The 208,350-nt window shown below is 41.5% G+C and overlaps 1 protein-coding gene across 1 annotated transcript; it reads left to right on the top strand.

Moving 5' to 3' along the window:
- Window positions 1–72,946: 72,946 nt before the first annotated feature.
- Window positions 72,947–175,015, top strand: RBM26 (RNA binding motif protein 26). The gene is made up of 22 exons (XM_077812633.1): window positions 72,947–73,327; window positions 93,180–93,298; window positions 97,969–98,105; window positions 99,065–99,153; window positions 100,063–100,280; window positions 101,574–101,834; window positions 104,126–104,365; window positions 105,605–105,745; window positions 106,168–106,308; window positions 107,363–107,474; window positions 108,129–108,288; window positions 113,877–114,041; window positions 118,091–118,222; window positions 120,892–120,963; window positions 122,383–122,511; window positions 128,759–128,833; window positions 133,819–133,989; window positions 137,954–138,058; window positions 149,248–149,457; window positions 153,658–153,744; window positions 158,158–158,271; window positions 174,093–175,015. The coding sequence occupies exons 1-22, from the start codon at window positions 73,257–73,259 to the stop codon at window positions 174,180–174,182; spliced, it is 3,039 nt and encodes a 1,012-aa protein (XP_077668759.1). The 5' UTR covers window positions 72,947–73,256; the 3' UTR covers window positions 174,183–175,015.
- The last annotated feature ends 33,335 nt before the right edge of the window (window positions 175,016–208,350 follow it).

Genomic DNA, 208,350 nt, shown 5'->3' with positions numbered 1-208,350 from the left:
CAAATCGAATGTGAGGTATTGGGAATGGTTTTCTTAAGTTTCATCAGTACCTGTTCAGACGGAAGTTTACTCTTCTCACAGACCATCGACCGCTGACTTCAATTTTTGGACCCCGCACAGGTATTCTTCCATTAGTGGCTAGTCGTATGCAACATTAGGCATTGTTGCTTTCCATGCACACATATGAAATCAAATATCGGAAATCCACTCTTATGGTAATGCAGATGGTCTCTCAAGGTTGCATTTGCCAGTCAAACATCAAGATATTGCCCAGAAGGATTTTTTTTTTTTAATTTGAACGAGTACTGGAGTAGCAGTGATGGATGTATAAAGAAAGCAACTCTCTTTGACCCAGTGTTGTCCCAAGTTATGGACGTGGTGATGCATGGAAAAAAAAAAAAACGACAAATCTCTCCGGTCTCACCCAACCTTGTTACCTACATGTCCAGGAAGATGGAGTGATCGATCCAATCTGATTGTTGTTGTGGGGGAGATGTGTCATTATCCCACCACCACTGAGATCACAGATGTTAGAACAGCTTCATTCTGGTTACTGTGGAATAGTGCGCATGAAGAAAATTGCACAAAGCTATTTTTGGTGGCCTGGATTGGACAGTGCTATTGAAGAGAGGGCAAGAGCTTGTATGTCATCAGGGTGTGAGGAATGCACCACAGTGGGCACCCCTACACCCATGGAACTGGCCTGAAAACCTGTGGCAACATATTCACGTTGACTTCACTGGCCCACTTGAAGGAAGCATGTTCTTGGTGGTGGTAAATGCCCATTCTAAATCGCCAGAAGTCTCTATAATGCAGTCTACTACTGCAGAGTACTATCCAAAAACTAAGGGAACTTTTTGGTCATTTCGGTCTGCCAGAACAACTTGTGAGTGACAACAGACCAGTTAGTCTCTCAGGAGTTTCAAAATTTTATGAAGGCAACTGGGATACACCACATCACTTCAGCACCATATCATGCATCCACCAATGGATTAGCTGAAAGATTTGTGCAGACAATGAAACAAGCTTTGAAATCAGCAAGGGGACAATTATCCATTCAAAAGCGTCTGGGCACCTTCTTACTATCCTACTGAAACACACCTCATGCTATGACCAAGGCATACCCAGTCTTTCTAATGATGGGACAACAGCTGCACACTTGCTTTGATCTGCTGAAACCTTCTGAACCCCAACAAATTGTGCAACATCAGCAGCAAGATCATGTCATCAGGCGTGCACCCAGAGCAAGAGACCAAACCTTTAGCCCAGGACAGCCAGTTTTGGCTCGGAATTATACTTCTGGAGCTAAATGGGTCCCTGCCACTGTCATCGCTCGAACAGGACCTATTTCCTGCACAGTCCAGACCGCAGAGGATCACAGAAGTGGCCAGCAGCAGGTCTAGCCCCAGGCAGAGGCGCACAAGCAGCTCCATGCAGCTCTCGCCTGCAGGCATTTCCCCCCAGCTCCCGTTGGCTGGGAACTGGCCAACGGGAGTGCGGAGCTGGTGCTTGGGGCGGGGGCAGCACGCGGAGCCCCGTGGGCCCCCTCCTGCCTAGCAGCCGGACCTACTGCTGGCCACTTCTGGGGCACAGCATGGTGTCAAAACCGGTAGGGACTAGCCTGCTTAGCCGGGCAGCACTGCCGATAGGACTTTTAACAGCCTGATCGGCGGTGCTGACCAGAGCTGCTGCGACCCAGTGCCTTACATTCCATGACCCAGTACTAGGTCGCAACCTGCAGTTTGAAAACCACTGCCCTATGATAAAGTAGATAGGGAAAGGATTAATTAGAAACTCATTGCCTATATTTTTGCACCCACTGACTTCAAGGGGCTTTGGATCAAATCCTAATGGCATTACTCTTTTAGCTCTGTGCATTAGTACCAAAGTTCCTGAATTCAAACCTTGCTGCTGACTCATGAGAGGTGGCTGTTACACAACAGAAAGAGCCAAATTAACCTCTGATGTAACTCCACTACATTCAAAATTAATTTAGGATGAAACAGGAGGAAATTATTCTAGAAGGGAACTGACTCAAAGAACACAGGTTTCAGAGTAGCAGCTGTGTTAGTCTGTATTCGCAAAAAGAAAAGGAGTACTTGTGGCACCTATACTAACAAATTTATTTGAGCATAAGCTTTCGTGAGCTACAGCTCACTTCATTGAATGCATGCAGTGGAAAATAACAGTTGTGACTTATGCTGTGGTATACTGAATTTTGGACTATTATTGCATCAGAAAGGGAAGAGACTATAGCCAAAGAGAGGAGAAAGAAGTACATGGCTCACATAGATAGCCTGTATATTGAGTCAGAACCAACCCTTTTCATATATACCATACCAAGTAACTCAACATATAGCTTACCTAGCTAGATGTTTCGTAGTCATTAAATGAGATGGGCTAAGGAGTAACTCCAGAGAAGTATATTGAGTTATAGTAGGGATTATTTGCCCTACTAAGGTTTACACTCTGCTTAATGTTTACTGTGTTGATTTTTCTTTTTTGTTTCTACTGCCTGCCAACCCCCCCACACACTTTGTTTCTCTTAAAGATAACTCTATTTGGATGTGATGACTTGTGACAGAGTTATCCTTTTGGCACCGCAGAGGGAAGAAAATTGTACCTAAATTTCAGAGGATGCCGAGTCAAGAGTATGTACAAGTCATGTAACAACAAGTAATAAAAGGGCAAAAAGAATTCTCTATGATGCTGTGAGGATGTTAGCGAAGGTCACTGAGAAACAAGGAGCAGGGCTGCCAGACTAGGTTACAACATTTGTTTATTTTTATGGAAGCTATGAGGAATGCAGTACAAAAGACATGCCACTTCTCCAGATTGGATCCAAATTGTAGAAGGCACCTGCTGCTCATAGAAACCAAACAGACAACTGAGTATTATTATAAAGGATTTATGTTCTCAAAGTAGTATCTCTTAAAGCTTTTTAATTAAGGCTCCGTCACCATTTGTAGTACAAGCCATGTTTGTTAGGTGACATAGAATTTTTTCAGGCAAGTTATCTATAACATGGAAGGTGTTTTTCCCCCCGAGACTTCTTTTGTTTTGATTATTTAAAAAGTATTATTCAACTTGTTTTTAGTGAAGCTACAAAAGCAAGGAAAATTCAGAGTCAAAGCTTCAACTCCAGGCTGTTTCTTGGTAAATCACTTAACCTTTTGTATCCAACTACTGTAACATACTGTGTGGGTTTTTCCACTGCAAGAAGCAAGTTGCCCGGACATATGTTAAATGGCTTTTCAGTGTTTTAGCAGATCCACAGAGCTATTTCTGCCCCTTCCAGAATGATTTTGTTGCTTCCCTACATAGTACGTCTTACAACCGTGGTTATACTGGCACATTCTGAGACTCCTGACACAGCTATGCCATAGGGTCCGAGTGTTGTTTGGAGCATGGATTTTTCAAAAAATTGCCAGAGGAGAGGGACTGAATTATGGAATGGAACCAGAAGGACCCGTGGAACCAGTGACGCTGTAATGCTGATGTTTCCTAGCACCACTGAGAAGTCATCACATATTGCAATGGTTCAGCCCAACTTGTTTTTAAAAGAACTTCAGCCAGATCCTCACCTAATGTAAACCAGGGTAGCACCACTGAAGTTAACATCACTACAATCATCTATACCATCTGAGGATCTGGTCCATAGGCCCAGGTACTGCTGCCAACCAGCACAATTAACTGTTATCAAAACCTCTCCAGAACTGATGTGGATGGATGCAAAGTGTTGCAAACATCTGTAACGCCTTTGAATAGATAGGGGTTCTGAACCTAATCCTAGTGAAATTAATTGCCACGTCTAAAAACAGCTAATTCATCCTTTTGTCCATTAAGAAGAACAATGTATTTATGTGATTGATCCTTAATCAATGCACTGTGCTTTTAAAGACTTCCAAACTGTTAGGCCTGGTCTACACTAGACAATTATATCTGTTTAAACAACGTGTCAGGGGGTTGAAAAATCCACGGCCCTCAGTGGTACAATTAAGAGGACTACATCCCCATTTAGACAGCACTAAATCAACGGAAGAATTCATCCACTGAGCTAGCCACTACCGCTCAGGAAGGTGGATTACAGGAGAACCCTTCTTGTCAGCATAGGTGAAGCACAGCACAGCTGTGCCACTGCAGCATTTTAATCACAGACAGGTTCTTAAAAAACAAAAAGCAAAACTTCCTTTTCAGCCCTTGGTCCTTCTGACATACTGAGCTCTTCCATTTTAAGGCTGTACAGCTGGCTAGCCCTTTTAGTGCACTGATATCCTAAAGGGTAAAAGGAAGTGTCATGTGATTCTGCCAAGTTAGTTTTTATTTTCAAAATATTTTTGTGTCTATACATATCAGCACCACTGTCTGGTTTATATGTCCCTTTGCTTTTGCTTTTTACCCTTCCATACATTTTTACAGCATGTAATGGGCTAGTCCCTTGCTAAGTCTTGTCACGCCTTAACTGCAGACCACACCACTTCAGGTCTCCTTCACCACCACCATGTTTTATGTTGTTATTGCAGCAGGCCTCCACCTGCAGTGCTATTTACAAGGCCCTACCACATCCTCCAATTATGGCGTGGAGGAGTGAGCCCATCCCCCTAGCCCCTCCATTCTGACTCTTGGCTTCCCCCCAATTAACCCCTCAGTTGTAGCTCCACTTGTGAATAGGTCTTCCAATAGGTCCAAATTAACCTCTATTAGTGAGGATTTGACTGACAGTGTAGAGTTCCACAGTAATGTTAGTGCTAGAGCTGGTTGGAAAGTACTGATCTTAAGCGCATTGGGGGTATGTATAATTGGTAAGCACTGATGATAATATTAATGTATAATTAGTTGAGTAGATGCTGAAGGTGAGAGGACTATCATGCTTCAATTCTTAAACAAATGAAATAATTGTTACTGGTTTGTTTTTGTTTTTCTCTCTCCTAGAATAATTTATCATGTTTGTTCAATTTTTTTAAAGTCACTTTGTTTTCAAGGCTTAACTATTTCTGTGTGACTTAATATGCCAGGTGCCCAGGGCAAAAGAGATTCCTTTTCCCCCCCACCATGTTAATCCACATACCTGTTGCATCTCAGTCAAACAATTGCAGCGGACATCAGAGTAATAGTTACTTGCATTGATTTTCCAATCTTCTGACACAATTTGATGTTGCAATTGGAAATTTTTTACTGTATTAAACAGACAAATCATTGCTAAATGTAGGTGTAGATGAGGTGGCACATTTTGATCGGTTGCTATTATGGTTAGGGACATTGAGAAATTATTGTTTTCTACATGATGATCTCTGTGATTCCACACCAGCTGACAGGTTTCAGAGTAACAGCCGTGTTAGTCTGTATTCGCAAAAAGAAAAGGAGTACTTGTGGCAACTTAGAGACTAACCAATTTATTTGAGCATGAGCTTTCGTGAGCTACAGCTCACTTCATCAGATGCATACCGTGGAAACTGCAGCAGACTTTATATATACACAGAGAATATGAAACAATACCTCCTCCCACCCCACTGTCCTGCTGGTAATAGCTTATCTAAAGTAATCATCAGGTTAGGCCATTTCCAGCACAAATCCAGGTTTTCTCACCCTCCACCCCCCCCACACAAATTCACTCTCCTGCTGGTGATAGCCCATCCAAAGTGACAACTCTTTACACAATGTGCATGATAATCAAGTTAGGCCATTTCCTGCACATTTCCAGCTGATTGTCACAAACTCCTGAATCAGGGGCCTACACTACCAGCATGAGTTACCATTGTCTTTTTGATCATATTAGTGTTTACTTTAAGCAAACATCTGTTTGTGTTCAGCATAAAATTAAAACAAAGTGTCAACAATATATTTTAATGAGAGTCATACTAGTTTTCAAGTACATAAAAGGTTGTTACAAGGAGGGGGGAGAAAAAAAAATGGTCTCCTTAACCTCTTAGGATAGGAGAAGAAGCAATGGACTTAAATTGCAGCAAGGGTAGTTTAGGTTGGACATTAGGAAAAACTTCTTAACTGTCAGGGTAATTAAGCACTGGAATAATTTGTGTAGGGAGGCTGTGGAATCTCCATCACTGGAGATTTTTAAGAGCAGGTTAGACAAACACCCACCAGGGATTGTCTAGCTAATACTTAGTCCTGCCGTAAGTGCAGGGGACTGGACTACATAACCTTTTGAGGTCCCTTCCAGTCCTATGATTGTTTTAGGACAGAATAAGGAGATTTTACTTTGCTTTTTGCTGGCAAGATTATTACTTTTGAACTTAGCTCTTACTCATTGGTTGGCATGTTTTTCTGACTATTGGTAGAAATAGTTATTGCAAATTCAGTATTACTGTTAAGAGGGGTGTGTGTTCTAAATGCAGTTGACTTATGGACATCATTCTGGTGCCTTGCATATTGCTGTAGCAACAGAAATATATAGTGGAAAGTTTTATAAGTGATGTCATTGATTCTGCAGAGAAACTGGATTGTAACAGGAAGTCACCTCTAAGGAGAATTGTTGTTTGCAGATTGGAAGTGCACTGAAACAATCTGGGGCTTTCATTCTATTTCACTATTACTTTAAAAAAAAAAAACACCTCACCTACATTAAAAGAAAGTTATAGTACCCAACTGACTCACTCAAAAGTTAGGAAATTCCAGTATTAAGGTTGCCTGTGCAACCTTAATTCCTCCCCCTTGTGCAAATGCAGTATGATACAGTCTTTAATTCCATTATCCACATACTTTTCTTTCCCAACAGCAAACATGTCTTTGGTCTCTACTGCTATGTCAATGGAGAGTAAAGAAAGACATGCTAACCTTAAAATCATAGAAGATCATGGTTGGAAGAGACTTCAGGAGGTCATCTAGTCCAACCCCCTGCTCAAAGCCTTAGGTCTACATTTCCTTGTCTGTGTAAATTTAATTCAGATCTTTAATGCTGTTTTATCACAGCTCTTCTGAAATGGCTGGAGAGCAGAACTAAATCAGTTCTCTTCCAATAAAGAAAGAATACTATACTTTTTTACCATCTCAATATAAGTACCTAGAGAGAGCAAAAAGCAACACACATTTCTTCTTCCATCCCCAAACACTGAACGATCACAAAAATAAAGGTGAAAAAACATTCCATTCTTCATAGCTTCATTTTGCATCCTAAGTATGTTGCTATTCAGACTTATTATTGAAATATGTAATACAACTGAGAAATAAATAATTTGCTAGATCTATTTAACTAATTTACCCATGGAATGTTTTAAAGCAGGTCATGATTTCTCTGAAAGTACTTATTTGAATGTATTTGTAAAAATATTTTAACTTGAAATTTGAGCTGTGGTAGCTACTTGCCATTGGTTATGTAAGTCTTGTATTGGTTCTGGTATCTGATTTGAACATCAGAACTACTGTTATCAGGAAGGGGACTTGAAGAAGCAACTGCGGCTTTGAATTTCTCAGGAAGAGATTAAACAAATAAAGACTAGACTGTTTTAGAAAGTTTTATATTTATTTCCCCCCTAGGCCATACAGACCTTGCCAGAGCCATCATTGCTAGGAAGCTGGGCTACTGTAAGATTTACTAGCAGGGTTTCAATTTAATTTCTCACCATATTTATGAAAAGAGAAAGAGAGAGACCCTAGCCATATACCATCAGCACACAGTTTAAAGAAATCATCATAGAAGAACAGGAAGGAGAAATGTGTCTGCCAACAGATATGGCTGGGTTTCAGGAAAATGCAAGGAGCCAGTCCTCACATTAGCACCAGTTACATTACAGTCTGGCATTTCTGCAAGAAACAGCACAGCAAGGTCCCATGGGGAATTCAATGTTTTGACAATTTCAGGGAGTAGGCACCATTTTTGAATCCACAGGACATGGTCCAGTTTGTCTAATTAAAGTCTGAGGCAGATAATGTCAGTCTGGAGAAGAGGGTTGATCTGAGGATGGAATATTTCAGGGTTATTATACATGAGAAGGAAGAGCAAGTTGCTGTTGATGCAGAGTATCACAGAACGTTCTAGAAGTGGACAAGAAAAAGGGCTTAACAGTAGTACAGTGCCTAGCATCTTGCTTCGACAGTGCAAAAAAAATGTAGTATGCATTCCATTGTAGAGATGGGAGAAGTTAGTACTGAATTAATTGCTACTGCAGATATGTATAAATACATGGATGGGCAAATTTTAAATTTGCTATCCTTAAGACTAACATCTGGGTTTAAAACTTCTTTCTGCAAGCATTCATGTCAGTAAAACATGATTGCTCAGATGTTTGTGTCAAGCAAATACAAAAGGCACACAAGCATGGACAAAGCAAATGTATTTTTAAATTTGAATAAATACACATGGAATATTTTTGAAGTGTTTTCCCAGATGTAGAATAGGGGGGTGTAGCAGGGCAGTGACTTACCCTGCAGCGCCTCCTGCTGGTCATCCAAGGAATTAGCTTTTCCAGCCTTGGGGCACCCTCTGTAGGTTGGTGTCCGCTCACTGCTGGCCCCCCGTGTCCCTCCCAGACCCCAGTGCCCCTTTACCTAGGGGGCTGCCCCCAGCAATACCCCCACAGTCTCTGGGTCTCCCCTCTGCAGGGAACCCCCACCCACTATCCCTACCTCACCTCAGTCTTTGGCTACTGCCAGTCACCATTGAGCCCTGGCACACTGGGGCAGACTGCAGTATATAAGCCACTCATCACAGACAAGGGGGGCTCTGGACCTGCTGCCTCTGCCTACCTTTGGGCAGCCCCCTGCAACTCCAGTACCTATCCAGCCTTACACTAGGCCTGCAGCCTTGGGGGTTTCCAGGCTGGAGCTTCCCAGCTCCTCTAGCCTTCCCCCAGCCCTACTCCTACTCTGGTACGCTCCCCAGCGGCCAGGCCTGTCTCCCTCCAAAGCTAGAGGAGACTGTCTACCCCTGGCCCACTGCCCTCTTATAAGGGCCAGCTGACCCCTGATTGGGGCATGGCCACAGCTGAGCCTGCTTCCCTCCCAGTCAGCCTGGGAACTGCTTGCTCCCAGCCATAGCCCTCTCCTGGGCTGTTTTAAGCCCTTTAAGGCCCGAGCGGGTGACCACCCCGCTACATGGCAGAAAAACCTCACCTGTATCAAAACGTAACCCGTCCACTTCTCCCGCATGTAGCATCGTAGGAATAACATTAATATTCTCTAGATTACTGTAGATCCCTGCACATGCACTTCAGTTTAGCTGACTACCTTTCTGCAATTAAATGTACAAGTCAGGCAGACAGTCAGATACAAACAAACAACCCCTGTCCCCCAGTGAAAACGGTTACTAACCTGTTCTGTAACTGTTGTTTGAGATTTGTTGCACATGTCCATTTCATTCTTGGTGTTGGTGTGCCCACTGCATGGCCATTGGAAACTTTTCCCCTCAGTGGTACCTGTTGGGCAGCTAGAGTTCCCTCAGCTATTGCTTGCTACTGTGCATGGGTATAAAGGGCAGAGCAGAGCTGCCTCTATCCCCCATTCAGTTCCTTCTTGCTGTAACTCTGATAGAGAGGGGAAGGAGGATGAGTTGTTGAATGGACATGTGCAACACACCTCAAAAAACAACCATTATGGAACAGGCTAGTAACAGTTTTTTTCTTCAAGTGATTGCACATGTGCATTCCACTCTTGGTGATTCACAAGCCACAAGACGGGAGGCAGGATTGGAGTCCATTTCAATAAAGATTGGAAAACAACTCATCCCACTCTGGCATCATCTCTGCAATCTTGAGCCACAACATAATGGGAGGCAAATGTGTGGATAGAGGACCAGGCTGCCACTCAACAAATGTCTGCAGTTGGAACTTGTGCCAGAAAGGCTGGAAGGCTGATTGTGACCTAGTTGAATGAGCTGTGACTCAGCTGGATGGAGTGACATTAACCAAGTCATAGCACATATACGTGCAGGAATGAGATCCAAGAAGACATTCTCTGGGTGGAGACTCATTGACCTCTGTCTATCACTGCTACCAACTGCTGGGAGGACTTACAAAAGTGACTGATTCTGTCCATGTAAAACATGAAGGCTATTCTGGTGTCCAAGGTATGCAAACGTTCTTCCTTCCTGGTTGTATGTGGGTTTGTCTAGAATACAGGAAAATAAGGTGGCTGATTGATGTGGAAAGAGGAAACCATGAGAATGGCCATACTGGGTCAGACCAAAGGTCCATCTAGCCCAGTATCCTGTCTTCTGACAATGGCCAATGCCAGGTACCCCACAGGGAATGAACAGAACAGGTAATCATCAAGTGATCCATTCCCTGTTGCCCATTCCCATCTTCTGGCAAACAGAGGCTAGGGACACCATCCCTGCCCATCCTGGCTCATAGCCATTGATGGATCTATCCTCCATGAACTTATCTAGTTGTTTTTTTGAATCCTGTTATAGTCTTGGCCTTCACAACATCCCCTGGCAAAGAGTTCCACAGGTTGACTGTGCATTGTGTGAAAAAAATACTTCCTTTTGTTTGTTTTAAACCTGCTGCCTATTAATTTCATTTGGTGACCCCTAGTTCTTATGTTATGAGAAGAAGTAAATAACACTTCTTTATTTACTTTCTCCAAAACAGTCATGATTTTATAGACCGCTATCATATCCCCCCTTAGTCGTTTCTTTTCCAAGCTGAGAAGTCCCAGTCTTATTAATCTCTCCCTGTTCGGAAGCCGTCCCACACCCCTAATAATTTTTGTTGCCCTTTTCTGAACCTTTTCCAATTTCAATATATCTTTTTTGAGATGGGGCGACCACATCTGCAGGCAGTATTCAAGATATGGGCATACCATGGATTTATATAGAGGCAATGTGATATTTTCTGTCTTATTATCTATCCCTGTCTTAATGATTCCCAACATTCTGTTCGCTCTTTTGACTGCTGCTGCACACTGAGTGGATGTTTTCAGAGAACTATCCACAATGACTCCTAAGATGTCTTTTTTGAGTGGTAACAGCTAATTTAGACCCCATCATTTTATATGTATAGTTGGGATTGTGTTTTCCAAAGTGCATTACCTTTCATTTATCAACATTGAATTTCATCTGCCATTTTGTTCCCCAGTCACCCAGTTTTGTGAGAAACTTTGGGATGAACTACAGATGGGGACACAGGTAAACCTTGTCCTTAAAGAAGATTGCACATGGAGGTCCCAACATTAATGCCCACATTAATGCTCCGTGACTTTTTTGGCTGAGGTAATGGATGCTGAAAATGTCACTTTCACTGATAGATGCACAAGCAGGTAGCCAACGGTTCAAATAGGGGACCCATAAGTCTTGGCAATACTAAGTTTAGATCCATGGGGGTCTTGCACTTGAAGGTATAATTTGACTGAGCCCTTTAAAAACCTTGTGGACATGTCACTGGAGAAAACAGTGATTGTCCAATTTAGGATGGAACACTGAAATAGTAGCCAGATGTACTTTGATGGAACTAACTGTAAAGTGTTTCAGGTTTAATAAGTTGTGCAAAATATGAAGAACTGGTTGGTGATACTCCATATTGGCAAGATGACCATATGAAGAAACACCTCCATTTAGTAATGTAAGTAGCTTTCATAGAAGGCTTTCTACAGTTTAGCTGGACTTCTTGAATGTCTTTCAAGCAAAGCTGCTCTCTAGTTTCTAGCCATGGAATATCCATGTAGTTAAGTGAAGGGTAGAATAGGTGACTATGATTGTAGGAGATTAGGGCTAAATCCAGTGAAAGTTAAATTGGAGGTTTCAACATCATTGATAGGAGAGTGGAGATCCAGTGCTGATGGGCCCTTGCTTGGGCTGTAAGTATGACTCTGGCTTGGTCCTGTCTCATCTTTTGCAATACCTTGTAAATAAATGGGATTGGTGAAAAAGCAGAGGAGCCTGCCTGATCACATCAGTAAAAATGTATGTTATGGAATCTGGGCTGTCACCCTGTAGGGAGCAGAACTGCTGATACTTTATTGGACTTTATTGCAAGTGGGTCCACTTGAGAAACACCACCACCACCTTGGAAGACCCCATACATGGTGATTTGGAAATTATCTGCTCACGTGGTCTACTGGTCATTCCATACACCTGGCAGCTAAGATACTTCTAGATCTATTGAGTTAGCAATACAGAGTTTCCAGAACAGAGTCGCTTCTTGAAAAAGTGAAGAAAGAGCAGGCTTCCCCCTGCTTGGTGAGGTAAAACACTGCCATCATGTTGTCTGTGAGGACTAGCTGGCTGTTTCTTCTCATTGCAGTAGAAATACTTGGCACACCAGTCTAACTGCTTTCAGTTCTCTGACATTGATATGAAAGACCTCTGAGGACCACAGACCTGCATTTGTAGTGAACCCAGGTGGGCTCCCCATCCCAGAGCTGAAGCATCTGTCACTAGCATGAGAGTCAGTGGTGGGTGGGCAAACAAGAATGCTTACACATACCTGGCTGGAGCTGTCCACCATTTAGGGAGGTGAAGACATGGGAGGGCACTCTTACTACTGGGAGTAACTGATGCCAGTCAGCCCTGCAGAGTTCTGAGGTGCAGTCTGGGGTTTTTAATCACATAGGTGCAAGAGGCCATGTGACCCATAAACCTCAAACTGTTGTGTTCCGTTGTGATTGGGTGAGCCTTCCAATCTATAATAATTAATTGAATTGCCCACGTCAAGCTGTCCTACAGTAGCTCAAAAGCATGAGTACCAACCTCAGGGCAGACTTAATAAGCAAGGCACAGACCCTGAATTGGCTGAGAGTTCTATAGTTAGATTTCACCAACCAAGTATCAACTGTAAATTCCTCAAGCACTGAAACAACCTATACATGGAGTCACAGCCACTCTCCTTGGATACTCTGATCTATCTTGCCACCTAGGCAAACTTGCCTTTATGATACATGGCCCCTTACACCAAAAATCACAACTATATTCAGGTTACTCCCAGTCCCAAAGAACCAGTCACTTACTCCAGGTCAGTTGCTCCATAGATCTCACACCAAAGACAATGCTTGAAGCCAATCCTATAATAATAAATCTTTAGATAGTTTAACTAGGAAAAGGAAATGAGAGTTATTATTTACAAGGTTAAAGCAAGTAAGCGTATGTACACACATAACTCAGTTCCAGTCTTAAGTCTGAAAAGGTAATCCAAGCTTCTATAAACAAACTCTATATATCCTTTAGGGCTAACCCAGGCCAAACCCTTGCAATCTTTTCCTTATGCTTAGTAATCCTTGCCCCTCAGAGTCCATGCAGCATAAAAGATTGTTTCTCCTTGTTAAGGCCTTTTATTTCTTCCCCTCTTCTGCTTCATGTTGCAAGTTCAGCTGTTGAGATGTCCAACTGAATTCCTCCCCTCTTCATGGGGGAGTGGAAGGGGAAAACAAAGTCTCTTGTCCTCTGATGGCTTGTCTGGTGTTGATGGGCCTTCTTTTGTTGGGCAGGAGATAACACTATCTGTGTCAAACCATATTTCACACTTGGTAATTCTTCTCTCCTGACTGATGATTTACAGTTACAGAGCAAACAATGAACTATTACCTTATAACATGGAATACAGATATTATAAATCTTCTTCTTTCTTATGTCTTGGGTAGGAAGCAACGACGGCACATTTATATCTAGATTTGATAGCCAGTACATTGCTACAGCAGTGAGCTGGTGAATGTCCTTCAGACCCCCGGTTAAAGAATGAAGGAGACAATCAGATAGCTGATGAATCAGATGATCCATTGTTTGTGCCTGGTGACTACAGTTGCATACAGGTGTTTGCCTCATTTTCCATTTAAAGAGGGTTTGTCCACATCTCCCATGAGATGTCCGAATGTGATTCAATCTGCACCAGTCTTTCTGATGTGAATCAAAATGCAGTGGTTCCTTGATAGGGTCAATGAAGGGCTGTTTGTTTCGAGTGGTCAAAACACTCCATCTGATTCTCCATTGAGCCTTTGTCATAAACATACTGCTAAGGGTAGCATAAAATCCCTCCTTTACTAGTAAAGGGTTAAGAAGCTCAGATAACCTGGTTGACACCTGAGCAAAAGGACCAGTAAGGGGAGAAGATACTTTCAAATCTGTGGGGAAGGGTTTTTGTTTTGTGCTTTTGTTGTTCTTTCCAGAGACAAAGACAGAGACCGAGCAAGTAATCCAGCTCCTACTGAATGATACATCTACAATTACAGAAAAATAGTAAGTAATAGCAAGGAAATGTTAGAGTATCTTTTGTTTTAGCTTGTGAATTTTCCCTATGCTAAGAGGAAGGTTTATTCCTGTTTTTTTGTAACTTTAAAGTTTTGTCCAGAGGGTAATCCTCTGTATTTTAAATCTTATTACCCTGTAAAATTATCTTCCATCCTGATTTTACAGAGGTGTTTCTTTTACTTTTTTTTCTTTATAATAAAAGTTCTGTTTTTAAAAATCTGATTGGGGTTTTTAGTGTCCTAAAAACCCAAGGGTCTGGTCTGTGCTCACCTTGTTTACTCTCAAGCCTCCCCAGGAAAGGGGGTGAAGAGGTTTGGGGGGATATTTGGGGGAAACAGGAACTCCAAGTGGTCATTTTCCTAAATATTGGTCTAACTCACTTGGTGGTGGCAGCGACACCGTTCCAAGGACAAGGAAGAATTTGCTCCTTGGGGAAGCTTTTAACCTAAGCTGGTAGAAATAGGCTTACAGGGTCTTTCATGCGGGTCCCCACATCTGTACCCTAGAGTTCAGAGTGGGGAGGGAACCCTGACAGCCTCAATGTCAAAGTTGGGTGTAAGGGTCTTCATACGGTTCCATAGAGGGTTGCGAGATTTTAATCTTGTGTTTGGTGGGTTCTGCAGGTCATCATGCACTCGAATCCTTGCATTTGCATTGACATGGTTAAGAAAGCGAGATATCTGAGTTGCTCTTCTAATTGTGAAGGCTGGATGTGCGATAGGACCAGGAGCCAGTTGACTGGAGTCGGTTTAAGCATTCCTGACAATATGCGCATAACGTTACTGAGTTGAATGTCAAGGAATTTAGTGTGACTGCTGTGAGACCACACTGGCGCACAATATTCAGCTGCAGAATATACCAAGCCAATTGTTGCAGTTTGTAAGGTCTGTGGACTGGAGCCCCATGATGTTGCAGCCTGTTTTCCAATAAGCGGGACAGGAGACCTGACCTTATCATGGGTGTTCTCAAGGTATTGTCGAAAAGTCAAACTCCAGTTCAGTGTGATGAAGATACTTTGGGTTAGCCTTGTGGCTGACGCTCTCGCCACAGAACTGCACATCAAGTATGGTATTAGCTATTTTATGGTTACCATGGTTTTTTTCCCGGTTAGGCTTAAGTTTCCAGCTTTGGAACTAATCAGCCATTGTGCTAAGATCTCGGGTTAGGATGCAGCTGATGGTATGAAGGCTTGTATGCTGAACAGCTAAGGCAATATCATCTGCATACATGAATTTCCTTGACTCCGTCGCTGGTATAATCGTGGTATATAGATTAAAAAGTATCAGGGCCAGGACAGGAGGTCTGTGGGATGCCTGAATTAAGAGATCTTGTTGACTGATTTGGCTGTTAAGGTGTACCTTAAAGCAGCAGTCCCCGGTAATTGCTGCCAAGAGGCGGATTGTTCACTGGCAGTGAATGACACGGGAGACCTTGAGGAGGAGGCCCTGTCTCCAGACAGTTTCGTATGCTGAGGACAGGTAAACAAAGGCAATCGTTGTCTTTCACTTACGTTGGAATCCTGCCTCAGTGTGGCTAGAAAGTGAAGCTACGTGGTCACAGCATGAAATCCTGTCTGTTCTGCTGTGAGAATGTCTTTGATAATATCAGACAGATGATGGAGCAGCATCCATTCCATGACCTTGCTGGTGGTTGAGAGGAGAGAGATGGGGCAGTAGCTGGCTGCATCCTCTGGGGATTCCCCAGGCTTCAGTAGCACATCCACTGTTGCCTGTTGCCAGCTTGTTGGCACTTCTCCATTTAAAAAAATATTATACGTGAGATTAATGCATGCAGCAAATTTACAAGCAATCCATTAAGTCAAGACACTAAACACATTTTAACAGTATTAACGCACATAAGAGCCAGACTGGCTCCAGCTGTGCATTTGTGTTAAGCTGAGGTCTATGGACCTTGGCATGAGCCTGGTATGTCAGCATCACAATGTGGAACCTGGAGTGTGGAAGAAGGGCCCTGTCTTGAGATGAATCCAGTACAGCCCCTATAAACTCTAGCCTCTTGATTGGGGAGAGGAGAGATTTTTCTGTATTGATTAACAGTCCCAGAGCATTGAAGGTTGACTGGATCAGGGCAGCATTGCTCTACACTAGCCATTTGGCCGGGCCTTTGAGAAGTCAGTTGTCTAGGTAGGGGTAAACGTGCACTTCTCATCTTCAGACTAATGCAGCTACTACTGCCATGACCTTTGTAAAGACCATGGGAGCTGATGACAGCCTGAAAAATAGTACCATGAACTAGTGATGATTTTGATGTACCAGAAATTGAAGATATTTCACGTGAGCTTGATTGCCATATCAAAGTAGGCCTTTTTAAAGTCAAGGGCAGCATATCAGTCACCAGGATACAGGGAAGGGATAATAAAAGGTAGGGTGATCATGCAAAACTTTATCCTTTTTAAGAATTTTGTTGAAATGGCACAGGTCTAAAATTGAACTGAGGTCTCCCTTTGCTTTTGGAATTAGGAAGTATCACGGATAAAACACTTTCCTTCTGAGTCTACATGGAACCTCCTCTATGGCTCCTGAGTGAAGGAGCAATTGAGCTTCCTGGATAAGGAATTTCTCATGAGAATGGTCTCTGGAGAGGCTGGGGATGGAGGAGTAGAAGCAAACAGGATACTATCCGATTTCCACAGTGCTCAAGACCCACTGGTCCAAAGCAATCCCAAACGAAGCACTGCAAAAGTGGAACAGATGACTTGTGAGGGTGAAGGGGTTCGAGTCTGGACACTGGTATGTCGACCCTCAGTTGGCCCGTCAAAATCCCTATTTTGTGGTTCCTTGGTGTCTTGAAGGGCCCAGACCCAGAGACAAAGCAACAGGAGGACTATGCCTATAATCCTTGGAACCTCTTTTTTTGCTAGGTCCTTCTGAGGAGAAGAGGGATATCTGCATGTCTGCTGTGGCCAATAGTGCTTCCAGACTGGAGCAGGTGTGTGCAGAAATTCAATGTTGATAAATACAAAGTAATGCACATTAGAAAACAGTCCCAACTATACATACAAAATGATGGGGTCTAATGTAGGATTCATACAGGGTTCATGCGCTTGGCAACATTCAGGGCACACCCGGAGTGTTGTGCAGGAGCTGTGCACAGACAGCTCTTCTCAAGGGCATGAACCTTGGAATCTCGCCCAGATGACATGAACCGTGGGAAGCCTCCCAGGACTGGGCTCAAGGCCTGAGAGCAAGGAATGCGGTAGATAGAAATTGGTAAATAAGAATGCTAAACAAAGCCAGTGTATTCCTTTTATCTGTTGGAGAATGTAATGTGCGGGGGGAGAGAAAAGAATAAAGGAGAGGGTGGAAAGCTGACAGGCAGAAGCCTGTTAGCAGACCAGCTTGCTTGCTTGCTTAAAGCTCTGTGCTGTCTTGTCATTGAACCGCAACAGTCTAAGTTAACTGTTATCAAGAAAGATATCCGAGTTAGTATGGATAGTTCTCTGAAACAACTGCTCAATGTGAAGCAGCAGTCAAAAAAAGCTAACAGAATGGTAGAAATCATTGGGAAAGAGATAGATAATAAAACAGAAAATATCATAATGCCACTACATAAATCCAAGGTACCCCCATCCATTGCAGACCTTATGGAATACTGTGTATGGAAAGCCTGCCATGAGTTTTTGTAATTTAATGGATAAGTAATGAGCAGTCTGCTATTGGGCTCAAATGGGGGTCCCATTAAACCTAGTAGGACCACATTAGGTCCCAAGAAGGAGGTGGGCTCCCTGACTGGGGGCAAAAAAAGTGTAAGACACTTTAGAAACCTAGCCACAGTCAGGTGGTGGTTGAGGAACTGTAGCCTCAGATGGGGCGAGGGGGGAGGGCGATGTTCTGAGTTGGCTGACAAGTGAACTTGAACTGAGCTAATGGACAGTCCTGAGCATTTTCACGTCAGCAGATAAACAGAATAGGTGGAATTTGGGAGTCAGTGTTGCTCAGCCCAACTAAGAAATCTCTTACACTTGGCAGCATGTGCTAGTCTGATGGAATCCTTTCTGTTTTGTTCTGGATGTGCAGAGAGCAGGATCTTTCTATGTCTGTCATCCAGCCAGTGCCCATGCTGTCAGATGTAAGGAAACTGGATCTGGATATTTTCATTGTCCTGAGATATTAAGAGGTAAGGGTTCTAGAGTGCAACCTGACAAGACCATCAAATCTGGATACCAAGCTGTCTTGGCCACGCGGGTGTTATCATGATGATAGTCACCAAATCCTGTCTTATGTCTCTTAAGACAGATGAGAGTGATGGGAGAGTAAACGTACATCATTCCTGGAGACTGTGGAGTGAGGAATGCATCTGACAGGAATCCTGGGCTTAACCTCCCCTCAGGCAGAACTGGAGGTATTTCTTGTTAGTGTCTCTTGCAAACAGGCCTATTGATGGTTGATTTCACTCCTGAAAGATGTTTTGGATAACGGAATCTTTGATTGCCCACCTGTAGTCCATAGAGAATTGCCTGCCTAAATCAGGGGTTCTCAAACTGGGGGTCAGGACCCCTCGGGGGTCACAAGGTTATTATATGGGGGGTCGCGAGCTGTCAACCTCCACCCCAAATCCCACTTTGCCTCCAGCATTTATAATGGTGTTAAATATATAAAAAAGTGTTTTTAATTTATAAGGGGGGTCGCACTCAGAGGCTTGCTATGTGAAAGGGGTCACCAGTACAAAAGTTTGAGAGCCACTGGCCTAAATGATCTGCTAGGACATTTTGCAGCCCTGAGAGTATAGTACTATGGGGGAGACTCACTGGCTGATGCACCAATTCCAGAATCGAACTGCCTCCTGGCATGGGAGGTGGGGGAGGGAGGAGACTGGACTCCTCCCTGTCTGTTTATATAAAACATGGTCATTATGTTGTCAGTCATGATTTGTCTGGCAGAAATGCAATGTAGGCTCAGTGTATTGCTGTGAGATTTAATACACTTATGTGCTGTCAATTCTCGATGCAGATCCATAGACCTTGCACCTGGGGGCATCATAAGCATGTGCCCCCCATCATAAGAAGGGTGCATCCGTCACTAACATCTTGATGGGAAAAGGTTAGGAGAATGATACACCCCTGCACTCTTGATTGGGATCCTTCCACCATTTCAATGACAAGAGAACCTCAGAGGGAACTTGCACTGACATGCCGACATGGTATTTGTTTAGCAGGTACACAGACTTCAGCTAGCTCTGCATATAGTGATGGTGACATCTGGCTTTTTATGTGACACATATGCTGCAGCAGACTCAGGCATGTTCTTATCATGGTGCATGGTTGTTTCTGTAAGGGTCTGTCTTGGGGCAGGTAGGTCCTGGCTGTGGTGGAGTCCAAAATGGCTCCCATGAATTCTGTTCTCTGTGTGAGTGTTAAGGAGGATTTCTTTCTGAGTTTTAGGCTGAAGTCAAAGAGTTGGAGAAATCAATGGATGGTATCCTGAACCTGATCTGATGACTTCCCTCAAACCAACCAGTGCATGGAAAAATTATTCTTTGTTTTCAAGGGTAAGCTGTTACTATGCCACATTAATAGAAGGTACAAAATAAAAAAAAAAAACAACCAAGGAGATGAATGAACTTTTCCTAACGCCCCATTTCCTTCCTGTGAATTTCTGCAGAACATAAGCAGATTTCCTGCAAAGCCCCCATCAACTTCAGTGGGAATAAAAAGAGTGTCCTTAATTACAGAGAAAAATGATAAAAAACAATAATAGTACTTTACAGCTCCCTTAAGGGGTGGCCTATTTTCCCTGGCTCCTGCACCACAGCTGCCACACTGTGTAGCGGTTTCCTGATCAGTGTCCTTGTCTACCTAGAGACCGGACTAGACAGATTCCATTTAATCAAAAAGAGGCACAATTTCTAAGGACATAGTAGTATTTGATTTTTCTTTTTTAAAAAATACCCTTCTGTCTGAAGTTTGGAAACGAACAGAAATGTACATTTTCCTGTTTCCTGGTACAAAAACACATAGACTTTCACTCTTAATTCATTCCCCAAGTCATGCTATTACTTCTATCTGTTTCAGAAAGGTGTTTGATGTACAGTAGAATAATAGCATCATTTGTAGAGATAGTTACTTTCACAACAGCTGGATTTCCTACAGTTAATATATGTATTTGATCTTCAAGGATCAGATCATCAAACCTGCTCCAATTGCTTTGAGATGCATTAGTGGCACAAAATCGTAAAGCCAGTGGCCACGGTCCCATGAGGATTTCCCCTATTTAGGGAAGTCCTTGAGTGGCATAGAGTTACCATAGCACCAAATCCTCTCCCAGGACACAGGGCATTTCCAGGATAAAGTGGGCATGGCTATCCGTATGTCCTGGCTGCCTGAATGGCCCCTCTGCATCATTGGCATCCAGGAGTAAATTAATCAGAAAGCTGTGCTGTTTTATGCTGGGATCCAGCCTTGCCTCGGATTTATGTGAGAGTAAAGACGGCATAATGTGATTCTCCCCTTCTTCTCGCCCCTGTCATCTCAGTAATTGCACTGCACACAGCTCAGCCAAATCACAGGACCAGGGGCCAAGCAAAGTCAGTCATAACAGTTGTTCTCCCCCCAATCTCCATATTCCAGACCATGTGCATTTTCTATTTAACTGTCTGTAATCCATGTAATACCTTTCTGGTGATATAAATGAAAATTTCATATTAGCAACTACCTCATTTGTGTACTGATGAATCTAATGGTTCACAGATCAGTAGACAATTTTAAAAGTACAGATCTCAGAAACTGAAGAGGTTGGTTATAACTGTCACTGAAAACAAGTAAATCAAAGATGAAATGTAGGTACCATGACACCCATCACTCAGGTACCATGAAATGTAGGTACCATGACACCCATAAATAAAGAACTAAATGGTGCCATGATTGCTTCTTGCATTGAATAATCTGCCATTGCAAGAGTGCTTTAGCAAATCAGTTATGTGTATAGCATCTTTTTAAGTAGGTTTCAACCCCACTTTACTAAAGGGTAGGCACAGACCAGATGCAACATAATGACAAGCACAGACACGGCTACTGCTCCAGAATGCTCTCTGCCCCCACCAGTTCTGTCCCCAATACAAAAGCCTCTTGCTCAGACATTGTGGGGGGACCAAGATTTGGGCTTAAGGCCTATGATAGAGTATGATAGAGGACTATAGGGTATGATAGAGGACTATAAAATCATGACTGTTTTGGAGAAAGTAAATAAAGAAAGTGATATTTACTCCTTTTCATAACACAAGAAGTAGGGGTCACCAAATGAAATTAATAGGCAACAGGTTTAAAACGAACAAAAGGAAGTACGCTCACAATGCACAGTCAACCTGTGGAACTCTTTGCCAGGGGATGTTGTGAAGGCCAAGACTATAATAGGGTTAAAAAAGAACTAGATAAATTCATGGAGGATAGGTCCATCAATGGCTATTAGCCAGGATGGGCAGGGATGGTGTTCCTAGCCTGTTTGCCAGAAGCTGGGAATGGATCACTTGATGATTACCCGTTCTGTTCTGTTCTCTCAGGCACCTGACATTGGCCACTGTCAGAAGACAGAATACTGGGCTAGGTGGAATTTTGGACTGACCCAGTATGGCTGTTCTTATGTTCTTATCCAACTGATACAATAAGTGTATGACTTTTTTATATTAAAGTATTCTGGAGATTTAAGACTGCGTCAGATCAGCACGTAGGCCCAAATTCTACCCACAGAAAACCTATTCAAATCAATAGATATTGTATCTAAGTATCAAAAGGCAAAATATGGTCCATGCTGTTTACCAGTTGCAAATATTTAAAATGGAAGAAAGAAAGTAAGCAATTGTAGGCTGAAAGCTGATATTTCATCAAACATAGTTACACATATAAACTCTGAAAAAATACAGTACTGTACACTGGGGCTGACAACCATAAGCAGAATGTTACTGTATTTATCAAAATGCACTAATTATGTAATAATGACCAATAGGAAGAGCATTTCCTGGAATTTAGTGATCAGCTGAAGGCCCAAGGTGATGCCAAGAGCTCTTAACCCCAAAGATCTTAAACTGCCTTTGAAGAGGAGCAGCATACACCATCAGCTAGCATGTGCTACAGTTAGTTACAAGCATATTAACTGGATGAGGACTGGCCACATTCCCTATCTTTCTCAAATGCAGCCACTATAGTTGCATGCGGCCACCAGAGGCCTTTTGTGCGGCCACAGCCTCCTTGGCAGTGACTGGTGGGGGCAAAGCTGCGGCCCCTCCTCTGGAGCCACAAACACCAGAGAAGCAGGCAGCTGGTATAAGTTCCCCACCTTCCTGGGGATAGTGGGGCTCAGGCTTCCAGCTTCACCCCTGGGGTGGTGGGCAGTAGCCTCTGTCCCTTGGCCGTGGAGATTTGGGCTTTGTGAATAATGTAGCTGAAGTCAATGTACTTAGATCTACTTACCGCAGTGTCTTCATTGCAGTGTGTGAACGGGAAATGCTCTCCTGTCGATTCCCAATTGCACTTCTTGTTGAGATGGGGTACCAGAGTTGATGCTAGAGCGATCACGGGTCGATTTATCCTGTCTATACTAGACACGATAAATCGACCCCCGCTAGATTGATCACTGCCCATCGATCTGGCCGGTAGTATTGACAAGCCATAAGTCTGTTGTGAAAAGTGATATTTGTATGTTTGTTAATATCACTTTTCGTTGCCTCCCAGCTAGCTAACAAGTCTGCTGCTATGAAAAGTGATATTAACAAACATACAAATATCACTTTTCAGAGAAGCACACTTACTAGCTAGCAAGTCTGAAAAAAAAAGCAACCAAAAAAGCAAAAGAAACAACAACAACAAAAGACAAGAACATGCAGTGTTGGATCATATTAAAGAAGTTCTGTATGAAAATCACAAATGAGTTTGATTCCCCATAGTTTAAATTCCAGGGTATTACTAGTTAAGAGGTCTCTTGGTTTTTGGTACTGTTTCTCTTCCTCTATGTGTGAAACTTGCAAGCTGCTAACTGTGTTAGTACATTCTAAGACAGTCTGTTCTCAAAGCAATTCTTTGTAACAACAACTACTCACACAGAGAGAGACTCAGAGCAATAGTCTGTAACAATAGAAACAGCACCCAGAGATTCCCCGCCCTTTTGTTGTATTCATCTCGTTTTGTTAACAATTGTGATTAAAACAGAGGATGTATGTGGATGGATGCTTGGTGTGGATAACAACTGAATGATCAGGGAGATGCCAGCCTAAGAATCCAGTGTCCATCGGCTGAAGAAGGCGTCAAGTGGAAATAACCAGAGGACCCCCGGAGGGCAGACTGGAATCCACCCAACAGCCTCAAGAATGGGAGAACCAAAGAACAAGATAACATCTGGCAGCACGGAGCCGTCAGGAATGTGCCATCTGCTGATTGATTCAGCAACAGCATGATGAAGCAATTCCCATAGACTGGCATAGGAAGAAATTCCTATAAAAATGGACTCTAGAAAGTGAGAACTTTGGGGTCTGATTCTGCAAACCAACTTCCAGGAGCATCAGATGTGCATCTGACAAGGCCCTGCTACCTCCTCATGTCCTGGCCACCTGGCCAGTGGCTTGGCATGAGCAACTCTAAGGCTGGTAACTATGATAACAACCTTGCAGAACCTCTGTGTGTGTCTGTGTGTGTATGAATGAATGTGTGATTAAATATGAGATTGAATGGAATGTTATAGCTATAACTAACTGCTTACTATGATTCTTTCTGTATTCACAATAAATGTGGTATTTTGCCTTTTCCCCTTTCATAAGATTCTGCTGGTTTTTATTTTATTGGTATAACAAAAGTACCTTCTTTGTTTCTATTCTATTCAGGTCCAGTAAAGAATAGACAGCCATACATTATTTTTATTATTGAGTCTGCAAAAATAACCCTACATAAATAAATTACAATGATTTGGACATGTATATATGCATATTTATTTGTTTTTTCTAAAGTTAATTATGTATTTTAGGAAAAATTGTCAGAGCAGCCACCGGCAAGAGTTGGTAGCCACACTCTGAGGCCACCAAAAATTTTCTTGTGAGACCCCCAGCGAGCAGATCCCCCTCTGCATCCTAGGGTGGTAATAGATCTCCCTGCCTAGTACTTTCCAAATATTTAGGCCCAGGTTTTCAAAAGTAAGAACCTAAAGTTAGGCACTGAATCTATATTTTGTCTCCTAAGTGGCCAGATTTTTAGAAGAGCTGAACACCCAGAAATTTCCATTTACCTTATCACAGGGCAAGGCTTCTCCCGGGCTTTCAAGCACACACTGTCACACCCACTCTATGTTTACTGTGCAAACATAGGCGAATAAAAACAAACAGAAACAGTCCCTCAGTTCACCCTTTGTCCTTGGGTTTCATGACCTCCCCATCCACGGGCAAGTGATCCTGCTTTTTGCAGTATGTCTACACTACGAAATTAGGTCGAATTTATAGAAGTTGGTTTTGTAGAAAGTGTTTTTATGCAGTTGATTGTGTGTGTCCCCACACAAATGCTCTAAGTGCATGTAGTCGGCGGAGTGTGTCCACAGTACCGAGGCAACCGTCGACTTCCGGAGCATTGCACTGTGGGTGGCTATCTCACAGTTCCCGCAGTCTCCGCCGCGCATTTGCATTTTGGGTAGAAATCCCAGTGCCTGGTGGGGCTAAAACATTGTCGCGGGTGGTTCTGGCTACATATCGTCAGGCTCCCGTTCCCTCCCTCCCTTCTTCCGTGAAAGCAAGGGCAGACAATCGTTTTGCGCCTTTTTTCTTGAGTTACCTGTGCAGATGCCATACCACGGCAAGCATGGAGCCCGCTCAGCTAACCATCACCGTATGTCTCCTGGGTGCTGGCAGACGTGGTACTGCATTGCTACACAGCAGCAGTTTATTGCCTTTTGGCAGCAGACAGTGCAATATGACTGGTAGCCGTCATCGACGTAGTCCTGGGTGCTCTTTTAACCGGGCGCATGGGCAAACATGGGAGTAACTCAGCCAGGTCATTTCCCTTGTTTCGTCTCGTGGCAATTCAGTCCCGCACTGTCTATTAATCTGCAGCTAGCAGAAGATGATGGCCAATAGTCATACTGCACTGTCTTCTGCCGAGCACCCAGGTGTTAACGACGGCTAGCAGTCGTACTGCACAGTCTGCTGCCAGCAAGATGTATAAAGATAGATGAAGTGGCTCAAAACAAGAAATAGAACAGATTTGTTTTGTATTCATTTTCTCCTCCCTCCCTCCCTCTGTGAAATCAGCGGCTTGCTAAACCCAGTTTTGAGCTCTTTCCTTGAGGTTTTGAGTTCTATCCTTGAGGGGGCCATTCAGTTTCTTGCAAAGCCACCCCCTTTGTTGATTTTAATTCCCTGTAAGCCAACCCTGTAAGCCATGTTCGTCAGTCACCCCTCCCTCCATCAGGGCAACGGCAGACAACCGTTCTGCACCTTTTTTCTGTGTAGACGCCATAGCATGGCAAGCGTGGAGCCCGCTCAGATCACTTTGGCAATTAGGAGCACATTAAACACCACACGCATTATCCAGCAGTATATGCAGCACCAGAACCTGGCAAAGCGAAACCAGTCAAGTAGGCGACGTCAGCGCGGTGACGAGAGTGATGAGGACATGGACACAGACTTCTCTCAAAGCACGGGCCCTGGCAATGTGGGCATCACGGTGCTAATGGGGCAGGTTCATGCAGTGGAACGCCGATTATGGGCTCGGGAAACAAGCACAGACTGGTGAGACCCCATAGTGTTGAAGGTCTGGGATGATTCCCAGTGGTTGCGAAACTTTCACATGCGTAAGGGCACTTTCATGGAACTTTGTGACTTGCTTTTCCTTGCCCTGAGGCGCAAGAATACCAAGATGAGAGCAGCCCTCACAGTTCACAAACGAGTGGCAATAGCCCTGTGGAAGCTTGCAAGGCCAGACAACTACCGGTCAGTCGGGAATCAATTTGGAGTGGGCAAATCTACTGTGGGGGCTGCTGTGATGCAAGTAGCCAAAGCAATCAAAGATCTGCTGATATCAAGGGTAGTGACCCTGGGAAATGTGCAGATCATAGTGGATGGCTTTGCTGCAATGGGATTCCCTAACTGTGGTGGGGCCATAGACGGAACCCATATCCCTATCTTGGCACCGGAGCACCAAGCCGGCGAGTCCATAAACCGCAAGGGGTACTTTTCAATAGTGCTGCAAGTACTGGTGGATCACAAGGGATGTTTCACCAACATCAACGTGGGATGGCCGGGAAAGGTACATGACGCTCGCATCTTCAGGAACTCTGGTCTGTTTCAAAAGCTGCAGGAAGGGCCTTTATTCCCAGACCAGAAAATAATCTTTGGGGATGTTGAAATGCCTATAGTTATCCTTGGGTACCCAGCCTACCCCTTAATGCCATGGCCCATGAAGCCATACACAGGCAACCTGGACAGTAGTCAGGAGCTGTTCAACTACAGGCTGAGCAAGTGCAGAATGGTGGTAGAATGTGCATTTGGACATTTAAAAGCGCGCTGGTACAGTTTACTGACTCGGTGAGACCTCAGCAAAACCAATATTCCCACTGTTATTACTGCTTGCTGTGTGCTCCACAATATCTGTGAGAGTAAGGGGGAGACGTTTATGGCGGGGTGGGAGGTTGAGGCAAATTGCCTGGCTGCTGGTTACGCGCAGCCAGACACCAGGGCAGTTAGAAGAGCACAGGAGGGCGCGGTGCGCATCAGAGAAGCTTTGAAAACCAGTTTCATGACTGGCCAGGCTACGGTGTGAAAGTTCTGTTTGTTTCTCCTTGATGAAACCCCCTGCCCCTTGGTTCACTCTACTTCCCTGTAAGATAACCACCCTCCCCACCTCACTTTGATCACCACTTGCAGAGGCAATAAAGTCATTGTTGCTTCACATTCATGCATTCTTTATTCATTCATCACACAAATAGGGGGATAACTACCAAGGTAGCCCCGGAGGGGTGGTGGAGGAGAGAAGCACCGGGACGGGTGGTGGAGGAGGGAAGGACAAGGCCACACAGCACTTGAAAAGTGTAAAACTTTAAAACTTATTGAAGGCCAGCCTTCTGTTGCTTGGGCAATCCTCTGGGGTGGAGTGGCTGGGTGGCCGGAGGCCCCCACACCGCGTTCTTGGGCGTCTGGGTGAGGAGGCTATGGAACTTGGGGAGGAGGGCGGTTGGTTACACAGGGGCTGTAGCGGCGGTCTGTGCTCCTGCTGCCTTTCCTGCAGCTCAACCATACGCTGGAGCATATTGGTTTGATCCTCCAGCAGCCTCAGCATTGAATCCTGCCTCCTCTCATCATGCCGCCGCCACCTTTCAGCTTCAGCCCTCTCTTCAGCCCACCACTTACTCTCTTCAGCCCGCCACCTCTCCTCCCAGTCATTTTGTGCTTTCCTGCACTCTGACATTGTCTGCCTCCACGCATTCGTCTGTGCTCTGTCAGTGTGGGAGGACAGCATGAGCTCAGAGAACATTTCATCACGAGTGCTTTTTTTTCCCACCTTCTAATCCTTGCTAGCCTCTGGGAAGGAGAAGATCCTGTGATCCTTGAAACACGTGCAGCTGGTGGAGAAAAAAAAAGAGACAGTGGTATTTAAAACATTTTATAGAACAATGGGTACACTCTTTCACGGTAAACCTTGCTGTTAACATTACATACATAGCACATGTGCTTTCGTTACAAGGTCGCATTTTGCCTCCCCCCCAGCATGTGGCTAGCCCCTCTCCCCTCCCCATGGCTAACAGCGGGGGACATTTCTGTTCAGCCACAGGCAAACAGCCCATCAGGAACGGGCACCTCTGCGTGTAACCTTAAGAAAAGCACCCTATTTCAACCAGGTGACCACGAATGATATCACTGTCCTGAGGATAACACAGAGAGATAAAGAACAGATGTTGTTTGAACGCCAGCAAACATACACTGCAATGCTTTGTTCTACAATGATTCCCGAGTACGTGCTACTGGCTGGAGTGTCCTACCATGGTGGATGGAATAAGGCTGCCCTCCCCAGAAACTTTTGCAAAGGCTTTTGGAGTATATCCAGAAGAGCCACGAATACCAGGGCAAATCAATCATTAAACATGGTTGCTTTCAAACCGTGTATAGTATTTTAAAAAGGTACACTCACCAGAGGTCCCTTCTCCACCTGGCGGGTCCGGGAGGCAGCCTTGGGTGGGTTCAGGGGGTACTGGCTCCAGGTCTAGGGTGAGAAACAGTTCCTGGCTGCCAGGAAAAATGGTTTCTCCACTTGCTTGCTGCGAGCTATCTACAACCTCATCATCATCATCATCATCATCATCTTCCTCGTCCCCAAAGCCTGCTTTCATGTTGCCTCCATCTCCATTGAAGGAGTCAAACAACACGGCTGAGGTAGTGGTGGCTGAACCCCCTAAAATGGCATGCAGCTCATCATAGAAGCGGCATGTTTGGGGCTCGGACCCGGAGCGGCCGTTCACCTCTCTGGTTTTCTGGTAGGCTTGCCTCAGCTCCTTAAGTTTCAAGCGGCACTGCTTCAGGTCCCTGTTATGGCCTCTGTCCTTCATGCCCTGGGAGATTTTGACAAATGTTTTGGCATTTCGAAAACTGGAATGGAGTTCTGATAGCATGGATTCCTCTCCCCATACAGCAATCAGATCCCGTACCTCCTGATCGGTCCATGCTGGAGTTCTTTTGCCATTCTGGGACTCCATCATGGTCACCTCTGCTGATGAGCTCTCCATGGTCACCTGCAGCTTGCCATGCTGGCCAAACAGGAAATTGAAATTCAAAAGTTCGCAGGCCTTTTCCTGTCTACCTGGCCAGTGCATCTGAGTTGAGAGTCCTGTCCAGAGCGGTCACAGTGGAGCACTCTGGAGTAGCTCCTGGAGGCCAATACCATCTAATTGCGTCCACAGTACCCCAAATTCGACCCAGCAAGGCCGATTTCAGCGCTAATCCCCTTGTCGGGGGTGGAGTAAGGAAATCGATTTTAGGAGCCCTTTAAGTCGAAAAAAAGGGCTTTGTCATGTGGACGGGTGCAGGGTTAAATCGATTTAATGCTGCTAAATTTGACCTCAGCTCCTAGTGTAGACCAGGGCTTAGTCCCATCCAGTTCAACTCCCTTTCTGGAACAACAGCCCCAGGGCTATCTTCCTGGACACCTGGCCCTTTCCTCCAAGGACTTACTCACCACAGGAGTTAGATGAACTCTACTCCTCTGTAGTTCCACTACCCAGGCACAGCCTGTCCCAGTAACTCTTGCCCTCTGACAGGTCTTCACAGCCCCAGGGATAGCCCGGTCCCCTTTAATTAGCTCAGTTGGGCCCACCTTCGTGAGATGTCACCAGCAGAAGGTTGATTTTTTTTTTTTTAGGGGTTCAAGTTCTGTAGTTTCCGCATTGGAGTGTTGCTCTTTTAAGACTTCTGAAAGCATGCTCCACACCTTGTCTCTCTCAGATTTTGGAAGGCACTTCAGATTCTTAAACCTTGGGTCGAGTGCTGTAGCTATCTTTAGAAATCTCACATTGCTGCCTTCTTTGCGTTTTGTCAAATCTGCAGTGAAAGTGAAATGAACAACATGTGCTGGCTCATCATCCAAGATGGCTATAACATGAAATATATGGCAGAATTCAGGTAAAACAGAGCCAGAGACATACAATTCTCCCCCAAGGAGTTCAGTCACAAATTTAATTAACGCATTTTTTTTTAAACGAACATCATCAGCATGGAAACATGTCCTCTGGAATGGTAGCCAAAGCATGAAGGGGCATATGAATGTTTAGCATATCTGGCACATAAATACTTTGCAATGCCAGCTAAAAAAGTGCCATGTGAACGCCTGTTCTCACTTTCAGGTGACATTGTAAATAAGAAGTAGGCAGCAGTATCTCCCGTAAATGTAAACAAACTTGTTTCTCTTAGCGATTGGCTGAACAAGAAGTAGAACTGAGTGGACTGAGGCGCTAAAGTTTTACATTGGTTTGTTTTTGAGTGCAATTATGTAACAAAAAAAATCTACATTTTTAAGTTACACTTTCACGATAGAGATTGCGCTACAGTACTTGTATGAGGTGAATTGAAAAATACTATTTCTTTTGTTTATAATTTTTTCAATGCAAATATTTGTAATAAAAATAATATAAAGTGAGCACTGTATATTTTGTATTCTGTATTGTAATAGAAATCAATATATTTGAAAATGTAGAAAAACATCCAAAATATTTCATAAATTTCAATTGATATTCTATTGTTTAACAGTGCGATTAATTGCGATTAATATTTTTAATCACAGTTAATTTTTTAAAGTTAATCATGTGAGTTAACTGCAATTAATCGACAGCCCTAGTGATACTCATGATGGAAGGTAGTAGTACCTGATCTTTTCCATACTGTGACCCTATGTTTCAACATAAATAATTTTGGGACTGCCCCTCTTCTCTCCCCGTCTAGCTGTAATGAAAGAATGAGTGGCCACAACCTGAGAACTAACCGTGGAAGGTGTTATTCAGTGTGAGTAGGGTATCACCATCTGGCCCAAAGTAGTTAAACACCAATACAACTAATATGGATGTTTGACTATAGTCTCAATGTTCCACTGTGAGTGTATAGACACACACACACACACACAGAGTGCATTATGGGAAAAATTCAACCCTGATGTAAAAAGATGGAATTCCTTTAATTTCAATGGCCTGCTTATGCCAGAGATGAATTTGGTCCTGTGACTTTTTTAATGCTTTGTATTTGCATTGAAAGACTGCAGGAAAGTAGGGGTTGTGCTTTTAAACTCACTTTGCTTTTCTGTGTTTTTTCACTCATGTATGCCAGCCTAGTCACAGGTATGCCACAACATTTTATAACAGCAGGGAGGCAGAGTCTTACAGAAACGTTTTATGATGAGGGACCCTATCCCGAATTCACTGAGTTTTTTGTTTGTTTGTCTATCAGCTGAACATTTGAAGCTTTTCACCACACATGACAACCTAATAAATCAATAAAAAGAGAAAAAAAAAACAGATCAAAAGATTGGCTAGTAGATTAAAAAATAAAGACATTTATGGTAAGATGAGAAGCAGCTCTCAAAAAGGAAAAGTATCAATCAAGTATTGACATCTTGGTCATGAATATTCAGCTATCTGATCAAGAAAAAAGTTTGTGAGTGTGTGCAGGTGTTTGTGTTTTTGAGGACAGAATTTCTGTAGCGCTTCAAAAATAAACACTGTGAGTTGCTTTAATTCACATAAAGATCTGATTTATCAGTAACTCCTCAAATTGCTCACGGCAAGAGAAAATATGCTTGAGAATTTAAAAAATGTTATCTTTATTATATTTATTTTATTTATGTTTTAATTTTCCTTAAAGATTCCAGTTACATAAATGGCCACTTGACAAGGAGAAAGTCGTGTGATATGGAGTCCTTTAAAAACTGTGACACTTATTATTAATGTTTCTAATTCAGATTTGGATTGTTTGACCATTCTATGGTGAAAAATCTTTCATTAAATTATAGAAGGAAAGAGGGCAGGGCAGCCTGGTATAGCGCTGTTAGCTCTGATGTCATTTAAGGGCAGAAGGTCCATTTAGAGGAGCACTCCCAGCAGTAACACCAGGATTATATGAAAGAGCAACTCAGTCAATTGAATGCTCCAAGCTTTATTTACTTTAAATAACAATGGACAGTTGGCTAGGAGTCTGATTACTTATTCAAATGTGTCTTTTAACGATATGTAGTCTGTTTTTAAAATAATAAGAAAAGCAAGTTCATTCAGACTTCAAATTAGATTGTGTCTGTACATAGGAGTAATATTAAGACCATCTGAGAAGAGAGCAGTAATTTATCTGTATCTGAGTCTGCAGTTGTGTAGTCCTCTGAAAAGACTGGAGAAGATCTGGACAAATCTAATTCTTTTAAACCTGAAGATTTAAACCTAAATTATTCTAAACCTGAACCATTTAAATAAAAAACAAGTTTCTGAACTGTCTGTTTGGATGCAGGCCAGAAATATTTATAAAAGGAGATCTCATTCCTTCTGACTCTCAGCAATGAGTATATTTTTTAATTTAGCTTCTCCCTAAGATGATATTGCTTAGAGGCTGGGACTATCCATATAAGATCTTGAACATTGAATGCCCCAGCTTTATAATATTCCAAAAAAGAGAGCACTTAAATGGGCAACAATGTCTAAGGCTTATGCACCAATTTCCTCCATAACTGAGAAGACATGGTTCCCTGTTGAGAGCATAGCACGGGTCAGGAATCCTGCTGACAAAAAAATTGACATAGTTTTAAGGAGAAGCTTTCAAACATCTGGCACAATTATTAGAGTTGTTACCTGTAGTGCTTACATCTCACTAGCCCTAATTGCTTGATTGCATCAACTGTGCAAAATGGCTTAAATAAGAAGTCAGGAAACATTTTATGTATTTTTCATTCTCCACTTCGCAATAGTTAATCTAATGCTTGACACGACACATAGGGCTAAATTCCTCCCATGTATTACTTTGTCAAAATAAATAGAGTTGTACCAGAAATTAAATTTGCCCATGGTATAATAATGTTTATATTGAGGTAGTGCCCAGAGGCCCCATGCAAGTCAATGAGACTGCTCACATGAGTAAGGAGTTCTTATGAGAGTTAGAATTGGTGAAAACTGGCTCCTATTTGCGTACCCCCAAAAAGCACAGAAGGTTTCACTAAATGTAAAATGTTAAACACATTAATTCTGAAATCCTATTTCAAATAAGAATGTCTGAGATCAATAATAATAATAATAATAATACAGTCAACAACACTTGGTGCAAGTGGGAACCATCAAAAATAGATCCACAGAATTATCACTTACATGTATCCATTTGTTCTTTTTATGAGAAATATCCAAGGCTTGTAATTCCAGCATGCATTTTTAATACCAGTTTTTACCATTTGGGTGAGCCATTACTGCAAGTATATCCACAAAAGCAATGATATAATTTAGAGAACAGAGAAGCCACAGAATTCCATATTTAGAGATAATGGGCCAGATTCATCCCTGGAGTAACTCCAATGACTTCCACTCCAGCATTGTGTTGGCAAATTGATCTCTGCGGTCTTGCAGTATGGTGACAATGTTGTTTTTGTCATGCATGATAACAATCACAATTGAAGTGGGATACGCATTACCTAAAACTGGTCAAATAATTCATCATGGTGAAGAATATGTGTTGTAAATTTTGCCAAATTTTCCATTGAACATTTATTTTGAATAAATTCTTCAATTATTTAATAGCTCTAATGGAAAGAACTATTTAAATGGTGAAGTTTGTTCAATCCTACATCTATACTAATAATGCAAGCCTCAAAGGATGGGAGCACACAGGATATTAAGAACCATTCAAGGTCATTGATCACTGACAGAGAGCACTACAGAGTAATATTCTAGACAGAACAGTGCGCCTAACATTAATGCACTTTTGCTGATGGATTAATAAAATTCCTGCAAAGAAAATATGTGGTAGCCAAGTGACTGTCTCCTATAGCAAGCAACAGGCAGATATTTAAAGCATGTCTGTTCAGAATGAGTACTTGTCTGAACAGAAGAAATTACATAAAATCCTGGAGATGCAGAAGGTATAAGAGAAAATGTTATCAGATTATAAAACATTAGTAAAATTCGCAGATAACTTTGAATAACATTTGCTTTGTTAAGCAGGTAAACTGAGTAATACAATATATTTTTGGCATATGATAAAGCCTGTGTACTGATAACAATGTTGCAGGGGGAAAAAATTAATTGTAGAAAAAGGGCTCGTGTTCTTTCAAGAAGTTACTTAACAAGGCCCCAGTCCTGGAAAGACTTATACACATGTTTAACTTTACACACTGTGAGTAATCCTATTGGCGTCAGTGGACTACTCACAGTGAGTAAAATTAAGCACATCCAAAAGTCTTTGCAAGATCAGGGCCCAAAAGTGGGAAGAGACAACTTTTTGAAGAAGGATTTTTTTTAATAGTGAAGAAGAGAACAGATTCTTCAGATGAGGATCTGGACAAATATTCTTCTCCGATCAGTCTTTAAGATTAACTTTCTGATATTTCCTTTTTTTTAAAAAAAACCCTTTTATTTCCTGGCACCCTCTTTCTGCTCTCTCCCTCTCCCATTTATTCAAATAGGAATGGGCCCAAACCAAAAACCCAGATTCAAACACTCTCTAACTTTGGAAATGTACATCTCTAGATCCAAGCAATAATCTTGATTCTTTAAGATGCTGAGCACCTCCAGAAAAGTCCTGAGTGCTCTCAATTCATATTGACTTTAATGGGACTACTTATGTGCTTGAAGTTATGTATATACTTACATACCTTGCTAAATCAGAAGCTTACTTAATGACTCTACTTACATATTCAAAATGAAACAAGTTCTTTAGGGCCTCACTATATGCAAACATATGTTATTTTAGTGGATAATAAGTTGTTCTTCTGGTTTTGTTATTTATGAGGTGGTTTTCATATGACAGACTAGCAAAACTGATGCATAACCCTGACCAGATTGTAAACTAGAGTGGTCAGGCACAGTCTAGAACAGACTTTATCTGTCAACATGTAATGAGTCTATAGTGTACAATAAACATGGAAACAGTTTGTACATGTCTGTGGACTAGATGCAGAAAAATAAATAGTAATCGGTCCTTGTTTCAGTGCTCAGAAATCTTAACTTTGCACCCTGTAGTGAATTAGAAATGCAAACAAACTTCAAAAGAAAATATACATTCCTGGAGCTAAGGCATATGTCTGCCTGGGGGCAATAATGTTTGAAGACAGAATACACCATGTAGTAGCAGAAAGTGTGTGAGAAACATCTACACCTTTGAAGGCAATATCAGATTTCTGCATTTAGTTGTTAATACAAACAGTGTTGTTGCTTGGAATATAAAAGAGAAGGGTAACAACATTTAAAATAATTTAGAGAGAGAGACAATGAGCAACATCAGATAAGGTGACTGCAGTTCCATACAATGGAGGGGTATATACATGAACAAGGAATGTATACTCAGTCATAAATTACAAAATATTGATAAGGAACTGAAGTAGTTGTGGATATAATTAAAGTTTTCTTCATAGTGCATTCATTTATCCTGCTAGCAAAACAGATGCAAAACCTTGCGCAGATTATAAACTAGACTTTTCCAGGCACAATCTAAAATTATTATTCCCTTAAGAAGTACTCAAGAAGAACAAAAAGGTACTGTCCTTAATACCAATCATTGCATTAAATAATGTTATTGTATGTTTCTAACAAACATAAACAAACAATCATGAAGGTATTTCTATAGATATAGAGTAGAAGTAGATGATGATGATATAGATATAAAATGAGAGAGAGGGTGGGTAAGGTAAGACCTGAAGAAGATCTCTGTGTAAGCTTGAAAGGTTGAAGTTGCTCCAATAAAAGATATTATCTCACCTGCCTTGTCTCTCTAATATCCTGGGACCAACATGGCTAAAACAACAACACCATGTACATAGAACGTCAAATAGTTATTGTTACATGAAAGGTATAAGAAACATCATTACTATTTCAATAGAAATAACAAATATAGCCTCATAAATACTTATAAAGGATACAAAGAGCAAATTTAATAATTTAAAACTCAAACCCACCACATTTACTTTGGCTACCAATGGAAAGTGACCTAACAGGAATACCTACATTGAGTTTTTTTTAGTTTTTCTGGTACTCAGGCAAAGCAGTAACAGGCATATAAGTAGATCATTGAAAGAGACAGAATTACATACAGATCTTATTTCAGGAGAATTTTAAAGTGTCTTTGAAGGAGGAAAGTTACATCCTTGAAATTCTGATGTTAGGTCAAAAGCAGAGTCCCCTTGACAGTGCTGGGGTTTAATTTTTATATAAGATTGGGACTATTGTGATGAGTCTTCTTGCAGTGGCAATGTGCTTCTGCCTATCAGAGAAGATCAGTGCTTCTGGGAAGTTTTCGGTGTCACAGCTAGTAGTGGCAAAAGCGGAGTCCATTTTGATACAATTTTTTATGCTGATCTTAACACAAATGGAGTTTAACACAAATATTTGAATTCTATTCAGCACTGGATTGGGGATCCAATAATGTATAAACAATTTCCTGGGTAACATCAGTTATTTTAATTAAGAATCCATTCAAATATGGCATCACTTAGACATTAATATAGGTCATCATTTAGTTTGTACAGCATACTTTTTACAAGAACATTTCTTCAAAGTAAATCACGTTAGAACAAGCTTTTACATGCTTGACTGAACAGTTTTGATTACTCAAAATTGGCAAGACTTGATGTTTAGCTAACAGCATAAGAAAAATAGGATCATATGTACTGCAGTGAACTGTAGGATGGGTGCTACATTCTTAGAGTCTGATTTGTACAAGTGAGTTCTCACTGGCATCAGTGGGAGTGGTGGAAGCTCAGCACCTCTGAAAATCAGGATTTGAGTGTCCATCCACACTAAGAAAATGATCCTCTGCTAACAGTGGTTGCCTGCAATAGGTCCTTCCTGACCCATCTCCCCAAACTGTTGTTGAAAACCAACTGCTACAAAACTATGTTCAGCATCATTATGGAAAGCATGAATGAGACTTAGGCCTCATCTACCTAAAAAGTTATATTGACCCATACCCCTTAGCAATGTTAGTTAAGCCAACCTAACCCTTGGTGTAGACAGGGCTAGATGAACGGAAGAATTCTTCTGTCAACCTAGCTACAACCTCCCAGGCAGATGGATTACCTACAGTGACAGGAGAACCCCTCCTGTCAGTGTAAGTAGTGTCCACACTGTAGCATTTCAAGTGTAGACAAGCCCTTAGGGGTACATTCTGTCAAACACATTTTCTCTAACTGTGCTGAAAATGGTTTGGTTCATTTACACTAGCAGTTAAACAGCTTTCAAGGCCACTTGAGGGGAAGTAGAAGTGGATCCTTTCCTTAGTGTAGATGGGGGCCTACGAGTGCAGTCATTTAGATGAGGGATGTCACTGAAGTTTTCTACTTGAGCTGGTGAAAATTAAAGATCGTATGGGACTTTTCAAAGAGAGTATGGGAAAAACCCCAGTGCCTTGGCCAATGTTCCCTGTCCCAATAAAAAGAGGTCCACATCTAAGGCTCCAATTCAACAAGCATTCCTTTTCAGGATTGCACTTAAGCACGTTCTTTCGTGCTTACCTGAATATAGGCCTAAGGATTTGTTGAATGTATGGGCACTCCATTTGCCCAGTTACTGCACTGAGAGCATGTAATTCATTCAGCATCTTGGGATATTTAGATTCTAGAATATGAGACAATATGTAAAACTATTGTACAAATTTCTCCTGTTAAAATAATATTACTCAGTTTTTTAAAAAAATGTTTCCCCTTTCCGCTCATGTTTCCGAGACATTTAGAGTAGACTTTCACTGTCTCACATGTGTATACAGGCTGTTTAGCTGCATGACAGTTCTGCATTAGCTAAGTATCCATCTGCCGGACTTGCCTTTATTTTAAATCATATTTTTCCAACTCACTTTTCAATGTATCACTTTACCTAGGGTGCTTGGAGATGCTTTCTCAAAAGGATTACATTAGTAATTTTTGCTACAGGCTGTTGACTGGGCAGCAGGTACAGCATATGCATAAGCATGGCAGAATTCAATTTTTTAAAATAATTTTGATGGGTAATAGTCTTAATTTTTAAGCATTTTATCCAAGAACATTTCCAAAGTTGTGCAAAATTATGGGTTTTAAGCATTTTAGATTTTTATCTATTTTAATGTTCAGTCACAGGAATTATGGGGAGGGTCGGACAATTATTTAATGACAATAGACGTTGAGATTCAAAAAGTTAAAGCTTTATAAACCATCAAAACACAAATTATCAGCACCACATGTCAAAATATACAAAGTAAATATCCTTAAATCAACATATCTCTAATGTTTTAATATTCATTCACTAATCCATATGTGTCAAGGTTCCTTCCCCACTCTGAACTCTAGGGTACAGATGTGGGGACCTGCATGAAAAACCCCCTAAGCTTATTTTTACCAGCTTAGGTTAAAACTTCCCCAAGGTACAAACTATTTTACTTTTTGTCCCTGGACTTTATTGCTGCCACCACCAAGCGTCTAACAAATATAACCGGGAAAGAGCCCACTTGGAAACATCTTTCCCCCCAAAATCCCCCCAAGCCCTATACCCCCTTTCCTGGGGAAGGCTTGATAAAAATCCTCACCAATCTGCATAGGTGAACACAGACCCAAACCCTTGGATCTTAAGAACAAGGAAAAAGCAATCAGGTTCTTAAAAGAAGAATTTTAATTAAAGAAAAAGTAAAAGAATCACCTCTGTAAAATCAGGATGGTAAATACCTTACAGGGTAATCAGATTCAAAACATAGAGAATCCCTTGAGGCTAAACCTTAAGTTACAAAAAGACACAAAAACAGGAATATACATTCCATTCAGCACAACTTATTTTATCAGCCATTTAAACAAAACAGAATCTAACACATATCTAACTAGATTGCTTATTAACCCTTTCCAGGAGTTCTGACCTGCACTCCTGCTCTGGTCCCAGCAACAGCAACAGCAACAGACAGACAGAGAGAGCCCTTTGTTCCCCCCCTCCCCAGCTTTGAAAGTATCTTGTCTCCTCATTGGTCATTTTGGTCAGGTGCTAGCGAGGTTATCTTTAGCTTCTTAACCCGCTGCAGGTGAAAGGGTTTTTCCTCTGGCCAGGAGGGATTTAAAGGTAGTTAGCCTTCCCTTTATATTTATGACAATATGTAACAAGCCTAGTTCAAAGTTGACTAACTCTAATAAGTTCTCAAGCAGCACTTCTTTCTTTGCCTACCTTTAAATTTTGATTATCAACGGAAATATTGTTTTGCTGGTTTGAGTGTGTCTGGTGAAATTGATATTTACTGATAAAAATCTAATCCTTCCAATCTTATATATACACTGTACACAGAGGAAGTCAGCCTTTCATAGGAATTAATTGCATTACCTCTTTGATTAACTTAGCCTTTTCTGGCAAAACCCTAGTATTTTGAATGTGTTCTAATAATGTGAGGGCTTACATCTATTTTAAGCTAGTATAGGACTGCCAATTTAAGTAATTTACTAATCATTTGTGTCCTACAAACACACAAGTAAAGCTAGGTACATGTTGGAGTTCGGCTTCAGTGGGTCTACTTATGAGGGTTATGTTAAACATGTGCAGAAGTGTTTGCAGAATTAGGGGCCTTGTTTTACATAGAATGCAGATGACTAATGGGGTAGCAATTGTGAGGATGCTCAAAAATGCATCTAGCAACCAAATTTCTTGTAAGCTATTTTTACTTAATCTGTTAATCTTGCACAATCAAAGTTTATATTTTTTAATGACTGGATTTTTTCATGATAATTCAAACAATTGGAGACAACAACCCAAAAGGAGGAAATTCACTAAAAAGATGTAATGAGACTACTGTAAATAGCTGAAATCTCTTATCAATTAGTAAATAAAAAGGAGTGTAACTTTGTGGTCTTAACTGCTGGAGAATTATTTGTTCTGTGAATCTGTGACTTCCAGAGACTTCTGAGACAGTCTCTGCTTCAGCCCCTGGGGCTGTGGTATTTTGGAACTGGCAGCCAGCAGGGCCCTGGCATGCTTCCAGTGACAGGGAGCTCCCTGCAAGATTCCAGAGACAGTTGACAGACTCCGGTTCCAGCGACGGGTGACAGCCTCACATGTGGGGTGGGAGTTGGGACACATGCCTCAGATGAGCAGCAGGGGGTGTCCTGTTTTCTCTTTGGGAAATATGGTCACTCTTCAGCTCCCAGCCGCTGTGGGCAGAGGGGGAACCCCACAGCCTCCGGCCACCATAGTGGCGGGGGAAACCATGGAGCCGCAGGAGCAAAAGTCATAGACTGGTCACGGCTTCCCTGACTTTTTGTTTATTGCCTGTGACCTGTCTGTGACTTTTACTAAAAATAACCATGACAAAATCTTAGTCTTATTTATGATATTCACGAACATTTACAAAATATTAGGTTTACATTTTAGCAAACAGTCTATTTGAAAATCTTATAACTTATAAACCATTACAAATTTATCTTAGTTTTAATTTCCACATTGTAACATTAGAACACAAAACAACCCCCCATAAGATAGGAGATATTTTCTCTCATGCCAGTCAGACTGATAACATGTTAGCATGCATTCTCATTCCTGAGATTTTAGTACATTAAAATAGGATGAAATACAAGTCAGCTATTTACCACTAGGAGAGACTGATTAAACAGACTTAATCAAGAACAAAACTACTTAAGTCAACAGGCTGATTTGCATTTAACTGAGATTCCATCATACATTCTTAAACTACGACCAAACTGCACAGTAATGCTGCCGTTCATCTTTCAAAGCACAGCTGTGAACTCTTCCATTACTAGACTATCCAATATCCATTTCATCCATTTGGATTCACTTGGCAAGCTGCTTTACTCTCAGGATTGCATAATGATGTTTTCAGCCTTCTCCTGGATCAAATGACAACAAAAAGCCTTGTAAAGTTTCAGAGGAATATAAAGAAACAGACCAAGCAGAAATAGTGACCTAAATTCTCTGTATTGCCCTGTTTCCCCTGTGTGCAGAGAGGGTGTGTGCGGGAGGAGGGGAAGTGGTATCTTGTGGAATCACTTGGATTCCCTGGTCGATTCTGTGCTGACCATTGCCATGGCAGAGTTTAGAGCTATCTGGGGCTGCACTCAGCTGTCAGCTGGTAAAGAGCTTGAGATCATAACTGGAGTTCACCATGCACTTTGTCCATTCTCCTTACAATAGGACTGTTGAGGGGGTGGCCCAGAAGCCAGGCTGTCGGGCAGAGTTCCCTATATATGTTTATTCATGCTTACTTATGCTTGTTTCACTGTTCACATTTGAATGTATTGTATTTGTATTAAAATAATTAGTTATAAGGCATTTTGGACAATGGAATCCATCTATTAAAAGGGAGTCCAGTTTTGATGGTTTACAACTCATTTTCGCACCTTTTTGTTTGGCGGGAGACAGGGTTTGCCGCAGAAACTGCCTCTGAGGAGACTGGATCAAACCAGTCTGGACTTGAACTTTTGTGACACAGCAGGCATAAAAGGGCTGCACACCCTGTCAGCGGGGCTGTCCATCTGAGAAGCAGCCAGTGACTGTCATGTTGGTGCAGGCATCGAGGACTTCCTTCACCATCTTACCTGATCTATCGATACCGATCCACGTATCTTCCACCTGAATCCACTTACCTTGTTCCTGGTTCCAGTGATTGCCAACACCAGCGGTCTCCTGGTTCCAATGCAGTGAAGGTCCTTAGCTCCTCCTGTCCCTCGTAACCACTGGGTGCACAGTTGCAGACCCAGGTCCCTATGAACCCAAGTAATGGAGAAACTGTGACTTAACACCCGCAGCTGATCCCACTCGAGATCCATCCTTTGAGATACAGTACAGTTCTAGGGTACCTTGGTTTAGTTAGAAATGTAAATTGCCAAGGGTTTTATTGGGGACCAGGCTTAAGGCCCATCTTTGGGTAACCACATTGCTGTTTTATGGTTTTAATCTGTTTTATTCTCCCCCCCGCCAACTTCTCTCTGACATCGTTAATAACCCTTTTAATAAATGTCCTGTTTGTTTTCAAAGAATTTCCCTCTCTAGTCTTCTGTTACCTACCTGGTGGGCGGTGGGAAGATTTTAGTTAATTTACTCCCCAGGTGATCAGGTACTGGTATTGCTAGTCAAAGAACCTGGCCCTGTTACCTAAGACCATGTAACAAGGCATGACAGCTTTCTATCCACTGAAGATATTTCTACAGCAAGGGAATGCCCAGCTGGGAATATGTGACTAATTTCCACTGCCCAAGTGCTGGCCAGAGAATCTGGCTCAGTATTCAAACCACGTAAGGAAAGAAGGATGGTTTTGTGGGTAAAGCACTAGGCTGGGATTTAGGATTTCAGTTGAATAGCCACTTCTGTCAAAGACTTCCTGTGTGAATTGGATCATATAATTTAATCTCTTAGTTTCTATTAAATCTACGATTAAAATGGGTTTAACAGTACTTCCTTTGCTTAGATTGTGAGGTCTTCAGGGTCAGGATTGTCTCTTACAATGTGTTTGTGCAGTGACTAGGACAATAGCGCCTTGGACACTGTTGGGGTCTCTAAGCACTAATGGAATAGAAACTATTTAAAAAAAGAATGATGGTAATGTATAACAGGTCCAACAACAACACTAATCTAACAGAATATTAGATGAAAATATTATTAGTGACAAATAAGTCTGAATAGGTCAATATTGCCACCATGAAAGACCGGAAGAACTCTTTTTGGCCACATTTTCTCGAACAAGAGAGTGACAGAGAAATGAATATTTGTAAAGCAGGCATCAGGTACAATTGCATTATCAGTTTTATGTATGTTTCCATTACAAATCCTGCTGCCTGTTATTTTGGATCTGCCTCCCACTTGCTACACACCCAATGATCTCCCTCTCTCCATTGAAATTTCCTCTTAAAATACATTTCTTCTCTTAAAACCTTTCAGGGACGACCTCTTTCTTTAACACCTCATGCGCATACTATCACTCAGAGTATCAGCTGTGTCTAAACAGTCTGGTCTGTGCTTAAACTACATTTAAGCACATTCTTTGGGAAAGGGCCACATTTCCTTATATCTGTATAGACCAAGCACAGAGTTAGGGCTCAATAAATAATAATAGTCTGAGCACTGACTTGCATGGAACACCAAATTCACAGTGACAAAGGCCTGGTATTGAGGATAATTTAGAGGATAGATTTGTTTGGCTCAGTGATTTTTTACTGCCCTGCTATTGCTTATTCCTTTTATTTCTTTTTTCAGCTCACTGACTTTTGGTGAAGTATCTCTCTCAAAATAATCTGACATGACTAGGCCATATCTTTGAAAATAGCCGCAAAAGATGCTTGTACATTAGTCTAATGGATGCTATTTCTTTAAGATATTTCTCAAAGTGGTGGATTTGGAAAAAAGAAATAGACACAGTATAATGTTGGTTTATCATAATTTAGTTAGCTGTAACTCCTGATAAAGTCAAGTTAGATTATGTTTCCCAAAGCTGTACCGTACTCTTGGATGAGAATGCCAGCTGGCTCTGAATACTGACTGGCTTTTTAATGGGTCACACTTTAACTAGCACAGCCCATTTGAAGCTGGCCAGGCTTCAAAGCCCCCTGGTGTTCTCACTGCACTCCAAAGTTGAGAACCCTGAGTGCAATCATTTTAGGCCTTCCCACCGGGTCCCTCATCATCTGAAACTTGATTTATCCAAAGGTTTTGGGCATCTACTAAAACTTTTGGGTAAATAAGGCTGTACAGTAGTTCAGATCCAAAGGACATGATGGCAGTTGTGGTAGGAGTCAAATTTTGGTGCTTAAATAGTTGACTGTTTCTTTATACATTTTTTGCTCACCTAAAAAAAAAAGTATCTGATATAATCATAGAATATCCGGGTTGGAAGGGACCTCAGGAGGTCATCTAGTCCAACCCCCTGCTCAAAGCAGGACCAATCCACAACTAAATCATCCCAGCCAGGGCTTTGTCAAGCCTGCCCTTAAAAACCTCTAAGGAAGGAGATTCCACCACCTCCCTAGGTAACCCATTCCAGTGCTTCACCACCCTCCTAGTGAAAAAGTTTTTCCTAATATCCAACCTAAACCTCCCCCACTGCAACTTGAGACCATTACTCCTTGTTCTGTCATCTGGTACCACGGAGAACAGTCTAGATCCATCCTCTTTGGAACCCCCTTTCAGGTAGTTGAAAGCAGCTATCAAATCCCACCTCATTCTTCTCTTCTGCAGACTAAATAATCCCAGTTCCCTCAGCCTCTCCTCATAAATCATGTGCTCCAGCCCCCTAATCATTTTTGTTGCCCTCCGCTGGATGTTTTCCAATTTTTCCACAGTCTTCTTGTAGTGTGAGTCCCAAAACTGGATACAGTACTCCAGATGACGCCTCACCAATGCCAAATAGAGGGGAATGACCACATTTCTCAATCTGCTGGCAATGCTCCTAGTTATACAGCCCAAAATGCCATTAGCTTTCTTGGCAACAAGGGCACACTGTTGACTCATAATGACCCCTCTTGTACATTGGTGCTTCTTAAACAAGTCCCAAGATTTTCTCTCTACATCTGCTTCTCTGTAATGTGTGCTTGCAAATTATAGGTAAATAATTCATTGGCTATATGTTTAAAACTTCTGACATATTCATTTTTCACACGTTAACTTTTCAGATTGTTCAGGTTCAGAAAATGCTTATGTCACGGTGCGAGACTCGCTCCTGTGGCACCTCCTGCTGGTCTCTCAGGGAATTAGCTCTTCCAGCCTCTGGAGCGCCCTCTGCAGGCTGGTGTCCCGCTTGCTGCTCGCCCCCTGTATCTCTCCCGGACTCCAGTGCCCCTTTTACCCAGGGTGCTGCCCCCTGGCAGTAGCCCCACAGTCTCTGGGTCTCCCCTCCCCAGGGAACCCCCAACCCCCACCTCGCTTCAGTCTTTGGCTACTGCAAGTCACCATTGAGCCCCCACACACTGGGGCGGACTGCAGTGTATAAGCCAATCATCACAGGCAAGTGGGGTTTGGACCTCCTGCCTCTGCCTACCTTTGGGCGGTCCCCTGTAACCTCAGTACCTATCTGGCCTTACACTAGGCCTGCAGCCTGGGGGGTTTCCAGGCCAGAGATTCCCAGCTCCCTTGGCCTTCCCCCAGGCCTGCTCCACCTCAGGTACTCTGGTATGCTCCCCAGCAGCCAGACCATCCCCCTCCACAGCTAGAGGAGTCTCTCTGTTCCTGGCCCACTGCCCTCTTATAAGGGCTAACTGAGCCCTGATTGGGGTGTGGCCACAGCTGATCCTGCTTCCCCAACCAGCCTGGGACCTGCTTGCTCCCAGCCACAGCCCTCTCCTGGGCTCTTTTAAGCCCTTTAAGGCCAGAACAGGTGACCACCCTGCTACAGCTTGTTTTCTACATTTTGATTGTTTCACACCTAGCTACTATACCCACATCAAAACATTTCTGTTTACCGTCTCGCCCCCCATATATTTTTCTAGAGTCATGAAGAAAGTTGGACAAATACAACAAAAATTATATATGACTATTCTCTCCCTGTAAAGCTCTTTGTCCTAATAATGATAGTTTTGTTAAATGTTCTGCTCATTGTATTGATTTATCTATTTGTTTGAGGGCTTTTCTGCAAAAATCAATAAAGAATTTAGAAAAAAACAAAAACCAAAAAATATTTGTGATGCCATTTACTCACTTATCATATATATTTTTACAAGCATGTTTTTGTATGCAAGAATGTTTGCAGAAGTGGCAGTGTCATGAGTATGAGTGCAAATATTCATGGGAATGTATATTGGCATGGATATTCACACTGAAAATGTTTGCTTGGCCTTCTTGAAATGTCTTTGTTGGTTTATGTGTTGGAAGGTCGTGCAGTTAGGGAACAGAACAATACAAAGTAACTTAAATGACGAAGTAAGTGACTGGCAAATATTGAATTCTCATGGTGTGTAGACCACGAGCAATCAACAGGCTGAAATTTCTTCACACAGAAGATTTGCCAAAATGTTGCAAATAGCAAACACATTTATAAAAATCATTGTCTGATTGCAGAAACTTTGGAAACCTGAAAAGGGAAAATAATATTCATTGTAAATTGTTCACACAACTCCTAATTACAGCTATTATAGCCTGCATCTTCAAAAGTGAGGCACTAACAGTGAGATCCTGACCTGTTAAGGTCAATGGTAAAACTGCAATTGACTTCAATGGGGCCAGGATTTCACCAACTCTTTAATGAATACATTTTACACAACTGTTATAGGAGACTTACAAAATATATCTCTTTCTCAAATGTAATATCTTAACTGGCACACTAGCTTTCTTGTGACATTTCAACACACTCCATTGCCTCACATTCAGAGCTCTGTTCTTTGGACTGTATATCTTCTTCACAAGATTAAACTAAGCCACATGTATCTTAGTATATTAATAGGAAATATCTTCTCTCATGGAAACCCTTCACTAAGGTAGGTAATTTCTATTTTTAGTTGAACTATCTACTGAGCTCTAGTACAAGTGTTTAGTTTCAGATTTGTAACATAGTAGACCAGTGGTTCTCCAACTTTTGTACTGGTGACCCTTTTCACACAGCAAGTCTCTGAGTGCAACCGTCCTTATAAATTAAAAACACTTTTTTATGTATTTAACACCATTATAAATGCAGGAGGCAAAGCGGGGCTCGGGATGGAGGCTGAGAGCTCATGATCCCCCATGTAACAACCTCGTGACCCCCTGATGGGTCCCGACCCCCAGTTTGAGAACCCCTGTAGTAGACTTTAAACAACCACCAACTTTCTGAGTATGTCACTGAGTGACAACAAAATAGCATTTAGTTCAGCATATATTTGATTCAATTTTAGGTTTCTAAAATGCTGCCAATTTCATATGTTTTTGTTTTATCCTAAACAAACACAACAAAAGAAGAATGCACATTCTGCAGAAAGAAGATAATATCAGTCTAATGATCCCAACCTTCATGCCTCAGGCAAAAGCCTGGGAAAAGAGATTCTGTTCTAGTCTGTTCAGTTTCTTTTACTATTCCCATTACCCTGGTATCTGAGTGCCTTCCAGAAGTGCATTAACTGATGTGACTAGGATCTGTCACATGTTCTTCTTTCTTTTCCCTTCCTCTCCCTACAAGGAAAATTACGAGAGTTTTTAAGTTAATTTTTATTTTATGTCTAATGTGTTACATGTTTTATTGTTGAAGACAAAGTCACGGAAATGCACCTTGCAGTATAAACAGAATGCAACAAGATGTTTGCTGGTTCTTAGTTCCTGTAGGAGCTCCTGTGGGAGTTTACTCTTGGATCAGCACTGACTAAACTCTGTCTCTGGCATACATGATCTTTTCCCTTGAGTAAGCTCCACTGTGCTTGAGAAGTGGAGCTGTTGATCATGGTCATTGTCCTTAATCTTTAGACAATCTTTTAGGTAACCTGGGTTTGGGCCATTGACAGCCTTGAAGATAGAGACTGAGGCCTTAAATTTGACTTGATATTCTCTGGGAAGTGAATGTAGTGAATGGAGGGCAGGTTTGATGTGCTCATGGTAACCCATACTGCATAATTATGTGTTGGTGTTTTCTAAGGGCTGATGGCTTCACTACCAGGTGGTTAGTATTCTTGCAGTCCAGTTGGAAGGTGATGAAAACATGTATAACTTAGGCCAGGTAGAATAGTTACTGTGTGAGAGCTCAGCATCAACAGAGCGTCCAGTAGTACTCCTAAACTACTGACTCAACTGACCAGTTGTGGATGTGTATTCTCAACCAAAAGACACTACACTCTAGCTGCAGACTCCTCAAAATGTCTTCTTTTGTCCACCAACACAAACTACATCATGCTTGGGTTCAGATTTGACCAGTGGTTCTTCAGATTTGACCAGTGGTTCTACATGTTGGTCTTAGCCAAGCACTCGGTGAGCTTGAAGACAGTGGATCTAATCATGACAATAACACTTGATAAGCATGTACTATGTCCCCCTTTTATTGTGTTTTTAATTTTTTTTCATGGGTGCAGAGTGAGACAGGGCCAAGTTCATTCCTGGTGTAATTTCATTGCAGTAGAACTACAGCAGGGATGAATAGACTCAAGAACAAATTCATCCTTGATGTAACTCCACTGACTTTAGTGGAATTGCAGTAGGGATGAATTTGGCCCAGTGAAATTAACAAAGGTAAGAAAACAGTTTGTGAATATGTCTATTCTGCAATCTCACAGGAGTATGACTGTCAACACCATAGTTCATTAAATACTGTACACAGAATACAATAAAAGGAAAAAGTCCTTGAGGAACATCCTTTCTAACACTCCTTGAGATGTCAACCAAAAGTCCTCTTTCAAACTGTTATTATTTATAGAGAGTACCTATGCCATTACCTTGAGGAGCTTACACTCTAGACCAGGGGTTCCCAAACTTGGTTTGCGGCTTGTTCAGGGTAAGCCCCTGTGAAACACTTTGTTTACCTGAGCGTCCGCAGGTACAACCGCTCGCAGCTCCCAGTGGCCGCGGTTCACTATTCCCTGCCAATGGGAGCTCCGGGAAGCGGTGTCCCGCTTCCCTCAGAGGAGCAGCCATTACCCATATTCTGGCTAAAACGTCCATAGGAAGGCTAACCGGGCGTGGACGAGCTTCTTCTATGGCCCACTGTGTTCTTCAATAGGCCATCAGCTTGAATGGTTCATTCACAGTGTGGTGGCTAGACTGAATGTAAACTACCTTGTGGGTGTTACTCCAAGAGGAAACACATTTGAAATACTGGTACATAGTCAATATTCATAACTTTAGATACAAAGAAGATACATGCATACAAACAGGATAATCATATTTGATAGACTGCAACTTTTCCATTGATACCGTATATGACAAACTTTGTACAAGATTTGTTGCAACTGTTTACCAGTGGCAATATTAATGATATAAATGGTCATATTTCAATCAGACAGCATCACAATTGCTGTTTATTGTTCTGTCGTTTTTTTTGTATAATGCACAGAACTGAACCACTGTACAGTTTTGTAGCTTAGGAGAAGATTCTGCCATCTTAATTACATAAAATAGTTTTTTACTCCATGAGTAGTTTCATTAAAGTTGATGGGGCTAGTCACAGAATAAAATATTATTCAGTCAGTGTAAGGTAGGTAGAATCTGGCGATTAGTGAGCAACCTGTCTACTACATAGAATGCACAGAATGGATTACACTTCAGAAGTGCAAGAGCTGATCTGATGGTTCAGCTGTATGATAAATCTTATTAAAGAAAAAACAGGCTTGCCATAATTAAAGGCACACAGTGAATCTCTTTTCAACAGTGCAAAGGAGTCACATAGATTATGTTTTTAATTTTGCTTAGGGAAGTCTTTATAAAGAAGTTTCACAGTTGTTTCACTGTTGTTAAAGTTTATAATCTGTTATATGAAAATAATTGATTGGCAAAGAGTACAGAGAAGATTACTGGCTCTACATGGAGTGTAGAAAAGGATATATGAACATTGTTATAACCCTGATTTCAGGCCCCTAATTTCTGTCCTGGACTCAGTGGATTTAGTAGAGATGGCCAGTCACAGGATTTTAATTGGTCACAAACCCCAGCAGATGACTTTCACTAGAAGCATACCTCTGGCAGTATAAGAAGTTACAAAAACAATCATTCAACAGTTGGAGGATTTTGATATACCGGTATTTTCCTTTATGTATTTAAAACAAAACAAAAATCACAATGGTTGTCAATATGCATATCATGAGTTAATTAAGAATCTGTAGTTTAAATTCAAGGTACAATAGCCCAGAACTGAAAGGGTTAATAACACATAGTAAAAGGCACCTTATTTTAATAGTTTAAGGTCAATAATACACACTTGTAGAGTAGTATTCTCCAGTCCTTACACCATCACCTCCTTATAACAAAACTGCAAGCATTCGAAAATAAAACTATCACATGATAAAAGTGAGAACGCTGTATTTGTACTAATGTCATCATGCTAGCTGTTCATTAAAAACACCATCAGATTTTATACTTTATGAGGATACTTTCAGTTCTGCAATTTTGTCTCATCCAACCACCAGTTTTGCCTAAAATATACTTTGTTATAATATGATGGGGGATGACTTCCAGATTTTTTTGTAATACCTCCTCGCCACCTTGCCTTTGCAGAACAAGTAAATAAACCCAGCAAGCATTACTGCATCACCAACATTAAACAATGTTTGAGCTCCCTCTGCTGGCTTTGGAGCAGAGGTTCACTAAGCAAACACTTCCGAGAGATTTACCGATATTGTGAATGGGGCCTGAGCATAAATCAGAAAAAAAACTTTAAGAGCCATGTTCATTTCAACTCCATTATAAATAAAGGGAAAAAATAAAAGCAATATCAAATGAAAAGTGATAAAAGGGCTTAACAATTACAAACTTTGTTGAAGGTTTTTCCAACACCTGAGAGTAAAAAATATAACAAAGTGGAGGATAAATGACATTTTAAATATTTTTGTATTAAATCCAATGTAACGATTCTCAACAATTTTGAATAAATGAACATAGTTATAAAAATAATGATTTGTGTGGACAATTTGTAAACAAAATAGAGAACTAAAATTGCCAAATTGCTCATGAAGAATATTTTAACCAGAACTATAAAATAATGTCTTCAATTCTCAGTTTGGTTAGTCTACAAACCCAGTAACTCCCACAAAACAAACAGCTAACCTAAATAAAAAATAGCAAGTATCAGCCCACTTCTCAGCAGTAATTTATTCATAAGGTGCCATAGGAAAGTCTCAAAGACTTCACTGATTTATAATTATGTACACTTAATGGATTAGTATGAAATACAATGAAGACTAACCTCTAATAGAGTTCATACTTACCAGGCAACTTGAAAAAGAAAAAAACCCAACCCCTTTCAAAGTATCCCTACATGTATTGAGTATAGTTGTCCTCCATCTATAGTAGAAGGACATCTCTGTTGCATCCGCTAATAAGTGATTTATGTTGCTCTTCTGAGTGGTCACTTAAAGTTGCTGATTTCTCCGTATTACATTTCAACTAAACAATTACTTACAAAATCAATACTTAAAAGTAAAATAGTAGTTTTAAAATAAATGAACAGCGTACAGTTTGTGATAGCTCCTGGTTTGTTTGTTTTTTAATGGGGCTAGATTATGGCTTTATATAGTTGTGATGTCCCAGGAGCAGACCAGGGACCATACTGTGACACGGAGTATCTCTCTTGCTCCAGGGGGGACGTAATCTGCACCAACCATACCTTGTAAAGATTATTTCTCCCTCTGCACCAGCCCAGATAGTCTGACAGCATTTTGGGTAGGAGGGAGGGAAGGCAGAATCCAGGCCTTGCCCACTCCCCAGCCTGGCCCATTCACCTTGGGGTGTAACAGCCTTGTAGAGAGTGCTCTCCTTCAATTGCTGTCACTTGTGTCACAGGTAGACAGCACAGGGGAGTTTGGACAGTGGAGCTGGAACATTTTTAATAGTGGGGGTGCTGGAAGCCAGCCCCCTTATCCCTGTCCACCCCCTCCTCCTGTCCCAGCTGAGGCCGGGAGCAAAGCCCCGGGCGCGGGGTGGCAGCAGACCCCGGGAGCAGGGTGGCAGCTAAGACCCTGGGCACAGGGCGGCAGCCGGGAGCCCGGGGGTGCTGCAGCACCCCCCCCCCATTCCTAGTTCCTGCACCTCTGAGTATGGGAGCACTTTAGGCCTCTGCTCCCAGGCACAAGCATATACCACATGTCACAATCATATCCTATGTTTGTTTGCTTGCCCCGAGGACCAGATTGTGAAATTAAGACATGAGTCCATGCTGAAGGTGGTATAAATGTGCATTGCCCCAGGGAAGTTCTAGAAGGGCGTGTGCTACCTTCAGGAGAGTGGAGCTCTGCTGGTTGGTGTGGGATAGGGGCAGGGTCATGGTTCAGCTCCTTCCCAGCCAACTCTGCCCCATTTGCGGGGGCTAGCTCAGGGAACACATATGTGCTTGGATCCCAGGGAGGGGCAGGAGGAGAAAGCCCCCTTTCAGTACACCTCACAGGAGCTGAAATGCAGCCTAAGATCAGCCTGGCATAAAGAAATTCTGACCACACCCTCATTTCTCCAGCTGTGCCACCTTTCTCCTTTTACTCAAGCAGCAGAGACGGTGAATGGCACAGAATCCCCCGTGTCCATTATACACTACTGGGGAATCGAATCACCCTTACTGGAGTTATCCTCCCTTAACTGCACCACAATTAAAGATTCATAGATTCATAGATTTTAAGATCAGAAGGAAATATTAGGACCAGAAGGGATCACCTAGTCTGACCTCCTGCATAATAGAGACCACAGATTTCACCCAGTGAGTGATAGCTGCATCTAGCCCAACAACTTGAGCTAGGTGGATCTGGCCAAGTGACTTACCACATAGGTGCCAATATGTACAGCCAGAGAAAGAAAAGCAGTGGGGAATGTACATACATGCACAGCTAGATATGACTTTGAGGCAATCAAGTCAGGGGTAATGTGTAGGTGCACTGCATTAGGGTATCACTGGGAGGCATTCAGGTCCTGGGAGTCAGAATGCCTCCTCAAGCTTTAAAACATCCAGGGGTAGTGAGAATTCTGCTACTTATGAGGAGTGCTCCTCTAACTTTGCTCACATTCTGCCCTCAATTTGCTGTGTAAGAAGGGTCAGTGACATGACCCTGCCTCCTCCACAACCTACTTCATACTATATGGGGCACTCTGTGCTTCCAAGGGATCAGGGACAGAGCAGTCCCTGAACTCTCCAGAGTGCAGAGACATAATTCTGCCTATCTTTTACCCTAGGAGGGAGAAGTCTCTTTGTGTTCTCTGCCCTCCCCCCCCCCCCCACACACACACTGTATACCTACAGAAAGACAAAGCAGAATGGGACCCATGGTCAGCATCTTCAGTCCTTGGTTCTGATGTACTCCTACACTTCACCATCAGCCACCAGCCTGGAGTCAAAACCAAAAATCACGCACTTAAAAAAATAAAATCAAAACAAAACTAAATTCTTTCATTCCAAACTACCATCCTTGCCACCAAGTTCCACACACTCTCTAATAACAAGAAGTTGCCACTCTAGCAATGCTCTCTGTTGGTAGCAGCGCTGATACTTTAAAGCAATGGTTCTCAAAGCCAGTCCACCACTTGTTCAGGGAAAGCCCCTGGTGGGCCAGACAGGTTTGTTTACCTGCCGCATCCGCAGGTTCAGCCGATTGTGGCTCCCACGGGCCGTAGTTCACCGCTCCAGGCCCATGGGGGCTGCGGGAAGGGCGGCCAGCATGTCCCTTGGCCCACGCCACTTCCCGCAGCCCCCATTGGCCTGGAGCGGCGAAACGCGGCCAGTGGGAGCCGTGATCGGCTGAACCTGTGGATGCGGAAGATAAACAAACCGGTCCGGCCCGCCAGGGGCTTTCTCTGAAGAAGTGGCGGACCGGCTTTGAGAACCACTGCTTTAAAGGACATGGAGGCTTTGCTCTCTAGATTGTCAGTCCAGATCCATCCCAAGTCTGGAGCATTTAAATATTTTCATTAAGGGTTTATGCAGAATGAGTTAGAGGCCTCAGTCTGTTCCAAGTAGATATATGTCCACATCATAAAACTAACACTACATTTAGCACTAATAGACAACCTTGGCTGTAGTATGAGTAGGATTAAATTAACCTGGAGATTGAAATGCCCTATGCTATTTAACATTTTTATTAATGACCTACAAGAAAACATAAAATCATCCTGAATACAGTTTGCAGATGACACAAAAACCGGGGGAGTGGTAAATAATGAAGGGGACAGGTCACTGATTCAGTGCAATCTGGATCACATCAGCTAAATGTAAATGTATAAATCTAGGAACAAATAATGTAGGCCATAGTTACAAAAAGAGGGACTCTATCCTGGGAAGCAGTGATTCTGAAAAATATTTGGGGTTCTTGGTGGATAATTAGCTGAACATGAGCTCCCAGTGTGATAATGTGCCCAAAAGAGCTACTGCAATCCTTGGATGCTGTGACCAGGGTCCCAGTGGGGGCCTGCTGAGGTCACGCAATTAGGATGAACTGCAAAGAATGTGGCAGATAATCCACCAAAATGGTGGATATTTTCATTACTTAGATTTACCAAGCCAGCACAAAACAGCTTCTTTAAAACCTCACTGGTTGTCCAGAAGCCAACAACACAGTTCCCTTGAAGTAACCCAACCTCAGGCCTCCATCCAGGTACCCAAGTCAAATATGATGAAGAGTTCTGAAAATCTTATTTCATCATATAAAAGAAAAGATTCTACCAATCCCTTCCAGATTAATGAATGTTCCAGATCTTACCCAGATACACACACACAGCCAATTATTATTAACTAAACTAAACTTTATTAAAAAACAAAAGAGAGAGTATGGTTAAAAGATCAATATACATACAGACATGAGTTCAATTCCTGAGGTTCAGATTCATAGCAGAGATGGTGAGCTTTGTAGTTGCAAAGAGTTATTTCAAAAATAGTATGTAGGTTATAGTCCAATGTTTATATTTCAGGGCGGTCCAGTCAGAACTGGGATCTCAGTCCTTGTGGCTTAGGCTTCCCCTGCATGAAACCTCAAGCAGATCTGCTATAAAAAGGATTAGGACCCAAGAATCTTTTGTACAATTTCAGGTCTTCTTTGACAAGTTGGAGCCCCTCGGGGAACAATAGGTAGCTTTAAAGTGTCTTTAAAGTGGGTCCATCACAGGTATTTAGCTATACGAATTAAAATAAGACAATCGCCTGTTCCTCCACGATTCACCGATGATTTATTATACATTTCAAAGAGAGATGAATACAGAGATATCCCATGTTTACACTTCATTTAAATGCTAGGATGTTCTTTTGATCTCTGAATGATCAGCATACAACATAGACAGGGACTGTCGATCACATTGTTGACCACTACCCATACATAAGTAAATACACGAAAACACAAACATTATCTTCCCACATGTCTTTAAGGGTTGAATTTGAGTCATTTATTTTGCAGGATGTTTAACCCTTTCTGGCCATGTGTCACAGATGCATAAACAGGGGAATCTTGAGTCGGAGTAAAGAAGTTATTTTACCTCTATATTAGGCACTAGTGCTACTGCTGCTGGAGTACTCTGTTCCATTCTGGTGCCCAAAAATCAAGAAGGATGTTGATAAATTGGAGAGGGTTCAAAGAAGAGCCACGAGAATGATTAAAGAATTAGAAAACATGCCACACACGGATAGACTCAAAGAGTTCAATCTATTTTGCTGAACAAAGAGAAGGTTATGGGGTGACTTGATTACAGTCTATAAGTATCTACACAGGGAACAAATACTTAATAATGGACTCTTCAGTCTAACAGAGAAAGGAATAAACAAGATCCAGTGGCTGGAAGTTGAAGCTAGACAAATTCAGACTGGAAATAAAGTGTAAATTTTTAATGGTGAGAATAATTAACCATTGGAACAATTTACTAACTCATGATAGATTCTCCATCACTGAAAATTTTTAAATCAAGATTGGATGTTTTTCTAAAAGATATGTTCTATGAATTATTTTGGGGAAGTTCTATGGCTTGTGTTACACAGGAGATCAGACTAGATGATTGTAATGGTTTCCTAACACTGGTCCCTCCAAATCAAGGGTGAGGCATTAGCAGGGCAACATGGGGAATCTTGTACTAACATTGTACTTATAAAAATGTTAAAAATAATCAATGAATATGACATAAACACCCACTGACTTCACTGGGGCCAGGATTTCATTCCTGGATTCCGCAAGGTGGTAGATCTCTGTATTATCCATTGTATGTATTCATTATACAAACGCAAGAAATGAACTCATAGCATAAAGCTAAGCAAGTGCATATGTAATTGCATCTTTTCATGACACAGTGTACTTAACCAAACTGCCTCTCATCCAAGTTATAGAATCCCTCTAAGTGATAGTTACCCTGGCTCAAAAAAGGGGCTAGTGCAGGCGTGGGCAAACTACGGCCTGTGGGCCAGATCCAGCCTATCAGGGCTTTGGATCCGGCCCACGGGATTGCCACCTGCGTAGCGCCACAGGGCTAAGGCAGGCTCCCTGCCTGCCCTGGCCCCATGCCGCTTCCGGAAGCGGTCAGCACCATATCCCTGCGGCCCCTGGGGGAGGGGAGGCAGAGGGCTCCATATGCTGCCCTCACCTGCAGGCACCACCCCCTGCAGCTCCCATTGGCCAGGAACAGGGAACCATAGCCAATGGGAGCTTCGGGGGAGGTACCTGCAGGTGAGGGCAGCACACAGAGCCCTCTGCCTCCCCTCCCCCAGGGGCCGCAGAGACGTGGTGCTGGCAGCTACTGGGAGCAGCATGGGGTCAGGGCAGGCAGGCAGGGAGCCTGCCTTAGCCCCACTGCACGCTGCCACCACCCCAGAGCCACTCAAGGTAAGAGGCACCGGGCCAGAGCCCACTCCCTGAACCTCTCCTGCACCCCAACCCCCTCTTACTCCCCAACCCCCTGCCCTGAACCCGCAACCCTGAGCCCCCTGCCCCACCCCGCACCCTTCCTGCACCCCAACCCCCTCAGCCCCCAACCCCCTGCCCTGAGCCCCCTTATACACTCCGCACCCCTCCTGTACCCCAACCCATTGCCCTGAGCCCCTTCCTGCACATCACACCCCCACCCCACACTCTCTCCCGCACACCAATCTCTTGACCAAGCACTACATTCATGGCCCTGCATGCAATTTCCCCACCCAGATGTGGCCCTCAGGCCAAAAAGTTTGCCCACCCCTGAACTAGTGGTTTACATTTACACAAGTACTTTTTCATCCATGGATCTCAAAGCAGTTTACTAAGATAGGTGAGCATTATTATCCCCATTTTACAGTGGACCTAAGTGCAGATATTTGAAACAATTTGCGTCACTGTAGTGCAGTGGATAAGATAGGGATCTACCACTTCAGAGACCAAATCTTTTCCCCTACTTCTGGCATGCAGATATAACATTGCAACTTTTCGTAAATTGCTTCACTTTCCTGTACAGATTCTCCATTACATTAAGGTCCCTTTTATGATGTTCTATGAAATGAGCTATAACTTTGGGGCTTTTTTTAATCACTAAAATGGTGATTTCCCCCAATTTTTTTCCTATGATAAAACAAGCCTTATTTAGCGTACAGGCATATATAATCTCCTATTTTGTATTTTGGTATATATTTGTTAAATAAGAGTCTGTAAATGGGTGTTTTGTGTCTCAGGGAGGAATCCAGTTTATCTTTCATATGCTGTTTCTTGTCAAGTATCATATTTTTTTTTCAGAGTAGCAGCCGTGTTAGTCTGTATTTGCAAAAAGAAAAGGAGGACTTGTGGCACCTTAGAGACTAACACATTTATTTGAGCATAAGCTTCCGTGAGCTACAGCTCACTCCATCAGATGCATTCAGTGGAAAATACAGTGGGGAGATTTATATACACAGAGAACATGAAACAATGGGTGTTACCATACACACTGTAAGGAGAGTGATCACTTAAGGAGAGATATTACCAGCAGGAGAGTGGGGCGGGTGAGGGGGGCCATTTCCAGCAGTTGACAAGAACATCTGAGGAAGAGCAGGGTGGGGATGTGTGAGGGGGAAAGATGGGGAAATAGTTTTACTTTGTGTAATGACCCATCCACTCCCAGTCTTTATTCAAGCCTAAGTTAATTGTATCCAGTTTGCAAATTAATTCCAATTCAGCAGTCTCTCATTTGAGTCTGTTTTTGAAGTTTTTTTTGTTGAAGAATTGCCACTTTTAGGTCTGTAATCGAGTGACCAGAGAGATTGAAGTATTCTCCAACTGGTTTTTGAATGTTATAATTCTTGACATCTGATTTGTGTCCATTTATTCTTTTACGTAGAGACTGTCCAGTTTGGCCAATGTACATGGCAGAGGGGCATTGCTGGCACATGATGGCATATATCACATTGGTAGATGTGCAGGTGAACGAGCCTCTGATAGTGTGGCTGATGTGATTAGGCCCTATGACGGTGTTCCCTGAATAGATATGTGGACACAGTTGGCAACAGGCTTTGTTGTAAGGATAGGTTCCTGGGTTTGTGGTTCTGTTGTGTGGTGTGTGGTTGCTGGTGAGTATTTGCTTCAGGTTGGGGGGCTATCTGTAAGCAAGGACTGGCCTGTCTCCCAAGATCTGTGAGAGTGATAGGTTAGGTTGTAGATCCTTGATGATGCGTTGGAGAGGTTTTAGTTGGGGGCTGAAGGTGATGGCTAGTGGCGTTCTGTTATTTTCTTTGTTGGGCCTGTCCTGTAGTAGGTAACTTCTGGGTACTCTTCTGGCTCTGTCAATCTGTTTCTTCACTTCAGCAGGTGGGTACTGTAGTTGTAAGAATGCTTGATAGAGATCTTGTAGGTGTTTGTCTCTGTCTGAGCGATTGGAGCAAATGCGGTTGTATCGTAGAGCTTGGCTGTAGACAATGGATCGTGTGGTGTGGTCTGGATGAAAGCTGGAGGCATGTAGGTAGGCATAGCGGTCAGTAGGTTTCCAGTATATGGTGGTGTTTATGTCACTGTCATAAATATAAAGGGAAGGGTAAACCCCTTTAAAATCCCTCCTGGCCAGAGGAAAAATCCTCTCACCTGTAAAGGTTTAAGAAGCTAAAGGTAACCTCGCTGGCACCTGACCAAAATGACCAATGAGGAGACAAGATACTTTCAAAAGCTGGGAGGAGGGAGAGAAACAAAGGGTTTCTGTCTGTCTTGATGCTGCCTTTGCCGGGGATAGACCAGGAATGGAGTCTTAGAACTTTTAGTAAGTAATCTAGCTAGGTACGTGTTAGATTATGATTTCTTTAAATGGCTGAGAAAAGAATTGTGCTGAATAGAATAACTATTTCTGTCTGTGTATCTCTTTTGTAACTTAAGGTTTTGCCTAGAGGGATTCTCTATGTTTTGAATCCAATTACCCTGTAAGGTATCTACTATCCTGATTTTACAGAGGGGATTTCTTTACTTCTATTTACTCCTATTTCTATTAAAAGTCTTCTTGTAAGAAAACTGAATGCTTTTTCATTGTTCTCAGATCCAAGGGTTTGGTCTGTGGTCACCTATGCAAATTGGTGAGGCTTTTTATCCAACATTTCCCAGGAAGGGGGGGGTGCAAGTGTTGGGAGAATTGTTCATTGTTCTTAAGATCCAAGGGTCTGGGTCTGTAGTCACCTAGGCAAATTGGTGAGGCTTTTTATCAAACCTTGTCCAGGAAGTGGGGTGCAAGGTTTTGGGAAGTATTTGGGGGAAAAGACGTTTCCAAACAGCTCTTCCCCAGTAACCAGTATTTGTTTGGTGGTGATAGTGGCCAATCCAAGGACAAAGGGTGGAATACTTTGTACCTTGGGGAACTTTTTGACCTAAGCTGGTAAAGATAAGCTTAGGAGGTTTTCATGCAGGTCCCCACATCTGTACCCTAGCGTTCAGAGTGGGGGAGGAACCTTGACAGTGACCATCGCTTATTAGCACCGTAGTGTCCAGGAAGTGGATCTCTTGTGTGGACTCGTTCAGGCTGAGGTTGATGGTGGGATGGAAATTGTTGAAATCATGGTGGAGTTCCTCAAAGGCTTCTTTTCCATGGGTCCTGTCAAGGTTCCTTCCCCACTCTGAACTCTAGGGTACAGATGTGGTGACCTGCATGAAAACCTCCTAAGCTTACTTTTACCAGCTTAGGTTAAAACTTCCCCAAGGTACAAATTATTTTACCCTTTGCCCTTGGATTTCCACTGCCACCACCAAACTTTATCTGGGTTCCTGAGAAAACATAGTTTGGACACGTCTTTCCCCCCCAAATCCTCCCAACCCTTGCACCCCACTTCCTGGGGAAGGTTTGGTAAAAATCCTCACCAATTTGCATAGGTGACCACAGACCCAAACCTTTGGATCTTAGAACAATGAAAAAGCATTCGGTTTTCTTACAAGAAGACTTTTAATAGAAGTAAAAAGGAATCACCTCTGTAAAATCAGGATAGTAGATACCTTACAGGGTAATTGGATTCAAAACATAGAGAATCCCTCTAGGCAAAACCTTAAGTTACAAAAAAGACACACAGACAGGAATATTCATTCTATTCAGCACAGCTATTTTCTCAGCTATTTAAAGAAATCATAATCTAATACATACCTAGCTAGATTACTTACTAAGTTCTAAGACTCCATTCCTGTTCTGTCTCCAGCAAAAGCATCACACAGACAGACTCAGACCCTTTGTTTTTCTCCCTCCTCCCAGCTTTTGAAAGTATCTTGTCTCCTCATTGGTCATTTTGGTCAGGTGCCAGCGAGGTTACCTTTAGCTTCTTAACCCTTTACAGGTGAGAGGATTTTTCCTCTGGCCAGGAGGGATTTTAAAGGGATTTACCCTTCCCTTTATATTTATGACAGGTCCAGATGATGAAGATGTCATCAATGTAGCGCAAGTAGAGTAGGGGCATTAGGGGATGAGAGCTGAGGAAGCGTTGTTCTAAGTCAGCCATAAAAATGTTGGCATACTGTGGGGCCATGTGGGTACCCATAGCAGTGCCGCTGGTTTGAAGGTATACATTGTCCCCAAATGTGAAATAGTTATGGGTGAGGACAAAGTCACAAAGTTCAGCCACCAGGTTTGCCATGACGTTATCGGGGATACTGTTCCTGACGGCTTGTAGTCCAACTTCTGTGGAATGTTGGTGTAGAGGGCTTCTACATCCATAGTGGCTAGGATGGTGTTTTCAGGAAGATCACGGATGGATTGTAGTTTCCTCAGGAAGTCAGTAGTGTCTCGAAGATAGCTGGGAGTGCTGGTAGCGTAGGGCCTGAGGAGGGAGTCTACATAGCCAGACAATCCTGCTGTCAGGATTGTTTAGTTTAGTAGTTATACTATACTACACAAGCTGAGCTGATAGAATGATAGAAGATAGAATGATAGGTAGATAAAAAGATAGTCTATAGAATATAGGAGAACAAAGAAAAGAAAGAGCTAAAGACTGAAAGAACACTAAAAGAAAGCTAAAAGAGAGCTCCAGACTTCTTCCATACAAGGTATTTTATAGGATCCTGACACTATGTAATTCAGGCCCAACCTACTATACCCAAATCTTATTTCCATACCCTAACAAATGTATGGGTACCCTTATCCTATAGGTTAGTGGATTATGATATAATATATAGTACTTACTCTCTATATATTAATAAGGGTTATCTCATTCCAAAAACTGCCTACCTAGGCTCTCTTGGTGACTTCCAGGTTGTGTTACACCCTGCAGTTACCAGCCGGTTGTAGATGCCTGATAAACATGTTCAGTGTTGTGTATAGTTCCTCTCTTTGTTCTCCAAAGTTCAGGGACCATTCTTCTCTGTGCCAAAGATTACCAGCTTTTATGCTGACTTACTCTTAACTGATTATACTTTTAGCTATAAAGTGGATCTTACTGGATACAGGCCAGTAGGCTTCTTGCATTTCAGTAAAACTTATTTTATGTATATTAGCAAACACATATCATATGCCTCCATACATCCTAAATTCATAGGAATTAATACTGATAAAATATAAGAATAAAATGGATTAATTCAGAAAGAGAAACATATTTGATACGCTGGCTGGATTAGTAGGATATAATAGCTAGCAAAGTAATCCTAGGGGCTACACACTTAAGCTGTTGAGGTTTTGAAGGCTGGGAAAGCATTTCAGAAAAAGAGACAAAAAGTGATTGTAATCATGACCACAATCACAGGTGGGAAATGCTGGGAGGTAGGCGGAGGAGCGGGGATGGGCCGCGCTCAAAGAGGAGGTGGGGGGAGGGGAGCTTGGCTGCCTGTGGGTGCAGAGCACACACTAATTTTTCCCCATGGGTGTTCCAGCCCCGGAACACCCACGCAGTCGGCACCTATGCCAGCTCCAGGTTCTCCAGTTGGTAGAAATTTTGATAATACAATTTCATAAAATGGGTATTTGAACACCAGCATTTGATTAACTAAAGGACTGATTCGGGAGCACATGGTGTTTCACACATAAGTGGTGTGATCAGTCCATCCTCCAAAATCCATCCATGCCTGATAGGGGAGGATAGTTTTGGATGTCCTTGATCATACCAGAGCAGTTTCATTGCTTGATAATTTGCCCTCTGGATAGCAGGCATAAATGCACCCATTGTCAGAGGCAATTTTTCTCCATTTTGTCTGCTTCTTGGAAAACATCCAACAACGTAGCTCTGCAAGTGTCATAATGCTGGTCTTGAAATGGTAAACTCGGCATATGAAAACCTTCCATGCATTTATGACCCCATCAGTGATGGTCTCAGCCATTCTGAGCATTCTCAGAGTGAGGAGAGAGTCTGGAGGCTGAATCATAAGCTTTCCAGTAAGATAATTTGGTCTTTCCAGCCAATCTTCAAGTAGTGTCACATCCTAAAAGGGCATGGAAACTTTAGAGGTGCAGTGACTTTTCATGGTTCAAATGACAGGAACACATCTCTGAGGGATATACAGTGATTCTGTTGCCCAGCAGCAAGCACCAAAATAGAATTTTGTGGAAGTCTTATGCAAGGTCTCCCAGAAAACAATAGAACATCTGTGTCTTGTGCAAAAATTTAGCGTTTATAGAACCTGCCTGTGTGGCATTGATGGCATTCAAAATCATTTTAGTGTCAGCGTCCTCATGGGAACTATGAGGACAGACAATTGAACAGTGCGAGGCAGTAGCTTCATTATACCATGTGATGAAGAAATCCGAGCAATTTTTCACATACTGGAATGTTTTTCCTTCAAGATATGCAGTTAACTTGTCCTTTGTGCAAGTATCAGAGTAGCTTCTTCACTGTGAGACTGGACATGTTCATGGAGTCAAGGATTTGGTACTGAACAGGACAATACCATGGAATCTCTTCTTTCTGGTAGTATTTTTAATTGATTCCTCTGCATACATGTCAAACACTAGGTGGACTTCATCATAAGTCCAGTATTTTCTCTGTAGCCTCATAATGAAGTGTTCAGCCAAATGTTGGCAGGTGTTAAGTTTATAATTTATAGCTTGTACCTCAGCCATGCCATCTATGATTGCTACTTTGGAAGGCTTCTGTTGGCGTAAAGTATTGATCACATTGGCAGTAGGTGCTGGCTTAGGAAGATCATACAAGATGTGCATTTGTTTGCTTTTTGCCTACCACATATGTATTGTTTTGTCACATTCAAACATTGATCATGGTACCATGGATAACTCATACTTTCCCAAAGTATCACATAGATCAACATCACACTGAGATCTGGACATAACCAGGAGAAGAGCAAACAATGACCTGCCTGTGTGGTTAGTTCTGTAATAGTCCCTGCCACCTTCACTCTGACGTTTTTCTTGTCTTTGAGCACAGCTTTAGTCTGTTCTTCTTGATTGGAGCTTGTAGATTGACTGAGCTTTGGATAATTCTTTGGATTTTGAAGACTTCATACAAGTCATGATCCAAAGTATCCATTTGACAGACATCTTTAGCTATCTCATCACTGACAACTGCTTTCATCATATTAATGAGCTCCAGTTAGTCATTCGTGAATGGGTTGAAATTATGAGTAAGCTCATCCTGTATTTTTTAAATTGCCCCTTTTTTTGCATTTAACAACACCGAATGAGTCTTGCTGGTACTTGGTTACTTCTGAAGAAGTCATCCCAGACAAGCTTAATGTTTTGTTTGAAATGTGATGGAGTTCTGGTATTGTCAGGAAAAACTGGGAAAGATCATTTGGAGGCTGTGTTATGCCCACCAAGCCCCCAATGACTTTCATTGTTCTGTATTCATGTTCTAGGTCTTTGTCTGAACCAAGTACAAAGAAGGCAACTTGCAACCTTTTGATAAACGAGTTTCCTTTTTGAAATTCTTCCCATGTCAGGGTCAGACTTTTCTACAACTTTTATTTCAGCAAGGTATCAGGCAATTGTACAGAATAATCTGTTAACTCTAAAGCAAAAAAGATTTCATAAAGTCTTCCAGTGCTATGAGGTGCAAATTCCAATTGACAGACCTGACAGATCGAATAATGGACAGCAAAGACTCAACTATCTTCATGCAACATCACACCACCCTGAAAATTGGCTCTCTCACCAATTCAACCTCCTCAAATTGTTTGATCTGGTCTGTGATATTGCAGCAATCCATCATGCACAGTAGGTCTTTGACAGCACAATGTACACTGGATGTGTGGAACCCGTCTTGCAAGTCCTGTACCCTTTGGGAAATGCAAAGAAGACATCAAAGAAGCATTTTTGAAGGGCAACAAGTATTTGAGTGTGACCGAATGCTGACATCTTAACCAGTGCCTCATTACAACTCACTTGGCATCATAATCAAAGATGATAATCTACCACTGAATATCTTATTTTTTTGCCAATAATGGCCAATCAGCATGTACATTAATCTGTCACATTAAAAAAAATAGGTCTCATCATAGGCGACTAGTGCCTCCTTATACCGGGAGGGCACAATGTAAAGGGGGGAACATGTGATTGGCCCACCTGTTGCCTCTGGGAGGAACTTCCAGCCCCATGTCTCTGGGCCAGGGAAGCCAATCCCGCTGGTTCTTGGGGTGGGGGTGGGGCCCAGGAGCAGGGAGCATGTGCCTCTGGGATCAGCTGGGGCCAGCCAAAGCCCAGGAAGATGCACAGCACCAGTGTCTCCCCGGAGCTCGCGGACACCTCAGCAGGGCAGATGAGGGGCACAGGCAATGCCCCTACCTCCAGCTGAGCAGAGGCCAGGAAAACTGCTCCCAGTGCCTTCCCCAGAGACCCTCTGCCCTGCACGTAGCCCAGGGCCACTGTGCTCTCCTCATCCCCACCAGAGTTACCTGCGGGGTGTAGTTCTGTCCTTCTCTGACTGTGCCTTCCCCCAGCATGTTCGGCTGCTCTTCCTGGCAGCCTGGCCCGGGCGGGGAGTGGGATGGAGTTGCTTCTCATGCTGGCTGAAGCTGGCCGCTCCAGGTCTCTGATCCGCTCTTTCCGCCACCAGCAGGCCGAGCAGAAAGCTGAGGGGGCAGGGCACTTGCTCCTGCATGCTCCCCTACGTGTCGGCTATGGGTCTTATGCTCTGAGCAGTAACTGATAACACAGTACTACTGCCAGCCACAGTTAACCTTAGGGTGAGTTGCTCATTTCACATACCTGTGTCTTCAAGTGTAACTAATAAAAAAGGTGACTGTCACACATTTTCTCCAAAATATAGCTACAGGCATGTTCTAGGTTTGCTGCCATTGGTACCATCATGTTCCCGGGAAAAGGGCTTTCAAGAATTTCCCTACACTCCCAAATTTCCCCATCACCCCCCCAGTGCTCAACTAGTTACATGCAGTGTTGTCAATTTAGTGGTTGGTTGGAAATTTGAATGGAAATAGAAACATTAATACACACTTTAAAAGCATATACACTATATGATAAAATACTTGTATCTGAAAAAGCTAAGTTTGAGAAGTATGAACAAAGACTAGCTTCCTCACACAGCTGTTGGTTTCTATGACAATGTTGGTGCATTCATTTCAGCGATGTTGGTCAACCCAACAATTTCAAATTATGATTTGTAAGCAAGGACTGAATGAACTCTCCCTTGACAGCTAGAGATGAGCCACGGGGAGGGGAGGAAAAGGCTTCAGGACCAGACTGTATTTATATGAACACACCTACCCTGCCTAGGTATCCAACAAACAGAGCTGTGTTGCCCAAGGGATAAATTCTGGCTGGTGTTGGTTTACAAATCACTTTAGATCCATCTATTTAGAACACATCTATTTAGAATAATCTATTTAGAACACATCACTAGACATTGGCAGGAGAGATGAACTGGAGTGCCACTGAGAAGCAAAGTCAGGGAAGTAACTGAAATACTTCTCTGGTGGAGTCTATTTACTGAGGAACAACCTATCCTAAAGTCTCAATTACTGAGGGACAATCTACACTGCTACATTTGCTTTCTACAAGCTACTCTTACTATAAAATTTTATGAGTGATGTACCTGAGTATTTGGATGCTAATATTTTCAATCGTATTGTTAAATTGATTAACCTTAATTTGGGATATTGCTGTTTGTGTACTATATGTATTTTATGACCTTCAAACCAAATTTTGTACTTTTGGATAATTTAAGCATTATACTCAGATGTATAGGCACTCTTTCCTTAAACCTGTGTATTAGATAATTTAAACATTAGCTTTAATAAAAATGTTTAAATTTGAGTGTGGAGGTAATGGAATGTTATCCTTACAATATGAGTAAAGGGCAGCAGAACTGTACTTAGGCTGTCCTGACTGAGGGGGGTCACCCTCAGTGCTTAATTTGTGCCAGCGCTTGCCAGTGCTGAGCCCCGGCACCTCTAGGCTTGGCAGTTCATAGTCCCAGGACCTCTGGGCTTACCATATGAGTTATGAAAGTAAAAAACTTGCTTGAGCCCCAGCACTTAATTGCTTGAGCCCCAGCACCTCTTCTATTACAAATTAAGCACTGGTTACCCTCAACTGAACTGTACTCGCTAAGCAGGGGTGTTGGATGCCTGATCTCAGTGAAGAAAGAGAGAGGGTGGACAACAGGTGTTTTGCTTGTGGTGTGGGCTCTGCCTAAGAGTCACAGGCACTATTTGACCTGCTTCCCTCTCCTGTTAAAAGATAGAGCTGATTAGGCTCCATAGAGAGTCTTTTGTTTTTTTAAATGATCACAGGAGCTGAAATCACTGATAATCAGGTCTAAGTGCTTAGTAGATCTGCTGCGGTGTGATGGGTTCCCCCCTGGGGTACCACCTGGAACTGGGGTGCCATTGAGTCCCCTGACCCACCAGCCTCTGTTTTCACACTGTACTTCTGTGACAAGCTGCAAAGCCCTCCAGCCTACACTTTCACCAGCATTCACATAGGTAGGGACATATCCAGCTGCAGTTACATGCAGGCTCTCTGTCTAGCCCCTGCAATGAATCAACAATGGAAAGGCTACAGCTAAGGCAACTCCCAACTCCCCAAGCACGCACCCCCTCTGGAGTATAAACCCAAAATTATACCATCTTGCACTGCACAGGGAACTGTACAGCATAAGCTCATAAAGTTCACCCCCTCCCTCAACGTGGAGAGGAATATGCAACAGCCTTTACCCCTTAAGCCAAGATTCTCAAACACTTCATTCCAACTCCCTGATTTAGATAAAGCAAAAACAAGTTTATTAACTACAAAAGATAGATTTTAAGTTATTGTAAGGGACAGCAAACAGATCAAAGCAGATTATTTAGCAAATAAACAAAAAACACCAACAGCCTAATATACTTGATACATTGGAAATGAATGAGAAGATTCTTACCCTAACAGATGATACAAGCAGGTTGCAGATTCTTAAGGGGCAAGCTGCACTTGCTTTACAGCTTGGAATCCCCAGGTGTTTCATACAAAGGCTAGAAATCTCTTTAGCCTGGGTCCAGCACTTCCCCCATTTCAGTCTTTGTTCCTCAGGTGTTTCCAGGAGTCTTCTTGTGTGTGGGAGTGAAAAACACCAGCTGATGTCATTCCCTCCCTTATATAACTTTTGCATATGGTGGGAACACTTTGTTCCAAAGCTTGATTCCCAGACCAGTCTGTGGAAAAATACTGACATCCCAAGATGGAGTCCAGAGACATGTGGTCTGGTCACATGTCCTTGTAGAGTCATAGCAGCCATTACTTGGAGGTTGTCTGGAGCGTTCACGGGAAGGCTCCCCAAGTGGGAGATAAGCTTCTTCTAAGGCCTATTGTTTTTTTTCTAATGGCCCATTGCTCTGAATAGGCCCTTCCCCACCCATTACCTAGACTGAAAGCATCTTGTTCAGTGGGCATTACCCAGGTGTAACCACATTTGAAATACAGATACATTGTCGATATTCATAACTTCAGATACAAAAATGATACATGCATACAAATAGGATAATCATATTCAGCAAATCATAACTTTTCCAATGACATCTCTCATGACCTATCTTGCATAAAATACATCATAATCATAATAATATCACTGTGAATAATATGGGGTGCAGTGTCATAGGCAGGACAGTGTTTCTGTGGAAGAGACAGCCCAGCCTTCACTAGCAGTTAGGTTTCCCCACTGAGATCTGAAATCACTGAGAGCTGGATGGAACCTCAAGAGACTGACTTTCAGAGGTCACAGTGGCAGGTGGCTGCAGAAAGTGATGGTGCATGGCCACCGGCAACAGAGCAGTGGAATGAATGGTGGCATGTCAAATAACAGCAGCCAGAGCGAGCGAGCAGTCAGAGCGAGTGGTGAGTGGCTGGAGGAGCAAGCAAGGTGCCTTTTCCCCTCCACTCTCCAGGGTGGGAGGTGAATTCATGTGAAAGCACCTCTGAACTCTGGGTCTCAAGGACAACAACTATGAGTGGAATGTAGTGGAGGGAGAAGAGAGGGGGCATGCTAAAGGGACATTTGCTTCTTGGACTATGTTTTAGTGACTTAGCTCCAGAATGTTAGATTTGTGACTGGGAAACTGATATAAATATACATTTCCTAGGAGGCCAAGGTTTTTAAAATACATTATTTTCAAAGGTCATTATCTCACATTGTTGTTGTCTTGAGAGGTCGTTATCTTGGGGAGTTTCTGTACTAAACATTTTTATTATTATACTGTAATTAATTTTTACATAAGAACATAAGAACGGCCATACTGGGTCAGACCAATGGTCTATCTAGCCCAGTATCCTGTTGTCATAACCATACAGCTAAAGGTAGCCCAGAAGTCCTCCTTACCTGTAAGGGGTTAAGAAGCCTGGTTGGCACCTGACCAAAAGGACCAATGGGGAAAGAAGATACTTTCAAATCTGATGGGTTAAGGCTTTATTTGTGCTCTTTGTCTGTGTGTTCTCTTGGGAAGCAGAGACGCACCAGGTCAGAAACCTCCTTCTCCTATAAACCATCCTAAAGTGAGTTTCAATATTGCAAAAAGAGTAAGTAAATAAGGCAGGGCGTGTTAGATTACCTTTTGTTTTCAACTTGTGAATTTTCCCTGTGCTAAGAGGGAGGTTTATCCCTGGTTTTTGTAACTTTAAAGTTTTGCCTAGAGGGGAATCCTCTGTGTTTTGAATCTGATGACCCTGTAAAGTTACCTTCCATCTTGATTTTACAGAGGTGCTTCTTTTACTTTTTTTTCTTTATAATAAAGTTCTGTTTTTTAAGAATCTGGTTTACCTCTTTGGTTGGTATATTATTCTCAAGCCTTCCCAGAAAGGGGGCGTGAGGCTGTGGGGGATATTTTCGGGGAATAGGAATTCCAAGTAGTCCTTTCCCTGATTCTTTGTCTAAATCACTTGGTGGTAGCAATGTACCATCCAAGGACAAAGGATTTGTGCCTGGGGGAAGTTTTTAACCTAAGCTGGTAAAAATAAGCTTAGGGGGCTTTCATATGGGTCCCGACATCTGTATCCTAGAGTTCAGAGTGGGGAGGGAACCCTGACACCTGTCTTCCAAGAGTGGATAATACCAGATGCTTCAGAGGGAATGAACAGAATAGGGTAATTATCGAGTGTTCCATACCATATCATCCACTCCCAGCTTCTGGCAAACAGAGACTAGGGACACTCAGATCATGGTGTTGTATCCCTGCCCATCCTAGCTAGTAGCCATTGATGGACCTATCCTCCATGAACTTATCTAGTTCTTTTTGAACCCTGTAATAGTTTTAGCCTTCATAACATCCCCTGGCAAAAAATTGCACGGGTTGACTGTGCGTTGTGTGAAGAAGTACTTTCTTTTGTTTGTTTTAAACCTGCTGCCTATTAATTTTATTGGGTAACTCCTAATTCTTGTGTTATGTGAAGGAGTAAATAATATTTTCTTATTTACTTTCTCCACACCAGTCAAGATTTTATAGACCTCAATCATATTCCCTCTAGTCTTCTCGTTTTCAAGCTGAAAAGTCCCAGTCCTTTTAATATCTCCTCTCCTGTTCCACACCCCTAATCATTTTAGATACCCTTCTCTGTACCTTTCCCATTTCCAGTGTATCTCATTTCAGATGGGGTGACCAGAACTGCAGGCAGAAGTCAAGATGTGGCCATATCATAGATTTATATAGTAAAAGTGAAGGAACTTGGTTTGCCAGTGTCATAAATATAAAGGGAAGGGTAACCACTTTTCTGTATACAGAACTATAAAATCCCTCCTGGTCAGAGGCAAAATCCTTTCACCTGTAAAGGGTTAAGAAGCTAAGATAACCTTGCTGGCACCTGACCAAAATGACCAATGAGGAGATAAGATACTTTCAAAGCTGGAGGGGAGGTGAACAAAGGGTCTGTCTGTGTGATGCTTTTGCCGGGAACAGGTCAGGAATGCTCTTCAGAACTTCTGTTAAGTTAATAAGTAATCTAGCTAGAAATGCGTTAGATTTACTTTTGTTAAATGGCTGGTAAAATAGGTTGTGCTAAATGGAATGTATATTCCTGTTTTTGTGTCTTTTTGTAACTTTAGGTTTTGCCTAGAGGGATTCTCTATGTTTTGAATCTGATTACCCTGCAAGGTATTTACCATCCTGATTTTACAGAGGTGATTCTTTTACTTTTTCTTTAATTAAAATTCTTCTGTTAAGATCCTGATTGCTTTTTCATTATTCTTAAGAACCAAGGGTTTGGGTCTGTGTTCACCTATGCAAATTGGTGAGGATTTTTATCAAGCCTTCCCCAGGAAAGGGGGTGTAGGGCTTGGGGCGATATTTTGGGGGGAAGACGTCTCCAAGTGGGCTCTTTCCCTGTTCTTTGTTTAACATGTTTGGTGGTGGCAGCATAGGGTTCAAGGACAAGGCAAAGTTTGTACCTTGAGGAAGTTTTTAACCTAAACTGGTAAGAATAAGCTTAGGTGATCTTTCATGCAGGTCCCCACATCTGTACCCTAGAGTTCAGAGTGGGGAAGGAATCTTGACAGCCAGACTAATCAGCAAAGCCAATGATGAGAGCCTACGTGAAAAGGCTGCAAAACACCAAGCCTCTGAACTGCACTGACATGCAGAAAGCCTTATAAGACAGTCACTGTCAAAGACAATTTTAGAAGTACTTAATAAGGCTATTAAGAATGCTGGAGACAGAACACAGTTTATGCAAACAAATGTCGCTGTTGCATCATACTTTCTATTTAAGCAAGAGATAGCACATGCTACAAGCCAGAGGCCAATGTTAAGTCCATTGTCACTTGTTAATCCTGAAGTTCAATATTGGTTCCTAACAACACCAACAGATGCTCGCTATCTTTCTGCAAGAAACTTAGCTGACTGATTAGAAGCATGCAATACAACAACGAAGGACTCAGCAGCTGAAAAAGTTAAGAACTCTCTCTTCACATTCAAAAAATGTGCCCACGTGGGCTGATGAATGCACCGATAGAAATTGGCATCAAGTATTACGTCATTGCATACATTATCTTGATGTCAGTGGCCGTCCAGAAGACGCATTTGTAGATGTTCAGGTATTAGAAGACATATCGGCTGCACCTGTGACAACTCGCATTATAGAAGAGTTAAATGCTTCTAAACTGGACTCCAAACAGATGGCTGCTTGTGCATTTGATGAAGCTCCAGACTTCTCTGGAAGACATAGTGGAGTACAAGCTTTGCTCAGAGGAAAGTGTAACCCTAATGTCTCCTATATACACTGCAGAAGCCATCTACTCCAACTAGCACTAGCATGAGCTGCAGAATCTCCAAAAGACATTAAAAAAGCCATACATTTAACATCTTCATTATACTCTTTTTTTCAGCAAGAGTTCTGAGGGACTAAACGTCTTGGAAAAAATAGAAGATACACTGGGACTAAAGTACAAATTAGTACAATTTGGCAAAACCTGCTGGCTTTTTCATGAGCAATCCATGACTGTTGTCTTAAAATTACTGCAACCATTACTACTGGCTTTGGAAAGCATCTATCAAGATGGGACGGATCTAAGTAGTGAGGCTAGTGGACTACTTTTGCTACTAAGTTCAGAGAAGACTATCGCCATTCTGTCTCTTGTAACTCTACCGTTGAAACCACTTGGGTCATTAAACAACACATCTGCTACAGCAGTAGTAGATCTTTGTCCAGCAATAGAAACAACACTTGGCTCAATCACAGAGAAATCCATTGAAAACATACTGGAAGAAGCAAAGGCTTGGTTCAGAAGTTGACTAATTAAGGCACTTATATTGACTCTTTAAGGGAAGAGGAAAAGAAGTCTTCGTTAAGCCATCTGAAAAAGCACACATACTTCATTCTTACAAATCGACAACAGCGACTTCTGGATTTTATTCAACCGCTACATAAAGCTTTTACAGATGACTGTCATAAAACATGGCTATCCCTCTGAAACTTATAAAACACTGACAGTTGAGCAGAGTGAAGTGTTGCCAGCGACAGGGCTGCTGTGTGATCAGGACAGAATAGAGAATTTGAACACAGAGTGGAATATCATATGATGAATGAATGAAGATTTGACTTCAACAACTTCTTTATCATCACTAGTGGTTCAACCCATTCTTTGCACTAGGTTTCCTAAAATGAAAGACGTAGGGATTAATCTCTTGCAACTCCCCACCACAAATAGTGTTCTTCATCCTCATTGAATAGAATTCTGTATTCCGAAAAAAGAGAATACATTCTGCCTGATCATGAGCATGTCATGAAGGACTGGAAATCCCGGAGACACGAGAAGCCACCAAAGATGTAGGCACTGCATTTGAGATGTTCATGAACAGAGTTGTGCAAAATTACAAGACACCAAGAAGGATGCAGCTGTAGTACTTCACAACAATAGGCTTGAGTAGCCAATTTTAATCTGTGTGATGATTTTAAAACACGAACTAAATCTAATTAAATGGCCGCAAAACGTACAAGGGAGCCACACAGCTCATCCTCACGGGCTCACCACGCCTTGGCCCTCACCCCTCTGTATATTCAACCCCCCCGCCATTTCAATTCCTGGGGGGAAACACTGGTGGAACGCTACCAACAAAACCCATTCCCCGCCAGAGCCTAAGAGCAACACCTTCCGCAGGGCCTGAGCCTGTGCCTGGGCGGTGAGACCCATGAAACTCCACCGCCCCGCCCGTTCTCTCCCTGAGCGCCCCCGCGAGCGCCACAGGGCGGATCCCCGCTCCCCCGCCCCGGCTTTTCCTCGGCGCCCCGCCCCTCGGGCTCATTCCCAGCGCCCTCTCTTGCCTCGCGAGGCTTTTATATTCTCGCGACATTTCAGGGCCGCCATCTTACCTGTTCGTGTTGCGGCTAAGGGGGAGGGGCGGGGACCGCGCGTTTGGGAGCCACGATCCGGGCTCGGGTCCTTCGTTTGTCCGGGATCTTCCCCGTGCGGTCGGGATCTTCGGGGAGGCTGCGGCGAGAGCGGGGGCCCGCCGGGTTCCGAGCCCTCCGCGGCGTCGGGCCCTTGTCCCGTCTCCGGGCATCTAGACTGAGCTGGGCAGGCAGCTCGGGCGAGGGGCGCGGAGGAGCCGGGACCCGGCCTGCGGCCGGGACGGAACCGCCGCTGCTGCTGCCAGGGAGGCGGGGGGCCCGGGCCGCTCTGGATGGTGGCGAAAATGATCATAGAAAACTTCGAGGCCCTGAAATCCTGGCTCAGCAAAACCTTGGAGCCCATGTGAGTAGCTGGGGTAAACCTCCCCCCACAGAGCCCGTGTGAGTAACCGGGGTTACCCCCCCCCTTCCTCCGGGACACCGCTCCCCTCACAGAGCCCGTATAAGTAACCGGGGTTACCCCTCCCGGGACGCCGTTCCCCCCACAGAGCCCGTGTGAGTAACTGGGGTAACCCCCTGGGATAATTCCCTTCCTTCCTCCTCAGAGCGTATGTGAGTAGCCAGGGTAACATCTCCTCTATAACAGCCCGTGTGAGTAACTGGGTAAACCTTGCAGCATTCTGCACCCCTCCCCTGTAGAGCCTGTGGGAATTACTGGGATAAGTCTCCTAAAACACTGTCTTCTCCCCCGCTGAGCTGGTGCGCTTTTACAAATGGTCAGTGGGTTTTAAAAATTCTAAGTATAAGAGATGTGGGTTGAAAGCTCTTAGATGGAGGGTAGTTCTTAAGCAGAACATGTAGTTGTGTACCACAGGCAGCAACTTAAGTGTAGAAAAGAATTAGAAAAATGTATCACTGGAGTTAAGATTTGTTGTTTTATTTTTGAGTTCTGTTTTTCAAGAAGCTTAATTTTAATTTAGGAATGGTTAAAAGCTAGTTTTGAGTTACTTTGTGCGTGAACATTTCTAAAAAAGGGGCAGAAGTTTTTGCTGGAGAAATGATGCATAATTCTGTTATGAGACACTGTATGCACACAGAGGGAATTGCTGGAAGTCCTGTGAGGACTGGTAGCACTCAAGTGGGGCTATTCTATGTCCACAACGCAAATGTGGTCATGGTAGCAGCTGCTGAACTGTGTTACCTCAAGCTTTAGCCTATACTCCCTGACAAATCATCCAATCCGAACTGAAAATACCATTGCATGGTAATTAAGAGGTTATGGTGTATGGAAAGGACTCAAGTTAGAGGCAATCAAGTTTTAATTCAAGTTAATTTTGCGATGAAGAGACACTCTTAGATAGACTTACAGGACTATCTAGTTATGCCAAAACTGTTGAGCTGCCCAGAATTCAAATGGTGCAAAGGAGTTTGTCATCCTTGCCAAAAAAAAAACCCCATAGCCCGGAGCTGTGTTGTACGCAATATGAAGGTGGAACTCTTAGGACATGTCTACACTACAGACTTATGTCGGTATAATAATGCTGCTCAGGGGTGTGAAAAATCCACACTCACTTCTCCGGTTGACATAGCTACCACTTCTCATGATGGTGGGTCAACTAAGCTTACAGGAGAAGCTCTCAGTCAGCATAGCACATCTTCACTTAAACACTGCAGCTGCGCCGATGCGGCATTTCAAATATAACCCTGCCCATAGGAGTAAATGACCTAATAAAAGAAATAAAAATGTTATTAAAGCTAATGTTAAAATCATATAATACACAGGTTGAGGAATGAGTGTTTGTGCATCTGGATATAGTGCTTGGATTATCCACAAATACAAAGGTCTTCCAGCAATTCCCTCTTTGTGCTCAGGAAAGACGGAAGTTCTCCCACAATTCACTGAGAAAGAGTTCCTAGAGCATCTCAGCTTATTGCAGTGCAAAGAATGTACCATGGAATGTCCTCCTAGAAGTCTTAGTGCCACACATGAATGAGTGCAGTGCCGGTGTGGACACAGCTGCTCCAGTATTTCCGGGTGTGGCTGCTCTCATTCAAACTGGACTAATAAAGGGATTAATTTGGGCATAGATATATTGAGCTAACTGTAGTGCAGACATATGCTGTGACAAATGCAGCTTGTCTCCACCTGCTTATGAAGTACAGCACTGCGTGGTCTCTGTAATGGAAAGACTGAGTCCCTGGCATATCTTCTACACAGGGCTTGCAAAGGGGTCTTCAGAAAACAGCCTTAGGTTGGACATTTGCAGTTCCTGTGCCAGGAGAGTCTCCTCCCCAGGCCATATCTCTGGCTTTTAGAGCCCCTTTATGTCATTCCACCCTATTCATTTTTTGTAAAGGGGCTGAAGTTCAGGTGAGGATCTCATCATTTGTGTTTAACATTCACTAGAACCAAGTTCTGGTTTAGCAAAGGTCTAAGCAGTTTTTTATTTTCATTTTCCTTGAGTTTGAGCCACCAGTCTGTAACAGGAAGTTTCTACAGTCTAGTCTCCTGGTTTTGAAAACACTGCTTTGTGGTAACATCAGTGACAGTGGTAGTACTTAGGTGAAACTGTGGTTCTTTAATTTTCACCTATTTATAGCATAAATGTCTTGTTTTTAATTACCTTCTTGTAAATCAAAATTAGTTAAACATCTTCTGTTGGCACATTGACTTTCCTCCATACATGGTTTAAGACTCCCAGGTACCATATATACTTGATTATAAGCTGATTCGTTTATAAGCCTACTCTCCCCCAGCCCCCCCAAAAGATGGATAAGTAAAAATGGAAAATTTTTATGACCCATTCATAAGTCGACCCTATAATTCAGGGGTTGGCAAACTTTGGCTCCCGGGCCATCAGGATAAGCCGCTGGCAGGCCGAGATGGTTTATTTACCTTGAGCGTCCGCAGGCATAGAGGTAAACCGAAGTAAACAAAGTGTCCCGGCGCGGCAGCTGCTTGCCCTGATGGGCTGGGCAGCAACTGGTGGGGAAATTTTTTGGGGGGAGAAGCTGGGGGTCAGGTGAGTAACCCCTGTGACCATCCCCCACGTGACCCTACCCGTAGCCTGGGACCCCCACACTCTCCCCATCCCATCCCTTCCCACCTTATCTGGCGAGGATGTCTCTGGCCTGGCTGGAGCTGCTCTGGCAGTCTGGGCAGCACAGCCGCAGCCTGCTCCGGCAGGCCAGGCAGCATGGCCACAGCCTGCTTTGGGGGGTGGGGCCGAGCGCACGGCTGCAGCCTGCCAGCCCCTGAGCTGCAGCTGGGGGGAGAGTAGCGTGGCCAGAAGCGAAGAGACTCTGGCTCCACCTCTTCCCCTCTGGCTCTGCTGCCTCTTCTTGCTCCCTCTGTTGGGGGGAGGGGCTGTGTCCCGCCTCTCTGTCTCTATACCTGTTCATAAGCCGACCCCCTTCTCTAATGCTTCCCTTTTTTACTAAAAAAAAAATTAGGCTTATGAACGAGTATATATGGTATTTAGTTTTTTTTTTCTTTTGGTTTGGGATCTTTGTGCAGGCTTACTTGGTTTGCTAATTCAGATATATAGAAAAAGTTTACTGTTTAAAATGTGAATTAAAGTAGAGTTTATATGCCATAAAGGCAAAGCCCTCATTAAAATGGAAAGTGTTCCTTTCACTGTGCTATGGATTTTCATATTGTAACTACTTATTACAAAGAGAATAAAAAACAAATTTTTGAAACACCATTTCTAACTAATATATATAATACTTTCATTTACAATATTACATGGCAAAGAATCTGTCAAAGCACTCCGACCATTATTAGTTTCTAAACAGTCTTTCCTTCTTTCCATCATTTTACTCTTGTCCAATTCTATATTGCTAGCTTTTCTCAATTAACTGTACTCAAATTCTTGCTCAGTCCCAACTCTTTTGTAAATTCGTAAATTAGGTGAGTGGTGTGGTCTGTCCCACTCTGTTGCTTAATAGAATGAGCAAGTCAACTGTTTAGTGACCGTTAAGGTTGTGGCTGGATACCACCCAAAACATTAAAAGATTGGACAGTCTTAAAATGAAAGACTTGTGCATCCTTTCTACCTTAGTGTTAATTAATAGCATAGTAGGTAATACAATCAACTAACTCTAGAATGCCACAAAGCTTTCTTTTCCATCTCTAATAGATAACGAAAAGCGATTATGTATGCCAACTTTGTCAAACTTACATTCTAATGTAAACAGTGCATTTATATCAATACTAGCAACAGATCAGCACATCTGACTGTCTCAAGGCTTGTCTTTACTTGCTTCTGTAGTGCTTCAGTGTAGGTAATCTACCTGCCCAAGAAGTGGTAGCCAGATCAGCAGAGAAATTTGTCTGTTGACCTAATGCTGGCTGTACACGGGGCCTTAGGTTGTCTTAACTACCTTGCTCAGGTGTGTGGATTTTCACACTGCTGAGTGACGTAGCAGGGTTGAGCTAACATTTTAGTGCAGACCAGGGCTCACATCCCGTAAGGTTGGAAAGTTACTCTTCATTAACACTGCTGAGGTAAATGGACTTTAGCACTGGAGTGTGTTGTGCTGCAATCTTAACTGCCATTGAAGATAGTTTTTGTTTGCTGATTTCCTGGTTTTATATACCTCTTTTGTGTACCTCAGTGGACAGCTCTCTAGAATCAGGAAAAAGGGACCTGTACCTACTTGGGAATCAGGGAGAAACTGCTGCTGTTACTGCTAGTTTGCCCTCCTGAAGAGTGAGAGTGGCTGTGAAGTGATTTAGTAATCTGGGTCTATGCTTGGTTATATACTACGTATGTATCCGGTGAACCTTGTAACCGACACTTGTAATCCCTCATAACTCAAGCCTGACCCCAGATGTACAGTACATTCCCTCTCAACTTGTGTAAATTTGATTTTAAATATTAGCGTTAATAAAAGTTTTAATTCTTTGTTTATAACACTTTATCCCCATTTAAAAGTTTACTGAAAGTGAGCACAACAAGAACAGCCCTGCACTTGAGCATTGACAACATGACTTGTCAATTGGAGGGAACCTTTGTGAAGGAATCTGTCATTGCTCTTCTACCAAAACACTCTCATGGAGTCTCATCCTCTGGATTGGGCACAGAGTGATATGCAAGCATACTCTGACAAGTGAGGCACTTTGTAGGCCAGCCACTGTGGGAAGATTGACACACATTCCCAGTGTGTTACACAAATATTTACCAGTTAGCAGTAGAACAGTGGTGATCAAGAACCCCAGATTCTGTCACTGGCTCTGGGAAAGTGTAGGATTTACAGTGGTTAGAGGTAAGTTAACTGACACTGCTTTAGTGACTTTGAAAGAAAATCAGATGCACTGGGATAAGATTGGCTTTTTCAAGTTAGAGACCTGGGTAACCTCTCTGATGGGTACGGATCAGCATTCATGTTGCACTCCCTGTCCGTTCCTGGCCTGAGCCGGGGAAACTAATGATCCATCCAGCGGACCAAATTCAGTGATGAATCCTGATCATGGGCCTCCTTGAGGCACGTTGCGCCTACACTAAGAAAACTAATTTTAAAAATAATGGGGACTGTACAGTACCTATTCCTTTTTTTCTGAGTTGAGGTTCTTGACCTTAGTCAATAATAATGATAGTGAATTGCATTGGAATTTAAAAAGTTAACTCTAGAGTTCAGGGGTATGTGGTGAAGGAATCTGTCTGTCTCTTCTCCTACTTTCCTGAGTGAGTGACGGTGTTCATGGTGTGGCAGAGTTTTTGTCAAATGAAAATTAGATTCAGTTTGGCAGATGTTTTCTGTGATGGCTAAAAAGTTATAAAATATTTTGTAAACAAACATTACTTATGTATAACTTATTCTAGGAATCTAATTAAGAAGGAGCAACACTGTGGCCAGATGGGCCTGTCCCAGAACATTAGGTTTCTTACAGAAGGGTACAAGAAAAGTGAGATAATCCAGTTCAAAACTGCCCCAAGAGGTGGCTTTCATTGTCCTATTATTCTCTCTGTATCACTTTGGACACTGTTTAAATTTTTTAATGGTGTTTTGATAAAAAACAAAGTTTATATTCTGGTTCTAGTTTTTGCCATTTCCATGAGATTTTAGCAAAATAAAGATTGAGAGCTCCTGTTAAAACTTTGTACCAGCTACTGCTGCACTTTAATAGCAGGTTTCCCTAAGTGTTGCAAGAACAAAATCAGGTAGATGAAGTTAAGGGGAAAATGAGGCTGCAGGAATTTTGACCAACAGATGAAAACTATTGATGATCATATTTTCAAATCTTGGGCAAATCTGAGATTACATTAGGTATGAATAATTGAATGAAGTGATGATCTATAGTACTCATAAGCTGTGAAATTCAGAGGTGTTGACAGTTGTGAGGATAAAGGCTGATGATGACCCATTCCCCCTCTCCTTTGCAGGTAGAAGCTGCAGTCTGAGCTGGAAACTGAGAAAACATTCTGTCCATCTAAATGTTTCAGGCCTTTTTTCGTGTAATGACTTAAATAGTAGTTTAAATGTTTCAGCTTGGTATGTACATGGTCAGTTTCTGTGTCCTTGCTTCCCTCCATGCTTTTCCAGGTTAGAAAAAATTTGCTTGAGAAATAGTTACAAAGGAATTAGAACAGTGCATTGTTCATTCAGTGTGTACTCCTGGGGGAATTCTGCACCACTGCGCAAGTACAGAATTAATTTCCCTCACAGATTTTTTTTTATTTTACTTCTGCAGAAAATAGATTCTGCTGGGGAGGTGATGCAATTACACCTTTCACCCAACAGGGCCTTCTGTGGCACCAGAAGAGAGGTAGCATGCTCAAGGTTGTAGCAGGCAGCTATGAAAAGGGAGGGAGCAGATGCTGCTTTCCTCACAGCACCTTGTTCGCAGGGCCAGAGGACACACAGGATATGTGTGTGTGTGTGTGTGTGTGTGTGTGCGTGAATGGACAGAGTGGGACACGTGGGGGTGGGGGGGGGTCACATAGACTGGGGTTCAGAAGGGCTAGTGGGGAGGGGGACAGACGGACAGAGGAGCTAGTGGGGTGACAGCTTTGAGCCAGGGGCTGAATGGGAGTGGGGGGTGCAAAGACAAGTGGGGATGGAGAGAAGGAGGGGTGCAGGAACACAGAGGGATAGGAGCAGATGTGCCTGAGTGAATAGGAGAGGCTAGGGGTCAGCGATGATCTGAATGGGGGAGGCTCCCTAACAGTCCGCTGCTCAAGCTCCCCCCCAATCCCGTCCCCCAGAAAAACCCAATATCCTGTTCTATACTTCTCCCACCCACACCCAACCACCTTCCAGTTTCACTCCCAGGCTTCTTCCAAGCAATTTCTTCGCTCTCCCTCAGCTCCTCCTTTAGCCCTGACTCCACCAAGCCTTTGCGCTGCTTCTGAGTGGTACAGTAAATACTTTTCTGTATTGTAGTTTAAATGAATTATTACTCAGAGTTGTTTATTAATATGCTTAGTAAGGAATCTATTTGTCAAAAATCATTTCCTGAATCTTTTTTGTTGTCTGTATTGTTACAGACATACTTGCTGACAGGTATTTTGAAATAAATTATCAAAATAATTGAAACTGATGTGATTCTATTGTATTATTTTGACAAATAAAATATGCAGAATTTTAAAATATTGTGCACAAAATTTTTAATTTTTTGCCACAAAATTCCCCCAGGAGTAATTACTGTCTGTAACAATTTTAAGCACTTATCAACTGTATCCCCTTTTGTTGTAATGGTATAATGTAGACTTGGCATAACTGTTTTAATGGATGCGTGTTTCATAGCATTATAGAAATGTGGGGCTGGAAGGGACTCAAGAGGTCATTATTCCAGCCTCCTGTATTGAGTCAGGACCAAGTATGCCTAGACCATCCCTGGCAGGTGTCCAACCTGTTCTTAAGACTCCAATGATGGGATTCTACAGCCTCCTTTATAAGCCTATTCCAGTGCTTAACTATCTTTATGGTTAGAAAGTTTTTCCTAATATCTAACCTAAATCTCCCTTGCAGATTCAGGTGATTACTTCTTGTCCTATCATCGGTGGACGTGGAGAGCAATTGATCGCCATCGTCTTTATAACAGTCCTTAGTATATTTGAAGACTGTTATTAGTCTCACCTCAGTTTTCTTTTTTCAAGACTAAATATGCCCATTTTTATTAAATTAATCTCAATAACAGAACCATTCTTGACCTTTCCTGCATCCTGGCCAGTCCCTTCTCAAATTCCCTGAATTGCTTCCCTCACACCTTGCCTTAAGAATGCATCAGAGGGGCTCAACACTCTGGTGGTCTTCCTATTGGGTCTTGGTGCCTACATATTCAAAGTTTGTATGCTGTGGGGCTTAGATTCCTGAAAGTTTGCAGTTTGCTGTATCCAGTCCAACAGAGGCTGCCAGACATGCTGGTCCCTTTCTGATGTATTCATTTTAACATCAAGATTGGGTATCTTGATAAAAGTTATGCTCTAGTTCAAAAAGAAAAGGAGTACTTGTGGCACCTTAGAGACTAACCAATTTATTTTAGCATGAGCTTTCGTGAGCTACAGCTCACTTCATCAGATACATCTATCTATACATGTATCTGATGAAGTGAGCTGTAGCTCACGAAAGCTCATGCTAAAATAAATTGGTTAGTCTCTAAGGTGCCACAAGTACTCCTTTTCTTTTTGCGAATACAGACTAACACGGCTGTTACTCTGAAACATGCTCTAGTTCAGTATTTCTCAACGTTTTTAGGTTTGAGATAGGGATGTAAGAGTTTAACTGGTTAACCAATAAGCTTGAAGCTTTCTGGTAACTGTTAAACTCCGCCCAGGGTCCGAGCTGCCGACCCGTGCCCAAGATCCCAGCTGCCGCCCCGCTTGCTTAGGGTCCCTCCCGGCTGCTGGCCACACGCCTAGGGTCCATCCCAGCAGCCGGGACCCCGGGCACAGGGCTGGCAGCGGAGCCTCACGTAAAACATTGGGGTGCTGCAGGTAAACGTTTAACCATGTAACCGATAGAATTTTAATTGGTTACATGATTGCTGGTTTTGCACGTTATTTATACCCCTAGTTTGAGGCCCTTTATTCAAAGTAAAAATGTTCATTGCTACCTTATGTTTACTATAAAAGTAATATTTAAATATGTATCAATAACAATAAGCCTATATGATTTTGACAGAGAATACTCACCTTAAAGTGGAAGAGTATGCCGGAAGTCAGGACTTGAGATTTTCTTTGCGTTAGCTTGTAATTCATCTTTCGATGTCTTCCACCTCCAGTTGCCAGTTATGACTCACCAATTGAGAAACCATGGTCTAGTTCAACCACAGATTATTGGATTCAGTGCAAGAATAATTGGGAAAATTTTTGCTGACCTGTTATACAAGAGGTCAGACTAGATGATCATAATGCTCCCTTCTGGCCTTGAAATTTTTATATCTGAGAACCTGCATGTGTGTTTTGGTGAACTAAGGTAGGGTCATTTGAATTCTGTGGCATGTTGAGTCCAAATTTTGTGGTAAGGGTCTGGATTCTGTAGCAGTTTGTTAAAAATTGAGTATTAGTGAAAGTACAGTAACTCCCCACTTAACATCCTCTCACTTAACGTTGTTTCGATCGTACGTCCCTGCTCCATTACAGAACATGCTCGTTTAAAGTTGTGCAATGCTCCGCTATAACATCGTTTGGCTGCCTGCTTTGTCCACAGCTGGCAGCCTCCTATCAGCTCCCCCCGCCCCCCAGCGCCTCCCACCCACCGGCGGACCCCACAGATCAGTGCCTTCCCTTGCTCCTCCTGCCTGTGGCAATCAGCTGGTTTGTGGCTTTCAGGGGGCAGGGAAGGGAGGGGGAGCCTGCGTGCCAAGTCCTCGCTTCTGCCTCCGGAAGACTGCAAACCAGCTGATTGCCACAGGCAGGAAGCAGGGGAGGAAGGGGGGAGGAGCAAGAACGCGGCGTGCAGAGTAAAGGGGGAGGAGGTGTGGGGGGAGAAGAGGCGGGTTAAGCGGGGGGCTTGGGGGAAGGGGTGGAGTGGGCGGGCTGAGGGTTGAGCCCCCCTCCCCTGGTGCTTCACAGTAGGGGAAGCAGCCGCTGCTGCGCAACGTGCTTCTCCTAGCCTATGGCACCTTCGGCCTCCTTGCCTGCCTCATTGTCTGCAGTACCAGTGAGCTGTGCCTGTGTGGAGTAAGGCAGGGGCACCTCCCATTGCTTCATAATCAGCAATGATGATCGTAATATTAAATTGTTTCTTTAAAATTGTTTAAAACTTATACCTGTATTAAATTGCTTGTTTAAAATGTATAGGATGCCTTTTGTCTGGCAAAAAAAAAAAATTTCTCTCGAACCGAAACCCCCCTATTTCATTAATTCTTATGGGGAAATTGGATTCACTTAACATTGTTTTGCTTAAAGTTGTATTTTTCAGGAACATAACTACAACATTAAGTGAGGAGTTACTGTAATATGAAAATGAATAATGCAGTCCAGTGTTCTGTATTTTGATAACTGAATTTATTTCACATTTTCCCAAAATTTTTAGTTTTGGTATGCTGCAGCAAGTTCTGTACTAGCAGTGTTTAACTGCAATGTGGGAACAATCAGGGGAAACCTGGAGATTTTGGTAAATGAGTAGGAGACACATGAGGCTTTTGGTACCTGGAAAGGCAGAGGAGGCATTTTGGTATTGTGGTTAAACACATTATTTGGATACTTCTGAAATGATTAGCAGTAAAATAGTTAAGTGCTGACATTAAATTGTCCTTTTTTAGGTATCAGGGTTAACAGTCCAGTTAAACAATGGAACAGTTATATCTTTTAGAGTTATTGCTCCATGCTGTCTGCGACTTGGGGAGAGATTACTGCATGCTTTATGCTTGATTCAAATTTTCAAAGCAACTTAGCTTTGTACACATAAGGGATAGAAATATAATTTTTAAAAAATTAAATTTTAGGCCTGGTCTACACTTGAAATTTTGCCAGTATACCAGTGTTGGTTAGGTGTGGTATTTTGGAGACATTTCTATACAGGTAAAAGCCCTTAGTGTAGATGCAGTAATGCTAACATAAAAGTGCTTTCACTAGTATAGTTTATTTCATTTGCTGAGCTGCTATGTGGTGTTCCGGCAAAAGAACTTTCTTGCTGGAATAAGCTTTCTCTCCACTAGGAAGGATTGCTGGTGGTCTGACAGGGTGGGCTGGCACCAGTAACGGATTACCTGCTGGCTATTTCATGTCTTGAACAGTATTGCCAAAACCAAGTATTCAAAAACAGTGGGGCAGGTCCGCAAAAATTATGACTACATTAAAAATTGAGGTTTTATTATTTTTTTTTGCATTTTTGCTTTTGGTTTTTTTGGTTTTTTTTAAAGTTGGGCTTATTTACCTTTGTTTTCTGAGTCTTTAGGGTACACTTGAGATACATTTTTCAGCTTTTCACTGCCACTGTGAGAGCTAGAAAGTTACTTAAAAAAAAAAAATTGAAGCCAAGATGCTCATATTATGTCTTTGCTCCAGGAGCTGGAGCTTTAAGAAAAAAATATCTCAAAACTTGGAATAAAATTGCAGGAATTGGCAACATGTAGCAAGTCAGAGGCAGCAAAGCTTTTAAGCCTCTTAGACTGAAGCACTGAGTTTCTAGTTTTGATTTCTTCCCTGTTAATCTTCTTCTTTTGGTGCATGTATAGTTTATTTAGTTAAATAAAACCAAGAAAATTTCATACACAAAACTGATAAAAAAAAAAAAAAAAGTTAGTTGTGTAGTGAAACACTTAAGTCAGCAATACAACAGTTAATTGGGCGTGTAGTCGTAACACTCCTCATGTATATACAATTTCTCATAGATTGTTTTGCATCCTAAAACATGTTCTTGTATTTTTAAAAAAAATCTAAGAATTGCCATACTGGGTCAGACCGGTAGCTCAATATCCTGTCTTCTGGCAGTGGCCAGTACCAGATGGTTCAGAGGGAATGAACAGAATGACAATTATTGAGTGAGCCACCCCTTGTCATCCAATCCCAGCTTCTGGCATTCAAGAGGGGACACCCAGACTATGCGGTTGCGTCCCTGACCATCTTGGCTAATAGGCATTGATGGATCCATCTTCAAGGAACTTATCTAACTCTTTTTTGAACCAAGTTATATTTTTGGCCTTCACAACATTCCCTGGCAATTAGTTCCACAGGTTGACTGTGCGTTGTGTGAAGAAGTACTTCCCTATGTTTGTTTTAAACCTGCTGCCTATTAATTTCATTGGGGACCCCTTTTTTGTGTGTTTTGTGAAGAGGTAAATAGCACTTTCCTATTCACTTTCTTCACACCATGATTTTATAGATCTATATCATATCCCCCATTATTTGTCTCTTTGCCAAGCTGAACAGTCTGTCTTTTTAGTCTCTCCTTGTATGGAAGCTGTTCCATACGCCTAATCATTTTTGTTGCTCTTCTCTGTTCTTTTTCCAATTCTAATGTATCTTTTTTGAGATGGGGTGACCACATCTGCATGCAGTATTCAAAATGTACCATGGATTTATACAGAGGCAATGTGATATTTTTTTGTAGTATTAGCTATCCCTTTCTTAATGATTCCCAACGTTCTGTTAGCTTTTTTGACTGCCGCTGCACATCGAGTGGATGTTTTCAGAGAAAACAGTGACTCCAAGATCTTTTTTGAGAGGTAACAGCTAATTTAGACCCCCCCATCATTTTATATGTATAGTTGGGATTATGTTTTTCCAGTGCATTGCTTTGCATTTTGTTACCTACTCATGAGAGGGCCTTCCTTTTTATCCCATGACTGCTTAGTTTGCTTAAGAGCATTTTCTCTGATTCTATATAAAAATGTTGTAATTTTATTAAGACTAGTGAGGATAGGTACTAATAAAGATTAAAAAAAATATTCTGGTGTGTTTCTTATTATCCCCACACAGTTATTTCTCTTAAAAGTAACTGGTATACACCTTTTGAAGAGGGAGGGAAAAGAATCTTGCTTATATGTGAAGTGACATTATAATTAAAATTGCATTAAGGAACGTTAAAATATTAATCTTGCCAAGTCAAGCACTCCAAAGGTAGGAAATACTAGAATTAAGATTGCTCAGGGAAACTGCATCTCCACCACTAGACTCCTCATTTGTGTAGGCCCACAAAGATCAATTCTTCCTTCGGCCCTATTCAACTTCTAGATGCAGCCGCTCGTTGAACTGGTCAGGTGATGTGGACTCACATGCCAGCTACGTGCAGATGAGATACCGCTCTGCTTGTCTCTCACCATTACTCCTGAGGGCATTCTGTGCCAAAAAATTTAAAATTCTGCACACAATAGTTCAAAATTTTGAAAATATTATTTGTCAAATAAATGTGGTAGCTCCAGCATGGCACTGGGGAGAACAGGCTACTGGCTGCACAGAGGTGGGAGACGACTGTGTGGCTGCACCCAACCCTAACACAGCACAAGTACTATGCCTGCCCCAGAAACACACCAGAGCCCTGCCCCTGCATGCCAGGTGTACCAGTTGTAGGCAAGCAGGCTTGGCAAGGCAGGATCCAAGTGTGGGAGGAATCCAGATGTGGGTGGAGAGGGTTCTGTGTGGGCGGCTCAGTGGGGGATCTGGTTACAAGGGGGGTGGGGGTCTGGATGCACAGGGGCTTGTTGGGGATGTTCTGGATACAACAGTAATGGGACTCTGCAGGGGGTCCACGTGAAGGTGGTTGGAGCTCAGCAGGGGGGTCCGAGTGTGGATGGGGATAGAGCTCAGTGCGGGGGTCCAGATGCTGGGGGAGTGGCGCCCAGTAGGGTTGGGATCCAGGTGCAGCTGTTTGGGGCTCGGTAGGGTGGGGATCTGGGTTTGGGTTGCTCATCAGGGTGGTGCAGGGGGAATGGGGCTCGTTGAGGGGGGTTTCTGGGTGCTGGGCAGGGTGAGGCTCAGCGGTGGTATCTGGATGCACTGGGGTTGGACGGATGTGGGAGCAGCTCCCTGTACACGGATCCCTCCTGCTGCAGCTGAGGAGCAATGAGTGCAGGAAGCCTGTGGGGAGGGGAGTTTGCAGAGCTTCCTACAGCTGGGGGAGAAATCTGGAAATGGGTTTGACCCGGCCCTGGATGCCGTGCATGGGAAGACACAAAAAAGAAGCTAACAAGAAATGGAAGATTGAACAAATGACCAGGGAGGAATATAAAAATATTGCTGAGGCATGCAGGAGTGAAATCAGGAAGGCCAAATCATACTTGGAGTTGCAGCTAGCAAGAGATGTCAAGAGTAATGAGAAGGGTTTCTTCAGGTATGTTAGCAACAAGAAGGTAGTCAAGGAAAGTGTGGGCTCCTTACTGAATGAGGGAGGCAACTTAGTGACCGAGGATGTGGAAAAAGCTAATGTACTCAATGCTTTTTTTGCCTCTGTCTTCACGAACAAGGTCAGCTCCCAGACTACTGCACTGGGCAACCCAGCATGGGGAGGAGACGACCAGCCTCGGTGGAGAAAGAAGTGGTTCAGGACTATTTAGAAAAGCTGGACGAGTACAAGGCCATGGGGCCAGATGCGCTGCATCCGAGAGTGCTAAAGGAGTTGGCGGATGTGATTGCAAAGCCATTGGCCATTATCTTTGAAAACTCATGGCGATCAGGGGAGGTCCTGGATCCCATCTTTAAAAAAGGGAAGGAGGAGGATCCTGGGAACTACAGGCCAGTCAGCCTCACCTCAATCCCTGGAAAAATCATGGAGCAGGTCCTCAAGGAATCAATTCTGAAGCACTTAGAGGAGAGGAAAGTGATCAGGAACAGTCAGCATGGATTCACCAAGGGAAAGTCATGCCTGACTAATCTAATTGCCTTCTATGATGAGATAACTGGCTCTGTGGATGACGGGAAAGCAGTGGTCGTGTTATTCCTTGACTTTAGCAAAGCTTTTGATACGGTCTCCCACAGTATTCTTGCCAGCAAGTTAAAGTATGGGTTGGATGAATGGACAATAAGGTGAATAGAAAGCTAGCTAGATCGTCGGGCTCAGCGGGTAGTGATCAATGGCTCCATGTCTAGTTGGCAGCTGGTATCAAGCGGAGTGCCCCAAGGGTTGGTCCTGGGGCCAGTTTTGTTCAATATCTTCATTAATGATCTGGAGGATGGTGTGGACTGCACCCTCAGCAAGTTTCCAGATGACACTAAACTGGGAGGAGAGGTAGATATGCTGGAGGGTAGGGATAGGATACAGAGAGACCTAGACAAATTAGAGGATTGCGCCAAAAGAAATCTGATGAGGGTCAACAAGGACAAATGCAGAGTCCTGCACTTAGGACAGAAGAATCCTATGCACCGCTACAGACTAGAGACTGAATGGCTAGACAGCAGTTCTGCAGAAAAGGACCTAGGGGTTAGAGTGGACGAGAAGCTGGATATGAGTCAGCAGTGTGCCCTTGTTGCCAAGAAGGCTAACGGCATTTTGGGCTGTATAAGTAGGGGCATTGCCAGCAGATCGAGGGACGTGATCGTTCCCCTCTATTCAACATTGGTGAGGCCTCATCTGGAGTAGTGTATCCAGTTTTGGGCCCCATACTACAAGAAGGATGTGGAAAAATTGGAAAGCATTCAGCGGAGGGCAACAAAAATGATTAGGGGGCTGGAGAACATGACTTATGAGGAGAGGCTGAGGGAACTGGGATTGTTTAGTTTGCAGAAGAGAAGAATGAGGGGGGATTTGATAGCTGCTTTGAACTACCTGAAAGGGGATTCCAAAGATGATGGATCTAGACCAGTGGTTGCCACAGTTGTTCTGCCGCTTGTTCAGGGAAAGCCCCTGACGGGCCGGGCCAGTTTGTTTATCTGCTGCGTCCTCAGGGCCCACCCGCCGGGGCTTTCGCCGCACAAGTGGTGGAACAAGTTTGGGAACCGCTGATCTAGACTGTTCTCAGTGGTACCAGATGACAGAACAAGGAGTAATGGTCTCAAGTTGCACTGGGGAGGTTTAGGAAAAACTTTTTCACTAGGAGGGTGGTGAAGCACTGGAATGTGTTACCCAGTGAGGTCGTGGAATCTTCTTCCTTTGAGGTTTTTAAGGTCAGGCTTGACAAAGCTCTGGCTGGGATGATTAAGGTCAGGCTTGACAAAGCTCTGGCTGGGATGATTTAGTTCTTGGTCCTGCTTTGAGCAGGGGGCTGGACTAAGTGACCTCCTGAGGTCCCTTCCAACCCTCATATTCCATGATTCTGTGATAAGAGGAAGTCCCGTCCTCCCCAGTCCAGCCTGGCCTAGCAGCTGCGCCCAGCGCAGCGTAGGCGCCGCGTCTTCTCCAGTCCCGCCCCACAGTGATATACCTCTCTGCTGCTGCCCTGGGCACCCGAAACATACTGTGGGGGGGGTCGCATGACCGCTTTTGTGACTTCCCTTTGCTTCCCTGTCAGAAAGTCATTTTTCTGCGGGGGGACAAAGAAATCTGCTGGGAAATGAATTTCGCGCATGCGCAGTGCCGCAGAATTCCCCCAGTAGTACACCATGCTACTACAACCAAGCTGGCCCAATGTTTGGACCAAATCTGCTTATGAACGAAGAACAGCTAGTTGAAGCTGAATTGAAGCAAGATAGAAGTGATGCTGCTGCACAGAGCTGAAGTTTGCAGCCACTGTGCAGTCTCCTGTGGCTGAAGGTACATAGCCACAATTAGTCAATTCAGTCTGTAGTTTGGGAGTGCTCTGATTTCTCTCTGACATAAGTTCTTAAATATTAATATGCTTCAGTAATACTTTCTACCATCCCTGGCTGGCCAGGAGACTCTTATCCTGGGAGACCATGACCTGGTTTCAGTTGTTCATGCCTTTGTTGTTTGTCGACTGGACTACAGCAATGCAATATACCTGAGCATGAAGCTTTCAGCACTTAGGAAGCTCCAACTCCATAGTACTTTCTGTAGGAAGCTCCATAGTACACTGGAGCATGTCTTCTGAGCAACACAGGTTACAGTGAACACATCAGACCTGGCCTCCACTCCCTGCACTGGCTTGCTATATAATACAGAGTCAGGTTCAAGCAGTTGGTCCTTATTTTGAAGGCACTCAGTGTCCTGGGCACAGCATATCTAAAAGTTTGCCTGATGCCGCATGGTGAAGACTGGAGTTGACACCTTCCTCTTCTGGCACAATGAAACGCTTTATGAGGAGAGTAAGCTCGTTCTGTGTGGGAGACAGAATTTTCTTGTGGGCAAGCCTGAAACTGTGAAACAAACTCCCTCAGTAACTAAGGACCACAACAAATCTCTCGATTGTCCACTCCAAGTGGAAGGCACATTTTTTTGACCTTGCCTTCTCAAATATGAGCAAAGAGAACCTTGTTTATATATTTTAAAAAAACCAAACCCCCAAATCCAGCAGCAACAAAATATAATGCTCTACTGCAGTGGTTTTCAACCTGTGGTCTGTGGACCCTGGGGTGGTCTGCACACTGTGACTAAGGGATCTGTGAAATTTGGTCATTACTGTAGAACAGTGTTTTTCAATCTGTGGTCTGCGGACTCATCAGGGTTCGCAGACTGTCTCTGATTTCCAAAGGGGTCTGCACCTCCGTTTGAAACTTTTTAGGTGTCCTCAAATAAAAAAAGGTTGAAAACCATAGCTGTACAGTATACATGTTTCCCCTTGGTGAGAGGATGAGAGAGAAAACAATAAATCACAGACGTTCGTCACCTCACTTAATAGAATACTGGGCGATGCTCATATCCTACAGTGATGTGTGGTATAAGAACCTACCTATCTTAGAGTCTTAATTCAGCCCCATTGTGTGTATGTATTATGATAGCCTTACCCAACATCATATAGAAAGTGTGTGGTCAAGCCTGGAAAACTATTAAACTCTCCCAAATGCCAAGCCAGATGTTTAAGAGCATCTCTTCTTAATCACAGTCTATCCATTGAATGAAGACGAGTTCTGTAGGACAAGTAGTGTGTGATGATGTAAATAAAGACTGCATCATTATGCATAGTCATTGAGGGTATTGAATTAAGTTTGCAGGAGCACCTTTAATTTTTGCATTTCCCAGTTTTTGAGTGCTTGATCATGCAAACTCTAGCATCATTATTCTAGCTTAAGCTTTATGTATTTCCTTAGTTTTTTAAAAATTAAAAAAAAAACCCAAAGTACGGCTGCTACTCTGAGACCTGTCAAGATTTCATTTTGTGGAACCATACTGACATCCCTTCCTCCAGAGGTCATCCCTCCTGTCAAATTTCAAGTTGCTGCTCTAAAACATGGGGGCACTAGAGCATCTCAGAGAAACAGTTGAAAGAAATGTTTAATACTGACAATTTATTTTTCTCTAATCTCCTTCTTGGAAACAGTTTAGTTGATTTTTTTGCTGAGCCTTTAAAATATGTATGTAAAATCCACCTGATGTAGAGATTTGGCTGGGCTGGACATTGTGTGCAGATATCATAAGCTAGGAGGATCAAGCCACCGACCGACCCCACTGGCACCACATCCTCCCATCAGGCAGTGGACCGCTTTGAGAAGTGTCCTGCCCTCAAAGCTGAAAAAGAGAGAAGGAAGGAAAAAGAACTTTCTCCCAGCAGGCAGCTGGCCCACCAGGAAATGTCTGTACCTACAGTGGGTGGATTTGTATTTTCCAGGATTGGACTCCTGAGTCATCTCAGGACACATATATAAATCTGTGGTAGAGATCATCCTCTAATTGAGGGATCGCTCCTGTGCTGATCTACAGTGGAGGTTAGGTCGGCTTACCAACATTGATCTTTCAACATAGCTGTGTCAATCTAACATATTTAGTATAGACCTGTCCTTCGAGTGCTTTACTTGAAGGCTGAGCTTTCATGCTTTGTAGCCTTTGCATTAATGTTTTTGATTATTTTTGCCTTAGTGCTTCAATGCTCTTCCTTGAAACCTTTTTTTGTTTTCTTTTCCTGCTCTGGCATTTTGAGCTTTCACTAAAACTTGAACACCGCATTTCTCATGTGTTGGTGCACTTGCCTTTATGTAATAATCGTGTATGAACACTGTTTCCAAGGGTTTTGAAAACAGATTTTTAGCCAACTCAATCTGTTACCAAATACATGACAAAATAAGACGAGATAAAGTGCTAGAAAATATAGGGTAGGGGTTCTCAAATGTATTCAAAATGTAAATAATTTTAATACAATATTGTGGTGCCCCATTCTACCCATTTGTGACTATGTAGATCCTCTCTCTTCCCATTCATTACTTGACTTTCCCTGTGGCAACTTCAGCAATTCCTATGTGAAAAAGTAGGGGAGTTTTTATTGTGTTTTTAGTTTCTTTTAAGGCCATTTAGCAGCTGGAAACAAAGATCTGGTACAATGTTGACTGACTAACTCTGCATGTTGCTACCAAGAGCTTTGTGGTCTACAGTTTGAGAACCTCTGCTCTAGGGAACAGTCCTCCTTTGGCAATATGGTGGAACTAAAGGATCTTAGAATACCAAGAATCTCTCCTGCTTTACATTTGCTGCTCAAGACAACATTTCTGTCTCCCTTACATTTGAAGAGGAGTGAATAGAAATTTTTTCACGATGCCACGACTTAACTGACCCAAGGTCTCGGTTGTGTGGGAGGTATTCTCTCTCTAGCATTTTCAGCCCTTTTGGTATAGGGATCAAGAAGAGGAGACTAGGTATTCAAGGGTGAAATCCTGGCACTATTGAAGTCCATGGCAAAATTTCCTTTAACTTCAGTAGTATCCATATTTCAAAATTAACTTTTACTTGTCATTACAATTCATGTTGCCTTCTTAATTATGCACAAATTTTTCACTCTGGTAACACTTCAACACTGATATCTAGATGGCAGAAGGTCCAAAATAATGTTTGTGGTCAGTGCTGATTCAAGTAAGGGGCAGTCCATGTTTTGGAGAGCAGGTAGAAATAGCAGCTATAGTTCATATCAGCATACCTCAGAAAAGTTTATACTAACCAGGTGTAAATTATTATCCCCTGCTGTAATCTTATATTTAGAGATGAACTACAACATGATTATTAATATTTTTTGTCTACTTGCATCAGTAAAAGTGTAATGTAATATACATTCCCTTTATTTTTCTGTGAAGGAGGTTAAATGACATCTTCTTGTGTAATGTAGATAGATGAAGATTAATTGCTAATATCCAAAAGATTCGATATTTTAAGGTAACTTTGGTGGGGTTTTTTGTGGCCCAATCTTATCATTTCCTACTGAAATTGATTGGAAGTTTAATTGACTTTAATAGCAGCAGAATTGAGCCCTAGATGTGTGTATTGTGCCAGGTTCGGGCAGTCTTGTGTTTTTCATTACTGAATTCTATATTTTTATCAATTATTTACAGATGTGATGCAGATCCCTCAGCCCTAGCTAAATATGTTCTTGCCTTGGTAAAGAAGGATAAAAGTGAGAAAGAGCTGAAGGCATTATGTGTTGATCAGCTGGATGTATTTCTTCAAAAGGGTAAGAAGTCTTCACTGTGACTATAAAACTTCAGTGATTTGCTTTGCTTATTAATGTTCGTGTACTCAATTTAGGATTAACTGCTGTTTATCTTTTTTATGAGCCTTCGTTAAGTGCAGTTAATTGAGTTGCGTGAAGAAAATAATTTATAAAATTTAACAAAAAACAGCAGTATTGTATGATATCAGTATTATATATATTATGGGTACAGCTTAAATTTTCCACCAACTATGTAAATTAGGACACTAAAGTTTATCATAATAGATATACTGGAACTGAGTACGTATTTGGGAGTGTGAAATATATGTCCCTTTACTTTCCCCAAAATATTAAACTTGAGATAAGATTGAGAGATACATCACTAATTTTAGGGTAAATTGAGGTAAGATTGTATTAATTAAAATGGTTTGGAAATACAAGAAAGTCATTAAGTTTAAATTTAAAAGAAACACAAAAATTTTTGATTATGGCAGTGCCGTTATAAGACACCTAAATAACCTTAATTCTGTTCTTTCTCAGGATATAACTACAGAGGGCAACTCTCAGACAATCTTATCCACCCATTTCAGTTTTTTTAATTTTTCCAAGTTTTCATCCTTTGTACTGCTCAGGTGCCAAACTTTTAGCCTCTGTTAAAGTCTCTCCTTAAAACAGATTTCTGTTTACCCATTCTTTTGTCAGCATGCTGTATGAGTTATAAGGTAAGATCTTTGGGGCAGGGACTACATCTTCCTCTTCAGTATACAATATGAGGGCATATTGTACTTTATTGTACAGTTAACAATAAGCCTTCTATTATTGCTTCCAAGTAGGCTGGTTGATCACTAAAATTACATCATTTTGGGGATCATATTTCTATTGTGTGTTTGGCAGTGTAAGCACACTGCATATTCCCCCCTTATTACGAAAGAATACTTCAGATTTCGAAAAAAAAATAGCAGAAATAAAAGGCTATTGTACAGTCACAAGGCTAGCTGTGTTAGTTGACAAGTCGTCTTTAAAACTCCATTCCAAAATGTTTGCACCATGGGCCATCTTATATGGAGATGGACTTCAGTGATTGTATACTTGCTAGCATTTGGTAATATTTTCACTATCTTGACTCATAAAGTTCAATGTCATGATCACCTACTCTGACCTCCTTCACGTTGCACGCCACAGAATTTCTCACACTCCTGATATGAACTCCTAACCTCTGGCTGAGTTACGTAAGTCCTCAAATCATGGTTTAAAGACTTCAAGTTACAGAGAATTCATCATTTACACTAGTTTAAACCTGCAAGTTTGACCTGTGCCCCGTGCTGCAGAGGAAAGCAAAAAACCACCAGAGTCTCTGCCAATCTGACCTTGGGGAAAACTCCTTCCTGACCCCAAATACGGCTATCAGTTAGACTCTGAGCATGTGGGCAAGACCCGCCAGACAGATACCTGGGAAAGAATTCTCTGTAGTAACTCAGAGCCCTCCCCATCTAGTGTTCCATTTCCAGCAGTTGCAGACTTTTGTTACTGACAGTTGGCAATGGGCCACATGCCACAGTAGGCAATCTCGTCATACCATCCCCTCCATAAACTTATCAAGCTCAGTCTTGAAGCCAGTTAAGTTTTTTTCCCCCCACTGTTCCCCATGACAAGCTGTTTCAGAATTTCATTCCTCTGATGGCTTGTCTCATTTCAAGCCTAAACTTGTTGATGTCCAGTTTATAGAAGTTAGTTCTTGTATAGTTCTTAGTTCTTGTTCTTTAACTTAAGTAACTCCTCTCCCTCCCTGGTATTTATCTCTTTGATGTATTTATAGAGAGCAGTCATATCTTCCCTCAGCCTTGTTTTGGTCAGGCTAAACAAGCCAAGCTCTTTGAGGCTCCTTTCGTAAGGTAGTTTTTCCATTCCTTGGATTATCTTAGTAGCCCTTCTTTGCACCTGTTCCAGTTTAAATTCATCTTTCTTAAACATGGGAGATCATAGTTGCACACAGTATTCCAGATGAGGTCTCAGCAGTGCCTTGTATAATGGTACTAACACTTCCCTGACTCTACTGGAAATACCTCGCCTGATGCATCGTCGCATTAGCCTTTTTCATAGCCGCATCACTTTGATGGCTTATAGTCCTCCTGTGATTAACTAATACACCTCCTCCTCACTTACTTCCAACTGATAAGTCCCTAGCTTATAACAAAAATTCTTATTAGTCCCTAAATTCATGACCTTGCACTTTGTATTATTAAACTTCGTCCCATTTCTATTACGCCAGTTTACAAGATTATCCAGATCTTCTTGTAAGATATTCCATTCCTCCTCCTTATTGGCTATACCTCCCAATTTTGTGTCCTCCACAAATATTGGCACGCTCACTTTTTGTGCCAAGGTGAATAATAAAAACGTTAAGTAAGATTGATCCCAAGACTGATCCCTGAGAAATGTCACTAGTAACCTCCCTCCAGCCTGAAAGTTCATTTTTTCTGTATGACTTTTTGTAGTTGCCCCTTTAACCATTTCCTTATCCACTTTTCAGTTCTCATAGTTAGGACCCTACCAAATTCACGGTCCATTTTGGTTAATTTCACAGTCACTGGATTTTAAAAATCATAAATTTCATGATTTCAGCTATTTAAATCTGGAATTTCATGGTGGTGTGACTGTAGGGGTCCTGACCCAAAAAGGATTTGGGTGGGGGAGGTTGTGGTACTGCTATCCTTACTTCTGTGCTGTTGTTGCTGGCAGCCCTGTTTTCAGAGCAGGGCAGCTGGAGTGTGGTGGCTGCTGCTATCTGGGAGCAGAATCCCACTGAAGATCATGTGAGCCTCCATTTCCTTAAGTATCTTCCCCATCCTGGCATATTCACAAAAAAGGGTAATCAGTGGATTCTTTCCTGTTCCTGTTAGGATCCTCTTCAGCCTCAGGTCCACATCCCATGTCTTAGCTCCTGGTATACAGCACACCCTTCTGTTCTCTGCATCAGCTCTGGTGACAAGCCTGTCTATTCTTAGCAGGGAGTCCGCAATCACATAGACCTACCTTTTACTAGTGATAGTATGATTTGCTGGCCTTCCTCCTGTTCTTTCTGGCTGCAAGTCCTCTTATCTTTTATTCTCCCTTACAATCTTCTCCAAGTCATCCTGTATCCTCCTGTGGCTCTGAACTCTGGGTATCTCCGTTAGCTCTTCCCCTTTTCTTACAGGACTAGTTGTTCTACTCTTCTTCCTTTCCCTCCCTCCTTCAGTTGCAGCCTGTTGTGCTCCTTCATTATCCTGTTCAGAAAACCTGTTCCTGAGCTCTATTTCTCCTTCACTAACTGATCTTTTCCTCTGCCTGGTTCTTATAGTCACATCCTTCCACTAACCAATTTCCTCACCCAGTAGTCTCCTCTCTGAATTCTTCAGTCCAGTTTGCACGTGCTAGTCTTGACTTTCCCCTTCAGCTTCCTCTTGCCTTTGCTTCATCATTACTCAAAACCCCTTCGAAACTCACCCATACTTTCCACCTGCGTCTCCAAGCCTCGAGTCTTCTCTTCCATGAGCTTTATCAAGTGGCTCTTCATACAAACGAAGCTTTTTTCAGGTACCTGCTCTAGGATCATGTACATCCTGCAGCTTCCACATCCAGTCATATTCATTGTCTCTTCCATGTCTTCAGTCACTACCACTGTTGTCACTGCACCTGTCATAGCCTTCCTTCCTAAACTCCTGCCAAGGGGGAAAAATAAAAACAATCAAAAGCCAAAACAAAACCAGAATGCCACACACCCCCCTTCCAAAACTCCCACTCAGACTCCCCTGTTTACAGATCTGTTCGCTTCTCCTGAGCCACTGGCTGGCTGACTGGTTACCTTTATAAGCCCCCTAATCATGGAAGCCCCATCCCCTAATCAGGGCTCTGCTTTTCTCATAGCACGCTGCCCATTACCAGCCTCTACAAAATGAACAAGGAAGGGGGGGAAAAGGCCACCGGCACAAAGCAGAAAAAGACATACTACAACCACAAAAAACTCACTCACTGCCCTTAAGGACCAGAAGCTTGTTTCCTCCCTTCTCCAACAGAACTACCACTCAAACTCCCCTGTTTACAGCTCTGTTTCCTACACCTGTGCCGCTGCTCTTAAACCAGTTGTATTAAAGATCTACTTTTTAACGTCTTTAATCGGAGTAAGTGCCCTAGTACAAAAATCCATCTCTAAATGTTTTGCAGTGCCTTATTTAAAGTACCATGTGTATATATGGTCCTATTAAAACTATATTTATGATCTTGATTCTATTTTCTTTGTCCCTTGGTTGTCCAGGAATGGAAGATATCCAAAACTGATCTTTAAATACATTTGCACTGCCTAAATTGTTCAGTATTTTAGAGTAGTATGTTCTGTAGCAATTAAAAACAGGGAAAAAAGCAGTCTGCTACATAAACTATCTTCAGTTAAGTTAAATAACTTTCAACAATGCAGTTCCTACTGTTATGAAACAGTTCCTGGTGAGCTATATATTTGGAAGATTAATTGGTATCCATTATTTTCATTGCCAGTAAAAGCATAATATTTCTGACTAGTATTCAGCGGTTTGTAAATGTAAGCAAAGGGAAGAGTTGCATTATATCTAAACAGACTGCAGAGGATTGAAATAGCCAGTTGTTAGAGGAATTCGTTCATGGCTTCTTGGTATCTTTGTTTTTCCCTTAATCTTTAGAGACCCAGATATTTGTTGAAAAACTTTTTGATGCTGTGAATACGAAGAGCTATCTACCGCCGCCAGAGCAGCCCTCATCAGGAAGCCTAAAAGTTGAATTTTTTCAACACCAAGAAAAAGACATAAAAAAGGAAGAGGTAAAAATTTAAATCATACTTTGCAGCGCAGTTTGTATCCCTGAACCTGTAGCAGTTTTACAGGATACTTCCACTAAATCTAAATTTCATTTGGACATCCACGCTGCTTCTCTTTTATCAGTTTCTTATCAACAACTTCCCCATTTCAGTGCCAATTGGTGCTACAGGCACAGGAGCCTGAGCAGTAGCATTGTGACATCAGAGGTAGGTCAGCCAGTCATCACTAGACTTATGCTAATAACTGTTTTTTTGGTTTGCTGTTAATTCCCTAATGAAACCAAAATTCATTTTGGGTTGACCTGAAAATAAATATTTTTAAAACTTGTAGCAAATCAATTTTTTTGTTTTGACCTGGACAAAACCTTAACTTTTAACACTCCTGCCTGCCTTGGTGTCTCTCCCATTGACAGTGCTCATTTTGTAACAGTTTTGACTGGGCAAAGGTAACTGCTACTCCTGAGTCAGACATAGTGTTGACACAAAGGGCAGATCTCCTAAACCTGTTCGATATAAGCATCTGATCTGAAGCAGTTCCTGCTATTCCAGTCCCAAACCCTGTGCCTCCCAACTCTGTCCAATCACCTCAGTCCTGACCTGCAATGTTATTTCCGGATTCATTTCAAGCAATGGGATTGAAGTATGCAGATAAACTGGAGGGAGTGTCACAATGTTCCACTAAATGGGCTTTGTGGGAGTTAGACTATTCTGGTGTTCCAGTTTACAACTGTCATCAAAATAATAGGGTTTTCCAATTGATGCTCAGAACATTTCCTGAAATTTTGGAATAGATCGGGCACAGTCTCAAAAAGCATGTTATAGAGATGCCATCGAGTTGAATGTTAGGCCTCGCTTCACTTAGCTACAACTGAATTTCAGATTTTTATTCTAGTTATGTCTGTTTAAAAAAGCCTTGTGTGTTGTGCTTGTCTTTGATTTCCTGTTTACACTTTAAAATCCAGATAATTAAAGAGGAAGAGCGAGAAAAAAAGTTTTCTAGAAGACTAAATCACAGCCCTCCTCAGTCAAGCTCTCGGTACCGAGAAACTAGGTAATTATAAACTTAGTTTGACTCTTGCATTATATCAAGAACCAATTATATTGGCTTACATTTTGAAATTTTCCTTTTGCGGTGTTGACATGTCCAGTGTTTCATTTTGCTGTAGTGATATGCTTCTAAATGTTAATAGAGTACTTGTGAAGCAAGCTCTTTTGTGGATTGCTTTTTTTATACGCAATCTTGACATAAATACAGTTTACAAGTAAAAATGCAGACTGTGTTCAGATTTTTATTAACTAAAAATCATCAGGACTCAATTTAAGAAATGTTTACAAAACAGATTTGAGTGTTAATGGTTGGTTATATTACAACCTATATCCCATCTAATTTTGAAATTTAAACTGAATACTTTGTTTAATACAGCACTGTCATTCTCTTCGTAACTCTCAGTTGTTATGCTGTTACTTTGGTGAAGATGCTGTACTGGGACAATAAGTCCTGGCACAAAATCAGTATTTTACCTACATTTTTCTGAAATGGTAGTAGGCTTTCATACAACAAAAAAATTACACAATCAGACGATTGAACAAGTCTTTTTGGAAGAAAGGAGGATTAATAGTTAAAGATTTCATACTCTGAGAGGCATGCATTCAAAATCAATCAGAACTGCACAAAAGTCCATAACAAATGTAGCATCAGCTCCAGATGTGTATGTGCTCGTATTCTCTAGGAACTGGGCTTTTTAATACCTGCACTTATTAAAAGTTTTACATTACAGTACAGAAAATTCCAATGTTTCATTTCCTGCTTTAAGCACTTGAGAATTTTTCCAGTGTTTGTTTCTTCGAGTATGATTTTGATGAGATTTTAGTAGCTATTGTAAGGTTTGAGTTTACATTTTAAATTATCTTTTCAAAATGTTCTTATTTTTAAATAACGATTAATTCCCCAAATATTTAGAAGCCGTGAGGAAAGAAAAAAAGATGAACGTTCTCGCAAGAGAGATTATGACCGTAACCCCCCTAGACGGGATTCATATAGAGACAGGTACAACAGAAGAAGAGGGCGGAGTCGGAGCTACAGCAGGAGTCGAAGCAGAAGTTGGAGTAAGGAACGATTGCGGGACCGGGATAGGGACAGGAGCAGGAGCAGAAGTAGAAGCAGAACACGAAGCAGAGGTAGGTGTTTGTTAGTCTTTAAAAATATGGATTGATTAGTATGAAAAACAGTATTTGTCTTGAAGTACAACAGCTCTTTACTTAATACATGTATCTACAAGACTGTTGTTCAAAATGTTAAAACTTGGGTGCCTAAAGATAGGCTTCAGAATCCTTATTTTAGGCACCAAGTATCCTGATTTTTTTTCAGAGTTCTGGTGTGCGTCAACAAATCTAAGTGAATGAGAGCTTGAGGTGCTCAGCACCTTTGAAATTCAAGTTACTTTTATTTATGTGCCTAAATGGATTTAGGAACTTAATTTTTCGGTACTAGGTTTGGAAATTTTGGCCAGAGCACAGGTGCCCATTTTTCTGGGGTCCCCCAAATTGGCTAGGGCCCCTGCATTAATCAGTCAGGGGACTAGCAGCTAGGAGCCTCCAGCTGAGGTGCTGCCAGCAGCTTGGACCCATCTCCATCTCTCGGAACCTCCTCTAGCTTCAGGAAGCTTGGTGGCTGCTGCTTTCAGACCTGGGCTCTGAGGGCAGCACAGAAGTGAGAGTGGCAATCCTGTGTCCTGTTTCCCCCCCACCCCCAACAATTTTCACCCCCGCCCCATCCCGTTTTGGGTTGGGACCCCCACGGTTACAACACCCTGACATTTCAGATGAAATTGTGAAGCTGACGAATATAAAAACCGTGAAATTTACCAAAATGGTCTGTGAATTTGGTAAGGCCCAAATATAGCTCTATGTGAAGTTCTACCTTACAGTATTCACGCACGAAACTCGCACTCCAACTGACAATTAAACTCTCCATTAATGGTGTATATCCACATCACTGTATATAATGATCTTAGATCTAAAACACCCTAGCCAAGATGCTTTGATAACTTCATAATTTTTTCTGATTGATAATTCCTTAAAAGTTTGAAAGTACTATGTATTTACTTTCCATATTTATTTTCTCTAGCATTGTATACAGGTTTGTTTTAGAGTTGCTCATGAGTGCTGGACTGTTGGTGATGCATTTATTCCCTATTTATTAAGGTGCCACCAGACTCCTTGCTGTTTTTTGTGGACTAACACTAACTACCCCAATACATTTATTTCCTGACTACAAACATGCGTTGAAATTGTTCCCTCCCTCTTTCTTCCTCTTCTCCCCATCAACCCAAGGGTGGGGAAGAAAGAAACAGTATATAAAGAATTGTATGTATTTTACAGACACATACAAATCCAACAGTTGGTCTAATTTTGGAGCTTACAATCTTTGACATATTGTTACTTTTAAACAAGTATATTATTTTCTTACAGAAAGAGATTTGGGAAAGCCAAAATATGATTTGGATAGAACAGATCCATTAGAAAACAATTATACTCCACTTCCATCTGTAACAAACATTTCATCTGGCCATTACCCTGTCCCTACGCTGAGTAGCACTATTACAGTTATTGCTCCTACTCATCATGGTAATAACACTACTGAAAGTTGGTCAGAGTTCCACGAAGAACAGTTGGACCACAACTCATATGGAAGACCTCCACTGCCAAAGAAACGCTGCAGAGATTATGATGGTAAGTTCAGATACTTAAACATATGTGCAACAATAATGGCCAGTCACTGATGTAATTTTGCCCTTCACATCTGCACTGCCCCCTTCTTTTAGCACTCCCACCCCAAAAGCAGTCTCCTTCTACATCCCATTTTCAATCTCTTTTTCTAGCAAAATTCTTAAAAGCTAAACTTACCTTTATAATCACTTATCCTTAAACAACCTCATTGGTTGTTTTCAGCATAGTTTCTGTCCCTTCCACATTACTGGCATTGTTCTTTTATTACATGAACTTATTGGTGGTGATCTCTTGTTTTACCTTAGTTCTCTTACTCGGTACCACTCTCAAACCTAGTTCGGTATTTAATAGTTTTGAGCATAATCACCACCTTATGGCATGATCCTGTTCACGGAACTCTTGGACATTTTGTGGTGTTGGTTTTTTTCTTACCTATCTGCTTATTTTTTTCACTGTCAGTGACCACCTTAAACTTCACATTTTAGGCTCTTCTTCTCCGTACACCACTCTTTTTTTTTTCAGCTTAAGTGCTGTATTTATACAGGCAATACCTGAAATCTATATCTTCTACACTATTCAATCATTTTGCACACTTTCTGCCTCTATCAACTCATCTTTCTGGCACAATTGGCATTTGTCTTGGTGAGTCAGATTGATCCAAAGCAGATATCCTCTTAACCAATAAGAATTGCATTTTTAGCCAGAGTTCCACCAATCCCAGCTATTTTCTCATGTCAAATCTCACATTGGCAACAGCTGTTGAGGATGTAGGCCAGGTTTACACTTAAACTTTTGCCAAAGTAGTAACGTCTGTTACAGGTGTGATTCTTTTTTGCAAGATTTTTATATTGGCAAAAGCCCTAGTGTAGATGCAGTTATCCTGGCAAAGAAGTGCTTTTGTAGCTCTAAGCTGCTTCTAAACTAGGAGCATTTGTCAGTGTAGGTATACCTGTATACCTTTCTAGTGTGGACTAGGCCCTAGAAGTTTGATTTGATCCCCTACTCAACTTCCATATTTCTCAAGTGCATGAATTTATGTACTTTCACTTCTGAAGTATCATCTTCATCAGTTGCGATTGCTGAAACCTGATTCTTTCTCTTCTCATTTTCTATAGTCACCTAGATATCACTTTACAAAGTTCAGTCATCTGAAAATATCAAAGATCGCCTAATTGTCTGAAAATTATTATCCTTTAAATCATCCTGTGTTTTGTCCATTTCAAAATCTGATACTAAGCTCTCAGTCTTCAGAATCTTCCTTGGCGTTGTCTCCCTCTCTGTTCTGATGCTTGTTACCTACATTCCTCTCTCTTCCTTCAGTGGTTAGATGGTTATGTTATGCTGCCCTTACCACCTGGAGCAGCTTTTCTGCCTCTTTAAATCTAATCGACACCCTTATTATCTTTACCAGGCACATTTCTTCTCCTTAGTCTAACTACTTTAGTAAAACAGTGAAATCCTACTAACTGAGTTTTCCAGTTTCTGTTCTATCATTCTTCCTGAAACTAGGCCGGGCCACTGGACCCTTTTCTACCCTTATCTGATAATGGTAAATATGGAGAAGAATTAAAGCTTGTATCTCTTATTTTACCTGTGGATATTATCTGTTTTAGCAGGTGTTCCTATAATACTTATGGAGAATATTGCTAGACCCAGTAACATTGTAGCTACCAGTAAAAAGAGAAGAGAATTGCTTTAACTGTCTACTGTACTTATTTAAAAAAAACAAAACCAAAACAAAAAAACTGTTTTTGTTTACAATGTACATGCAAGAGAGTAAAGTGCAACAAAGAATTTTGATGCTTTTGGATAAATATTGCAGGATAGAAATATTTTTATACTTGGACCATTGACTAGTGTTGAATAGTCAATAATTAGATACTAAATATTTTCAAAGGGAGATGTTTTGTCAATCCCAGTTTTTTCTGCACTTCGTTAACACTCCCTCCTACCCCCCAAGTTTGCATTGAACTTACTGATCATGGAAAAATCCATGATTATACTTCAAAAGTCTGGAACTTGCTCTTTCCGGATACTACTTCATAACATCCAAGTTCCCCTCTTTGTTAGAAATTGGCTCTCTCTCTAACATAGCCTGTTTGTAAATTGAGTAGGTAGAAATCATGCTAAATGACCAGATGTTCACTTCCTAATTTTTAAGTAATTTATATTGTTATGCAAAGGTCTTACATTTCTAAGTGCTACGTTATGTGCAGAATATTTAGTATCTGCTTAAAGATCAAACATCACCTGTTAAATGCTTGTTACATTTAATTGTGCTTTTCATTTCTCAGAAAAGGGTTTCTGTATGAGAGGAGACATGTGTCCCTTTGATCATGGAAGTGACCCAGTAGTTGTAGAAGATGTGAATCTTCCTGGCATCCTGCCTTTTCCAGCACAGCCCCCTGTTGTTGAAGGACCACCTCCACCTGGACTTCCTCCCCCGCCACCAATTTTAAGTCCTCCACCTGTTAATCTTAGACCGCCAGTGCCACCTCCAGGCCCTTTACCACCTAGTCTTCCACCTGTTACAGGTAAAAAATAAATAAAATTTCTTAAGATGCAAAATATCTTTGTTTTAATTGTATTTAGTATTGAATAGATTAAAATGGCCTTAAGTAGCTTTTTTTCCTAAAGTGCTTTTAGGACTCTAATTTGCACATCTTAACCTGTGAGTCCTGCAGTATATGTGTGTTAATATTGGTAAAGTGGATTCATTTCATTGGCTCTAATGATACTGTCCCTGAAACATTTGATCTCCAAAGCTCAAGTTGCCAGCTTCTGAGAAAACTTTAGAATCCACAACACATGGAGCACTTCATTTGAACTATCAAAGTTAAAGGAACACAGGCAACTTCAAAAATTAAACTTTTGTCTGAAAAATGTTGAACCTATTTTTACTAGGGATGCCCAACATTATAGAATGGGAAAAGAGGGGGGAAAAAAGTGTGCGTTTGGAAGTGCTTTGGCTGAGATTTTCAAAGCTGTCTAAGATTTAGATGCCTGTTACTCTTTAATTTTAGTGGGAATTGGGTGTCCAAACCTTTTAGGCAACTTTGAAATATTCAGCTTTGGCTTGTTGTTGGTTTTGTGACTTTCCCTCGGTTGATGAGTAAGAGGAAAAACAGAACAAAGTACAAATCGCAATAATTTGGAAGAACTATTCAAGAACAATTAGTACCTGCAATTATTTTAAACTCTTAAAATGTCTCAATTTCAAATTGATGGTGTAATTTTTCATGATAAATCTTACTATTTCACTTTTTTCAAAGATAACTTTTTTGATTGTCTTTTTGCCAGATCCAATTTTAATACTAAAAATGAATTGATGGGCCAATATCCTATTACAACCATCCTCATTAGCACTTGAAATTGTTAGAATCCACCTCGCAGAGAAAAGCATGTGAATAGATTAATAAACTTTCAAATTTTGTCCCTCTGCAAGTGTTCATAAGGCCTGAATCTTCCTAACATTATGTTGCACAAAAGAGAGAAAAGACAAGTTAGATCTTACAAATTCAGTAAAATAAAGCTTCTGTAGTCTGTATGGAACATAACAATTTGACTAGTCAAAAATTTATTTCGACAGATAACGAGGTACTGATTGCAGTTACGGTTACTATGTGCAATTCAATAGAATGTTTGAACTGTTCTTAACCCCTTCTTTCAAACATATTTCTTTGCAGAGGTAGTTGGGGCCTTGGGTAGCTGAGACCATTATCAAGCAAATAAAAATATTAATGTAGTATTTTTCTTTATTTCTGGTTTGACAGGACCACCTCCTCCACTTCCACCTTTACAACCTGCTGGCATGGATGCTCCTCCAAACTCAGCAACCAGTTCTGTTCCTACTGTTGTTACAACTGGTATTCATCACCAGCCACCTCCTGCTCCACCCTCTCTCTTTGCAACAGGTGTAGTACTGACACTTCGCTCTCAGTCAGAAATAACTTTCTAAATTCACTGCATTCTGTGTTTGCAAAATAGAATAACATTCAGTAATAATATAATCGTATGGTGGTACTTGATGTTATACTTCTGTTTGGAAAGATAGGTTCGTACCTCTGAAGGTCACATTGTGTTATCAATTTGAAACCCCCTGCTTTTAGTTAACTCTGTCCTGAAATTTTGCATTCAGGTTGTCAGGGTGGGAAGAATTTTTAAAATCTATTTTAATCTATTTTACAAAATCTTTACTTGGCTATTTGCTAGAGTGCTATAATTATACAATTGACTCTTCAATTTCTCATATTAATCTGAGAAAGCGTTAAGCCATTGAGAACTTGGATTTTTAAATCTGCAGGTAATTTTAACTAAACAATTTCTTTATTACCAGAAACATATGACACAGATGCCTATAATCCTGAAGCTCCAAGTATAACGAACACTTCAAGGCCCATGTACAGGCACAGAGTGCATGCCCAAAGGCCTAATTTGATAGGACTTACATCAGGTGATATGGATCTGCCCCCCAGAGGTACTGCAAAAGATTTTTATACTATTTGTATTCATATTCTTCGTATTCTAGTGCTAATACAAATCGTGGTAACTAAACAGAGTTATAATGTTAGAAATCATAGCAATATTATAAAGCTCTTTCTGTTTTTCTACTAAAACCAGTTTATAAATAGGTAAACTGTGAATAATCTGGACTTCCGTGTTACTGATCCATTATTTTGAAGGTTCAGGAAAGCTAGTACAGTGAAACCTATTGAGATAATGTAGAGGTTTCACATTTTTTAGCTGTTATAAGTGTTCGCTTAATACATCATGAGACAAATTCAGATAATTTTCCTCCATTTTATAGCAAATAAAACAAGTAAACCATTATGTACTTGTCCACACGTAGGAAGGCACAATCCTGGCCCTAAAGATTTTACTGTCCAATAAGACAAGGGAATACAAAGAATGGGAGGTGATGGATACAATCCAAATTTAGATCCGTACATTTTGGTGTGGGGTTGGGGTGGGGCTTCGCAGTTTGGCTTCTCTTTCATAGTCACAAGTTCCACTCCCTTGCTAGTGCCTAGTTTTTTGGTTCTCAGTAGTGCCCCATTTACCATTAGCCCCTTCTCCAATTATCTGCTACCTCATGGTGTAATATAGGCTCCCACAAAAATAGTGGCAGGATCAGAGCAGTGCACAGAATGCTGTGAACAGGATGGGTCCAGTCTGTGGCAGATGCCTTCTGCCTCATTTAGCGTTTGTACAAAAATTTCTCGAATAGAGGCAATGTAGATGAGATTAGGTTCTTTATGATACAGTGATAAACTGAGATTAGGAGGAAACTTCCTGTATGGGCAAGATGAAATCTTTCTTTAATTGTCAATTTGGGAATTAAACAGAATGCTGGATTAGCTGAGATCTCTAGTTTGAGCAAATAAAGGAGTTCTTATGATCTAAAAATCAAAAGGCATCTTGTAATCTCAGGGTGAAGTCAGTTAATAGTTATGAACAATAAAAGTCTTACGACGACAAAATGCACAGAAAATATAAATAAAAAATTTATGCAATCTCCCATTTACATATAGAAAAACCTCAGAATAAAAACAGTATGAGAATTGTGGTGGATTCTGAGTCCAGGAAAAGATCAATTGGTGCAGGAGATGGAGGAATTCCTACAAAGAAGGCTTGGTTTGACAAGTGAGTGCTCATCATTAAAACTATGTTCAGTTTAATAATGCTATTGAACTTTAGGGGAGTTCTTGTTTCCTGCTCTGAAATGAACTGGTTGGAATGTTCTTGGGCCTCTGAGGTAACCGTACATTCTGTAGGCCCTCAAGCTTGTACAGCTGGCATAGAAGATCAAATAGCTTAAAAATGAGGTGATTTAACATGACTCATGTTAGAGGGATGAGACACTAAGTGTGATAGCCCAGCATGAGTTTCCATTTTATTTCCCTTCCTTTTAAAGGTGAGATAAAGTTGAGAGGTCTGAAAAGTTACCTTCCAAGTGGGATGCTCTTATTTACATATGTGATTTACATATCTAAGTGATATTGTTTTGACTTAAATATTGACTTGGGTAGATAAACATTGAAAACTTATCACTCTGCTCTTTTTAGCCAACCTATCACCTTTTCCACACAAAAACTGTTCTTTAATGACAGGAGTGTATTAGTGTCGGATTCTTCATACATCAGTCAGGATTTTGATTTTGCATATTTGGGAGTGAAAAAATTAGATTAGAATATTTTGCATCTGGCCAACGGTTCAAATTTTTTTAAACCACTTGTTGCTTAAAAATCTATAAAATGTCTTGAATTCTTATTGACTTGATTTTCAATTTTATTGCAGGCAAAACTTTAACAGAACAAACAATCCAGGTTTTCAGAAGAAGGTGCAGTTTGGAAATGAGAATACGAAGCTTGAATTGAGGAAAGTTCCTCCAGAACTTAACAATATCAGCAAACTTAATGAGCACTTCAGCAAATTTGGAAACTTAGTCAACTTACAGGTAAAAGCCACAAAATTCAGTGTTCTGTGATAATTTCTTATATTAAAGGGACTCACAAATGGGAAAAAAATAAGCGTGAGCTCTTTTTTTTGCTGCTTTATAATTAATGAAAGCCTGAAAGCTTTTGCATTTTTTCTGCCTTTTTTTTTTTTTTTTTACTTTCAAATTATTATTAATATAAAGTCTTCTCTTTTGTTTTTCATGGAAATCTCCTTGTAAGTTCAAAAACGAGAGCTTCCTCAGTCCTTAAATGAAGGTTCCAGGGGTTTATATTTTAACTAAGATCTTCCCCTCAGCTATTTTGTCTGACACTTAAGATAAATAATTTAAAACTTTTAAAACCAATCTGACCAAACACTCCTTTCCCTCCTCAACTGTAATAATCAAGCTATTTTCCCAGCCTTCCACAGTTTTTCAGGATAATCGGAGTATACAAGACCTGGATTTCTCAACTTCCATAATTAATTTATGTTTTCTTCTTGACATTGGCACGTACACAGAAGACTGGTAGACTTTTTAACCAAGCATATTTAAAAATAGAAAATATGAACAATGGAGTGTAGATATGTGATGAATATTCAAGTACCGTCACATCAATTGCTGCTTAGAAATATACATATGAAATGTCAATCTTAACTTTTTGCTCTTGTACCCGGTCTCTCAGACTAGATCAGAGATGCTCACTGTTGCCCTCCATCATGTTTGACTGCACATTCAATGCATGGTACACAGACCATCCTCTAGTTAACCTGAGGTGCCAGATCTTTATATGTACAGACACTCGCTTGCCCCGACTTCACATTGTGAAGAGACCACAACATACTCTTATCTTTTTATATAGTGGTGCCATTTAAAAAAAATATTCTGCATCCACCTTTCTGCTACGAGGTAGACAGCCTAGTCTACCCTCTCCATTCTCCCTATACATACAGGAAACTCCACTATAACATGCAGCTGCCTTTATCCTAACTCTTTCTTCCTTAAAATCTTATACATCAGAGTACCGTAGTTTAAGCAAGTAGTAGGATTCAGCAAGATGAATAACCCAAGTCTTTCTGGCTGCTCATGTTACTTCTAAAGGTTTTGGCTTTTATTCTTCAAGGTGTGCCAAATATATTAAAAATCGAACTGGTCTTATATAGCCAAACATCAAAACCTGGTAAAGAGATTGAGTTTCCACGTAATTCCTGTAGTGACTATGTATAGAATCTTCCTTACTGTGAGGTAATCTCCCCTCAGCCTTCCCAGTGGCTACATTTGTTTTGTACATTTATTTAAAACTGTGTGAAATATTAGGGTATTTGACCATTTGGCAACCTTCTTTGCTTTGTTCAGTTTTTTTTAAACAATCTTTGGTATGCGTACATTTACTTCAGCTTTCAGGTAAAGTTGCTTCTTGACATTAAGGATGTTTATCTGTTAATTTCCTTGTGGCTTTCAAAACATTGGGCCGGAGTAGAGTTCCGAACTTCTGCAATGTCCCCATCTCTTCGTGGCCTGCAGAATGTAGGAGCTCTGCATCGTTGCTGGGTCCCCACACTTCTCCTTGCCATGTGGCGCTTAGAAACTCTTACGTACATGCTTTGCTGGCTTTGTCTGGTCTCTGGAAGCTTGTACAGCTCTTCAGGTTTTCTCAGGAGCCTGAATTCCTCCATCATTACAAGGATTCCACCTCTCCTTGCCCTGTATAGTATTTATAAAATATACCTAGGCCTAATGCACATTATTACGTTGGACAAGGCAGACTTTAAAACAATTCATTTTGTTAAAATTGGCCTATGCATTGCATTTTACTATGTTTAGTTATATAAAATGTTTCCAGTTAAGCTATTTTTTGCTAGACAGCAAAAACTTCTAAAATTTCAAAATATAACTTTAAACTAACTGTAATATAAATTGTTTGATCTATTAATTGCTTTTTTATTTGAGTGACTTAGACGTAATCTCGTATGCCTAGTGGCACGTAAGGCAACCCAGTATTCCCACCCTTGTCCAGCGCAAGATGTTTGATTCCATCGCAAGTTGTCTCCATAATGGCAGCATTATTTCTGATTGTCCTTTGATTAGTCTGTCTTTTGTCCTGCATGCTCTTTTCCCTCTAGGTGGAATCCAGTGTAAGACTTATGTTGTACTTCTGCCACAGGATAGCCTGATGACATGGCCAAACCACCGTAGCTGTCTAATTATTGAGAAGGCAGTCTACTGACACATGCAGCACAGCACTTCCACTTTGTTTTCAGTGTCTCTCCGATAAATTCCCAAGATTCTTCTTAAATAAAGTTGGTGGAATATATTCAGCTTTCTGTTGTGTACTTTCACCATCTGCCATGTTTTTGAGGCATACTGTACTGTCAAAAGAACAGTAACTTTGTATAATATCATTTTAATGTGTAGCTGTGTCATCTTACTCCCCAGATGTTTGACAGATGAGAAAATGATCCACTACTTTCTCAGTTCTTGCCTTCAGTTTTTTAGTGAGCTGGCCATTAGCAGATATTGTACTTCCAAGATAGACAGAAGTCATCAACTCTTGACAGTGCTCTCTCATCTCCGTGGTTTTGGTCTTCTGCATACTGAATGAATCCCACTTTAGCAGCTTCTGCTTTTATGCTCATTAACAATTCTTTTTATTCCATCCAAGTTTGTATCCAATATGACTACAGTAACTCCTCGCTTAACATTGTAGTTATGTTCTTGAAAAATGCCAGTTTAAGCGAAACTGTGTTAAGCGAACCCAATTCCCCCATAAGAATGGAAATAGGGCAGGGTTAGGTTCCAGGGAAATTATGCCTTACTGCTAAATGATGAACTAGCACTCGGCTGAGCCCTCGAGGATTAACACATTGTTAATGTAGTCTCACACTCTACCAGGCAGCACTAATGGAGGGAGGAGACGCAGCATGGCAGAGAGAGACGTGTGTGTGTGTGTGTGAGAGAGAGACGCGCATTGCCCCTCTGAGTACGCTGACCCCACATTGCCTTTTTAAGTAGATCAGCAAGTTGAGACAGCAGCTGCTGCCAGCAAGCTCCCTCAGTCCTGAGCCCTGTTGTGTGTTCCCCCCTGCTCTGTGGAGATGCGGTACAAGGGGAGGGGGACACCCTGACATTAGCACCCCTATCTCCCTCCCTCCCTCCCTCACTTCCCCACCACAGCAAGCAGGAGGCTCCCGGGAGCAGCTCCAAGGCAGAGGGCAGGAGCAATTGGGGGAGGGACAGCTGAACTGCTCAGCAATTGATAGTCTGCTGGGTGGCTGCCGCACTGGGAACTTACGGGAGCTGGTGCGGGGGCTGCCGGTCCACCCTGATTCCAAGCCCCCGCCAGCTAGCTCCAATGGGCTGCCCTTTCTGCAAGCAGTGGACAAAGCAGGCAGCTGCCAAACGATGTTATAAGGGAGCATTGCCGAACTTTAAACAAGCATGTTCACTAATTGATCAGCGACGTAACGTTAACCAAGATGACATTAAATGAGGAGTTACTGTATATAGTTTGTAAAATCTAAGTCTCGCAGCTTCTCTCACCAAACAATACCTGTGTCTTTGGCAGCAGCAGTTGCTCTTCTCATCACAAAGTCTGTGACAGTGCACGGGAGCAACAGGGATAGTATGCAACCCTGCTGTACATCAGTAACAATTTTAAACTATTCTGTCTCCATTTGTCACACACAGTTTTTACCAAAAAACAATCATTGCTGGAATTTCATAATGTCTGAGTATCCTCTAGAGTGCTTTTCTGTGGACGTTATCAAATGCTCTAGTAAAATCAAAAGTTTAAAATAATCTTCTGGTATTCTAAATCTTTCTCAATAGCTCTTCTCAGTGTAAAAATCTGGTCTGAACACAACCTACCAGATTGAAATCTAGCCTGTCCCAGAGTACTTTTTCAAAAGCAGTTTTCATCCTATTCAAAATGGTAGTGCAAAACAGTTCTTCAGATACCGATAGGAGTGGTACCTCTCTGCAGTTATCACAAATAAGCTAGTCCCCCTTTTTAAGGATTTCATAGATGACATATCTTCTCCAGTCTTCAGGACAGATCTCCTTTCCCCAAGCTATTTTATACAAGCTACCCATGTAATTCACCATAATTTCCTCTCCTGCTTTTAACATCATCTGTCTTATCCATAACCTGATGTTTTACCACTCTTCAGCTGGTTTATGACCTCAGTTATTTCCTCAAAGGCAATTACTTCTAGTGATATAGGTAAGTCTGCTATTTCTTCACTTCTTTGAGTGTGTTAGTGGTTCTAGCTGGGTGAGCACAATCTCAAAATATTCCATTCAATCTGTTCACAAACCTTCCTCTCCAATTAAAATTGTACCATCTCGAGCTTTCATGATGCCACAACAGTTTGAGAATTGTGATGTCTGTTGTTTAGCTCTTTGAAAAAGATTTTTAGAATACCCTGCCTTGTACACCACCTCGGTTTCTTTGCTTCATTTTCCATCCATTTTCTTATCTGTTCTGGCTGATCTTTTAACTTCCTTGTCTTTGTCTGCATGCTCTTATTGCAGGATAGCTCTTTTACTATGGTCTCATGCGTGCTGAATTCTCTTCTTTAGTTCTTTCATCTCTTCAACTAACCTCCATGTGTTTTGGTTGGGGCCATTCTGCTTTCTTATATCTTCTCACCTCCACTGTAGTCGTGGCTCCATCCACACTTAATTCTTCAAAAATTTGCCTGTATAGTTTTCCATACATAGTTTTCTGATTATAACCATCATTATGAAGCTGCTACTGAATAAGTTCTGTTATGCCAGAAGAGGGAATAATTAGTCATTTTTCTCAGCTGTTTGGAAGATACAGAAGATATAGGATTTTTTGCCAAGTGACTACTCACTGGTCTACATGTGTATGTATACTGTGACCAGTATATTGGTTTACTTTTATACTGCGATGTTGTGTATATATCTTGGCATCACTAAGCTATATATACTGTAGAAACTTGGGATATTTCAATTGTGTGCTGGATATTTCAATTTAAAATACAAAAAAGCAATCTTGGAAGGCGTGATGGTGGTGAAGTTTTAATAATACATTGGGAAGATACTAATAAAATTTCTCTTAGGCTTGATTTGTTGCACATAGATTTGTAATTGACTGAAAAGAGAGCAGGCTTGTTATCCTTGGGTGTCCTCGCATACAATTATATATACAGAAACCACGTTAAATCAGAGTTCAGATGTATATGAACCCCATAATATTGTGTCCCATAAGACTAGTTTGTACTTCTTTTTTTAATTGTTCAATAGCAAGAGGCACTAATTTTCAGTAAGGACTATTTGTATATAAAGGTGTCTGGTTTAAAATTGGTGTGTTTTAATTTACAGGTATGTAAGTAACCTCATATCTTTTCTTTGACTCCCTGTCTTTAATAACAGCCAAACTGACTTCTGTAAACTAATACTAACAATAAATCTTTTAAGTTTAAAGTTAAGAACACCAAATACCTAACTGATACTGCATTTAAATTGGAAGCTTTTGAGTTCCTGAAAATAATGGTTTCATGGTAGTATTGACCGACATGTCAGTTTAAGTATGTTTTGTAGGAACTTCTGTGTAAGTTTGACTTTTCAGTATGAAATCTTAGGTTGCCTATCATGGTGATCCAGAAGGTGCCCTTATCCAGTTTGCCACCCATGAAGAAGCAAAGAAAGCTATATCAAGTACAGAAGCAGTATTAAATAATCGCTTTATTAAAGTCTATTGGCATCGAGAAGGCAGTGCTCCACAAATGTCAGCTACCATGCAAAAGGTAAAGGAGTTAAGTCTGTGTACTGGAATTTATCTAAATGTTGTTAAAATTGGTCATTGCAATTAAATTACTGGAATATAGACAAGACAGTTTAATAGTATAAATTTTAAAAGAACAGTAACTACTAACACTAGGAGTAACTGATTTTATTTAGGTTTCAGAGTAACAGCCGTGTTAGTCTGTATTCGCAAAAATAAAAGGAGTACTTGTGGCACCTTAGAGACTAACCAATTTATTTGAGCATGAGCTTTCGTGAGCTACAGCTCACTTCCTCGGATGCATACTGTGGAAACTGCAGAAGACATTATATACACAGAGACCATGAAACAATACCTCCTCCCACCCCACTCTCCTGCTGCTAATAGCTTATCTAAAGTGATCAAGTTGGGCCACACACACACAAAAACTCATTCTCCTGCTGCTCTCCTTATTACCAGCAGGAGAGTGAGTTTTTGTGTGTGTGTGGCCCAACTTGATGATCACTTTAGATAAGGTATTACCAGCAGGAGAGTGGGGTGGGAGGAGATATTGTTTCATTGTCTCTGTGTATATAATGTCTTCTGCAGTTTCAACAGTATGCATCCGAGGAAGTGAGCTGTAGCTCACGAAAGCTCATGCTCAAATAAATTGGTTAGTCTCTAAGGTGCCACAAGTACTCCTTTTGATTTTATTTAGAAGTTTTATAACAGAGCCTTGCTTTTCGGTCTCAGGTATAAGGTTCAAGAGCTGATTAGGAAAATATGAATTAAATCTTACATAAGTCTTTCCTAAGTACTATTATGCGACTTGTGGAATATTTCAATCCATGTAATTTCTGTTCTTCTGAGATAAAGCAAGGATCTAAACTAGTGTCTGCTCTGCTAAATGACATAATTGTTTTTAGGTGACATAGCCTTTTTCTTGTAGCATAAATAGACCGCCTTTCTTGTACTTTGCATCTTGTTTTTATGAGAGAATATCTCTGTTCTGCTAAACACCCCCCAAGACCTTGTTTTCCCTGCCCTCTTTCCTGATGTACATGCTCACTCCTGTAGGAAAGTGTGGTGGAATGTACTTCTGTACAGAGGTGCTCCTGTAGGAATATAGGAGTGTACACTTTCTGTAGGGAGTACATCAGACGTGTGCTTTTAGAGAACATGGGATTTGGAGGGAAGTGATGGGGGGGATACTTCGCTTTTTATGGGCCCCCTGAGTTCCACACATATGGGGAAAAAGAAAAGGAGGACTTGTGGCACCTAAGAGACTAACAAATTTATTTGAGCATAAGCTTTTGTGAGCTATAGCTCAATTCATCGAATGGGGAGAACTCAAAGTGAGATTTAGGGTTCTCCTTAGTGATAACTTACAAGCCTTGTTAGGTTGTTAATCACCAGGTGAGCCAATGTTTGGCTTGATTGGAGGTGTGATCAGCCTAATAAGGATTCTGCTAAGCCTTGCAGATTGGAGATGGAGTGTCTGCCAAGTAGCACCGCTACAGACTAGGGACCGAATGGCTAGGCAGCAGTTCTGTGGAAAAGGACCTAGGGGTGACAGTGGACGAGAAGCTGGATATGAGTCAGCAGTGTGCCCTTGTTGCCAAGAAGGCCAATGGCATTTTGGGTTGTATAAGTAGGGGCATAGCAAGCAGATCGAGGGACGTGATCGTTCCCCTCTATTCGACATTGGTGAGGCCTCATCTGGAGTACTGTGTCCAGTTTTGGGCCCCACACTACAAGAAGGATATGGATAAATTGGAGAGAGTCCAGCGAAGGGCAACAAAAATGATTAGGGGTCTAGAACACATGACTTATGAGGAGAGGCTGAGGGAGCTGGGATTGTTTAGCCTGCAGAAGAGAAGAATGAGGGGGGATTTGATAGCTGCTTTCAACTACCTGAAAGGGGGTTCCAAAGAGGATGGCTCTAGACTGTTCTCAATGGTAGCAGATGACAGAACGAGGAGTAATGGTCTCAAGTTGCAGTGGGGGAGGTTTAGATAGGATATTAGGAAAAACTTTTTCACTAAGAGGGTGGTGAAACACTGGAATGCATTACCTAGGAAGGTGGTAGAATCTCCTTCCTTAGAGGTTTTTAAGGTCAGGCTTGACAAAGCCCTGGCTGGGATGATTTAACTGGGAATTGGTCCTGCTTCGAGCAGGGGGTTGGACTAGATGACCTTCAGGGGTCCCTTCCAACCCTGATATTCTATGATTCTATGATCCTCCCAGTGGTTATGGGGTCTCAGAAGCTCCCCTCCAACCTCAGATTTTTGTACTCTTTAATCTGGACCTCAGGACCATGAATATCTGTGTCTTTTGTTTATTTGAATTAATATCTGGTCTCATATCTGCAATTTATATCCGAACAAATATTCCCTTTTACAAAATGCAGATTTTTATCTAGATTTCTGATGCCTCCAGATTCTGTGGTAATTTTTTCTGTATCTGTAACTGTGTGGTCCACAATTTTTTCCATATATGAAAAAGGCACTTCTGAATTAAAAATAAGTGGTTTGTTTTTCAATGACCTGTTGTCTTGTAAATTGTCCTGGCAGCAGCTCCTGTCCCACTCAGCCTCCTGTGCCCACAGGGAGAAATGCTACTGATGATAAAGATGGTTTTCGTTCGGGCTCTGCTAAATAATTCTTATCAAATGCCTGTGAGCATGCTCAGAAACACTTTTCAGTCTTATACAACTTGAATTTTTTTTTTGGCCATACCAAGCAGAGAGAGTTTGGATAGTGATCATCATGTGTTTCAAAGACCAGTTCGTTGTGCTGCAGTCTAGTTCAAAAAAGTCCTGGTAGACTTGCTCTTGCAGGGGGAAGACTTTTTCCCCACCTTTTATCCTTCTGTAATCTAAACAGCTGAGGGATAAAAATTGGTGTATAAATACCAAGGTCATTATCAAAACTGCAGAGATCTGTCATTGCAGGTGTTTTTTTCCCTGTCTTTTAGCAAATAAACAATGGAAGTAGAAGAGGATAATCTAACTTCATGAGAGGCACAGAAGTATGGCTCTTACTATTTTTTCAATGTCACTTGCCAGTTTTAACAGATCAAAGTTAAGAAAATTGTATCCAAAATGATTAGTGGTGAATAGAAATGCAGCTATTAACAGAGAAATAAACCCTAAAAACAGCAGAAAGGACAGGACTCTATACTTCAGGCAGTGGGCAGGGACATCATCGTTCAGTGTGAATAGCTCTGAGATACATTGAAATAAACTACTCTTAAATATAGAATAAAAGGGCATACATTATCCCAAGCATGTATATTAAAAGAAAAATATCTTTATAAAATCAGCACACTTCATGGAGAACAGTTTGAAAAAAGTGCACAGGGACTCCTTGAAGGAGACACCCTACCCTAGTGACTTCTAGTAACAAATATCCCAAACTGCTGGGGATGAGGCACTGGATGGGGAGGGCTCTGAGTTGCTACACTGAACTCTCTTCCAGGTACGTGTCTGGTGGATCTTGCCCACATGCTCAAGATCTAACAATCTAACTGATTGCTGTATTTGCAGTTTGGAAACCATTTTTCCCCAGGTCAGATTGGCAGAGCCCTGGGGGGTTTTCACCTTCCTTTGCAGCATGGGGCCCCGGTCATTTGCTAGTTCAACCTAAAGTAAATGGTGAATTCTTGGTCTCTAAATCATGATTTGAGGACTTCAGTAGCTCAGCCAGAGGTTATTGATCTATAATAGGAGAGGGTGGGTGAGGTTCTGTGGCCTATGATGGGAAGGTTATACTAGATGATCACGATAGTTCCTTCTGGGCGTTAAAGTCTGAGTCTGAGGTATATAGGTATCCATGAATATGAATTTATGCACAAAAATCCCTTGAGTGATAAGTCCAATTACTGTAAATACTATGCAATTACTCAATGAAGGTGCTTCTTTTGGTAGCAAGGGTAAACTTTTGTAATGGTAGAAAGGAAATACTGTAAATTTAAAAGGCAACAGTAGCAACTTCATTGTACCTTTATTGGTCTACATAGGCAGCAATCCCCTGTTGTTAGTATGTTAGTGTGCTTTGATTTAAAAGATTTTTTTTTTTTCTTCTTTTGAAGGTAATACAGCCTTTAGTTCAGCAGCCCAGTTTACCGGTAGTGAAGCAGTCGGTCAAAGAGCGATTAGGTCCTGTACCTGCAAGTAATATTGAGCCCGCAGAGGCTCAGAGTGCCAGTACAGAAATTGCTCAGGTATGTATAGCTTGCCTAGAGAAATGTCTGTGATAAGTAATTAAAATAATATCTTTCCTCATGATATGTTTGTAATGTTTTCATAACTCAAAAATGTATGCATAGATATAATGTAGTTGTAGAGGACACCATATAAAAATGTGCATTTATCACATGAATGTATCTGTATTTTTGTATGAGTAATATTTCTGGAGAGTCTTTCTAAATCTAATGATATTTGGCTAGTTCTGTTTGGGTTTGCAGCACTGCAGAAGATTATCTCCTAGTTTTTCAATGAAATTTTCTAAAAACTTGAAAACATTTCTGTCCATGTTATATCTTTAATAAAGAAACTACTTTTTTCAGCATTTTGAAATCAGCTTTTATTTTTTGATAAAAACCTAACTATCTCTCTTGCATCACCCTGAGTTGCAACGTAGTGGTTGGTATGGCAGTGCCTCTGAACTCATTTTGAAGACCAATTTTTAGATGCTGAATACCTAATTTTTGTTATATTTTGCTATGTTGGACAGAGTAAATCTTGTCACAGTTCTGGGGAATGGATTAAATTTGTTGAGCTATTTCTACCTTCCCATTGCTAAAGCACTCGGGCACATCATGAAAAATAATCTTTCACAGAATAATAAAACAGTAGTATAAAGATTTCACAACAGAATAATTTGCATATTATCAGGAAAAAAAAAACCCTCTATTAAAATAGGTTAACTAAAAGCTTGACCAAATAAAGCTTTCACCTTTAAATTTCTAATGTATTGGAGCAAACATAGGTCATACAATTGATATCCTTTTATTTTGTTGTATATAATCCTGTTCTGATTGTACAAGTATTTTCTTAATATTTGCATTAAATTGTGAAACAGCTAATACTTGCACAGTGTAGCATTTGTTAAGAATTGTCACTTTAAACGTTTTTTGTTTCAATATTCACTCATTTATTTTAGGTAGCAAAATATGTGGTAGAAATCAAGATAAATAGGAAACCAAATATACTTGTCCAATTCATCTCCTAAATGTCAGTCCACTGTAGTAAAAGCCGTGGAAACTATTGAGTCCACTTTCTTGGAATTCACTGTGCCTTCATAGAGCCCTGTTGACTTGCAGGGCTGGACCCAAACTGTCTGCATGAGCAAAATTTTAAACACATTAGTAAGGCCACGTCTGCACTCCACAAGTTCTGCAGCAATGCCGATATAGTGTAGACACTTCATGCATCGATGGAAGGGGTTTTTCCATCAATGTAGTTAATTCACCTCTCTGAGACGGGGTAGCTTTGTTGACAGAGGAGTTCTTGTCGACCTAGCTGCGTCTAAAGTGTGGGTTAGGTTGACCGTACTGTGTTGCACAGGACATGAAATTTTTCACAGCCCTGAGGGACATAGTTAGCCTGATCTAATTTTCAAGTGTGGAGCAGGTCTAGGACAGCTGCTTTCTCATTAAATAAGAGAACATGTATTTTCTAGCATGTATTTTCATTTTGTACCAAATACATGGGAGAACTCATACCTGTGTAGGTTGGAAAAGGATGTGGCATCTAAATGTAAGATCTTTGTTCCGTAACTTGAGTGCTAATGCAGAATATTCTTAGAGGAGATAGAGCTTTCCGAATGAAGATGGGCTATTAGTGTTGCCAACTTTCTTCTGTAACCATTATCTTTGGGTTTTAACTGTCTCCTCCTTCTGAAGTCACATACTTAGATTCTTGATGATGATGGTTGTCAGTAATTGCTCCTGTTGAACCTGCATTGAAAATGGTATGAGGTGCTATCCTGTGGTGGGTTTTGTCCTGTCTATCTTCACAGTTAGACTGCTTGGAGCACTGTTTTAGGGGACTAGTCATTAACAGGTGGCAGAGATAGGTCAGATTCTAGTTCATATGGTGCTTAACTTGTCTGCAGAAGCAGTTAGAATCTTCACCTGCCAAAAATCAACAGATCTAATCGATGTTTCAGGCTTTTGACAGTCAATATCTTTGCCAGCTCACCAGCAGCATTACGAACAGATGGTCAGCTTGTGGTTTGGAAATCTTTCCAAGAACTTTAAAGGAGGCAAAGCACCATAGTACACACTATGATTCCTGAAAGATTGCAAGATTAATCTCTACCTTTAAATACTCTTCAAGTATTGGATCATGTCTATAAGTAGACATTTTCAGCATCGGACAATTACTTTATCCGAAAACCTTAGTTTAGAATTCAGAAAATGCAGAAGTCCTGAAAGCACCTCTTTGCAATTGATATCTGGAAACTGCAACTTATAATGTTCTAACTTGAGCAGGATTTCCTTTTAAATTGTGATTTATTTGTAAGTGCCTACAGAGATACTCCTTGGTCTGCTAGTGTGAAACATACTTTTTCCAAAATAAGGCCCCCTGATGCTACAGTTGGATGCGTTTGGGCAAATCCTTGTCATGTCAGTTCATTTTGGAATCAGTGCCTATCTTACCAGACAGCTCTTATATTCAAGGAATATATCTTATACCATTTTACCTGGATTGTCACACTTAAAATCTGATAATTTTTAGATCTTAAAAAAAATCCTCCAGACTTCGCAGAACCCTTTTTGTTATAGTCTGCATTCAGCATTGTACAGTTAAAACTTTAGCACTTAGTTATAATCTTATACAATTACACAGGGTTAGAAAAGAACTAATTATTTTTTCTTCTTGTTAGAATGTGACTAAATTATCTGTGAAAGATAGACTGGGTTTTGTGTCAAAACTGCCTGCTCCAGCAACAGAGAAAGTAAGAAAATGCATGTCTGATTATTCCTTCTACTCACATTTGTATATCAGCTGTATCCTTGATACAAAATTAATTTTGTTTGAACTTTGTCCTTATCATAAATACCTAATTGAAACACAATTAACCAGGGCTTTGGAGCTGTGCTCCAGCTCCGCTCCAGCTCCAGGCAAAAACCTGCGGCTCCACTGCTCCGGAGCTGCTCCGCGGGCTCCGCTCCAAAGCCCTGCAATTAACTGCTAAAAGTAGTCTCAGAGAAAGTATACAGCAAGTATACTTTGCTTAATGAATGGTTAAATTGCAATGGGAATAAAATGCAATGGGGCGTGTACTACTATTTCACATTTTGAACTTCAGATATTGGGTTGTATGCTTTCTACTACCAACAATTTGTCTGAACTCCTTCTAGAATATCTATTCTAGAGCCTAAATTGTTAGCACGTTACTTGGTTGAACTTAAATTGCAAATACATTTTTAAGTAATATTTAAGTAGTTTAGCTGGTCTCTCCTTTTTTGTTAAATGGCTTCTGATTAATCTTTGTTTCTGTGTGTCATGGCAGTAGTAGCCAAAACTTCAGGAGATAAGACTGGATTTAAGGCAAATATCAGCATTTTTTTCTTTCATTGGTTTCCTGCTGTTTGTGAAGCAGACTGTCCTGAAGGCATTTGTAGAAGTACAGTTTGGAGGAGTGGAGTTTTTTGTAACTAGTTAAAGCAGCATTTCATCTCATATCTGATTGGCCCACTGAGGCACTTCTTATGGGCTTTCACAATTGACATTGATAATAAAGCTTCAATTTTTTTCTACTCTCAACACATCCACTCTAGAAAATCCTTTTCTAGTGGAAGGAGTAGAGGTAATAGTAGAAAAAAGTTGTAATGCCCTTTTTGTGATACATTTCAGTTGTAAATCCCTCTTTTATTTGTAGTTGACCTTCTAATTCATTTCTTTCTGCTGTTTCCTTCCTGTCACTGTTTTCTCTTGGTATCATTTTTTTTTATGGAGTACATACATGGCTGACCAGTGGACTCACCAGCAATCTGTATGCAGCTTTTAATTTTAACTTTCTCCTAAGTTATATTGAAGCTATTTAAATGCCCTTTATATAGATGCAGTGGCCTCCTAATGAGGCAAGTAAGGTCATACCTGCATTTTTGTGGTATTTATTTAAACATGGGTATGACCATTCCAAAGTAGCCTAACTAGCTAAAGCAGATAGTTGATGTAATGCTGCATTTTTGTTTATCATTTAACTCCAATCTACTCCAAACATGTTTGTTACTTTAATTTTGATATGGTAATGAATTATAATCAAAGGAGGCAAAAGGTGTCTATATTGTGGAAAAGCCAATGCATTTTGAAGCACTCTTGTTTAAAAAAAATCTAAAAATTGACATAATAAAATGATTTCCTCCTATAGGTATTGTCCACGTCTACTGGCTTGACTAAAACTGTATACAATCCTGCTGCTTTGAAGGCAGCACAGAAATCTTTGCCTGTTGTTTCCACTTCCATTCTAGACTCTAATGAAGCACAGAAGAAAAAACAGGTAAAGTAAATATGCTTCTTTATAAAATGGGTACAGTACATTGAGGAGTTCTGTATTTGATAGACAGTTTCAACATGTTTCCTCAGAACAGCATAATGGAACAAGTTAATCAAATTACCTTCACTAATAATAGTGTAGTTGGTGTTGAAAGAACAAAAAAATGCTTTCAGCATTTGTTCCCATTGTTTACTTTTTTCAGTATATTTTCTAGCAGTATAAGTATACGGTAGACTTAAGATCCTATAGGAACTCAAAATCAGAAGCATCTTTCATGGAAATAGAATCTCCAGTTTGAGACATAAACTGGGAGATAAACTGTGAGAAGGAAGTACAGAACAACCCTAACTTTATCTTCCAAACCATTTAGAACTCACCTGCCTTTTTGCAACATTCTGGATTCTTAGTGACCAAGTGTATTCTCAACTGAAAACTGTCCTGCTGTTCATTCTACAGTTTCTTAACTGCACTTCATTCATCCAGAATCTTTTTTATTTTTAAATCAAACTGAATTTTGGAGTCCTTATAATTCTACTTTGAGATTACAGAAAATAAAGCAAAAAAAGCATGCTAATCTCTGAATGGGTCAGACCATCTCAGCTAAAGTTAGGCTTAAAAAAACGCTTTAGGTTCCTGTAGTTAACTTTTCTAATTTATGTCAACTAAATGTAGAATAAATGTTGTTCTTCAAGTGGTTGCTCATGTCCATTCAACTTAGGTGGAGGAGAGCATAACTGCGTCCAGGGCGACACTCCAGGCAGCGTTGGATGCGGCGGACACTGCCGCCTGAACCATGGTTTTGGCCGTTGCTATGCGCCGGACATCCTGGCTGCTCCTCTTCGGCTTATCCACGGAGGCTCAGCAGTCGATGCAAGACCTTCCCTTCGATGGGCAAGCCCTGTTTGCAGAACAGATGGACAATAAGCTCCATGGCCTCAAGGACTCCCACACAACTCTTAAAATGGGCCTGTGTGTTCCTGACCCTGCCTGCATGCCGTTCAAGCCACAGCAGCATCAGGGCCAGGGAAGCCACCCTTGCCAGGAGCCTCCCCAAAAGAAATCCAGAGGCTACAAGCAGCTGCCTAGCCACTAGCCTTTGCAGGCTTCTCAGTCGAGCTCTACTTGCAATAAGCAGGCGGAGAAATGCCCATTTTGAGGGTACGCCCAAGGTGACTTACCGGACTGTTCCAGGATCCGTCCTCCCCTATTTTTGCCAGTTGCCTTTCTCCTTTCCTCCCTGTGTTGGCATCTATAACATCAGACCAATGGGTTCTCAGTATGGTGGTGCGGGGTTGCACCCTTCAGTTGCTTTCTACTCCTCCTTCTCCCCCCCCCCCCGCCCCTCTTTAGGGACCCTTCTCACGAGAGTCTCCTCGTGCAGGAGGTAGAGGGGTTACTGCAGCTAGGTTCGGTGGAGGTCATTCCTCCAGAGTACAGGAACAAGGGGTTCTGTTCTTGCTATTTTTACAACCTGTCCTGGACCTGCAAGACTTGAACCGCTTCCTAGTGAAGCTGAAGTTCAGCATGGTCTCCCTGGCCTCCGTGGATCCGGGAGACTGGTACGCTGAGCTGAATCTGAAAGATGCGTACTCTCGCATTGCCATCTTCAAGGGACACAGATGCTTCCTCCGGTTTGCTGTAGGTCCAAATCACTATCAGTTTGCTGTCCTCCCGTTTGGCCTAGCGACAGCACTGCAGATATTTATTAAGTGCATGTTGGTGGTGGCTGCTTACCTCAGACGTTGTGGTGTCCAGAGCTACCCGAACCTCGACGACTGGCTAGTCATAGGCAGCTCCAGCTCCAAAGAGATGTTGCGATGCTGTTAGCCACTTGCAGTTGCTTCGACCTGTTGGTAAAGAAGAACAAAAATCCACATTAGTTCTGGTACAGAGGATAGAGTTCATCGGAGCGGTGCTTGACTCGACCCGCACGTGCTGCTGGAGAGATTCAGGGCATTGATGGACCTTGTCGCGGAAGTCTCATTGTTTGCCCTGAGCACGTCCGGGGTTTGCCTGCGCCTACTAGGTCACATGGCAGCGTGTACATGGGTGGTGCGCCACGCCAAGCTCCGGATGTTACCATCTCCGCAGCAGTACTTACCTCGTTGTGATGGTGGACCAACCCCAGGAAAGTCCTGGAAGGAGTTCCCTTCGTCAGCACTTCTCACTCAGTTGAGTTGGTTTCGTACGCCTCGGACCTCGACTGGCAGGGGGGCACGTCTCAGCACTCTCCAGACCCAGGGTATGTGGTTCCCAGAGGAAATGACAATACACATAAACATCAAAGAGCTCAGGGCGGTGCACAGTCTTCCTATCTCACCTGTCGGGCAGAGTGGTCAGAGTCTTGACGGACAACAGAGTCTCAATGTTTTTCATCAGTGGTTCCCCAACTTGTTCTGCCGCTTGTGCAGGGAAAGCCCCTGGTGGGCCGGGCCAGTTTGTTTGCCTGCTATGTCCACAGGTTCAGCCGATCGTGGCTCCTAGTGGCCGCGGTTCACTGCTCCAGGCCAGTGGGAGCCGCGATAGGCCAAGCCTGCGGACACGCCGGTAAACAAACCGGCCGTCCCACCAGGGGCTTTCCCTGCACAAGCAGCGGAACAAGTTTTTGGGAACCGCTGTTCTACATCAACAGACAAGGGGGAGCATGATCCACGGCCTTCTGCCAAGAGGCACTCCATCTCTGGGACTTGTGTATCTACCATAGAATCTACCTAGAAATGTGTCACCTTCTGGGTGCCAAGAACACGCTAGCAGATTACCTGAGCAGGGACTTCTCCTCTCACCACGAGTGGGTGCTCCACCCAGAGGTAGCCAGCACGATCTTCCAGAGGTAGGGAACTCCCCAGGTAGATTTGTTTGCCACTAGGCAGAACAGGAGTGCCACAGGTTTTGCTCCAGACGGGGACTGGGCAAAGACTCCCTCTCTGATGCCTTCCTCCTGCCGAGGACAGGAAGCTTGATATATGCGTTCCATCTAATTCCACTCATCAGCAAGGTCCTAGCGAAAATCAAGAGAGACAAGGCTCAGGTTATCATGATCGCCCCTGCATGGCCTTGCCAGCACTGGTTCTGGATGCTGTCGAGCCTGGCAGCGATCCCGCCGTGGCCCCTGCCAAACCGACCGGACCTGCTGTCACAGGATCACGGTAGACTCTTGCACTCCAACCTTGTGTCCCTCCACCTCACGGCGTGAGTGTTGCGTGGCTGAACCCTGAGGAACGGGCCTGTTCAGAAGGCGTCCAGAAGGTCATCCTTGAGAGTAGGAAGCCCTCGATTAAATAGACTTACCTGGCAAAGTGGACGAGGTTCTCCCGCTGGGCAGCCAAACGGGGCATCTCCCCTTTGCATTCTTCGATGCAGTCAATCTTAGACTACCTGCTTCATTTGAGGAACCAGAGCCTGACACACTCCTCTATCAAGGTGCATCTGGCAGCCATTTCTGCCTTTTATCTGCCAATCCAGGGTCAGACAGTGTTCTCCCATGACATGACAGTCCAATTCCTCAGAGGTCTTGAGAGACTTTTTCCACAAGTTTGGTCCCCAGTCCCGCAGTGGGATCTCACTTGGTTTTGTCCAGGCTCACAGGCCTGTCCTTTGAGCCTTTGGCCTCGTGCTCCCTCTCTCACCTATTGGCGAGGCGAGTCTCTGAGCTGCGAGCCTTGACCTTAGAGCTGCTGTACACGGTCTTCTATAAGAACAAGGTTCAGCTCCGGCCCCACGTGGCCTTCCTTCCCAAGGTGGTGTCTACTTTCCATGTGAGTCAGGACATCTTCCTTTTGGTCTTCTGCTCCAAGCCCCATGGGACTAGTGAAGAGAGGCACCTTCATGCTTTGGACGTTAGAAGAGCCCTGGCTTTCTACCTAGGTTAGACAAAGCCTTTCTGTAAGTTGACTCAGCTTTTCATCTCTGCAGCTGATAGGATGAAGGGCCTCCCGGTGTCCACACAGAGGATTTCTAATTGGATCACCTCTTGCATTCGGACTTGTTATGAGTGGGCGGGAGTCCCTGTGCCGCCATTTGTCATAGCCCACTTGACAGAACGCAGGCATCCTCGCCGGCCTTCCTGGCACAGGACATCTGTCACACTGCAACGTGGTCTTTGGTGCACACATTCACAGCCCATTATGCCATCACTCAGCAGGCCAGAGACGACGCTGGGTTCGGCAGAGCTGTGTTACAATCTACACGTCTGTGAACTCCTACCTACCTCCACGGGGTACTGCTTGGGGATCACCTAAACTGAATGGACATGAGCAAGTATTCAAAGAAAAGACATTTACATTTTTCCATAACTGGTGTTCTTCGAGTTTTGTTGCTCATGTCCATTCTACAACCCGCCCTCCTCCCCCACTGTCGGAATTTCCGGCAAGAAGGAACTGAGGGTGGGGGGAGCCGACGGTGCCCTACGTACCACAGCATGTGTGCGCCACTCCAGGGGGTGCCAGAGCTTGTCCCCTACGGTTACTGCTGAGGGAGAAAACTTCCTACACGGGTGCATGTGGTGTGTGCATGTGCGCACGCACACACACCTAAGTTGAATGGACACGAGCAGCACATCTTGAAGAACATCAGTTACAGAAAAAGGTAACTGTCTTTTTTCAATTCATAACAAATGAGCTGAATCCATCCAATTTAGGTTCCTAAAAAAGCATTGAGGATGACATAACTTCTGTATAGAGGGTTTAAGCTAATAGACACTAACTATAGAGATCTTCAGATTTAACACATACGCCTTTGTAACTGCATCTCACCTGTAATATGGGGTCAGATTTTCAAGTTGCTTCTGATATGGGGTCTCGAACATTATACAGCTATAACCTGACTTTTCGGAAGACGTGAGCACCTGTAGCTTCCAGTGACTTCAGACTTATTGAATAAGTCTTAAAGATAAAGAGAAACAACAAATTTTGCCCTCTTGCTGGTTCACTTTTTCTGCTGCCCTTTTGCTGTCTGAAGAGATGGGTATTATTATAATACAATACCTGTGAGAAATTCATGGCTCGTTGGGACGGATGTTTAAGGTAGCTCCCCTTTCCTCCTCCTCCTCCTGTCTTCCTTTGTTTTCCCCATCTCCCTTTCCTTTCCTCATTCCCCTGTGTTTATAATCCCTCTATGGACTGCAGCCACTGGAGAACAGGATCACACACTATAGCAAATAAGACATTCTGAGCAAGCAGAAGTCAGGTTGGTGTTTGGGAGGAGAGAGACACAAACATAGCTTAGTATTAATATTAGTATTTTGTAGCTGTCGACACATTTGCATTCTGTATAAGGTAATTCACCTTGCAGTCTGAGTCCAGCTGTTGGCTGACATGGAAATGCTGACCCAGAAATGCAGGCAGATTCTTATGTTCCTTCTCCCTCATCAACTATGTTTGTATAAAATTCCTTAGCTCTTCTTGAAAATGTGCTGAATCATGAGCTTCTGCTCCCATTCTGTGCCTGAGAGCAGGAAGTGATTGCTTTCTTTACAGCAGCTGCAGCAGAAGCTGAATAGAAGCTCTGGCATCTCTTCTGCTCCCTCCTCCAAGTACAGTATATTAGAAATACAGTAATACAATTCTGAAATGGACAAATTTACATTTCATACTTCTGTATTCATAAATATGTGGCAAGATTCCACTTCAAAAATTGAAAGTTATGTTCCTTACAAGTTACACTAGCCAATCATAATGTTACTTTCTAGGTAGCAAGTTTTTGGTGATGTTATCAAAGTTTTTTAAGAACTTCCTATGAACTTTTGATTTTTGTGGCCTGAGACTGTACTATGAAATATGTCTAATTTATTGTAGGACTCAACCTACGGTTGCTTCTAGGATACTTCCCTTATATGTATGAACTCCTGCAATAAAATCATGGTTGCACTATAAAGAATACCAAAATTCCTCTGGTAATGTGGTGGTAAAATATTCTGCTTTTCACACTGGAATAGTGATCTGTAAAATGGTTACCCTAGTCCTAGATAAGTGATAAAGATTGACGCTTTCCTGGCATCTATTTAACTAAGTCTGGTTTTCAGATTTATCACTAACCCTGATGTTTGATACGCTAAGGATAGCTTTGATAACCCTCTTTTTGTACGTCAGGTGAGCCTATTTCTATTACTAGAATTTATTTTTGTCAGAATTTCTTTTTGTAATCACTTACTACAGTAGGCAAACTAGTTTATTCAGTGACACAATATTCTCTTGATGAATTCTTGATTCCAAAAATCTTAGGAACTTTCTGTAATTTTATTTTATGCCCCTAGGAAGCACTAAGACTTCAACAAGATGTGAGAAAGAAAAAACAGGAGATCTTAGAAAAGCACATTGAAACACAAAAGGTAAAGTATTTAGATGCTCCCTGATTGGAGCTTTCTGCAGAGATAATAAAAGTAACAGTTGACAGCATGAGTTGTAAAATCATTATAATATTTTGTCGTAATCATAAATTGCAATTAATGGTATGTAAATATATAATAATACCTAGCTTTTTGTGCTTTTCATCCATAAATCTCAATACAAAAGAGGTCACTATCACAAAGTGTTCTGACTGTTGGTTCTCATGCTTCCCTCATTAAACAGTGTGGGATTCTTTTATCTCTAAGATTTTTGTTAGTGGGGGCCAGTGTTTGAGCTTCCCATGTTTTCCCTATCATGCACTGCTGATCCCTCAATCCCTAGAACCATCTAACCAGTTCTTTCTTGATTGTGGTCAGCGAAGGAGCCACATGTGGACTTCCACCTGTTGCTGCATCTGACCATCTTGCCAGCCTTGTTCTCTAGGTATCTTTTTCCTGGTGTCCTTCCTTGCAGTCAGCTCTGTAAAGAGAGAGGAAGAAGTGCTGTTGTGCTTTTATTGATGCTCTGGTTTGCTTGTTCTTGAAGTGCCAAGTCTGTCTGCTCTTTTTTTTTTTTTGTCTCCAGAATTGTTTGGGATTTTGTTCCAGTTGCTCAGTATATTGGAGTTCTGTATTCTGTATGCTAAGTTTTTCTTGTTGGCACTTCCATGTTTTAGTGCATTTTTGTGGTGCTGCTTTTTGTCGATACTCAAGTGCTCTGGCACTTCTCCTCAGCACTTTGGCACATCTTTTTCTAATGATGTATTCTTTGTTCAAGAAGGATCATTTCTTCTGCTTCCTTTGTTCATCTTTGGAAATTTTAGGATAGTGGTTCCAAGATATGTGCTTGGGGCAAAAAATTGTAATACAGTTTAACCTGATTGCTACATCTTTTACCTCATAATTGATCATGACATGCGAGGTTGTCAAGTACGCCTGGAAACTTCACCCAGAGCAGTCTACTTTTGTACGGGATCCATCAAATACCCCAAATACTCATGGGAAACATAAATTCAGCCAGCACCTGGCTTGGAATGCTTTAAAATGAAAGCCTGAGTATAGTCATTTTTGCTGAGCCCTGGAACTTGGTGTTGACACCTCCTGCCTCATCACACTTCCCCATGTGGTCGTTTTCCATTGCTGTTGGGAAGGCTGAAAGGGAGTCTATTTGTAAACTGGGGGTATATCTTTAAAAAAAAAAAATCACTATATTTACTCCAGACTAGACACTAGTGATCAAAGTTAGGCTTGTTTTTATCTAAAATAGTATTTTCAAACACACAGAATCAGTAGATACAAACATGAGCTATTGAGGTTAAAATTGAAGGTGGTAGAAACTGGCTTGTTGATTATAGATAGAACCTTGATCTACAGGAATACTGAGGTAATAGGATATAAAATCTAAACCTGACATTCACCAATGATGTGCATGGCACTACATAGAAACAAACTTAACTCGTGTCTTCAGTATGAAAGAAAGGTGTGTTCTTGAGTTAGCTAACTCAAGTTAAAATCCTGGTAAAAATCTAAGCAGTTTGTAATTTTTACATGAGTTAGCAGGTTGAGTTAAATTAGTCTTCCCCAAAGTCTTTAACTGGACCTACTATCTCATTTGCAAACTACAAACTGTCTTGTCTTCACTAGGATTTTAACTTGAGTTTGATAACTCAAGTTAAGAAAACACCTATTTTTGTACTAATGGCATGGCCAAAGACAGTTCCTGCCCCTAAGAGCTGTTGAGATGAGCTGTCAAGGCTGAATTCCCACTCTGTCACTCCGAGTGCAGAAGTGAGGTCCCGCAAGGATTCTAAAAATTAATACTGGCCACTCCAGGCTTGTATTACACTCCCAAGGTTACAGCTTTTCTCTGACCGTAGCGTGGTAAACGCTGCCACCACCCAAATGCAAAAAAAACCCCTTTGAACCCAGGAAGGAGCACTTGGAAATTCCTCCCTGTGAGGTACCCTCAAGCCCTTTCACCACCCCGTCCGGGGAAGAGCTGAGAAAGACACAGTTAATTTCCTTTGTTTTCTACCAGCTAATCAAACAACATGAACAAACCTCTTAGAACACCAAAAATCCAATTCTGTTCTTAAAAAAGGTAATTTTTTATTAAAAACAAAAAGGAAAAGATTACGTCTGGAACTTAGGCTTTTTGCTAGATCTTAAAAGAAACAATTTACACAATTTAAGCACCCAAAACAGCTTTCTTGGGGGTTCAGTTTAAGGGTTACAAGCAAACAAAAGCATCAAGGGTTAGCACAGAAGAGCTCCACAAGCCTTAAAAAATACAGAAATAAACCTGATCGCGTCTAGCTAAACATTATGATCTACTTACACATTTGGAGTTCCGATAAGTAGTTCTAGGTATGATCTGATGATTTATGATCATACCTGGCTTAAAGCTGCTTATAGCATGGCTCCCTCCAGCCCAGAGAGTACAGACAAAGGGAAAGTTTCTTTCCCTATTTTAAAAAGTTCTGGCCTTCCCATTTGCTCTTTTGGTCAGGTGCCCACTTTTCTTTCTCTTTACCTGGGGGACTTTTTAACCCTTTACAGGTAAAGCAAGTAGAGAACAGCTACCAAGAGGGATTTTACAGTTGGCTGGCTGGCTGGGTGCCCATCAAAGGGAGCTATCGCCCCACTTTATTTATCACATGAGCACAACAAAAGATGCATAGAACAGTCAGGGTAGGAGGTGAAAGGCAAAGTCGTAATTTAGGTTGGGTAGAATGCATGAAAAACTTTCTAGTATGTTGAACTATCTATTGCAGAATTTGAATTCTCTCTTAAGAAGATCCTCATTAATCATTACAAAAAGTAATAGTTAAATATACCCATTTACCTGAATATAAACTATATGAACAACCATGTTGATCTTTCAGAGTAACAGCTGCGTTAGTCTGCATTCGCAAAAAGAAAAGGAGTACTTGTGGCACCTTAGAGACTAACCAATTTATTTGAGCATAAGCTTTCGTGAGCTACAGCTCACTTCATCGGATGCATACTGTGGAAAGTGTAGAAGATCTTTTTATACACACAAAGCATGAAAAAATACCTCCCCCCACCCCACTCTCCTGCTGGTAATAGCTTATCTAAAGTGACCACTCTCCTTACAATGTGTATCATAATCAAGGTGGGCCATTTCCAGCACAAATCCAGGGTTTAACAAGAACGTCTGAGGAGGGGGGTGATCTTCCTGATAACACCATCCTGGCCACTATGGATGTAGAAGCCCTCTACACCAACATTCCACACAAAGATGGACTACAAGCCGTCAAGAACACTATCCCCGATAATGTCACGGCTAACCTGGTGGCTGAACTTTGTGACTTTGTCCTTACTCATAACTATTTTACATTTGGGGACAATGTATACCTTCAGATCAGCGGCACTGCTGTGGGTACCCCGCATGGCCCCACAGTATGCCAACATTTTTATGGCTGACTTAGAACAACGCTTCCTCAGCTCTCGTCCCCTAACGCCCCTGCTCTACTTGCGCTATATTGATGACATCTTCATCATCTGGACCCATGGAAAAGAAGCCCTTGAGGAATTCCACCATGATTTCAACAATTTCCATCCCACCATCAACCTCAGCCTGGACCAGTCCACACAAGAGATCCACTTCCTGAACACTACAGTGCTAATAAACGATGGTCACATAAACACCACCCTATACCGGAAACCTACTGACCGCTATTCCTACCTACATGCCTCCAGCCTTCACCCTGACCACACCACACGATCCATCGTCTACAGCCAAGCTCTGCGATACAACCACATTTGCTCCAACCCTTCAGACAGAGACAAACACCTACAAGATCTCTATCAAGCATTCTTACAACTACAATACCCACCTGTGGAAGTGAAGAAACAGATTGATAGAGCCAGAAGAGTTCCCAGAAGTCACCTACTACAGGACAGGCCTAACAAAGAAAATAACAGAACGCCACTATCTGTCAGCTTTAGCCCCCAACTGAAACCCCTCCAACGCATTATTAAGGATCTACAACCTATCCTGAAGGATGACCCAACACACTCACAAATCTTGGGAGACAGGCCAGTCCTTGCCTACAGAGAGCCCCCCAACCTGAAGCAAATACTCACCAGGAACCACTAACCCAGGAACCTATCCTTGCAACAAAGCCCATTGCTAACTGTGCCCACATATCTATTTAGGGGACACCATCACAGGGCCTAATAGCATCAGCCACACTATCAGAGGCTCGTTCACCTGCACATCCACCAATGTGATATATGCCATCATGTGCCAGCAATGCCCCTCTGCCATGTACATTGGTCAAACTGGACAGTCTCTATGTAAAAGAACAAATGGACACAAATCAGATGTCAAGAATTATAACATTCATAAACCAGTCGGAGAACACTTCAATCTCTCTGGTCACGCGATTACAGACATGAAAGTTGCGATATTACAACAAAAAAACTTCAAATCCAGACTCCAGTGAGAAACTGTTGAATTGGAATTCATTTGCAAATTGGATACAATTAACTTAGGCTTGAATAGAGACTGGGAGTGGCTAAGTCATTATGCAAGGTAACCTATTTCCCCTTGTTTTTTCCTCCCTCCCGCCCCCCCCCGATGTTCTTGTTAAACCCTGGATTTGTGCTGGAAATGGCCCACCTTGATCATGATACACATTGTAAGGAGAGTGGTCACTTTAGATAAGCTATTACCAGCAGGAGAGTGGGGTGGGGGGAGGTATTTTTTCATGCTTTGTGTGTATAAAAAGATCTTCTACACTTTCCACAGTATGCATCCGATGAAGTGAGCTGTAGCTCACGAAAGCTTATGCTCAAATAAATTGGTTAGTCTCTAAGGTGCCATGTTGATCTTGAAAGCCAAGTGTGTTTTCTCTGTTCTAACATTTTAATCAACATATCTAGGAAAACCCACAATTACATCTAGAATACTAGATACATTAATCCTCCCAACGATAATAAAAATGTTTTAAATTGGACAGATGCTGATTTCAAAGTTGGAGAAGAATAAACCCATGATGAAGTCAGAAGACAAAGCAGAAATAATGAAAACACTGGAGACTTTGACTAATAGCATTACCAAGTTAAAGGATGAATTAAAAGGTGTCTCATCTGGAGGTGCTCCTCTGAAAAGCTTGAAAACTAAGGCTCAGGTACTCAATTTCTGTTTTTTGTTTGTTTTTTTTTTTTAAATAAGTTATATAATTGCGTCATGTGCTGATGCCACTCAGCTAAAAAAAATCCCACCACTGTGAGTCTTAAGTAAGTAAGATTATTCTATTAGTTTCCCTCACTATAAAGGGACGTTGTCAATTTAAAATACAGGTAGCTGTCTGAAATTGTTTTTTACCTCGTGTTGTTACTTGTATACCTAAATTTAGTACATCATCTGAAATATATCAGAAGAAAAATATTTTTCACTTTTTTTTCTCTTACCTTTGACAGCACTTTATTAGTTTCGCTGCTTCTCCTGAATAGTCAGTCAAGTTCTCCTTTTCATTGTGGGTCTTTCCAGCAGCAATGGGGGAGAGGAATATTTTTTTAAACAAAAGGAAGCTCTCACTGTAAGGGTTAGATTTAGAATAAGAAACAAATAACTACTTAAACTCACTAGAATTAAGTTGCTGTCCCATCATGTTTTGATTGTATTATACAGTGCTATCAACTAAATAGTCATTTGGGTGGGCAATTATAGTACTGCATTAATCTCTCATTGTGAACTTGTCCCATATGCCATACTTTTTAGGTTGGAGACAATGTTAATGTATTTATTGTCAGTCTTTTGAATTCACTGGTCATAATGAGGTTTTAGTTGTGAGAGAAGTTTCTCTTCAGTGGTTTCTCTTTTTGATGCTACAGAAGGCTAATTACTCCCTTCGGTCGTTTCCAGAGTTAGACTTGGTCTGTAAACCTTTGCTTTCTGATCCAATTACATGACCTTTTTATGACCCTGATATTTTGTTATCTCTAGGGTGAGATCTTCAGCCCCAGATTAGAGTGAATGAACAATTTTAAAAGCCCTGGAAAAGTATCAATATTAAGGAATTAAAATGTTCCTCTAAACAAGTCATTCTAAACAAATAAATCACACATTTTCTGTTCTACCCTACTTAGACACAAAAACATATAGGAAAAAAAAACAGGGAAGGGTTTTTAAAAAAAAATAGTGCAGTGTGGAGTGTTTTACCAGATACTTCTTTGGAAGACCACAGCCAGTCTTCATCTGTTCCAGTTTGTTCAGAATGCCAATCCCTTAGTATGTTTATTTCTCCCTTCTAAAGTTTTAGTTTTGGAATGCTACTCCGAAGACTTCATGACTTCACCTTAGACTGGATTCTGGGAAGGATCATCAGCTTTAAAGTTGCAATCATATTTGAGAAAATACAAGGCAGCCTTACTTAATAGGCAGATGATGATGATGAAAAATAGTAACTATAAAATAATAATTGGGACTGGCAGTTGGACTTACGCTTCTGTGTGACTACTTCTGAAACACATCTTAGTTCTCAACCTGAGTTCTTTCTATTAAACTCCTGAGACCGCTATATTAAGAAAAGGATTAATTTGGTGGCGCTAGTTCTTGGATAGAAATTGTAAAACAGGGTTTCCTAATCTTTTAGGAGCTGATAACCCCTTTCAGATCAAGAAATGTTTTATGACCTCTCTTCCCCCAAAACCACCTACCCCAACCATAGGGTGAACTTTTTCATACTAGAAATAACAGGTTTTGGAAAGTGATCTCTGTTATGGAGATAAATTACAAGAATATTTGTCAGATTGAACTGTATTGCTGATAAATGATGTTGAATGAAGTTGAATTGCAGAAATAGTTTTAAATAGTTTTTGTTAGGTGGTTGATACCAGCACTTTTGGGGATTTTTTTGTTACTGCAGCTGAAAAACAATCTGACTAAAACTTAAGAATAAACAGCCAAAATCTGCTCTATTCCCGGCTAGAAACATCCTGTTATAGTATACTACGTTATACTATACTATACTCCTGTAATTCTATTACAGGAGAAATGTCAGTTTGTCTTGCACTGATTCAGTGAGTTCTGCAAGTAGTTAAGAAGCTCGTTCTACAAGTAAGTCTGAAATAAGATTGGATACTGAATGATCAGATTCTGATAGTGCTTGACTGGCTCCTCATTTTCCTTGAAGACTGAAACAAAATGAAGCACCTCAAGAAGACTTATTTCCAAGTTTTTTTGCTGAATGTTTTTACTGTTTTGCATGGACAGAACATTTGTATTCCACACCTGAAGAGAGTAGTTCAGTTTGTTAGGTGTCCAAAGATGTCTGCAAGGTAGGTTAAGCTTTGTCACACAGACAATTATTGAAGACATTAGCATGGAGAGACTTCATCATGAGGGAAAACCTGCACTTCCACTCTTATCTCAAAGAGGAGAGTTAGCAGTCTGCCTTGTAAGAATTCTGTAATGCGAACAAGGTGGTGAAAGAAACCTGTGTCATCTGAGCGATTGGAGAGGAGGCGGAGCGGGGAGCCAGCTTTCTTAGTGTAGCTTTGGTGAAGTTCACTACTTTGACAGCTTCATGAAGGTCTTGGCCACAGGTTTTCAGGCATTTTCTGAACAGTTAAAGATTGGTCATGCATGAAGTCCTGAAAGCATAATGCATTGCATATATGTGACCAGGCCATTAGTTTTACTTGTTCTTGCCTTGGTGCAATCTAAGTAGATTACAATGCACTGCTCCTATTGAATGTGGAAATCTTTGTCTCCTGATATGTCAAGTAATCATTTTCTTCTTGAGGGACATTGCACAACGTTACAAAAGAATCTTCAATGGAAGCATCAGCAATATACCTAACAAACTTAAGAAGTTCTGAAGCACCAGAGTTTCTGACGAAGGAATTTGAATTGCTAAATAATCACTTTTCATGAGTTTTGAAAGCAGTCGTTTTCGGACATCCACAGCCATATCGCTGATACACCTGCAAAACAATATTTATCAAAAGCACTGTTTTTCAATTTGGTAATCACTGCATGAACTGTAACTTCAGAAACTATTTGTTATTTGTGCATTTTATTTTTATTTTGAGGCATGATTTGGAACATCTGGACATGGTCCTCCTCACAAAACCAATCCATGTTTTAAAATCACCCCTTAATTGGAACCAAACTCCAGTGAAGACTGACATATGCAACATGATCATATGAAGCTCATTTGTGCTCTCAGACCTTAGAAGTTGCAGCCAACATGTGTGGATTTCAGTTCAGTGACACGTTTTGTCATGATTTGTGTGCATGGGTACTTGCAATTGGTGTTTGTATATAACAGTTTTATAATGGTTCATATACTGTGTTCCGGAAGGAAAAACAACATACACAAAGAGGCTGACTTTTATTAGCAGAGGTGCTAGTAGTAGTTGCTTATATTTGTGTCCTGCCTTAGTCTGCAGTGAGCTACCATTTGGCTTTCTCACATTATGAAAATATTGTGGTATTAAAAGAACTTGCCATTAGAGTGTGTATTGTGTATTCATTTGTCATTTAAAATGTACTGAATTATGTTTTGCAGAACTTTTTAGATTGTTGGGGATCTTCCCACCACCACACAAGTTGCAACCCATTAGTTGGGGTAACTCCTGGTTTAAAAGAAGAAACACCAAATTCCATCATCATGGTTGGCAGTTAAATCAGTACTGGAGGCAATGACAACATAAAGTTTTCGGAGACTTCCCATTATTAAACACTGAGTTTCACCTTCCAGTCTTAACCTCCTAACCTCATGCAGTGTTCTTTGGATGCTGCTCACAATACCAGTATTAAGTACTACTAAGAAACAACAATAGTATAACTTAAGCCAAAAATGAAAAGCCCATCATCTAGATTCCCAACCATTTTCTTCTGTCTTGGCTCAGGTTTCTGAATTTCTATTTTCCAGGTTCAGAGAGAAAGGGGAAACTTTCTGTTGCCTTAAGAGTAATCTAACTCACTTGGAGGCCCTGCTTATTTTTAAAATAGCCAGTCACGACTGCCCACTATTAGCAGTGTTATTCTGGGCTATCAAAACCTTCGTCATTATCAGTGGAGTATTTTCCCATTCAGGAGTAAGGAATGTATAAACTAATAACTTCACCTTGACAATTTCTTAGATGCAGAAAGAATTACTGGATACTGAGCTTGATTTGTATAAGAAGATGCAGGCTGGGGAAGAAGTGGCTGAACTAAGAAGAAAGTACACAGAACTGCAGCTTGAAGTACGTTGGTTTTTATTTCTTCAGTTAACCATGTATTACAAAAACTTTCCTTTAGTATATTTTGCTTAACTTACATTGTAAAGTAACATGCAATCTGTTGTGCAATTAAAGTAGTTTTTAAAAAAATCTTCTTTTGGTAAGTAGTACACAACCCTTTTCTCTTAGAGTCAAGGTGGGTGAGGTAGTATCTTCCATTGGAATAGCTTCTGTTGTTGGACGAGACAAGCTTTTGAGCTGCACAGGGCTCTTCAAAACTACAAAAAGTAATCAATGTTGCAGATAAATCCAAGACGGGACAGATTGTTAAGCATAAGTCATTAACAAGTTACAGGAGACCAGTTGAAGGACAGTGGGCAATTAACACCTGTGCAGTCCTGGGGCCAGGGAGAATTAGTGGATTACACATTGGTGTAATGAGTCCTAAAACCAGTGTCTCTAAGCCCCTGAATTTTGGTATCTAGCAAAGTTATGAATTTAACTTCCCAGGCTCATCTTTTGATGGTGTTGTGCAGGTTTTGTTTGAGGACGAAGACCGAGAGATCCAATGAAGAGTGATCACTTTGTGAAAAGTGTTTGCCCACAGATGATAGGGTGTTTTTGTCTTTTATAATTTTTCTGTGAAAGTTTAACTATAGACAACTATATCCAAGAAACCCACAGATCCCATGCTTACTTCTCTGGATCCAGGAACCACTCCAGACACCAAAATATCTGTTATCTACAGCCAGACACTCAGTTACCGCAGCCTATGCTCTGAGGAGAAAGTCCAGGATAGACACCTTAAGACACTTAAATCTGCCTTCACCAAACAAGGACACTCCACCAGAGAAGTAGATCATGTCATGGAACTGGCCACACAAATACCTCAATATACCTCAATAGAGCTGGCTTCGGTATGGAAAAAATGCAACCCACCAACCACCCCACAGTGGAACCCACATGGGAGATCATAAAAAATTGTTGATTGTCTGTTTCACTTTAACTGCTCTCCTGCAACATGTTAATGCTTATGTTTAACAATCTGTCCCATCTTGCATTTATCTCTGACACTCTGATTACTTTTTCCAGCCCTGAGGGCAAGCTCTTGGTCTCTTGAAAGCTTGTCTGTTCCACCAACAGAAGTTGGTCCAATAAAACATATTACCTCACCCACCTTGTGTATGTCATATCCTGGGAGCAATGTGGCTACAACACTGCAAATGTTTCCTCTTAGGGCAGTTAGCAGGGATAATTCACATCTTCAGTCTCCGGACAGTACTCAGAAGTATGCCATTCTGGCTGTCTTCCGTTTTGATCATTCATCTGCTGATTCAGTGTAAAGATTTTTAAAGGATATTGTCAACTGATATTTTATAGATTTGCAGGAGGTAACTTTTGTTAGCATGCATTTTTAAAATTGTGTCTGAAGGTGGTGCTGTGGGTGTTTATACAGGCTAAAGCTGTCCTTGCTTACTCTTTTCTTTAAAGGAACATTTCCTTTAAAGGAATGTCAGCATGTTAAAAATAGCCTAATATTAACAAAAGTGTTAAAAGTACTAGAGATAAACAGTGTTCTTCTCTAATAGTTGTTTTAAAAGGTTGTATATTAACTCCTGTCCTAAGATTAAAATTCTGTTACAAATACAATATGTAAATAGAATTGGTTCAAGAAATGTTCCATGTACAAAAATATATGCCTGCATTTCTTTTAGAAAGGCTTGTTTGAAGGATAGTCATACCAGCTTTTAAAAGTCTTTGATTTTCATATTATTTACTTTTAAGCACTTATGTGCCATTCAGGATTACTAATGGATAAATATTAAAATGGTCTGGAATGTGCAATATCTATATATTGAATATATTTATTCTTTTCTTTACCATAAGTTTATGGGGCTTAATTGTCTGCAATTAAAAATTAACTGAAAGTTTTGCTGATAGTGTGTGTATTGAGATAGAATATAGCTTGCTCTTTAACTATAGTTGCTGGGCAATGCTAACCATTGATAACATGTCTTTCTGTAGTTACACTGAGCAGACCACATGGAAATGGCATACATTTTCAAAGAATATATTTTTAAGTGTTAAGGAAAATAAATGTACTTTCATAAATGTACTAGGAGTGTACATTAAAGCTGTGAAAGAAATTTCACATAATTCAACTGCTTACCAATATGCGAAATACTAGATTTTAACAAACTGAAGAAGTTATTGTGCTTTACTTGCATCTTGATTATTACTTTGTTGCTGTCTCTATGCTTTCCTATTGGTGCTCTCATTTGCACTGTGTAAACTATTTCTGACAATTCCCTTTTGTTAAAATAATTTCTATAACCAAAAAGAAAATTCACTTTTGTAAGCCTCTTTCACTTACGCTGAGACAATACTGTTAACTCCTTACAGCATTTTTCGTTTCCAAATGGCCTTGTAATGCCTTGCTGCTAGGTTGTAAAACTTATACTTCTGAAATACTTACTGCAGCAAAAATAGTCACTTTTATTTACATTTCATATGAGAGAGATGTGTGGATCATACACTGCAATATTTTGAGGCTTTTCTTATGAATTTCAACAGGGAGGTAGTTTTAGGGGGAAAAAATATTTGCAATCTATAAAAATAAACTTTTCCAAATAAGTTAGCTTGAGGGCAGACATGTGGCCTGGGAAATATCATCTTGACCATTTAAAAAGTGGGAAAGTTAAGTTACTGTAAACACATTCTTTTATAGGAAGTGTCAAGTCACCTTCACTGTGTGTGGTGCAACCAGCTGCACCTATAATATGCTTCTAAATTGCAGAGACGAATAAGATACACATTATGTCAAATATGTATGCTTAATTACGTGGCCACTTAACTGTTGATCTGCTTCAAATATTTGGATTCACAAGCATGATGATTGGAATTTATGGAAAAGGAAAACATGTTTTGGAATCTCAATCAATATGAGTGGTTCTGAAGTCTTTCCTTCAGGGAAAAGGAGGATTTGTGATGCAGTTGTTAACAATATTCCAATATTACAGGAGGAAACAAGGAATCAAGTTGTCTTTGCTCAGCAGTGATATTTTAGGATTGGTGTATTAGAGTTCAGATTTATCTAATAGTCCTCAAGATGTCAGGGAAAGGCATTCTTATAGGCCGAGTCACAAGCGGCATTGTGGTCCCTAAAAGACTTGGTAGTATAGTCTCTATTCAGAAAGTGGAGTGATTGGTAAATAGACTGATGTTTCAAGGACCACTAAATGTATATACTGTTCATACTGTTCATGACTTAAGTAAAGAGGGATCCAGATTTCCTGAAGGATATCTTCCTGTTTGATTTGGATCAGGACTTTCTATAAAGTTTATCTTCCATTATCCCTATTTCCACAGAGACTTCAAGATGCTTGAAGCAATGGCTGTGTCTATTTCTGCGTTTGTATAGTGCCTAGTAAAATGGGGCTCCAGTGCTGGTAAGGGTCCTCTGGACTCTACTGAAATATGAATATTAACAATGAGAGATACTTTACTGGATTCCCTGGGTGTATCAGTTCTGGATTTTCAGATCTTCCGGGTCTGTCCTCAGTTTCTACTTCTTCCTGTACTTCTGCATTTTCTGTCTAAGAATAAGGACAAGTTCTCTGTCATCATTGGGCTGCTTGAATCATGGTACCTTGTTAGAAATGAAGGTGTTCTGAGGAAGTGCACAACATATTTTTACGCTCTCAAAAGCCATTTACAAGAAAATGTGTTCTAAACTGAATGAGATTTTCGCTATGGATCTTGCCTGTCAAATTGTCACCTTTCTTGGATTGCAAAAAAAAGGTAAGACAGTCTTGCTATTGTTAAGTGCACTTGGCAGCCATTTCTGCTTACCATCCATTAGTACAAAGCTTTTCTGCCTTCAGTCATTGTAGGATTACAAGATAGTTGAAAGCACTGATGTGTATACACCAGCTTCAGAATCTCTTCCATCTTGGGACTTCAGTATGGTGCTTACAAGATTGATCTGTCTAAATTCTTACTCTGGCACCCATCATTGTGCTATGAGTACTTCACAAAATTATAAATTATACACAAATGTATTGTTAAATCTGTCAGTCTCTTCCTTCGTGTCTCCAGAAATTGGACTCTGTTTTGCAGGGTCAAGAGAGGAGATTAGTGTTTAATACAGGAAGGCTAAATCAAAGAGTTGTGTTGCAGCCTAATCTAAAGACAGTGGTGTTCATATGGTCATGACTTCTGGCCCACAGAGTTGTACTTCCCATTTGTAATTTTTTACACACTAGTTTCACCCTTGACATAGATAACTCCGTTGTCTCAGTGGTACACAGCTGTTCTGGGAGGTCATAATCATAGAAGGCCAGAGCGTGGAGAGATTTGAAGATAAGGACTTGAACTTCGAGTTTGACCCTGTTTGAAGCCTCTATGGAGAGTGGAGGACTTTTTTCTAGTGTCCTGTGTTTATCTGTATTTTTTTAGATTCAAGGTTTCATTCTTAGGTACAGGGACTTAGAGTAATCATGCCTAGAGGCCAGGGGTAAATGAATCATTGTGGCTAAATTTAAAATTGACTGGAGCTGGCATTTGTCTTGGTATCCATGAATAGAGTAGGGCATTTTGTATGACTGTGGCTGTTTGGGTGTATGGAAATGAGGAATCGAGGTGAACACCAAAGCAGAAGAGTAGGGTGGAGGGTGATATTATAGCGGAGGCAAGTTTTTTGGAGTGCTTCCTTCATCCCATCATCAAATTGGAGGATTGGGCCAAAAGAAATCTGATGAGGTTCAATAAGGATAAGTGCAGGGTCCTGCACTTAGGATGGAAGAATCCTATGCACCGCTACAGACTAGGGCCTGAATGGCTAGGCAGCAGTTCTGCGGAAAAGGACCTAGGGGTGACAGTGGACGAGAAGCTGGATATGAGTCAGCAGTGTGCCCTTGTTGCCAAGAAGGCCAATGGCATTTTGGGATGTATAAGTAGGGGCATAGCAAGCAGATCGAGGGACGTGATCGTTCCCCTCTATTCGACATTGGTGAGGCCTCATCTGGAGTACTGTGTCCAGTTTTGGGCCCCACACTACAAGAAGGATGTGGATAAATTGGAGAGAGTCCAGCGAAGGGCAACAAAAATGATTAGGGGTCTAGAACACATGACTTATGAGGAGAGGCTGAGGGAGCTGGGATTGTTTAGCCTGCAGAAGAGAAGAATGAGGGGGGATTTGATAGCTGCTTTCAACTACCTGAAAGGGGGCTCCAAAGAGGATGGCTCTAGACTGTTCTCAATGGTAGCAGATGGCAGAACGAGGAGTAATGGTCTCAAGTTGCAGTGGGGGAGGTTTAGATTGGATATTAGGAAAAACTTTTTCACTAAGAGGGTGGTGAAACACTGGAATGCGTTACCTAGGGAGGTGGTAGAATCTCCTTCCTTAGAGGTTTTTAAGGTCAGGCTTGACAAAGCCCTGGCTGGGATGATTTAACTGGGAATTGGTCCTGCTTCGAGCAGGGGGTTGGACTAGATGACCTTCAGGGGTCCCTTCCAACCCTGATATTCTATGATTCTATGATTACCTTAATTTAAGCTCTTCTGGATTCAGTTCTAGGCAGTTAAGTCAGTTGCTGATCGCAGACAGGCCCTTTCCTTGGAAAACTCGTGTGGAGGGATGTTGCTTGCATCTTATGTGCATGTGGAGTAGAACTGGATGTTTTCTGCATATTGCTCACATTTTAGTCCCTGCTATTTCATGATCTCCCTTTGTGACTTTGGGACCCACAGGTGAGGGTTCTGGAGGCTGGGGAGCAGAATCCCCCCTTATTCTCCGGTTGAGTGGCGTAAAAGGAGCACATTGCATAGTCAACTGTATGAAATACTGTAGGTGTCCAGCAAAGAGTAGTCGTCTGACCTATGCCCGTGACCAGGAGATCATTCTGTAGAGTCACCAGTGTGCTCTGTTCCATGTCTTGGCCTGACACATGATTAACAGGGCTGTAGCATGTTGGCAGTATCTAAGACCATGTCTACACTACAAATTGTTTGACACAAGTTTCATCAGCGTACAGCTACCAAAGTTAGTATATCACTTGTGTATGTGCGTATTTAGCTGCTTGCATCAGCCCTGCATGTACAAACTAGGAGTGCTTGTGTCGATGCAAAGAGCGGTGCACCATGGATAGGTAACCCAGTGTGCAACATGCTGTCATCTGGATTCACAGTGTGGAATAGAAATGAGTCATGCAGGCATTCCTGAGAGCTAGTGGTCAAGTTCTCAGCATGCAACTTTCTCCATCCCATAATGTCCTCCATTTACCATAATTTTTGTCTTTTTTTTATATTCCACAAACCTGCATGGCACTTCAGTGTCCAGTATCTTTGACAAAGAGCATGGAACCTGAAGAGGTATAAATTCTCATGAGCGTTGCAAATGCAGGACTCATGCTTCTCTTGTATTTGCAGACCTGCAGAAAGTTCTCCAACAATGAGAGGACATGACAATTACAAATAATTCAAGGTTGTTGTGTTCATGGAGTAGTTGTGGGTGATGGTGTGCCACGTCTGGGCCCAAGAAATGAGCATTGACTAGTGGGCTCACATTGTAATACAAGTTTGACAATGAGCAGTGGCTGCAGAACTTCTGGATGCGAAAGAGATTCATTGACAGGGGAGAAGCAAGTGGCCATCACACTCTGGAACCTTGCAAAGTTGGGTTACTACTAATCAGTGGGAAATCATTTTGGAATTGGAAAATCCACAGTGGTGGTCATTTTCATGCAAGTGTGTAAGGCTATTAATAGTTTCCCTCAGCAATGTGCAGGACATAATTGATGGATTTTCAGCAACAAGGTTCCCAAACTATGGTAGGGTGATAGATGACATGCATCTCCCTACTTTGGCACCAGCCCACCTTGCCACAGAGTACAGCAACAAACTCTTAAATTTCCTTCTTTCTTGCAGTTATCAAAGAATTATGGAGAGCTGTGAGGTTAGTGAAGAAGCAGTAGATGTTTCAGAGCCAGAATCTCTATGGGTTTCCTTGTGTGGTCAGTAACTCACTAGATTGACTTGCCATGGTCTCTTATTGAGGAGGATTCACTAGCATTTACTGGGTATTGAAATGGATTACTGTGTTTATGCTTCTTGTCTGGAGCCAGAGTAGATTCTAATCTTAGTTTCGATATGATAGTAGAAAACCCAAGATAGGGGGAATGCTTCATGTTTCCATTTCCAGCGTGTGATCAGCTGTGTGTGTGTAGTTCCTGAGATTGAGCAACCAAGAGTGCAAAGTGTAAAGCCATGGGTAAAGGCCATTGTACTAAAGATGTTGTCACAATAGTAGCTGAGGTGTCCTAGGACAATAAGTCTTGGAAACTTTGTAACAACTTTGTGGATAAGTTCTTGGAGGATAGGACCATCAGTGGCTATTAGCCAGGGTGGGCAGGGATACAAAACTATGCTATGAAGTGTGTCTAGCCTCTATTTGACAGAAGCTAGGAATGGGCAACATGGGATGGATCACCTGATGATTACCTGTTCTGTTCCTTCCCTCTGAAGCACCTCTCCTTGGCCACTGTCAGAAGACAGGATACTGGGCTAGATGGACCATTGGTCTGACCCAGTATGACCGTTCTTATGTTGTTGTGTTTTTATGTTCAATGACATACTCTCTCAGCTTCTCTGGGAAACTGGATTAAAAGACTGCAAACTACTTGTCTCTGGGTTCATGGAATAAATAGAAAATCTTATAGTTTGCCCCATTCATCAGCCTATACGCCATTGACCTATTTAGAGACAAAGGCCAGGGATGAAAGTCATATTAAACGCTTACCGGTACGGGGGCCCGCGGAAGGAGCGGGGCTTGGGCTCTGGCAGCAATGTAAAAGGACTCAGGGCCCAGGCCCTTTTAAATTGCTGGCCCCGGAGCAGCTGCCCCTCTCCTCCTCCTCCTGTTGGGGGGGGGGGGGTGGGAGGGGGCAAAAGGTGCAACGATGTTAAAGCACTGCCACACTTTTCTATTCCTAACACTGCTATTTGTTGTGGTTGTGTGAAGGTCATATTAGGGAAAGGAGTGACATCTGTCGTTCCTTTAAAAAGAGGACTCAGAAATTGAGGGAGTACATGATTGACTAGTGTCTGACTCTGAATATATCTGGGGCGATCCCCCCCGTACCAGATCCAGAAAATCTTATTGGTCTACTTAATCTTTGGTGAGATGTCAAGATCATGTACCAAGTGGACTTATAGCTGTGTTTACTGCAAGAGTTGTTCTTGGGACTCATTTCACTGGCCACCTATGCTTTGCTTTGTGGCCCTATTGGGCACCCTGAGGAGTCCATCAAAAGTGCGCTACTTATCTCTCTCAGCACAGATCTTCTCCACCCCATCCTGCTCAAGGGGCTTCTATGGTTTCTCAGGCCTCTCAACAGCTAGACCTTCCTGAGTTTGTCCTGGTCCAACCTGCAGACTAAAGTTCACATGGGAATCCATCTCATCAAGTAGAAGAGCTGTCCCCCATTTATATTTTCTCTTCTCCTGATCAGGTCCTTCTTTGAGTCCTTGTCACCAGCACCAGACGACTTTGATTTACCAAGATCTTATGAGAATGGGTGGAAGCAGCTGTAAGAGTGAAAGCCAAGCTTGTGCTGGAGTCTGTCCTCAAACTCTGTGATATTTTGCAGTCCTCAGGTCCAGGCGGAGTAGCCTGCCTATTAATGAGGTCCCCTTGGATGACTGTAAGATTTTGCAGGTCCCTTTGGATGACTCCAGCCACCCTTACCCTGACAACAAACAGATGCTATCAGGTAGCTGTTCAGTGTTATGAGCAATTGTGTTCACATCCAACCTTGGGCTCCCTGGTTCTCAGCTGCAAATGGATGATCGTGCCAAAGTCATTTTCATACTACACCATAAGAAAAAATGCTAATGAAACTAGATTTATTTGGCAGGAAATATAATTCTACTCAAATCTACAGTTGCACATTTCTAACCATGAGGCGCTTCTGTCTAAATATGATATTTATTGTGACTCCATGAGTAAATTCATGGGCAGATTTCTGGATGCTTTTAGGTCTCTGGTTCCTGAAGGCTGTCTCATTGCTAGATCTGCTCTTCAGGCTGCTCTGGACTCTCCAGATTCTGCAGCTGTGGTAATGGCTACCGTGATCACCATAAGAAGATTGTTGTGGCTTCAAAACTTGTGCATACCTGCAGAAGTGGAACAGATCATTGAGGACTTGCCCTTCGAGGGATATGTGGTCGTTTTTGTCAATAAGAAAGGAGATGAGGCCGGACATAGCCTAGAGGACTCACTTGCCACACTGTTCACTAGGGATCTACATGATAGCTCCCTGAAAGAAGCAATACAGACCACAGCAACAACTATGACAACCTTTCTACCAGCCTAGATATTCTTACTCTGTCAAAAAGGGTCTCAAATCACAGTTCAAGTCTATACCCACCCTCGTTCCTCTTTTCTTTTCAAGGACAAGCTTGTACTTTTACAAGAAGTGCAAACTCTTCATTTGGGTGCTGCTCAGGAAGTTCATGCTGGGGAAAGGGCTTTACTGTGCGTTTTCTCATTTCTAAAAGAAGGCAGGGGGGCTGTGGAAGTTAAACAAATTAATCAGAAATATCAGGTTCCACATGTACTCCTAGCAGTCTCTGGCTCTCCAAGATGTTTACTCTGTGTGGCAAACCATCCAGGCCACAGAAAGTACCTGAGACATTTGATTGCGGACCAGCATTCCCCAGTGTACTGTCTTTCCTTCTGCCCCAGGGGTGTTTACCAAATGGATGGTAGCAGCCCACCTCAGGAGGCTGGACATCCAGATATTCACCTATCTGGACAACTGGTCTGCCGCAGTTCCAGGTAGCAAATGGAGATGAGCATCTCGCAGATTCAACCCTTATTTGCTCAGCAGGACCTGTTAATAAACAAAGTCAAGTCAACTTTTACTTCCATTCAGAGAACCTAGTTAATGGTGAGAGGATACAGATTCTATAACAGCAGTGGCATATCTGCCTCAGGACAGATTTCAGGTCATCCTGGACCTGTTCAACAGTCTACAGTCTTACCCCCAACACATCAATGAGATCTTGTTTGAGATTGTTGGAGGACATAACATGCTGCACTTAAGTGACTTGGCATGCTAGACTTTGCCTCAGATGTTTACAGGGATGGATGAAGCCTGTTTACCCCCCAATCAAACATCTTCTGGGCACGACAGTTGGCATAACTGCCAGAGCACTTGCCTCACTGGACAGCTGGAAGAATCCCACTAGTGATTATAGAGTAGTGCTGCCCTACTCAACTCCTCTTCCATCCATGACTTCGGCTACTGATGCATCCTTCCTAGGGTAGGGAGCTAATTTAGAGATGCCTCAAACACAAACTATATGTCAAAGGAAGAATCATCACTCCACATCAGTGTGTTGGAGCTATGAGCCATACACAAAGCCTGTCAAGTCTTTCTACCTTAAATCAAAGACCAAACTATCCAAGTCCTCCAGGACAACATGACGCCCATGTTTTATGTCAACAGGCAAGGAAGTGCGATATACATACTGTTATGTCACAAGACCATCCACCTATATAACTCTTGCATCAAGAATGAAATCACTCTGTCAGCATTTCACCTGGGAGCTCAGAATGTCCTATCAGACCACCTCAGCAGGACTTTTGGGGAGAATCATGACTGGCCATTGAAGGCCAGTATACTCAGATTTATTTTTTTTTGCAAGTGCAGGATTATCGGTATGAACCAGTTTGCAACAAGACAGAACAGAACGTGCCATCAGTTCTGTTCCAGAGCAAGTCTGAGCCCAGGTACTCTTTCAGATGCTTTCCTCCTTCTCTGGAGGTCAACTCTGATGTATGAGTTTCCTCAAGTACCACTCATACACAAAGTCATACTCAATCTGAAACAGGATTGGTTAGAGATTATACTTTCTTGTCTCATATAACAAAGGTAACTGGTTTTTTTTTTTTCAGAATCATAAAGGTATTCACAATGGTTCCTGAGGACAAGTGTGAGAGTTAGTTTACTTGAATTTTGAAGGCGAACATCTTAAAATGCTTAATTTTATTTGAAACAAAACCCACATCTGCTCCTCTTGCTAGGAAGAAGTCTCAAAATTTGACATTAAACAAAGATGGTGATTGGAACATGATTTTATTTTAATTCTGTGAAAATAATGTTTAGATCATATGTGTTGTGGACTGAAGTTATGTTCAAATTTTTTAGGCTGCCAAACGAGGGATTCTTTCTTCAGGTCGTGGTAGAGGAATTAATGCACGAGGTCGGGGTGCATCACGTAGCAGAGGCAGAGGAATACGAGGCCGGGGTCGTGGAAGAGGGGTTCCAGGTCATGCAGTAGTGGATCATCGACCGAGAGCACTGGAGATCTCTGCATTCACAGAAAGTGATAGAGAAGATCTTCTTCCTCATTTTGCGGTATGTAGTAACTTCAACATTTCTTTTCCTTGTATTTAGTAGTTTTGTGGAAGCGCAGGGAAAAACTTCCAAGGGGTGATTCCAATCAACTAGAATCCAGTATTTAATTAACCAAGGAGTCCTAAAGTAGGTTCTCTACCTTTAAAAAGAGCTTTCTGTTTCTAAACTATAGAAGGACTTCATACAAGGTAGGGAAAGGAAAAAAGTGAACTTTTACTTAACTCTAGTGGCATTCTTTAGAAACAGCTGTTTGACGGACAGAAAATGATACAGACCAAGGTACGCCAATGCCCAAGGCCTCTTAAATTGCAGGGAACTGATTAAGTGAGATGTATTAAGATGATCTTGCAAAGTGACTAACACTCCATGCTGTAGAAGGAGAAAAATCATCCAAAGTCATTGCCAAAGAAAAGGAGCATGGCAAAAGGGTGAAAGAACCATAAGTGATGCTAAATTGTTCCCTATGTGTTTATATGGGTGTTGTGTACACCAGGGAGAGAATTTGCAGGTAAAATTTCCTATCGTCAGTTATTCAATATCCTAGCAAGCTACTGTTAAAGTGGTGGTAGTAGAAAGTCCTTGGGTAGAAATCATGTAGAACAACTGGTAATGGGCTTTTGCCAGAACTGGAGGAGTATAAGAACGAAAAGAAATCTTGGACCACTCTTCTAAATCACAGAATACCATATTGTTATCCTGTAACAAAACAGGATAATGTGTGAACAAACTGCTTTTTTGGAGATACGCTTGTTTCAACTTTCTTTATGCCTGACAGTCCTGTCTCAATGAGTTATACCCACTTTTTTGAGTTTGAGAGTAGAGGCCAGAACTGTACAACAACTGCAGGATCTTAGTACCACTCCCAGAAGTCTGTGCATCCCGAAAATGGCGCACATGCAAAGCCAGAATTCCCTTTAAACAGAATTCCCTTTTCCTAACTTCTTAATGTTAGGGCTGCAGTTCAAAATTTGGTACTGGGATTATATTTGTCAGCAGTCCGTAATATCAGCATATAATTTAGTTGGACTGAAAGTCAAACGAGGGGAAAATTGTCTGATCTATGTGTTTTCTCTTGAAGCCTACAATGAAGGAGAAACCTATTGAATTTGTAGCGTGGATACTGGTGATGGTACAGAGCTCTCAAAGATATATTGAGGCAGTGTCACAAGTGAGATTGTGGAGCAGTCAGTCAGGTCTGCCTTCTGTTTGCCTTTGAACATTCACCACAACAGGTACAGCCTGTGTACCAGGAACAGGAGCAAACTGTGGTCCAACAATTCTCAAGATGTGGTTGACTTAGAGGATAAGACATATCGTCTTATCCAGTTTTTATTCTTCTATAGCAGTCACATTTCCAGCAGCAGAATATGGCTATACAAATAGGTGTATTGAAATGACTTTTTATTATTATTGGGAAACTTGTCTAGTTATTATAAGGATATTGGTAAGACTCTTCAGCCAACATTACATTTAGATTTTCAGTTAAAACAATATTTTAAACTCCTCTGCTAGGCATTAAAATAAATGTAAATCAGAATTCATAATAATTATACCACTTTTAGTGTAAAGAGTTAAGTTTCTGGAAAGTTAGACCTCACATTTAATCTGTGCATAGATGTCAAAGCTGAATATTTGCTGATATTACTGAAGTTGTAATTAAAGTGGACCTCTAAAGCTTTTTTGAGTTTACTTTTTCAACTAATTTATGATCCATGAAGAGCTGCTTTTGCTTTTGCTTTTGACAATCTCTGTTTTCATCATATTTAAAAAAACTAAATAGTGGCTCTGCCCCCTTCCTCTGAAGAAACCAGGGTGAGAAGAACTTGAGCTCCAACCTTTCTGATATCAGTGCTATTTGAATGGCAAGTGGATGCAAATAATAATCTCCTTTAATTTATATGATGCTAGATTATATTGTTAATACAGCTAAATAGCTGCCTCTTTGTACAGAGAGACTGAGAGGGGGTGAACTCAGACTGCAGTCAGTAATTAACATGTCTTTAAACCTGGGTTTGGCATGTCACTTTCACAGAAATTAATTACACAAACTGGAGAAGCAAAGGTGTGTGTTCAAAAACACCAACTTTTTTTTTGTAAATATCTTTTAGGATTTAAAAACATAAGCTCACACTAGCACCATTTAAAAAAAATTTCCAAAAAATTTTGCAAGGTCACCTTTAAGATTTTGCATTCTAGTATGAGGGAAGTTAATATATTGTGTTTATTGTCTCTTATCTGGAGACAGAAGGAAGTTCCTTGTGAAGAGGCAGAGTCTCCATCTGTCAGTGGAAACGTGCTGTGTGGGCATTGGTTTATGGTTATGACATCTCCCATAACTTGCCTATTCCCTGTTTCAAAGGGTTTAATTGAGGATAATGTTGCATTTAACTAATTTTATTTTCTTAATAAGTGTGGTTGGGGACTCTGTGGGGTTGGGAAGGAATTTCTCCCCACATCAGACTGTCAGTGACTTTGGATGTTTTTTCTCCTTTCGCGGCATGGGGTGTGAGTAACTTGCCGAGATCGTCTTGATATATCTCACTTATCCAGTTCCCAGCCATTGCAGAGGTCTCTGGTATTGGTGCACCTTGGGCCCTACTATTCTCTGCCTGTCACACATAATAGGTTAGTCTCCTGTGGACTAGAATACTTTGGTCTAATTTTGGTTGCTGAGTTTAATGCGCAGGTGCTGGCTGGTGGGTGCTGGGTTGGCGGCCCATGATGACATGATTGGAAGGATTCGATTATTATCTGTAAATGTTGGTAAATGCTGATTTCATCATATATGCGCAAACCAATGGGGGGGGGGAACTTCCCTCGATAGTAATAAAAATGTACAAATAGGCAAAGTAAGAAAAATGCTGCTTGAGAATTTGTTTGATATAAGGATATTTACTTTGTATATTTTAACAAGCAATGTTGACAGTTTGTATTTTAAGGTTATAACATTTTAATTTTTTGAACCTCAACATCCACTGTCAATAAATAATTTTCTGACAACCTCCCCATCTGTAGTTTCCTGCAACTGTGACAATTCAAATTGATAACAATTTGGGGGAAAAGATTAAAATATATACTTTTGTGCAACTGAATATGGATAAAAATAGAAAAAAAACCCAACCACACCTTGAACATAAACATCAATATTATGACACATCAAAAAATTGGTGCAGAGTCCTCTGGTACTTTGTCAGTAGCCTGTGGAGTTCTACATCAGTGTTTGTTTTTAGTAGCTTTGCTCTTACTGTGTTTGCAACTATATTTCAGACCAAAATACTTCCAGTTGAGGAAAAAAATGGTGAGATCAGATTTCTCTTGCACAGCAATTTGAAAAAAGTTTGTCTTGCAGTTTGTATTAATATGTATATTATCTGCTACAGTTTAAAATATTTTATGGTCCACTTCTGTAAAACCCTGAATTAGCTAGAGCTCATGAGCTCTAGCTAATTATGAGCTCTGAGACCACATCTGTCGGCACTCTAACTACGCAGATGTGATTGTCAGGGATGTTGTAGGTGATGTAGCCCAAGTATGCTCCACAGGGACTAGAGCAGAGCTTTCTTGGTAGAGGACCTTCAGCTCTGGAACTTGCTGTCACTGGAGATAAGACTGAATTTGAGTCTTGGCACATTGTCTTTGATTAGTCTTTGTGCAGACATTTTCCTGACAGACTGATGGAGTCAGTGACTCTGAAGGAGAAGAGGAGAGCCATGATTCATCCTTATAGTATGCACTAGTAAATTTTTATAAGGGGAGTCCAAATACTATAGTGTTCAGTGTTTTAAAGTGCATATAAAAATTCTATAGCATTTCTCACAAAGACAAGTTAACCGTTAAGGTCTCTTTAGCGTGCATCATTTCCAGTTCTATATAATTTTCAAGTCCGTGTGATTCTTTAGGGCTTGTCTACACTGGCAATTTACAGCGCTGCAACTTTCTTGCTCAGGGGTGTGAAAAAACACTCCCCGGAGCGCAGCAAGTTTCAGCGCTGTAAAGCGACAGTGTAGACAGTGCACCAGCACTGGGAGCTACGCCCCTCTTGGAGGTGTTTTTTTTTTCATAGCGCCGCAACCACACAAGCCACATTAAAGCGCTGCTGCGGCAGCGCTTTAGCGTTGCCTGTGTAGACTAGCCCTTAGTACAGCATTTGCATAGAAGAGGAATCTTTCAGTTTAGTTTACATTTTTCTCTTATTGAAAGCAATATGGTGAAATTGAAGATTGCCAGATAGACGACTCTTCTCTCCATGCAGTGATTACTTTTAAGACAAGAGCAGAAGCTGAAGCTGTAAGTATATTCTTCATATTAAAAGTACTTTAAGAGGATATCTCATATTAGTCATATGTAAACTGAACTAAATTTAAATTTAAGAATTAAGTATAATTTCAGAACAGTTAAATCTTATGTTGACTGCTTTTGAGTTGATTATCAAAGAGGAATAGGTTTGATTTTAGATTAAATTAGATTACTGAGTAACCTTTTCTTTTTCCCAAAAAATCTTTCAAACCAGCATATTAACTGAAATCCTTAAAAGGGAGGAAATTCTGAGCTAGTTTAAAGTATATCTTGCATGAGTCAAAACAAGACATTCCCCCCAGTGGTATTTCATGAATGGATGTCTGGCTTTGGCAGCACCCCCCTACCTGTTCATTGTTCCTTATTTTTGCCCATAAGAGTTACCTCAGTACCCCACGGCTTGATTGTTTTCCCTTTCGTTGTAGTTTACATCAGAAATGCAGAATCATGAAACAAGTTATTCAAAGGGTTTTCTTTATGTATTTTTCCATGTCCCTTATTTTTATAGAAATTTGTTTTCTTGGGAATTTGTAGGTTCTAGAAGTTTGTTTTGGCTACGTATCTTTAATTTCTCAATTCACCAACATTTCTAACAGATGATACAGGTTGTGATTACTGAAATTTAATTTGGGAACTAATTCATTCTTTGTGTTTACTAGGCAGTTACATTTAATACATTCAGAGCATCAAGTTCACTTTGAAATGAAATTAGAGTGCTTGCTTAAGGTATAATGTATCAGTATGAAACTTTTCCCTAAATATTACTGCTTTCTAAACATTTAATGAAACTATTAAATGTTAATTTGTTAATTAAATGGGAGGAAGCATGCCAGTGCAGTGCTTTAATAAGTGGGACTCAGGGAAACTTGGGTTCAATTCCCTGCTTTGTCACAAACTTCCAGTTTGCCCTTGAACAAGTGGTCTGTGCCTCAGTTCCCCAATGTAAAATGAGAATGACACTTCCTTACCTAGGTTTCAGAGTAGCAGCCATGTTAGTCTGTATCCACAAAAAGAAAAGGAGGACTTGTGGCCCCTTAGAGACTAACAAATTTATTTGAGCATAAGCTTTTGTGAGCTACAGCTCACTTCATCCTTCCTAGCAAGCTGGCGGGGCCTGGGCTGTGCGAGTGGCACAGCGGGCATAAGGCGTGGGAAGCTGGGTGGGGAAGGCACGGCCATGGCTGGGGACGGGGCGGAGGAGGAAGATGAAAAGGGGGAAATGCCCCGCAGCCCAATGGGCTCCTCTCCTGGCGCAGGCTGCCCGGGCTGGCCATGTTCAGCCTCTACTCGCTGGTGAACGCCTTCCAGTGGATCCAGTACAGCATGCTGAGCAGGATGCTTACCTAACAGGTTTTGAAGATAAATACGTTAAAGATTGTGAGGCATTCAGATGCTATAATGGGGGTCATATAAATACATAGGACAGGTAAGTATGTTAGAATATATAGGAAACTCACACTTACTCAGAGTAATGATCCGTGTAGTGTCAATATGGTTCTATGTGATGGGATTTAACTTTTTTTCAAAAATTTAGGAAATTGCCTACAAAATAACTTTAAGCAAAGTCAGGCACTCAAAAATTGGGAAATGCCAGCATTAAGATTACCCTTGGATTTGGACCCTTTGGTATATGCAATTTGTGATGTTTTGGGGATCGGGGCGCTCTTACCATCTGCCGTATAACTTTGTGTGCCTTAATGTTATGCTCTCAAGACTCAGGACCTTGACACCAGTAGCCAGTTTACAAGCATAAAGGTCTCATCCTGGCTTCCGCCTGCCTAAATACTCATTGCAGGATGATTTCAACAGCCTTTCCAGTCTCAGGTCTCCCCAAATTCATCTACCTTGAGCTCTTAAATACCAGACACTGACTTTTCCCTTTTGGTTTGTCACTCCCAAAGGAATGAAACCTGCACCCCAGTTATTACTTCATTTTGGGGGGGACAACACTACACACCATTTGCACAACAGAGACCTGTTCGGGGTAAAAATAAATAAAAGGTTTGTATGAGGGAAAAATCACAGATTCAAAGACGAATTAATAAGGAAAGCAAACACCATACAAGTTACGGAGAAAATAAACATAGATGCAACGTCAGGTTTTACACTTGCACATTTGAATCCCTTTTAAGACAAGTTACCTATTGCCTTTGCTCAGATTCCCGGTTTATCCCATAGCCCTGAGGAGGGATCTAGAGTTCATAGACAGTCCCCCACCTTTGAGACTGTCCCTCAGTTCTGGATATCTTTCACTTCAAATACCTTTTCTTTTAACAATGTTTGCAGGGGTGGGTGGTTGGTTGTTTGTTAAATTTCTCAGACTATGGTGATTCATAATGGGGGAAATTCCTTCCTTTCTTAGTTTTCAAGACTGGGGTTTTCTTTTCAGTTGCAAGTTGTTTCAGTGTTTTCCCATTAATGTAATGGCCCATCACTTGTTTTTAGCTTAGTTTAAAAGGTACTCTGTGCTTCCCTCCCCGTTGTGAGGTGGAACTGAATGTTGCAGCATAGATTATGAGCACAGCTTTATATATACACAATAAGATAAATTCATACCACAGTCTGTATACATATCTCCTAATGACCACCAAGGTCAGAACATTACAAGCTTTCATAAAGGACCTTGATATATTTTTATGCACAATAACAGTGTGTACAACCACTTGATTCAAATAAAAGTAAATATTGAATGGTTATCCATGTATTGAGTGCCCTCCAAGCTGTCCACTGAACAAGTCATGTGTTCTGTGGGGGGGGGAAACACATCATCTTGTAACTAAAGACTGTATCATAAAGCATACTCACAAGGGAGCCGAATTGTTTGCAGCCTTAATTTTGGCATTTCATAACTTTTGAGTGCTTGACTTTGCAATGTTAATGTTCTTTTAACACAACTTTTACATGTAAGCAATACGAAGTATATATAATGTTAACTGAAGAGAAACTCCACCTATACAGTAAACGTCATGAGGGCGCCTTTTTCACTCCACGCTCATATGGCAATATTTTTTCATAATGATGGAGAGAAGACATTTGGACTTAAGATGAAATAGGAATTTGCTATTACATGGTTTCCCTCACACATTCTAGTATGACTTGTAAAACTAAATGTAGAACTTTCAAAGAAATCAGATTCATTTTATAATTCAAAACATGTTGGATTACAAATTGTTTGGTGCTTGCTAGTAAATCAGATTTTAAGAATAGTAATTGGTAATGAAGATTAGTTTCAGAACTAGTTGAATCATGAAAGCTTTCTTTGGGGCTTATTCAGAAGAAAATGTAATATTTTACCTTTGGCTGAAAAAAGCTTAAGTTTTATGATGGTGGACATTTTAGTCTGGAAGGGAGAGGAGGATTCCCTAGCTATAAAATGTTGCACTTTTATGTAGCAGTAATTTCTTCAAAAGATTACAAGTTGTTTCTGAACCTAAATGTCATGTATAAGTACTTATAAAAATTCTAGTTGTGTGACATTGTGATGAGACCATGAACCAAAAACTCCTGAGCTGCATTTTAATAGGCATGGAATCTTTTAAATTTATCATAAATTTATATGTACAGATTTAAAATTTATACCTGGGGACTTTAATATCACACAATTCATGTTCAGATGTCATTGAACATGTAATTGTTTCTACATTTCACATTATGCTGTACTTTCAGATTGTACTATAAATCTTTTGTGACTGTGACAGTTATTTCGAAATGTTGCTAACGCTGATTTATGCTAGTTCATGTTACTTTAATTTGAACATACTATTTCCAAAGCAGCCACTTAATGCATCTGGTACTTAGAAAGGCATGAATATCCCATAAGTTAAAATTTTTACATTTCAATTACAAAGGGTTTGCAGGAAGTGGAGCATTTTCCAGTAGAATAAGTTTTATAATCACAAAGTTTAATTTTTATTACACTGAATCATTTGTATTTGGGGGATGCTTGGGTTTTTGTAGTAAGTAAATGTATTAAGTGTTGTTTCAATTTGTGTCAATCTTTCAAGGGTGTGAAACACTGATCAAAATTCAATAAGGTGTTCATGACCGTATGTTATCCATGTCATGAATTGATCCATGACTTGCTAAGCTTATTTTCTTTTCTTGCATTTTGATTAATACTGTATCTACTACTTTTTGTAAACTCCTACCTGAATAGCTAGGTAAATACATTTGATTATCAAGTCCTGAACTATTATATGCTGAAATGGTATATTCAGTAAATCTATTTAATTTTAAACTATTCGTAATAACTCATAAATCTGTTTCACAAATGTGTAAAAATCACCTTTTTCCCCCCAGTAAAAGCTTAGTATCGGTTTACTTTTGGTCTCTGATCAACTGTTGATTATTTTATTTCCCTTTCACAAAGAAATGTGAAACTAAGAACTTTCTAACTTGCTTCAGGCTGCTGTTCATGGATCTCGATTCAAAGGACAGGATTTGAAGTTGGCATGGAATAAGCCAGTTATTAATATGTCTGCTGTTGAAACAGAAGAAGCTGAACCAGATGAAGAGGAAGTAAGTTTGTTTCTTTTGATTTTCTGGCGAGATGAAAGAATATAGATTTTTTTTTTTTCTAAAAGTAGGTAACATCTGTTGATTCCCACTTTGTTCCCGTACCATATACTTTCGGTGACTTGACATTGGGGTGTGAATTTGTAGTTTGATTACATAATGTGTACTTTCTTGTCTGTGCTACTACTAAGCTTGCTTTCTCCATTCTGCCACTGTGAACCTATTATTGGTTCAAATCTTCCATCACATCCTATCAGGAGCATTGTACCTCTTTCACAACAAAAAACAAAACTTCGATGGTCCATTTAGTAATTTATCAAAACAGGAGTGTCTCATACTAAGGTGCGGGGGAAACCCAGGGGTCATGCCCAGGACAATCAATGGAGATTATTTTATAATTCAGTGGATTTACAATTAAGTAGTCTCTTGTAAATTCCTTGGCTTTCCAATGTTTTGGGTTTTTTTTTTTAAGCTGCAACAATTTTTTTTCCCTTCAAATTGAATCAGTCTCAACATTTCGACAAACTCAGGTATTTTTGTCTTGGATATTTCCCATTTCTTTTCTTTAGTATTCTGATATTTTATAATTCAGTGGATTTACAATCACAACTAAAAATGACTATTTGAGACTTGACTAATTTCTTTCCTACAGAACTCATTTATTGTGCAGAGCTAGAATTTTACCTACCGTAAAGGTGTACTTTTTTTCCGTAAATGTTTTTTTACCTACATCGTGACCAATAGCTAGCTCATTCGTTAACATTAATATGATCTTTCTCCACGTAAAGGACTTGTAACAGTCAGTAAACTGTTACCTAATCTCCTCTCTTCAGTCCAATCGACTATCACATATCCATACTTCGTGACCCTTCCTCCTGCATTATGTACTTCCAGCTCTACACAATTGCTGTGCAGCGGTTTTCACTGTGGTTGTAACAGTTCTGTTTCCTTCTTAATTCCACTTAATTTCCTGGTTCAGTTTTAAATCTAATCCAACTAATCTAAAGGATAAAAAGCACCTTCTTGAGTCATGTGTTCTGTTTCATGGGTCATAGAACCATTGATAGCAATAAACTTGTTGAGCAGTAGGTATGCCCAAATGCACGTTGCTTCTGGGACCTAGAGGATAAAAGAAAGATCCTGCTCCCTAGATATCAGGTGGTTCCTTTTTCTGTCAACCAGTACAATCACAAAATCAGCTTATGGTCGTTTTCTAGGTTTAGATTTTTTTTCATAGGCCTAAGACCTTAATAAGAAATATTTCTCAAAGATTCCACAAGATCTGTGTTTTTACAAGTTTCCAAGTAAATTGAACTTAAGCTAGGGCAGTCTGAGATCGAAGCTCTCATGGCTAGACCTTCTTATAAACTGTTTCATAGTTATGGCTGTACCCAGCATTTCTACTATTTTCATTTGATACTGTCAGGGTTCCCTCCCCACTCTGAACTCTGGGGGACCTGCAGGAAAGACCCCCTAAGCTTATTTCTACCAACTCAGGTTAAAAACTTCCCCAAGGCTCAAATCCTACTTTGTCCTTGGATGGTACTGCTGCCACCACCAAGTGAGCTAGACAGAGATTCAGGAAAAGGACCACTTGGAGTTCCTGTTTCCCCAAAATATCCCGCCCCCCAAGCCCCTTCACCCCCTTTCCTGGGGAGGCTTGAGAATCCTATACCAACCAAATAGGTAAACAAGATGAGCACAGACCAGACCCTTGGGTTTTTAGGACACTAAAAACCAATCAGATTCTTAAAAACTGAACTTCATTATAAAGAAAAAGTAAAAGGAGGACCTCTGTAAAATCAGGATGGAAGGTAATTTTACAGGGTACTAAAATTTAAAACACAGAGGATTTCCCTCTTGGCAAAACTTTAAAGTTACAAAAAAACAGGAATAAACCTTCCTCTTAGCCTAGGGAAAATTCACAAGCTAAAACAAAAGATAAGCTAACGCATTTCCTTGCTATTACTTACAATTTTTGTAATCTTGGATGTTTTCAGGTAGAATTTTAGGAGATGGTTTTTCCTACCCTGGTCCTTCTATGTTCAAGAGAGAACAAAGAGAGCACAAAACAAAACCTTACCCCACAGATTTGAAAGGATCTACTTCCCTTATTGGTCCTTTTGGTCAGGTGCCAACCAGGTTATTTGAGCTTCTTAACCCCTTATAGGTAAAGGAGGAATTTTATGCTACTCTTAGCTGTATGTTTGACAGATACTAATTCATTTATCTCTCCATTTCCAGGAGAAGTCAGATTTACATATCATATTGGTGTCTCCCCATGTACTCATTACTTAAACAGATGAAATCTTTTGAGGTTTAGAAAAAGGGATAGGCGAGACCTCTTCAGTTCAGATTGTGTTTTTTTGGAGCCTCCAAAATTGAAATTTGCAAATAGCCACTTAGATTTCAATTTATATTTTAATGAAGCATTGTTTTCTTGATTCTTAAAGCCAGATGAGATGCTTGAATATGGAAAGCAAGGCTTCAGTCTTGGTTCTCTGTCTTCCTCCTGAAAGCAGTCAGTGCTTGCTAGTTTATTAGTGGGGATCTGCTGAGGAAATTTCTTGAAGGAGGAAAAGTGAAATCTGAAGTTGTCTGGATATATTACCCTGTAGATCAACAGTAATTTTAGTCGCTTCTGAGAAAAAGAATAAAGGCAGGTAAAGTAATCTACAGTTTACATAGTGAGGGGGTGTAATGAGGTTTTACAAACACTGGAGCAGAGGCAGGAAAATGATTAATTATCTGTCCTGTAGATGGGCTGCAGTCAGTTTCATTCTACAACTCCTGCTGAAACATCAAGCCTGGAAATCAGGGCCTTCAGCTCTCGAGAGTGATGTGGGGTTGGGGGAAAACACAAGTTGGGAGCAAAGAAGCAGGTTTTTGGATGTGGTGAATGCCTTGGTAGAGGGAAAAACCCTTCATAGTCCTGGAAAGAACTAGGTACCAGAGAACCGCTGCCTGCCTGGAAAAGGGACCTCAGATGGGGCTTCCTTGAGGGGAAGAGAAGCTCTGTCTACAGACTTTTATCTGTATTCCCATAACGAGTGGGAATACTGGTCAGGTTTCCTTAATGTAAGGGGGAAAAAGTTTAGGGACCAGCTAGCTACATGTTGGCATTTTCCCTGTGAACATAATTCACAAACTGTGTGAAACCCTGGTGAATGGGTGAGACTCTCCCTGACTTTTCATAGTTGAAAGTGAAGAGGGTGTGATGCAGAATATTTGTTTCTCTGGAACTGAAACTGTAGCTTGGGAGTTAACTTTTTGTTAAGCTTTTTTTACCCCCCCCAATAGCCCCTTCGGGTCTGACTTTTGTTTTTGAGTCCTGTTGTGGCCATCAGTACAATGGTGGCGCTTGTGGGAGGGAGGGTAGCAGCAGGTTTTGGATCAAATCTGTTCTTTCATAAGTTCTAGTGGATCATTGCTCTTGTATGCTTCCTAAAATCTTTATGCTATACATTGCTGAAATATTCTCTGAAATTTTACATTGTGTCTTCTGTTGTTCATAATTTTTCCAACTGGGTGGATCTTTTATAAATTTCCTAATTATCTTCTTACCAGGATGATTTTGGTATATGTATGTTCAAGCAATCTAACTTCTTATGCTATTTTTTCCTGTCATATTCTCAACCATACAGGCTTATCTTTCCCTTTTATCTTGTTTATTTAACCAGGTTGCATTAATTTACATTCTCTCTAATGATTACTGAACTAGTCCCCTCTTTCCTTCAATAAATTCCCATACATAATGAATTTCTAATCAAAGTTCCTTAAGAGCATTTTGCATTTCTTAAATGTCAGCTTTTCCTTGAAGAGAACTTCTGTATTACTTCTAGCCCATGCACTCCTGAGTATTTGAAACATATACGCTGATCTTAAGTAGACAAATTCTAGAATGGGGTTGGCAATCTTTGGCACACAGCCCATCAGGGTAATCCGCTGTTGGGCCGCGAGACATTTTGTTTACGTTGATTGTCCGCAGGCACGGCCCCCCCATAGCTCCTAGTGGCCACAGTTCGCAGTTCCCAGCCAATGGAAGTGGCGGGCCGCAGGGATGTGCTGGCCACCACTTCCTGCAGCGCCCATTGGCCAGGAACGGCGAACTGCAGCCACTTGGAGTTCCAGGGTTCGTGCCTGTGGACAGTCAACATGAACAAAATGTCTCGCGGCCCGCCAGCAGATTACCCTGATGGGCTGTGTGCCGAAGGTTGCCGACCCCTGGTCTAGAGTAACATTTCAGAAAATGCAGTGGTCATCAAACTGCATGAAGTCCACAGCTTCTTCCTTTCAGTTTTGCTTTTATCCCAGCCAATATCAAAAATTTTTCATTGTTTCTGTAATAAATGGTTCTGACTTTCATGCTTATCTCTTATAAACTGAAAATACCTGACTGCCTTAGTAGTGTCTATGGACACTAAATTCACCTAAGTATTTGACTTTTTGTTTACAAGCTTCATTATCCATAACAGATATGGAGAATCCCCCTTTTTTCCTCATGACTGACTTCAGCTCATCTAAGGAAGTCTAGGCTAAACAGGGTCAGGCAGGGTGTGTGTTTGGATGGGCACAAGTAATACCCTAAGAGACAAAGAGGGTGGGTAGATAATTCAGTAGATTACACTCTTTCCTCTGAGGCAGTACTGAACCAACACCCCACAATGGCAATAGGCAGTAGTTTCTAATAGTCCTAGTCTGTTGGCTGAGATTTAGATACAGATGAAGCAGATTGTGGAACTGATAAAGATAATTTCTTCCCCTGCCAAGTTCCTGCCAGTCAAAGTTAAGGGACTCTCAGGCAGAGGAAAATGGACATCAGCCACTACTATTATCCTCTTCTGATCTGATGGTGGCCCTGGGAACCGGAGCAGAGGATTGGCCCAGCTCCACAAACTTGGAAACTAACTGATCCAGGAAAACACTCCATCGCTCAGCACTGGGCTTGAAAGAGCCTGGAACAGACTTAAGCTTACTGTTGTAACTGGAGTAGCAATGGAGGGGTCTGATAAGTCTGACAAGTGGGATCTGGCACTGCTAACAGTGGCTGCCTTCTCCCACAACTGCTACTTCTGTTCTCATGTAGCTGGAACCAACATAGCTTTAGGTTCCGTGACTTTCCTGACAGGCTCTCTCCAGTGCCTTTTGAAGCATTGGTAGCTTTCTCCAAAGATCAGAACCCTGCACAGATAGCAATCTGCACTACTTTGAGGTTTTCTTACTTAAGGAAGCTACTGAAGCCAAATCAGTCCTCTTCATTTGCAGTCACGATGAACCTCTGGAACTTAGTTTAGCGGCCAGACCTTTGAGCCAGAGTACCTGAAGCCTGGTCTACCTATCCTTACACATTCAGGAAGCTAGTCTGGCAAACGGAACACCCAGAGGCAAATGTACCTCGCACAGACATTTCAAAAGTCTCTCATGCTTGTCTGACACCCAGAAAATCTCAAAGCTCAAGTTGTTTTTCTTCTGAGGTTCTGCCATAACACAAAAGAACCTACCTTAATAGTATTATATACAGATAGTTTATACACTTACCTTATACTAAGTGTACTAGGAATAAACTACTATAAATCTAACAAGGCACTTCAAATGCCCCATATCTAAAGGACCAGGGCAGCTTACTTCTGTTTTCCATGGTGGTTGGAAGGAACTGAGTTGCTAGAGGGCACAATGCTGCTCACATAGCCTCCCCCTCAGAATGTTCACAAACACTGAGAGGAGCGGTAGGATGGAGCACATGTGCACTCCAGCAGGCACTGTATGGAGAAATATCCATACATGGAAATGTGCAGAGCCACTTGAACAAAAGCTTTCCAATGTAATTTCTTTTAAAAAAAAAAAAAAAAAAAAAAAGGCGGGGGGGGAGGGCGCAAATGAAGTTGAACTTTATTCTCTGTTGGGGCAACATAAAAATGGGAGACTCTCTGAGGACCAGATGATGTACATCTCGTGTTTTAATAGTTCTTCAACATATTACATGTGTCCAAACTATAGTAACTCCTCACTTAATGTTGTAGTTATGTTCCTGAAAAATGCGACTTTGAGCAAAATGATGTTAAGCGAATCCAATTTCCCCATAAGAATTAATGTAAATGGGGGCGGGGGGTTAGGTTCCAGGGAAACTTTTTTTTGCCAGACAAAAGACCAGACAGACGCACACTATAAGTTTTAAACAATTTAATACTGTACACAGTGATGATGATTGTGAAGCTTGGTTGAGGTGGTGGAGTCAGAGGGTGGGATATTTCCCAGGGAATGCCTTACTGCTAAATGATGAACTAACAATTAGCTGAGCCCTCAAGGGTTGACTTGTTAATGTAGTCTCACACTCTATAAGGCAGCAAGAATGGAGGGAGGGGAGACAGAGACACACCGTGTGTGTGTGTGTGTGTGTGTGTGTGTGTGTGAGAGAGAGAGAGAGAGATGTGTATTTCCCCTTTAAGTACACTGATACCACTCTTAAGTACACTACCTTGTTAAGTTAATCAGCAAGCTGAGACTAAGACCAGAGCAGCTGCTGCCAGGAAGGTCCCTCTGTCCTGAGCCCTGTCGTGTGTGCCCCCCGCTCTATGGAGATGGGTAAGTGGGGTGCAGGGGGGAGGGGCACACCCTGACATTAGCCCCCTCCACCCCCCACCCCCCCCCCCCCAGCAAGCAGGAGGCTCCTGGGAGCAGCTCCAAGGCAGAGGGCAGGAGCAGCACATGGCAGTGGCGGGAGGGACGGCTGAAGTGCGGGCAGTTGATAGCCTTCTGGGTGGCTGCTGCACAGGGAACTTAGGGGAGCGGGGAGCTGATGGGGGACTGCCAGGTCACTCGATCCAGCCTGGCTAGCTGCAACGGGATGCTCTTCCTGCAAGCAGTGGACAAAGCAGGCGGCTGCCAAAAAGACGTTGTAAGGGAGCATTGCACAACTTTAAACGATTATGTTCCCTAATTGATCAGCAGCGTCACAATGAAACAACGTTAAGCGGGACGACTTTAAGTGAGGAGTTACTGTATTATGCTGCCATGAGCTTTAAGACAGTATACTGAAAAATAATCTGTTAACTCATATGTTCATAGTCACTTTGCCTCTTTACAACAAAAGGTACTTAATCTATCCCATTTTATATTTTTCCTCCCTCAAATCAATGTGTCTAAAATGAGACCTTACACTTCAACAATTTACAATCAAGTTCAAAATTGAACTACATAGGCATGGTGAATATGTCTATACCTAAAAATAATTACTAGGATGTCTAAAAAGCTTTTCCTTTAAGAATTATGTATTTTTTGCAGTTGAGACAAATGAATTCAACACTAGAGAAAAATTATGGGGAAGGAATGAACATATGTCCCAAACCACCTATTGTCTTTATGCTTACCGCAAGCTTACTTTCTTTCATTGTTTCTTCATTCTTCAACCCATTCTCTCTGTTTACAGTGTCTAATTATCCCAAATTCATTTTTACTTTCTGTAGCACAAGTCTAACTTGACAACCTATTTCAATTTCTGTACACTGTTCCAATTACCTTGCCAGAATGCACTTCATGTGTAATGTTTTTTGATACATTATCAATTTAAAGGGAATCTTCAGCTATTTTTTTTAAAATGCATTTGGTAACACCAAAAAAGGTGAGCATTAAGCATAATACACTTAGATGAAAAGGAAAGGTAATTTAAATCTCATGAAGTTTCTGTTCATGAACTATGCAGATGTCACATGAATGTTGCAGAATGGAGTTGCTGTACAGAGCAAGGTGCTGATTTTTATATTTTCACCATATTTTTAAAAGAAGATCTTTAGAGAACAAAATGAAGGATATTAAACAACGTTAGAAGTTACACACTATTAAAAGTTGCGTTTATTTTCAGTGCTATAAGCTAACTGCTCTGAAGCAGAGCTTATGGTGGGTGAGGTATCTACGTTGGATCTGAAGAAGAACGTATAAGCTTGAAAGCTTCTCTCTCTCTCTAACAGAGGTTGTTCCAATAAAAGATATTACCTCACCCACCATGTGTCTCCAGAGTTCTGAGACCAGCGTGGCTGCAACAGGACTTTTGTATTTTCAGTACTTGAGACAGATGACCTTTTGGAAAAATTGAAGGAGACTAGCTCTAGTGTTCGCACTCTGGGTCTGAGTCTCACGATCAGGAAGAGACCATCTACTCCATCATTTAGATACTAGAGACAGTATTACCCACAGTCGTCATTTTTATTTTGCATGTAGCCAGAGGTGTCAGCAGCAGCAATCCCAGTCTTTGTTTCAGACTGAGCATAAGAAGGTCTTTCAGATCTAGACCTAAGATGAGGCAACCAGATCTCTTTTCTTCATCTTCAGCTAACACCATGCCTCAGATTTTATATGAGGATCAAGAGTTGTTGACTAGTCAGTGAGAATCATTCTCCTCTGTGGTTCAGACACTGACTAGCCTAACTTATCAACTGAGGGAGGCTGATTACCTTTATAGGTTCCGTACTGGATTCGGGGCTTGTCTACACTTAAAATGCTGCAATGGCACAGCAGTGGCTTAGGTAATCTGCCTTCCCAAGAGGCGGTGGCTGGATCAACGGGGGAATTCTCCCGTTGACCTAGAGCTGTCTATGACAAAGTTTTAGTTGGTTTAACTGTGTCATTCAGGGTTGTGGATTTTTCACACTCGAGTCTGACCCAATTTTCTAGTGTAGACAACATCTCAGTAGCAGGAAAAGCTTTTCTTCCAGAAGACAGGTTTTTAAAAATAGAACAAGTGATTTCCTAAATTCAAGCCTGTCAGTACCAGAAGGTGATGGAGGAACAAGTCTTTTCAGAGGTGCTCTGTTCAGTCCTCCTTCGCTTTCATTGACAATAACAGATGCTTCCAACACTGGATGGGGGAGCCCATATACAGCTCAGTGTACAATCCAAGGGCACTCTGTGTTTTTCAAGAGAAAAGTTTGCACATCAGCATGTTGGAATTAAGAGCCATTCATCTCTCAAGTCATTCCTTCTTCATATACAAGGGAAGGTAGTCTGGGTAGCAATGGACAATACATGACTGAACAAGAGGGAGCTCACTCACTTCAGTTATGTGCTGAAGCAGTTAGGTTATAGGATTGATGCATTTGTCACGAGCGCTATCCAGTAGCCCCACATTTAGCAGGGGAAGGCTGTGTGCTAGCAGATCATCTCAGCAGGGACAGCTGTCAGATTTACAACAGTCCCTGAAGGATCAGGTTGTCATGACATCTTTTCCCATTAGGATCAACCTGAAATAGACTTGTTTGTGACACAAATCAACAAAAAGCCTTTCTTCTACATTGGGGAAAGGGCCTTCTGTATACTTTTCTCTCCTTTCCATTGATTCAGAAAGTAGTGAAGATTAGACAAGAGAGGAAAAAAATTACATTGATTGTTCCAGCTTGGCCGAGACAATAGAATCATAGAATATCAGGGTTGGAAGGGACCTCAGGAGGTCATCTAGTCCAACCCCCTGCTCAAAGCAGGACCAATCCTCAACTAAATCATCCCAGCCAGGGCTTTGTCAAGCCTGACCTTAAAAACTTCTAAGGAAGGAGATTCCACCACCTCCCTAAGTAACGCATTCCAATGTTTCACCACCCTCCTAGTGAAAAAGTTTTTCCTAGCATCCATCCTAAACCTCCCCCACTGCAAATTGAGACCATTACTCCTTGTTCATCTATGCCTGTGAGGTCATTCTTCGAACCATGACGAAGTGTTCTTTATTATGCTTATCTACTAACATGGTCTTCATCACTGATATCACAGCCAGAAGGCGAGTGAGTTGCATGCCCTGATAGCTGAGCAGCCATTTACAAATTTTCACAAAGATAGGGCAGTTCTTAAACTTGCTCCCAGATTTTTATGGAAGTGTCTGAGATCCATTTCAATGAGACAGTTTCTTTCTGAAACCTCATGCTAATAAATGGGAGTCTGTTACATGCTTTATATGCTACATGGGCTGTTGCATACTATTTAGATAGACCTAAAAGTGTTAAGAGGCTATCTAGACCGTTTCTTTGCAAATTATCATATGGGCCATAGTGTGTCCACTCAGTTGGGTTTCCAGATGAGTTAAACAATGCATTATGCAGTGTTATGAGTTACTTGAAATTCCTGATCCCTCTGTGCAGTCTCGTTCTGCTAGAGCTGTAGCAATGTCTTTGCTTCACTCAGACATCTTCTTATCAGGGAAATTTGTAAGGCTGCCACTTGGAAGTCAGTGCACACTTTCACTAAACATGCTGAATCTTTCTTCTGGAGCACATGCCAAATATGGCAGAGCAGTGTTGCAATCGTTGTTTGATTAAGACTCCATTCCTATGTCTAGGATTTTTCAGCGTTACTTGTTAAACTTCTGCTAAGTAGTAATATACAGAGCCATTCAAAAAAGAAATGAAGGTTGGTTACTTGTTACCAGACTTCTATGAGATGAGTCTGCTTATTCACAATTCTTGCCCACCTTTCCTCTTTTTCAAGGTATGTCTACACTGCAATGTAAACCCAAGGTTAGTAGAATTAGAGTTAGTAGACCCTGGATTTGTTGTTTTAGGGTTTGACTGTTTTATATTCGTTGGTAATCCCAAGTTAGGAAATGTTGAACTCTGGGTCCCCAAAACATAGTGCAGAGGTGGGAGCCCCAGGTTGGGACCCTAGGTCAGCCACCCATATCCAAGACTTCCTAGTACCCTCCAAAAAGGTGGCTGTTCTAGCCTTTTGTTCATGGTTTAGTGTGAGAAGACTTGACCGTCCCCCAAACTTGACTGTCCAAAGGACAAATAAAGTTGGCCCGTGGGATTGTGGGATGTTTTTGGCAGACTGTCATAGCACAAGTCCAGTGGGTCTTTGTCTACACTGCAAAGCAGTAGGACTTGAACCCTGGGACCTGGCTTGAATGAGGCTCGACCCCTCCACCCTCATGGGGTCTTGCGACCTTGAGTCCGAGCCCTGGATTAGCACAATTTGTGTGTTGATGATAAAAGGGGTTAGGCTTGATCCTGGGCTTACACAGCAGTGTAGTCATATCCTCGGAGTCCTGTTACGGTTGTTTGGGTTGGTGGTGGAAGGAACTGCGGTAGTAGAGGGCTGAATACACTTTATGTGGCCTCACTGTCTCAATGATCAGAGACACCAATGGGCGGGATAGAAGTGTGGGAGGGGTGCACGTGTGCTTCAGCAGGCACTGCTTAGAGAAGGCTCATAGAATATGAGGGTTGGAAGGGACCTCAGGAGGTCATCTAGTCCAGCCCCCTGCTCAAAGCAGGACCAATCCCCAACTAAATCATCCTAGCCAGAAGAAAAGGAGTACTTGTGGCACCTTAGAGACTAACCAATTTATTTGAGCATGAGCTTTCGTGAGCTACAGCTCACTTCATCGGATGCATACCGTGGAAACTGCAGCAGACATTATATACACACAGAGATCATGAAACAATACCTCCTCCCACCCCATTGTCCTGCTGGTAATAGCTTATCTAAAGTGATCATCAAGTTGGGCCATTTCCAGCACAAATCCGGTTTTCTCACCCTCCACCCCCCCACACACAAACTCACTCTCCTGCTGGTAATAGCCCATCCAAAGTGACAGCTCTCTTCACAATGTGTATGATAATCAAGGTGGGCCATTTCCTGCACAAATCCAGGTTCTCTCACCCCCCTCCAAAAACCACACACACAAACTCTCTGTCCTGCTGGTAATAGCTTATCCAAAGTGACCACTCTCCCTACAATGTGCATGATAATCAAGGTGGGCCATTTCCAGCACAAATCCAGGTTTTCTCAACCCGCCACCCCCATACACACACAAACTCACTCTCCTGCTGGCAATAGCTCATCCAAACTGACCACTCTCCAAGTTTAAATCCAAGTTTAACCAGAACGTCGGGGGGGGAGGGGGGAGGGAAAAAAAGGGGAAATAGGCTACCTTGCATAATGGCTTAGCCACTCCCAGTCTCTATTTAAGCCTAAATTAATGGTATCCAATTTGCAAATGAATTCCAATTCAGCAGTTTCTCGCTGGAGTCTGGATTTGAAGTTTTTTTGTTTTAAGATAGCGACCTTCATGTCTGTGATTGCGTGACCAGAGAGATTGAAGTGTTCTCTGACTGGTTTATGAATGTTATAATTCTTGACATCTGATTTGTGTCCATTTATTCTTTTACGTAGAGACTGTCCAGTTTGACCAATGTAAATGGCAGAGGGGCATTGCTGGCACACGATGGCATATATCACATTGGTGGATGTGCAGGTGAATGAGCCTCTGACAGTGTGGCTGATGTTATTAGGCCCTGTGATGGTGTCCCCTGAATAGATATGTGGGCACAATTGGCAACGGGCTTTGTTGCAAGGATAAGTTCCTGGGTTAGTGGTTCTGTTGTGTGGTATGTGGTTGTTGGTGAGTATTTGCTTCATGTTGCGGGTCTGTCTGTAGGCAAGGACTGGCCTGTCTCCCAAGATTTGTGAGAGTGTTGGGTCATCCTTCAGGATAGGTTGTAGATCCTTAATAATGCGTTGGAGGGGTTTTAGTTGGGGGCTGAAGGTGACGGCTAGTGGCGTTCTGTTATTTTCTTTGTTAGGCCTGTCCTGCAGTAGGTGACTTCTGGGAACTCTTCTGGCTCTATCAATCTGTTTCTTCACTTCCGCAGGTGGGTATTGTAGTTGTAAGAAAGCTTGACAGAGATCTTGTAGGTGTTTGTCTCTGTCTGAGGGGTTGGAGCAAATGCGGTTGTATCGCAGAGCTTGGCTGTAGACGATGGATCGTGTGGTGTGGTCAGGGTGAAAGCTGGAGGCATGTAGGTAAGAATAGTGGTCAGTAGGTTTCCGGTATAGGGTGGTGTTTATGTGACCATTGTTTATTAGCACTGTAGTGTCCAGGAAGTGGATCTTTTGTGTGGACTGGACCAGGCTGAGGTTGATGGTGGGATGGAAATTGTTGAAATCATGGTGGAATTCCTCAAGGGCTTCTTTTCCATGGGTCCAGATGATGAAGATGTCATCAATATAGCGCAAGTAGAGTAGGGGCTTTAGGGGACGAGAGCTGAGGAAGCGTTGTTCTAAATCAGCCATAAAAATGTTGGCATACTGTGGGGCCATGCGCGTACCCATAGCAGTGCCGCTGATCTGAAGGTATACATTGTTCCCAAATGTAAAATAGTTATGAGTAAGGACAAAGTCACAAAGTTCAGCCACCAGGTTAGCCGTGACATTATCGGGGATAGTGTTCTTGACGGCTTGTAGTCCATCTTTGTGTGGAATGTTGGTGTAGAGGGCTTCTACATCCATAGTGGCCAGGATGGTGTTATCAGGAAGATCACCGATGAATTGAAGTTTCCTCAGGAAGTCAGTGGTGTCTCGAAGGTAGCTGGGAGTGCTGGTAGCGTAGGGCCTGAGGAGGGAGTCTACATAGCCAGACAATCCTGCTGTCAGGGTGCCAATGCCTGAGATGATGGGGCGCCCAGGATTTCCAGGTTTATGGATCTTGGGTAGTAGATAGAATATCCCAGGTCGGGGTTCTAGGGGTGTGTCTGTGCGGATTTGATCTTGTGCTGTTTCAGGAAGTTTCTTGAGCAAATGCTGTAGTTGCTTTTGGTAACTCTCAGTGGGATCATAGGGTAATGGCTCGTAGAAAATGGTGTTGGAGAGCTGCCGAGCACCAACAACCACATACCAGACAACAGAACCACTAACCTAGGAACTTATCCTTGTAACAAAACCCGTTGCCAACTGTGCCCACATATCTATTCAGGGGACACCATCACAGGGCCTAATAACATCAGCCACACTATCAGAGGCTCGTTCACCTGCACATCCACCAATGTGATATATGCCATCGTGTGCCAGCAATGCCCCTCTGCCATTTACATTGGTCAAACTGGACAGTCTCTACGTAAAAGAATAAATGGACACAAATCAGATGTCAAGAATTATAACATTCATAAACCAGTCGGAGAACACTTCAATCTCTCTGGTCACGCAATCACAGACATGAAGGTCGCTATCTTAAAACAAAAAAACTTCAAATCCAGACTCCAGCGAGAAACTGCTGAATTGGAATTCATTTGCAAATTGGATACTATTAATTTAGGCTTAAATAGAGACTGGGAGTGGCTAAGCCATTATGCAAGGTAGCCTATTTCCCCTTTTTTTTCCTACCCCCTCCCGCCCCCCGCCCCCCCCCCCCCCCCGACGTTCTGGTTAAACTTGGATTTAAACTTGGAGAGTGGTCAGTTTGGATGAGCTATTGCCAGCAGGAGAGTGAGTTTGTGTGTGTGGTTTTTGGAGGGGGGTGAGGGGGTGAGAGAACCTGGATTTGTGCAGGAAATGGCCCACCTTGATGATCACTTTAGATAAGCTATTACCAGCAGGACAGTGGGGTGGGAGGAGGTATTGTTTCATGATCTCTGTGTGTATATAATGTCTGCTGCAGTTTCCACGGTATGCATCCGATGAAGTGAGCTGTAGCTCACGAAAGCTCATGCTCAAATAAATTGTTTAGTCTCTAAGGTGCCACAAGTACTCCTTTTCTTTTTGCGAATACAGACTAACACGGCTGTTACTCTGAAACCCATCCTAGCCAGGACTTTGTCAAGCCTAACCTTAAAAACCTCAAAGGAAGGAGATTCCACCACCTCCTTAGGTAACCCATTCCAGTGCTTCACCATCCTCCTAGTGAAAAACTTTTTCCTAATATCCAACCTAAACCTCCCCCACTGCAACTTGAGACCATTACTCCTTATTCTGTCATCTGGTACCACTGAGAACAGTCTAGATCCATCCTCTTTGGAACCCCCTTTCAAGTAGTTGAAAGCAGCTATCAATTCCCCCTCATTCTTCTCTTCCGCAGACTAAACAATCCCAGTTCCCTCAGCCTCTCCTCATAAGTCATGTGCTCCAGCCCCCTAATCATTTTTGTTGCCCTCTGCTGGACGTTTTCCAATTTTTTCACATCCTTCTTGTAGTGTGGAGACCAAAATGGGACACAGTATTCCAGATGAGGCCTCACCAATGCCTAATAGAGGGGAACGATCACGTCCCTCTATCTGCTGGCAATGCCCCTACTTATACATCCCAAAATGCCATTGGCCTTCTTGGCAACAAGGGCAAGCTGTTGACTCACATCCAGCTTCTCGTCCACTATAACCCTTAGGTCCTCTTCTGCAGAAGTGCTGCCTAGCCACTCGGTCCCTAGTCTGTAGCGGTGCATGGGATTCTTCTGTCCTAAGTGCAGGACTCTGCACTTATCCTTATTGAACCTCATCAGATTTCTTTTGGCCGAATCCTCTAATTTGTCTAGGTCCCTCTGTATCTTATCCCTACTCTCCAGTGTATCTACCACTCCTCCCAGTTTAGTGTCATCTGCAGACTTGCTGAGGGTGCAATCCACACCATCCTCCAGATCATTCATGAAGATATTGAACAAAACCGGCCCCAGGACCGACCCTTGGGGCACTCCACTTGATACCTGCTGCCAACTAGACATGGAGCCATTGATCACTACCCGTTGAGCCCGATGATCTAGCCAGCTTTCTATCCACCTTATAGTCCATTCATCCAGCCCATACTTCTTTAACTTGCTGGGAAGAATACTGCGGGATACTGTATCAAAAGGTTCTACCGTTTGGTGCCACCAAGTGGTACAGTACCATAAGTGTGAATATGAAGTCAATCTTGAAGAACTCAGATTAGAAGTAACTTTCATTTTCTGTTTCACGTATAAAAGGGAATGTCCACATATAATCTTTCTTCTCATTTAAGTCTGTGTAGCAGAAGTCTACTTTTTGTTTTGATCTTTTACGTTCTCTGACTTTTCTGAAATGGAGCCTAACATTTTTCTTTTGAAGTTTCAGGAAGAATCCTTGGTGGATGATTCATTGCTTCAAGATGATGATGAAGAGGAAGAGGATAATGAATCTCGTTCATGGAGAAGATGATTCAACTGATCAGAGAAAGTGCTGGAACTGTACCTACATTGCATTAGTATTACCTAATGTACTTTTGCTTGTTTGTACTAAAAAGTTTTTTGGTAAATGTGATGAAGTTGGATTTCAGAAATAGACTAAAAAGCAGCTGATCAATCCTGTATTTTGCCAGATTCATGTTTGAGTTTCAGTAAATGATTGCTAAAGACATCTTATTAGGAACATATGCAATGTTTTTATTACATACTTCTCCTGAAAGTTAGAGAATTCTTTGGATTCTTTGTAATTTAATGAATTGGTCAAAAAAAAAAAAAGACCAAGAGTTGTTATAACATAGATAATTTTTGTTCTATTCCAGATATGGAATGAAAATTTGCATTTAAAATCTTTGTGAATGTTTTCAGAAATGAATAGATAACAGTACTAAACTGAAGTCTCTAAAGTTATGTATTCATAATATTGCATAGTAGTATGCTTAGGCTTTACTATGTACTAGCCTTTTGTTGGATTTGTGTACGTATTTTACGTATGGGTTTTAATGATACAGTGTATGACTGCTTTGCATATAAGTCCTTATGACTTTAAGATGTTTAAAAAAATAAAGAAATGGAATGGTCTTAAAAAAAAAAAAAAAAGAAAAAAAAAAAGAAAAAAAGCAATAACCAAAAAAGCTAAGACAATGGTCCTTGAAAATGGAAAAAAATAAAAAAGGAAAGAAAAAAGACCATTCCAAATGGTGACCCCCCCCACCCCCATACTCACAAAAGGAGCTATAATCACTGTCTCTTTTTTTTTTTTTTTTACATCAGTGTCATACTGAATATATAAAAAACTGATAACTTGAACTGTGAAGTCTCATTTTTAGGTAATATACAATTGTATTTTAGTGTATGGTTTTGCTGCATAAAAGCCTTGGAAACATATTTTAAATTTTAAAACTCATAACATAATTTAAATCAAAACTGCTTCAAATAGAATAACATTTAATGAATAAGAAGAGCATTTGTATGCATATACTGTGGACCTATAGAAGAAAACGTGATCCCACGAAGATATATGCACTAAAGAAACGTAACAGAAGAATATATTAAGAAAAGTGAATGGTAGGTATTATAGTCTTAAGAACTTTGAGCCTATATATTAATATATCTCCTTTGTCCTTGCAAAGATTTTTTTTTTCCATTTTAAAACTACATTTGGCAAAATGATCAGTCCATACTATGGTCTGTTCATTTAGTTCTTAACATGTATAAATGTGGGAAATGCTAATCGAACTGTGAGCTTGCAAAAATACTAAATATGCACTTTTTCACAGGAAACTATGTTCTGCATTGGTTTCCTAGGTTTGTGGTGGTTCTCTTAGCAGGGAAAAAACCCTAAGACGTAGCCCTGTAGAAATATGGAAACTCCTATGCCCAAAAGAAAGTGTTTCATATCCCTTGAAGTAGCATTCTGTCTCCTCCTCAGGTCTTTTGTAGGCATATCAGCTGTTGGAGCCTGGTGTATCCCTTAACCCACAAATAAATGTAATATAAATCCAATACACCTCTCATCAGACAGGTGCAGAGGTGGTAGTTGGATCTCGTAATATTTTTCACTGTGCACTCTTCATTTATTTGGGAGCAAATTACCGCCACCCCTTAAGTCTTTGCTTGGAACATCATTACTCTGCTGGCAGGCTTTTTATTCGTAAGATAAGAGATGAAGGGAAATGGAAGTAGTATCATCCCTGAGGTTATAGTGTCCCTCAGCTTTCTAAATCTGTGGTATGAGGTTTTTCTCGGTTAGTTCTGTAGACCTGAATCCCAGTTCTTTTTCAGTTTATGTATGTGTGCTCTCTTTCTCTGTGTGTGCTCACACCTTGTTGCAAAAATGTGCTCTGTTTTTGTATAGAGCTTAGTTTTATATTGAAATTTCATAATTGTCTGCTTGTATGGTAACTTCTAATGTTTATCATAGGGACTTGAACTGTTTATTAGGGAAATTGACTTTTTTACACTGAATTTCAGGCAAAATAAATTAATTTTGGATCCTATTTCTCCAGTGTTCTAGATGAGCTATTCTGGTTCATTGAATAAATAAAAACTTTTCAACTTTTATTTTTTAATTATTTAGTACTTCTGAAGGGTGCCAGTTTGAAGGTTGCCAGACTGAAATGTTGGAGACTGAAGTTTTGTGTTTTTCCACATATCAGGTACTGCAGATGAGGACTGTGCATGCTCCCTAGACTGAGTAGTTTGTTCTGTGATGATATAATCTTCCTCTTCACTGACTTCCAGATTAAGTGAAAGTTTTAGTGACACTTGTTAGGGTGTAGGTTTTTATATGGGTCCATGTCCAAAGAAGCTGAAACTAGGTCACTTCACCTAGATATCAAATGGTCACAACTTTTGGTGGTTGCTCAGTTGGACTGACTTCAAACTAGTGACACAGCTGTGTGAGATTCCATTTCCTGTTGATCCCTGTGGTCATCCTTTGAAAAATTTAGGATTATGTGCCTCCAAAATTAGGGTGAAAATGAAAAAATTGTTGCTGTAGTATATTTTGTACTCTGTCTGTTTGTCGTATCTCTTCCAGTTACTGAAGAATACCAGAGTCACAATGCTTCAGCTCACTTTCTCACACATTAAAAAAAGAAGCACAGCCATTTCATCCTGCAACCAGTGTGCCACTGTTTGTGTTTAGTGCCCAGAGACCCCCCCCCCCCAGTTATAATAGTAATGATTGAGTTCTGTGCAGCATAAAAGAATATAGACCCTTTCACAATCTAAACTAGTTTCCCATTTATTTCTAAACCATTTTCAAGCTGCCCTTTTTGCTTTTTGACACCTTATGGTTTGCTCCAACCGACATGCTGTGTATGTCTGCCATCCTCCTGGTTCCTTCCTGTTGCCTAGCACCAGTGTCCTCTTTGTCCTTTCACACCGTCTGAATACTGTTGAAAGAGTCATCACTTGAAGTCTCTCTCTGGTGGAGCATCCTTCTGTTTTTATCTAACAAGCCATACATCTCACAACTTTCATTCCCCTATGAGTTGATCCTCCTGAATGTGATTCTGCTCATGTATGCACGTGTGCTTAGCTAAATTGCTCTGTTTTGTATCCAACAGTTCTGCAAATGAATTTTGCTAATCTGAAACACCGAGAAAGGTTACCTTGTTTTTTCCAGAAAGCTTTTCCCAACTTCTAAGGAAAAAGGTAAATTTTTCTTTCTTTAAGGTGCTCTTTTGTTAGATGTTCAATGACGAAGGACTTAAGACAGAAAAATACAAAGCTATAACTCATTGAAAACGTTGATTTAAAAGAAAATACCCCACAACTTCAATAGGTTTCCTAACAGGAAGAGAAAATCCAAGAAATTGTAACTTGTCTTTGTCTCACAAGCCATGTACAAAAGACCTCCAGTGAGAGTTTCTTTTAAATAGCTCTTAAAGCCAGGGTTATAAAAATTGAGTCACAGAAGGGGAGTAAAATTAACAAGTGAAAACTTGGTTTAAAGCATCGGGGAGAAAACATAGTTGATGTTGAAGAATGACCTTTTGAAATCTTTTCAGTATTTAAACGTTTTAATGTTTAATGAACATATTTATCCTCTAAGATCTTGTATGTACAGCATGAGCAACATCAGAGGAAGCCTCTTTGTACAGATCTGCTAATATATCTTAACCTTGTTGTGAAGGACCCACTTCTAAAGGTGAAGTGGTGGTAGCTTAATCTTCATAGATTGGCCTTTTGCATCTTTGCTCTGGTTGCAAACAATAATGCTCCTCTAGTCAGTTGTGTTGTTGGTTTTGTAACATGGATATTTGTCCACGAGGCAAAGCACGTCAAAAAGCCATCAGATACAAAGAATTTTCATTCTCCACTGATATGGCCCTGATGTGAATCAATGACCTGGAAGTGAAATGTCACACAGTTTATTACCAGTTCCCTGACCCTTTTAATCCCACTAAGGATCTAATAAAAATTATTCCAAAACCTCTTGTTAATTTGCTTTTGTTTTCTTTATAGTTAGCTCACTTGATATCATTGACTGGGATTTTCAGATTTTCTCCCGCTTCGGCCACAAAGTGATCGCAGGAACTGGCATAAGTTTCCATCAGTACACCTCATTTGATGTATTACTGAATTGTCCAGGTGCATTGATTTTTTTTTTTTTCCACCTTCCACCATCAGCTACTGGCCACTGGAGAAGGCAGCATATTAGATGTAACCCAGTACAGCAGATCCTATGTTACTCTTGTTAACCAGTTAAATTACTGTGGTTAAAACAAATGGAATAAATAGCACAGGAATTTGAAGTTTCTTCAGAAAATACAGGAGTTAATTTAGAGATCATTACCCTAATTTTGGTTGATATTTAGCCTTCTGTTTCTTGAGTTGGAATGATGTTGATTTTTACAGCAAGTGTGCTGCTGCTGTAGCATCTCCATTATCATCTTCACGTGCAGCTATTTTATTAAGACAAAGAAAAAAGATTTCTTTTTGTAGTTCTTCAGAACAAATTTCAAGATCAATATGGTTTACTAGCTTTTCTTTGAAAAATCAAACTGATTATCTGATCCTTTGTGGAAATTAGCTCTTTAAGCATTGTGAACCCCTGGTATGGCTTATGCATGTATCTTCATAGGATTTTTAATATGCTCAGCAGGATTGCTGCCTGGATACTATGTTTATTGGTGCTATATAAGTATTATAGATAATTTTTCAGCTTTTATCCTTAATGTCTTTTTCTGCATCCTTCATTTTATTTTTAACCACATTTTGAATTTGTATCCACCAAGTATCATGGATTTTGCATTTATAAATTTCACTTTAATCATTTAGACCTAATTGTCAAGCAAACATTTTGCAAGTCATTTATCTTTGTATATTTTTCCCAATAGATAATTTCTTTGAAATTCATGCTGTCTGAGCTTTTAGCATTTATTAGATAATCAGAAGTTATTTGAATGTTAATATTGAATTTTTTTCTTTTCTTTGTTCAGATGAGTCAGGATTTCATTTTTCCAGTGGTCTTGTACTGCTGAGAGCCTATTGATGTCTTTGGAACTGCATATTACCTGATCCTGTATTACTTTGTTACTGACGTGGTCACATGTTCCTGACTTCCACCGTACTCCAATAGAGTAATTCAGCTTTTTGCCTTTCTCTGACCAAGGTTGTGCAAGATTAGCTGCACAGGTGTATGAACAGTATATTACCCTTTCCTATCAGCAGATGGGGAGAGACAAAATTGAGGAAGTCATTCTTCAGACATGATTTCTCTTTTAAGAAGGAAGTATCTATTGCAGCAATTTCCCTCATTCTTCAGCCTTTTTTGGAACATATATTGAAAAAATGTTTCTCATGAAGTCCCTAATAATACTTCATTTATTCAATCCATTTTACAAAGACTAATCCTCAGACCACCCCTCTGTTGTAGGTTGCTGATTCACATGTGAATTTTTGTTGGAAGCTTGTCAGCAATTTTATTATAAAAAGTAGATCTGTTTATTTCACCAAATCTATTAAGAAAAAGGAGGACATTAAACTAGAGGTATTACCCCTCTTGATAAGCAATGGTAGGACTATCTTTAACAACTCACTTTGAAGTGGATTTCACATGTAATATTCAATCATTTGGATGCTGGTTCTTTTCAGGTCTTGGATGGGCATCAAAGCAGTTCCTCTGTTTTATCAGTAAATGGTGACTTATGCTTTTCATAGACTTCCATAGTGCCCTTCGAACTGTAAAGGAAGAAGGAAGTGCTGTGAGATTTCTCCAAAGTGTTTTCCTAATCTTCAGCTAAGTGGAAGGTCTCTTTTCTCTGAGGCAAACCAAGACTTCTCTCTGTACAAAAATTTGCTCTCTACGATCTATGAAACTTGTCTTATCTCACTAAAGACCACAAATTATTCTTCAGTTTATATAGAATTCTATTTAATAAAAAATATTTGAGCCAAATTCTGTTTTCTGTGTGTGGAAATAGAAGACATTTGACAAATATGTATCTTGATATGCAGTCCATTTGGATTGCAAGTAAAAGTCCATAGTCTCGTGCCAAGAGAATGCATCATCTTAATTCACATTTGCTATAAGTGGGGTGTAGAAAAGTGCAGAAATGCCTTAAGGGCACAAGAATTCATCCTGCAGAGCTTCTAAACTCTGCAGGACAGTGCTGTATAAAAGCTGGGAAAGTATTTCCATTACAGCACCCTGTTTTTAACATGGGAAGAATGTCCTTTCAAAACATTTTCAAGTCTCCTTCCTCTGAGGTTGTGAAACTTTTTTTTTATTAAGGCTCGGATAAGGCAGTGTTTTCTCATTTGAATGCTAGAGGGCACTATAGGTACACAAGTGAAACTGCCAAAAATTGGAGGTAATATGCTGTCATTTCAAGCTATTCCTGCTCATACTAATATTTGCAGTTCTTGCAGAAGATAGTGTCCGTTGCTACCAGGGAAACAGAAATTCTGTTTTTGTGAATGGACACTGGTTACATCTGCTTGTATTTAAACACCAGTGATCAAATGTGGCCCCACATATTTAAATCTGGATAAGATTGAGAAATATTCCCATCTTGCAGGACACTTACCCTCTTCCTTTCTGTAAATGAATTTGTCTTTTTCTGAAGAGACCATGATGAAAACTGCAGTAAGATAATAGGCTAGGCAATTGCCTCCAGTTAGTCAAGGCTTTTTGTAAACTAATTATTTAATCAGCTGTAAGCCCGCCCTGGAGTAGATACATATGCAGTGAGTACAGAACTAAGTCAAATCCCAACCAGAAGTACGATCTGTCTGTCTGTGCAGTTTTGTTGTAGCCCTGGTGGTCTCAGGATATTAAAGAATCAAAGTGGATGAGGTGATAACTTTCATTGGACCAACTTCTGTTGGTGAGAGAGACAAGCTTTTGAGTTTACACAGAGCTTTTCATCAGCTCTGGGGAATGTGCTCAGAACCACAGCTATATACAAGGTGGAACAGATTGTTCAGCTAAGTAATTAACACACATTTCAAGGGATCATTCCAGGTGAAGTGGCCAGTTAACATCTCTCCAGTCATAGGGGGGAGAGGAGAAAAAGGTTGCGGGGAAGGCTGGGAAAGGAGATTATAGATTGTAATAAACCATAAATCCAGCGTCTTTATTCAGTCCATGATTTTTGGTGGCTAGCAAAGTTATGAATTTAGGCTCCCTGGCTCATCTTTTGAAGGTGTGCAGGTTTCTTTTGAGGATGAGGACTGAGAGGTCACATATACAATGATTGCTTTGTGCAAAGTATTTATATAAACCACATGGAAGGAACAACGAGCCAGGCTACTGATATAAGGGAAATCTCCATCAATGTGGTCTCTGGTTCCGGCTCTGGGGTGTCCGTTCAGTCCCGTACCAACGAGGGCCATGCCAGCACTGGCTGTTTCTGTGCTAGCAGTGTATCAGGAAGCAGTGGTACTCTGCTTTTATGTCCTGACCCCTCCCTGGGCCCAGGAGTTTTCCAGGGCGGTGTCATTTGTAGTGCCATTGTCTGGATGGACTGTTGAACCAGTGGGTCTGTCAGCACTGCACACCAGTGTTTCCCTTCCAGTCAGTGAAAGTGAAACCGATGCCAGGCCCAAAGGACCACCTTAGCACCAGGAACTTCCTCAGCACCCTGCTGTTTGTGCTGCTGATGTTACTGTGACAGCACTCACCACCTACCAGTTTGACATCAAGTCACGTCAGTACCACTGCTGATTTCAGGGTCAACTGCTTCTGGCACCAGAAACAATGGTTGTGTACTTGGTGCCGGGAGTACCAGTTCCACCATCGGTGCCGGATCTCTCCATTCTAGGCTATGGATGAGGCAGACCAGTTGCTCATACCCGCAGGGCTGGCTCCACCCTTTATCCTCTGAAGCATCGGATTCCTTGGTGTCCAGGTTGGGATCTTCCTCCTCCTGCTCTCCGTCACCTGACCCACATTGAGGGCTATTCATGGAGCTCTGTGAGTACCAGCATTGACAGTCGTCTAGCATTCGGGATAGGGGTCCCTGGCCCAGTGCCTAATGGCCACTACTAGTGATCTCCATGGCATCCAGGGGACACTCCTTGGTTGTGGAAGTCCCACTCCTCATCTTGCTCTAAGGCGAGATCTCCGAGCAGGTCTGTGTCTGTCAATTTGCTGCAGGCCCAGGCACTGCTGAACCTTCCCTCATCGAGTCTTCAGAGTCTTCCTGTCCAGATCTGTCAGTCCTAGACCAGGATCCAGCTCAGGCACAGTTAACAGCTTTGTTTTCATCCCTAGACAATTCTGCAATGGCTGGCTCTTCCTCTCCTTCCGTACAGGAGGATTTCAAGGCATATGAAGACCATTTGCAGCATGTGACTGCTTCCCTGAGTATTCAAGTGGAGTTCCTGCAGGACAATACCCGTACATTATTGGATATCCTGCAGCCATCTGTCCTGGAAGAGTCATCCTCCCTATTAACAATATGCTCCTAGAGCCTGCTAAGGTTCTGTGGAGCATGCTGGCTTCAATACCATCTACTGTGAAGCAGTTGGAGAAACACTACTTCGTTCTGGTGCACCCAACCCCAGATTCCCTGACTGTAATAATGGTGAACAATAGAGCCCAACAATGAAAATTTAAGTCAACTTCTAAGTATAAAGCCTCTAAACAGATGGACCTGATAGGTAAGAAGATGTACACCACCTCTTCTTTTCAGATGCAGATGGTAAATAACCAGGCATTGCTATCCAAATACAGCTTTGTGAACTGGACAGCAGTGTCTAACTTTGCAGACTAGAACCTTGAGGGAGGAATATCGGATGGTTATCGCCAATTGCTGCTTGGTGGCTAACGTCATTGCAGTCTACGCTGGACATCGTGTATACTTTGGCCAGAATGATGGCCTCAGCAATGACCAAGAGAAGGGCATCCTGGCTGCAAAATTTGAGTATTGCTCCTGATGTGCAGCAAAATAGATAGTATTTGCTCTTTGATGTCTGAATGCTTTTTTGGACAAGATAGATAGGACTCTGCATTCCTTCAGGGATTCTAGGGCTACCCTACAGTCCTTAGATGTGTCCATGCCAGGAGTGCAGAGATGCCACTATAGTGGTCAGCAGCAGCATTATGGTATTTGGGCAGCATTTCCCTCCCTCAAGACAATGGGGCTATCCCAGAAAGGTGCATAGGTCCCAGCTGAAGAGGCATTTGGGTACAGGGTTTGGCCAATTGACATGCTTTCCCCACCGGCACTCCCCAAGTGCCCATTTTGACTCCCTGATCCAGAGCAGTGGTCTAGTCGTGGCTCCTTTTTTCCCCATCCCCTCTGTTTGGGGACAGGCTGGCTTGCTTGCTTTCACAGTGCTTGGGTCTCAGTCTCCACGGACAGCTAGGTCCTAAACACCATCAGATTGGGCTATGCCATCCAGTTCCTTTCCTTCCCTCCCTGTCCCTCTTCAGGGACCCCGCTCATGAGATACTTCTCTTCAAGCAGGTCTGCTCTCTACTGGCTTTGGGAGCAGTGGAGGTGGTTCTGCTGGAACACCAGGGTCACAGCTTCTATTCCTGGTATTTTCTGGTGTCCAAATCCAAGGGAAGTATAAGACCAACTTTTGACCTTCACGGCCTCAACAAATACATCAGATACATGAGATTCTGACTGTCCTCCCAACATTGCCTCAAAATGACTGTTTTGCTGTTCTGGGCCTTAAGGACACCTATTTTCGTCCAGCCCTTACCAACTAGGTCTGTTGTCACCAATGCCTCCTTGATGGGCTGGAGAGCACATCTGGGGTTGCTGAAAGTTCAGGGTCATGGTCAGAACAGGAGGCCTCACTGCATATCAACATGCTGGAGCTTCAGGGCATCCACAATGCCTGTCACATTTCTCTGGACCATATTGGGCTCAGTGGTTCATATACTTACCATCAATATCACCATGATGTATTATGAACAGGCAAAGGAGAGCATACTACAGGGTGCTCTGCCAAGAGGCAATCAGGTTGTGACAGTTCTACATTGAGGAAAGTATCACTCTGGTAACTGATCACTTGCTTGGGGTACAGAATCATCTTATGGACCATCTCAGCAGGAACTTTCTCCTGTGTCATAAGTGGTCCCTGAAGCCAAGTGTCCTCTGGGTCATCTTGCGGCATTCCGACAATCGACTTGTTTGCTCCAAGGAACAGCGAGAAATGTCATCCGTTCTGCTCTCAAGGGGGCCCTGAGTCTGGGTTTCTTGTCTGTCACTTTCCACCTTAGCTGGCAGTTGGCTGTCCTGTATGCTTTCCCCCCAAACCCTATCATCCCACAGGTTGTTGGTCAAGCTGAAGGTGGATCGGGTCGAGCTCATTATCATTGCCCTGGCATGGTTGAGGCAGTGCTGGAAATCTCTAGCCTTTTATCTGGACGGGATTAAACTGTTGCATGCTTTGCCTTGCCTTTTTTTTGTCATATGCAGATCACATGAAGGCACAAGTAGTCTCTTCTCAGATCTCTAAAATGGATAACATTCTGTATCAAGACTGTATGTGAAATCACTTGGCTACACCTCATCAGGTGCGAGCTCATTCTATGAGAATGCAAGCACTGTCAATAGCGTTCTTCAGTGGCGTCTCAATATTGAACATTTGCAGGGCTGCTACGTGGCCGGCCATCCATACATTACGAACCGCTATGCCATTACTATATCTGCCAGAGCGGATTCAAATTTTGGTAGGATGGTCCTGCAATCCTTGGTTAGTTAGACTCTAAGCCCTGCTTCCTGGGGTGGGTACTGCTTGTGCGTCACCTATGTGGAATACATGGTTGCATCTACTCGAAAAAGAAGAAACCACAGTTACTTACTATTACTATGATTCTTCTTCGAGTAGTGTCCCTATGGGTGCTCCACTCTAGGTGCGTTTGCATCCTGTGCTCCTCAGATTGGAGATTTTAGATAGCACTGTCCATTTGGCCCACGCATGTGCTCTACCCATCTTGTGCCCTTCACCAGGGCTATATAACACTGCATGGATGAACTAGTGTTAGTTCTTTCTCAACTGCCCCAGCCTGAGACAGAGCTTGAGCAGCGCCCAAGTTGAGATTACATCAGCTATATTTTTTTCCTCTTGTTCGTGATAGGGTTAGTTCCTAGAGTTTCTATTAGTTGGTGGTAGTAATCCTTTTGTTTCTTTAGTTTATGAACAAAAGTACGGCAAAATCTAAAATTTTTCTTTCTTATTAGGATACTAGCTGTTGCCCATCCATCTATTTTTTTTTTTTAATTTATTCCCTTCAGGGGAATTGAAAGCGGATTTAAAGGTTGTCTTTCATGCCAAGAGGCTATCCCGGTCAGTGAGGGACATTCCCACTTTATAGTCTCTTGGGGAATCACATGTCCCTCAGAAGTCTAATTTCTGCCTTAAATGAAAGTCGAGAGCCAGAAAGAACCAAGAACTGAAACCGCTTCTACTTAAGATGGAGAGTTTGCTCTGACCAACTTCTGACCCAGAGACCTCCCTCATGCACAACGGCCCCTTGCTAGGTTGACCATGTCAACTTCCTTGGCAAAACACTTCTCTATAGCTTCAAAGATGAAATCAATGGAATCCTCTCAAAAACACTCTAGGAAGCGGGCTTCAAATCCCTTGGGTAGAGAATTTACCACAGAGACAATCTCAGGCCAGATCTACCACCTCAGCACCCACTGCTCTCTGACTCAGTACCCACGAGGCTGAAGGCTTCTCAAGTACCTCTACCACCAGTAAGCCTGAGGACTCTGCATTCAGGCTGTGGAAGATCAGTTACCATCAGTTGAACAGAGGTGGTAGAGAAAGAACTACAGTTACGCTAAGTAACCATTTCTTAACTCTAATGATGCTTCTGCGAATGTTGCACTATGCAGTAATATGACATAAATTCATTCAGATGTTGCTGTTCTATGTAACCTGGTTCTCCACTGATCTCTGCCTTTTGGAGTTCCAAATATGTACCGTGCAACATGGACTCAGAACCTTTGAAAACATGACTAGATCTACAGCACAGAGAATCTCTTTAAAGGAGTCATGACTGATCTCACCTTTAAGTTCCTGTTCTCTTACCTTTTGCTGTTGGACTTGAAATTGTTGGTGTATTACCAGGATGATGTTTCTCTTGATCCAAATAAATCAGGTATGTGGAGCTTGGTGTACACATTCATTGAGCATTAATAGTATTTTAGAAACATGGCCTCTGTGTTTCTCCATATGCCCCCCAGGCTTCACTCAGCTTCAGCAAACTTCTATAAAAGCAGTGCCCTGTCTGGCAGCCAACAGCAAAAAATGAATGTATAATACACCACCAGTGGAACTGCACCAGTGATAGCAGGGATAGAAGCTGTAATATAAAAAGGACTAAGGATTTTTTTTCCCACAGTTTAACTTTGCTCAGAGATTCCTTAAGGGACTAGTTAATGTCTTTAAACTAGTCAGACTACTGTGCTCAGTATTCCAGTTTATATTGTAAGGCACTTTCAGTATGTTTTATCTGTTTTTTTTCCCTTTCTTTTACAGCATCCAGCACAGTGTTTGGGTGTCTCAGTGGTATATTACTACTAATAAAATTTGTGCTGCAAAAAGTGATCTCAACTTCGGTAGCAAAGAGAGTAACGAGTGGAATGTAACTTGATAGAAAATAGGGGTGTGAGTAGACCGATCAAAAGGGAGGCCATGTATGGAAAAAGCTGTGGCCCACTTTTCTCTCTCTTCTGTGAGATGGCAACTTCCATGATGCAAGGCAAAAGCTACTCAACCATGTAAAATTTGAAACTTCAACAGATTTCTTAGCTATTTTTGTTTCTGAACTTCTCTGATATCCTGTGTTCATATACACTCATGCATCCTTTGCTTTAATGTTTAATGTATAATCTCTGTCCTCTTGAGAATATAATAGATAAAAATGATGTAGCTCTTTGAAGGCAGAATAAGGAGCTTCCCTGGTAATTCTTATTTCTGCTTACAAAGCATTTCTGTTCGCTACACTGATAAGTTTTTGAGTTTTTGACTTTGCCGTAGTTGCTCCCAAAGACCCACCACAGATAACAAAATTCGTCATGTGCAGTGCAGCTGGAATTCTCAGAGGTCAATTCATCAGTTGCCCACACTTCTTTTTTTTCATTTTTGTCATTTTATGGTCTTGCCATTTTAACACGTGTGTCTGCGATTCCTTATGGTAGTGTTTGTGTTCCTACTTAAGAGCCTCTTTCATGCAACGTAAATAACTTCCTGTATAATCTCCCATGAACAAAGGTTAGACTCTCCATGGTTCAGTAATTGCAGTGTTGAGGATCCTGGGAATAAATTGCTCATGCACATACAGTCGAGGAGAATGTTGGGTCATACTTTAAATCTTGCAGCCTTAATTTTTGCCAGTTCAGGATAAAATCAAGGTAACACAGTGCCCAAATTCTGTGCTCAAGTGCAGTAAGACTGTCTACTGGCCTGATAACTTACTGTATGGATCTGATACCCAGGGCCATGGGTTCTCAACCTGGAGGCCATGAGAATAGGTCCATAGGGGTCATGACCATCTCCCCCCCCCACCCCAACCCCCCCACCCCATGGCTAAATGGACAGAAGCCTTTTTCTTCTTTTGATGTAGGATTAAAATATGAAAAAAGTTGAGAATCACTGACCAAAGCAATATTATGTCATACTTTTACTGTGATCTTAAAAAACACAATTGAGATTCTTGTTGACACTGTCAGTAAACAGGCCAAGGATTCAATTAATATGGGTTCCGAGCCTAGTCTTTAGACCTACTGGTAGTCTTTCAAAATTAGTAAGGTATATTTATATGGAGTGGAGGAGGAGGCTAGTACTGCTGTCTCCAGAGATTCATTCATCTAGTTTCTGAAAAACTAAAATTTCCATTAAAATGCTAAATAAATTCTTGGTGAGTCTCTTTCTGCTGTAAAGAAACCTGCACACAGGGCTATGAACTACTGAACCTTGGCTGCTTTTCATCTCATAAAATTTCACTTTTGTCAATTGATAAAGCCTACCTGCATGGATTTTTGAATCTGATAACCTAGAAGTGGCACTTTTTTGCTTTGAAATTTGGATTTCCCATTTTTCAGAATCTGAGCCTCATATTATGTAGTTATGCTTGTTTTTTACTGATAGAAGAAATGAGTGCTACCAGATTCTCCTTTTTCTAAAAATAAAGTGGCATGAAAGATAGAGATCAGAGCAGTAGAAGTGGTGTTGATTTCTGTCTTTTGTGATGGAGGTAGTGGGAAGCTGGCCACTTTGGCTGATTGCCAGACCTAGTAGTAGGAAGAGATTTGTTTCCTGCTCTGAATTACAGAAAAACAATTTTGGTGTAAGAAGCTATCCTCAACAGAATCTTTAAAACATGATAAAATGAGAGGTAACATTTTTATAGTTCAATATTTTTAATCCCAAAATGTAATTTACATGAGAAATCACCATTGTATTTTGTTACTACAATGTCATTTACTTATAAATTAGTATTTTCAACCTTGTATTAAAAACTTACTACAAAAATGCTTGTATTACTTTATTTTTATATTGGGATATTTGTTACTTTTTTATATTAAAGAAATATTTAAAAGCTATGTAACTATTTCTGCTGTATATTTTTGAAGTATAACTATGTGTCCCCTATATAGTGTGTCCACATATGTCTTTGGTTTGTCACTACATCTTTCGGGACTTTTTTCATTACTAGTACAGAGTACCTTGCCTTCAGGAGATACTGATTGATTTGTCTTCCTTTTTTCTCCCCTTCTCTTCCTCTTCTCTCCTCCACCACCCCCAAAACCACTACATTATATACTGAGTTTTACAAGGTTTGCTTTTTATCTTAGAGAAATAAAAGAACTTGGAGAGAGAAAGAACTTTGTTTTTTATATGTACAATTTTAAATAGTAAGGGCTTAAGCAAGTAACGTAGGAAAACAAAGTATGGAATATTTAAAAACTGACAGTGTATGGGATGTCAGTGGCAGATCTTTATAAGATTAAATACTTAAGAGCTAGGTGTAGATAAGCTTTTTAAAGTAATTCTAGTAGGTAATTACTGGTGTTACAGTAGTCCGAGCCAGGATTGATGGCAGTTTCGTTGGCTGTAACAGTTACTAAAGTTCACATTTTATGACCTCCTTAAAAATATAAATGTAGAAGCTTGTGAATTGCTCTCTGGAGTCATCCTGAATTAACAAATACTGGGTGGTTATAGCTCCTTAAAATTTTTCCAGTAGATTATTTCTATCCACCACCATCAAACTTAATAGTTTTTGAAAGAATTCATGTGTGGTTAGTGCAGACCCTTCCATAACAGCACACTGGTTTGTCTCAAATTATTCTCAGGAAGTTGTTAGCTGCCATTCTGAAAACACTACTGGGATCCCTGGTCTTTTTTTCTTTTTTTTTTTTTTTTGAAAGGTTGGTTAGGCAAATTTCTCTCTCCATGCATGTCTCTCAAGAAGTATATTGTTGCCTTCAGTCCCAGTCTTTCTGCCTCGAACAGCAAAACTTGCAGCTCTTTGGATTTGTTCTTTTATTCTTCGTTTTTCTTCTCTACTGTGGCTTCCCTCCTTTCCCTCTGACCTACAAGATCCAGCTGCTTCAGAAACGGAGGTTTTGCCACCTCTTTCCTCTCTCTCAAACAAATGTGAAGTCTCTATTGAGTTGGGCATGGGACTTGCTAATTATTAAAGGGCTAATGTGTGGTAGTAGAAATGATTATGGGTTTAGTGATTTTGCAAAGGGACTTAGCGTAGTTGTAAGTAAAAAAAAGATGATTTTTGTGGAGTTTAAATACACAAAAAATAAAGTTAAAGTATTTGAATATAATAAAATGAACTTGAATTTTGGAAAAATCCTTTTTTCGTTTGCATGAAATTTCCTAATAAATGGTTTCTCTTAATCACCCAGTGACACCAAATGAACTTTGGTCAAATTAATTCTGCTCTTAGGACAGCCCTGACTCTTTCACAGAAGGAAAATAGAAAATTGGGAAATAGAAAATTGGAAATTCTGTCTGTAGACAGGAAAAATTAGAGAATGAGGGGGAAATGAGATTCATGTGAAAAGGTAACCAGAAGCTAAAACTTTACATCCCTGCTGATTAAGTGTCTGCAAGGAGATCTAAGCCGATCTGTGGAGAACTAGGCCTCTCTCAACTGCTCAGGCAAAGCAGTGTTTCTTGCAGCCTCCCTGCCTGAGCAGGATAGCTCCCAGGAAGTATTGGCATCGCCTCAGCAGCAAATGTAGTATCAAAGGGCTGGGGAAGCTTCCTGCCCAGCCACTGGAGCATGCGCTCACAGCCATGATTGCTGACCACACAGTGGCTACTCAGCTTCTCCCCCACACCTGCTGTGACAGCCTGGAGCTACTGACAGGGCTCCAGAGGCAGAGCAAGGAGAGCCTGGTCAGGGGCTCTCAGGTCCAAACTTTCCCTCCACCCCCCTTCAAGCTCTGCAGAGGCTCAGGGCTACTCCTTGGCAGTAATGTCAACCCATTGCTGCCTCCCATTGCAGCAAGCAGGCACAGGACTCTTTGATCCTGCAGAGTTAAAGCCTGGTGCCCCTGGGGTGGAATCAGAGTATCTCCAGGCCGCATCCAGGAATCTCTTGAACAGGAATCCCTAGAAAGCCCCTTTCTGGAGCCCAGTCCAGCAGAAACTCCACTCTGAATACTCTCTTTCTCAGGGCAAGAAAGCTTCCCAAAAGAATAACCACAAGGTCTCTTTCCTCTCCCCCCATCCCCCGAATCTGCAGGAGGTCTTCAGTCTAAAACTTCTCTCTTCCCCATCTGAGGAAGAGGAGGATCAAGAAGAGACATAAGGAAAGGGGGGTCTCACAGATGTTCAGACCCCTCTAGTCACCCCAGTGTAAAACATTAAAAAAAAAAAAAAAAAAAAAAGGTTTTGAAACCTGTTTTGAAGAGTGTTATTCAGGGGATTCCTCTAGGAGATGCTCTAAGAGATGCAAAGTGAAATCTCTTTCCCTGCCTCCAGCTGCATAAATCTGCAGAGTGCAGCAGGGCAGATAATCCTCAGTGCCTGGTTTCCCTGCTCACTGCTGAATGCAGCGCGAGATAATTATCAGTACTGGGTTGTCTTGCTCACTCTCATAGAGTGCAGCATGGGAAATCAATGCAGAAAAGATCAGGTCAGAGACATTTGCTGTTTCCTCTAGGTGTGCAAACGCAATCTCACAACAGGAATTCTCCCTATGTAGGGGAGGAAGGCCAACACTCCACATCAGAGCTAGAGATGCAAATAGTAAAATATTAAAAATAAAACTCTCAGAGGATAGACTTTCAGGTAAGAGTGTATTGAGTATTCTGAGTATTGAAACTACAATTACTAGGTCTGCAGATGCCTTAGAAAAGCTGTAGCTAGATACCCCTCCTCATATACCCCGTGGGTTGTCCTTATTGGACAATTGGACAACCTTATTGGGCTGTTGTCCTCAGCTGCCACTGTGGGTTGCCAAGTCCTAATTATTGGTCGGTCATTCACAGCTGCTGCTCTGGATCACCAGACCTTGATGTCTTGGTTATTACTCTCAGCTTCTTTTGCAGGTTACCTTGTCTTGCTTCAACCTCCTTCCCCCATCTTGCCAACAAGAATGAATAAATAAAACAGAACTGCCATCTGAGATGCTTGGTAGATTTTCAGAAGCAGTGCTAGCATGGGTGGATGGTAGAGCAAGTGTAGTCCCTCTCAACGTATTAAAAAAATTGAATGACTCAATGAGCTTTCCCTAAGGAAGATGAGGTGTCAGGGTGTGCAGACACCTGCCATGACAACATTATCAAAGATCCGTCTTAGATCTCCTATGAATGGGAGTAATAGAACTTGCCACTGCTTTTCAGAGAAAACAAGGCCTTTCCTCCATATTGTTCCCATTCTCCCCCACCCTCCCAAAAAGACAGAAGGCTAAAGAGCAGTTCTTGACATCAAATATTTCAATAGATCTGTTAAATCAAAATTCAAGATGGAAACCTTAAAATCCATAGTAGCTGCCATCAGCAGAGGGAACTGGATAACATCAATAGATGTGAAGGATGTTATGACAGATGGGAATTTCCTGCAATATCTTGCACAAACCTTACTGAATTAAGTTATGCATCTTAGGAGCTCTTGCATTAAAAATGCAGATGTTTGTGTTTGTGGTATGTAATGTGGTATGACTAATGTAAATCATGTAAGTATAATGACCTTCAGAGGACTCTTAAACAATGGGCTTAAGACCAGAAAGAACTGTTAGTTGAGTGGGATTCCTAGGAAATGCTTGCGAGGAGTGGAATGCAAATGACCCACCTCCAGATTCATCCTCTTGAAGCTGTACCTTGAGTAGAAACCCATTTTCTGAAATCTATTTGCAGTCTCTTTGAAGACTCAAACTAGATAAAAACAACAACGAGTCCAGTGGCACCTTTAAAGACTAACAGATTTATTCAGGCATAAGTTTTCATGGGTAAAAAACCCACTTCAGATGCATGGAGTGAAAATTACAGATACAGGCATAAATATATATTGGCACATGAAGAGAAGGGAGTTAGCTTACAAATAGAGAACCAATGTTGAAGGCCAATTCAGTCAGGGTGGATGTGGGCCACTTCCAATAATTGATGAGGAGGTGTCAATACCAACAGGGGGAAAACTGCTTTTGTAGTGAGCCAGCCACACCCAGTCCCTATTCAAGCCCAAATCGATGATGTTAAGTTTGCAAATAAATTGTAGCTCTGCAGTTTCTCTTTGAAGTCTGTTTTTGAAGATTTTTGTTGAAGAGTGGCTACTTTTAAATCTGTCCAGGGAGATTGAAGTGTTCTCCTACTGGCTTTTGTATGTTAACCATTTCTGATGTGTCCATTTATCCTTTTATGTAGAGACTGTCCCGTTTGGCCAATGTACATAGCAGAGGGGCATTGCTGATACGTGATGGCATATATAACATTAGGAAAGGTGCAGGTGAATGAACCCCTGATGGTCTGGCTGGTGTAGTTGGGTCCTATAATGGTGTCACTAGAGTAGATATGGGCACAGAAAAGGCAACTGGGTCACGGGGATTAGTTTCTGGGTTAGTGTTTCTGTGGTGTGGTGTGTAGTTGCTGGTGAGTATTTGCTTCAGGTTGTGGGGCTGTCTGTAAGCGAGGATTGGCCTGCCTCCCAAGGCCTGTGTGAGTGGGGGATCGTTTTCCAGGATAGGTTGTAGATCACTGATGATGCGCTGGAGAGGGTTTTAGCTGAGGGCTGTACGTGATGGCCAGTGGTGTTCTGTTATTTTCCTTGTTGGGCCTGTCCTGTAGTAGGTGACTTCTGGATACCCGTCTCGCTCTGTCAGTCTGTTTCCTCACTTCTCTAGATGGGTACTGTAGTTTTAAGAATGCTTGTTAGAGATCTTGTAGGTGTTTGTCTCTGTCCGAGGGATTGGAGCAAATGTGGTTGTATCTTAGGGCTTGGCCGTAGACAATGGATCGTGTGATGTGTCCTGGATGGAAGCTGGAGGCATGTAGATAAGTATAGCAGTCAGTAGGTTTCTGGTATAGGGTGAGGTTTGTGCTACTGTCAAGGTTCCTTCCCCACTGTGAACTCTAGGGTACAGATGTGGGGACCTGCATGAAAGACCCCCTAAGCTTATTCTTACCAGCTTAGGTTAAAAACTTCCCCAAGGTACAAACTTTGCCTTGTCCTTGAACCATATGCTGCTGCCACCACCAAGCGTTTTAAACTAAGAACAGGGAAAGAGCGCACTTGGAGACGTCTTTCCCCCCAAGCCCTACACCCCCTTTCCTGGGGAAGGCTTGATAAGAATCCTCACCAATTTGTACAGGTGAACACAGACCCAAACCTTTGGACCTTAAGAACAGTGAAAAATCAATCAGGTTCTTAAAAGAAGAATTTTGATTAAAGAAAAGGTAAAAGAATCACCTCTGTAAAATCAGGATGGTGTATACCTTACAGGGTAATCAGATTCAAAACATAGAGAATCCCTCTAGGCAAAACCTTAAGTTACAAAAAGACACAAAACCAGGAATATACATTCCATCCAGCACAGCTTATTTTACCAGCCCCTAAACAAAAGGAAATCTAATGCATTTCTAGCTAGATTACTTACTAACTTTACAGGAGTTGTAAGACTGCATTCCTGATCTGTTCCCAGCAAAAGCATCACGCAGACAGACCAACCCTTTGTTCCCCCTGCTTCCAGATTTGAAAGTATCTCGTCCTCTCATTGGTCATTTTGGGTCAGGTGCCAGCTAGGTTACCTTAGCTTCTCAGCCCTTTACAGGTGAAAGGGTTTTGCCTCTGGCCAGGAGGGATTTTATAGCACTGTATACAGAAAGGTGGTTACCCTTCCCTTTATATTTATGACAGTGACCATCACTAATTTGCACTGTAGTGTCCAGGAAGTGGATCTCTTGTGTGGACTGGTCCAGGCTGAGGTTGATGGTGGGGTGGAAATCGTTGAAATCCAGGTGGATTAGCATGTGTGTATGTTCTTTCATTGGTTTTAAAATGTTTTCTCTGTAGTACATAAGAATAAACGTGCTTGCCTAGAAAGAGCTGTGTGGTAGTTTAACTGTGGCAATTACAGTATGTACCACAAAGCAGGCCCCCTCAGGCAGTCTTTACTGGGAAGTTCTCAGTGTATATAGGGAGCTGTGCAGCCTGGAAATACCCTGGTCAGGAGGGAGACAGACAAATGTCTGTGCCCAAGAGTCGTGACAGCTAGGGAGCCAGAAGCCTAAGGGTGGGTGCCCTTGGTGGATAGAGGGCAAATGCAGGTGGAGTTGCTCTGCAAAGGGACAGATGGCTCTCTCCACACCCCAACTCAGCAGTCTTGCAGATGCTTCCTAAGCTTTGCTCTCAGAAGACAACACTATGGTACAAGTCCTTGCCCTTTGATTGAGCAGCAGCATTGTAAGTATTACAAAACTGCTGGTAGTGTTAACAGCAGCTCTCCAACAGGAAGGGGTCTGTGATTACCCCTTCCTTGCGAGATTCCGTATCCAAGCCTCATCAAGAGTTAGTCAGAGACACTCGGCCACTCCAGCAGTAAGCAACAGTTTTATGAGCCACAGTTCTATGAAAGTCAGTTAAGTGTCCGCATATTCCCATTCTTGGATTTAGAACCGTCACTGTCCTCTACAAAAGAAGGACAGGAGAAGCTGAGAAATGATTTCTGAATTCCAGGTAGCCAAGATATTGTATCTCAGACATGTGGAAGTAAAAAAAAAAAAGTATAACTCCATCTTCCAATATCAGAGTTCAGTCCCACAGAGCTGTGGCAGCTTCGCAGTCAGAAAGATCAAACTCTCATAAGAGGGAAAACTGTAAAGCAGTTCCCTCGTTACCTGTTCATATCACTTCATATTCTACAAGGTGCCATCCAATCCCAGTATCCCAGTACCTGAGGAGAGGGTTATCCCCTTTCATATCTGCACATAACTGTATGTGTGTCCCTGTCCCTTGCTGCTCCCTTTCCCCTCCCCTCAAGTGGACACTGCTATGAAAATCCCAATGTCATGGATCTGTGGACCTCATTAGAAATAACAGGAAAAATTATCCATGTCTTACTTCAATATTACCTTTCTTGGAATAGTGAGGTTCACAAATCTAACCCACCCTGAATGGTCTGTTAATTGGTAAAGATAAGCAGGAGAATTGTTCTATTTAGCCTTAATGCATAATTTTCCTAAGTAATGTAGAGTGGTTAGTTCTTAGGCTCTGGAAGCATCTCAACTGGTGGTTTCTAAGAGGTGGAGCCATCACGACTCCACCGCCGATTGACAGGTTTACTTTACTTAGAATCTCCTGCACCTAGTGGCACATGAGGCAACCAATTTTCTCACTGCTCTCTCTCGGGAGCAAGATTTTGACTCCATCGTAAGTTGTCTCCATGATAGCAGCATCATTTTCAATCATCCTCTGATAGGTCAGTCTTTGTTCTCCACATTTTCTCTTCCCTCCAGATGGAATCGAATCTAAGCCATAGCTTGGGCTTCTGCTAAGGAGTATCCTGATCTCATTGCCAAACCACCATAGTTGTCTCTAATTTCTGAATCCTCAGTTTGCTGACCCATGTGGTGTAACACTTCCGCGTTGGTTACATGATCTCTCCAATGAATCCCCAAAATTCTTCTTAATACTGGTGGAATGCATTCAGCTTCCTGTGGTGTACTTCCACCATCTACCACATTTGCAAGGCATACAGTAGTGTTGGGAGAACAATAGCATTGCAAAATCTTATTTTAGTGTGTAGATGTATCTTCTTACTCTTCCAGATGTTTGACAGACGGGAAAATGATCCACTGGCTTTACCAGTTCTTACCTTCACTTCTTTAGTGAGTTGGCATATTATACTTCCAAGATAGTCAATTGACACATTTGGTCTGCCTTCTTGGCTGCATGATGGATCTGTGGACTTTGTTACTCCAAGGAAGGAAATTTACAGGTAAGACATGGATAAAGTTTCCTATTCCATTTTCAAGGAGAATGCTCTACTACAGTAGTACCCCAAAAGGGAGGAGTCAAAAATCATTTCCCCAGCAAATATCCTATCAAAATTGGATTTATACCTCCAGATACTAGTGTACCCTTCTATTTCAAGAAACTTATAGACTACCATAGCAACTACTAACATTTTTAATGTCTTGGTTGCCATCTTTGCTTGCCATCTCTGAATGGGACATTTTCAGTGGAAACCAGTTATCAGTGATTGTGATAATTTCTGACTCCATTCTGTGCTTGTTTTCACCAACATCTAGTCATAAGGGGTGAAATTTTCAAAAGTGCCTAAGTGATTTAGGCCTCAGCCCCATTATAAGTCAATGAGACTTAGGTGCTTTTGAATTTCACTCAGTGAATTTATAGGACAAAATGACCACTGATAACTTACTCATTATATCTCCAAAATTAAAATATGTGCAGCTAAACTTCCAGTGTTCCAGCAGCCACGTTTCTGCTCCTACCTGCCACTGCTTGCATATGGACTTTGCAAGGTGAGAGCAATTGTCTGCAGCTGCTTTTATATCTTGGTTTGACATTGTCTAATTTGCTGCCTGACCATTGCAAACATTTTTCCAGTGTGTCCCTTCAGCTTCTTTCTGCAGAATTCTCTGGCCACATAGATTCTTCCAGTATCTCATGCCCAGACTGAATGTCTCTATTCAGCCAGTCAGTTGTGCTGTGTCTTCAAAAGAGCCTCCTGTATGTCTTCCTGTCACTCTCTCTAGTGGCAAAGCTCAGGAGAGACAAAGGTTTATTCATCCAAATAGCCTTACTGGTCAAGTGTCGGCCCCCCTGTGTATTCTACATGTGTGTATGCTTGTTCTCTGTGTACCTGAGACTGGAGATTTTTAGCAAGTAGTGTCCATTGGTCTGCACTTAAGCAGTTACTCTCTTAGTAAACAGTGTTCCTGTTTACACACCTAGCTTCCAATTTCCTGGTGGCGTAAGCAGCCCATGAGAGGTTTAGGCTACAGCATTCCAAGACAACACCCACTGACAGGGATGATACCACCTTGAACTCCGGTGTTTTCTTCTACCAGCCTTCAATTTGTAATTGCTAATGACCAGGCCTCATTAGCAAAGTGTGATTCATCAATTACTCCAAATCCTTGGACTTCAAGGACAAGCTCCATCAGGAGGACAGGGCCCAATTTCAAGCCCTCATAATAAAAGCAGATTGGTAGCTTAAAATATCTCCTCAGGTTGCAATGAATGCTGCTGACACTGTTTTCAGAGGGATAGCCACCACAATTATGTGGTGCAAATCTTGGTTCCACTTCTCGGGATTCCCCAGGAACATACAAAGTACCATGGAGGATCTGCCCTTTGACAAGGCTAACTTCTTCAGTAGGCTTTTATACACTGGTTGCAAAGAGGAAACACACTACAAGCAGGTGTACAGACAAAGACAACCTTCTCAGCTGTTCTATCATCCATGCCCTTACAAGCCACTGCACAAATGTCTTGAGGGTACAGAGACCCAGGTCCGCAGCTTTCTCCACATCTACTGCAGCAGCTCAACTCCATCTGTCGCCTAGGAGTTTGTTTTGACGGGACGTTCAAGAACTAGGTTTCCTCTATTATGCCATCCTAAACTGTGCTCCAAAATTTTGGTGGCTGCCTTGCCCACTTCACTCATAACTGGAGGGCAATAACAATGGATTAGGGGGCTCTAGAGAGAATTCATTCCATCTTATACAATCAAGTTTGTAACCTCCCCACCACAAACCCCCTTTCCGGTCCCTTTTCAGGGACCACTCTCAGGCGATCCTCCATCAGAAGAGGGGCTACAAAGCATGTGCCACCTCACTGTCAAGGGAAAGGGTTCTACTGCCCATATTTCCTAGGTCCTAAGAAAAATAGAAGATGGAGACCAATTCTTGATTTATACCAACTGAATGTCATTATTCAAAAATCAGAATTCTGTGTGGTCACATGAGCATTGATAATCCCCACTCTGAAGGAGGGCACATGGTTCAGGGCTTTCAACATGAAAGACGCTTACTGTCATGTGGACAGTCATCCATCCCACAGAAGGTTCCTCAGATTCCTGGTAGGATAAGAGCCTTATCAATTCAGAGTGCTCCCATTTGGACTAGCTACAGCACTCAGGGCCTTCACAAATGCCTTCTCAGTCGTGGCAACCAGGATGAGACAGAATGGCTACACCATCTTTCTGTATCTGGATAACTGGCTCCTGAAGGGCAGATCAGCAAGGAGATCCGGTTGGTGGCCCTATTCCTACTCCATCTATCTTCTTGGGAATCTGTCAACAAAGAAAAGCCCATTTTGTGTGTCTCAAAGACCCAGAGACTTTATAAGAGACTGTAGACTTGACCATAGCAAGGATCTATTTCTGTTAGAATATAGATATGCAGGCCTGCCTGTAAAGGCCTGTTCTTTAAGAACTTAGGTGTATTTTTATCACCTAGCTAGTTATACAGGTATAAAACAAAGAATCAAAATCACAAGTCTTCCTGTGTATGGGCCTTCTCTCACTAGGATAGTCTGAGGCCTTGTTTTTAGGCTAAGGCCTTTGGCTGAGCAGAAGGGGCAGGCATAAGCTGAGAAGTGTATGGTCACATCCTCACATTCCAAACCAGTGGTATTGGGCTGTTAGGAATATAATCCTGTCCTGATAGTGCCCTATTACCACCAGATAAAGAAAACAGATCTTAAGATGGTTAATGAAAACTTAGTTTGATAGCATCCTGTCTGGCAAGAAATCACTTATCAATGGTTGTGGTTGTGAAACCCTCATTTCTGTATGTTTTATCTTTATGGCCCCCACTTTTCTATTATTAATTTGTCTGGTTCTCTAATTGTTTCTGTCTGCTGCATAATTAATTTTGCTAGGTGTAAGTTAATTAGGGTAGTGGGATATAATTGGTTAGAGAATTATGTTACGATATGTTAGAATTGGTTAGATTTCAATAAAATGATTGGTTAAGGTATAGCTGAGAATATTGCTATATAAATTGGGGTCAAACAGGAAGTGGGTTTGAAATTGGAATCATGCTTGCTGGAAATTAACCCCAACAAACATCGCATTATCTGCACTTCAGACTTCTGGTCTTTTGCTGCTTGCTGTCTGCGTGACAAGAATCAGGAAAGTGGGAGGGTGAAGGGAAATCCCTCTAACAATTTCCCTATGTAAAAATTACACCCAGGAACAACTTAAGACAAGTCATCCTCAGACTTCGGGCCACAGTCAATATCTGTCTTTCCCATCTAGTCAATGTGACCTTGTGTGCTTATATAACACCGTTTGCCAGTCTCCACCTCCATTGCATATAGGCCTGGCTTCAGTCTGTTTACTCACCAGACAGAGACAACAAGAATATTAGGGTAACAATTCCTGCCAAGTTTATGGCTTCTCTTGTTTGCTGGATGAACTCAGAACATGTGCATGTGGGAGTCCCTTTCCTTACACCCACACCTGAGGCAATCATTATCATGGACACATCCCTCATAGGATGGGGAGCCTACAAGGACATTCACACTGGACAAGGCGCTTGGACAACTCAGGGAGCCAGGATGCATATCAGCCTACTGGAGCTGAGAGTGGTCCATCTAGCCTGCAATGTATTCCTTATACTCATTTGGTCCTGTCATATCCAAAAATAAAGTTAGACAGGACACCTGTTTTCTGTATAAACAGGGTGGAGCAAAATCCCTTCCTCTCTGCATAGAAGTGGTCATCTTAGGGAACTGGTACACCAGGAACCACATAACACTCTCAGCAGCATATTTATCAGGTGTGCAGAACTCTCTAGTGGAGGTTCTCAGCAGGCACTTCTCCACACCATGAATGGGAGATGCACAATTTTTTTGTGGAAGACCTCTTCACCCAGGGAAAATGCTGTCCTAGGACCTGTTCATTTCTGTGATGATGCCCCCATAAGGCTTTATGGAAATATACTTATGAATGTATATATGACATAACTAGAATGTGTTTTATGCTACATATGCCATGTAACATATCTCTGTAAATATGATCTACTGAATCTATTCATCCTATTTGTATGCATGTATTATTTTTGTATTCAAAGTTATGAATATTGGCTGCATACTTGTTTGATTCTGAGTAGATTTTAGTGAAGCAGTTGGTCAGCTTCCTGAGAAAAGACTATTCTCAGTAAGTGTCCAATCAAGAAGCCCTTAAGCCAGCAATGATGCCAGTCCACATCTGGGCTTTCCCAGGAATGTGGCTTGGCTGGTAAAGAACTCAGTCATTCATGGACATGTGACTTGCCCAGGTGACTCCAAAACTCCATTTTGAGCTGGACTTTGCATAGGAAAGAGGAGGGGGTCTCCACCCACAAGAGAAAGTCTATTTAAACTCCTGGGAGACCTCTCCATTTTGTCTTCAGCTGGCTAAAGAGAGAGCCTATCCACCCCCAAAGGTACCTGAAAGAAACTGGAACAAAGGACATAACTGCAGGGCATGTGAGTGATTGCTGGACCCAGACTAGAAGGAGACTAGTCTGTAAAAGAGAGCTTACTGGTGAGGTATTTATCTGTTTTCAGTTTGATTAGACATAGATTTGCGTGTTTTATTTTATTTTGCTTGGTAATTTACTTTGTTATGGAACCACTTAAATCCTACTTTCTGTATTTAATAAAATCACTTTTTACTTATTTATTAACCCAGAGTATGTATTGATACCTGGGGGGGGGGGAGGGGGGATGCAGACAGCTGTGCATATCTCTCTGTCAGTGTTATAAAGGGCGAACAATTTGAGTTTACTCTCTATAAGCTTTATACAGGGTAAAATGGATTTATTTAGGGTTTGGACCCCATTGGGAGTTGGGTATCTGAGTGTCAAAGACAGGAACACTTCTGTAAGCTGCTTTCAGTTAAGCCTACAGCTGTTAGGGGACGTGGTTCAGACCTGGGTCTGGGTTGGCAGCAGGCTAGCGGGTCTGGCTCAAACCAGGCAGGGCACTGAAGTCCTAAGCTGATAGGGTAGGAAAGCAGGATCAGAAGTAGTCTTAGCACATCAGTTGGCAACCCCCAAGGGGTTTCTGTGATCCAACCCTTCACAACCTCCCAGACAAACAGAAAATTTCCTCTGTACTGCCCCAGAGCAGCTTTCGGCTGGGGTCCAGGGGCAATGCCCTTCTGCTACTTTGGACAGACCACCTCAGGTATTCCTTTTCTCTCATCCTGCTGATACCACTAGTTCTATGAAAGATTCTCATTGACAAAGCTTCAATCATTCTCATTGCACCCAACAGGACCAGGCAGTTTTGGTTTTCAGACCCTTCTGCAAATGTCAACCCAAGCTACCATCAGAATCCAGCCCTTCCTGGATTTACTGACTCAAGAGAACAGTGAGGCCAGACATCCCAGTCCTGGCCCTCTTCATCTCACAGCCTGGTATTTGGAAAGGCATCAGACCTAAACCATTTATGTTTGGAATTCATTCAGTCAATTCTCAAGAAAGCACAAAGAATTCCACCAGAAAATGCTGTCTGGCCAAATGGAGACATTTCTGCACTGTGACACACAAGAGCCAAATATCCTCAGAATTTACTGGAATTCCGGCTGTTTTAGACTCCTTACTCCGTCTCAGAATGTCAGGCTTTCCATTAGCTTGCTGTGAGTGCACCTTGCAACAATCCATGCCTTCCATTCTCCAGTTGATGGCGATACCATTTTTACTTATCCAATGGCAATCAGATTCCTGAAGAGTCTCATTAGAACTTTCCCACTGGTAATTAAAACCAGCAACACAAGGGTATCTTAATCTTGTTGTTTTGGTACTTACCTGACCTTCCTTTGAACCTCTAGCCACTTGCTGCATGTCCTGTCTCTCCATGAAGGTTGCCTTCCTACTTGCCATCACATCAGCCAGAAGCGTGAGTGAACTGGGAGCACTTATGGCAGATCACATTTCATAAAGAGAAGGTTTCTCTTTGCCTCCACCCTAAATTAATTTCTGAGTTGCATATGAATCAATCTATTCGCTTATTGGTATTCTTCCCAAAATTTCATGCTTCTGATGAGAGAAGATTTCATTCTCTTGATGTCTGATGGGCCTAGGCATTCTATCTGCAGAAGTGTTTAAAATGTAATCAGAATTTTGCTTTGGATACAAATGTGCATAAGTATAACAATTTTCTATATATCACAAAGTATGAGTGAAATAATTTTGAGAGTTAGGAATGTCACCCCTAACAGATCCAATCCATGATGCAGTCCATATATTATGCTCATCTCTATGGAACAATCACTGTAATTTTCATGTCATCAGTAACCACTTAACATCCGTTGATTGTCCCTACTAGTTCATTAGAAATATTTTCTTTTCGTGCACCTAAGCGCAGCCTATTTGTTGGGATTTTTGAATGCAGCTGATCATTCAAATGCCTTTCTGTACAAATGTCTATATTTGGCACTGCATCTCTCATGCTATCATAAATGTTAAATTAATCTACCTCTACTACATTGTCACTTTTGCCATTCAGATTTAATACAGTTCTTCCAGCTAGATCAGGAGTGCCAAATATATGGCCCATGGGACAGAACCAGCCTGCATGATGGTAAGGTAGCCCATATTCAGATTCTCCAAAATGTAAGCTTTAGGTGCCTTAAAAAAATAGAATTATGTTTCTTGTCCTCCTGGCTGCAGAGAGAACCTTCCACATGGGAATGGAGTGTATCTAATGCAGTGCTGTCTGCCTGAGTTGTTAGAGAACCTGCAACTATTTCATACAGGTTTAAACTCCCCTGCCCTTTATTAATCCCATTGGATATCAACTATAAAGACCACTGATGACACTTGTGTGCTAGCATTAACTCTTAATCATTATTAATAATTATGGGAGAGAAAAACATTGGGAATTGGGCCTGGTTGCAGGGAAGGACGTGCATGTAGAGAAAAGAAGATACACAAACAGAAGGGAGGATTGGGGAAGGAAGAGAAACAAATGATAGAAATAATAGTGGGCCTGAATGGAAGTAGATTTTTAATGGCAAAACTGACAATAAGGCAATAAACAAATAACTAAACATTTGGTTCCTACATAAAGGCTGTATATTCCCCTTGATCTCTATGCAAAATTTCTCCTGACATAAATGGTTATTCCACTGTGCACTGGGGGAATATATAGTCCTCAATATATACCCCAACCCAGGGGCAATTAAGAAACAGAATTAATCTCTGTTCTACATTTTAGTTTGACCTGCCTGATTTATCTGACAGGGAATTCAACTTCGTTTAAAGTATACTGAATGTCATGCTTGCATCAGTTTAATTCCATTGACTTCAGTGGAATTATTCCTAATTTATACGACTGTAGGTGAGGGCAGAATCAAATTACTCCACATTTAAAAAAAAATTGGATTTTCATTTTGTGATTCACTCTATTCTGATAATGTCTAATTTTGAAACTGGGAATATTCAGAACTACAGTAAAATTTAATGGACATGGATGAGATTTTTTTTAATGTGCAAAGAACAATTAGCCATGCAAATTGCACAGAAAAGAGAATTATAACAATGATTGCACTTAATCAGAAATGTAAAGTAGGTTATGAACGCCTTGGAATTAGAATGGAAGAAGACTTGTTAAAGGAATTGTATGCAAGACTTAAATTTGAAGTGAAAACAAACCATTATATTTAAATTTTCCCATCATTACTTATGTTCTTAACATAGATCTTTGGGGGCGTCTCAGGTAGAGTTGAATGGGAAACAGTTTTCCAATTGCATGATAATTTTTAAGATTTCAGATGTTTTTTCATCAGGATCAGCCTGATACCTTATCGAAGTTTTTCATTAAAAGATGAGACAGACCCTTGCTCTCCCAGAAATTCCACCCTGGACCCAAGAAACCTTTTTTAGATAAAACTTCAATTTAAACTGGTGTGTTCCCATGAAAAGTTTGTTTCAACGAATCATTTTACAACAAAAAAAGTTGGGAAATAATCTCTGCTGTTAAGCTATACTAGTGATCCACCCACTTGGATGGTATAACTGAGAAATGTCATGGGCTGTCTTCAAAATTCACTCAGCATGAAGAGAGCAGTAGTGCACTCACAAGATTTCCTGTGAAATTTTTCTTTCAAAATTATTCACTGCTGTGCAATTTCCAATTAGCCAACAAGAGGGAGCTATACAGAGAGAATTCCTTCCTTTGACTCTTTATCCCTTCATGTACAAGTATTCTTTCTGGTATTATGAGTCATTAATTACTGTATCCTCTGGAACACTGTAGAATTCACTGACCAACCATTTCTTTTGCTAAATCACTTCCTCCTACATGGTGCAAATGTATTCTATGCTCATGCATGTGTTTCACCGGACACAACCCAGTAAATCAGAGTAGCCCAAGTGGTTTAATTGCTTAATTTGCTTTCTGGGTCCTCTATGCATGTGAGAAAATTCCACAGTGAACAATATACTCTTAGAGAGATGCATAAACAATTATTACAGGCAGTTTTCATAACTTTTTTTGTTTCCTAATGGGCAATAAGCATGTTGGGTTTAGCTAAATTATAAATGTTGGTATTTGTTGGTAGCAGTTTATGGGATTTTTTTCTGTATTTTTTCAGCGTAGGGTACAGTATATAAAGTATAATTTATGTTCTGGGCATCCTCCCTTAGAAGTTTTAAATCAGTTCATGAGGCTTTCAGCACTGCTCCTGTCATTTATCCATCAGTACTCAGTCCATTTAATCCAGGCCTCTCAGCTGTACAGACCTAGCCCCTGTTGTGAGTGATCGGCCTGCATGAGTGCTCCCAGCTTCTCCTGTCACATCACATTTGCATAAAAGAGGACAGATAACCAAATTTGAGCACACAAATGAAAATGCTAAGCTTTGAACCTGTCACAGTTGTTGTTCAACTAATTGTGAAAAATTTGATTTGCTGGCTTTTCGCTGTTTATCATGTGGGACCCCCTTCTCAAATTTGCCTTGGCTTCTGCTTCTGTACATGTAGCTTTTAAACTCTCTGCACAAACAGCCCACCCTGGGGATTACTTACCTCTCCTACCGGCTTTTAATGTTGGCTCATCTACTTGACTAAATTAGGCCACCATGGCAAACAAACACATAATTAAAAACCTGGGGAAGACAACTGTAGTTGCACTCCTCAAATTGATTTTGCAGTCTTCTACTGGCATATACCGTTGTATTTTGCCATTTTATCTTTCTTCCCATAACCCCTGAAAATGTGTATGATTTTCATTCCATACAATTGCAACATACTTTGTAACAAAATGGAAAATGCTTCTCAGATTTTCTGTTTATAATTGCACAGTATCTTAAAAATACATTCTTATTCTTGGATAATTTATTGCAGGCTATTGCACAAGTGCTGTATTCATCTTAAATAGCAGTTTCTCAAATGAATGATTCCTTTTTAAGTGATATGAAAGACCTTGGATGAAGTAGTTATATGTATTATCTAGTTTTTTTTAAATAATTCGTATTAGTTATTTGACTTCTGTCTTTCCAAACGTGCTTATAACTGCTATTGTCTGTCTTTCCATTTTAATTCACTATATTGTAATTTACCTATGCAATTTACATTTTGCTTCTCATAATTGTATGTTGCTGTGTCACCAATGAAAACAATTTCTTGTGCTGCAGTTAATTTTTAAAAAATTGAAATGTATAACAAACATTTGTAAAATATTGTAAGCTGAAATTTACTATGTGAAAGTGCCATTAAGCAAGGAAATTCTCTATAAAGGTTGTCTTTTGAATTTGAAGATCATTGTCTTAAGTTAGGATTGCTACAATCTGTGTGTATTTGGCAAAATAAGGATTTTTATTTTTCTGATTTGCCTTTGGAGTGTTGTACGTTTCTACCTTTTCCTTGTTTTGTTCTGCATTTTTAGCCTTCAACTCTTTTCTATTTTGTCCATTTTTAACTGTTTACATATGTACTTAAAGTTAAAGGTGCTGCTGGATAAATACTTTGTGTTTTATTACTTTTGTAGGTTTACATCTCCCTGACATTTTAACATGTTTGTTTTGTCTCTTCATCTATGGGTTAGCTCAGCATAAGATCTTCGGTTATGTTTTCAGTAGAGCTGCTTATACATTCTGACCTTATAATTATGTGGGTATATAATGTAAAAACAAATCCCCTACAAATGTGTAGTAATAGTTTGGTTGGACAGAAAATAGAACAGAAGCTTTTTTATGATGTTATGTATTATTTTCTTCAATTCAAAGCAAGGCTCAGAGGGTCTAGTCCTGGGCCAAAGCTCCCAAGTAGGAGTTGTGTCTGAGGAAGAATTTCAGGATTGGGTCCATGTTGCAGAAGGAGCAGAAGAAAGCAAATCCAGGTAGCAATGATATTGCTTTGCAAAGATGGGGAACCTGTGCCCAGATGCCTTTTTAACCCCCCATAATTCAACTGTCTGAACTGGGACAGTGGTCTCTAATTGTGTCCTCTTTAGATCTGCTGCAACAGGCTAATGGCATATAGCACTTCTTTGTTCCCATTAGTCAGATGGTCCTTCAAGTGCCACGTTGGTACCTCACATTGCCTTCTCGTACACATGTCTGTCTCTCTCTTTTGTGATGTGCCATCCTCTGTGCCCAGAACGCTTTCCTTGTCTATGGTGAGTCATACAATATCAATTGTCTCCCTCAAATCCCTCCTCAAAGCTTACCACTTCTGAGTAGCTTTCCGTTGCTGGCCTCCACACCTGTTCTCTTTCTTGGCTCTACCACCTTGTTATATTAAATACACAAGTGATTTTTGAAAATAATTCCTGGTCTGTGGCTATTTTATTCTATTTAGGTGTTTAAAAGGAACCAAACACCGTTGCATGTCAATGCCATAACAGGAAATTGAAGGGCATTAAAGAATGACACAAGAACTACAGAATGGAGGAGCTCTGCACTCTGCTTGGTGATCAGTCTGATGTTTGTTTGGTAAGGTGTTCCCTAGTCTAGCCTCTATACAGAGACCACCCTGCTTCCCAGGTCTTCATAGCTTCAACTTGGCTCTTGATAGTTGCAATTTCCTGAACAAACAGTTCTCTTTGTGGGTCATGGATGAAGAGGTGGTATCTGAGCTAATGGATTCCCAGTCTGAAAAGACTTTTAGAACAATACTAGGCCCATTTAATTGGATCAAGAAAAAGAATGGGGATCCAATGAAGTGTCTGCAGCTGATCTGTCCTGCAAAGCCCAGGCCCCACATCCTGCCTGGGGGGAGAGGGGAGGAGAAGGCTGACAACTGGAGCGCTATCGCCTGCCCAGGATCAGGAGTCTTACAGCCTGAGCCCCGCTGCCCGGGGCTGACAGCTGAAGTCATGAAAAATCACGGAATCCATGATTTCTGTGATAGACTCGTTGCCTTACAAATGAGTGTGGTTGTAGCGGTGTTGGTCCCAGGATATTAGAGAGACAAGGTGGGGCCAGGTTCAGGCCCCAGGACTGCCATAGATGTTAAGAATTTTTCTTTGTTGATGAGTTTAGGGATAGTGACTGCATTGTGGTGATGATGAGGGAGAGTGAATGTTCAGAGGTGGAGTAAGGTTATTCTCCTAGTAACAGATTTTTTTTTTCCCCTCACATTCCCACAAGGAAACTGCCATTTACACGTTCCCCTGCTGTGTTGCCAGCTCAGCCATAGCGAGGGCGGAAATTCCATGGTTAGTGCTCAACTGCGTCTACCTAAAAACTAATCCCAATTGCTTGTTTCATTTCCTGCACCTCTCTCCTTAGGCCA

This window comes from Eretmochelys imbricata, chromosome 1 (assembly GCF_965152235.1).
Source record: "Eretmochelys imbricata isolate rEreImb1 chromosome 1, rEreImb1.hap1, whole genome shotgun sequence".
NCBI lineage: Eukaryota > Metazoa > Chordata > Testudines > Cheloniidae > Eretmochelys > Eretmochelys imbricata.
Note: the sequence above shows the minus strand (reverse complement) of the source record. Positions and strands in the feature narration are given on the sequence as shown.

Bases quoted from the DNA above. Each gene is read 5' to 3' on its own strand.
- RBM26 (XM_077812633.1), top strand. From the start codon at position 73,257: ATGGTGGCGAAAATGATCATAGAAAACTTCGAGGCCCTGAAATCCTGG. The intron at 114,042-118,090 runs GTAAAGGAGTTA...CTTCTTTTGAAG, and splicing joins TGTCAGCTACCATGCAAAAG to GTAATACAGCCTTTAGTTCA. The intron at 120,964-122,382 runs GTAAGAAAATGC...TTCCTCCTATAG, and splicing joins CTGCTCCAGCAACAGAGAAA to GTATTGTCCACGTCTACTGG.